The sequence below is a fragment of the Lynx canadensis genome, chromosome B3, assembly GCF_007474595.2.
Source record: "Lynx canadensis isolate LIC74 chromosome B3, mLynCan4.pri.v2, whole genome shotgun sequence".
Taxonomy (NCBI): Eukaryota; Metazoa; Chordata; class Mammalia; order Carnivora; family Felidae; genus Lynx; species Lynx canadensis.
The window spans coordinates 67013507-67301864 of NC_044308.2; the positions used below are offsets into that span (position 1 = coordinate 67013507).

Here is a 288358-nt window from a genome sequence, read left to right on the forward strand (position 1 = left end):
TGGCTGCTAACTGACCAGGGTGGTGGTTGCCAAAGGCTGGGGGGGCTGTGGCAATTTCTTACAATAAGACAACAATGAAATTGGCTGGATTGATTGACTCTTCCTTTCACATATGATTTGTCTGCAGCCTGCAATGATGTTTGATAGCATTTTACCCAGAGCAGAATTTCTTTCCAAATTAAAGTCAGTACTCTCAAACCATGTGGCTGCCTTATCAACAAAGTTTATGTAACATTCTAAATGCTTTATTGTCATTTCAACAATCTTCACAGCGTCTTCACCAGGAGTAGATTCCATCTTAAGAAACCACTTTCTTTGCTCATCTATTAGAAGTAACTCCTCATCCACTGAAACTCTATCATGAGATTGTGGCAATTGAGTCATGTCATCAGGCTGCACTTGTGGTTCTCTACTTCCTCCACTGAAGTATTGAATCCTCAAAGTCATCCAGGAGGATTGAAATCAACTTCCTGCAAATTCTTGTTAAGTTGACATTTTGACCTCTTCCCATGCATCTAAATGTTCGTAACGGCATCTAGAATAGTGAATCCTTCCAAAGATTTTAATCTACTTTGCCCAGATCTACCAGGGTAGCTATATAGCTATGGTAGCTATAGCTTTAGGAAATAAATGTCTTAAATAATAGACTTAAAAGTAAAAATTACCTGGGCACCTGGGTGGCTCAGTCGGTTAAGTGTCCGACTTGGGCTCAGGTCATGATCTCACAGCTTGTGGGTTCAAGCCCTGCCTTGGGCCTCTGTGCTAACAGCTCAGAGCCTGGATCCTGTTTTGGATTCTGTGTCTCCCTCTCTCTCTGCCCCTCCCCTGCTCATGCTCTGTCCTCTCACTCTCTCTCAAACTAAACATTAAAAGGTAAAAAAAAAAAAAAGTAAAAATTACTCCTTGATCCATGGGCTGCAGAGTGGATATTGTTAGCAGGTGTGAATGCAACATGAATCTCATTGTACAAGCCATCAGAGCTCTTGGATGACCAGATACATTATCAATGAGCGGTAATACTCTAAAAGAAATCCTTTTTTTCTGAGCAGTAGGTCTCAACAGTGGGCTTAAAATATTCAGCAAACCATGTTGTAAACAGATGTGCTGTCATTCAGGCTTTGTCGTTCCATTAATAAGCACAGGCAGAGTAGATTAAGCATAATTCTTTAAGGCCCTAGGATGTCTGGAATGGCAAATGAGCAGTGGCTTCAACTTAAAGTCACCAGCTGCATTACCTCCTAAAAGGGAGTCAGCTTGCCCTCTGAAACTTTGAAGCCAGGCATTGACTTCTTTCCAGCTGTGAAAGTACTAGCAGCATCTTCTTCCAGTAGAGGGCTGTTTCATCCACACTGAAATGTGTATTATTATACTGTCATTTAGTATAGCTTCCTTCATTAATGATCTTAGCTAGTTATTCTGGGTGAATGCTGCAGGCTTCTACATCAGCACTTGCTGCTTCACCTTGTACTCTTATGTCATGGCAATAGTTTCGTTCCTCAAACCTCAGGAACCAATCTCTGCTAGTTTCCAACTTTTCTTCTACATCTTCTTCACCTCTTCTAGCCTTCATAGAATTGAATAGAGTTAGGGCCTTACTCTAAAGTAGGCTTTGCCTTACAGAATTATTGTGGTTTCCCTGGTTTGATCTTCTATCCAGACCACTAAAACTTTCTCCATAGCAGCAGTAAGGCTGTTTTCATGTGTTCACTGGAGCAGTGCCTTTCATTTCCTTCAAGAACATTTCCTTTGCATTCACAACTTAGCTGTGTGGTGCAAGAAGCCTAGCTTTTGGCCTATCTCAGTTTTCTATGTGCCCTTCTCATTAAGCTTAATCATTTCTAGATTTTGATTTAAAGTGAGAGACATGTGACTCTTCTTTTTACTTGAACATTCAGAGGCCATTGTAGGGCTATTAATTGGCCTACTTTCAATATTTTGTGTCTCAGGGAATATGGAAGCCTGAGGAGAGATGGAATGGCCAGTGAGTGCAGTTGCTAAGAACACGCACTTTTACTAAGTTTGCCATTTTATATGGGGGCGGTTTGCAGTGCCCCCGAAACAATTACAGTAGCGACATCAAAGATCACTGATCACGGATCTCCCTAGCAAATATAATAATAATGGCCATGTTTGAAATATAGCAAGAATGATCAATATGTGACACAGAGACACAAGTGAATAACCCTGTTGGAAAACTGATGCCCATAGACTTGCTTGATTGCTTGATGCAGGGAACCACAAACCTTGAATCTGTAAAAACAAATAAACAAACAAGAAAACAAACAAAAACCACACACACAATATATGCAAAGTGCAATAAATCGAAGCACAGTAAGATGAGGTATGTCTGTATCGAGAATGAAAATTTATATGAGTGGAGAGAAGCATGAGAACTCTGTGAGGCCAGTTCTATCCTTTTAAGTCTCTGCCCTTAATCCAGGCAAACTTTCTAAGACCCTCATAAAAGCAACACCCCCAAGGGTGCTCCAGGTTTTCAGGCCTGGATATTGAGCCCTCCACTTCAACCTCCTCCCTTCCTCATTGTGTATCACTGGTTAATGTCTCTGCCTTCCAGTTGATGTGTTGATTGACTACTTTGTATTTTCCCCACCTCCAAGCACGACTCCACTGCGACTCTTATCTTTCCTTCCATTGATTCTGATACTCCAAGGATGGATTTCTAGATAACACAACCTAGCACTTTCCCTGGCAACAGTGAACCATTCTTCTAGCCAGCATCTCACCTGGGCAAAGTCCATCCCTACAAACAAGATTGAGACAGGCATCTGAAAAGAGAGGGAAAAGGTGTTCAGGAAGAAGGAAAGACCATGAAACCAATTTTACCTAACAGAATTTTGCATAATGCTATTAAGTTATCTACATAAGCTGACATTCAAACTTACTTGAATTTGGTCATACTCCTCTCTACTGTCTAGGACTCAGTAGTGGTATCTGTGGAAATTAATGAGCATAGAAAATTCTCTCTTCTCCTAATTACTTTCAACATTTATTAAATTATTGTATGTAACTTTATTAATTATTGCATTCAAGTCACTTTGCAAAGTACTGTTAGTAACCCCAAAATGAATATATATTGTCTCTTTTGCTGAGTTGCAAGAGGGGAGAACATAATTTAAATAAGTACAATGCAAGGCAGAAAAATAATGTTATGATAGAGTCAGAAGGAGACAAAAGGGAAAGATTATATAGACTGGAGTAATCAGAGAGCATGGAGAAAAGAGTTAAAACAGTAGGTCAGTGAGCCATTCCTTTCTCAAATACCATGGGGGTGATTCCAGAAAAAGGAAGTAGGGAGCGACTCAGTTAATATCTTTGTAAATATGATAACTAGAATTCTTGGAAAATAGAGTAATGATGCAGCATGTCTCTGGCTTCAGAGTGCTTAGGGTAAACAAGTAAACAAGCCTATACAACCTATGGGTTTATGATGCATAACTCTGCAGAATGTGACATAAGCCATACTACTCTCTGGAGCATGAGGCAGAGATGTTTCCTAACTTAAATGCTCCCCATTGTGTGAGGCAACCTCCAGTCCTCATTAGAGACCTCATCTATTATTCTGAGACAAAGAGCACATGTACACCAAAAAAAAAAAAAAAAAAAAAAAAAAAAGGATGTGGGAAGTCATCTGGGATGTGCCAGCCTTCTCTCTGCACTGCCTGTAACTTTTGAGTGCTTATATCCTTAAAGTTGGTTGGAAAGCTTGATACCAGGTAAGATATCCGATTTACATGTATCTGATTTGACAATCTGATCGTGTTAGCTCAGTCTTCAGGAAAAGGTAGAATTTGAAATGAGCTTATAGAGGTGTTTAGGATTTTAAAAGGCAGAAATGAAGCAGCTGATATGTTAAGCTGAGGAAAAAAAAAAACAGGCACAGAGGTAGAAAACAAGAAACCACAGGATATATTCGGTCATAATACATGTCCTAGTTTGGCTATAGAGTATACAACATATCTAAGGGAACCATCATGGATGATAAAGCTTGAAAAGTAAGTTGAGGGACTTAGAATTCCAGGCTGAGAACTTACACTTAATTCTGTAGGAAATGAGAAGCCACTAAAGGTTTTTTATGAAGAAAATAACAGAATCACAACATAGCTGCATGTAGCTTCCCAGCAGCTTCATGCAGGTTGCTTTGGAGCAGGAAGAAATTACCAGATTGAAGCAGGAAAAGGCTTAGTTAAGTGATTCTCAAATGAGGTCCATGAACTCAGGTGGATCTACAGGTTCAAATGAAGTTTTTTTGAGGATTTTGTTATTGTTGTTATTTGTTTGCTTTTTTTTTTTCTTTTTTAACATTAAAAAAATGTGTATTCATTTTGATGATAATTTTGAAATGCAATTCAGGATCAGCTAGATGAGCATATTATAATTGAATATTGCCACAAATTTCAGTGCTTATGCCTTCCTTCTGTTTATCATTGTGTTGGCACTAATTATAATTTAAATTGTCATGGACTAATAAGAAAAAAAATAAAAGGATCTTCAAATTTAAACATATTCATGCCAAGGAAAGGGCAATTTTTTTTTCACTAATTTGAATGTTTAAAAAGAAAGAAAGAAAGAAATTGGAGAGTTATGTTATCACAAAGTATCTGGCAGTACATACTGCACTTCAAAGACCTTGAATGAATATTTTCCTTTGCCTCTCCAGACTACTCTGTCTACCTTTCTCCACTCTGTTCTTTGCCTATAACCTTCATTCCCAGGCTTCTGTGCCCTCTGCCTTCTGGTTGGGGTCAGCAAATGGGAGTTGATAGCAGGAGGTTGAAGACTGGGAAGAGTAAGGTCAGAGTATTTATTTTGATGGCTTCCTCCCTGCTGGGTTCCTACAAATTGATTGTATCCTTCTAACAAAGAGCATAGCTTCTCTAAGTCATTCTGCTGGTGTAACTGTAGCCACACTCCAGGCTCTGATTATTGCTCCTTCATTTGCCTCTACAGTCTCACCTGTGATAATAGCTCTTCACTATTGCTATACTCAACCCTGTCTTTACCTTGTGTATTTCCTTTATTAAACCCTCTTCAAATACTCCTGAAATAAATGCCTTTCATTTCTGCCATGATCTGTCTGATACAATGAATCTCAATGGTCATTACAATGTTTGTATTGCAAACATCAATTTGGTTTCAGCAAAGCAACATTATCTGTTACATTAAAAGAAATGTGTTACTCTGAATCTTACTGGTTTTATAGTTTCACTTGTATTTAATTTATAAATTTGGTTTTGTTTATAGTTGTATCTGAGCTTTAATCATAAGAAGCACACATCTAATTTATGTTTGTATATATTTAAGTAAATGAATAATTATACTCATAATGTCAATCAACATTAAGGAGGTCCTTGAATTCTATTCTCCTTTTAAAAAAAAAGGCCATATATCATTCGAATTTGAGAATCACTAGCCTAGCTTATTGCTTCCAACATAGCTTCCAAAACATCTCTAAAAAGCACATAAAAGTTGTCAGAGTGTGAAATGGACAATTGATAGTGAATGCATACTGAAAGCCAAGAACTTCATAAAGCCCATTATGACTCCAGAAGCCATGGCTGAAAACAATTGCACGTTCTCCCCACCCCCAAAGGGCTCTAAGAAGGCCTGCATGAACCACTATGGCTTTTCATGTATGCTAATCTTTAAACTCCATATTGGAAAACTGTGTTCTGAAAGTCTTCTTACTTAAACTAGTAAGTTTATGCCTCAACATACCTCTCTTTGCCAAACATATAGCAAGTATGGAATGATAAAAAAAAAAAAAAAACATACTTTTTAAAAAGCAAGCATCTCTGTAAACCAGAATTCATAGTGGTGGGTGAGTGGGGCTGAATCTCCTCGCTAGCTGGGCATCACACCCAGACTGGCAGCAGGTAGGTCAGCTGCAGAAGCATAAGGTACTCCAGGTGAAGAACCAGAGTCAGCTACCCTACTTGTAGCCAGAGGTTAGGGGAAACTTCTGATGATTACTGCCTGGGGCTAAAGAAGGCCTAGGGCTGAGGGCACTGGGAATGTAGAGACCAGCCTTATAATAAGAACTGAAACCTGCCTGCTAGCTTGGTGACTTATCTTCAATACCTCAAATTTCAAAATAGGATAGGAACTTTAAACCATCATTTTATAACCTGGTTCTGGAATACAGGCTGGAGTAGGGGACAGAGAGGCATGTGGTAGATCAGTTAAGGCTAAATTATGTCGCAGTAACAAATAAACCCAAAATATCAGCAGATTTAGAAAATAAAGTTTTATTTCATGTTCACATCACAGTCTGTTGCAGGTCAGGTGGCTCTCCTAGGCAGCTGCCTTTCAACAGTGACTAGGCATCTGGGATGATTCTATCTAGTATCTCTGTCAATCCAGTGTTCTTTATACCCACTGATAAGCCACAAGATATGGCTATTCCACATATGCCCTTAACTTTCTTTTGGACTTAGGAGCAATACATGTTTCTACCATTCACAGCTCATTTGCCAGAACTAGTATCATAACCCAAAGTAATATAAGGAAGGCATACAATGTAGGGGAGAACAGGAATATGTTCTGAGCAGGATCCACGTAGATGAGTCCTCAAAATTTTCTGGAGAAGAAGGGAGTCAGTCAAAAGTGAGAGAGAGAATGAACAAGCTCTTATTCAAAGTAAACTTGTAAACAATGTTTCCAAAGATATGAAGAATTCTACCTAAGAAAGGAACCATAAAATCAACAGTCAGAACATGATTTGCTTCATGGGAAATTAATTTTATAGGAAAGAGAGTCGGACTTCATAATAAGTATGTTTTGTATGCTCATGGAGATAAGTGGGTTAATAACTTCTATTTAGAAATTATTATAAAAAGAAGAAATCGTTAATATCAAGACGACCCATTAGAAATATAGCTGTTACAGGGCATGGGGTGGCTCAGTCAGTTGAGTGTCCAACTTCCGCTCAGGTCATGATCTCAAGATTGTGAGTTTGAGCCCCACTTGGGGCTCTGTGCATATGTGCACACACACTTATTCTCTGTCTCTCAAAAATAAATGAACATTAAAAAGTTTTTAATTGAAAAAATATATATAGCTGTCAAAAATAAAAAATACAATGGGTAGATGAAACTACATTAGATATAATTGAAGAAAGAATTAGCAATAGCAGAAAAAGGAGTAAAGAAGCCACTCAGGAGTCCAGAGACAATGACATTTTTTAAACAGAAGAGCAATTTGAGACTGTAAGACAATTGAGAAACTCTCACATTCATCTAATAAAATCCCAGAAGAATAAAACAGAGGTAATGGAAGGGAAGAAACATTTGAAGAGATATTTTCTGGGAATTTTCCAGAATTGAAGAAAACATGAAATACAGAATGTACTCCAATTATAAGAAAAAACTCCACATCAAAACCCGTGCAAGCTGTAAAGTATCAAAAAAATTTAAAAGACATCTTAAAATCTACTATAGAAAAGATTTTACATACAAAGGAATGAAACTAGACCAGCAAAGAAATCTCATCTAAATCACAGAAACCAGAAAACTATGGACCAATATCTTAAAAGTTGACGGGAAAAAAGATGTCACTTAGAATTTACATCTGCTTAAATTATAACTTCAGAATGAGGGCAAAAAAAAAGGAAAGAAATATATTATCAGACCTAGAGTTTGCCACACAGAGATTTTAAGCACTATATTAAGGGATGAACTTCAGCAAAAAAGAGAAGTGAACCACAAAGAAACATACATGCTACAAAATGTGTGAGGACAAAAATCAGTAACATTTTAGTTTGGAAATATAACACTAGCCATTGAAAAGTAATGATAACTAATAATTTATGTTTAAAAGGCAAAAATAAAACTTTATAATACCGTAATAAATAGGAGAGAAGGTTCAAGAGGAGTGAAGGATACTAAAGCCTTATCATTATCACCCTCTATTGCTTGGGATTTCAGTATTAGAAAGTAATTAGGTGGGTCAAAAAGGCTCAGGAATGATAGATAGATCATGCCTATCTCCAAGTAGGTAGCTATGATTGGCTTTGATAAAATACAAATTTTTTTGTACCATGGTGTGTTCCCTTTGTCCCATTTATTTAAAGTGTTGAAAGAGAATAGTGTCTGATCTGGGTCTTCAACATTAGAATCTTTTATGTTTTCTATTAGTCTAAGTGAGTGAGCATATTTTAACTATTCACAGAAGGTATTAATGTTTTTGAGATTGCAGAGAGGTGTCATATTTCTGAATTCTGATGGGGAGGTGCCCAATTCTCCCCATGAACCACAAGATTACCACACCACACACACACACACACACACACACACACACAGAATTATAATGGACTTTCACTTATGTTACCAGGTTGCTGTAGTTCAAAAGCATTGTAACAAACTGCATGAAGTATTCCAATTGCTTCAGAATGGCATCTTACTTGAAATTAAATTTGCCATCTGCAAGTGGTAAAATGCAAAGAATCTGATAGGTTTCCCAGTTAGAATTAGCTTGTGAGAAAAAACAACAACAACAATGTTTTGTGTTCAGGAAAATAGAAGATGCTATGCTATAATCCATCATTTTGAGCATTAGGCACTATAATTGTTTGGGGTCAGTGACAGTCATATCAAACTTTAGATATTTGGGTCTTTTTCTCTGTCTGAAATGGTTTTGGTAATAACGGAGTAAAAATTTTAGGAACGTTGACATGTAATTTGTGTTTGATGGCAGAACAAAGCAATTGTAATAAATTCATCTATAGCTCATTACTGTAAGCAGCAAATAAGTCTGTTGCTTAGTGATAATGATCATAAGACAGAAACAAGCAGAAGAATTTTATTGCAGAGAGTGTTCATACATAAATTTGTTATAACAAGATCATTCTTTCATAGAGAAACTCACTGAATGGAATAGGCTTTGTTATTCAGAAAAACCATTTGTAATGCAATTGTACAGTAACTAATTTTTACTTTTTAAATCATAATTTTAAAGCCAAATCATATGAAATAAATTGGCAGTTTCTTATAGCTCTGGGATCTGTGTCACCAGAAAAATGCAAAAAGTAATAAATATTGTGTACATCAAAAGAACAGAGAACTCACGCAGTGAAAATGTAAAACATATGAGAAGTATGGTTTCAAGAAGATCATGACTTACAAAGCTTGGAATTTCTGAACTGATTCTTTTTTTTTAAGTTTATTATTTTGAGAGAGAGAGGGAAGAGCAGAGAGGGGGAGAGAGAGAATTCCAAGCAGACTCCATACTGTCAGCGCAGAGCCCAACGTGGGGCTCGATCCCACAAACCGTGAGATCATGACCTGAGTTGAAATCAAGAGTTGGTCACTTAACCAACTGAGCCACTCAGACACCCCTAAATTGGCTTCTTGAAGTAAAAACAACAACAACAACAACAACAAACGTATTTCAGCTGATTTCTTACTAACATAGATTTGAATTGATTTTTCTTTTTAAAAAATTTTGTTTTTTCAACGTTTATTATTTTTTGGTACAGAGAGAGATAGAGCATGAACGGGGAGGGGGGCAGAGAGAGAGTGGGACACAGAATCGGAAACAGGCTCCAGGCTCCGAGCCATCAGCCCAGAGCCTGACGCGGGGCTCGAACTCACAGACCGCGAGATTGTGACCTGGCTGAAGTCGGACGCTTAACCGACTGCGCCACCCAGGGCGCCCCTTGAATTGATTTTCAAGAACCTATGTAATTAACTTTGTTTCAGAGCCATACATGTGGCTTCTATTAGTTTCACTATTTAAATTCAATACTTTCTGAGAACCAAAATTCCTTACCATGTAAGAAGTGAGAAAACTTCATTTTATTTACCATGACTCACTTCAAGCCATTTTGACAAAGTTGAGCTACTTCTAGCCTTCTACCAACTAACTCCCAGTAAAAGGAGCATGCGTGAGACCACCAGTGTTTATCCTTAATGAATAAGTGACCAAGTTGTTACTTGTTACTCTAAGGTATGGGGTAAGTAGCAGAAAACAAGTAGACTGAAACTAAGAGAGAGGCTGTGTCTGAGTACCAGAAGTTGAGCAAAGTTGGAACTCAATATCACAAGTTTACAGGAAGGAAAAGTCAGGCATTCAATGTTGTACCGAGCTCAAGATGCAACAAAAATACGCAGAACAACACGAGGGGAGATGGATCCTGTAGTTTAGGGGGATTGTCTTCCATATTCTTTATCTTTCTATTAGGTACAAAGTAATCACAGGGTAGAAATAGAAAAGAAATAACAAAAAGAAAAGCTTTACATACATGAAAAGTTAAGTAGAAAACGACAGTTTGCAGTTAAATGTTAAATGAATGGTAATAACATGTATAACTGAGCCTATGCAATTTTTAAGAAAGGTGGAATGTCTGTTCACTTGTCCCATTTGAAGTTCATGTAGGCATCACGTTTAGGCCAAAATTACAGTCAACAGACCTTTCAGCTCTTATCTTTCCAGAGTCAGTTTACCATCGCAGCTGCTATAGATTTACCTAGCGTGTAATTTTTTGATATTTTACTGAATGTATTACATCTGATTATATGTTGTTTTTAAAATAGTCTGGTAAAACTGAACATATAATTCTAAATAAAGAGTCATCATTAGCAGCTTTCACTACAGAATGTAAGAACAATGGGAAAGCATGTTGATAATACACAGCAATTTCACCTCTGAGACATGATTTTCTGTCTTTGTGTGATCAAAAGCAAAACAAGCCTACTGATATTAATATAGGCCATTTTTCTAACTCTGCCTTCAGCTATTTCACCTTGAGCTTCCCATTTTCAGAGACACTGGGTCTCAAGGGACATGTTGTATTTTAAACTACTATGTCAAATTGATCAATTTAAAAATACATCTATGATGCACATCTCAAGCAAAATCCATTAAAAAAAATGGACAGTGTTTGTTGGAAACTAGACAAACAACCCCACTAGAATAACATTTTGGGTTAAATTTAAAAGCATCCCAAGACCTAAGATTAGGTGAAACTTTTCTAACTTTTTAAAGTTCATAAAAAAGAAATAAAAGAAAATCTCTTTCTTTCTCTCGCTTGTCTACTATGACTAGTATTTCCATTTTTAACTAGGAAAAAATGTTTGTACCATTGTCTTCTGTACCATTTTCTTCTAATTCAAGTAAATATTCAAAATAATATTATCCACATTATTCAGTGTTAGGCAATACCTGGGCATTTTACTAAGGAAACAGAGGATTTCTGCCCTCAGGCCCTTTAATTGCCTGTGAGTTAATAAGTATTCACAAAGAGATTTGAAAGGAAACCCAAAATTCCTGCTTATTATAATGTGAGTGATGGTGCTAATCCTGGTAAAAAATACAGAAGTAGTTTGCTTTGCAAGTCGCATCTCTCCCTATTGGCCCCAACATTCCAGGGCTCTTCACATCAACCCTCTTCCTCTACACATAATAGTGACAATTTTAACCCAGGTAGAAGATGTATGCATGCCAAATATTTTAGAGAGAAAAAGGATTGTCAACAGGTTTTTAGTAGATACTACTTAGGGGTAATCATTCAAATAAAACGTCTGTGTGGCTGGGTTGGGATGCTTCAGAGAGGATTCCTACAACATCTTGAATTATTGTCCTGACCCTTTCAAAAAGCATTAATCATTCAGAAAAAAAAATATTGATGGCACTAACTGTATTTACTAGTTAGAGGGCGTCTAGTTTAGTCCTCTGATTCTACACAGTGAACCACGCTCACACAACCATTTCATGATAATTCTCTGCTTTTAGAGGATGTTCGATGCTGAGTGACAGAACTGGAATCCAAATACCTCACATTCTACATTCAAAGAAATGCCGGCTGCATCTTCCCTCTAGGGCTTATAGAAAGACACTCTCTCAATATTAACAAAAAAGACTACTTCCACATCACCACCACCACTATAAGCACTCTGATTAATATAATAAAAAGACCGAATATGGGAATTAAGGCATGGATTTCCTGGGAAGTGTGAGGGTTATGAAGTTGAAAATCAAGGAAGGAAAGAGATGGAGTAATTCTTGCCCAAGTAGAGAGAAGTCTCTAGGAGAATTATGTTCAGTGACTGTCTGAGCAGTCCTGTCCCCCATTGAGTTGGCAACTACTGATAAGATATTTAAAAGTTTCCAGGATACTAGGCTAGCAGAATGTTTGATGCTGAGTGTGGATGAAGGGCCAGAGGAAGATGGTATTTGAGAAAAATCAGTGAAACAGCCCACATTCCACTATTAGGTATAGGTAATTCATGATTCCCTATATATCCCTGAATAGAATGGCCATGCTTGAGCTGTCTTCCTGGTATCAACCCATCTCCAAGAACACTGACTACTAATTAAGGGGACTCCAGCAGTAAGAAGCTGGATGTCTTATGAGAAGGGTTAAGGCTAGAGTGAAAACATTAAAGCTAACCTGGACCTCCCATTCCAGGAGATTATGGAGGGGGCATTCCTGGGACTTTCAGAAGAACCAAAGGTGGATGATGGACAGTCATCATTAAACAGAGAATAGGTTTGTTGAAGGGAAAAATCAGAAAAGAACCCATGTACATCAGAGCAGAATTCCGCTTGGGCTGCTAGTATAGAATACCATGTCCTGGGTAGCTTAAACAACAACAACAACAAATTTATTTCTTATAGTTCTGGAGGCTGGGAAATCTGAGTTCAGTGTGCAATCATGGTTGGACTCTGTTGAGGGGCCCCTTTCCTGATTTAAAGGTGGCCACCTTCTTTCTCCCTGTATCCTGACAAGCAGCGAGAGCTAGTTCTCTGGTCTCTTATTATCTCAACATGAAGACTCTACCCTCACGACCTCATCTAGACCTAATTACCTCTCAAAAGCTCTACCTCCAAATACCATCATAGTGGAGTTATGGGTTTCGACACATGACTTTTGGTGGAGCACAGTATGTGCAGTCCACAGCAAGTCATAAATCTAAGGGAAGCTGGAGGGAGGATGGGAAAGTTTTGAGTGGAATGTGAGATTCAGTTGCAAACACACACAGGACTGACTTTTTAAAAAAAACTAGAGAAGCACCTGTCACTCAGTTGGTAGAGTATGTGACTCTTGATCTCAGAATCATGAGTTCGAGCCCCACACTGGGCACAGAGATTACTCAAAATGAATGAATAAACAAATAAAATTTAAAAACTGGAGAGGGGTACCCAGGTGGCTCATTTGGTTAATCATCTGACTTCGGCTCAGGTCATGATCTCGGAGCTCTTGAGTTCAAGCCCCCGTCAGGCTCTGTGCTGACAGCTCAGGACCTGGAGCCTGCTTCGGATTCTGTGTCTCCTCTCTCTCTGCCCCTCCCCTGCTCATGCTCTGTCTCTCTGTCTCTCTCAAAAAAAAATTAAATTAAAAAAATTAAAGAAATTAAAATAACTAAATAAATAAATAAATAAAAATAATTTAAATCAAATCAAAACTAGAGAGACTGTTCTAATAACTGAAAGACTGGAAAGTCATAGAATTGGAAGTAGTACCTCAGCAAAACCTGGAATGTTCAGCATAGTACAGAGTTATCAGAGAAAGAAATCTAATTCATGTTTATCCTTAACAAGTTGAGTCTCCTCAATAAACTCATCACAGATTTTTAAAAATTTTTATCCTATTAAAATAAATTTTGGAATAAAAACCAATCCCTGAAAATCATACCATGCTAACATATTGCTACTATTTCATAAATTCCTTTTTAGTGCTTACCCATATATATATATATATATATATATATATATACCCATATATATATATATACCCCTATATATATATATATATATATACACACACACACACCCATATATATATATATACCCATATATACACACACACCCATATATATATATATATATATAGTTACATATTTTACAGGGCTACATCTATAGTATAATTTAAATTTTGTATTTTTTGTTTCCTGTATTACATTCTAGCACATTTTAATCATCCATTATAAAAAAAAATACATTCCATTTCATTGAATTGCTATTTTATAATTTGTAACTATTTGTGCTTTTTAGAATATTTGCTTCTGGGGCTCCTGTGTGGCTCAATCAGTTAAGTATCGTGGTTTTGGCAGGTCGTGATCTCATGGTTCCTGAATTCGAGCCCCTCATCGGGTTCCGTGCTGACAGAATCCCTGCTTGGGATTCTCTCTCTTTCCTGCCCCTCCCCCACTTGCTCTGTCTGTCTCTTTCTCACAAATACATAAAGTTTTAATAATAAAATAAAATATTTGCTTCTAATTTTTGCTATTATAGAAAATATAGCCATTACTTTAGTTCATGTACTTTTTATGATTTTATTGAATCATTTCGCAGCCTCATTGGTCACTTATTAAGGCTTTTGATATAATAAAATAATCAAATTTGTCCCCAGAAGTTTTACAATGCAGCCAGCAATAAAGACATATACTGGCTTCCCCACAATCTCACCAGCATCATGTAATTAATACTTTTAAAGTTTTACTTAGTTTAAAAGATACCAAATGGGCCTGTATTGTTGTTTTAATATTTATTGTCTTGGATTCCTTGTGAAGGTGTACAGTTTTCTTGTTTACTAGGTTCATTTTCTCCTGGATAAGCTGCCTCTTTATAACCTTAGTCCATTTATCTATCTGGGGTCTTGATGTCACTCTATGTATTTAAATGAACTCTTGATAGATTGGAAATATCAACTGTTCCACGTTAAACTAGTTAAACTTCTCAAGCTCTAACTCTCCCTTACAATATATGTGCACAAACATGGGCACAAACATCCTCTAACTCTAAAGAAGGTTCTCTTTTAGTGAATTGTTCTTGCCTTCTAAATTATTCAAGAACTCATGCCATTTGGGAGGAGAGGTTCATCATTAAGTATATGATTCCCACTCAAGTAATTACATTCTGCTAATTGGGGCTATTCTTGTGGCATTCCTGAGGGATAGGATTCTCTGACACTGAGAGGCTTATTTTTTTGAACAGCTAGCGACAATGCACTCCATGTGTGGGCAAAAAAAAAAAAAAATCCTTTTCTAATATTCCTTGTCCTTTGACAATTATTGAAAAAAAGATCCATTCACATTTCTTCTCCACATCCTCATACCCTTTTTCCGTCTGAGAACAGAAAGTTTGAAGCCGCTGTATAGTCTAGCAGAAAGAAAGGCCCCACGAAGCCTTAGAAGCAGGCCTGCATGGGAGATAATAGGATGGGGGTCAATGAGTGTCCTAGAGCAAATAATAGTCGAGATAAAGCCTGTTTAGATGTCTCTTGTACAGATATCCTAGAGCCTAGGTTCTGATTCTCCAAGGGCAAGATTTCCTAGCTATGAGTAAAGAGAGGGTTGTGTCCATTTCTACGAAACCTTAGAATGAGAGTTTCCGCTCGTACGACTGAGGTGTAAGGGTCGCTCAGAGTCTTTCTTGTAAAATCAAGGAAGTTGTTCTGGCATCAGTAGCTATATTCCCTGAGCCTGGCTCCCGTGCAGAAACAACACTGCTTCAACAAGAAGTCAGTGACTATTTCCCATAAGTCTTCTTCTCCAAGAATGTTAAGGCTTCAAAGAAGGAAACTCTAAGAGCAACCAGGGTTGTGAGCAGTAAATACATGATAAGGCTGTGTGGTTTGTAGGTAAAAGACAAACTGTTTAAAGACTATAAAGACTTACTGGGTGCACATACAACACATATGAACACTTGGGACAATAGTTTCCATTGTTTTACTCATAAATGACATATTTCATCCTCTCTTTCTAGTTTTCTTAAATTTATAAAGGATCAGTTTACATTTATACCTTTCTACCAAATATCTCCCTATATCTTATTAATAAAAGGTTTGCCTTTTATTGAAAGAATGAAATGAAAAATATTGAAATGAAAAAAATCATAAATCCAAGAAAGGGCTAAAACTTTATTAAAGGTTTTCAAAAAATTGTAACGTTTTATTATTTATTTTTGAGAGAGAGAGAGACACACACACACACAACGTGAGTGGCGGAGGGGCAGAGAGAGAGGGACGCACAGAATCTAAAGCAGGGTCCAGGCTCTGAGCTGTCAGGACAGAGCCTGACACGGGGCTCAAACTCACAAACTGTGAGATCATGACCTGAGCGAAGTCAGATGCTTAACCGACTGAGCCACCCAGAAGCCCCAAAAGATTTTAACATCTCTAATTCCTGACTACTATTAAACTGCTTGTATTTCTATGAACAAAGAACCATGGACTAACATGGTTCATATAGGTCATTTGCTAAAGAAATCAATGTCCATTGACACACTATCAAAGCATTAAAGGGAGGTCAATTATTACCACTTTTTTTTTTTTTTTACCACTCTTGGAAAATGAAAACAAGGTCTTATACTTAGATAAGTAAGACAACTGCCCACCTTGGTGACTACATAGCTAAAGGTAAGTTTCCTCTGTTCAAAAATGTTTTTCTTGGCCACTCTTTCAGCCCTTTCTGAATAAGAGATGGACCTTTGGGCAAGTATCCCATTAAACTTCAAATAGCCTCCCGTATAGAAGACACTGTCAACTATTGACATTTTGGTATGAATTTCCTTACCATACTCTTCTCCTATTTAAGAAAAATGGTTTTGAAAGGAGAAATAAGGAAAACATTGGTCCAGAGAACAGAAGATCCTAAGTTCAGGCAGTACAAAGGCAGTAAGTTTTTTATTCTAAGCCACAAATACAGGATGACAATCCGTCAAGAAATCTTCACCTATTAGTTCAATTATTTATGAATACAAGGTCCAAATTAACTCAATCAATCAAAAAAAAAAAAACAAATAACAAATTTTTTTCTCATAGAACTCCTCTGGTCTGAACTTATTTTGAGAAAACTGAGATCAGAGGAGCCTTGTTCAGATTTTATGTTCTGACAAACTAATTTCCTAAATTCAGCCCCAGGGCAGTACATGGCTAATTGCCACCCAATACCCTTTTTCACTTCTGCTTCTCAATAGGACCCTGACTTCTTGGAGATGTAGCAAACTGTCCAGTTAAAAACATTTGCTTTCCCAACTTCTGTGGCATGCTAATCACGTGGCACAGTCCTGCTCTATGAAACGTAAGCAGACATCTGCTGGGATTGATGAGAAAGCTACTACTTTCCTGGTAGAATCTCCATCCATTCCTGACTCCCGCTTTACTCCTTTATCTTTCCTTCTTGTTTGGTGAAATATTAGCGTAAGACATGGCAGCAAGCATCTTCTTCTTTCTTTTCTTTTTTCTTCTCTCTTTTTTTTTTTTTTTTTTTTTTTGAGGAGAGAGGGTGCAAGTGAGCAAGGGGCAGAGAGAGAGAGAGAGGAAGAGAGAGAGAAGGAAGACTCACCTGAATCGGGGGTCAAGCTCACCCAATGCAGGACTTGAATTCATGAACTGTGAGATCATGACCTGAGCCAAATCAGATGCTTAACCAACTGAGCCACCCCGGTGCCCAAGCAAGCATCTTTCTTAGAATCATAAGATGCCAAGCTTGAGGGCAAATGCCTACAAACTACGTCTGGCAGGACAGAAAAATGGAAAAATAGGTTCCTTAGTGGCATTATTGAGTTGCCACACCAATCCTGGATTGCTTACTCCCAAACTTCTCGTACCAGAAGACAAAGCCCTGCCTGCCAGGGCCACTGTTGCAGTTTTCTATTATTTGAATGTAAATACATCCCTAACAGACCTCCTTTGACCATGCTCTGACCATACATGGATATCAGATCAGAATAGATAGCAGTATATCCTTTATTAGAACTTGCTTTAAGTAGAGTCCTCTGGATTTCTGAGCAAACACACATAGAGAAATAAACTCCACTGTGATAAAAATATCATCTTCCCAGAACTGTGTTCTGACATGTCATATGCATTGATTTCTTCCCCCTTTCAATAAATATGTATTGAATGCTTACTACATACAGTCTAGTCACTAACAATACAAGAATGAAAAAATATATAAAATCCATCTGTTAATAGAGTTTATATCTAGTTTCCATAAGAAGTATCTTGTTTTAGTTTTTAAGAAACATGCTCATTGACCGGAGAGGCACTAACTGAACATTTCATTTTTCAAATGGTTAGCTTGGTATCCTGTAAAATTCAAAACTTCCCTTCCAAATAGTTTTAAGAATATAGTTTTCTAACACGGAAAATACCACTAAAGTCATACTGAAAATTAAAAGCAGAGGATTCATGAATGAGTGCTACAATATCCAAATTAAAATAAAAAAAAAAATCTTGTCTGAACAAAGAACTTTTAGACCTCTAGGGTTTTACTTTTTTCCCTTTCATTTACCTTAATTCTTATATTTGTCTGAGTAATGTAATAGGGGTCAGTGGAAAACAACCTCTCTGATGCTCAATAAAGTGTGTTTTTTTGTGTTAGACACTGTAGGGAGTTTTTGGAGAAGAAGCAAGCTCACAAAAGATTTAACAGGCCAGGCTGCCCAACTTCATGACAGCTTAAATTATCTATCCAAACTCAGTGACATAGTTCTTGAGATCAGCCATTAGACTTTTCATAGGTGGGGTTTCAGGAACATCTGATGTTTAGAGACCAACACTCTTTATGCATTTAGGTAGGGAGTGATTTTTACTTTGTCTTTTCCCCCATGGACACAGAATTCTTGGACTGGTCCTGAGTACTCCCCTGGCTCCATAATGCATGAGCCTCTTATGGAGATAGCTGATTTGGGAAGAGGCACAATGTATAATAACCTTGTGTAAATTATGTGAAACTAGAGTGGAACCCAGTTATACAGTAAGTAATTCATGAGTACAGCTCAGAATGCTCAAGGCTGGATGCATTATATTTTCTACCAGATCAGCTCCCTGCTATGATTTAGATCAAATAGGATACACATACTGTTTGTTTGTCTTTGTATTGGCAATGTGCTCATAATGAATTGTATGGCTTCCGTGAGCATACTAAGGATTGAGTGAATTAATTTTCCTATTTGGTGACACCAGCTTGTCCTATTCCAATGCAAAGTGTCAATAATGTCAGAATTGTGCTTGAGCATAAAATATGAATATGTGCACTTGTGCTTGAATACAGGTCTATGGATTCTTTTTTATTAGACTATTAAACATGTGTGTGTATACACGCACACATTCTTACATATAAACATAAAGCTTGTTCTCAGAGTGGTCCAATCAAATCCTGCATGCTAACGTAGTGGATACCTGCCTCCACATTCCCAGAAGAACACATATTGATTCCAAAGGAAATTGATTTAGAGGCAGACTATGTATTCATTCTCTAAAACTTCTTGTCTGAAAGTCTATAAGTGAAAATCCTACCTTGTATGGCTTTGTCAGGGAACCACACGTGAATTACCATACCTCACCCATGTTCTTGAGGTAGCATGAGTTCATAAACATTCTTTAGACCACACTGTTCTAGTGTTGAAACGATTATGAAAATGTTTCCATTTTTAAAAAATTTTTTTAAGATTTTTATTTATTTTTGGGAGACAGAGCATGAGTGGGGGAGAAGCAGAGAGAGAAGGAGACACAGAATCCGAAGCAGGCTCCAGGCTCTGAGCTATCAGCCCAGAGCCCTGACGTGGGGCTCGAAACGACCAACTATGAGATCATGACTTGAGCCAAAGTCAGTCCACTTAATCAACTGAGCCACCCAGGTACCCCCAAATTTTTCATTTTTGAATTTTGTTGATCATGTGATTGAAACCTAATATGATGCCTTTTAAGGGATTTTTCAGTAAATCTAAAGGTAGAGAGATGATAAGATCACACGCCACCTTTTCCCACCCTTTACAAACACATACCTGGAGATCCACTCTTACTGATGAGTAGGTATCTTTAAAAATTACAGGCATATGAGGATAGGAAAAGAATTTAAGAATAATTTTAAAAGTCAAAAGTAAGACATTTCTGAAGTCAATTCACCTTGTAATAGATGAATTACATGTGTGGTCTTTTATTGGTTTAAAAGAAAAAAACACTAAATTTTTCTTTATGACATTCAAGTGTTTTGTCAAACTATACCTGGCTATACTTATTACCTTCCCTTCCAACACTCCCAAACACACACACACAGAGTCAGAATAAACTTGAAGAAGACAGGTACATGCATTCATAGCATTCTGATGCAAGTTTTATATGCTTTAACATTGGCTACCCAGTCACAAGTGATGTATAAAAATGGGACAGAGCTAAAACTCCTTTGTGTACTTTGAACAGATAAATAGAATCACAATAATTCTCAACTCAGAAGAGGTCAAAGGGTGGGATGCTTCCCTGACCAATAAACTATCAAACCTTAACTGAGGACCAGATAATGCCACCATGTTGGATAGCATGTTCTTTCTCTAGGGAATATACATTTCTACGATATTATCATGCTGTTGTTGAATCTACTTGTATTATTGCAACCATTCCTGTCATCGATTGACACGAAGTTGTTTGGCATGCTACCTCACATATGAATCTATGTTCAGACTAAATAATTATCTAGTGCTGTCAGTGGGGCCTGATATAGTATAAGCAAACTGAATTTCTAAATACACGCTCTTGGTTCTGATAACAAATTAATATGGTGAGCTCTTAAAGTCAGGTCTGGATTCCCTTTGTTCTCTTAATGTCAATATGTCTGAACAACAGGTCTGATATAACTCAAGTCACATTCAAGGTTACTGTATACAAATAAACATTATTTTTCAAGTCAAATTCCAGAGAGAGACAATAAGAAGACAAAATTGCTGATCAGTAAGAAAAATAGTAGCAACAATAGCAGTTTTTTATATTTGATAAATCATTTATAGATTAACAATTTCACGACTGAGTTCTTTAGTTAGAAAATATCTCTAGTCATTATACAAGTTGATTAATTTACATGGAAATGTTTTCAAACGTCAGTCAGAAGGTGGTCAAAACCAAGCCTTTACTATGGTCTTAAAATCTATCATTTATGCATGACCTTTAAACTTCTATAGAATTACTTCCTTCAGTTTTTCTAATATACCTGTTAAAATATCCTCAAAAACATGACTGTATTATTCTGCTGGGAAAGTGGCAACTCAGGCAGCAGCTCTGACATTAAAGCTGTTGTTGGTGTTTTATCTTCTTTGTATCGCTTACCCCAAACAGGCCTGATAGCTACTTGCCTGGAGCAAGGTCAGGGCAGAGGAGCCCCCTGAGCTGGCTCGCTGAGGAGGCCGCATGCCTGATTCGACCTTCTTCTCCAGCAGTAAGTGGGCTTCCTCTGTGCCATTTCCACACTTGTAAATATTTCAGTCAGTAGGCTCCCACCGGAGTAGAAAAAAATCTGACTCTTGCCCCTTCTTTCTTATATCTTTTTCTCCTCAGAGTTGGGGGGTGGGGTGGAGGAGGGGGTGGGGAGGATGTGTTTTTAAGCTTTGATGCTGAGAAAGGCTAGTGAGGCTTTAAAAAACTTGGTACTCTTCAATGAACATTCCTTTCAGAAAGTTTATTCTCAACATTGTTAGTGATAATGTCAATGCTAATGATAAAAATAAAAACTATTTATTGGTGGGTGCTCTAGGTCAGTGATTTCTAGACTTTCAAATTTTATGAACCTGAAAATTAATCAACAATAAAAAACAATTGGGAAACTGACATAGAGTTGCCAACTTTTCATTTTCCCAGGAAAGGTAATCTGAATAAACAATTACTATCCTTTATTGCCACCCTATCATGAAAAGGCAATTTGATACCAAAGCAGTATAGGAAGAATCCCTGAATAAGACGTAGTTTTTTACCAAACAGAATAATTTGGCTTAATAAAATGTTCACTACTTTTTGTTTTTGCCATCCAATAATGTCATTACTGACTGGCACCAACTGATATATATCCAAGCCATAAGCAGCAAAAGCCCAACGAGGCAGACAAATGTTATCTTTTTAGTTAGTAATGAGTTTTCCATTATTTCTTCTTCTTTTTTTTAATTTTTAAAACTTTATTTATTTTAAGTGAGAGAGAGAGAGAGAGAACATACTCTATTGTGTTTGTTTATTTATTTATGTTGAGAGAGAGCATGAGTGGGGGAGGGACAGAGAGCATCCCAAGCAGGTTCCATGCTGACAGCTGAAATCAAGAGTGGGACACTTCACCAACTGAGCCACCCAGGCACCTCACCTATTACTGGCATTGTTAACCCAACAAGAGCAATTAATAAGTAATTTCTGAGCCTCTACTTTAAAGATCTGTGCAGATCTTTAAAGGGGCAGAGAGAAAGAGGAGGAAAGAGAGAGAATCCCAAGCAGGCTCTGTATTGTCAGCAAGGAGCCTGATGAGGGGCTCGAACTAAAAAACTGTGAGATCATGATGACCTGAGCCGAGATCAAGAATCTGACACTAAACTGAGTGAGCTACCCAGGTGCTCCAAGCTTTTCATTGTTTCTGTATTCAATATTATATTAGTGCTTTGGGGCCTAGAAAGAATTCATCAATATCTTGCTTCTGAGAAATAAAGACCATTATAATTTCCATGACCTTCCAAATCCACTTGCTCAATGCTTTCATAAGAAAATTGAAGACCAGCAGAATCCAATTTCTAAATACCACACAACTCCCCACTCAGAGTTCAGATATCAGCTTCCAACTGTCTATACCCATATGGACACTTCTCAATTTATCGTCAACATTTGAGTGTCTAACAGGTATCAGATATGTTTACATGTTATTTCAGTTATGCTTGTGGTTTTCTTAACCTTTTGCTGTGGAAGTTAGCTGTCCTATTATACAGATAAGGAAAATAAAAATCAATATATAGCTAACCCAAGCTCATACTGCTAGGCAGTGGTAAAGTGGCCATTTAGTGAGATCTTCTCCAAGTTAAATGTTTTTTATGCTTTACCATGCAATTAGCAGGTATTTATCAAGTGGATCCATGGGTCCAGCACTCTGATTAGTGCTAAACCATTTACCAGCCAGGTTGGGGATACTAGGGTTGTCATGAAAAGGAAAAAGAGGTCCCTTGAGCTTCACCTGCTGTCTTCTATTAAGAGGAGAGTGAAAGAAATCTTTTTTAGTAAAAGTAACCCAGGGGCACCTGGGTGGCTCCGTCAGTTAGGCATCCGACTTCAATTCAGGTCATGATCTCACAGCTCATGAGTTTGAGCCCCGTGTTGGGCTCTGTACTGACAGCTCAGAGCCTGGAGCCTGCTTCTGATTCTGTGTCTCCCTCTCTCTCTGCCCCTCCCCACCTTGTGCTCTGTTTCTCTCTGTCTCTCAAAAATGAATAAATGTGGGGGGAAAAAAGAGTAATCCAGTGTGGTCCAGGTCAAGGAACACTGGGCAAGTCAGATGGATTCCCCCTCCATATCTCAGTATATTGGCTCTGAACCTCCTGATTCCAGAGGCAATAATGATGGCTCCCTCCCCTAATTTTTGCATCCTTTCCTGTCCCTGGTTAATTTTTTTGGTACTACCTCATGGTATCTACTGTACTGTTAGATAAAATTATGCTTTATTTTATGTTACTACTTATGTTTTCACAGGCTTAGATGAAGTGCCTCCCTCTCTCTCCTCACCAGCTCTGTACGTATGTCTCATGTCCCCTTGAGGACAAAGAACCATATTTTGTATAGCACGTATCTTTAAAGTAGAGGTTCAGAAATTATTTATTAATTGCTCTTGTTGGGTTAACGGTGCCAGGAATAGGTGAGGTGCCTGGGTGGCTCAGTTGGTGAAGTGTCCCGCTCTTGATTTCAGCTGTCAGCATAGAGCCTGCTTGGGATTCTCTCTCTCCCTCTCTTCTCTGTCCCTCCCCCACTCGCACTGTCTCTCAAAATAAACAAATAAAAAAGCACAATAGTTTCAAAAAAAGTGCCAGGAATAGGCAAATTATACAGTAGACAATGTCTCTAGCTCTATGTCTCATCTCCTTTCAATACTTTTCTCCTCTTTATATTACTCTCTTCCATGCCTACCCACCCAATCCAAAAGGGACTGGCCCCTTAATACTTGCTAGTAGATAAACTTTTGTTGCTCTTCCTAGAAAATTACTTTCCCTGTAATTAAAACTTGTAGTCCTTCTGTGTGGCCCGAGCTCAGCTACATATCACTGGTCACAGAAGTTGAGCTGATCAGCTAATTAGCACTAAAGTATGATAACTAGAAGTAATTCATTAACAGAAGCATCAGGTATAATGCGGATATTTGGAAACATAGGACTTGAACCCATTCACTCTTTCTCAATTAACACTAGTATTTGTGGTTCTCGATGTTTCCACTAAGGTAGTTTCAGAAACTCAAGGGACTCCGTTTTAGAAAGGCTCCATCTCTGCTGTTTTTCTGCCAGGCTCCATTTATTCATGATCCATATTTTGCCTCTGAGTAAGTCATAGAAGCTATGTTCCCATTTCAAAGGGGAAGCAAGAAAGTTAATCAATCTCTGAGTTTTGTCCTAGGCCCCAAACACCTAATAACATCCAAGAAGAGCCAGATCCCAAACAGGTTCCAGGACATTAGTTCAAACAAACCTCCATCGGACACGGGCATCAATACCCCCTACCTCTGGTAATTTACGGAATAACACCTATTGTTCACCTGACACTCACCTTTGATCAGACCCTGCCCTGGATTCCCAAAGGAACAGTACCCTAGACCCCTTTCTAATATACATCTGTAATCCAAGCAGCAAGACTCATTCTCCTTTCCTTTCTGAGTCTCCAAGACACTCCATCTGCTGTTCTTTACCTATCACTTACACTATTCAGGAAACTCTGTTTTCATGTTTTCTGACTTGTGTTTGATTTCCATCCCGCATGAAGCCAAGGACCCTCTTGGTTGGTCCTATAGGATCCTCCCCTGGCTTCTCTGGATCAGCCTGTCTGCATCATCACCATTAAGTAAAGCTTTCACAATTCATTACACTCCATGAACCCTGTGTTTTGAAACATTTTGTTTATCAAACAAAATTCATTTTTAGCCATATCTGGTTTCCCATTTTATTATACGTATACCTCTTAATCAAAGCTTCCGGTCATCATGAAGAAACCAGTATATAATCTTACTAAACTGGTAGAAGCCAACAAACAAGAAATTCATCTTTGTCGATGGATTTATCTACCTACATTGCAGCCTTATCATTGTAGATGGATAATTTCCTTTGACAGTTGAGAATAGTGACTGTAAAACACGTGGATTCTCCAATACTATCAACACTTTCCCGGTAGTCCAGAAACTGATTTAGAATTCCTGGTGAAACACTATACACTGAACATGATGCTCAATGCTCAAAATATGAAATTAAATAAGTCAAGGGCCCTTCCTTGATATGCTCAGGGTCTACTTTCTGATATGGATAACCAGCATTTCTACCTCCTCCATGTTTATTTGGTTTATTTCTTGACCACCTAGGGCTATCCTCAGGACTGAGCACTTAAGTGCTGTTATCTTTTGTTATCTTAAGCACTGTGAATAATTCAAGTACTTCTAGCCTAGCTCGGGACCAGCAGCTGCTACCAGGGTGACAGCAAACAAGGCAGCAGAGTGTAAGGTTAAGATGTCACCTGAAGGTGGGCCATCCTCTGGATTTGAATCTCAGCTCTTCCACTTTTGAGTTCAGGGACTAGGGCAAATTTCTAAACCCTTCTATGCCTCACTTTTCTTATCTGAAAAAACAGAAATAATAAAAGTGTTTACCTCTTAGAGTTTTATGAGGATTAAATGACCTATGTAAAGCATTTATCAAAATAATGGCACAAAGAACGTGCTTAATATTATTAAATGATATTAATATCATCTATTATTATTATTGTTACTATTATTAAAGGGGAAAATAAGAGTAAAAAAACACTAGGATTCTGAGACTTAACAAGTGAAAAAGGATGCATTCTTTGGATCTTTAGCCAGAGATTTATCAGGTTTGAGGGGATCATTGTTTTGAGATTTAACAGAGGACAGGTGGAAGTAGATGAAAAAGAAGAACAAAGACAAAGAGAGAAAGGAAGGTGAAGCAACAAGACAGAAAATTTCCATTAAGGTCCATAGAAACTCGTGTCTCTCTTCCCTGGGTAATTTTGGATGACTAGGTTTCTAATTTTAAATATCATAATATGATTAAAACGTTGTTTTAGAGAAGAAAAATGGTAAATAATTATAGAATGTTAAGTGGAAAGATCTGCCTTGTACATAGTTCAAATGAAAATAAACCTAAGGTTTCTTTTAAGTTTATTTATTTATTTTGAGAGAGAGAGTGCGAGCAGGGAGGTCAGGAGAGAGAGGGAGACAGAATCCAAGCAGGCTTGCTGCTGTCAGTGCAGAGCCTGACATGGGGCTCAAACCCACCAACCATGAGATCATGACCTGAGCCAAAACCAAGAATCCAATGCTTAACCGACAGAGCCACCCAGGTGCCCCTGAAAATGAGTTTAATAATGAAGCTAAGTGAGGCCAAGACTTCCAACTTTTTTTTAAAACATTTTTTAATGTTTATTTTTGAGAGAGAGAGACAGAGACCGAGAGCGAGCAGGGCAGGGGCAGAAAGAGGGAGACAGAATCTGAAGCCAGTCTCCAGGTCCCACACTGTCAGCACAGAGGCGGACGTGGGGCTCCAACCAACGAAACTTGAGATCATGCCCTGAGTGAAGTTGGACACTCAACCAACTGAGCTACCCAGGCACCCCCCCCAACTTAAAAAAATTTTTTTTTTTTTTTAATTTTTTTTTCAACGTTTTTTATTTATTTTGGGACAGAGAGAGACAGAGCATGAACGGGGGAGGGGCAGAGAGAGAGGGAGACACAGAATCGGAAACAGGCTCCAGGCTCTGAGCCATCAGCCCAGAGCCCGACGCGGGGCTCGAACTCACGGACCGCGAGATCGTGACCTGGCTGAAGTCGGACGCTTAACCGACTGCGCCACCCAGGCGCCCCAAAAAAAATTTTTTTTAATATTTATTTATTTTTGAGAGAGAGACAGAATGCGAGTGGGGGAGGGACAAAGAAAGAGGGAGACACAGGAATCGGAAGCAGGCTCCAGGCTCCCAGCCTGATGGCAGGGTGCTCCTTGAACTCCCTAACCTCGAGATCTTGACCTGAGCCAAAGTCAGATGCTTAATCGCTGAGCCACTCAGGTGCCCCTGCTTCCAGCTTTGAACTCGTCCCACTTTTAATCCTTCCAACTTTTAACTCTTGGAAGTTATGTCACTAACCTTCAGTGATGAATTAGTAAGGAATCAAAATTCATTCTGTAACCTTAAAAATTTGAAAACCTTATGTTTCCCGTTTCTGCTGTAACAATGACCACAGACTTAGTGACTTCAAACAACACAAATTTATTATTCTACAGTTTTGAAGGTCAGAAGTCCAAAATGGGTCTCACAGGGTTAAAAGCGAGGCATTGGTAGGGCTCAGGGGAAAGTCCATTTTCTTGCCTTTTCCAGCATCTAGAGACAGTGCACATTCCTTGGTTCATGGTCCACTTCCATCTTCAAAGCCAGTAACAGCCAGGCAGTGTTTCTCACATTGTATCTCTAACAGTGACTCCTGTGCCTCCCTCTTTCATTTGAGCATCCTTGTGATTATACTGGGCCCACCTGGATAATGCAGGCTAACCTTCTCCCAGATCAACATCAGTTGATTAGCAACCATAATTCCATCTGCAACCTTAATCCTCCTTTGCCATGTAACCTAGCATATTCAGGGGCTCCAGGGATTAGGATGTAGTCATCTTTGAAGGGCCACTCTTCTGTCTACCGCAATAGTGCACTGACTTCATTATGCTTTAGCTCTTCATGCTGACAGAACTCAAACAGAATAGATCCCAATTTTACATTTTCATGTATAGGCAATTAATACTATTAATGGAGATTACTTCTAAAGTCCAGTTAGAAAGCAGTTCTCCTCATTTACAATTGGGAAAATTGATTAACATTCCTGAGCAACAATCCCCTCACTTTAAATCATAATATCTACCTCATATTGTTGTGAGAATTAAATGAATTAATTTATGCAAAAAATTTAGGATGTCACAAAATGAGCAGTCCGTACAATTAGTTATTATTATTGTATTATAATATTATTATTGTTATTATTGTTTAGGTTTATAATCTATATTATCTTTTAAATTCATGTATAGTTTTATATATTCATCAGTCATTATCAAACCATTCATTTATCTAGTCCATCCATTGATCCACCATTATTTATTGAACATCTGTTGCAAAATGGACAGCATAGTATACACAATAGGAATAACAAAAACACCTTATAATTTGGATAGCACTTTGCAATTTCACCATTTCAGAGTTTATCTTATCGGACTCTACTTAGAAGAAATGGTTCTTGCCCTTAGGAATTCATAGTCTCTTTGAGAAAACAACAGGTTACATACAAATTCAGCCAAATACCATAGACGGGTGTTGAAGGTTTGCAACATTGACAATTCACTAAAGCCCGACATTCATTAAGAGTAAGCCTATGGAGTAGGGGGATCACTTCCGGAAATGATAGTATCTACCATCTTAGTCGAGGGTGGGCTGGCTCTTCTCTCATAAACAGTGAGGACTAGACTCAGCAGGTAAAGCAGGCCCTGACGGTTCAAGAGAAAAAGAACAACAACAACAAATGCAGGCAAAGAGGAAAATAATCTATGGCCTGGTAGCTGTAATACCTCCATAAATTCCTCCATTATACAGTTAAATCCACTCTACAAATGCCCAGGTTTAAGCTTCTGCCAAATAAGGGAGTGGTGGAAAAACACTTATTTGCACACAATCTCTCACTCAGTTTGTGACCTGAGAAAAGTCTGTCAGGCAAGCAACTGTGCCTCTGTGCCTCTTCCCCCAGAGTTGTATTTGAGTACATCCACTTGCTGTTTGGTAGGTTAATCATTGATTTGATAATCGTGCCACACCTTAGAGGACAGCACAGGGGGAGAGGGGGCAGCACTCTTCAAGAGAAAGAAAAGACCAGTACAAACTAGATGGACTGGGGAACCCAAAAGGAAAATAGTAAGTGAGGACACAGGACAGGAACTTCAGCTGGACTCTTCTATTCCTTCCACTAATCCCTTGCCTAATCTGGTTGCCTACCGGAGCTTTGCTCCCAGGTGGATTTCTGGGAAGAGAAAGCCACCATTTGCTCCCTTTACCCTGGGGCCACACAGCTGCCAAGTGTCAGCTGAACAGAGGTGCATCAGAGGCCTGCAGTCAAAAGGCAGCAGGATGGCCAATTGCCATGAATTTCTGCAGTGTGTCTGGCATCTTGGCATCTTGCTGCTCTCCCCCTCCCCCAGGTTAACTGCTGAGAATCTCCGCCTCAAAAGCTGCTTATCCTACCAACCTCAGCTGCTGCCCTCCTTTCCCTGTGCCGCCCTAATACCTTACCCCCTCACACCCTGCAAGTGAGATGAAGTCTGTTATATACCTGGCTCTACTTGTGAGACCACCTAAGCTCTAATGTAAATGTTTCTTTCCCCCCTTACGCACCCCCATGGGTAAAGGCAGAATTGCCGCGTCCCCCTTGGACCTGATTGCTAGGCAACACTCAGCCATGTGAATTTGTCACTTCTGTTTGGCGCAAATTTCAATTTCACCTCCAACTGTAACAACACTGCTCGATATATTTTAGATGCCACTGTGGTTGGATGGCATCCCAGGAAAGATGTGAAGTACTACTGCCAGGAATGAATGATTGGCATTGGGTAAAGCAATTCTCTGAACTCAGCCTTGGCAGACCATTAATTGTTAAGTCTGTTCTGCTACCACCAACCTCTTGTCAGAATCATGTCTATTGTAAGCCTTTGAGACAAGAGTCCAAATGGTAGAGCTCTCTCCCTCTGTAAGACTCGAATTATGTCGATAACGAAGCAGTGGATTTCTCGGCTCACAACATATTACTTCTTTCTACTTTCATCTATTGGCTGCACTTCCATGTGCAAAGAAAAATAGTTCTACGTATGAATATTACTGAGCTAAGAGCTACTATGTGCCAATTCAGATTCGGGCCCTGATAAGAGATTCACCTTCCCTTTGGTTTCTTCATCACAATCTGCTTCCATTCACGGTAACAATTAGATGCTGCTATGAGGAAACAAGTTATTAATGGAGGAAGATAGAAATTAATGCCAAACATACTCTGCTGACAATAAATATATAATATTTGACATGCGAAATTCACATACCGACGTTAAATCAGAAAACACACAACATGAAAACAATTATAATTTTTGAATAAACACGGACCATCGCTGGCAAGATATAATGCCATAATTCCCAAAGCCTCCATCTAATGTGGTCTGTCCAATGTTTCCATATACATGTTGAATATTATTTGTCCTTAAAGACACGTTCAATTGCCTGGACACCTACGTCGAATATCCTTAAATACTACAAAATTGCTCAATCGGCTCTAAAGATGCTACAGTGCACAATGCTTTCATTTCTGTGCCTGTGCTAAATAACGGTGAAAATAGTAAGTCTGTTTTGATTTCCCCTTCAGCCCTCCATCCACCAACTTTTCAGTCAATTGATTATTTTTTTCCTCAAATCAAAACATCCTCAGAAAGCTTGGAAATATTTTCCTGGAATGAGTCTAATTAAATAGAAGGAGTCAGTCAGCTATGAGTGAGAATAGTGTTTCAGACTGCGTGCATTCCCTGATTCATTGGAAACAAAAGGAGTTTCTGTAACAGTGTGAATGAACCATGAAGTGTGCATGTTCTTTTAAGAAAGGCCAAGGGTGCAGTTCTATTTTCTTAGCTCTGCTTTCATATTTATGTGTCTCATTTCCAGCTCATTGCTGATGCCTCAGCTGCGCTATCCATCACCACTTTTATCCTCCTTGTTCCTCAAAAAGAACATAAAATCCTTTTTTTATGTGGTGGTAATATTATTGCAAATAAAAGCAAATACCAAAATCTTTATTAGTCTGCCAAAATAATAAACTATTTAATAAAGCATGCTGTAAAAATAAGGTCATTTGCATCACTCAAGTTACTTGCAGGAAATACAGAGGAATTATTGGTCAAAAAGTACAAACCGACAGCAATTATTTCCGTCGTTCATCTGACGCATTGTGCAATAGGGTTAAAATTCTGTTGATATTTTGCATATTTCCTGAATTTAAATGCCTTTAATATTGCTCAAAACTGGTTGGAAATTGGAAAATGGGAAGAAAAAAAAAGCCCAATTCTCACAAAATACTGATTTCTTGTTGTAAAAAGATCTTTGGTGAGGGAAAAGGACTAAGTAGACCGGCCTCTTTGCTGATACCTTTTTCACAAATGTAGAACTTGACCCACTGATAACCTTGATATGTTAAGATTTATTGCCTAAATATTTACCATTTTAATATCCAATATTAATTTTATTTGCTTTGGATTTGTGACCATGCTTCGGCTGTATAATTTTTCCCCTCTTTGTATTCACCTTTTGTCATTTCTGCATGCACACCAATATAAGACACTTTATTTGAGAAGGTTAGTTTAACAGTGAAAGTTAACAATACATGTATTATTTCTAAATAAATGCCTCACGTTTGATCTTTTAGCCTATTGTGATATAAACCCACCGATTCTTTTTCCCTTGTAATTTCCATCCTCAGCTGGCAGACTTGCAAATACGTTATTGATATGTTCATAACATAACCAAATCAGTAGGGTGATAAGGACTGAGGTATCAGTTGTGCAGTCCTTGCATTGCCAAGAACAACCTGTATACTGTTTCGTCTACATAAAAAGCCCACACAACAATTAAGACTCTTTTCAAGACTATATATAAAGTATTTACATTATTTGTTTCATGATGACATTTAAAGTCATGAGAAGCTCATCAAACTCCAATTATTTCTATTTTTGCTTTATAAAGCCTTTTGTCTATGGTTGTTTTCTTTGGGCCACAAATTAATGACGCCATTTTTAGTGACATGAAGTTAACCTAAGAAAATGAGGTGCAATTTCTACCTAATGTAAGGAGCCCGAGGGATAATTTATCTAGGAAAATTTGGACATGTGAAATAATACTTTTAGGAGAAAATAAAGGCAATTAAATTCAGATCCTATGCATTATGGCCTGAATTTGTGTCTCCCCCAAAATTCATATGGTAAGGCCCCAGCACCCCAGTATCTCAGAATATGACTGTATTTGGACATAGGGCCTTTAAAAAAGTCATCAGTGTTAAATGAGATCATATGGCCTAATCCAATCTGACTAGTGTCCTTCGAAGAAGAGAAATTTGGACTCATCAAGAGACAGCAGAGGTGCAAACCTAGAGGGACGGCCAAATGAAAAAACAGCAATAATGCAGCCATCTGAAAACCACAGAGAGAGGCCTCAGGGGAAACCAACCCTGCCAGCACCTTAAACTTGGACATCCAGCCTCCAGAACTGTGTGAAAATAAATGTGTGTTGTTTAAACCACTCAGTCCGTGGTATTTCCTTACGGCAGCTCTAGCAAGTGAATGCACTATGCAATATAAACAGGAATTGTTTAAAACTCTATTTGCGATATCAAATCATATATAGTATTAATTTTGGCCAACTCTACCATTCGAATGTGTTAAAGACAATCCCAACTGACTGTGAGCAACTCAGTGTCATGATAGAACAAAAATCCAACCTGACCCCCTAAATTCTGTGTTATCACACAGTTGCAATCTGAAAATTTTGCATTATATTTGAAATTCTTTGTGCCTCAGGAGTTCTTTTTTTAAATTTTTTTTAATGGTTTTATTTATTTTTGAGACAGAGAGAGACAGAGCCTGAGCAGGGGAGGGGCAGAGAGAGAGGGAGACACAGAATCTGAAACAGGCTCCAGGTTCTGAGCTGTCAGCACAGAGCCTGATACGGGGCTCGAACTCACGGACGATGAGATCATGACCTGAGCTGAAGTCGGATGCTTAACTGACCGAGCCACCCAGGCACCGCTGTGCCTCAGGAGTTCTTAACCTGGATCTATAGACCACAAAAAAGCCTCTTAATATTTATCATAGACCACATTTTGTAGGTTTTGTAATGGGGAGACTGTGTCATCCCCAAAAGTTATAGCTACTTAAATCTTGGGATACTGTTTCTATTTGATCAATCACTAGGCAACAGAGATTATTCCATAATGGAAATAAAATCTAATGCTAAATATCTTTATTAGTAGGTTTAGATAGGCAATCATTTGTCATCAAATGTATGATCTGGCTAGTCCATAGTGAGATGTCTGACTCAGTGAGAAAGTCATAGGACTTGAACATTTTGTCAGAAGACGAGATACATCTTTTTTTTTTTTCTTCCTCAAAATGAAATGTTGTCTGAGACAGTTTACTGGCTTGTAGCTTCCAGGCTCATAAGGATCACATAGGTTCCGAAGATTTGCAATACGTTAAATTCTAAGAAAAACATCTGCAAATTTAATGAATTTTATTCTCTGCAGAGAAGACCCTGAGATTAAATTTTTAATCTGGGCTAAGTGCTGTGTCTTCGTCAATGACACTAGGGTAATTCCTAGAAAGTCACAGTTCTTTCTTGACATCATCTACAAGAGATTAAGAAGCTCTCCTACACAAAGCTGACATCCCCCAATAGTTGTTGGATTTGTCTACAATGCGTTTAAATTCTTGCCACCATCCTTCTGGATTCATCAGATTCAGTACTGGGGATTATCCCAGGGAGCAACAATCATGCGTGGGAGAATCAAAAATGCTGAAACGCAAAATCTCCACTATGCTGGTTTGTGGCCCAGTTATCTGTTCTGGAGTATGTCTGAAATATAATATAGAAGATGGGGCGCCTGGGTGGCTCAGTCGGTTGAGCGAACGACTTCGGCTCAGGTCATGATCTCACGGTTTGTGAGTTTGAGCCCCGCACCGGGCTCTGTGCTGCCAGCTCAGAGCCTGGAGCCTGCTTCTGATTCTGTGTCTCCCTCTGTCTCTGACCCTCCCCCACTCATGCTCTGTCTCTCTCTGCCTCAGAAATAAATAAACATTAAAAAAAATAAAAAAAATAACATAGAAGAAAGGACATCATTCACCTTTATCTGGCCACTCATCCAAAGAATCCATTCTTGGCATCGTTTTTCCTGGAGATTTAGTGTAGATCTTCTCAGAGGGCACCAGAGTAGATTGCAGCCTGTCTCAGAGAAAGAGCAGGACAGCAGAAGAAACACCAGGGCTTCTAGGACCAGTGGATGCCAAAGTCTCTTAAGGGGCCCACAGTTTTGAAGTCCATCTAAAGGCACCATCTGATTTGCTGCTGTGAGTAGGGACTTAAATTCTCAGAAACATTCTCATGGTTTTGTGAGTTCGAGCCTCGTGTCAGGCTCTGTGCTGGCAGTGCAGAGCTTGCTTGGGATTCTCTCTCTCTCTCTCTCTCTCAAATAAATAAATAAACTTAAAAAAAAATTCTCAGAAACATTTGATGAGAGGAACTTCCAGGAAAAGACTGAAATTCCTTCTACTAAAGGCAATGTGGCCTTGGAACATTGTAATATGTTTACAAATATAAATGAGACCATTTTTTACCATACATGGCACTTTAAAAATTCCTTTTTTACACAGGAGGAAACTATAGCCCAAAGATGATAAAGGTCAAAAAGTTCACAATAGACCCAGATTCAAACCTGGGTTTACCTGGCTCCAAAGCCAGTATTGTCCACCACACCACCACTGCTTGATCCATCCACTTCCTGCTTTGTAAAATGTGGCAGGTCTATAGGACTATATTAAAGCAGCCACCTAAAAAGTAGCATCATACCTGAGATAAGCAAGTTAAAGAGTACACATTTGAAGTGGTAACTTAAGCATAGAAAGAAAGCCGTAAGGGTCTCCCAGTAAATGCCCATACCTCTGTCTAAATAGTTGAAATAAAACCAGTGTGGACACTGGGAGAGAGACAAAAGACTGAAGAAATCTTACCGGTTTGTAAAATTCAAGCAAATAGATCCATGTTTCAGCTGTTTAAACCGGATAACCATACTTTTCCATAACCACTTCACTTCATAATACATGCTTAATGAATGCATTTAATTCATTAAACAAAACATGGTATGACATTATATGAGTCTCCTATGCTGGTGTTAAAAACATCACCCCAAGCTTAGTGCCTTAATGCAAGACAAATGTATTCTTTCTTTTTTCTTTTTTTTTTTTTTTAACTTTAGAGAGATTGAGCTTGAGCAGGTGAGAAGGGCAGAGGTAGACAGAGAGAGCGTCTTAAGGAAGCTCCATGCTCAACATGGAGCCAGACACAGGGCTCTATCCCACGACCCTGGGATCATGACCTGAGCCAAAATCAAGAGTCGGATGGATGCTCAACCGACTGAGCCACCCACTGCTCCCCCCAACAAAAATTTATTATTTTACAATTCTAGAGGACAGATGTCTGAAATCAGTTTCACAGGGCTAAAATCAAGATGTCAAGCAGGACCACACTCCCTCTGGAGGCTCTAGGAGAAAATCTCTTTCCAGACTTTTCCAGTGTCAAGAACTGCATTCCTTGACTTGTGGCTCCTTCCCTAATCTTTAATGCAGTATAATATCATCTTGCTTTAGTCATCACACTGCCTTCTTCCATATGCAAATCTTCCTCTGCCTCTCTAGTATAAGAATCTTTGTGATTAGGGATGCCCTGGTGGCTCAGTAGGTTAGGCATCAGGTCATGATCTCATGGTTTGTGGGTTTGAGCCCTGCATCAGGCTCTGTGCTGACAGCTCAGAGCCTGGAGCCTGATTCGGATTCTGTGTCTCCCTCCCTCTCTGCCCCTCCCCTGCTCACATTCTGTCTCTCTCTCTCTCTCTCTCAAAAATAAATAAACATTAAAAAAAAATTTTTTTAAATCTTTGTGATTACATTTAAATCCCATCTGGATAATTCGGGAAAATCTTACAATCTCAAGATTCTTAATCACATCTGCAAAGGTCCATTTGCCATATGAAGTAACATTAACAGGTTCCAAAGATTAAGACCCACCTGGGTAACTTTGGAGGATATTATTTAGCGTATTTAGCCTAGGCAATCATACAAAACCTCTATCATTATGGTATACTAGAGAATTGAAGCACTTATTCAGATTTTTTAACACCAGTCTATAATTTTTTTAAGGGACTGGTAATAATATTTATTTAGTGCTTATTTTGTACAGGCACAGCTCAAGATATTTTATATATATTATACAAGTTAGAAGCAGCAAAACGTATTATGAGGTAGGTCCTCTGTCATTCCTATTTTAAGGATGGAGAAAACTGAGGCATAAAAAGTAAGATCATCAAACGTGCCCAGGGTCATAACTACTTCATTAAATTATCCAGATTAAAAGCACAGTAGACTCTTGACCAGCACTGGTATGAACTGCACGAGTCCATTCATACACAGATTTTTTTGTGATAAATACAGTACAGTGTTATAAATGTATTTTCTCTTTCTTATGATTTCCTTTTCTCTACCTTATTTTATTGTAAGAATAGAGTATATAATACACATAATATACAGCATATGTGTTAACTGTTCATGCTATCAGTAAGGCTTTCAGTCAATAGTAGGATATTTAGTAGTTTTCAGGGAGTCAAAAATTGTACATGGATTTTCAACTGCATGAAGGGCCAGTGTCTCTAACCCCTGTGTTGCTCAAGAGTCAACTGTATTTGCACATATAAACAAACTCCTTAAAATATCATTTCATATTGCCCATGCAGCTATTCTAGTATGTTATGTAGTTTATTGACTGGCAGCTACAATGTGCTCTTTGTATAAAGTTATTTTTTTACGGACAAACTTTAATTCTTACTTGGAATCGTTTCTAAACAATAAACCCACTAAGTCCTTCCTTCTGCTACTGGTAATGATAATCCTATTTCCTGAGCACCTTTCTTTCCTCCAAATGTCACAAAGTTCAAGATAGAGTTACATAGTAAAAGAAAGCAATTTCTCTCACCAAAGAAGCATGAGATAGATAGCAGGCCTTGGCAGGCCTTGGCATATGCTCAATTTCTGTTGTTACTCAATTCATTAATTGCTTGTTTTTATTTGAAAGTCTTCTCTGAATGTGTTCCTTATAACTTTTAAAACTTCTTTTTATACTCTTGTTTTCAATGGTCCCTTACAGGCTTACAGATGGAGATCTGTTTCCCTTATCCTCATAGGTCACCCATGTTCTTGTTTTTCTTTGTGGAAGAGGAGGGGAGAGTGAACAAAAACAGCTCTGTTGTTTAAGATCTTTTACACACATTCCTTAATCTTTGGAGCTTTCTTTAAACCTTAGCTATATGGTGGTGTGTTGGGAATTTCTTTCTGGAGTTTTGAAGAATGTACCTTAAATAATGGAAAAGTTGTAGAATTTGAAGACTCAGTGAAAAGTTAAGTTTGATCCCAAACCCACTGGCAAGGGTTATGGGTTTTATTTTGTTTATAGAGGTTTCAAGTTACCCCAAGCATGCGTAGTTTGTTGTGTTATTAGATTACTTCCCTTGTAACATTATCAGAATACATAATTGTCCTGGCCCCTTCAGCTTAACTAAATGGAGTGCCCCCAATGGTAAGAGTTTTATACACCACACCATGTAGAAAGAAGAATGATTTTCAGCAGAGTCTGGCCTTGTGGCACCTCTTAACACATGATACTATCAGGGCCTTACTACATTTCTCTCTATCCCAAAAAAATAAATATACCATGGTAATATGCATAAAGTAGTGTCTTAATGAGATGGTGACTAATGGCTGTAGTGACTGGTCAAGTCGTGTTCAGATGAAATCTATAGAAAAAGATTGACTGATTGATTTTTTAACTATGAACAATACTGAGAGCAGATGATACTGAAAGAAGGAACTACATGGTCACAGAGTCAAGAAGTTGAGAAGCTAATTAATACAAGGGTAGAAATCCATGAGATAATTAGAGAACTGAGGCAGACATTGATTGTACCTGTAGCTTTATTTTAGCCTGCACGACAGTACATATCTTAAGAGATCTGGAGAATTACATATGTACACACACAAGAGGGAAAAAAGTCTGAAAGCATTGTTCTTATGACTCTAAGTTTAGGGTGATCTGTAAAGCTTTTAATTAAAAAGTTACTGAAGAAGAAACATCTGAAATAGAACAGCGAACAGGTTCCTCAAGCGACTTAGCAGCTTTCAGTAGCATCAACTGTTACAGCAAAAACAAAGATTTCTAATCTTAGAACTTGGCAGGTGAGTGAGTAACAGATTTCTCAATATAATGTTTTGATTTGGGGAAAATAAATGGATTTGTGATTTTTTTATTTTGCCTGTTTCACAGTCACATATTTTATTACCCACTTGGGAGGTTGATTACAAATATTTTTAATTAAAAGAATTCTTGGCTCTCTGTTAACTGAACAATTTCCTAGACCCTTGGCCTCTTTGGGGATATGTAAGGCAGTTCAAGTCTGTAAAAATGAGTATATCCTTGAATATGCTGATTTTAAGATATATGTAGGCCTGTGCATGCGTGTGTTCAAAATGGAAGAGAGGACCTAATTAAGAAGTTGAGGTTTTTTAGTGTTAGAGTTTCTTTTTGAATATTATTGGTTTCTGTCACTTTATTAATTTCTCTCAACTTTTTGATTTTACTGATTGCAAATGTTGGGAAGAAGGTGCAGAGTTGTTTGAGGTATTTTTACACCCCACAGCATACCATCTTAGGTTTCTTTAAGTGCAATGAATGTTGTATTAATGAGGGCTGTTGTCAACGCTGTGCCAGTAAAACTGCCAATTAAGACAAGAAAAGGTACTCCTAGATATTTCTTAAGACATAAATTAGCTCTGTAATTGGGCTATACAAAAATACATTTAAACAAATAATTTTTCCACTAATAAAATGTTTTTGAGTCACCTGGAGTCTCCCTTAAATTTTGCTCTTCCTCATCACCTTTACATGGGCCTTGCAAATATTCCCTTATCCACTTGCCCACTGTAAGTAATCATGTGGGCCTAGGGGTAATAAAGACTATGAATTTACTGCTCAAGCATATGTCTCCTGAGGTGAGGGCAGGTAGGAAAAATACTAAGTAAGTCAATTTCTGAAAATTATTTGCAAGGCTGCTATAGCCCACATTACAGAATGAAAACAGATGGTCTTCAGGATGTGCATTGTATTGACGATTAAAACCCAGCACACTAAGATATTTTATACTATAGTGGCAAAGGGATACAAGCCAAGATCTGAGAGAATATGGTACCTTTCCCTCACAAAGTAAGTTGTAAAAATGCCAGACTTCTACAATATTACCTGTTGCAGATGAGGTCACCTAACATAGTAAATCCTCTTAGTTGTCTTTCTTCAAAGGGTCAACGTTCCTTGCTTTTTGTACATTGAAATTTAGAACACAGTATGGTTTGTTGTGAAGTATTTTATGCCTAACACTGTAAATATTTTCAAACATCAGCTTAATGGCCCTTGATTATTAACATAAATTTAAAAATCATTGGCAAAAGTTTTTTAATGACACATATGGCTGGAATAATGTTAACTGCTTAGGAATGGTATAAAAATAACCACACCCTTTGGTTATGGTTATTTCATATTAAGCCAATTCAGTATGCATTTGCCTTCATAAATTTGATAATCCTCTGAAACAATTTCCTTTACAATGCTGTAGACTCGGTGGCTTGATTTAAATAAGTTTCTCTATTAGTTTCTTTCTCTGGCAGAATAAAAATTCTTTAAAACTTTTTAAATTGCCATTTCTCTTTAGAGGTCACTTAATTCTTTTTTTCCTTATGGTCTCAGATGAAACATACAAGGCCTATTCTGCGTCAGTGAAGAATTTTCATATAATTAAAAATATTTTCTCTTTCCTTTCTTTCATAACACTCAAACTAGGTTCATCTGTCCATCCATCTACTTAATCATCCAACATTGACTACGTGCCTACCATGTTAAACACAAGGACTAAAAAAATATCAATATATAATCTCTTCCCTTAAGAAATATGTATCATTCAAGATGCTAGCAGGGAAACACCTGGGTGGCTCAGTCAGTTAAGCGTCTGACTCTTGATTTTGGCTCAGGTTCTGATCTCACAGTTTGTAGGATCAAGCCCTGCACTGGATTCTGTACGGACAACATGGAGCCTACTTAGGATTCTCACTCTCTGCCCCTTCCCCGTTCATGCATGCACTCTCTTTCTGTCTCTCTCAAAAGTAAATCAATAAACATTTTTTTTAAATTCAATGGAAAGATCATTTGTAGAGGTGTGTGCAGAAGTGAAGAATCAGCAAGGGATACTGAGGTGTCCAGACACTGGCAACTATGGGAAGCCTAAAATGTCCCCAGGCCTAAACCTCCCAAGCAAGGAAATGGTGTTACCAGTATTCAGGGAGGGCTAGAGCCAGGGAAGCAGGGCCATAAGGCAGAAAAGTACAGCCAGACACACAGCATGAAGGCAGAAAGCAGGGAAAGAAATATTCTGACTTCTCTTTCATCTTTTATTCACCTGCTAGAACTCTCATTGGCAAAACCCAACAGAAAGCCAGAGGGCAAGAACCTGACTGATGCAGTCCAACTAAGATCCAAATAAAGGCAGAGAATGAATTGGGGTTATGAGAAGTAGCATCTAAGGTAGCTCCCAATGATCCCTGCCTTCTGGTATTCATTCCCTTGTGTAATATCCTCCCCTTGAAAGTGGGATGGACATAGTCACAAACTTCTGATGAAAAGAATATGACAAAAGTGTTAGAATGTCACTTCCATGATATGGTTCCATCCTGGCTCCTAGCTTCAGCTTCCATCTTGGATATTCTCTTGCTCTCTCACTTGCTCATTCTATGGGAAGCCAATTGCCAGGGTACAAACTTCCCTATGGAGAGTCCTACATGGCAAGGAAATGAGATAAGCCTCAAGCTTAGCAAGGAGCTGAGGTCTTCAGCCCAACAATGCCATGAGGAACTGAATCCTGGCAATATTCATGCGAGTGAGCTTGGAAGTGAATCTCTCGCTAGTCAAGTCTTTGCATGAGTCTTCAGCCCTCTGAGAGATCCTGAGCCAGAGGATATGGCTAAGCTATGTCTAGGTTTCTGCCCCACTGAAACTGTGAGATAATAAAGAATTATTGTTTTAAGGTATCAGATGTGGAAGTAATTTGTTATGCAGCAATAGCTAATTGATACACGGGAAGGGAGAAAAGTCAGAAAGCAACCAGCACAGTTTGCCCTTTGCCTCCCAGCATGTATTTCTGCCCTTTTATGAAGCAACGCTTGCTCTCCACACAAAAGTGATACTAAATCCCATCAACTATTCTGCAATCATGGAATAATTTCAGTTCATTCATGCCCTTTTCTAAAACTTAAATTATAATTTACCTTCCATCAGAACTTTTCATATTCAGTAGCAAAGAGGAAAAAGAAAGCATAAATTAACATAAGATACAGCCACTATAATACCTGGTTCTATAACTGATCATGAGACCTAAGATGATATCCATCACTTGTTTTACCCTGTATTTTTGCTGATTGGGGTTCCTTCCTTGGTAGGGTGACCCAAACCTTTATTCCCATGATTTAAAATCTTTAGTAGTACTGTCTTTATTGAATTCCAATTTCCATTGACTATTCTTATAGAATAGTAAGAGGTTCTTCAGTGAAACCTCAGTTCCGCCATACTCTTCTTGCCCCTACTGTATCACAGTGACCCAATTTCCCCGTGGCAACTGGATCCAATTACCTTATTCAGTAGAGTAAGGTCTTCCTGTTGGTTCTTCAGCATGAGAAGCCCCAAATGGCCAAAGGATAGTCTCAGCTTCTAAGGTAATGAAACAGCAACTATATTTCCTGGCAGAAATTGTCCTACCTTGGGAATTAGGACTTCTAAAACTTCTGAACCTTTAAGTGAAATATATAATAGTGAAAGAGGTAGCTCCCACCTCCACCCTTTGGTTCCTCAACCTCTAGATTCTGGCTATGGAAGGATGGCAATATATGTCTCCCATTACTTGAAAGCACTCTACAGCAACCTAAATTCACCAGTGTTTCTAAGCTGGTGCCTCAGCTGAGGAAAAAAAAAAACTATTTTAAAATAGACTCAGAAATTGTGCAAATAACCACAGGGGGTCAGTAGACTTATTGGAGCCACTTTCAGGTAGAATGGAGTCAGGCCTTTTTATATCCTTTGATCTCCATAAGTCCATACTCTGACTACTGGAACATGATGGTGTTTTACATGCTAAGACCTAGCATTATCTCAGAGGCAGTATCTAAAAATCTCCAGAAGACCTGAAAATTTCTCTCCCCCAGAAAAAGTATCCTGGTAAGTGACTTAGTAGCTTTACTTGGAAAACCCATGGAGCTCATTTATGGCCATATTGCAGGCCACGTTCTTCCTCAAAAGAACCTGGCCTGCTCCTTAATTAAAGGGGAGTTGGCTTAAGTCTGGAAGATGGGTATGAGGCTAAGAATTCTCACTATGACAACCTAAGTCACTTTTTATTTTGTAACAAGTCAAGAAACACCTTAGAAGGTTGCCCATCTATTCAATTCCCAGTGACCTTATGATCACTTAGTTATGGGCACATGTCCATGTGAGTCAAAACACTCTGATTGCAACTCTGGAAACTATATCCTTTTAGGATAATTGTGCCACACTGACTCACAGTTAAGAACGGACACTTGGCCCTACTACTCTGGGATCCCCCTTTTTTTTTCTATTCAAATCAGGGTGTCATTTTCATGGCAACATCACCCATGTCCATCATCAGCTGCTAGGGACAGCCACCACAGAGGTTTTCATGGATGTGGCTGTTACTCTCACCAGTGCATTTTAATATGTTTTGAATGAAAGAAGTTTCCTCAGGGTGTTCTGGGGGTACGGAAGGTAAGAGGATGGTAGAGCAAATTGCACGTTTTAAATCTGTCCTCATTTCTCTAAAGCATCAAACTTCATTTTCTACATTTTGTCAGGGTAGACCTGTAATCTTAACCTCATTGACCATGAGCAACGGTTAAGTCCAGGCTTCCATTAACCAGCTAACCATTAGACTCACTCCCAACTGTCCTAGCTAAAATACTAAACCTCCAATCCTACTAGAGCCCACATATATACATTTAGCATATTCCAGTGGTTCTCAAACTTTAACCTGTAGTAGAATCACCTAGAGGATTTGTTAAAACAGATTTCTGGGTCCCATACCTTAGAGTTTCTGATTCAATAGGTCTAGGATAAGACTGGGGAATTTGCATTTCTAACAGGTTCTCAGGTGACAATTGATGCTGGCTTGGCCCAATCACCACACTTTGAAAACTACTGTCCTAATTCAGTTTTACAGTTCGTTCCCCTTAACTGTAATCTCTTTAGAATTCAACCTAATTCATGCCTGCCAGATTCTTGCTTATACAAATTGGTAAAATGATCTCCTCCCAGAGTCAATCTTGCAGTTTTCCCACAGAGTTACACTAGTATTTAATTCTCTTTAAAGACCTAAAGGTGGTAAGGGGTGTTGAATGAGGGAGGAGTGTCTTGAGGAGAACAGAAGTTACTGAAAAGGTTATTTGCAAGGAAAAACTGGTTTTTCAGACAATGGAAGAGAGCTGCGTTCACTCTTAAAGCAGGTTCAAGACAATCAGAAATTCTAAATTCTCAGCCTCATCTATGCCTTCCTAAATGTTCCATCCCAAATGTCAGTGTTTCATTTCTTCCCAACAAATGCCCCTACATAAGAAATATAACATAAGAAACATGAATTCTAAATGTGTACCCTAGGTTAGAAAATCTTCCTTAAAACTTCCGTAGAAACTTTCTGATATTACTTTCATGTTCTGGTTTAAGAGTTCAAGCACTAGGCATGACTTTTTCTTTCTTATAAGCTCTACAACAAAGAGATAGCCAACCCATCTCTGAATCTTTTAATTATCATTGTTGCCATGGTGATCAAATGACACAACCACATAATTTTCTAACGCCTTGCACCAGCTGACATTCCACCCAGTATCAATACCAGCGATTACTTGAGTAATTGTGTTGTCACTGCATGCCATGAATTACATCTTATGACTTACCCTCTTTACTTAATTAACTTCTCAATAAACTTGTTCAAATTGAGCCACTTCATTTTTGCATGCCAATATGATCTCTTTCACAATGCTTCCCCAGTTACTTTACTTCTCGGTGTTCTTCATAGGAGTTCAAAAATGTGGTTTATAAGTATTTAATACCAATAACTGAAAGGACCTTATGACAACATTCAATGAGAAAACAACCTGTTGAAGTAAAATAATTCCCTAAAAAAATAAGAAATGCAGCTTGCATCTTAGCATTCAGATTACTTTGCCTTTCATTATTCATTCTTTCATTCATCACATATCTTTAAGCACTTCTTATGTACATGGCAAACAAGCAGGAACTGGAAATGTATCAATAAAGAGGTATGTACATTCTTCTGTTTACCCTCCCAAGTCCCATCCTTCATCCTTCTCTGCTTTGCTCTCTGTCTGTAAGGAGCTGATCTCTGTGAGCTATATCAACAGCCTTCCTCATCCTCTGACCTTCTGTGAGATTCAGTCAGTGGGAGGCTCCTGGTAGGAGATGGAGAAGGAGACCAGGGTATTTCTTCCCTAGAGATTTCCCTTTTTTGGTGTACTATTGTGGAAGTATGATGTATTATTGTGGCTCCTATTGAGTGACTCCACTTCTATTGTTCTATAATAGAACAATTGTTCTATTGTTGTTCTATTGTTCTATTGTTCTAGTCTACAAAAAAATCTAACTGTACCATTTTTTTTTTCCTTCAGACATAGATACTATTTTCTTCCTGATATTACTAGTTCCTGGGTGTCTCAACATCCCTGGGTGATTACTTAATCTTGCCAATAACACGCAAAAAAAGTCCTTTCATTCAATTTCTTTCAAATTCCAGTTTCCTGCCATTAGCCTGACTGGTACAATAGAACAGGACATTCTTTGCCTTCATGAAACAAAGATTGTAGCAGGGAAAATAGACATTTAATATATTATAACTGGAAAGCCCAAGGTGCAATGGCACTGCCTGGAGGGATATCTTACCTAGCCTCCCATATCTGGGAAGGAATGCTGTATGAGATGTTAAATATCACATAGCCAAGAGTAAGTACGTGAGAATTTAAGTTTTGGCAAATGCAGTCTTCTGTGTCTTTGCATCAAAGAGGTCTGTAAACTAAACCTATTTGAGAATCATGAAAAGTGACTACAAGTAAAAAAAAATTGCTAGTTTTGTAAGTGTTAGGATAAGGTAAATTTTGCCTAAATCAATTTCACAGTTAATTCTCTTTGATCTATCACCTTTAGAAACCATTCCTACACATGCTTGCCAGATTGCTGCTCATGTAAATTGGCAAGATTACATATTCCTTGAGATAACTCAGTGGCCTCCTAATTTCAGTGATCTTTAAAATCTCAGTGGTTTGCAACAAGAAAGGTTTACTTCTCAATGATGGTAAGTGTCCATCCCTAAACAGCTAAAGGCTCTGTTTCAAGACTTAGGCTTATGGACCAATGACTGATGATTGCCAGTCTCTTGAAACAGGGAAAGGAGGATCAAAGAACTGTGTGCTGGCTCTTAAGGGTTCTTCCCAGAAGTGAATTCTGTCACCCCTGCTCATTTCATTGGCCAGAACAAATCACATGATCACTGAGCAGCAATGGATGGTCTCTCAGCAAGGGACTCCATAGGGAAGGAAACTAGAAAATTTAGTGAACAGTAACAAAAGCTACTACATCTAGTAGATGCAATTTTGCCCATGGATGGAAATCAGGTAGTCTTGAAAAGTCTTGATAAGCCTTAGGAAACAAGAGTCTTTTCTGTAAGATACAAAATTAATAATGAATATTCAATTAGGTCTAACTTATATGGGCAAAATATTCCCATCCATTCACACACATTAGTATTCTGCAATAATAGCATTAGAATATTTCAACTGAATGACAACACTTCATATGCATTTTAAAAGAGAGCAGAATTAAGGACATATAAATTTCCTTTTGCCTGAGAGAGGCAAAGGAGTCAGTGATAAAGAAAAAGAAAGAAAATCCTATAAATAAATCAGGTAGGTTAATTTATGTGTTCTTTATTAATTTATAACTCCATCTTTTTTCTCTCTCTCTCTCTATTTTTTTTTAATGTTTATTTATTTTTGAGAGAGAGACAGAGCGTGAGGAGGGGGAGGGCAGAGAGAGAGGGAGACACAGAATCCAAAGCAGGCTCCCAGGCTCTGAGCTGTCTGCATAAAGCCTGATGTGGGGCTCGAACTCACGAATTATGAGATCAACCTGAGCTGAAGTCGGATGCTTCACTGACTGAGCCACCCTGATGCCCACTCCATCTTTTATTTTAAAAATATTTGAGATTTTAGAGAAAGATTCTTCCTAAATATTTTTATTATCAATATTTTGAGATATTGAATCAAATTAATACCCACTACAATTTTCCAAAGAACTTCTTACCTGTAAAAAGCATTCATTTTTCCAAGTCAAAATACAAAATTACATGTACTCAAAATAATTATGTTAAAATTATGTGTGTGTATGTGTAAACAAAAATTAAATATGGAAAAACTAAAAGAACTGTTTGTAAGGAGATACAGAAGAATATTCTTTTGTTTAATTTCTAGAATTGTAATGCCAATTTCATGATAAATTATTTTAAGTATTCACTGTCTATTCATCATCAAACATCGCTTATTATTTTCATTCCATCAATGTTTATATACTAAATTTTGCTTGCTTAAAAATCTTACCTATTTCATATGTCATGTTTTTTATTGTAGATAAATTAAATCATACCAACTATATATGTTCTCCTTCCTCATACTTAAATAATTTCCAAATATCACTTATCTTACAGGTATGTGCAGAGTATGTACCCTGTGTGTATGGGCTGAGATGCACAGATGAGAAATGAAAAACAATATTAGAAATATGTAAGCACATAATCCAATGTACACATTGCTAAACACAATAAAATTTTGGTAACCTACTAAAATTTTCTACAAAAAACAACACCAACATGCAGAAATCTTATTGATGAAATAAAAGCTCAAAGGGAAAAGGACCACAAATAAAACGTTGTTCAATCAAATTCTAATGTATTCTACAATTGCAAAGAAAATGCTCCAACTTTAAATTCTCCTTTCATATGCTAGTTTTTCCAGTTCTTCTTGCAAATTGCTCTACTTCAAAGAAATATCAGGTTTTCCATTAAAATAAACTAGTTTATTTAACTATTCCTGCTGCCATTGAGTCACCTTTAGAATTTAGTTTGTTGGACTTTTGAATTCATCTAATTACTCAGAATTGCACAGCTGAACAGAGAAAGTTATTCATAAGGCTTTACCTGAGCCATGAGATATTGCTCTGAATGATTGTAGGCTATATATGTTCCATGATGAAAAAGAAATGACAGATGGGCATGATGTTTATGATGCTCCCAATATTTTCAAAGCTGTGGTCGGCCACTTTCAAATGATTGATTTAGAGTCTAGGGCATTTATATGTTTGGACAATATTTTAGGGGAATAAAAATAGGTGTAATATTGAATCTGATGTCATCACATTTTAAGTTCATTTCACAGAGAAGCGCTTAATGAAGAAAATCAGTGGCTGAATATGTATTCTCTACATTTCTTGAGAACTGTTCCTTTCCAGTGAGATTCTCTAAGGAAGATTGTTTTCTTTTTTTAACAGATTATTATTACAGCTCTAGGAATTCAGAATGTGTGAGAGTATACACAATTACTTTTTCAAAATTACAGAGTAGACAGTTTTATGATTCTGAAACACATAATCTGGCTTGAAAGTCAGGAAACCTGGGTTCCAGTCCCAGCTTGGTCACTAACACACTGTGTAGCCAAGCACTAATCACCTGATATATCTGTTTCCGTTCTTTCATTAGTAAATTGAAAAGAAAAGATTTTCTTCAACCTATTTCAAAGGGATATTATTAGGATATATGAAACAGAACTTGTTAAAGTACTTGGAGCTTGTCAAAAGAAGAACCATAATACCACACTATAATTATAAAACTGTATATCCCACCAGACCGAAATATCTTCCTAAATAACAATAGCAATAAATAAAATTATAAAGAAAGAATATGGAAATAAACTTTTTGAATAGGGAATATTAAAAGCATCAATTTATCACTTAAGAAACCTCTTAAGTCCTCTGATGCAATTTTATAGACAAAACATCTGGCAATGGAGATTGGAACTGGATGCAGATACTAGTCTTAGTTCCAGTGCATTGAATAGGTAACAATGAACTTCAAGAATTTCATCATCCATCTCCAACTTATTGAGACACCTTGAGAGCACAATCTATAAGACTTGGTTACAGACTGGGGAAACATCAGGGAGAAGGGGAAGTTAAGAATTACCTTGAATACTATGTAGGTGGAGGATGGTGTCCTCAAAAAGTAACAAACTGGTAGAAATGTGAGTTGGAGTGACTCAGTGGGAGTGTAACATGTCAGGATATTGACCTTAGGTTTGAATGTGCTGGAGATGCAGGTGTCCTGAGTTCTTTAGTTACATCCCAATCATATTTTGGAGGAGTCTCACTTAGCCATGTTAGCTAGAATTTGGAGCACTAGTGTTCTTGATGGAGACCTTCCAAAAAACAGACTTTACCATAGTTTAGTTAATACTTTTTTCCCCCTATACTTTACCATACAGCAGTTAAAAAGAATGAGATAAATCCATATGTAGTGATACAGAATAATGTCCTAGATATATTTGGAAGAACAAAGTAGACGACAGTGAATACAGTATGCTCCCCTTGGTGAAAAATAAAAGTGATATATGCTTATATATTCATAAACTCATTCTGGAAAGATACAGAAAAATGGGTAATGTGTTGCCTCACAGGAAGGGATCTGGGGGACTGGAGATCTGAGGAAGCAGAGAGACTAATTTTATTCCTTACTCTGAAATCTACATTTTCTCATATATATGTATATAGCTTTTTTTTGACCAGTGTTTGCATAGTATATATCTTTTTTCCATCCTTTCACTTTTCATTTGTCTATGACTTCATATTTAAACAGTGTTTTTTGTAAACAGGGTAGGTGGGTCTTGCTTTCTTGTTGAATCTTTCAAGTGTTTGGACATTGACATTTAATGTGATTACTGATATTGTTAGATTTAAATCTACCAGCTTATTGTTTTGTTTCATTTTTCTCTTCTCCTTTTACTCTTTTTTTCTTACCTCCTTTTGGACTAAGTGAGCATTTTTATATGAATTTATCTTCATTCCTTCATGGCTTGTTATAAATATTGTTCTATCATTTGTAGTGTTTGCTTAAGAGTTTGCATGTGACAGATATTGTGACCAGTGCATTTATTAAAAAAACATTTTTTTAATGTTTATTCATTTTTCTGAGAGAAAGAGAGAGAGAGACAGAATGCAAGCAGGGGAGGAGCAGAGAGAGGAGACACAGAACCAGAAACAGGCTCCAGGCTCTGAGTTGTCAGCACAGATCCTGATATGGGGCTTGAACTCACAGACCATGAGATCATGACCTGAGCCAAAGTCAGTTGCTCAACCAACTGACCCACCCAGGCGCCCCATGACTAGTGCATTTATATATATTTAATCTTCATTTCATAAGGTAAGCATAGATATGCCTCTTTTACAGATCAAGGAAAAACATCTTGCTGAAATTACAAACCAATATCTCAGAACCAAAATTCAAATTCAGGTAAGCCGACTCCAAAATACATTTTTAGGAAAATATTGGAATACCTTTTCAACCTTTGATATGGTCAGAAGTCCATAAAAAGGACACAGGATAAACACTGAGTTGGTACTACATTTAAAATGGTTGAATATACACATGAAGACTTGAAAGGGATAAAGGGTCTAAATGTAAATAACTGTCAGAATTTGGCAATAAAATCAACATATACATTACTGTTATCCTTCTCTATGAAATTGAATCTAGTAAAACTCATCAATGAGAAGAAAAACAGAATAGTGAAGAAATTAACTATCTGCAGAAATAAAGTCTTACCCTTCAGGCAAAGTTTTAAAGTATGCTGCTTTAAAAAAGTTTATACAAAGTTTAAAGTATATTAATGTGTAATGCAAATTTTCTTTCATATATTTATAACTGACTAGTGCCTGACATCAATACAATACTCAAAAATGTAAGTGCCACTAAAGATGATTTAGGAGGCTTTAGCTCCTCTATAATATCTAACACTAGCCTCAAATAAACTCACAACTTAAATAAGAGTATGCTTACTATACAAACACACTTTTAACTACATAGCCACTCCTAAAACATCTTTGATATAGAATTCCAGAACTCCCATTATTGGGGGAAAAGAATGAAAGAAAAGGATGTCTCCACCAATGGATGTAGACATTCTAGTCTCCTTCAAAGTTTAATTCCTATAGTACATACACTCATTCATATACAGATACACATTTTGAGAAAGTGAATTAATGGGATATTATCTAATAATAAAAATGAACTCTATCCTTACCAGTAACTTACCGATAATTTAAGGTATTAATTACATATAAAAATTTTAACCAATTTTAACTGTATAGTTTGATGAATTTTGGTAATTGCATAACTACTGTTACTAGCAATGTGTAGAACAGCACTTTCACACTAAAATGTCTCCTCAAGTTCTTTTGCCCTTAATGACCTCTCCTCACCACTGACACCAGGCAACACTGATTCCTTTTCTGTCACTGGTAGCTTTGCCTTTTCTAGAATTTCATATCAAGGAAATCATACTTAATGCACTGCAGCTTGTTGTTGAAATTTGTTCATGTTGTGTGTATTGCTGAGCACTATTCTATGGTATAATTTGTTTATCCACTTACCACTTGATGGAGATTGGGTTGCTTTCATTTTCTTATTATAAATAATGCTACGAACACTCACATTGTTTTTTTTTTGTTTGTTTGTTTTGTTTTTTTTTTGCATAGACACATGTGTTTATTTCTCTGGGGTAAATGCCTAGGACTGGAATTGCTGGGTCATAAGGTAAATTATGCTTAGCTTTATACGGTACTGACAAACTGTTTTACAAGGAGGCTGTACCATTTTTGTATTCTTACTAACAGTGTATTAAAGTTTTGGTTTATCCATATCCTTGCCAACACTTAGTAATGTTAGTCTTTATAACTTCAGGTATTCTAGTGGGTATGTAGTGGTATCTCATTGTGGTTTTAATTTATCAAGGAATGTTTTGATGAAAGAATATTTCTAATTTGTGTTTTCCTAGTGGCAAAAGAATCAGCTGACTCATATACATTCTGGTTTATTAATGAGTCCTCCATGAAACTACGTAGCTTCCATCAGTTCCCTACCATCTGGTCTACATTGGATAAATAGTAAAGTTGATTTCTAAAATCTATGGAGCTGAAGATCTATGGATCTACTCTTCATACTTTTCTGTAACTTCATCAGAGAATTGGCTCCCTGTGAGACCAACCCTGAAGCAGTCAGGTATCCCATCTCTCTTCCTTCCCTCCTTCCATTCTACCAATCATCTCTTCTCATTGACTTTATTTACAAAGATTTGCATTAATTTTAGAAAACCAAAACAATACAGAAAGGTATATATATGGAATCAAAAATTCAATTCAATTTTACCACCCAAAGACTGCCACCACCAACACATTGATGATTTTTTTCCAGATCTCTCTTTACGTAAAATAACAATAGACTATGTAATTATGATGGTCCATTTAATTTAATTCTTACAACAACTAGGTGTGGTAGATCATATTTTAATCCCATTTTACAGATAACAAAACTGAAAGAAAGAAAGAAAGAAAGAAAGAAAGAAAGAAAGAAAGAAAGAAAGAAAGAAAGAAAGAAAAAAAGAAAGAAAGAAAGAAAGTTTCAGTTAAGTGACTCAAAGTAACAAGCTTAATAAGTAGCAGTTCTGACATTCAAATTGAGGGAGTCTGACTCCAGAGTACAAGTATTTAACCGTGATTCTGCACTGTCTCCCATATATATGCCCATGTGTACTTTTTGTATGTTAATGCAATTATACTACATTTCATGCTTATATTTGCATACTAACAAATATATGCATACATCACTCTTTATAATGACGCATGATCTTCTACAGTATGGGTATACTGTGGTATATTTATCATGGTACATTTATTTAACCAGCCTCCTAATTATTGATATTCAATTTGTTTTCCATTTTTTAATACTATAAACAGCATCATGAGGAATATTCTGGTATATACACTTCTGTATTACTGTACAATTATCTTCTTAAGATAAATTCCTAGAGATGGGAATGCTTAGAGCACATGCACATTAAAGACTTAATGTGTAGTCCCCAATTGCCCTCTAGAACAATTGTACTTACTTCTCCAGCAACCAAGCATGAGATTGTTCCTTTCCCCGTATTCTTGCCGACATTGGTATCTTCACCAGCTGTTCTTCTTTGAAATCTTTGCTAACCTGACAGTTAAGAAATGAGATTATATGGTTATTTCATTTCATTTATTTATTAATGGGGCTAAATATTTAGCCTTTGAAAATACACAAGTAATACACATATATTCATCTAAGTCAAACAACATAGATGTATATGAATCAAAGAGTAGAAGTCCTATCTCCCATTTTTTCTCATCAAAAGTATCATTGTTAACAGCTTAGGATGTAACTTTGTAAAGCCTTTAATATCTACTTACATATGTATGCATATATATATGCCTAATTTTCCTTCAGTACAAATGGAACATCTGCAACCTGCTTTTTATGCTGAAAATATGTCTTAAAGAATTCTTCATTTTTCTTTAACGGTTACATAATATTTCACTGTGCAGAGGGACCATAATTTATCCCATTCTGTTGATGAAATTTAAGATATATATATATATATATATATATAGTTCCTACTCTATATATACACATTTACTTCCTACTCTAATTCCAGGACTGTTCTAGAAGTGAATAATACAAAGTTCCTGCCCTGATGAGATTTCCATTTTGCAAATAATGCTGCATTGGCACATACTTGTATATTTTTGCACATATGAGTACAAGATACTTCTGTAGGAAAGGACATAAAAATTTTAAATTTTATAAATAAACATAATGGATTATCAACAAATGCTGGTTGAATAAAGGAATAAAGATTACTCTCTAAAGCTACTCTCTAAATTATAAAATTAATAATAAGCAGATATGCCTTATTTGGTGTGAAAACAATTAAAATTTTAAAAATTAGTTTTCTGGGCATCTGGGTGGCTCAGTTGGTTAAGCATCAGACATCAGCCCAGGTCATCATCTCATAGTGCGTGAGTTTGAGCCCCGCGTCCAGCCCTGTGCTGACAGCTCAGAGTCTGGAGCCTGCTTCCGATTCTGTGTCTCTTTCTCTCTGCCCCTCCCCAACTCATGCTCTATCTCTCTGTGTCTCAAAAATGAATAAATGTTAAAAAAAATTTTTAATTACTTATCAACATTAAAACAAAAGGAGTTAACTAAAATGAAGATTTCTGTCATTTCTTGGAAAATCAGAAGGTCTGGTCCTTCTGATTGGGTCCACATTTGCACAGGGCAGCTGAAGCCAAGTGAGGAATGAGTAGTGGTTTGCCAAAGTCCTCACTATCCTGTTGTCTTATACCAGGCCACTTTATTCATTTTTGTTACCTGCCTGGCTCCTATAGCTTTTGAATTTCATGTTACCCATTATGAAGCAAAGAAAAAACATATGTAAAGGCAACAGAATGACTCTCAGGCCTGGAATGTTTAACAATGACTTCATACAACATGTTAATTCATATAATACAACAATTTGTGTCTTTAAGAAAAAGCATTGGTCAGCTTGGGAGCACAGAAAAAGGAAATTCAGGAGGTGAATGATGGCATTGTCCTTCCAAACATATCTTGGAAACAGGATATTTTAGCCAGAAAACCAGCTGACCATTTCAGTGGCAGATAGAGTATTGAGGTTAAAAGCATAGACTTTAAAGTTAGACTGACTGGGTTGGAATCCTGGTTCTGACATTTACTAGATATAGGACTTTGGGCAGTGCAATGGACTGAATGCTGAAGACCTAAAATCCAATGTGAGGGTGTTTAGAGGCAGGGGACTTTAGGTGGTAATTAGATCATGACATTGGACCCTCATGAATGGGAATAGTACTTATAAGAAGAGACTCTCTCCACTCTGTAAGGATACAGCAGTCTGCTAACCAGGAAGAGCGCTCTCACTAGAACGTGACCATGGTGGCATCCTGAGCTTAGACTTCCCAGCCTCCAGAATTGTAAGAAATAAATGCCCGTTGTTTAAGTCACTGGGCTATGATATTTTTTTTAAAGCAGCCCAAACTCACTAAGATAGGCAGATTATTTAGCTTCTTTCTACTCAGCTTCCTCATCTGCAAGTGGGAATGACACTGTATCCTACTTCATAGATTTGCCACGATATTTAATTGAGTCACCATACATAAAATACTTAGAGGAGTGCCCGGCCCATATAAGCTGCCATTACTAATATAGATGGATCAGATACTCATATAATGATGCCCTTAAATTTATGCTTCAAATAAGTACTTAATTCTTTTTTTCCTAAGTTCTTACCAAGAAACCTTCCGATGGCTTCCTGATAAGGCACAATGAAATCCTTAAGGCCTCTGAGAATAACTACCTGCAGAGTTTTTGATTTGATTATCTGAGTCTTTATCAATCAGTACATCACTGAGATGTGCTGCCAGGAAAGCAGAATTCAGTGACAGCTTGCAACTTTTTATTACCAGCAACAGTGTTTGGCTATGGAGAGTTTCTTTTAAGTACGCTGGCAAGGGATTGAAATTATTTTGAGTTTGATTTCCTATTCACCTATTTTGTTGGTTCTACAAATGAATCCATAGTCACTCATATGTAAGAGCTTGAGACTGCAGGAAGTGAGCTCACAATGCCTTTAAAATGCGAATCTTGGACAAGTCATTTCAGTATAATAAAAAGTAATTACTTTATACTGATATAAAATTTATTAACTTGTTGACATTGACTAGGCTGCAGTAACCTTTACACTATCCATATAGAACGCCATGCACATAGAGGTCTTGCTAGGCCAACTTTTCTTGACGTTTCAACAAATTATTATAGGCAAATGGATATTACTAATTAAAAATAAGTTTTCCCTATTAACTTATGAGTCTTCTTAAAAACACTTTGTCAGCATTCAATGAGTACACTACTAGGTTTAAGATTAATATATTGTTTTTGATTTAAATTAAAGCATTTCTTTAAAATACTGTTTATTATTTAGATTTTTCACAAATTCAGATGGACTCTCCTTCAAATATAATTCTAAGTGTGAACGAACCCTTCATTCTACATTTCTTACTCCAAAGGGACACGGTGTGAAACAAGTAGTGTAAACATTGCTGCCCCTCATTATGTGACTCTGTGAAAGCCATTTTGCCTCAGTGTGGCAGTCATGGAGGTGACCCACTCACATATCCTTTCAAAAACACTTGCTGCAGGAAGCATGGATGACAGACACCTTTCAACTGCCACACTTTTGGATCCACTATGGAATTCATCGAAGGCCATGCCTTTCCAGGCTGCTCCCAGACTTGGATTGAACACAGAGAGGATACTAACCTGGCCTTTCTTATCTGCAATGACTCTACTAGCAGTGCTCACTCTATAAGCAAAGAATTCCATCCAGCAGAGTATTCATAAAAAATAAAAAAAAAAAACCCACTTCACAGAGAATGAGGTACAGAAGTGGGTCCATATCCATGAAATCTAATTGTTGTATCACATACTGGACTATTTTCATGAAGCTGGTCTTATAGAGTACTGGAAAGGCCTACTGAAGTAACAGCTAAATCAGCAGCTGAAAGACAATACTCTACAGTGAAGGTGCACCATTCCTCAGGATACAGTATAGGCACTAAGTCAGAGATCTCTGTATGGCAGTGTGTTTCCAATAGGAAAGCTATCTGGATCTGGGAACCAAAGGGTGAAAGGAAGAACAGCTTCATTTACAATCACTCCCAATGACCCACTGGGGAACATTGTGTTTCACCTCCCACAACTCTGGGCTGGGCAGAGTTAGCAGTCCTAGTCTTTAAGGTTTTCTCTCTTGCCAGGGGATACAACACTGATATATTGAACTAGAAGATATTTAGTAGTAGGGCATTTTTAACCCTTTGCAGAGGCAGGCAACCAAGGATACTTGACTCTGATTAGCAAGAAGAGATGGGACTGCTTTCACACAGTAGAGACGAGGAAGAATACAGGTAGAGCACAGGTGGTCAACTTGGGTGCCTCTTGACATTCCCTTGCCCAATGATAACTGTGAATGGACACATGCAACAACCCCAGAGTAAGAAGGATATGATGACCAAAGTCTACAACCCCTTAGGAATGAATGTTTAGGTCCTATCACATCTATTCCTCACTCCCCTGTCTCTTCTTTTCTGCCGAGTACAGGGAAGGCACCTTCTGTCAGGGAGTTTTATCCCTTATTTTCAGGAATAAAGAGGGTCAGAGTGCCCTTCCCATGTCTGCTATTTCTCAATGCCTTTAATTTAAAATAATCAATACATTGAAGCAACATATTTTGGTGTGACATGCTCTAAACTCCTCCTGTTTTGTTGCCTGTTTGTAAGGTCCAACTGTTCTTCCTGCTCTGTTTTGCCCATCTTTGAAATTCAGTCCTCATTGTAGCATTTACTCTGTGGGTTCAATTCATGGGGCCCTTGCTATAGGCATCACATAACTTGTTACTTTCAAAATATGCCATCTTGTATTGCGAATATCTGGTTAATGTATTTGTCTTATCTCCCCAACTAGACAACAAACGCTTTAAATAGTTGACTCATTTGTTAAATACCCACCATCTCATAATTTTAAAAATGCATCATTTTAATAATTTATTTTATTATTTTTATTTTGGAGAGCACACAGATGAGCAGGGGAGAGGGGCAGAGGGATATATACACACACATACATATATATGTGTGTGTGCATATATATATATATATATATGCACACACACACAGCATACACACACACACACACACATACACACACACACACACACACACACACACACACACACACACAGAATTCCAAGCAGCCTCCATGCTCAGTGGAGCCAAATGGGGGGCTTGATCCCAGGACCCTGGGATCATGACCTGAGCTGAAATCAAGAGTCGGCTGCTCAACTGACTGAGCCACCCAGGGGTCCAATAAAAATGCATCATTTTAGATGGTGAAACTGGTATGCAGACTGTCACTGCTGTAGTCACTCATCATACCAAGAGTACTGGAGTTAATGAGAACATTATACTGTAATTAAATTGAATGATTATTTTATGCTGGGCATGATTCTAAATTCCTTACATATATTAATTTAATGCATGACATTAGTATCATCCTTCATGGTTTTCTTTCATAACTCATATCTAACCCATCCAATTCAATGAACTCTACTTTCAAAATAGACCTGGAATTCTCTTACTTCTGCCCAAATTCACTAGCACCATCCTGGTTCCTGGCTCCACCGTGTCTCTCTTCAATTACTGCAATAGCCTCACCATAGGTAGGTGTATTCTTAAAACAGCACAGTGTAATCTTTTAAAAGTTTTAAGTCAGACTTCTGTCCCAAACCCTACAGTGGCCACTGACTTCACTCAAAATAAGACAAAGTTCTTTATGGCTTACAAGACCCTATATATGATCTTCCTCCTCCCTCCATCACTGGAACCTTATCTCGCTGTACTCTCTGCCTCACAGTACTCTCAGAGCTGCTCTGCTCCCACCACATGGGCCAGCCTTGTTCCTCTACAGACACCTAATATACCTGGGGCCTTGGTTCTAGCTTTTCCTTCTACCTGGAGCACATCTCCAGTCATACACAGCTATCGCTTTTGAGTTGGCTCAAATCTCACCTTCCCAGAAGTCCTATCTTGCCTTTTAATTCTGCAACTTGCCCTTCTGCCTCCTTCCTGATTCCTCTCAATCACTAATTTTTTTTTCATACCACTTACCACTTTTTAAGATATTACAGAATTTTTTTAACCTGAATGTTGTCTGCTCTCCTCACCCCTATATAAACTTCAGGAAGGTAATGATCCTTGTTTTATTCATGAATGTATCCCAAAGAGCTTAAAACAGTGTCTGGTACATGAAAGGCATTCAATACTTAGTGAATGATTCTGCAAGGCCAAGGCTCTTTCGCGAGGAGCCTTAGCCGGCTTCTACGGTGCTGTATTTACGCAAAGGGCCGAACCCCAGGGAGCTTCGAGCTTCACAGCGGTAGTTTCAGGTTTAAATTTGTAATACAAAGGAGATATTAGGTTAAAAAAACACTAAAGGGTGCAGTTAGTTTCTTGCAGGTGGCTGAGGAAGTGAGGGCACACTTCCTCTCCCTTTGCATGTTCCAAGTGTTTCCATTTGCAGCCTAAGTGATTTTGAACGTTCTCTTGCCGAAACAAATCCACTGCCACCTCATTTGGGCTTGGCGACGCGGACCCTGCCCTTTCCCTGGCAGCTTCAGTGCCCTCACTTAGGTGGTCAGGCCGCGCCTAAACATCATTTTTTCCTGGGCCAGGAGGGCCCTGTCACAGGGACAAGGCGCCGACGTGCCGCCTCCCCCGTGGCCAGGTGTCCCACAAGGCAGCCGCAGAGGTCGCAACACCCCGCCGCTGACAGGCGGCGAGGCGAACACCCGCGCCAGGCCCCGCGGCGCGTCACGGCCGGCGGCGGCGTGGGCGGCGACTTCCCAGCTCCCCCCCCGCGCCCGTCGCACGCACGCGTACTGCGCCCAGCATGAGGGTCGCCGCTCTGATCAGGTAACGCGGCGCGGGAGCCGCCTTCCTCCTCCCCTGCCGGCCTCTCATCCTTTCCTGCTGGTAAACGGCAGCTACCGCCGCCGCCTTCGGCGGCGCGGAAGAGTGTCTGTGCAGGAACCGCGTGTCCGGGGGCCCAGCGGCTCCTCCCGGCCACAGGAAGAGGCGGAGTTTTCGGGCTATTGCCCGGCCCCTCCCGCGGCCCTGGACCGAGGCTCCTCAGTCTGTCAGCCCCTGCCTCTGATTTTCTGGCCCTCATACGTGAATTCACATTGGGTTCACCAGGGGAACTTGAAAACCCACCCTTGTCTGGGTCTCACTGGCAGAGCGCTGGTTTCATTACTCTGACAAGGTTCCGGGTCGGATTCTTAAAAAGTGTAATGGGCAGTGAAGTTTGAGAGCCAACGGCTTCACTTCCACTTACTCAGTCCTCTTCTGCAGTTCCTTGTCTTTCTGCGCCGACTTCGGTCCGCCTTCCTCCGGGGGCTGTTACTAGCTCCGCCCCCTCCCGCTTAAGGCCACTTCTCCCTCGCCTGCAGTCCCACCTGCGACTGGTTTGCTTTTGACCAAGGTGTATTTTACCTTGGGGCTCAAGTACAGAGAAAGGGTCTCTTCCCTCGGGATGAAGTTGGAATTGTATCAGTTTTATCCTAAATCCAGTTGCTTTTGATATAGACACCTGCTTTTAGGTTGACGTATGGTAACATACTCTATTACAAAAGAAGTTTGAAATTTATAGTAGCGCAACATATTTAGGTGTCTAGAAAAGTGAGTCCTGTGATAACCAAAGACAGACTAGTCTATACTTTTTATTATTTATTTTTCTTTCTTTTTTATTTTTTAAAATTTACATCCTAATTAGCATATAGTGCAACAATGATTTCAGGAGTAGATTCCTTAGTGCCCCTTACCCATTTAGCCCATCCCCCCCCACAACCCCTCCAGTAACCCTCAGTTCTCCATATTTATGAGTCTCTTCTGTTTTGTCCCCCTCCCTGTTTTATATAAGGGAAGGGAAAGACAGACTAGTTTAAATGTTTCTATGTGCAATATGTAAACTGAAGCAAAGATAAACATAGTAACATTAAAAAGGGAATTTAGACTACAGTACATGTATATTTGATGAGATTAGGACCTGTATAGAGTGTCTGAGATACATCACAACCAACTTTTCTTTTGTAAGCCCATTGAAGATTTGATAAACGTTTTTGTTCAATGCCCTAGTTAATTAATACTGCTTAACAATAGTGACCTATTAAGAATGCTTAATGTTACATTCTAATCCTTTCTGCAGTGACTGGAATATTCCAATGCCATTTTTATGACTCTATAACGTCAAAATAATTATTGATAGTCAGTAAAGTTTTTGTTTTTTTTTTAAATTTTTTTGATGTTTATTTTTTATTTTTGAGAGAGAGCACAAATGGGGGAGGGGCAGAGAAAGCAGGACACAGAATCCACGAAGCAGGCTCCAGGGTCTGAGTTGTCAGCAGAGAGCCCCATTCAGGGCTTGAACCCACAAACCATGAGATCAATGACCTGAGCCAAAGTCGGCCGCCCAACCGACTGAGCCACCCAGGCGCCCCAGTAAATTTTTTCTGTTAAGTGAATGATTAATCTCTGACCACTGTGATCTTCATGATCAGATAGATAAGAATAAAAAGTAGTCCAGGAAATGAGTAATTTACATCATATGCAATTTGCCAAAAGTTTAACCATTGAAGTAAGACACACCAACTGAAGATTCAGATCCTGGCGACATTGATAAAAGATTACTATAATCCATTACAGTAAATATTCAGTAATGTGTATATATTACTTTTATGGTAAAAAAGCAAATTACTAAAAAACGTCAATGTTGGAAAATTCTTGCTAAATGTAAGATCTGTATAAATGTTAGGAGACGTGCTATAAGTATGAATATATAACAATTTATATGTAAGAATATGAATGCATACATAAATATACATTTATATGAATATACATTTGAATATATATGAATTTAAACTTAAATACGGTGAATCTATTTGTAACGTATCGTGTGTGTGTGTGTGTGTGTACTAAAATGAGAGATGGGATATATTCGTGTGCTTTAAGGGATAAGTGAAACCAAGATTCTCACATATCTTTAGAGCATAAAGAACATTATTCTTCTTATACACAAAAGATTGACTTCTTCAATTTTTCAGTTGAATGACACCTTGAGGATTAGCTAAACCATTCTCTGGTTTTATAATGAAGCATGTAAACCCAAGCACATTGAGTAATTTCACTTAGTATACCAGAGGTGGGAATTAAAATTCTAATCTATAGGACTTTTCACCTAACATATGCTTAGGTACTTTGTAATGTTCTAAGAGGCAAGTAAGTTGCTCAGCATTTTCAAAACCTTTTGTTCTTACAGTATTTTTTGGACACTAACATTCCATAGAACACAGTTTAGGAAATGCTATTTTATTTTATTTATTTATTTTTTCAACGTTTTTATTTATTTTTGGGACAGAGAGAGACAGAGCATGAACGGGGGAGGGGCAGAGAGAGAGGGAGACACAGAATCGGAAACAGGCTCCAGGCTCTGAGCCATCAGCCCAGAGCCCGACGCGGGGCTCGAACTCACGGACCGTGAGATCGTGACCTGGCTGAAGTCGGACGCTTAACCGACTGCGCCACCCAGGCGCCCCAGGAAATGCTATTTTAAAGCCATATTTGAAATTTTAACGTATTTACAAATGAATTATAAAGCTAAGTTCTGATTATAGGTGTAAACTCTTTATTATTTTTTTTAAGTTTATTTATTTTGAGACAGAGAGTGGGAGCAGGGGAAGGGCAGAGAGACAGAGAGGGAGAATCTCAAGCAGGCTCTACATTGTCATCGTACAGCCCGATGTGGGGCTCTAACCCACAAAACTGTGAGATCATGGCCTGAGGTGAAATTAAGAGTCAGAGCTCAACCCCCTGAACCACCCATATGCCCAGGTGTATACTCTTTAATCTTTAATAATCTAAAGAATTAGAATTGTGGTTTTATGCACATAAATCTTTAATATTCTAAATATTCTAAAGAATTGGTGAAATCTTTTTGTCCTGAGAAAATAGAGCAGTGAAGTTCAATAGGGGAAGTTGTGGAAGATTTAGGGGAATATCAGAGTCTGAGGAAAGGGAGCATGATGTATAACTTCACCATGCCCCTTGTGGTCTCGCCTTGAGAAGTTCTGGAATTACCGTTGTTATTGATTAGAAGAATGCGGTAGAGGCAGATAAATGTTGGCAACTAAAATAAAAGGCAAAAGGTCCAGTTTCTAGGACAAGCAGTCTCTTTTTAAAAGTTTCTTGGTCTGTGAACAGGTCTCAAGTGCCTGGAGGGGCACCTGCAGATCTTAAGCAAAGATTGGAAAGAATGGAACAGTAGGGAAAAAAGGGAGGTAATGATAAAGGAAGAAACATGTACAATGAAAGGCAGTAGAGTTTTATTTTTTTAATTTTATTTGTTTAATTTAAATCCAAATTAGTTAGCATATAGTGCAACAATGATTTCAGGAGTAGATTCCTTAATGCCCCTTACCCATTTAGCCCATCCCCCCTCTGACAACCCCTCCAGCAACCCTGTTTGTTTTCTGTATTTATATTATTGTAAATAGTATAATTATTTATCCCTGTTTTTATATTATTTTTGCTTCCCTTCCCTCATGTTCGTCTGTTTTGTCTCTTAAAGTCCTTATATGAGTGAAGTCATATGATTTTTGTCTTTCTCTGCCTAATTTCACTTAGCATAATACCCTCCAGTTCCATCCACGTAGTTGCAAATGGCAAGATTTCATTCTTTTTGATTGCCAAGTATATGCCATTGTATATAAATACCACCTCTTCTTTATCCACTCATCCGTTGATGGACATTTGGGCTCTTTCCATACTTTGGCTATTGTCGATAGTGCTGCTATAAACATTGGGGTGCATGTGTCCCTTTGAAACAGGATACCTGTATCCCTTGGATAAATACCAAAGTAGCTGCACCAGCTTGCATTCCCACCAGCAATGAGATATTCTTTCTCTGCATCCTCACCAACATCTGTTGTTGCCTGAGTTGTTAATGTTAGCCATTCTGACAGATGTAAGGTCGTATCTCATTGTGGTTTTGATTTGTATTTCCCTGATGATGAGTGATGTTGAGCATTTTTTCATGTGTCATTTGGCCATCTGGATATCTTCTGTGGAGAAGTGTCTATTCATATCTTTCGGAGAGGCAGTAGAGTTTTAAACCAAAATAAAGGTTGCCATTCAACCTTGTTATAGATGAACTTGGCATAGAGGTTGCCATTGGCATAAAGGTTGCCATTCAGCCTTGTTATAAATAAACCACTTGTCTTGACTAAGTGATTTGCCCTTGCCTTAGGTAGATTTGGTATGAGAATTTAGAAGTTCCTTTCAATCTGTTTATTAGATCTAAGGCTCAAGCCTTGTCCTGCCATCATCCATATAGTGATAGCTAAAGTACTGATGGTATTGATGTTTAACTTCATCAGTGTAATTCAACATTTTGTTTTCTAGCTCTATAGAATGTGAACCCACCATGGCCATCAAACTGTCCTTAGATTGGGTCTCAGATCTTTAATTTGAGCCTTTAATTGGTGATGGTGGTCAGTTTTTAGATTTCTTATAGTAAAACAGAATAGACTGTTTTCTACTTTTCCATAGAAAATTTCATCTAAGGAATATATGCAATAGCTGTTTAGCTAGAATTTACAATTAAATCATATTTTTAATTTTCAAAGCACTTTGTATATAAAGGAGAGCCACTGTTATAAACCAAAGAGACCAAAGAGTTATCATATTTTGTTTAGAATGGTCTTTGTTATCCTGGCACATAATTTCACAAGCTCTTGTCAGTAGCAACCTTAGGCATTCAGATGCATTTGTTTAGTTTGCTTCTGCTATGGAAATTACATGTGGTCTTTTGTGTTTTAATTCTAAAGCAGTTCCTGAAGTATTCTGAAAAGTCGAATAAGTATATTTTGATATCTAATGATTCTATCTTCAATAATGGTCATTAACCTGATATTTATCTCTTTATTTCTTTTTCAGTGGTGGGAAGGACAGCTGTTATAATATGATGCAGTGCATTGCTGCTGGGCATCAGATCGTTGCTTTAGCAAATCTAAGACCAGCTGAAAACCAAGGTAAGTGTATGATACCCTTACTGGGAAGTTCTCTAAATGACTGAAACTCCCAACTTCATAATTGCTTTCTATTGTATGCAGTATGCAAAGACAAAAATGGAACTAATATATATTTAGCACCTAATTAGATGCTAGGTTCTATGCTAAGTGTCTTTAATTGCATATCCTTTATTTCTCTTAAGAACTCCTAGACAGTTTTATTAGACAGAGATACTGAAACTCATAGTTTTATAAATTTCTCCAAGGTACGTAACTAGAATAAACTTGCAGACCTGAGGCTTGAACCCTTGAACCTCCTTACTTCAGAGTGTACTGCTCTTCCACCACAGCACATTCCAAGTATTGTAAGCAATGTACAGGTGAATAAGACACACCTTCTAGGAGAGTGGAGAGTAAGACATATAATGATAAATGATCCATCTTACATGTACGCTAAACATGTAAGACTTGAGAGAAGCATAAAGCAGTACATTTCCACTTTTTATTTGCCTGTGATAACAAGGGCATCCACAAATAAGCCACAGACCTCATGTAAGCTGTTTTGTTTTTTTTTCAGTTTTCTTCTCAATGAAATTTCCCTAATTAGAAATTTTCCCCCCTGTGACCTTGTCTGTGTCCCAGTTTCCCCTTTTGATAAGGACACAAGTCATATTTGGATTAAGAGACCACCCTAATGATCTTATTTTAACTAATTACATCTGCAGTGACCCTACTTGCAAATAAAACCACATTTTGAGCTATGGATATTAGGATTTCAGGGAAAGAATTTGAGAGGGACACAATTCAACCTTCGATAATTTCTTTTATTTTTACTGAGATATAACTGCCATATAATATTGTATTAGCTGTAGGTGTACAATGTAATGATTTGGTATATGTATGTATTAAGACATGATTACCACAATAAGATTAGTTACCATCTATCACCATGCATAGTTGTACTTTTTGTTGTGATTAGAACTTAAAAAAAAAAGGAAAATATTCACCAATTTGCCTTTTATACTCTTCTATTATACCCATATAATTATAGATATTAACTGCTAAGGTATAATAGGGAACGATTTACACTTGTCTGACTTTATTTAATACTACTTCTCCACATGGCTCTTCTAGTAAGAGCTTTTTATCATCCCCTTTACTCAGCTTTTTTGAAGACCATGCTTTGGCTCTATTGTTATTTTAGGATGAATTAAATGAGTAGTATATGTAAAAACACTAATTAGAGTTCCTGGCATGAAGTAAGCATCCAGTAAATTTAGTTGAAACTGAATCTAGTGCTAAATATGTCCCTTTTTTTCCCTCCCTACCTCCCTCCCTCCTTTCCTTCTTTCCTTCCTTCTCTCCTTCCTTCCCTCACTCCCTCCCTCCCTCCCTCCCTCCCTCCTCAAGGCTACCAGTCTGTTGAATTTTTGTTTTTATATCATTTTACAGTTATTTGCTATTTATTTTGTCTTTGATTTTTATCCCCAAATAGACTGATTATTCTTGAGAGGAGAGATTATGTCTTCTATGTTTCTTTAGTTGCGCCTTAGTACTTGGGACCTCTCTATGCCTCTATAGTAGGCATTCACTCAATTATTGGTGGACAGATGAATAATGAACTAACTAGAATTAGGCCTGGAATATCAAGCAGTTATATCAGTCAGATATCTGAATTTTCTTTATTTCACACTTAAGACCCAAGTAATGCTGGAAGTGAAGTGGGAAGGTAGAGATTTGAAATATTTTATAGGAAGAAATAGAAAATAGGTCTTGTAAAGGATCAAGGGTAAACACACAGTCTAGGATTTTGCACTAGGGTTTCAATGATGAATAATATAACAGCATTTAAGGATGTTTGGAAATGACCTCCTTTTTCTGACTTTAAATAATACAGAGAAAACTCTTTGACTAAGCTTGAATGGAAACTGTATTATAACTTCTATATTATAAAAGAAGAAGCAGACTTTTGTTGCAGCCTTATGTTCTGTTACTAAAGGAAAAAAAAACTTCCCTTATTCCTTCTGGCTAAGCAGGCAAGTGGGTTTTTTAAGCTTTCTATCTGAGAGGTCTTGGTATTTAAAAAACAGAAATTTATATAATATATATAATGATATAATTTTTCTACCTGGAGTTTCTATCTTGTTTTAAACTTCTCTACGTGAATTAGTATAGTTACTTTTTACTGAATCGTTGATGTATAATCTTCCATGTGTTCATGGTTCACTGGCAGGGTGGATAAAATGATAAAGTGTATCTCTAAATTATACTTCAGAATGGTATGGAGACATTTACTTAGAATATTGCTAGAAAAATTCAACAGTAAATGGAATTAAAATATTATGAAGTAAAAGCTGGGAAAAAAAATCAGCTGAAACTGTAGGGGAAGAGAGTAGATGGCTGTGGGTTGGTGAATGGAGAGGATTTAGCTAATCTTGATTTAAAGTCAGCAGGAAATTGGTGATTATTGAATGATTCATTGATTGACTTATTTTTTCCCCAAACATGTTGTAAAAGGAACTGTAATGAGGAAAGACTGGTAGAGATGACTCCAGTATAAAATTGGTTAGAGTGAATTCATGGCACTGGATTTTCACTGCGTAGTCTGGAAAGGAATTTATTTCCATCAATGGGGATAATGTGAACTTGTCATAAAATTCACAAAACCATCTCTTTAAATTTGTAGTAGGAACTTTTGTGGCATGTTAATTGAGGTGCTTCAGGCAACAGTGGAGTCTTTTGGTTTTATTTGATCTCATACCATTGTTGCAATATAGGTTCCATTAATACAAGTTACATTGTGGTTAGGACTAAATGGAGCCTTAAAGGAAAATTGTCTTCTAGGTTTTTTGAAGTCAGTAAAATGTTTTAATTATTGTGCCAACATCAGGAAGTTTCTTGCTGAGAAGCTCAAAGTTCTTTAAATATATTAATTCAATTGTATCAGTGTTCTTTAAAACTAATATATTTAAAGATCCAGGGTAAGTGTGAGATGAGGGTAGGCTGAAAGGTTTTTTGGTGACTTTGGCTATATCTCTACTTCCTACTGTTGACTAGGAGTAGACAGGTATGTAGTAATAATGTGAGTACATGCAAGCCAGTGTGGTGTATGGGTTGGGTTCATATCTGGTGGGCCAAAATGTGATGGCATATGGTGATGGTTTTGATTAATGAAGGGGCCCTTAAAATATCATTTTTTCATCCCTTTTGATAGGATACTCTTCATACTCAGGTTAATTGGACATTCTTGACATATATGCATACATACACACATACATACATATATGTCAAATAGTGTTGTAACCTTTTTTTTTTAAAACTTACTAACACATTGTGAACATATTCCGTGTTATTATTATTCCATCATAATATTTCCTAGATATATTCTTTGAATCACAAATACCTGATAAAATGTAAGTCTTTTAAGGGTACATAAATTTGAGATATAGTTCATAATCTCTCCCCTTATTGGAACACGTTAAAGCACATTAGCCTAGGAAGAATTACAGCAAAGACACCTGTTTAGCATGGTTATCCCATTTTTAATAAATTATTTGACCATGGAATCCTTTCTGCATCCAGTATTTATTATCATCACATGGGATTCCTATTCTGCAGAACATACTTTAGGAAACTGAAAGGCAACCGATGGAATGGGAGTAGATATTTGCAAATGACATATTGGATAAAGGGTTTGTATCCAAAATCTATAAAGAACTTACCAAACTCAACACCCAAAAAACAAATAATCCAGTGAAGAAATGGCAGAAGAAGGGGTGTCTGGGTGGCTCAGTTGGTTAAGTGTCCAACTTCAGCTCAGGTCGTGATCTCACGGTTCATGAGTTCGAGCCCCGCATTAGGCTCTGTGCTGATAGCTCAGAGCCTGGAGTCTGCTTCGGATTCTGTGTCTCCTTCTGTCTGTGCCCCTCCCTGACTCACACTCTCTTTCTCTCAAAAATAAATAAACATTAAAACAATTTAAGAAAGAAAGAAACAAAGAAAGAGAGAAAGAGAGAGAGAGAGAGAGAGAGAAAGAAAGAAAGAAAGAAAGAAAGAAAGAAAGAAAGAAAGAAAGAAAGAAGGAAAGAGGCAGAAGACATGAATAGACACTTCTCCAAAGAAGACATCCAGATGAAAGGATGCTCAGTATCACTCATCATCAGGGGAATACAAGTCAAAACCGCATTGTGGGGCGCCTGGGTGGCTCAGTCCGTTAAGTGACCGACTTCAGCTCAGGTCACGATCTCACGGTCTGTGAGTTCGAGTCCCGAGTCGGGCTCTGGGCTGATGGCTCAGAGCCTGGAGTCTGCTTCCGATTCTGTGCCTCCCTCTCTTTCTGCCCCTACCCCGTTCATGCTCTGTCTCTCTCTGTCTCAAAAATAAATAAATGTTAAAAAGAAATTAAAAAAAAAATTCGTTAAAAAAAAAAAAACGCATTGAGATACCACCTCACACTGGTCAGAGTGGCTAAAATTAACAACTCAGGAAACAACAGTTGTTAGCGAGGATGTGGAGAAAGAGGATCTCTTTTGTACTGTTGGTGGGAATGCAAACTGGTGCAGCTGCTCTGGAAAATAGTGTGTCGATTCCTCAAAAAATTAAAAATAGAATTACCCTATGATTCAGCAAGTGCACTGCTAGGAATTTATATGGAGAGTACAGGAGTGCTGATTCATAGGGGCACATGTATCCCAATGTTTATAGCAGCGCCGTCAACAATAGCCAAATTATGGAAAGAGTCAAAATGTCCATCAACTGATGGATGAATAAAGATGTGGATTATATATACAATGGAATACTACTTGACAATGAAAAAGAATGAAATCTTGCAATTTGCAACAACGAGGATGGAACTGGAGGGTATTATGCTGAGTGAAAAAAGTCAGAGAATGACCGATATCATATGTTTTCACTCATATGTGGAATTTGAGAAACTTAACAGAAGACCATGGGGGAAGGGGAGGGCAGAAAATAGTTTCAGAGAGGGAGGCAAACCATAAGAGACTCTTAAATACAGAGAACAAACCGAGGGTTGATGGGGGGAGGGATAAGGGAGAGGGAAAAATAGGTGATGGGCATTGAGGAGGACACTTGTTAGGATGAGCACTGGGTGTTGTATATTAGCCATGAATCGCAGGAATCTACTCCTGAAGCCAAGAGCACACTGTATACACTGTATGTTAGCTAACTCGACAATAAATTATATTTTAAAAATAAAAATTAAAATTAAAAAATAGAAAAAATAAAAAGAAAATGCTCCTTCTTCATTTGCAACAACATGGATGGGCCTAGAGGGCATTATACTAAGTGAAATAAGTCAGACAGGGAGAGACAAATATTATACGATTTTACTTACATGTGGAATCTAAACCAAACTAATGAACAAACAAAACACTAGACTCTTAAATACAGAAAACAACTAGTGATTGCTAGAAGGAAAGTGGGTAGGGGAATGGGCGAAAGTGGGTTAAGAGATACAGACTTTTGTTTATAAAATGGGCATGTAGAGTAGCATAGGAAATATAGTCAATAATATTGTAATAATGTTGCATGGTGGCAGATGGTGACTATATTTATTGTGGGAAGCACTGAGCAGTCTATAGAATTGTCACATCAATATGTTGTACACTAATATAACATTGAAACTAATATAACATTGTATGTCAATTATACTTCAACAATAAAGTAAAAAATAGAAAATGCTTTTCCTCAAAATTATATTAATGGTTGCAAAGTATTTAATTATATGAATACACTATAATTTTTAATATAAATAATGCTATGATGAATATCTGCAAATAATATTTTGTACCTTCATGATTCTTTTTTCTCAAAAGTAAATATGACATCAAAAAGCCTGATCCAATATATTTGTAAGTTCGTTTGTATCATCAAAATAGTCTGGTGTGACTCATCTATTTTGAATATTTTACCTGTATTGATATTTGTGGAATCTTGTGACAACCAGTGATTTGTGTTACTGACTAGCTTAAGCTATGTTTCTGTACACATTTGTAACTGCTCTAACAATATTGAATTTCTTTTTCTTTTTTAGATAAACAGTTTTATTAAAAGTATATTACAAAGCTCATGGGTCCACCTGAGACATGGTTTATTTATTATTTTTTATTAAGATAAAATTGGTATATAACATATTAGTTTCAGGTATATAACACAGTAATTCAATGTTTGTTTAAACTCCAAAGTGACCACCATGATATATCTCCTTACCATTCATCGCCATACGATTGACCACCCTCACCCATTTCACACATGCTCCTTCAACCCCCTTTCCCTCTGAAAACCACAAATCTGTTCTCTGTATCTGTAAGTATGATTTTGTTTTTGTCTTTTTTTGTTTGTTCATTTGTTTTGTTTTTTAGATTTCACATGTAAGTGAAAGCATTTGATACTTGTCTCTTTCTGACTTATTCCACTTAGTGTGATGCCTTTGTATGTGGCAGTATATATGCCACATCTTCTATATTCATTTATCCATTGATGGACACATATTGTTTCCATATCTTGGCTATTATAAATAATACTGCAGTGAATGTGGGGATGCATATATCTTTTTTGAATTAGCATTTTTGTTTTTTTTGGATGAATCCCCAGAGGTAGAATTGCTGGATCATATGGTAGTTCTAGTTTTAATTTTTTCAGTAACCTCCATACTGTTTCCCATATTGGAAATTTCTTATTAATTTACATTCCCACCAAAAGTGTATGAGAATTCCCTTGTCTCCACATCCTCTACAACACTTGTTGTTTTTTATCTTTTTAATAATTGCCATTCTGACCAGTATGAGATGTCACATTGTGATTTTGATTACATTTCTCTGATAATTAGTAATATTTGACATCTTTCCATGTGCTTGTTGGTGATCTGTGTGTCTTCTTTAGAAAACTGTGTATTTAGATTCTCTGACCATTTTTATTTGGATTGTTTGGGTTTTTTGCTCTCGAGTTCTTTATTTATATTGGCTATTAATCCCTTATTGGATATATGATTTACAAATATTTTCTTCCATTCAGTAGGTTGCTTTTTTATTTTGTTGATAGTTTCCTTTGCTGTGTAGAAGCTTTCTAGATTGATCTAGTCCCATTTGTTTATTTTTGGTTTTGGAGTCTGATCCAAAAGCTCAGTGCCAAGACCAATGTCAAAGAGCTTACCACCTATGTTTTCTTCTAGAATTATTATGGTTTCAGGTCTTTCATCTATTTTGAGTTCTAATTTGTTTTAAGTTTTTAACCTATTTTGAGTTCATTTTTGTGTATGGTATAAAATGGTGATGTAGTTTCAGTCTTTGGCATGTAGCTGTCCCGTTTCTGAACACCATTTATTGAAAGAGACTATTCTTTCCCCAATGTATATTCTTAGCTCCTTTGTAATAAAGTAATTGACGATATATGTGTGGGTTTATTTGTGAGCTCACTATTCTTTTCCACTGATCTATTTGTCTGTTTTTATGCAAATACCATACTGTTTTGATTACCATAGCTTTATAGTACAGTTTGAAATCAAGGAGTGTGAAACCTCCAACTTTGTTCTTCTTTCTCAAAATTGGTTTGTCCATTCAGGGTTGTTTGTGGCTCTATACAAGTTTTAGAATTATTTGGTCTAGTTCTGTGCGAAGTTGCATTGGAACTCTGATAGAGATTGCATTGCATCTATAGATTGCTTTGGGTAATATGGACATTTTAACAATTTTTCCAGTCAATGAGCATGGAATATCTTCCCATTTATTTGTGTCTTCTTCGATTTCTTTCACCAATATCTTATAGTTTTCAGTGTGCAGGCCTTTAGCCTCCTTGATTAGATTTATACCTAGGTATTTTATTCTGTTTGATGCGATTGTAAATGGAATTGTTTTCTTAATTTCTCTTTCTGGTGGTTTGTTATCAGTGTATAAAAATGTGACAGACTTCTGTATACTGATTTTGTATCCTGCAGCCTTTTTGGATTTGTTTATTAGTTCTAATAGTTTTTTGGTGGAGTCTGTAGAGTTACTATATAAAGTATCATGTTATCTGCAAATAGTGACAGTTTTACTTCTTCCTAATGTGGATGCTTTTTTTTTTTTTTCTTGCTTCATTGCTGTGACTAGAGCTTCTAGTACTATGTTGAATAAAAGTGACAAGAGTGAATGTCATTGTCTTATTCTGATCTTAGAGGAAAAGCTTTGAACTTCTCACTATGGAATATGATGTTAGCTGTGGGCTTGTCATATATTGCCTTTATTGTGTTGAGGTACTTCCCTCTATGCTCACTTTGTTGAGAATTTTTATTATAAATGGATGCCAAATTTTTCTAATGCTTTTTCTGCATGTATTGAGGTGATCATATGATTTTTATCCTTCATTTGTTAATATGGTGCATCATGTTAATTGATTTGCAGATGTGAACCATCTTATTACCCTGGAGTAAATCCCACTTGATTTGTTTGTTGGAAGGTTTTTGATTACTGATTCAATCTCCTTACTAGTAATCGGTCTATTTAGATTTTCTATTTCTTAAGGAGTTAGTCTTGGAAGATTGTATGTTTCTAAAAATTTATCCATTTCTTCTACATTGCCAAATTTGTTGTCATATAATTGCTTTTAGTAACTCTTATGATCCTTTGTGTTTCTGTGGTGTCAGTTGTAACATGTCCTCTTTCATTTCTGATTTTATTTCTTTGAAGTCCTCTTAATTTTTTGCTGGATCTAGTCAAAATCTTTGTCAATTTTATCATTTCCAAGAACCAGCTCTTAATTTCATTGATCTTCTCTTTTGTCTTTTGAGTCTCTATTTTATTTCTGCTCTACTCTTTGTTGTTTCCTTATTTCTGCTAATTTTTGGCTTTGTTTATTCTTTCTCTTGTTCTTGAGGTGTTAAAATAGATTGTTTGAGATTTTTCTTGTTTCTTGAGGTAAACCTGCATTGCTTTGAACTACCCTTTAAAACTGCTTTTACTGTATCCCATAGCTGTTGGATTGTTGTATTCCCATTTCCATTTGTCTCAAGGTATTATTTTTTGCTTTGCCTTTGATTTCTTTATTGACCCATTAGTTCAATAGCATGCTGTTTAATCTCCACATACTGCTGAATTTTCCAGTTTTTTTCTTGTATTTGATTTCTAGTTTTCATAACATTGTGGTTGGAGAAAATGATTGCTATTATTTCAGGCTTCTTAAATTTATTATTTTTTTGTGGCCTAATATGTGATCTATCCTGGAGAATGGTCACAAACACTTGAGAAGAATGTGTATTCTGCTTTTGGATGGGATATTCTGTATAAATCTACCAAGTCCATCTGGTCTGATGTGTCATTTAAGGCTGATGTTTCTTTGTTGATTTTTCTGTCTGGGTGATCTATTTATTGATGTAAGTGGTTCTTACATGATGATTAAGGTTCTCTGCTATTGTATTGCTGTTAATTTCTTCTTTTAGGTCTGGTAATATCTGATCTGGCAATATTTATATATTTAGGTGCTGCTATGTTGGGTACATAAATATTTACAAATTTTATGTCATCTTTTTTGATTGACGCTTTTATCATTATATAATGCCCTTGTCTTTTGTTATAGTCTTTGTTTTAAAGTATAACAGTACCACTTTTCTTTTTCCATTTGCATGGAGTATCTTTTCTATTCCTTCACTTTTATTCTGTGTGTGTCCTTAGAGCTAAAGTGAATCTCTTTTAGGCAACATATAGTTGAGTCTTGTGTTTGTTTGTTTAATCCATTTAGCCACTCTTTGTCTTTTGCTTGGAGAATTTGGTCCATTTACACTGAAATTAATTATTGACAGGTATATTACTTATTGCCATTTGTTAAGTTTCCTACCTTTTTTGTAATTTCTTTCTGTTTCTTTCTTCTTTTCTTGCTGTCTTCCCTTGTGGTTTAATGCCTTTTTTTTTGATGTTGGATTTAGATTCCTTTCTCATTATCTTTTGTGTATCTATTATAGGTTTTTGGTTGTTGGTTGCTGTGAGGTTTATATATACATAACATTTCATATATAGCAGTCTGTTTTAAATAGAGAACAACTTTAATTTGAATGAATTTTAAAAGCTACATTCCCTCCCCCACACTGTATGTGTTAAAAGTTTTTTCTTTTTTTGTTTTTAAGAGATAGAGGGGGAGAGAGAGAGTGAGTGAGTGTGAATGGGGGAGGGGCATAGAGAGAGAATCCCAAACAGGCTTTACATTGTCAGTGTGGAGTCAGGGCTCAAACCTACCAACAGAGAGATCATGACCTGAGCCAAAACCAAGTCAGGTTTCAGCTTAAGTTTCAGCTTAATCAACTGAGCCACCCAGGCACCTCATTATGTTTTAATATTATATTATACATTTTTAATTTTGTATATCCCTTAATTATAATTATAGTAAATTTTTCTACTTTTGTCCCTTAACCTATAAACTGATTTTATAAGTGGTTAATTCACTACCTTTACTGTATATTTCCTTTAATCCATTAGATTTTTACTTTCATATGTTTTCTAGTTATTAGATATATGCTTTTTTTTTTTTTTTTTTACAGCCTAGAGAAATCCCTTTGAAATTTCTTGTAAGACCAGTTTAGTGGTGATAAACTCCCTAAGCTTTTCTTTTCTGAAAAATATTTTATTTCTTTTTCAATTCTGAATGATAATTTTGCTGGGTAGATTTTTCTTGGCTGGAAGCTTTTTTCTTTTCAGCACTTTGAGGATATTATGATACTCCTCTGGCCCTCAAAGTTTCTGCTGAAAAATCAGCTGATAGTCTTATGGGGGGGGGGAGGGTTTCCTTGTATGTAACTATTAGTTTTTTTCTTGCTGCTTTTAATATTCTCATTCTTTAGCTTTTGGTATTTTAATTATAATGGGTCTTGCTATGGATCTCTCTGGATTCATCTTATTTGTAATTCTCTTTGCTTTCTGGACCTGTATGTCTGTTTCCTCAGGTTAGGGACATTTTTAGCTATTATTTCGTCAGTAAGTTTTCTACCTCTTTTTCTCTTTCTCTTCTCCTTCCAAGACCCCAATAATGTGAATGCTATTATTCTTGATCTTGTCTCCTAGGTCACTTTAGCTATTTTCACTTAATTTTTGTTTCTTTTTTGATCTGATCTTTCTGGGTGAGTTCCATTGCTTTGTCTGCCAGCTCACTAATCCTTTTTCTGCTTCATTTAGTCTGCTATTGAATCCTGCAGTGACTTTTTCAATTCAGTTATTGTATTTTTCAGCTGTGTGACTTCTGTTTGTTACTTTCTTATATTTTCTGCCTCATTGTTGAAGTTCTCACTGTGCTCATCCATTCTTCTCTTGAATTCAGTGAACATCTTTGTGAATACTACTTTGAACTCTTTATCAGTTAAATTATTTAACTCTATTTCAGTAAGGTGTTTTCTGAGGGTTTGTTTTATTCTTTCATTTGGAACATATTCCTCTGTTTCCTCATTTTGCTTTACTCTCTGTGTTTGTTTCTATATATTAAATGAAACAGCTGTCTCTTCCAGTCTTGATGGGAGTGGCCTTCTGTAGATGAACCTTGTTGTTCAACCTTGCTTTAACTCCTGGTTATCTCTTGAACTTTTGTGATTGCCTAAGTAGACTGATTTATTCTTGTTAGGTCCCCAGTGTCAAAGGTGTTCCAAGACCTATCAGTGTTACAAAGGGAGTGATCTCAGTTAAGAACTAGTTTCAGGTGGATTGAAAGCCAGATCCTCAGGCAGCAGTTTTTAAAGAATGCAAATATATACATTTCGGTGGGACCACAAGTGTAAGCTCTGCTGTTAGACTTGGAGATTTGATGAAAGTGTCCTCTGGGCATGAGTTACAAAAACCTGGGCTTCTTTCTGAGAGGTATCAGTGAGCTGTAACAAGGCCAAGGGAGGGCTCAAAAATGTAACTTCTTGCCTGTGGTTCCTGAGGGCACCTCTGTAATCTTTAGGTATGTGACTAACATGAAGCCTGTCCCTCAGGTTGAAGCTCCAGGACAAGCATATGGGCCTTTTGCAAAGCAGATGGGAGGAGTTTCAGTCTCCTGTCTGTTCAGTGCTGTAGGTGTGGTAGCCTCCATAGAGCTAGTCCTGTGGGGCTTAGAAACAGAAGCCCCTCTGGCTACTAGGTTCAAGTGATCAAGGAGTGTCTGTTTTGTGGACTGTGCTTGGTGGCCAACTTGAGTGAGGCTGCAGGAGAGCACTGAGGGTGATGTCCATGGTTTTAATGATGCAGGGGAAGAGTGCTGGGTGCAGAACATACCCATGGCTTTAGCAAGGTATGGGAGGAGCACTGGGGTGGGACATGCCCACAGATTTAGCAATGCAGGAAAAGAGTGCTAGAGGTGGGGCTCACCTGTGGATTTAGCAAGGAAAGAGTGCTGAGGGTAGGGCATGCCTATAACTTTTGCCACGTGGGGGAAAAGTATTGGAGGTGAGGCACCTGCACTTGTCACCAGCGCTAGCAATGTGGAAAGAAGGAGAGGGAAAATGTTGCTTACCAGCACTTCCATCTCCAAAGAAAGTCCCAACTTGCCCCTGCCCCTTCAGCAGACAATTATATATTAGCAAATAAATCTTCACGTATGACCCAGTCATCTCTCAAACTGCTGTCTTTGTGCTGGGTCCTGGGAGGAGTGAGTCTATGCACAAGCTCCTGAAAAGGAATATCTCAAATCTCCACAGTCCCTTAGACCCCCTGGGTGTGTGCCCCATTGGTTTTCAAAGCCAGATGTTTTAGGGTCCTTGTCTTTCAAGTGCAGGTTTTACAGTTTTGGGGTGTCCGGTGTGGGGCACAAACCCCTCCCTCCTCAGGGAGAGGTTTCAGTATTGTGAGATCCCTTTCTGTTGTGGGTCACTGCTGGGGTTTTGGGCAAGATTGAGTCTCTGCTTTTGTCACACATTTTGATGTGGCCCTTTTATTCCTTGTTGTGGAGGGAGCTATTCAGCTAGAATTCAGTGGGAATTATGCCATATGTAGCTGTAGTTTTGGTATTTCTGTGGAAGGACGTAAGTTCAGGGTCTTCTTTTGCAGCTATCTTGGACTGCTGCTTAATTTATATATTTTTGTATGTCTTGTTGAAGTACTGAATATAAAATATATCAAGAGCATGTAATTTATTTTTACAAATATTTGTCACTTGTTAACCAAGTAGCTACTTAGTTAAGGAAGGTTTTTTCCTACAACTCCAGATGACTTTGTAAATAACCTTGAATGATTTGAAAAACATTTATGTAATAAAATCTTTAATTGAATAAACTAATCAAAATTTATTGGCTATATTACTCTTCTCTTTAAACATTTATTGTATATAGTTTTAAAAATTTATATGTATCTGTAATTAGTAGTAGAGATGACTAGAGCTGATGTGAACTGGATGCAACTGTGGACAAATGTGCCACTCTTCCACTTTATTTCACTTCGTTAATGCAGAGAGATATACTGTAGTAAGTCACCAAGCAGTAACCCAGATGGACTTTCAAATCCACTTTCTTTTTCACTCGGTTTTACTGATTATTTCCACTTTCAATGTTGCAGTGGGGTCAGATGAACTGGATAGCTACATGTATCAGACAGTGGGTCATCACGCCGTCGATCTGTATGCAGAAGCGATGGCTCTTCCCCTCTACCGCCGTACCATAAGAGGAAGGAGTATGGATACGGGACGAGTGTATACCGAACGTGAAGGTGATGAGGTTGAAGATCTCTATGAGCTTTTGAAACTTGTTAAGGTATGCGCAGGAACCAATTACATTAACTGAATAATGTAGTAATAATTAACAACTGTTAGTAACCCAGCTATTCTTTGACAAGATATTTAGTCTTTTTGGATAGAAAAGAAAACTTACTATGCCTTTATTTTAAATACTATTTAAAAATAAAACTTTTGGTATAGTTTGGCATTCATGGTTGTCAAATGTCTTTAATTAAGTTTTTCCTTAGGATTTTGGAGCTGATGACCTTTTAATCATTTTTTTTTTTTTTTAACAAATACTTATTGAATACTACTATGTGCACGGTATATAGTTCTAGGCACTGGGGATAGCGCAATGAAGAGATCAGACAAAGCCCTGTTCTGTTGGAGCTTACTTTGCAGTGGGAGCAGACAGATAATAGACAAACAAGCAAATCATATGATTGGTGCTGAAGAGTACTATGAAGACGAAGGAAACAGAGTGGTAAGGAGTGATGAGGGGGTGCTCAAGCAAGACCTTTCTAGTATGGTGAAATTTAAATAGACCTAAAAGACTGAACCTTGCTTAAATCTAGTAAGAGAGATACGAATTAAATTCTTAAGTCCCTGTACATAAGAGTTTGGCAGCCATTTTGCATTCACTGTTAATTTTTCTAAATAGGAAATTTAGGAGACAAAATGTGGGCCTTATAAATGTAGTAGAAACTTATTCAGTAAGTGTTAATTAATGGAGATTATTTTATACTAAGCCATTATCTTTTCATTCGCATTGATAGTTAACTATTTGAATACATTCTGTATTCTTAATATGAATTTTTTTAATAAGCTGTAGTCAATTCATACAAGGCATATCTAATGAAATAGAGTGTAAGCTGATATTTCCTGCTTGTCTTAGCGTATTGTCACAAAGGGAAGGAAGATTTCTGTCCCTTCTATCAAGAAACATTGCATTTCATTTTCTCATTTTTCACAGAACGTTCAGCTTCTGAGAAGTTATATTATGAACCAGTATCATGAAAATTTGCTACTTCAGTGTTATATTTTAAATTTGATGCTGATCAAAGCTTAATATCAATGAAGCGTTTTGATTCAGAAAAAATACATGAAGCACTTAAATTCTTTTAAAGTTTGCTTGAATTAAGTATTTCTTATTTTGTATGTCAGATATTTTCATTTGTATTTACCTTTAGAAAAGAAACTGATAAGGAAAACACTTGGAATAATGCCGTAATTTATTGTTTAATTATGGATAGTGTAAGAAGTAGACATTTTTCAAAGGAAATTACAAGGACCTCATTTCTTTCCTCTGGGAAGATACATACTAATAACAACTATTTTGATTATCAAACAAGGGGGAAAGGCATAAAAGTTCCACTTTTAATTGTCTTTCTGTACAAATAAGATCTTGAAACTGCTCACATTCAAGTGTGAAATATTGAGTGCAAATTCTGCATTTTTAAAATTTCTTTTTTAAGGTACAGAGAAATTGGGTATTAAGTTTTTAGCATAAACAAGTTTTACAAAATGGTGGGACTCACACCAGAAGTAATTGGATTGCCTAAAAATCACTGATAACTGATAACTTTGGGGAAGCTGTGTGATAATAATGGCCTTCCAAGAAAGGGAAAGATAATAAATTACTGATCAATTTAATTAAAAATGGGCAGATTAGTAGTAATTAAGAAGAAATTTCCCTTTTGATCCATGCTGTCTTTGGAGAAATGGATGCTTTGCCATTATCTTTATAGTAACCGTCAGTTATGACATAAATTAATGCTAATGTTAAATCTTGACAACTGCTTTGGAAGTTCGTACATGATAATTATAACTATAGTTGAAAGAGATGTTATCAAGTTGTCGGGGACGAAATAGTTCCTTCTCTTTCTGTATAGAAATATTAATTTTACTATAGGATATTTTAAGGACATAAATATTAGAAATATATTGCTTTTATGGAAGAGATTGTATAGCTAGGCTTTTATAGTTAAATCCATTTGTGAAACACTGGTGTAAAAATTCCAATAGAGGTCTTACATATTCTAATGAATAATTGAGTAATTATGGGAAAAAACGGATCTAGAAGAGCTATAATTCTTCAGGTTAGTGTTCACTCATTCTAAGAAAAAGATGGGATTGCATTTCTTAATCCTTTGAATATTAATGGAGCATTGGAAGCATTTAGATTCATTTTCATTTTAAGCATTTATTTATAACAGGTTGCAGTTTTGTGACTTTCCCATGTAAGTCAATCTTTTGTTTTGTAGCTCTTTTTTTTACCTCAAAATATTAGAGCTAATTTTTGAGTAGGAGTTGTTTCTTTTTGCAAAGTGCTTAACTAATTGCTGAAAAGAAGTAGCAACGACTTGGGAGAAATGACAGAGTAAGTTTCCTACTTTGTAGAAGTTATGAAAACCAATTTAAATGTAATAAGCTTTTATATTTCATAGATTACTGGGTGATTATGACAGTAGATACATATGTATATCTCAAGCTGTTTACAAGATAACCTGATTTTCACATAACTAGCCTTTTTTTTATTCTTTAGAATTTCGTTAGTATTAAAACATCACCTTGGTTTTCACCTGGATTAATTTGGTATATATATTTTTTGGTATATATATATATATTTGGTATATATATTAATTTGGTATATAGATAACCTATATTATTTCCTGGAAATATAGTGATTTTTAAATTCTGTGGGTTTTCTTTGTAAGTCATGTAAGAAATGTAATAGGGGTGCCTGGGTGGCTCAGTCGGTTGAGCGTCTGACTTCGGCTCAGGTCATGATCTCACACTCCATGAGTTCGAGCCCCACGGCCAGCTCTGTGCTGACCGCTCAGAGCCTGGAGCCTGTTTTGGATTCTGTGTCTCCCTTTCTCTCTCTGACCCTCCCCTGTTCATGCTCTGTCTCTGTCTCAAAAAAATAAATAAACGTTAAAAAAAATTAAAAAAAAAAGAAATGTAATAGTTACTGAAGGATATGTGTAAACACCATATCCCTATAAAGAGTATATTTAAGGATTAACTTATTCTTTCTCTCTCTAGTGGTTTGGAGCCACTTCTTACTGTTTCTGATATCTTCCTCTGTCTTGGCTATTCCTTCTTTTTAGTCCATCTTTAAGAAACTTCCATAAGGAAGGTACTTTCAAATCCATACATTTTGAAAATGTTCCTATTCTGCCCTCACATTTGATGGATACATTGGATGAATTTAAAATTTTAGATTGAAAAGTAATTTTTCCTCAAACCATTCAAGGCATTGCTCCATGGTTCACTAGCATTTTGCTGATGAAAAATTTGATGCTGATGTGATTTTTGTTCTTTTTAGCTGACTTATTTTTCCTCTCTGTTAACTTTTATGATTGTGTCTTTATGGTTGGTGTACTGAAATGTCACAACAATGCATTGGATATTGAAGGTTGCTTTTCCTGCATCCATTCTGCAGCTTCCTATTGAGTAGCAGCATATCTCTGTCCTCTTTCTCTTAATGATGGTTCAGGGATGGTATTAATCCAGGTGAAAGCCGGTCACATGGCATTCTCCTGACTATAGTGATTGCATCAGGGATGGTTTTGTTAACTCATATGTACCCAATCTCAGTGATTGGACGTTAGACCTCCTAGTTTGAATCTTCATATCTCTTGTCTTTTCTCACATTATTTTGTATCTTTCTATCTTTTTGTTGTACATGATGTGAGATTTCCTTTTTAAATGCCCTCCTTTCTTAACAGTTGTATTTTTGGTGATCAATAACTTCACTTGTTGGTTGTTTCTTTTTTATAACAATTTATTTCTCCTTCTATAGATGTAACATTCTTATATCCCTCTTAAAATACAAACTAGTGATTTTAAGCATTGTTTCCTAAAATATTAATGTTTCCTTTAAGGTCTTTTTTCTATTTCCTTCTCTTTCATGTTGTAGTCTTTTCTTAAATGTCTTGGTTGCTTATTCATATCTGAGAATTAGGCAGGAGGAAAGCTGACTGTGAACATTTTTGACTTTAAAGTTTTTCCAGCCCCATATCTCATACTTGTTATACCTGGAGTTCAGGATAATGTAGCCTAATTTGTTCTCTTCCTTGGCTTTCTTCCCTGCTATGCAAATAGTAGGTTACAGCTTCCGCTGCTGACGTATCAGCCGTTGTTCCATCTTCATCTGTTGACTCAGGAAATGTACTGAAATCCTTTGATGTCTACCCCTGCCTGCCCCACATTTTGTTTTCTAGATGTTGTATCTTTGTTGTCATTTTAATGGACTCTCTTTAGCCAGAAATCTGTGTTAATTTTTTTTCTAATGGGATTCATTTAATATTCTTCCTTAAACTGCATATTCAGTCTTCCTCTTCTAATCCTTGCTACTTTTCTTCTCTCATATTTGTTTTCTCACTTTTCTTGGTGTTGATGACCTTAAATTCCTTAATGGAAACTTGTATTATAATTTGAATATAATAATAAATGAATAACTGCCGTTTGTTTTTTAAGCCAAATATTTACTGTTGATAAAGGTTTGTAAATAAGTGGCTGATTTTTTAAACTAGATTTTAACTTTATATTTTTAGAAACATCAATTGCCACTTTACTCTTTGTGTTGGCTAGATTTATTTTGATTATAAGTCATATTCAAACTGTTTTCAAGAAAAAGAATTTTGGTTTTTTTTACATATTATATATTCTTTTCCTTGTTAATTTTTAAAAATTTTAATTTCAGTATAGTTAACTTATAGTGTTGTATTAGTTTTAGGTGTACAGTATAGTGATTCAACAATTCTATACATTGCTCAGTGTTCACCACAATGTGTACTTTTAATTCTCTTCCATTTTACCCCCCCCCCCCCCCCCACCCACTTCCCCTCTGGTAATCACGTTTGTTTTCTATAGTTTTCTATAGTCTGTTTTATGGTTTGTCTCTTTTGTGCTTTGCTCATTTGTTTTGGTTTCTTAAATTCCAGATATGAGTGAAACCATATGGTATTTGTCTTTCTCTGACTTATTTCACTTAGCATTATCCTCTCTAGATCCACCATGTTATTGCAAGTGGCAAGATTTCATTCTTTTTTATGGCTGAATAATATTCCATTATTTATATATAACCTATAGTATATACATATAATTATTAATATATAATAATATATATAAACTATAATTACATTTATATGTGTATATATATATCACATCTTCTTTATCCATTCATCTATTGATGGACAGTTGAGCTGCTTCCCTAATTTGACTATTGTAAATAATGCTACAATAAACATAGGGGTGCAATATATCTTTTTGAATTAGTGTTTTTGTATTCTCTGTGTAAATACCCTCTAGTGGGATTACTTGATCATATGGTAGTTCTATTTTTAACTTTTTGAGGGACGCCCATACTGTGTTCCACAGTGGCTGTACCAGTGTGCATTTCCACCAACAATGCATGAGAGTTCCTTTAAGAAAAAGAGAATTTATTGACAATAACCTAAAGATAAGTTTGGCTTCAAGTAGACTAAGTACAAGACACAAATTATGTAATCAATATCTTTTCCCCCCTGTTTCCATCTCTTGCCTCTATTTTCTATTGATTCCATCCTTTGACTAGACTCTTATATTCAGAAAATGGCTCCTGGTTACATTTTTTCTGGTTCAAATCTAGTAGGAAAAGCTTCAGTCTTTTTAAATAACTCAAAGGAAAATGTAGTTATCCAGTTATATTTCATTGTCACTCAGTGGCCTGACTTGTATCATCTATGAACCAGTCATTGTTGATGATTTTATTTGACTGGATAGGTCTAGATCATATGCCATTCCTAGAGCAACAGATAGAGTCATGATTACTAGAACCACATTTTACTATGGTTCTGTGGGAAGAACAGAACCCATTGGGGGGAAAAGTGGATCTCCAAGTGCAAAGCAAGCTGTTGCTGGTAGAAGTGTGAACTGTGTCAGGGAGGTAAAAAGCAGCAGGTTTCCTGAAAATAAATAGGTTTCAATTGCTTACAAACTTAGGAACCATCCTAAATGGCTCTTCTTTCAGTATGTCCCTCCCTCCTCTCCTCCATCTTTTCTTCCCTCCCTCCTTCTGTCTTACCCTTTTTCAAACCTAGTTGACCATTGGAACCACAACAGTGAGTCTATACTCTGGGACTTGCATTCAATTCTCATGATATCTCCACTTGAATATTCTATAGGCGCGATAAATTCAACAAGTTCAAAATTTTATTCATTCTCTTCCTGCACAAACTTGCTCCATTTCCTATATTTCTCTCTTAGTTAAAATCATCATCATCTACCCCCATCACCTAAGTCTAACCTGGGACCCACAACTAGATTTCCATTATCTTTCAGTTCGCTCCCACACCAACCACCACTATTAGATCTCTAGGAACCTGCTATTACTTCTGTGACTTCTGATATCTGACCCTGTGATTTCATTCTCACTATTACTGAGTTTTCACCTGTACTCTGTGAGAGTCTCCTAACTCGTCAGCTTGCCTTCAATATCACCTTGTGTACCATTCAACCCTTCTACTCTATTGTCCTTGGCTGTTCTGCATAAATACTTAAATAACCCACTACTAAGGCAAACTACAAGCACATTACCTTGTCAGAAAAGTCTCTTTTAAAAAGAGATCCTTGCCTTCCCTTCCATTTCTACCTGTCTGATCCTGTCATTTCCATACAAGTTTCTGGGTTCAAGTTATAATGAACTAATAGGTTTTAGGAGATTGCTTTTTATATCTGAATCTTTGCCTGTACTTTTCCATATCCTTATCTCTGTTCTAAAGAACTTCTCACTTCATACACTTCTATGAAATGGGCTCTAATTTATCTGCTTCCTGTATTTTCCTTCTCTGTTTGTCTATACCTCTACTGTTTTCCTCAGGACATTAGTAGGATTATTTATGTGACTGTCTCTTGCTAGATTGTGAGACCCTCAAAGACATACTCGGTACTCTTTATTTTTACATATCTAGTGTACAGCAGTATTTCTGGCATATGGATGCCTTTTAAAGGATGACTGAACAAATTAGTCCAAAGCTTAACAAATTATATTTTATATCACAATGTATCTAATTCAGGGGAGCCACAACATTGTTACAAAGTAGGATGTAATGCCATTGGTAAATTCGTTTTGTTTTTGTTTTTCCACTTAGAAGCTTAAATGGAATAGGCATAATTGTGAAACTTTTCAAAATAAGATATCCTATCAGATTTGGCACTATAACCCACTAAGTATACCAAGAATAATTTCCAGCTGCAGAGTACTTTATAAAAATGCTGAGCAGACACTTTTTCAAATTATTTTTGGTGTCTGCATGTTAGAAAACATGCTTATGGTGGAAAATTGCTCTGTGGATCTTTTTTCACTCTGAATATTAGGGAAAAAAACCCTTGGTGGTTGGGTGGCTTGAGGCAAATCCAAAAGGTTTGGAGTGGGAGGAACATATAAGAGGCCCTTAAGATTTGCAGGGAGGACCCAGACATAATGCTAATTAAACAGGCACATAGCCCTGTACAGATTGCTCCTGGCTCTTCAGCATTGCACAGCTTGCCTCAAGCCCTGTCAGTTCCCAAGATTTTGGACATTAAACCTGGTCCCTTGGCACAAGAAATGCTTTGCTAGTATTGATTCTGGACCCTAAACAGAAGAGTTGGAATCAGCACAGACAAGTGTCATTTTGACTCCCAGGTGCGACTTCATTGAGGCTGTGTTATTGCTGGCCCTTCAGACAGTAAAGTCAAGCATGCACGAGAAAGCACATGATGGAAGATCTGTCTGGAAGTAAAATGTTGGATTATACTTGTCAATTATTACAGTTTGTAAACTTATCACAGGTCTAGAGTCTTCATCTGTAGATTCCCCCTAAAGCTTAGAAAATGTGACTCCCTCATTTTAGCAAAATGATTATTCTGTCTCCTAACCTTGAACTTTCTCCTCTTGGTATCACTGATTGTGTGTGTATATTAAACATGCACATATATACTCTTTCAATTTATTTTTTGCCTGGTTCAGTGCCTCTCTATAAATTTACTAATTGACTTTCCTTATGTTCCTTTCTTCTGCAAAATATAGATTTCTATCTTAACTCTATGTATTTTAAAGTGTGTTGGGTATGTCTGACTTATCTTTCAAGTCTCTGGTGTCTGGGTCCTATTGAATTTTTCGTCTTTTTTCCTGTCTATGCTACCATTTATTTTTTAAGAAACCTTTTGTAGATGTCTGCTTAGGAATTGTGTTGTCTAAGACATTAGATGTATGTTTCTGTCCTACAGTCCTTTACTTCAACTCTAGACCTGTATTTTACCTTGTCTTTGTTATATTCTCTATTAAATGACTAAGAACGTATTACTAAAATTTACAAGTATAAATTACTTTATTCATTTATTGTTACCCTTCCATTTTTTCGTAGCACAGGACTTTATTGGTAGTGACACATGGTATGATAGATCTTAAACTGATCTTTTTACATTGACTTTCCCTTTTAAATTGGGAACTTGTTCATCCAGATAATTTGTGGTGCTTATATCATAAAATAGCCATAAAAAGCAAAGATGATATCAATAAATAGAATTTTTGGGGCGCCTGGGTGGCTTGGTCGGTTAAGCATCCGACTTCGGCTCAGGTCATGATCTCACAGTCCGTGGGTTCGAGCCCCGCGTCGGGCTCTGTGCTGACAGCTCAGAGCCTGGAGCCTGTTTCGGATTCTGTGTCTCCCTCTCTCTCTGCTCCTCCCCTGTTCATGCTCTGTCTCTCTCTGTCTCAAAAATAAATAAACATTAAAAAAATTAAAAAAAAATAAAAAATAAATAGAGTTTTTAAATTATTAGTATTGGTAAGAGATGATTCAGTAGAGACTTGTTCTGTGACATGCTGATGTGAGAAAAAAATTGAGTGAATAAAAAGGATGAATTAATCAACCTTGACTTTTCCTGTTATCTTTAACCTGATACTACTGCAGTTTATAGACTCCTCTATGTTTTTCTTTCTGCAAACATTAATTGGATGCTTATAATGTACCAGTATTGTAAAGAGATGTTCAAGACAGTCTCAGCCTTCAGAGAATCTGGAGAGACAAGGTAGAGTTGCCATTGGAGTATGCAATTAAAGTGCTATGGGAATTGAGAGGAGAAAAAAAATCTCATGTAGGAGCATCAAGAGGGTCTTATGGGGGAAATTACATTTGATATCCTTGTACGTTGTTTGGGTTTTGACAAAGGCAGGCATGAGCAAATGTCTAAGAGAAAGTTGCAAATTAGGGGCAGAGCTTATCCAAACTCACAGAAGCAGGAAATCATGAGATACATTAGGGAAGTAGCAAGAAGTTCAATTTGGCTAGAGCTCGGAGTTTAAGGAGTAGTGGAAAATAAGTCTACAAAGGTTGATTGAAATAAAAAAGGAGTGTCTTAAATTTTAGGTGGGATTGTGTAGGCAGCCCCTAAGTTGGTATTTTCCAACTGAGTTTAATGTGTCGCAACCTTTTTTTCTTTAAATGAAAGAGACTAGAATAAAGTAGAAAATATCAAAATGCATTGTACATAGTAAGGTTAATTATATTTTGTGAAATGTGCATTCACATATGTGAATATAAATGAGTGTTATGTGAGTATAAATGTATGTTATGTATATTCTACACTGTTAAACAAATTGTTATGGTTAAACAAATTTGAAAGCCACTACCCTGAAGGATTTTGCAAATGGAATGACATAGAATTGTACAGTTGAAGGGAACTTCAAGGACATTAAGTTGAACCACTATAACGATGCGAGAAATGGATTAGAGAAGTGGAATTCTGGAGATGAGGAGCTCAAACTGAAAACTGAGATACTGGGCTAGATGAAAGTTTCTGAGGACCTGAACTGGGGGAATGGCAGTGTGAAAGGGGAAGAACGGACATTGTAGGTGGATTGATAGGGCTTGACGGTGGCTTAAATAAAAACATGTTTAAATAAAAAGTGACAAGGAGTCTACATGAAGTACTTCATAAACTAACAGTTCCATGTCTAATTAATTCAGCTTTCACTGGGCAGTGTTTCTAAGCAAAGTGAATTACAATAGCTATGTATTACAAATATTGTGACACTAAATTTTACAGTACCCTGTCTTTGTCATCTGTTTAATCTGGTGTAGGATGGTATAGGAGATGCTTCATTCAAGCTGGCTTCATTTAATCAAGATTAACTCTTTTTTTTTTTATAAATCAAGATTAACTCTTAATAAATCTTAGTCTTACTACAGGTGTTGGTGAGGATGTGGAGAAAAAGGAACTCTCTTGCACTGTTCTTAGGAACAGCCAAGAACACTCTGGAAAGCAGTGTGAAGGTTCCTGAAAAAGTTAAAATAGAAATACCATATGATCCAGCAATTGCACTACTGGGTATTTACCCAAAGAATACAAATACACAAACTCAAAAGGATACATGCATCACTGTGTTTATAGCAACGTTATTTACAATAGCCAAGTTGTGGAAGCAACCCAGTTATCTGTTGATTGATGAATGGATAAAGAAGAGGTGGTATATACAATGGCATGTTATTCAGCCATAAAAAAGAATGAAATCTTGCCATTTGCAACAACATGAGTGGACCTAGAAAGTTTAATGCTAAGTGAAATAAGCCAGTCAGAGAAAGACAAATACCGTTATGATTTCACTAATATGTGAAATTTAAGAAACAAAACAAATGAGCAAAGAGAAAAAGAGAGAGAGAGAGAGAGAGAGAGGGACAAACCAAGAGACTCTTAACCATAGAGAACAAACTGATGGTTACCAGAGGGGATGTGGGGGATGGGTAAAATAGGTGATGGAGATTGAGGAGTGCACTTGTGATGAGCACTGACTGATTAAAATAAAAACTTAAATAAATAAATACATAAATGTTAGTCTTGATGGTGCTTTTAACTGAATGTTTAACATTTTTTTCATATTGTTATATGTGGTACATACCAACCAAAAAATTTGTTTCCCTATTTCTTAACTCTAAATAAAATCACCTAGTGTGAATTCCCAGAAGGAAGCAAAAAGTACTATATTAATGAGCTTAACATAATAATCTGTGTAAGTGGGATTTAATTTTATAGTAATTGAATTAAAAACTTATTTACTGGTGATCATGTAAAATATTGTCTTTTCTTCAGCTTTATTCATATAGTTGACATAACATTGTATAAGTTTGAGGTGTACAATGTTTTCACGTGATACATTTATATATTGCAAAATGATATCACCCTAGCATTAGCTAACACATCCATTCCATCACTTATTTACCGTATTTTGTTTTTTTTTGTAGTGAGAATATTTAAGATCTATTTTTTTTAGCAACTTTCAAGTGTCATACAGTATTATTAACTATAATTGCTATGCTGTACCTTAGACCCCCAGAATTTATTAATCTTATAACTGGAAATTTGTACCCTTTGGTCAACATCTTCCCACAGCCCACCCCAGCCCTTGGTGACCACAATTCTACTCCCCATTTCTCTGGGTCTGGAGGTTTTTAGATTCCACATGTGTCTGTCTCTGGCTTATTTCGCTTAGTATATATGAGATATATGTGTACTACATGTCTTCATCCATTTATCTGTCGATGGGTTGGATTGTTTCCATATCTTGGCTGTTGTGAATAATGCAGTAGTGGACACTGGGGGTGCAGGTCATCTCTTTGAGATCCTGTTTTCATTTCCTTTGAATATATACTCAGAAGTGGGATTGCTAGGTCATAAGGTAGTTCTGTTTTCTTTTTCTTTTTCTTTCTTTTTTTTTTTTGAAGAACCTCCATACTGTTTTCCATAGCAGCGGTATCAATTTACATTCCTACCAACAGTGCCCAAGTATTCCCTTTTCTCCACACCCTCACCAGCACTTGTTATCTGTTACCTTTTTGATAACAGCCTTTTTAACAGATGTGAGTGGTATCTCATTGTGGGTTTTGATTTGCATTGCTCTGATGGTTAATGATGCTGTGCACCTTTTCTTACACTGTTGACCATTTGGATGTCTTCTTTGGAAAGATACCTATTCAGTTCCACTGCACATTTTTAAATTGGATTACTTGCGGGGCTTTTGTTATTGTTGCTGTTTTTTTTGTTTGTTTGTTTGCTGTTGAATTGTATAAATTCTTTATGTATTTTGAGTATTAACCTTTTATCAGATACATGATTTTGCAAATATCTTATTCTGTAGGTTGTCTTTTCCTTTTGTTGATTTTTCCTCTAACTATGCAGAAGCTTTTTAGCTTGATTTAGTCCCACTTACTTACAAAATACAAAGTCTTAATAGATTCTGTAGGCTTTTCGGCATCATTTTAGATTGAACCTGCCTTCAGACCTGTAAATTAATTGACACCTTAGATATTTCACTTATGGTTTTCCTCCAGTCTCTCCTTTTATAATTTATCCTACAAACTCCTGCCGGGTTAGTCTTTCTAAAGTGTAGATCCAATCACATTCCTCTCTTCATCAAAAATCCTTGTTGCTCACCATTGATCTGTCAGGTGCTCTGCAATATGGCTTAAGCTTATCTTTCATCATTTCCCAGTATTCCCCCACATGGAACCTATGTTCCATCTAAACTAGGCTATGTCAGAACTCATTTTAACCCACATAGGCCATGTCTTTCCTGTACAGTGCTGTGCTATAGTCATAAATAATCCTTCCTCTCCAGTTGCTTCTTTCACATGGCATCTCCTTTTGATATCTTCCTTCAAATGCTCTCACTGAATATAATATCTTTCTCTCTGGAACCTGCACATAATATTGTATTTCTCTTATAGTGCTTTATCTTGATATTCAGAGCTACTAGGTTTTGTTTTGTTTTGTTTTGTTTTGTTTTTTATCTTGTGGGTTTTTGTTTAAAGATGCTAATAAGTACCTTGAGGAGCCGGGCATTGTATTCCTTTTTTTTTTTTTTTAATATGGGATTTTTATACAACTCTTGAACTATATAGACATTGTGTTCAACTGTACTCCTCTGGAATTCATTTATTGCATCTGTAAACTACGAATATATATTTCTGTTTCTGTTTTTTTATTTATCTGTTTTGAGAATAAAGGTGAAATATATGAGAGCCTCTTTAGGTTTCTAGGAAGAAAGATGCTGTATAAATTAGTCTTCTTTTGTTTTTTTGTTGTTTTTCTTAGCCTGCCGACTTCATGTTAGTGCCAGGTTTTCTTTCTACCTTATTCCTTTGCTTCCAAAATAATCCAGTAAAGCTAAATAAAGTCAGTTTTTTTTTCATTGCAAAGTTCCATTAGTATATTAATATTAAGCAGTAGCTGTAAGTTGGCATTGAGATGAGTGTAATTCCTCTTGACTTTATTAGTAAGTTAATACAGAGAAGAAAAAGAATGGTAATTGTTCAAATTGTGAAAGAGGTTTTAATATGGGGAAATTTGTATTTTATATTAGATTGAATTTATCTTTCTACATTGTTGCCTATAATTTTTGGCCCTCCTGAGACTTTTTTATAGACTTTTTCATTCAGATAATTGAACCTATTCTAAGGGACATGTGGAATTAATGTTTTCTAGCTAGTTACCTACATGAATAAACTGATGCATGGGTCATTCAAAAGAAGATAAAGAAGTGAACCTGAATATGACAAAACTTGTTATCTACAGATGCTTTCTTTCCATCAAAACTTATTTTGGCATGTTCTTTTCAGATTTAACTCTATGGTTATCTTTAAAATCTAAGCAGTGTTTTCTCTACTAACTCATTTGTAAAAAGCCTCAAGCAAGGACTTCCATTTGAAAGTTACATGAGCTGACTTTAGAGAATTTAGATTTTTGAAAGAGCATATGAAAAAATAAGATACTTTTAAAAATGGCTCTTAAATGTCCAGTGGCAATAGAAAAGGGCTATTATATACACTCCTGTTTGTGAAAGCTATTACCTCTCAATGCCAATGGAATTACATCACAGTTACTCATAACGTCTCCAGTGCTGGATCATGTGATTATTTTGTGTACTTGCACACATTGAGTGCTCAATGAGCAGTTGTTAAATTAAACTTAGTGAACAAAGTTAAGCGCATCTAACCCTGATAAAGTTCATTGCTCCTTGTAGATTTTTATGAAAATACATTGACAAATAGGGGTGCCTGTGTGGCTTAGTCGGTTAAGCATCAGCTCTTGATCTCTGCTCAGGTCATGATCTCTCAGTTTGTGGCTCTGCATCAGGCTCTGCACTAACAGCGTGGAACCTGCTTATGATTTTCTCTCTCCTTCTCTCTCTGCCCCTCCCCTGCTCACTCTCTCTCTCTCTCTCTCTCAAAATAAATAAAAAAATTTTTTTAAATACATTGACAGATCAGAAAAGGCAGAAATTATTTACCAGACATTTGTTTCCCTTCCTTTACAGAATTCTTTTTTACCGACTATATGATTGGTTTCAGAGCCATTGAAATGGCTCAAGGTCTATTTTAACACCAGTTGCCTTACGGGTTCTTTCCTACATAGTAATTTTGCTGGCAAGTGGGGAAGGCAGAGAGAATCATTATTTGGTAAATAATCCATGGTCTCCCTTTTGAGCTTTTCACAATTTAGCTCCGTTAATAATTTTTACTTGTCTCATAGTCATTTTTGTGGCTTACTTAACCCTCACCGAAGTTCTACTGATTTTGAGTGGTCATTTAACCTGAACTTGGTCATAGAAAACTAATAAAAATCAATCCAGTGGAATTCAGTGCAGATAATGTGATACTGTAAGACAAGATTTCTTAATCTAGGGGGGAGAGGTGTTTTTGAACTCTGAAATTCTGTGCAAATTTTTTGTATATGTAAATTTTTCTGGGGAGAGATTTTTATCATAGTCTCACATTGGTCTCTTCAGAAGTTTAATAACTACTGCTTTTTAACAAATTTTTAATGTTTATTTATTTTTGAGAGACAGAGAGAGACAGAGAGTGAGCAGGGAAAGGTAGAGAGAGAGGGAGACACAGAATCCGAAGCAGCGCCAGGCTCTGAGCTGTTAGCACAGAGCCTGATGTGGGGCTTGAACTCACAAACTGTAAGATCATGACCTGAGCTGAAGTTGGATGCTTAACTGACTGAGCCACCCAGGTGCCCATGGTAAGTACTGTTTTCATCCTCAGTTTCAGAAAGCCTTATATCCTGGGGGGTATTTAGGACTACTCAACTTGGAATCAGTTGTCTTTTGACTGTGTAGCACATACTGTGCTCAGTACTTGGAGGTCAGAGGGGCTCCCTGGGTCTTATGAAGAGTGAAGAGGGAGCACCTGCGACCAGATGAGGATGACACGTATCTCTTGAGAACGCCATTAAAATCTCAAAGAGAACAGAGTGCAAAGTGGCATCTTCAAATTTCAGGCAGGGAGTAATGGGGACCAGATGGGGCAGCAGACTTGTAGACCTATACGTGGTCTGGCTGGCTCATAATAGGCCCTTGGGTTTGATGTTGAAGGAGAGAAGGATAAGGATGTAAAAGATGATTTCCTCAAGTGTAGTTTTTATTTGTTTAATTTTTTTTAATTTTTTTTTTAACGTTTTATTTTTGAGACAGAGAGAGACAAAGCATGAACGGGGGAGGGTCAGAGAGAGGGAGACACAGAATCAGAAACAGGCTCCAGGCTCTGAGCTGTCAGCACAGAGCCCGACGCGGGGCTCGAACTCACGGACCGCGAGATCGTGACCTGAGCCGAAGTCGGCCGCTCAACCGACTGAGCCACCCAGGGGCCCCTATTTGTTGAATTTTTGTTGTGTTTAGTTTCTTTTGAGGGAAGTTACTATGTTATGCCTTGTTTTACATAATTATTTTCATATACAGTATATCTTGCTTATTAGTTTATACCTCGTGAAGGCAAGGACTATGTGTTTTTCAATTTTGGATATTCTGCAGTGCTCACCATGAAGCCTTGTCCAAGTGAGACGCTCAAAATTTTTGTTGTATATTTGCTCTAAGGATGCTGTTGAGGATTTTTACCATATCACACATTTAACTTTATGGCACTCCAAGGGTAAAATATTTCTCCGGATTTGGTCTTTGTAATAGTCTTGCCTTAACTATAACTGTTGGACAGTTTTTATTGTATGAACACTGTAAATCATGCAACTCATTCTAGTTTTCTTTTTATATTGATTATTAGAAAGCCTACAGCCATGTGATTTTTGTTCAGTTATTTCTGTATTATAATTTAATTGATTTTGTTTATGTAGCACAATCTGCCAGGCACTGTTACACGTTGTATACATTATATTCTAATTTATCTTTATCAACCCTGGTCTATTTTCTTTATTTTGCAGATAAGTAAACTGAGATATAGAGATTTTAAGTAACTTGTCCAAGGTGACACAGGTAGAAAGTAGTAGAATATGTACTTTTAATCGCTGTATTCTTCTGCCTCCCACCATTACATTGTGTTATCAAGAAGATACTACCATATAACAGTACATATATAGTGCATATAGAAACAAATAAGGCATGTGTGAATTAACTGTGAGACAGAGGGGTGGGCATGTGGTTTGATAAGGTGAAGTGGGGTTATTGAGTCAAGGATCAAAGTGATCTATCTGTGTTTGATCTCATTTCAGAGCTCTCAGAATTATTTTAAATCTTTGCTACTCAAAGTGTAGTCTAGGGGCTGGTGCTGTCCATGAAGTGATTGTTATTGGTTCAAGGTCAGCTATTTATAGAAATGGAAAATAAGCATTTGGAAACTTTTATACTTATTTGAGAGTATTTTTATATCTGTTGAATCTAATAACAAAAAAAATTGGCTTCATATTTTATATGTTTGTAAAATTTCTCTTTTTTTATATTTTATTTTAATTGTGTTTTATAGATGTTTCTGTCTCCAAAGTTTTAGAAATTAAGAGAAAAATACCCTTGTCTTTAACACAGTTTGAGAAACACTGTTCTAGGTAACACCTTTAAGCTATGGTTTGTTTGAAAAGGAAAAGACATGATCTATAGCTTGAAATTACATTCTAATCTAAGTCTGTTTCTGAAGATGAAGTAGGAATCAGTATATTTGGCTACTTTGTCAGTTCCTTGGTTCTCTGAGAAAAGGCTCTAAATGAATTGACTTGGAAGAGAGGGCATTTTTCATTTTTTTCTTATCCTTAGTACTTTTCTCAAGAATGACAACATTTTAATTTTTTTTAATGTTTATTTATTTTTGAGAGAGACAGAGACAGAATGCGAGTGGGTTAGAGGCAGAGAGAGAGGGAGACACAGAATCCAAAGCAGGCCCAGGCTCTGAGCTGTCAGCACACAGCCCGACGTGGGGCTCGAACTCACGAGCTGTGAGATCATGACCTGAACTGAAGTCGGATGCTCAACCAACTGAGCCATCTGGGCGCCCCAAGAATAACATTTTAATTAAGTCCTTGATCCAGGGTAATAATAGCATGAGGAACTTGTCTATCATCTGTAGTTACAGTTTCCTTCCATGATTTATCAAAGTTGCTAATAAGGCAATTCATATTTTTTGTGTGTGTTCAAACTGTTCCCTGGAATAACAGAAAAATAAAAACAAATAAAAACAAGCAAACAAAAAAAACAGAACATTGCTGTTAATTCCAGATTAATAGATTAGTATGATTTTTCATTTATAGAAAATAAAAATCGCTTCAATGAGACAATATTTATACTAGTTCGCTTTTAATTTTTTTTATTCTTTTTGGGCAGGATAGGAATCCTCCTTCTATAATATAATATGTTGTAAAGGAGTCTCATATAAAGTTACCAACCTTAATTGAGTCTTTGAATGTGTATATAATTACAATATACCTTCAAAATAATCTCTTTTCCGTGATCCTCCAAGGTTGCATTTGAGAAGACTCTCTCACTGTTTTTTTTTGTTTTGTTTTTTTTGTTTTTTTTGATGTTTAAAAAGTGGCCTCCAAATAGAGAAATGGGCTAAGGATATGAACAGGCAGTTCATAGAGAAAGAAATCCAACTGACCAAAAAATGTGCAATCTCACTTACTCAAAAATGCTGCTATTATTTTGGCAGGATTAAGAAATGATATTGGTTTTGAAGAAACGAGTGTCTTATGTGCTGCCAGCAGCCCTATAAATTGGTTCAGCCTTTCTGAGGTAATTTGGCAGATCTCATCAGACACAAAAAATAGATTCTCTTTACCAAACATTTCTACCTTGGGAAATTTATTCTGAAGAAATACAGATGTATTCAAAAATTAAGAAATGACTGGCAAACTGAATTATGGTGTATGTGTGTGTGTATATATATATATATATATATATATATATGGAATATATGGCATCAAAATATGGAAGTTGCAGAAATACATCTGTACATGTTATTAAAAGAAGCAAATAGATTACCAAATACCCTGTAAGGTATAATTACAGTTTTGTAAAACATATTTGTGAAATGTATGTATAGAAAAATAATTGAAAGATGTATTTAGATCTGCATGTAGCAAGTATTAAGAATGTGTAATTTTTGCACATTTGAACTTTTAAATTGTTTCCCTCTAATGACTACATTGTATTTGAAGCTTCTTTGTTAATGATTTGGCCTCCATTTTAAAATGCACAGAATGGTCTAGGAGGAAAGGAAACCTGATAATCAACAGGATGTCGCCATTCCCTAGGTCCTTTTCTGAAGGTTTACAAGGAGCCTGTTTTTCTTTCAGAACTTGTTCTTGAAAGCTGTGTTTGAGTTTTGTGGTTATTGTTGCTGTTTTTCTCCCTGTGACAAATGCCTATCATTTTCTAAACAAGAAAGCCAATGTCCCAGTTAGGTGTGTGGAGTGTTTCTCATTCACTCTCAGTCCTGTTGTGTTAATACTGAATAAGCAGAGACAGCCTGACCAGTGGTGAAAGATAGGACGCCAGCCTCAGGGCTTTTTCTGGTCAGCCCTAAACCTCTGATTGCCACGTTTTCCTAATTTCCCATTTCCAGGGCATCGCTAGAGTGACCTTGCCTGCTGAATATGATGCTCTGAATCTCCAAGATTTTCACATGAATTTGGAAGTGGGCAGTCAGGCGATTGTTTACAGGACTCCAAATGAACTGTGCACTCACAGCAAGTTTGATAAACACACATTTCCTCCTTTTATCAGTGAGATTGCAGAATGTGAAGTATGAGTTTCCAGTTTTACTTATTCCCTTCAACCCTTTTCCTGTTTAAAAACTTAGACATACTAATTGGATGCTGATCTGTCCCTGTTTTTTAGTCTGTTTACTGATAGTTGACGGTTTATTCCAATACTTACCTAGGCGAGGTTTGGCAGTTCTTTAAATAATAAACTTCCCATGTATTCAACTTAAAGGAGATTCATCCCAAGGAATGCAATGTGAGCACTAATTAACAGTAATGACTGCTAATCACTTTGCTTTTTATACTCCTTTAGGAGCACTGCTATTACCCAATGTAGTTAAGTAAAATGCTTGTATATGAATCAACAATGCTGCATCCTTTTAGCAGCTATTGCTCACAATCAAGCTTTGCATAAATTAGAGTTAACTAAAATTGATTTTAATATCCTGCATTTCTTTCTGCAATAGTAACTAACATATCCAGTTAAATACACTGGATGTTTAAAAGGCATTCCCTGATTTTTTTTTTTTTGTAGTCATACTTATGGTAGATGAAAAGCAAGATTGCAAATAAATTTTCTCACAGTTGACGACCTTCCTCTTAGATTTCTACAGAATTGCATGCAGCATACTCTTCATAGGCACACGGCAACACTTGGCTTCTGTTGTAAGAATTTTATCACATCAATGAAAATCAATAGGTTTATGTTTAATTTTTCTGAATTTGTGCATTTACTTCCTAGAGGATCTTACAGTTCCTTTAAATTATATAGCCCATTTATATAAACTTGGTTCATAGGATTGTGCATTCAGTGTTCATTAAAAGGGGTTGTTTTATTATGTTTGGTGTATTATTAGACTCTTATAAAAGCTTTCTGTTTATTTACATGCATTCAACATACCTACAAACTGCCTTGCCTCAGGAGGAGACGGAACAAAACTCATAAATTAATAATTTAAGGGAGCAATACGCAAGTAGCATTTTGGTTAACTTAATAAGCTAAAGCCTTAGAGTCAGTGCTGGCCACTTTAACAATGCTTTACTTTTGACTTTTATTGGCTGAAAATAACTTGTTAAACCAAGGCTTTTGTCATAAAGTGAAATCTACATACCATCTGAAGTCCCTTCCCCTCTTTTTTGATTTATGAGTAGGTTGACATATTATTGAAGAATTTTTAACGCTTTCACAGTTCTGCACTTTGATTTCAGAGAAGGTGCTAATCTCTCTGGAAGTTTGAGGGTGACAAAATGAGTTGTATACTGTTTTTCTGGGGAATTTGGGATTCTTTATTAGAGGCCTTAGTTTTATGATGGTACCTATATTAATGTTGATTTATCAGATACGTGATGTGGTGTTGCGATCTGATATGCATTAGCAGAATGTCCTCCTTTCGCATTTTACATGTTATCTGTAGTTGCCTGGTCATGACATTGTAATTCTTATAGCTAATGCTAGTGTTTCTACAGAGGTTCAGCAACTCAAGACATTATTTTTAAGTCACCAAAATAAAATGATTTCCCTTTTATTTTTGTATTGATTTGTAGTGTCAGAAATCTAAATTTTTGGTGAGTAAACAAGTGGAAAGAATTAAGTGGTAGTGTAATGAAAAGGTTTATATTTTTTATACTAGTTTTATTGTAATACATTGCAAATATATGTATTAAAAAAAAACTTTGGCACTATACTTAATTGAATTTAGTTTCAAAGAACCACAAGAGGAACGATGTAGAGAACAGAAAATACATGGAAGCTTAATTGAATGTTATTCATATCTAATTATAATCTTTGTGCGTATTGTAACTTTTAAATTTTGTATCCCAGTACTATTGCACAATAGCATGAAATACGTGTCTGTGAGGAAAAACTTGTTTTTTCTATTTTGCTTTGAGTTTGAGTTCCTGTGTGTAACAAAATTACGTTTAAAAACGGTGAGGATTTCAGTTTTGATCCTTTTTTTGTTTTGTTTTGTTTTGTTTGCAGTGTGTTTACTTTCATGTGAGAGTGATTGATCTGTAGCTGTCATTTTACCCAAAGAGGGGACAAATGGAATTGGCCTTTTAGACAAAAGTATGCAAACAGACTGCATTCTTTCTGTTGATAGAATTATGGAAGGATTGCATGAGGTGCCACATTCATTTTCCTATTGATTGTAAAAAGGATTCTGCAATGGGCTGCTGTTTCCATTGGATAAGGAGGTGCTATGATTAGTTACCTTTCTCCTGAAAGCACTACAAAAGGAAATGCAAAATGTGTGCGGTGCAGTGTTCTCAATTTGACAGTTGTTTTTGTTAAGTTTTTTTGCCCTATTGAAGTCCAGTCTATTTTTAAAAAAACATACATTTTGGTTTTGTCCCTTATATTAAGCTTGGTAGATTTCCATGCGTTTGACCCTTTAAAGAAATTATACATTGTAGACAGTTTTTCTAGGCTTCTATTGTAAAGCTTCAAAGCTGATGCAACAGTGCCCTCTGTAGTCTTTCAGTGAGCAGTAGATAAATGTAGATGATTTGGAATATTCAGGTAAGAAGCAGGATATTTAAATTTAATTTTTGCTCAGACAAGAGACTCCTTTTTCCTGACTAGACATTCTTGTTTTTCACGAGCGGCTTTACTTTAGACAAAGGGAACAAAGGACCATTCTGAGTTTTCATTTAGAATTATTGGCTACCTCTTGTTGTTACCCAGTGGTAAATCTCAAGTTTTATCAGACATTCATCAGGGTAATTTGAGATAGAAGGAATCTTACAAGCTGTACTGTCTCTTCATGAAATATCTTTTTGAAGTTGAGTTCCAATAGGAGTATTTTTAAAAATAATTTAGTTCCTTTGTGCTCTTTTCTTCTATTTAATTAGAGCCTAAGTGGCTGCCTAGAACTTAACTTTTACTTGTCCCTGAATTGGGTAACACAGGCTTTATACAGGACATTATTTAAATTCAAACCCAGGGAGTTACACAATGTCTAAAGTATTTGTCATTCATTAGCATTGATTTAAATTTTAGATTTCCCTTCCTTTCTTTATTGGTTACCTATTTGATTGTATATATTGATAGCTAAATTTTTCATTGTAAACACAACTTTATGTGAAGTTATTAAATGATAATAAAAGCAGGCATCATATTTAGCTGTGATCAGAAGAGAAAATTTCCATGGGCTAAGTTTGTTTTCCTTCTGAAAGGGTTTTCGTAAAAAGAGCATGGGCCCAATCCTAGCTTCTCCATGTATTCACTATGTAATATTGAACACATTTCTTAGTCTCTGAGCCTGCTTTCTTATCTGCAAAATGGGAGTAAAAAGTATTTATCTTTTGAGGTTTTTGTGAGGGATTAGAGATAATGTATATTAATTGGCCAAGTTGTTACAAATGCCCAAATGGTTACTTTGTTGTAAAAATCACAGTGTGAAGGTAAATGGCATTGTTTTATACAGGGACATTTCAATAAAAATCTAGAGCACATTTAATGCACTTTAGATTTTTCAAAAATTTCTGTGTCATGACTTGGAATGATTTATGTGAATCTGAAAGCTGACGTGGCATCCCTCAGTAATGTGGACTGACACAATGAGATGTGCATTAACTTTCAAGTCTTTACAGACTTCATCCCCAAACTTCTTAAATAAGCCACGTTTATAAACTCTAATGGACATTTACTAGCAAACCAATGTTTGGCAACTTGTGAAAACTGATAATAAATGAAACTCAAACAAAGAGTCTTTTACTGTTTCAAACCCTGGATGTATTGGGGAAAACTTAGGATACTTTTTGTTTACCTGTGTTCTCGGTAGTAGTCTAGAGCCCATATTTTTCTAGGTAAGTGGATTTTGCTTTCTCTACCCAGTTACAGAAAAAGACTGATTTATAAAAATAGATGCAAGTGGAGCTTTTCTGGTTGAAGTGGAGATGGGGGCTCAAGTCTCTTTTTGAAGGAACAAAGTTCAAAAACCATTTTGGTGCTATACCATATATGTATATGTGTGTGTACACATAGATAAATTTTCTCTCTCTCTGTCTCTCTCTCTGTCTCTCGTACAAAGGCTTTGTGCTGCTTTGATTTGAATTCAGAGCAGTTAATTCTATACCTGGCACATAAAAGATGCTCAATAGTTAATTCTATACCTGGCACATAAAAGATGCTCAATTAATATGTGCTAAATACAGAATTTTTTGAGTACCAGGCCTCCCATTATTGACACAGAAGATTTGAGATACCGTATGTTTTAAAATGCACAGTTTAATGTGGCAACATACTATTACAATAATTGTTTCTATATGAACCCTTTAAACAGGCACACTTCAAGTGTAATTCACCAGTTTATTTTTTAAAAATCAACTTGTTGTGACCACAAATAGTAATGGGAAATGAATAAAACTGTTCAGAACTTGTCTTCCAGATGATTAAAAGTTGTTGCATTCCACAGTGATGGATTTAGCAAAAGATTCTGACATTTCAAATGACCTGATGGTAAAAATAATCTTGCACAAAGAACTTGTGAATTAAATTTTCTCAACATTGACTAAAGCATTGTTTTTCTTGTAAAGTTCTTATTTGTGCTTCATATTGATTTTGAGTAATCCTGAATTTAATGTTATAATAAACCACATTTTGTTTTTAGTATATCATTTGGGTTAAAAATTGAGAACTATGAAAGTATCTTTTTAAAAAAAAATATTATAGAGAAGGAACCAGTGTTTGAAACCAATAGAATGAAATGGAAACCAAATATGGTAGGTTTTTTTTTTTTTTAATAGTGACCAGTTGCAGTAAGAAACATGTTTAAAATTAAATTCTGGTTCATAAGACTGACAAGATGCTGTCTACAAAAAAAAAAAAAAAATGAATAAGGTATTTTTCTTTGCAATGAAAGTACCAAATTAAGAATCTACTTAATTAAAATAATGATAAATGTAGATTACATTACTGAAGACAGTGAAATACAGCTGCTCTGTCTAGTGAGAGCCTGCATAATTTACCAAGACTGTACAAAGAAGCAATGGAGCAGCCACTGCAGACTGTTAGAGGAAATGTCCTGTTTATTCTACATACATTTCTTTTTTTTAATTAAAATGTCAATGATAATTTTATAGCAGTCCTCCAAAGAAATCCCTTAAATTTCTTCAAGGTGGTAGAATGTGAAATGAGATCATTGCTGCTGAATGAAACAGATTAAACCCAAGAAAAAAGTAGCATTTTATTATTTTTTTATTAATTCAGCTTTCATTATTAGGAGTTAATATTGAAGTATGTATGGTTTTTTTTTTTTTTAATGAGTCTTTCATGAGAGAAATGTGGCAAAATCTTTGAATACGCATTTTATTTCAAAATCTCTTGGAGCCATAAGCAAGATTTGGGTGGAGCCATAAGTAGCATTGCTTACAAATAACAAAATAGGTGTGTATACCGTGGAATTCTCTAGGTGAGACAGACACCTCTGGGTGTATCAGGATTGACTGAGTGGTATTTCCTCCTCAGCTCCATCACTGGACTATAATGATGACCAATAATATCTTTATAATTACATATATTTAAGAAAACCAATTTTGTGTATAACAAATGCTTTTTTGTTTTTGGTGTTTTTTTGTGTTTTTTTTTTTGTTTGGTTGGTTTTTTTTTTTTTTTTTTTTTTTTTTGCCTGCAAGAGATAAGTGGGATTTCTGGAGTCAGACTTGTCTGTGTTCTAGGCTTTACCACACGCTAGCTATATGACCTTGGTTTAGTTAACTTCTCTACACTGTGGCTTTCACATTTGTAAAGTTGGGGCTGGCGATAGTACCTACATCATAGGATCGTCATGAGCATTTAATGGGATAATCCATGTAAAATAGATCATAAAGGAAGCCTCAGTAAATGTTAACTATCACATTAAGAATAATAATAGTAATAGTAATGTTAACTAATATTAATGTAATGTTAATATTATTAATAATATACCAACTCACTAGATAAAATGTTTCTCCTGCACGGGAACAGTGGAAGATTGCTCATACTTAACTAGTTTAATAGGACCATTGTTTAATAGGATCAGTTGCTTTCACATTGGTGAATATGTCAAAGCTTGTGCATTTCAATATGTTTGTTTTAGACTTTGCATTAGGTTGATACCGACTGGAATTAATTGAATATTTTCCATGGTTTAGTTTTTCTACAGGGTCTTCCAGGAGTCCATCTGCTAAAAACTTCTTAATGGAAAGGGTTTGTGGGCAGAAAATGGTCACATCACTAAGAATTTGAGAAGTTTATATGAGAAAACGGTATGAGGAGAAACTTCTTCAGATGATTTTATTCTATACGCTTTTTTCTTTGAACTTCAATAAAATGATAAGTGCTAGAAGTGCAAAGATAAGTCACACACTATATAACCATTGTTTGTAATGTTTACACATGCTGTATGAGTTGCAGAAGGTTAATATACATTTACTTTTTTTCTCTTGGTTAGTTGTGGGCTTTTTTCTAGTTGCCAGAAATGTAGGTGATTAAGGCACAGTGCCTGTCTCAGTGAGGGAGAAAGTTACTGCTATGTATTCATGGAAATTATTTGTAGCGAATTCTTTGCTCTTTTAAAAATATTCCATTTTTCTTGTAGTGTATCTCTTTGTCCATGACTTAGCATTCATCCTTCATCGTCTAGCCATTGTTGCTGAGTTTCTCCTAAGAATCCTGTGGTCTTTGAGGCTCAGTATTTCTCTATCTGTGCCTGTTTGGGAATTACACTGATGACTTTTGATTTAGCACATAATTTTGACTAATACCTTGAAATAATTTATCATTTATTCTTAGAGTCTTAGAATCTCCAGGTTTCTTCCCTATCCTGGTCCTCTTCAATAGAGAGCAGGTGACTATACATTAACATAGGTTTTCAGTGCTTCCTCCACAGTACTACTGTAAGATGTTTGCTGAAGTGTGAAGTATGACTTAGCACTGAAGTTGAATCAGACTTTCAGTTCAGTGTATCCTGAGGTCGTTATTAGACAGTATTTGCTTCCTATTTTAAATGAATTGTTTTTGGAAGGCCAGTAGCTGCCCCCCCCCCCATTATTTATAGAAGCATCTTCTCATTTATTTAAGACATTCTTTAGGGCCATCACAGATCAGATTCTGTCAGAGGCTAGGTGATATTATAAACTTTAATTTTAAGTTAATATCAATGGGCCTTGTTTCACATGGAGTTCTTAAACATTTATACTTACATAGAAATTCGGTCTTCATCTTTGAGTAGCTTGTATTGTGCACAGAGTTTCTTCTCAGAATGTTATTTGTGTGCATTTTAGACAAAACAGTGCTACATGATAGATAAAACTTACCTAGTTTGTGAAGATTTTATATAATTAGAAGCTGCCAAACTTAGGTTGGTGTTTTTTGCTTTATGGTTAATTGATAATTACCAATTCCCTACTGTGTGTAAATCCTTGCATTCACTGAATTCTGTTTTATATAATAGCTTTAGTGTGGCTACTCTTCACCCTATGTTTATGTTGATTTGGAATCAACTGATTAGTCAAGCAATCTGAAATGGAAATGATACAAAGCATTTACAACCAAGAAAAGTTAAGGGAAAATATAGTAAGTTACAACTAACTGTTACTAATAAACTAGCTAAAATAATTGTTTCCTAAAAGCCACAGCTTGTGGATTGTACACATTTTTGAGTGTATAATTTTCATTATCTGCACAGTTTAAAGATGTGTTTTAACTATGTTTGTCAAAAGAAAAAAACAGTCTTTGTAATTATCAACTTTTAGAAAACAAAATGAAGATCTATAAATTGTGTTTTGATTTATTGGTAACCAGTTTCTTATATTTAACCTAAACGCTGGAATAAGCCTCCTAAAATGGTTATCATTTATTTCCTGCCATTATTTGGTGCTTTTACGTAGTAAAAATAACACTGGCATTGATGAGATCCCCTTTGCTTTCTTTGTGTAGTTATTAAATTCTAATAGATCTGACTTTTCTGCATTCTTTTATTTTACTTTCATTGTTTTTATGCTTAACTATCTGTGTTTGTCCTCTGTCTTCTGCCTCTTAGGTAGTCCAGAAAGCTTCTTTCCTCCGAGACTAGGTTCTTTGTACTCCTCTTGCAGACACACGTACTTTCTCTGTGCAGTGAAAATAGCTTTGTTATAACTTCACAGGGTTCTTACCCTTGTTCTTCACGCCTTCGTTTTTTTTTTTTAATCTAAATTACTCCTTAATATTCTTTGATATTTAGGATAATTGTTTTCTAAATTAAGGAGAACACATGAAAATAGAAAAAAATGTGAAGATCTTACTCAAAATTCAATCATTGAGAGTTAACATTTTGACACATTTCCACGCATATATACTTAACATACTGTCATAGATACACACAGACACACACACATGTAAAATCAGTTGTGTGTATAACTTTGTAGACTGCTTTCTTTTAACTTAAAATATCAGGAGCATTTTCCATGCCATTAAAACCTCCTTATGAACATAATTTAATGGCTACTTAATATTCCATCATGTAGCTGTATAATAATTTCCTTAATGATTCCCTAATTTTGTAAATTAGGCTGAATCTAATTTTTAGTATAAAAAATAGCACTTTGATGTGGGTACATCAATTATTGTCAACATTTAAAAATATTAATTTCTTAGGATAGATTTCTAGATGTATAATTAATGGTTCAAAGTATATGATTATTTCTCAGGCCATTGATACATATTGCCTAGTTGATTTCCATAAATAATATACCTGTTTATGCATGCATTATTTATATTTTGAAATTCTAAGTCTTTGTTTAATGTGTCTGAAACCTCAACTTGGAATTCTATTTTTACAGTTCCTGGCATGTGGTGAATACAAGCTGGGAGTAGCATTCTGCCCATCTTTGACTGCATTTTATTCTTGGAACAAAACCAATGAGATATGTGTTAGGGCAGCTCAGTCATGTAACGCAAGGCATAGGGTGATGTTTTTCCCCCCATATTGTGAGAAGTCATTTTCCAGTGTTTTAATGGGACTACATTCAATAGATAATCTGTCGCAAAGTGGGCTGAGTTTTAGTATATTGCATACTAATATTGTGCCATGTGGATGAACACAGATGCAGAAATAGATACATATATGTTATTTTTTTTTTAAGTTCCAGATGTCATATGAATTAAAACTCATTTTTTTCTGATAAGTTCTATTTTCTGACTAGCCACACTGTAGTCTCTGGATATCAACTGGTTTATTTTCTACTGGCATCATTAAGTTTGGTAGTATTTAGAAATTATTTCCAATTTTCTCATTAAATAAATGCTGATAGACTATTGGATTAATCACAGGAGATTGATCATTTTGGGTATATATATTTAATATCAAGCGTAATATTTTAGGTATATTTCATACTCTACAAATTATTACTGTAGGTGTAAGCCATTACTTCATGTTCACTAAGTCCCATAGAAAATATCTTATGCTTCCTTTTTTTAAAAATGAACTTCTATCATTAATGTTGGCTATTTTTATTATGTTATGAAAAATAAAACAATAGTGCTACTCTTTTGAATTTAGTGGACTTAGTATAGTAACAATAGTTCTATAATAATGGTCAATTCATTTGTAAGAATAAAACAAGTAATGTTCATTTCATGGTAATTATAACTAAATGGTTATTTAGACCTTGGGAAAAGAGGATTAGATCACCTTTTTGGTATTATAACTACCTTTGCTGTTGGTCTCTTTGCTTTCCCAGAACTAGTTCTGTGTTTACTTGTATTATACAACTAGTATTAGGGGATGCTGGCTTCTTTGACATACTTACTCTTTTAATGCTTATTGCTTGGCAGTTTCTTGTTAGTGATATGAACAGCATTCCAACACACCGGCTTAGGCTGGTATGTGGGAATGTTGTCCAGAGGGGGTATTGTTGTTTTTTCCCAAGCAGCTGGGTTCTCACTTTATTTCTTCTTCTTTCCAGCTCTAAACATATCTGCCTCTACGCACTGTGTACACTTTGTGGTTCCATTCTCTTCTTTCTCCTGTCACTTTCATTCTGTTTCTCCTGTCTTCCTCTTTCATCTCCCTCATGCATTTGTGCATGCTCATCCGCAACTATACGTGGATTTTCAGGTATTAAAAACAAAGATTGCAGGATCTAGATCTAATTTAGTTGCTAAAGTTTTGCGTACTTTTTCTCCCTGTTTTCTCTTTCATTATTTAAATTGGGGTCATCTGTAACATTTACACGTTTTTAGGAGTACAAGCTCTTCTGTCCTTAAGCCTTTATGTCTCTTAATGATGAATAAACGGTACAACTAGAGAAAAAAAAGTTAGACCAGAACTTCCAAAACTTCACTATGTAGACGAGCCATCCGGGAATCTTATTAAACATCCGAGTTCTGATTCAGTTGGTCTGGGTGGAGCCTGAGATTCTAACACGTGCCTCGGTGATGCCAGTTCTGCTGGTCTGAGGCCCCACTTTGCATAGTAAGGTTTTAGACTCTGGTTCCCTGCTGAGAGTGTCATTTATTTAGAACAGGAATATTTGAATTTAAAAGCCAGTTTGTTCATATATTCGCTCTACATATTAGCTATAAGAGTCTAATACCTACAAGGATGAGGGGGTACATTTTCTTTTAAGACATAATTTGCTATGTTTCTACAGTTCTCTAATTTAGGCAGTGGTAAAGCATGGTGATTTAAATGATCTCTGAGTCTTGGGCATTCTGTGATGGTCCCAAGTACAGCTTCCCTGGTTTAGTTGGCTGTTTAGTGTAGACTAATGATGACATGTCTCTAGGTTGATGTGGGTGATTAGATTTTATGGTGTTGAAAAACTTTTCTTGTGGAAGTTTTGGGAATGAGGGTGAGGGGTGGGGAATTGGGACCAGGGATGGAGGCGCTGGTGTAAAGGAGAATTAGATGACAGCAGAAAAATGCTTTGTTCCTTCTCATCCTTATGATTGAGCACTAGGAGAAGCATGGACAACTGGATTAAAATGAGTTACCTGTTGAAAGTGAGAAAATCACCCAATACATATGCAGAAGTTATTCCCATTATGCTTTTAAATAAGAGGTGTTTCATGTCTTTTAAATAAAGAGATCCACATAATTTCCTGTATAAAAAATGGACAGCTTCTAGCACTAAGGATGTATCAGAACCTACAACAGATTAGAAGATGGGCTGATTTTAGAAAGGAGATGCTGTGACCAGCTTCTGCAGGTTGGCCCATTATTTGCAGTCCATTAGTCAAATGTGACCACCATCAAAACACTTGCATCTTTAAATTGCAAAATATCTTGATCTATAACATTGTTGAGGAAAAATGATCAAATTATCTAACATGGTTGGTTCCTGAAATGACGGAAGCCACGTAGTCTGTTGTAAACTCGAAGAAAGAAATGTGGGAAGCCTTTCCCTTGCCAGTAAGCACCGTGCTTGAAAATAAATTGTATTTTAATTTATGACCCAAAAAATTCATCTAGCTTTTGCTTTTTCAAACCTTTTCAAACATTATTTTAGAACTAGGAACAACATTTTAGTTATATTTCCAATCTTATTTGTCTATGTACTTTCAATGAATATAGATTGCCCTTTTCTTTCGGCAGCCTACATTTAAAAAGCTTATGTTTTGCCATAATACAGTAGAATTATTTGTAGTAATGTTACAAGTCTCTAAACTGCATGAACATTATCCTGCTGTTTTATTGTTTTATAATGTAAAAGTAAATGCAAGCATTAAGAAATGTGCAGTGCTGTCAGGCTCCTTCAGGATTTAAGAAAATTGCCCCAACTATTGAAGAACTGAAAATAATCTTTCAGGTCGCAAAGAGCAGTTGTTATAATATTGCCTAACATTTTGCTTTCTTTTTACTCTAACCATAGTGGTGATTTGAGTCAAATGCTAAAAAAAAAAAAAAAAAGAAAAAGAAAAAAACCCTCATTTTATTTAATTTCAGCACTGCTGAAATTATTATTATCTTATTTCTTTGTAAGAATTGCATGTAAAACATCATGGTTAAAAAGTAGGAATAAAATAGAGGACTCATTCTTAACTTTGCATAAACCTAGACCATAAATCTGTTTCTTGTAATAATAGAAATTTTGCAGTCCAACTTCTTGATCCAATCTGTAAATTTGATAAAATAGGCTTAAATAGTATGTGTTAATCACAAAACTGAAATTGTTGCCCTGTGAGCTCTTCATAAAAATGAAACAAATATACAAACAAAATCTAAAAGCCATACCTTCCAGAAAAGTTCACATGAAGCATTTTGGATTTTTAAAATGTAAGGAAGGAGGTATTCCTTACGGTTTTAGCCTTTTTTCTATCTGTTTTAAAATATTTCCATTTAAATGCAGATTTTGATTTTCCATCTGGGACTAGGTGGAAGCCATTCTATTACACTACTAAAAGAATAATCCACTTTAACACAACATTTCTCCCTAAAGGGATGGTCTTTTCTAGTCATAAGGTATTATTTTTCTCAGAATGATATTAACATTCATGATGTAGCGATTTTATCTTGATTTGAAAGATGTTTTGTTCTGGCAGTAAAAGGGATTAAGAGAATGTCTTTTGTATCCTGTTGCTTATATATATATATATATATATATATATATATATATATATAGCCTTACCTTGCTCAAGATTAGGTATTAACAATTTTCAAAGAGTTTTGGGTTGGGTTATGAGTTATATTTTTAGAACATTAAAATCTTTAAACCCAGTGAAATGGAAATCACCAGATTCATTTAATCAAATTCTTAAACATTGGGTTGTACAAATATTTTTTTTAACAGATCAAGTAGCATATTTGAAAATTTCTGAACGAACTATAACATTTTTTTGGTTTCATTTTCTTTTGCCTTGTAAAGAAGCGTTTTGTGTACATAAGAAAAGTGTTAGAGCAACTAGTTACTGCATTCAGTGTCATAAATGTGTTGATTTTGTCTCACCTTCTAAATTTATTAAAACTTTAAGATAAAGAGGGATTATATTAATTAAATGGAATGTCTCAAAAGAAGAAAGGCTCTATAGGCCTCTCTGCTATTTGTTGGGCAAAGTCTTGGCGTGCAGAATATAACTATCCAAGGCTTAAAGCACATTGGGACCCTGTGTAGGATGCCAGCGCCATGCCCCTAGGCGCACTGTCATTCAGCCGGCAGATTAATTAACCAGAGGCTGCAGAGGCTCGTGCTTTCAGTCAGCCCATTCTTGAGGCAGATAATGCAAGGTTTTTAAGACTTTGAACATTCAAAAAAGTTTTTTTCTTTACAGAATCATAGTGTATAGTGACACTTTTTCTAGGAATCTAGGCATATGTATACAGTATATATATATATATATATATATATATATATATATATATATATATTTTATTGTTGTTCTCTTTGCACATATGATTTTAAAATCCAACCAGAGTATGATATGTATAACCCCTAAAGAGAAAATTTTTCTAGTGTCAGTATGCACGCTTAAAACTTCCTAATTAATGATTTACTAAATCACACTGAGTAGTGGGCTCTTAATTTTGATTAAGATTTAGGAAGTTTTAACAGGGTCAACTTAAAAAATACATTTTTGTTTCTGATCATAAACTATGCTGATTCAAAGTTTCATTAAGGTCACTTTTTATCTTCAGCAAGGACATTTCCATTCATACATACGCAAAAATGTTTTGAAATGAATGAAGATTTTTACATTCTAGTGTTTTATTTAAGCAACAGTTTTAAAAAATAACTTTTAACATACCTATATATTACATTCATCTTTAGAAATGCGTTCATTAAATTTGATTGTTTTTTCTTTTCAATCTGGTGTGTTTTAGAATTATATTAAACATTGTTTAATAGCTTAGGGATAAAATAATAACTGATTATTTTCTAAATATAGGCAAGGTCTATGTTGATCAGATAGTGTTTTATTTGTGGCTTAAAATTAGGAAAGAACAAGGACATAACTAAATGCAAGAAAAGGCATAATTTCATTTTAATTTTTTTAGCAGTGTCGATACAACTCCCTCCTCCAACCCCCAGCCTTTTTTTCTCTGACACTGTCAATTTGTTAGCGTTCTCACTGGAATTTATTTTGTTGTAGTAAATAAAAGACAAGTCATTATTAAACAGATTTTGCTGTTAATTCAATGTATGATTACCCTTTGCCATAGGTACTTTTAAGGGCTTTTATCCAAAATAAAATTCATTAAAAATGCAATTAAAAAAATCTATTGTTAATGACTGCTTGAGTGACTGGCTCATAATTGGCTCATTACAATAAAAAAGCAACTGTTTAAAAATCCCGACAATGAGATACAGTACAGAGTGAACAATTCATTGTAAGGCCCTATGTGATTACAGGATCCTGAAGGTGAAGCAGAGAAGCGTGCAAATCTGAGACTCCAGCACAACTTTCTCTTTTACACCAGTACAGTGAGTTCAGGTCATGACCTAGCATGGGCTGTCCAAGTAGGAGCCCCTCTTATTTACAGTGTCCCTCACTGAAGAGTAAACTTAGGTAATATATTCCACTTTAATGCTAGCACTCAGACTCCTCTTTGTTTCCCTTCCCCAGAAATCTTTTCAGTTGACTTAGATTACAAAGTTGTAATCAGGAAATCTTTAGTTCTGTTGGGGCTAAACTAACAAAGACAATATTGTCATACAAGCCGTCATTATTACCTGCCCTTTTGTTAATGCAGGGAAGCATGTAAATAGCTCTTTTTCAAGCTCCAGAATTTTTATTTAAGCATTCCTAGAGATTTGTTTTGTTCTAGTATTTTGGTGGTTTGCTATTTGTATTAAATTATTTTGAATTAATTAATTTTAATTCATTTTATTTTAGGCCATCAATCCTAAGTAAGATAAAAATATAAACTTAGTGATGCAGGAGGAAAAGTAAATTGTGCACGATAAGGTTTTTCTTAACAAATCAAAGTTTTATTTCTCTTTTTGTGTCTTGGATTTGGCATATTATGGTTTTAATAATGAACTTTGCTATGTCAAACATCAGCTGTTCTCTGTAGAGTATAAAATTGTAAAATTCTGACAAGTGTAAGAATGGTCAATAAATTTCTGTTCAGAGTTCCACCTATAAGGCAGAAATCCTAAGTTCCAACAGTAGTTTAAAGGGTGTCTTTAATGAGCCCTGTATTTCCAAAATGCTTTTCCTGTTTAAGGCTAGAAAAACAGTAAAAGTTTAAAGACTGATCACTCCTGCTTTTGTTTAGTCTACAGTGGCAATATTAATGTTGCCTTTGTGTTCTGGTGAGTGACTTAGGTGTAATTTTTCATTATATGTATTAAAAGTTGAATTATTTTGAACTCTGAACTTAGACCAGCCCTTGTGTGAACCTTAGCATATAAGCAACACAGTCACTTTAGGATCAGAATCACTCAATACTATTGACATTATTAAATGCAATAAAAAAATGTTGATATTAGAATTTAATACAAATTAGGAAAAAAACTGTCAGTGAGATACTCATCAGTTTTTAAAGGAATAAGACATATGTAATGAACTTGATTGTAGCGTAAGTAACAAAACCGCTTGGGTATTTCATCATTACTCTGTGTTACTTTGAATTTCTCTCATCACCTTATTTTGTAATCTTTACTTTTTTTTTTCTTAGTAGAATTAAGAGGAAATGCTTGCAGAGGAAATAACTGCTTAAAACATGGTAGAAATCACTTTGCTTTCTGGTTGAATTTTTCTTTAAAGATCTACTTTATACACTTTACTTTTATTTGTATAAGCAAAACTTAAGAGCAGTGTGTTTCCCACCCTTGAGGCTCAGTAGACAGCTTCAGTCCACCTCACACTTATATTTAGTTGGGCATGTAAACTGCTGTTTTTGTGATTTATAAATGTAATTTAATAAACCATTTGGTAAATACCATAACTGGGTCATACCAGAGCCCAGATATTTTCTTCATTAAGGAATTAGTGTAGTGGGGAAAACTATTGAGACTTAACACTTCATTGTTTAGTTCATGGGGATATTTTGTAAAGTTTATAATTTGATGATTGTTTATGACCAAGTCTTGTGACTTAGAGATAGGCCTAACATTTATGACTTCTGTTTGTTTTAATATATTTTATTATTTACTCAAAGATTGCTTGTGTAGATGGTGGAGTTCTTTGCTCAGTGGCACTTCAAGAAAGAAAGTCTATACTTGTATTAAAATTTAAACAAAAATATCCTCTGCATGTTGCTAAGTTTTTAGGCATTTCATGGGCAAATAATGATTAATTAAGATTATGATGTTTCCTACGATGTATTAATTTATCTTCCCATGTCCAGGGCACATTGATTTTGAATATTAAAGAAGAGCTACATCTATTCATTCATCATATATGTTCTGAGTGACTGCTCTTGTTCTGGGCACTGAATACAAATATCAATAAGAGAATGTCCCAGTTCTGTAAGAGCTCGTAGTCTAGATTATTAATGACAGTACAATATTATATTGTGATGATAGAGTTATTACTTTTTTTTTTTAACAAATGTTATGGGGATATAGAAGTAGAAGAGAGATCCGCTTTTATCTGGGAAAGGGACAGGATGGGCAGCCCCTTTCCCAGGTGATAATACAGGTGAGCAAGGATTCATCAAGAGGAGAAGATTAAAAATGACTTCCTAAACTGAGAGAACATTATGCATGGTGCATGGGATGTGACAAAGTATGGCACATACTTCCCAAAGGCTGGTGATTAGAGGATGTGTATAAGGAAGGGCAGGAGTAGGAGTAAGAAGGTAATTTGGGGTCAAGGTATGAAGAAACTTGTGTGCTTTACTGAAGAATTTGTAAACCCCATTTTGTAGGTAATGGAGAGCCATTGAAGGTTTATGAGTTAAGAAGAAAAGTAGAGTTGTACTTTGTGGTAGCGTAGAGGAAGCTTAGGGAGAGGAGCGATTAAGGCTGCGTCTTTCAGATATATTGAGATTAAGGTATCTCAAAATAGGAGGCAGCAAAACTAAATAGAAATCAAGACTAGATAAAGTGATGGTAGCGATCATCAGCATATAATTAATAATCAAAGCCATGTGAGTAAATATGGGGAGGAAGTATTGCATAGTGGGAAACAACTTGAACTCATATCTGGTTTCCCAGCTGCCACTTTCTAGCTACATGACTATGGGCAAGTTACTTTACCTCACTGTGCCACAGTTTCTTCTTTTATAAAATAGGGATAAAAATTGCCTACCTTATAGAGTTGTTGTGAGGATTGATTGAGTTAACATAGTGTTACTTATTGTTACGCTATTATTTAGGGTTGAGAATAGGCATTTTGTTCTTTCCCCTATGAAGTGTTCTGTTGAGGAGGAAGAAAATGGCTGATCAATAGAGGGCAAGAGTTTTGTAAGATGAGAGAGAATGGGATGTGTTTATAAATTAAGAAAATGCAGCCAATAAAAAAGTTACTGAAGGTACGAGTGATGGAATAAGATCCAGGAAGATGCAGAAGTGATTGTGCACAGAGCACAGGTTGGTAGGTCAGTTCTGGACAGAAGGATATAACTATGTTTAGAAAGGAGAAACAGAATGATAAAGACTGTCCATCCAGCAGCTGCTATTTCAAGGCAAAGCCGTTTCCCTCAAATGGGTGGAGATGATAGAAGTAATTAAGGGATTTGAGGAGAATTTTAAATATTTGGAATGATCTCTAAGGAGAAAGGAAACGGGGTCTGAACATTGCCAAACTGCCCAGTGCCCATGTGGGGTGGGAAACCAAAAATTTGAAAAGGAGGCAGTCTTTAAAATTTAATGTCAATTAAATTGAAAATAAAACTAAGGATCTTTTATAATAAGATCACTTTTTTTGGATGTTACTTATATTAAAGGCAAGTAATGTATTTTATTATGGAATATATAAATAAAGCATTTCAGAAATTATTATAGAAATAACTGGTGAGTAAATCTCAATGAGAACAACCCTCCGTACTTCAGAGAGGGGAATGCAGCATTAATATGCATTTAAATTAATACATCTGCTCAAACACAATATTTTCTGGGCAACAAACAATAGATGATGCAATCATTTTATGATGGTCACTTAATACATCAGTGATGAAAGACCCTCATGCCAGAAAACAATTCACCCAATCAAACGAATAGCCACACCACCCTGGCATTAGTAATGCGATTAAGGAGACCTAGGTGCCTGGACTGCTGACTTAAATGAATTAAAAGCAAAGGGAGGGAGCCAAACCATAAGAGACTCTTAAAAACTGAGAATAAACTGAGGGTTGATTGGAGTGGGAGGGAGGGGAAAGTGGGTGATGGGCATTGAGGAGGGCACCTGTTGGGATGAGCACTGGGTGTTGTATGGAAACCAATTTGACAATAAATTTCGTATTAAAAACAAGCAAACCGAGACATCCACAGATAAGTTAATAGATGTCTGCATAACAACTTGTTGTAGTTTTTCTGTATTTTGTAAGTTGCTTCAAGAGTTATTTCAATTAGTTTTTCAAAAAATCCTTTTTAAATGCTTATCCCATATTTAATTTATTAAGCAGTTTTCCCATTTTGAGCATGGCGAATAATCTTTAGAATACTTTCACTTCATATACATTAACTTATATTACAAAGGATTATTAAATACACCAATGTTGACTGCTTACAATTTTTTAACTCATGAGAAATTGAGTGTTGATAGTTTGGATTCATAAATAGAAAACAAAACTCTGAATGGGAGATTATTTGTTAATAGATGAACAGTGGTTGGAAACGAATGCAGAGATTCTGGTGGTGTTTTGTTTCATTTCCTCTCACTCTGGTAACTACACAAAGTCTCATTTAAAGCTTAACTTTTTTTCCTTAACTTTTGATTGACAAAAATTTCAAACATGTATAGAAGTAGAGAGAATAGCATTATGAATCCCCACATAGCTGTCTCCAGCTGTAGTAGTTTTCAACATAAAATGCTTCACTTAATGTGTACAGATTCCTATGATGTGTTGGTGCCAATATGATACTAGTTATATCTTAATTATAAATATAAAAAAGCCCAGAATAGCATCTAAAATTAAACATCAGTTTGCATAAATAGGCTTTGAAGGAGTAAGTTTTTCCCTCTGTACCCTAAGGGAGCATTTTAAAGCCATTGTTTTTATTATTTTCCAGTTAGGGGAATTAAAGCATCATAATTCTAGGTTATTTATCAAATGAGAGATTAAAGTCAAGTTAAGAATATCTACTAACTACATGATAAGAATTGAACTTATTTTGGGAATGCTAAACTTAGATAAGTTAAGGTCTGGCTTGAGAGTGTCTTTGAACCACTGAATAGTCCTTCTTACCCTGATTAGGAAAACTCTTGAGAGCTGTTTTAAAATACAGCCACCCTTAAAAGTATATGAACAAAATTTAAATAAGAATGGCTTTCTACTTTTCCTCCAGAAGATAAATATAATAATTTGAGTTTTTAAAGTTTCTTAATGAAGGAACAAAAATATGATCAGTATTTTGCTTTGTGGTTAATTTTTCAGGAACACATTTGCTCTATTTACTTGAAAACAAACAGCTGGGTTGACTTTCCAGTACTTAAATCAACTCAGTGGTTCCTAATTGTGTGTGTGTGTGTGTGTGTGTGTGTGTGTGTGTGTGTGTGTGTAACAGAGACTACACGTTTGTTTTTCACCAGGAAGTTGAAGAAAAGTAATGTGCAACTAACTTTTCTATCTTTTTCATCTTATATGTGAAATATGATGAAGGTTCCTAGGAAAAGCTACAGTTGTCAGCAATTGGCCCATGTCAGCAGTTTAGAGAACTAATTGAGTTTTTGACTAATCTAAACATTAATGCTGATAGGAAGGCTCCTTTAGCATTCATGAGCACCACTTTGCTCAAACGTAAAGAAACATATTAGTGAGAGGCATAGTTTTCAACAGAAGGTGATGTGAATGTGAGAGGAAGCTCCTAATGTTTTTCCATATCTCAGGTTATTATAACTATTGATAATCATGAAACTAGAAGAAATAATTTTTGAAAAGAGAATGGGCAGTGAGACAGGGATAAAAGTACATAGGCAACCTACTGAATAGGTAAATTCATACAATGCATACTTAAGCTAAGACCTATTTTATTTAATATTAAAAGTTAATTATCACAAAAAGGGAGTAAATGTTGCAGTCTGTGTGCTTAGAGTTATTCCTAGTAGAAACAATGCTGTAAGATACCAGGTTTGTGTGGGCATGGTGGCTTGCCCATGTTTGGTACCCCCCTCCCCGCCCTTATTTAAGTGAATAAATAAATGCCAGGGACCAAAGCAGTGGGAGTTTAGCCTTCGAGTGAACAAGCACGTAGTAAAACAATAGGTTGAATTATTGTTTGCAGGACAATAGGTTGAATTATTATTTAAATCATGACAGGGATCCCCAAGTCAATTTACACTTGTTTGTAAAAATAGCCCTGGCACTCATTCTCCCTGATCACCAGGTTGCATTGCTAGCAGACACAGTTCTGATAAAAGGTAGTGAATATCAAATTAAACTGACTTGGATCATATTGGGCTCCCTGTTAGTATGTTGAAAATATTTGCAAGGTAGAAAATATTGCCATCAATGACCCTTTCATTAGCCATAACATTATGATTCTACTTATGGAAAGTATGAGGTTCAAGACTGAAAATAGGAAGCTTCTGGTCAAGGGAGAGCCCTTCACTGTCTTCCTAGGATAAAATCCATCAGCATCATATGAGGTGATTATGATACTGATTCTGTTGTGATGGACACTGATGTATTCATTATCTTGCAACAATAACTTACTTACAGGGTAGGACCAACATGTTTCTCATATTTGTGACAGGAGCGAACCTAGCTTCACCTTTAACTTCTCAACGTCTTGACCTGTTGGCACTATGGAAAGCAAGTCACACCATTGCAGTCTGTGACCTTGCTGACACCCAGAAGACTGAATGGTCCCTTTAGCAAGCTGGTTGTTATGGGCATGTTATTGCCAGGAACCTCGTTTCTGCTTCTGTTGACACTGCTGCAGCTGTTGTCAGGGTACTTACAGAGTTAAATGGGAAGCTCACTGGCATGACACCCCCGCACCTATGACCAACAGGCAAACCTGCCGAACACAATTTCCAGAAAGTAATAAGGTAAGCATCTGCTAGACCCATAAAGCTGTGGTTTCCTTTTACTCCTGTAACTGGCATTCCCCTTAATACTTAAATGAATTCACTTACTGGTACAATAGTGATGTGGCCATGACAACCATGCTATTGATATTAGGGGCTTAGGCTTCTATTCCTATAGCAATAGTCAGGGATCATCTTTCCTAACTCTTCCCTCTTTATCTTCCCTCTCCCAAAACATACCATAGAAAATTCCGATTTCAAACCTAAAACTTTTACCAGATTTTATAGGGGTAGAGTAAGGGACAGAGATATTTCTGTATTCTGTGCCGTTAATACAAATTGCACTTGGCTCAAATTTGGTAGATTGGAATAGAGGAAGTATTGACATCAGTCAAATATGCTTTTTTTTTTCCAACGTTTTTATTTATTTTTGGGACAGAGAGAGACAGAGCCTGAATGGGGGAGGGGCAGAGAGAGAGGGAGACACAGAATCGGAAACAGGCTCCAGGCTCCGAGCCATCAGCCCAGAGCCTGACGCGGGGCTCGAACTCCCGGACCGCGAGATCGTGACCTGGCTGAAGTCGGACGCTTAACCGACTGCACCACCCAGGCGCCCCTCAAATATGCTTTTATAGACAAAAAGATACATTAAATCTCATAATAATCAGAAAAAGAATTGGGCGGGGAGGGATGTATAGAAGAAAGGAAGGGAGGGGGGAATCCTATCTTTCTATAAGCTCTGAAAGTCCTGCCCTTAGTCTGTTTCATTTGATTCTGGTCATAGCATCTCAAGTGAAACTTTGTCAGGAAAAACGGGAATTGGAAAGGAATATGAGAAGGATGGACAAGTTCATTTATATTTGGTATTCTAGAGCTGGCAAGAGACACATTTAGGAAAATAGAAAAGTATAGAGTGGCTTTCTCAAGGAACAGCATACTACTGGAATTTACTATTCTAAGAGGTATATAACATTGTGGGAATGGCTAAGTAAGTAATCCAATTAAATGGGATATTTTACACAGATTTAAAGTAAGTGCTGAAAACTATGTATTAGCACATGAAAGCATATAAAAAGATACCAAATTACACATACAGTTTCACAAGCATCTATGTAAAAACAACAATGAATAGAGACTAAAAGGGAATATGACAAAAATGTAATAACTTAGGCTATGTTAGCAGAGTGGTAAACTGTAATTTGCAAGATTTAGCATTGTGAAAAAAATTATGACATATCAGATCTCTCTGTTTAGAATTCTATAGGAATCATTAAGGATCATATTGTGCCTATCCCACAGTAGAATGACCCATTCTCATCAACAAGGAAGCATGTACTTCTCACCAGCAGCAGTTTCTTAACTATACATACTTCTTGGGAAGTGGAGAGATGTGGAGGGAGGAAGAGGAATGAGTAGAAGATTCCTGGATAACCTTAATCTTGTGCTTTGATAACGCTGTGACAACCTGTGTAGAAATATGTTTTTTATGATAGTCAAGGAATAAGAGGATTCTCTAATTCTTTCCCAAGAATTGATTTTATGTTTCAGACTGAGGGTAGGAAGGAGAGGGAGAATGAGGAACAGGAAATAGAGAAACTAGTTCTATCAGTTCAGGACCTTGCTGTTAAAAATGAGGGGCCTGAGACTGAGGTTTTAGCATTCTAGGTTTATCTGAGAAAAGCCTTCTGAGTACTTACAATCCAAGAGCATGGTTAGAAAGATATTTGAGATAGTATGAAGGGCATGGGTTTTTGACTTCTGAATTAAGAGAAGTCTCTAAACTCAGCAGAGAAAAGGTGCTAACTGTTAAATTTAGTGGTGGTCTTATTAGCTTTTAGCCCCCTTGCTGGGCTTTATGGTCTTATGTGTGCTCAACCTCTAGAAAGTGAAGAAGATGGTTTACAGAGTGATCAACTAATACCACATACGCTTTCTTCTAGTATTGAAAAAAGAACACAGCTCTCCAGCGGTCAACAATAATACAGCATTTAACCCATGATTCTTTTGGTCTGGAATCTTCAATTCGTGTGGTATTTGGTGTTTGTAGTATTGTTTTTACACTATTGGACAGTGTTATAGAATAGCATGTTTTTTAAATACCTCATACTTTCAATAAATAGTTCTGAAATGATACTAGATAATTTTAACTATGTTTGAATTACTTCAGTTTTGTGATTTGGTTTTATTCCTTTTAACTATGAGTTTGAGTCATCCTTTTCTCTCCATTTTATTGAGGATTGATTGAAATTTTGATATATTGGCAGGGTTAGTAGTTTTTTTCTTTCCTTTCCCACGTACAATATAGAGACTGATGAAAGTTCTATTCTGTTTTTTCAAGGAATGAATTCACCATGTTATGGAGCTCTTCTTCCTGACTATGTATATGGTTATAAAAATCTTAGGAGTACACTCCTTAGAGCAAGCAAACTTGCTGTATGAAAGAGGAACACATTTTAGAGAACAGAGTCAATTCCAACTTTGTTAGATAGCTTCATATCTTGGTGTCAGTGATGGTTTCTAAAATGTGTGAAGTGTTGGAAATTCACTCTTGAAAACCAGCAAACAAACATTTCACTATAAAGGACAACTCACTAAAAGTGTTTCCTGACTGCATGATATTATTTTATAGTTTTATTTCATTACATTTATTTTCATTCCTTTACTTAACAAATATTCATGGAGTACTTATTGTGTGACAATAAGTGATATATATCACTGCTAGGAGTATAATGGTGCACAGCTGCTTAGAATCTAGTAATTAATGTCTGTGTTAATTACTAATTAATTACATAATTAGTTATTAGGGTTTATAGACATTAATCAAACAAACCATCTAAAACATAAAATTGCATCTATGACAAGTGCTACAAGGGAGAGGTGTAAGAGACCATGAGAAGGAATTTAAATTGGTCAAAGCTTTGGAAAGGCTTTCTTGAAGTTAGGCTTGAGTGTTAAGGTTTCTTCAGTTGGACATTATCTGAGTGAGTGTTGGAAAGGAAGTGCTTCCATCCCAGAGGTGGGCATGGCCAAAGGCGCCTCTCAGGCCGGAGAGCAGCCTGGTGAGTAGCATTAGGCTGGGAGAGGACAAGTATGGCTACAGTGTGTGCACTGAAAGTTGAGACTCCTGTGTGAAGAGTCTGGAGAGGTAGGTGGATTTGGGTAGCAGTTACCTAGGTTGTTCGTTTATGAGTATCTATCACACTGTCCCCTTTGATACTCTTTTCTATATGTGCATTATACATCAGTAAAAAAAAAAAAAAGTTTACTCAAATATTTTTTTGAACAAACAGTTTAAGGCTCCAAAGTTTTATGCAAAAGAGCATCTTGGAATTCCCTTATATCCACTCCTGGCCATAACTCTCCCTTTACCAGGGGCTTCCATCACCACAAGTTATTTTTGTCTGTTCCTACTGTACACAGTCAGCATCACAGTGTTTAGGCGTTTATAGCTGGCTCCTTTCGATCCTTTTCTGTCTCTGAGATGCTTCTGTGTTTGCACATAGTGGTAAATGTGCACTTTTATTGTAGCATAATATTCTGATGTGTGGATATACATTATTTTACTTATTTATTTTACTCTTGATGGTCATTTGGGTTATTTCCAGTTTGGGGCACTTACAGAAAGTGCTGCTGTGAATATTTTTGTATATATCTTTCAGTGTGCATACGTATCCATTTCTGTTAGGAATGTGTATAGGAGTCAAATTGCTAAGAAATAGGGTATGCATATGTTCAGCTTTAGTAGGTACTACCATATAGTTTTCCAAAATGGCTGTACCAATTTGTACTCCCACCAACAGTGTATAAGAGTTCCAGTTGTTCTACATCCTTGTCAGCTCTGGTATCGATAGTTTGAAAAATACAAAAGTTAGTCATTCTGGTAGATATAGTATTGGGCGTTATGGCTTTAATTTGCATCTCTCTGCTGATATTAAAAATATTTCATTTTTTTGCCATTTTGATATATTTTGGGGGGGTAGTGCCTAGTAAAGTCTGTTTCCCATTTTTCTATTTGATTTTCTCTCTCTCATATTGATTTAGGAGTTCTTTATGTTTTTTTTTGATACAGGTCTTTCATCGGGTACATGTACAGTAGTCCCCCCAACCTTATCTGTGGGGAATATATTCTAAGACCCCAGTGGATGCCTGGCACTATGGATAGTACTGAACCCTGTACTTACTGGTTTTTTCCCCATAATACATACCTATGATAATGTTTAATTTATAAATTAGGCACAGTAAGAAATTAATGAAATTAACTACTAATAAAGTAGAACAATTATAACAATATACTGTAGTGAAAGTTATGTGAACATGGTCTCTCTCTCAAAATATCTTATTATACTGTATTTACCCTTCTTGTGATGGTGTGAGAAGATGAAATGCTTACGTGATGAGATGAAGTGAGGTGAAGGACGTAGGCATTGCAATGTGGTGTTAGGCTGCTGTGACCTTGTGACGATGTGTCAGAAGGAGGATCATCTGCTTCCACATTGTGGTTGACTGGATGGAACTGAAACTGTGGAAAGCGAAATCCCGATAAAGGGGGACTACTGTACTGCAAAGATCTTTTATTCTGCAGTAGAAAAATATCTTCTACTTTTTTGATTAAAAAAAATTTAAACTAGCAGCTCTTTTTATTTATGATTAGATAAGATGGGGGGAGATGGGGGGTTTTGTTTCTTTTTTTTTTTTTTTTTAATTTTTTTTTCAACGTTTATTTATTTTTGGGACAGAGAGAGACAGAGCATGAACGGGGGAGGGGCAGAGAGAGAGGGAGACACAGAATCGGAAACAGGCTCCAGGCTCTGAGCCATCAGCCCAGAGCCCGACGCGGGGCTCGAACTCACGGACCGCGAGATCGTGACCTGGCTGAAGTCGGACGCTTAACCGACTGCGCCACCCAGGCGCCCCTGTTTTTTTTTTAATAAATTTTATTTATTTGGGGGCCTTGGAGAGAGAGTGCAAGTGGAAGAGGGGAAAAGAGAGAGAGAGGGAGAGAGAGAATCTTAGTGTGGAGCCCAACTGTCAGCAAGGAGCCCAAAATGGGGCTCAGTCTCAGGAACTGTGAGATCATTCCTGAGCTGAACTCAAGAGTCAGATGCTTAACCGACTGAGCCACCCAGGTGCCCCAGATTAGGTAAGGTGTTTTTATGCCTTGTTTAAGGAATCTTTCCCCAAAACCAAAGTCGTGAAGATACTCTCCTATACTGTCTTTTAGAAGCTATTTTTTATTCACACATTTAGATGTACACTTGAAATTGATTTGTGTCTGGTGTGAACTAGGGATAAAGATTCATTTTTTCCCCCAAATGGAACTCCTTGGTCCCAGTATTATATATTGAAAAGGACCCTCATTATACCACACTGTCATCTTGTAATAAATCAGGTAACCATATATGTGTCGATCTGTTTCTGAATTCTCTGTTTTCTTCCATGGCTTCATTAGAACACTTTTTAAATTATTGCAGCTTTATAATGAGTCTTGCTATCTGGTAGTGTAATTTCGCCAACTTTGTACTTTAAGAGTGCCATGGCTGTTTTCAGCTATTTTAGAATCAAGTTGCCAGTTTCTACAAAAATAATCTGCTGGGATTCTGATTGGGATTGCACTGAATCTATAGATTAATTTGAGGAGAATTGGTGTCCATGACACTATTGAGTCTTAATACACAATGCAGTATGTCCCTTGATTTATTTGGATCTTCCTTAATAATATCTTCCTCTCAATAATATTTTGAAGTTTCTATGTAGAAGTCATGCACATATTTCTTCAGGTTCAGGTTTGGAGTTTTTTTTGATGCCACAGCCAATGTTTATTATTTATTAGTTTGCTAGCACTGCTATAACAAAGTACCACAGAGTGGGTGACTTAAACAACAGAAATTTATTTCCTCATCGTTCTGGAAGCTCAAAGTCCAGGATCAAGGTATATGCTGAAGCCTCTCTCCTTGGCTTGTAGATGGCCCTCTTCTCCCTGTATCTTCACATGGTCTTCCTTGTGTCTGTGAAGTTGTCTGTGTTGTAATCTCTTCTTATATGGATACCAGTCATATTGGATTAGGACCTACCCACATGACCTAATTTTATTTAAATAACTCTTTCAGACCCTGTGTCCAAATACAGTTACATTCTAAGTACGGAGGGTTGAGGACTTTGACATATGGATTTTGAGGGGTCACGGTTCAGGCCCATAATACAATGGTATTGAATTATTTAGTATTATAGGAAAATACAATTGTTTTTTTTTTTTTGTTTTTTTTTTCAATATATGAAGTTTATTGTCAAATTGGTTTCCATACAACACCCAGTGCTCATCCCAAAAGGTGCCCTCTACAATTTATTTTGAATATTGGTCTTATATATAGTGATCTAGTTAATTTCACTTAATTCCGAAAGTATTTCTATTAATTATTTTGGATTTTCTACATAAACAATCATATCACCTGTGAATAATGACTTTTATTCCTGACCTCAGAGGGAAAAGCCTTTAGTATTAGACTACTAAGTAAGATACATGCTATGGGAATTTTGTAGATACTTTTTATCTAAGGTAGCTCTCTTTCTATTGCTCCTTGTTCATTTGTTAGGAGTTTTTTTGTTTGTTTTGTTTTTAATCATGAACTAACTTTGAAGCTCATAGACTATTTAAATGCTAATGTTGCTATAATGGAGAAAAGTTGATAGGATTTACTAATCGATAATTTTCACAGGAAAATAGGAGAAGAGAAATTTTTGTTCATTGGAAATTGAAGTTTTGGGATGTCTCCTAGTTTCTGTAAAATTTGAAAGGGATTATTTGGAGGAAACTGTGAAAATTAGTTTGAAGTGTGAGTTTGATTGAAAAACTTAAAAACTCAGCTATCTAATATTTCAAAAGCTCTAGATATTTAAAATCAACATTTGAGTATTTTAACATAATTTTAGTTCTTTTGTTTGTGCTACACAGGTATCCAATGTTGTTATATAATTTATTTCATTTAGTAATGAAAGTAACTGTTCTAGTTTCCTTTTATTTTGGAATTTGATGCTCCAAAATAGTGAGAATGTACAAAAGGTTAAACTGCATTGTGCAAATTGTTATCATTTGGAGCCATCTGGAAGCCATCAAAAAGTATGTCACAGACTGTACTTTGGGTCCTTGAGATAGATGCATGACAAGGAGTAGTCATAACGGTAGTCATAATAATAGTAGTAAGAGTAGTAATACTAAAGGTAATATTTTTGAACAATTAAACATTGCCTGCTTTTGAGCAGAAAGTGTTCGGTGTGATTTACATGAATGAACACAGTCCTTATAATAACTCTCACACTACTATTTTATCTATCTTTTTACAGATTGAAAGACTGAGGCACAGAAAGATAAGTAACTTAAGGTCACACAGCTAATAAAGGTAGAGTCATGATTTGACTCCAGAGTGTTGGTTCCAGAGCTTTCTCTAGAAGCTGCAGTATGTTTGTGCTGGGGATAGAAATTTTAGCTTAGTAGGATCTTAAAATAGATGGATATGAGCACATTTTCATCTCAGACTCAAAAATCCAGCAGGAGCAGAAACATGTTATTAACAATTTCCCACATGATAGGGAATATTCTCCACGTGAAGACATCATTATTTGCCCCTGTACATGGGCTGTGTACACCATTTCTCCCTCCCGTCTTTTCCGAAACCCATCGAGTCTGACCTTCCAACCCAATATCTCTTTCCTACACGAAACCACTTCACGTGCTCTCGGTAGCAACAAAGCTGTTCTGCAGTGAAATTAGGTGTAATGAAGAATCTTCCTCAGGGTCCAAATGATAAACCAGAGTGAATTATTTAATCTCTAAATTTTAGAATGACTAAATCTAACCTTTCATACTCCTAAAATGCCTGTAATGACCCTTCAGGTATCCCAGAATGTCCCATTCTGTTGTCCTCGCTTTCATTAACAATGCGTTCCTTCAAGCATTATGTGTATGAGATACAACCTTTTTGCTGTTGTTTTAAATCCAGTTCTTTTTGTTGCTGCTGTTTCATTACTAAAATTTTAACTATGGACTTTCTACTCTTTTTTTCATTACACGTTCATCTATGGGAATATTATTATTAGGTCAGCAATTAGCCTGGGACTCTAACCATTAGTTAAATAGGTTTGCAAAGCATAATTTTTGTGGGTTGAAGTTTGTATATACTCCTTATCCAACACACACACACCACACACACACTTGATAATTGTCGCTGTTTCAATCATTTATTTAGAAATAGATGAGTGAGCCCATTAGCTTTGTTTTGTCTGTGACTCTAGATTAAGTTTCTAACCAAAGAGAACTGTCTCAAATATGTTTTATTTTGTTTGCAAATGAGAGACTGTTGGTGGATCAATACGAATCCACTATTCTCAGATAAAGAATTTAAAGTTAGTGTACTTCTTATGATAGGTAATAGAACTATCTTTTTTTTTCTTTTAATGTTAGAGATAGCACTAAAAATCAGATCAAGTAATTTATATATTTGGATCTATATTTGTAAAGCTCTGTGTAACATTTAGTAAACAAAATAATGGGAATTAATTATTCGCTTTCTTTCAGTACCTTTGCTCCTAGTGTTCTAGTGTAGTGGTTATAAAGCGTGGACTCAGGCCAATTGGCCACCATCCTGGTGTCATATGACCCTAGTTCTTTTTTCTTTTTTTTTTTTTTAATGTTTATTTATGTTTGAGAGAGACAGAGACAGAGACAGAGTGTGAGCATGGGAGGGACAGAAAGAGAGGGAGACACAGAATCCGAAGCAGATTCCAGCACAGAGCCCGATGTGGGGCTCAAATCCATGAACAGCGAGATCATGATTTGAGCCAAAGTTGGACACTTAACCAACTGAGCCACCCAGGTGCCTCCATATGGCCCTAGTTCCTGAGCAAGTTACTTAGTCCCTCTGTGCTTCAGTTTTCTTATTTGTAAAATCAAAAATAAAAGAACACACCTTATGAAATTATAGTGAAAATTAAATAAGATAATACATGTAAAACTCTTAGCAGAGAGCATGCATTTGATTTAGCAACTCTGATTGTTAGCAGTGCTCTCAAAACTTGAAAATCTGTTGGTGGTAGCCAGTGAAAGTATGCTTTGTGAGAAGAAAAAATGTTCTGAATGTTAGAAGTATTTACTCTTGTGTATTGCTATTACTGATAAAGAGGGAGGGAAATTTTATGATTGCCTTGTAGCACCCGCTGATAAATAATTTTCATTCGGTTGCTGGCGAATATTCTCATGTCTGCATGAAACACTTGAGTAACCTAATAGGTGAATTAATTATCTTCTTCTTCACTGGCCTCATGTTTGATGTTGCCCATGCAGGTCAAGATGATTAATTGACAATGGCCACTGAGGAAGTGATTATAAGAAGGACTTGAAAGAACTAGGTTTAGGACACAATTTCAGTAGAAAAATTTGTAGAAAAATTTTCTGTATCTACAAATCTATCATTCACTTTGAACCAAGTCAGGTAGCCATCTAACCTTAATGGTGCTCTTGTTTACTCTGCGCCAGGAACTGTATATAGGTGCCTATTAATTTTCTCTTCCCTAGTAGTGTGCAGACTTTTATCTGTCTACATTCTAACATTCTTAAAATATATATGTATAATGTGTGTGTGTGTGTGTGTGTGTGTGTGTGTCTTTAAATTCCCAAAGCAAGCTGAGATGGCACAGTGTGTTTAAACAATGTGGATTTCGTCAGACGTCACATTCTTCCAGATATATTTTTCCAAATGGAAAGATGGCTCAACATTTCTATTATTATTTTAGATGAAATGTTCTGCAATATGTTGTTGACATTGTACTGAAGTAAATACTGTATGCTCAAGTCTCTCAGGGACCCTCATGAAAATGAGATGCATGTCCCATGAGGCTATCTCAGAAAAGAGAAATTCTAAATAAAATAGCAGAATGAAGTGGCACACAAGAATTTATTATAAGAAATATTCTTTCGTATAATACCGGACCTAAAGAAGATAAATGTTGACACAACAGATTGCTGTCCTTATATGGCTCTATGGGGTCACATATACATACTAATTCTATTTTTTTCCTTTTCTGTGAAATATATGGAAGGTATTTGTTTTGGCAGTGATGGAACATACGTAGTTTATTAGTACATTCCACATTCATTTGATCTACTACACATCTCTCTTTATGACTGGCAATTCAGGCTGTCTTTTTGTTTTTTAGTTTTGTTTCCCCGTTAAGAGTACTAAGTGGGGGGAGCCACACAAATCTCAGACTTGACTGTTAAGTGAAGTTACCTATTAACCCGAGAATTGAGGTGTAATTACAGAGCTGGTGTGTCTGGAATAGATTTAGTCAAAGTAGGAGGATAATTGTTCAGTCTTCTCTAGCATTGACTGTTTTCTTTAAGTTTGGGTGGCCCTTCTGCATGAAGAGTATTCCTTTTGGGCTTATGTATTTGAAACTGTTTTGTCTAATTGTTTGCCAAAAACAGTTTATATCTTTTTGTACTTTTAAAAGTAATCATTATTAGGTTTTTAAATTCAGAAGAATGATTTTTTTAAAAATCTTGTAATCCCATAACCCAACTAACCCTTGTGGATGTATTTTAAAAAGATGTATTATTAGACAATAGAAACACGTGAAGGTGTAGGTTTTGTTTTCCATCCTCCCAAAGCAAAACATTTAATAGTTTTTCATATATTGTGCTAGAAACAAAAATTATTTCATATTTGATCTTTTAATTTGTAAACAAAAGGATCTTATTCTATGTACACTGTTGAATACCCTCAGATTTTTTTCCCCACCCACTTAAAATGTTCCGGAGACCTTTTCCAAAGATCTACTCTTGAGTATGTATTTTGATGACTATTCAGAGAAATTTGTTTATTTATTTGAGAGAGACAGGGCCAGTGCAAATGCGGGAAGGGCAGGGAGAGGGTGAAAAAGAGAGAATCCCAAGCAAGCTCCCTGCTGCCAGTGCAGAGGCTGATGTGGGAATTGAACTCACCAAACCAAGAGATTGTGACCTGAGCTGAAACCAAGAGTCAGACACTTAACTGAGTATGCCACCCAGGTATCCCAACTATTCAGATAAATTTAAACATGAGAAAGATATAGGCCCTTTCTACAAGAATTTAGAGAAAAAATTTTGATTGTAATTATGGTTAATATTATTAATATGCATAATATTTTATGTGTGTAATATATTAGTTGGGTTTCTGGTTACAAGTGACAGAAAACCAAGTTAAGCTAAGTTAAGCTACAAAAAAAAGTGTTTTAAGGACAGAAGGAAATCTCATGAAACTAGGACTGGGGATTGGAGCACTTCAAAAACTTTATTCTTTTTTCTGTTTCTCTTTGCTTATCCACTCCATTTCTCTCAGTAAGATTGGTTTTCTCAGATCCACAGGTCATGTAGGAGAATAAACAGGCTGCTAATGGTTTCCACAGGTTATAACTCTCTTTTCAAGAGCCCATCTTAGTCTGAGATTGAAATCTCTAGTTCCATTTCAAATTTCTGAGAAATCAACTACTGCTGAGCTTGGAGTACCATTATTAAAACCAATTAGTTATTGTCATGGGGCTGAATAATTGTGTAAAAAAATCAGTTGGTTATCACATAGATGGGTAGGTAGGCAGTTTGAAGAAAAGAGGTACGGTACAGGCAACTAAGTACATACTTACTACATTCATTGACTGAAATTACAAGTTGCTAAGTGATTTCTATCTTGCTGTGCACATAGTTGCAGTATCAGTCTTGTATTTTTCGGGAATTAGTAAAATTCAAATCTCATTTCTGAATTACAGTGCGCACCCAGATTTCTTAATTCCATTTTTTATTATAATTTCCTTTCCTCATCTTTTTTCTTTTATAGCTCCATAGAACTTTATTTTACGTAATGTGTAATACATTCCTTTTTTCCCCCCTGATATTTAATTACTTAAGATACCTAGTGATTTGTGGTCTCCTGCTAAACTCCAGAATATCTAGAGAGGACAGTGGGTACTGGGAGGCCCCTGGACTAAGAAGCCCGGGAGTCTGGGTGTGAGCTTTTGAATTCACCCTACTCATCATGTCACTATAATCTAAATTTAGCAGTATTATAGCAAACTATCAAATTCATCACAGGCTTATTATGAGAAGGATCAAATAGGTAATATGGATAAATTACTTCATAAAATTCAGAAGTGTTCTACCCAACAAGTTATTATTAGACATTTGACTCTGACGGCAGAGAGAGCGAAGCAGGGGAATAGGAAGTCTTACCTGCCAACTGATCAGAGACCAATGAAGGTATGTAATCTAATAGAGAACAAAAGATAGTTGAAAGAAGAGCTAGGACGTTACAGTATGTATAAATGTGAAATTAGATTGTGTACTAAATATTGATTATATCTAAAGATAATCCGTGCCGAATGTTTTGAGCAGAGGATGAACCATAGAATAACTTGTCTTGTAATGACCCGGTCTTGTAATGCAGTTGACAAAGGAGAGTTAAGCCTATTTAGTTATTTGACCTAGTAATTAATGACACATGAATTATATAGTAATGATTTAAACATTAATATGACAACACAAAAAATCTCAGTCCCTTTACAAGAATTCCTAATTCTAGGAGGCAGCTGAGTGTCTCAGTTGGTTAAGCATCCAACTCTTGATTTCAGGTAGGGTCATGAACTCACAGTTGTAAGTTTGAGCCCCCGTCGAACTTTCTTTTTTTCTCTCTCTGCCTCTTCCCAGCTTGTGCGCACGTGGCTTTCTTCTCTCTCTCAAAAATAAATAACTTAAAAAAAAAAAAAAAAAGAATTCCCTAATTCTACACTTCTGATGTGTTCTCTGTGCCATCCAATCCCCATGCCCCTCTTTACTACCTATGGAACTTTTGCTTCCACTTCTTACTAGCTATGTGACCTTATACAAATTATTTAACCTCTCTGCCTCAATTTTCTCATCTTTAAAGTTGTGATAATAGTAATACCTACTGCAGAGGATTGTTGTGAAAATTAGATTACATTAATACATGTTAGGTGTTTATAACATTTGTCTGCTATGTGATAAGTGATCAATAAATTTTAAAATAATCGTTTTTTCATTTAATAACATTTTCATTATTTTGCTACTTTGTTGAAACTTTTTAAGTTTTGTTAAACATGAGAAATGCTTCCTTACCTTTAGTTTCAGATAATAGTACTTTCTCTTTGTTTTTGAGCTTTTTGTCGTGGAAAATTTCAAACATATATCAAAGTAGAGTGAATGGTGTAACAAACCCAATTATCAATCACCTACTGCGTTTGGCAGCCTCTAAGATGGCCCTCAGTGATCCGTGCTTCCTAGTGTCCCTGGCTTTGGTAGCCTTCTCCCTTGCATGTGGGCTTGACCTAGTGACTTCTAACTGAAAAAATACAACAAAAGTGATGGAGGTCACCTCCAAGATTAAGTTACAAAAAGGCTTTTTTTTTTTTTTTTTATCTTGTGTGTTTTCTTTCCTGTTCTCTTGCTCGATCACTTTAAGGGAGGTCAGCTACCAGTATTGTGAGCTCCCGCACGAGGCCAGCGTGGCAAGACACTGAGAAGGTGTCTTGCAATAGTCATGAGTAAACGGATACGCTTGGTCTAACAGTCCACAGGAACTGAATTCTGCCAGTAACCATGTAAGTGAGCCTGAAAACAGGTCTTGCCGAAGTTGTGTCTTCATATAAGATCCTGTCTGGCTGACAGCATGACCTGCAACTTCATGAGAGACCTTATACCAGAGATGTCCAGCTAAGCTGCACTCGGATTTCTAAAGCACAAAATTTGCAAAATAATAAATACTTTTGTTTGAAGCCTATAAGTTTTGAGGTAATTTCTTTTCTTTTTTTTTTTTAACATTTATTTATTTATGAGAGAGAGAGACAGAGCATGAGCATGGGAGGGGCAGAGAGAGGGGGAGACACAGAATCTGAAGAAGCTCCAGGCTCTGAGCTGTCAGCAACAGAGCCCAATGTGGGGCTCGAACTCACAAACCGTGAGATCATGACCTGAGCCAAAGTTGGTCGCTTAACCGACTGAGCCACCCAGGCGCCTCATTTTTGGGGCAATTTTCTTGTGCAGCAATAGGCAACTAATACAATAAGCTTTAAAAAAAATTATCAGGATATTACCAAATTTGTTTCATCTATATCTCCCTACCCCTTATTCCCTGTCGATCATTTGTTTTTATAGCTTTATTGAGGCATAATTTGAAAAAATGCTATAAAATTTACCCATCGTGTAATTGTAAAATTACCCATAAGTAAACAGTTTAATGATTTTAGTAAATCTATAGAGTTTTGCAGTCAATCTGCTTTTCTGTCTCTAGGGATTTGCCTCTTCCAAACATGTCATACAAATGAAGTAGTCCTAATATGTAGTCCGTCTGTGTCTGGTTTCTTTCATTTAGCCTGTTGTTTTTTTAGATTCATCATGTTGTACAGGTATTATTATTTCATTCCTTTTTATATTGAATAGTACCTCTTATATGGATATATGTACCACCTTGCTTATCCATTCAACATTAATGGAAAATTAATTCTTTCCAGTTTGAAGCTAATATATAATGCTGCTGTGAACATTCACATATAAATTTTGTGTACATTGTTTTCATTTCTCATGCAAAAACACCAGGAATGGAATTGCTGGGTGTAGGGTAAATTTATGCTTCTTTCTAAGAAACTGCCAAATTATTTTCAAACATGGTTGCACCATTTAAATTCCTACCTGCAATGAATAAGGGTTTCAGTTTCTCCACATTCTGGTCCCTACTTGTTATTGTTTGTCTTTTGGATGTAGACATTCTAATGGGTATGTACTGGAAATCTCATTGTGGTTTTAATTTGCATTTCCCTAATGACTAAAGAGGCTGAGCATCTTTTCATATGCTTATTAGACATTCATATGTCTTCTTGGTAGAATATTATTGAAAATCTCCTTGCTCACTTTTTAGATAAGTTGTTTGTATTTTTTTTTTATTTTTTTTTCAACGTTTATTTATTTTTGGGACAGAGAGAGACAGAGCATGACGGGGAGGGGCAGAGAGAGAAGGAGACACAGATCGGAAACAGGCTCCAGGCTCTGAGCCATCAGCCCAGAGCCTGACGCGGGGCTCGAACTCACAGACCGCGAGATCGTGACCTGGCTGAAGTCGGACGCTTAACCGACTGCGCCACCCAGGCACCCAAGTTGTTGTATTCTTATCATTCACTTTTAGGAATTCTTTATTCTGTATACAAATCTTTTATCAGATATGTGGTTTGCGAATATTTCTCTCGGTCTGTGGCTTATCTTCTTATCTTTTGAGCATGAAATTTTAAAATATGAGGAGTCTAATTTGTATTTTTTTTTCTTTTTGAATTTTGCTTTTGACATTGTTTTTGAGCTAAGACCATTCAGATTTCCCCCTGCATTTTCTTCTAAATGTTTTATGGTTTTAGCTCTTACCTTTAAGTTGCATATATGTATTTTTAGTTACTTTTTGTTATGGTGAGAGGTAAGGACCCAAATTAATCATTGTGCATATGAATATCCAATGGTCTCAATACCCTTTGTTGAAAAATTATCCTTTTCCCCATTGAATTGCTTGGAAAGTTTGTGAAAAATCAATTGGCCATACGTATAAAGGTTTTTTAGATTGTCTTTAAATTCAGAGTTTTCTGTTTTTTGTTTTTTTGTTTTTTAAGAATACCTCACAAATGGTTTTATGTTCTTCCATCAGGAGATATATAATGTCTAATTATCTCCCTCTTTTTTGTGATGTAAACAGCTGTTGATGAATGTTACTTAGATTTATTTAAAAGGTGATATTAATGATTCTATAATTCCTTCTTTATTTGTTAGTTGGAATATTCTAATAAAGAAGTCTTCCATTTGCTGATTACTTGGTTACCAACAGTTACTCAGTGATAGAATTCCTATGTGGAAAAATAGGACAAATTCTTAATTCTTAACTTAAAAATAATATTTTCTTACAGACAATGCCACTCTTAAGTATAAGGTGGCTTAGAGTCTCTTGTTCCATTATTTTAGTGGAATTCTTATGTTAAATTTAGCATGGTATATGTAAAATATGATAGTGCTTGTTTCAGATATTAAACACTTTAAGTGTCAATTAACTACTATAGGTTTTACAGAGCATTCTACCAAATATAATTGCTATTTATGTAGTTAGTATTAGATAGAAACCTTAGCCTTTAGATGAAATTGTGGTTATTCATTGGTACCTCATCACTGCTGAATAATTTTAGTTTATTAAATCTCAGGAAGCTTAATATAGGAAGTTTTAATATAAGTCATCATCAGGTCTCTGATGGAGGTCATCCTTACGTAGGATTTCCTGAAAGAATTGTCTATAAGCAAATGTTCTGTGAATCTCTGAGCTTTTATTTTAAAGTGAGAAACAAAATGCCTATATTTGGGACGGCCAATAATGATCTACCTGAGATTAGATTTTTTAAGGTAATGTTGTTATAAGATCTTCTCATTGGCTTGAACCCTCCCCAGGAATGAAATTTGATAATTGCTATAAAATCAGAAAATTATTTAAGATTAACTTTTATTGTTTTCTTCAAAGTTTAATATGATTTACATCAGTTATCACATACCAAAATAAATTTTATCATTAATTTTTTAAAACAGTAACATTTTCACAATTCAGGAAAATACATTGAATACATTATTTTAATAAATGCCATTATTCTTATTTTCCATTCTGTTACTTTTAGAGGATGGACCTAGTATTGTAATTACATGGAGTCTCAACTAAAGCTTTTGGTAATTTTCTTTCAATTAGAATTTTTAATACTTATAAATCATTATGCTTTTTATTTAAACAAGTTGTTAAAACTCTTGCATAGATTTGGGGCATTCAGAGGGACAGTGTGGTGACCATAATGTGAGACATGCAGAGGTCAAAGGGAGCACACACTAACAAACCCTGTGGTATGGGAAGAGACCAGGGAGCCTTGGGGATTGCTAAGAGCAGCTGAATTAAGTCACCTCTTGGCGACCAGTTCAAATTCCATCTTGTGTGTAACCTTAAGGTAATTTTTCAACCGCTCTTTGGTGAACTCTGAAATGTGTAGATGTCTTGGAGAAGCATTAACCTGGTTTTAAGCAGTGTTAGTCCTTGCTGGACTCCCATCGTCAAAGTGTTTCCTGAAGGGTGTACATTGCTGCTTGTAACAGTTAGGAAAGCAAAACCACTTCCTCTGCACTTCAGATAATTCTTTTTCTTTTTCTTTTCCATTAAATATAGTTGAAATGCAATCTTAGATTAGTTTCAGGTGTACAACATAGTGATTTGACAATTATATACATTACAAAATGCTCACCGCGATAAGTGTAGTTAGCTGCCAATATTGTTGACTATATTCCCTATGCTGTACTTTACATCCCTGTGACTTATTTATTTTTCAATTTTAAGTTTGTACCTCTTAATCCCCTTTCTCTATTTTTCTCCCCTCCTACCTTCTCTCTGGATGAAAGTGATTTCAGAGGGTCTGTGTTAAATGTTTCAATGTATTGAGAATCTAAACTTTTAAGACCTAGTGATCTTATATTTTTTTGTGGGTAGTGAGTATGAAATTTTGTGGGATAACTTAAATTCGTATGTGTGTCTGATATTTAGCAGCTTATATTTGTGTAGAATTGACCCCATTCTCCTGTCATAGGTCTACTTACTGAAAAGCTGCAGTTGATAAAGAAGAATGAGAATCTTGTTGCAGTGGACTACGCTATCTGATTATAGTAGAAGCGAAGAATAAAGATAATGGAGTATTAATTTGAAATTTTCTTTGTTAGAAGGTTTGGGACTCCTGTTCTGCTCTATAAATGGATTTTTTGTAGCTACTGCCCATTATATCTTTCAATGATAATTTTCTTTTCTTTTCGGATTTAGTTTCTTTCTTGCAGTTGTTACTGATATATCAGTTTATAAGATAGTGTTCTTCTATAGTTAAAGCAATCTTAATTAGGAATCTGAGAATACTTTGAAAATCATAATATGCTCTGAAAGTTTAAGGGTTTGCCAGCCTCTCTAATAATTGTAGGAGCTTTTAAATCCTCTTATTAAAATAATCAGGGACCTGATAATATGTATTATTTAATTGGTAATATTGCAAATGACGGTTGGTGCTCGTTGTTACAGGTTAAAAATAATCTGCTTTTTAATTAACTTAGGATCTTGCTATAATTTTAGACTACCTCAGGTTTTTTTAAAAAATGGCAAAATTGCATCATTTAGTCACTAGGTGAGAACTGTGTGGATAAATAATCTTGAATTCACATATGCTAAAAACTATGAAATATTTGGTTTACTTGGTGTAATTTCTGAAGTATCCTAGAAGTAGTATGGGTGTTAAGTTCTTTTTCAGTTCTCCAAGAATCTAGTTTTAAGAATTCCACTTTCCTAATCCGCTGCATAATTTTACTATCTTTATGTGAGTTTATCTGTGTGTGCGTGTGCATGTATGTTTGTGTGTATGAGTAAAGTATTCCTAGCCTTTTCTCTAAACTACATTTTTTCTTTAAAATTTTAGAGGAATTTGAATGTTGAATATAACATTTCTTTCCAGACAGACATTGTTATAGTGGTAAGCAGTTCTGTTTAGTTATAGGCTTATCAGTAACCTTTACACATAATGTGATATTGTCTGAATGTCTTATTTTGTTCAGCTTTCCCTGGCACTGATGAAGCCTAAGGCTGCTGTTTCTTTGAGTTACTGATAATTTTTTATCTGATTAACTGACACATTTAGTTGAAATCAGACACAGCCCTTAGGCTGGGCATGGATTTAATTTAAAAAGTATCAAAGGTTTGCTCTGTGTGCTATTTAATCATCATGTTTATCAGGCAAAGAAAAATTACCGGAAGGACCATAGGGAGAGGGTTATCTTAAGGAGCAGTAGCTTGGGAAATTGATAATAGCTACAAGGTAATTTACTGCTAACTTTTACATTCATTAATATAACATTTCCCGCTAATAATTACAGTGCATGTAATATACTAATTAAATTGAAAGCATTATCACTAATTTTCTTTTTGCTGAACCCTAAGATGGCTAGATAAGAAGTGAGAATGTGAAATTGAAGAAAACCCATGTAAGTCACACTAATTTAAACAATTGGTTGGCCAGTTAAGACATTTTGGAAACAGAAAATGAAACTACTATGAATGTTGAGAAAAACTCATTTTAGACTGTGACAAGGAAATGAAATTTCTAAATGAATGAAATCACTATGTACTGTAGTTTATAAAATATTACAGTGGTCTGACCTGTAAAAGTAATACATCTACCAGGAACCAATACATCACTACTATCCAAGTGTATGATGGCACCACTCTAATGAATGAATATGCTCGGTTGATGAAATACCCTGATGCTATGGGCCTTTGCAGTACCTTTGTTTGTATATAGCTCTGTAACACTTCTTAATATGATTCATTTTTAACTTGGAAAAATATTTTATGCTGTATATCAAGCACAGTAACTCCATGTTAATATTTAAGAGAAAACCTTCCTCCCTTCCAAAGACCCCTTAACAAAACAACAAAAAAAAAAATCTAAAAAAGGATTTATTTAAAATTTTATGTAATTCAGACAATAAATGTTATACTGTGATATATAGTTATTGTATAATTGTACATTTTAATCTAGCAGTAAGCCTCCAGGGTTTTTTTCCACTTTCATTAATGATAGGCGTAGGGTATAATAAAAACTAAAATAATATCACTTCAGCTTGTATGAAAAATAAAACCTATAATTAAGAAGTCTTATCTTCGTAGATGTGAGAAAGTATTGTGCCTGCCTCTAAATGTCTTTTGTCATAATCCACAATTGTATTTGTTTTTATTTGGTTTGGTTAGGTTTGGTTTTTGAAAGTCTCGTGTTCATTTTTAGAACAGAAAAGCTTAGTGGTTTCCATGGAAAGAAAATATTATAGAAAATAAATTTTATTAACTGGAAATCTGCATAGTCTTTTGCTACCTACATTTCATAGACTATTTTTCTTAACAGTTAGTGTGCTATAATTATTTTATAATGAACGTTCTGAAGGCTAAATCAATACATTGGGATTTCTTCATAATGCACATTATTGCTGGCAAGGGGGATTCAATCTGGTCAGGCTCTATTGTACCTGATTAATCATAGGACATTCTTTTAAAGAAGTTTTACCTCTGAGTAATCCCATAAGATAGATCTTGAAGACTTTGTAATCACAAAGTTTTAGTGTATTTTTTTTTCCTCTGTAAATTGAATGTAAGGTAATGGCAATAAATTAAAATCATCCAATGGAATAAGCAGAATCTTTGTGCTTGTATGTGGACTTTTTAAAAAAATTAAAGAATATAGATTGTGTTTAAATGAGCGTTCTAATCTCAGAATTAAAGATCATTGCTTGCATTTATTTATACTAATTTCTTTGACATTCTTAGGTACGCTTTAGAAAAAGTGAGCCTGTGTTTCATCGATTTAACACAGCAGGACCGAATCACAGTGTACCTCTTCAGATCATCAGTTACTCCATCATCCTTACTTTGGACATGACTATATTTATCAGTCTCAACAGCTCAGTATCAGAATAACAGACATGAAAAGAAGTTTAAGCCTCTTATTAACTAGTGAGGGAACCGAGATCCAGAGAAGTTAGGAATTTTGGCCAAAGACCCATAGTTAGTGATTATCAGAAATATACATCCTGTAAGATATCATTGTTATGGGAACTCAGGAATATTTCTTGCTTTCACAATCATCTAATAGTTTTATAATTGAAAATGGCTTGTGTATTTTAAAGCTTTTGTTAAAATTAGTAAGCCTTCTCTTCTCCCAAATCTTTCCTTTTATTTCCTCTGTACTCTTTGTAGCCAATTACAGCAATGTTGCAATGTTTTGCTTTATAAAAATTATTTTGTTGTTTTATTTACTGTTTGTATTATATATATATTTATATAACTTTTTTCTGGAAACAGGTAAACTCTGTGAGGGCAGAGACTGTGACTTATATTGCTACTTAATATTCTTCCCAATTTTTTTCTTTTGGTTTATGTTACTATTGTTATATTTTGCTGTTGTTGTTCTGCCACCCTTACCCCTCTTCTTGACTTTTTTTTTAAAACCAGTCTTTTTTACATTAATTTCAGGTTCCTGTGATGCTTGATGTTCAGAAATTAATGATATTAAAATGTTAATATAATGTAACTTTGGCCGAATACAAAATACTTCAAAGCAACATTAATTCCCCTCCCCTCCACCCCCGTTTCTTTAGCAACTGTATCAGAAAAGTTTGCTTTTCTGAAATCGACCACAGAATATCAAAGACTTGAGCTAAGAAATACATAATTCAACTTATCAGTATGTCCCCAATAGCATTGCAGTCCCTTAATTGTAACCGGATGTCGTCTCAGTCAGTGCTTGGTCTGGAAAGACCTTGGCAAGTTTGGAATACTGGCTCCAATTAGGTTCTCCAGTTTTATGATTTTTGAGTGCCTTTGATTGCAGAAAAAGTTTGGAGAAACTAAATGAATATTGATGTCTATAGCTTCTGAAACCATTACTGATCTGGGGTTTATTTCTAGATCTGCCCCACAGCTGGTATGTGACCCTGAACTAGAAAATCACACCAGCGATCTTTTGGATGTATGTGCGGTTTAATACTTGGAAAGAAGACCTATAAGGACCGTCTCCAAGTTTCGTTTAACTCTTGCTCTCCATCCTATCTCTATTCTGCCCAGTGTCTAATGTTTGCCAGCTGGAACCAAGATACTGTGCATTTAGATTAAATGTACTTTACTGTGTCTGCTTCATATCCAGATGCAGAGGTAAAGCCTGAAGGAGAGATAAAATCAAGAATCATGCTAGCTGTTTAAGCTTTTTTCAGCTCTCCCGATTCTGATAGTTTGCAGGTAGCACGAGGGGCAGTATTCTCACTACCTCTTTCTGTCCCAGTTTTGATATCAAAGATCTTCTGAATGAAGACATTTCATGCATTTACTGCTTTTTCAGTGCAGTTATAAAGCTGATATTCATTAATTAGATAATGCTGACTAATAATCAACATGAAAAATTCTTTAGTATTTTAACTTTTTACATTTATATAATATCCCAATGTGGTTTGAGAGAAGCACTGTTTGGCTGCTGGTCAGCACTCTTCAGGAATGCTAAGATGGATAACTAAAAGATGATCCACCAAGAAAAATTGGCACATAGATCTGTGTTTATCTTAATTAGCCTAACCCTATACAGGCCATCAGCAGGTTGGCCTTGAAATAATTCTGAAAAGTAAGTCTATGCCTTGAAAGTTTTGATGTTATGGCTTGTGTGTGTGTGTGTGTACATGCACGCATCAATGTCTGCGTGTTTGAGTTTATTGAGGGCAAAGAAGAGTTAAGAATGTAACTGGTCCTCAGTATTTGCTTCTCCTTTGTGCAATTCCATATGTTTATGTGACAACATTCTGCTAGACTTTTAAACCTAGTGACTCTATAGTTGTAACAACACTTCAGGCAATAATATGCAGATCAGGGCTAATTAGAATTTTTCCCTTGAATTTTTCTCTCTCTCAGAGAGAGGGGAAAAAATTAACTTGGTTTAGAAATCAGTTTCCTGCCAAATTTGCTAAGGGCAAAGATTTAGAGTAATTTATTGTTGATGTTGCTGTTAATTTTATTTATTTATTTATTTATTGAGGAAGCAGACATTCACCTGGTTCAGAATTCAAAATGTTCCAAATGTTCATGGGCACCTCCAATTTGTAGTCGCGTGCAGAAGTTGTGGATAACCTAAGGACCTACTACTGAGAATTGGCACATGAAAGGTGGGGGGGAGGCAGTCTCAGGGGACTGAGCCGTTTCTCTGTGGGATCTCACATTAACTCCAGACAGGGAGTGTCAGACTTGAGTTAAACTGTAGGACACTGGTGTTGCAGAATTGCTTGGTGTGGAGAAAACCCCACACATCTGGTATCGGAAGTGTTGTGGGTGTGGTAGTTGTAGGTGTGAGAGTGAGGGAGAAACACAGGAGCAACTGGGCTTTTTCTTATATAATGGTTATGTTATGTTTAATCTAGGCTTTTATTTTTACTTTTTTAATGAAAGGAACACATAACTCAGTATTAAGCTATTTACCTGATAGTGATGCCTCTGATGTATTCGGTGAACTTATGAAAAGCACAGCACTTGCTTCATCTTTCAAGCTGGCACCATGACTTCGTTCTTTTCCAGGATGGTCACTAGCCTTTATGTAAAATGAGACCACTCCTGTTTGTTTAACAATCTATGTGGCATTTATTAATTAGCATCTATAAACATAGATACTCTTGCTGACTCCTAGCAAAGTATTTCTTAGTCTGAAGCTGAACATCTTAAGACTGTTCCTCCTTTAATTTCCTTTTTGGTATAGTCAGTGAAGTTTGTTTCTGTCATTTTCCAGATTAGCACTTAAGACAATAAGAAAAAAGGAAAATTTCAAAAAGAGGTGGTAACCATCTATTCTTAACCTTTTCTGTGGTGATGCTGGAAACCACCAATTTTATATTCTATATCTTATCTAAAAGGTTATTGTATTCTAGAGGGCCTTTATTAGACAGTAATCTCCTTGAACATACAGGTAATGTCTTCTTGTGTATTACTCAATCTAGAATGCATATAGGAAACTCAAATTATTATTGAGTAATTTACTGAGTAAAAACAAAAAATTGTGGGATTTGTCTGTTGCTGATTTTTAGGCATTTTACTTTGATAAGTACCTTCCCACAACCCTTTCCTTAAGTTTTCTTAAATAATTATATATTGTTAAGGTCATTGTAATTATCCTAGACCTCCTTGCCTGTATCTCTGTTCTTTGCCCCTTCTAGGCACTGCTTGGTACCAAAGGGGCTCATTGGCTTCGATTCTCTTGCTCCTTTTAGCTGGCTTTCCCTGGATTTGGCCAGTGCAAGCCACTGGGGAGACTGGAGGTCAAAAGGAAGGGAGAAACCCTGACTCCTTCTCTGCCTGGGTGGAATATCTGCTGTGGCTGGCTTGCCTCTTGCTTTAGTTCCTATTGGACACATCCACTGAGGTTCCAGCTTCTGCCAGGCTACTTGGTTGGTTCCTGCACTCTTTATCCTTTGTCCCTTCAGCTTAGCAACTGCCTTCTTGTTACTGCTGGGCCTGGGTCACTTCACTGTGCTGTCTTTCCCTTCTCAGTCCTGTCATCTGTGAAATCAATTCCCTGTACTTTTCTTTAAACTCTTAGAGTGGTTCCTGTTTTTCTAGTTGAACTTTAATTGATACAGTCTTTGAAGTCCTAATCTCGTATAACTCTGATATTGCTAAATGATTAATAAAATAGCCTTCCTTTACATTTATTACTGTAGGATCCCTTAAAAGGACTGAATTTTGCTCAGGCACTTGATGATTGATTATAAGAGTATACTGGGTTTAAATGAGGGAGAGATCACTTTTGATCAGAGGGAACAGGTGTGGCTTCATGGGTTGTGAAGATTGAGTAGGATTGCACTTGGTGGTAATTGGGCCAGAGGGTAGAACATTGAAAATGGACAAAGGAAGAGCATTGAAAATGGAACAAAGGTTGGGAGATGGAAATTATTATATTCAGCCTAAATAGTAGAGATTTGTGTAAAGGATTTATGGAAATAAATGTAGATTAGAGAGAGAAATTTATTTGGCAGATGGGGAATATGAATGGGTTGGGTCAGTTGGAGGGAGAAGAAATTAGTGGAGGAGAGAGCAGTGATGGCTCCATTGATGTTGTTTTAGGGACTGCTGATAGGATCTGAAATGGGAGTACTATAGTGAAATGCCTAATTTGCCCTACCTAGTGACTAGAGATGGGGGACTCTTCGTATCTTATGCTTATCTGGCTCTGAGCAAGCACCCACAGAGAGAGGAGAGTCTAAAGTTACTAGCCTGTTTTGAGCCTGGGTGGTTAGTGACAAAGGTAGAGAAATGGGGCAATAAAGGAGGTTAATTAAGAAACCAGTATTTGTATTGCTTTCTATGAATATTTGAGTACCATCTTGTATGTTACACAAGTTGCCTCACAACCCTATGAACTAGATGTATTTCATGAAGAAACTATACTTATCAGAGTTAGATTTGTACAAGATTTTATTATTGGCTATGTTGTGAAGTTGAACATTTTAACTCAGGTCTTTTCCTGTTTTTCTTTTTTAACTAATTCACTTTATTAGCTTCCTTGGTTACATTTAATGCCATGTGTTCTTTTGACCATAATCACATTTCTTCAGTAATTATGGTAAATTGAATTTTGGACATGTTAAAGGAAAGATACAAACTTTTAAAAACCCTTTTCTTCTGAGAGCATAATTTTTGTTTATGACTGAGGTAAAAGGTAAGGGTGTTTCTTTTGTTTTGGTTGCTTTTTGAAGGACACCCATGCTTTAAGAGATTACTAAACTAGATACATATTCTCATGACTGTGTCATTCCTGAACTGGATAATGTTTCTGTATGTTAATGGAAGTGAGGGGGTGCCTGAGTGACTCAGTCATTTGAGGGTCTGACTCTTGATTTCGGCTGAGGTCATGATCCCAGGGTCACGGGAGTGAGCCCCACCTCCAGCTCTGCACTGAGCGTGGGGCCTGCCTAAAATTCTGCCCTCTCTTTTGCTGTCTCTCTCCAAAATAAAAATAAATAAATAAATACGTGGAAGAAAGACTGAACTGGGAAATGGCATACCAGATTCTTTCCATAATAGTGCCACCATCATGTTTCGTAGGCTTTTGGTACTGAACATAATATATTCCCCTCTGATTCTACATCCCTTCTAGCAGTTGTACCCTGTCTTTTTAACAATAAATCTTTTTAGAATATTTATTTTTACTTATTTTCTTTCTCATTGCCATTCTCTTACCCTGCTTCAGTTTGATTTCCATCAGAACCAATTTATTAAAATTTCTCTTGTTAAGGTCGGTAACAACCAAATCAGGTAGACACATTTTATTCTGTTTTTTACCCCTAATCTTTCCTTTCCTTGACCTCTTTGTGGTATTCAGCCCTATAACCTTTCCTTCTTTTTAAAATCTTCTTGACCTTGGCTTCTGTGATCTTCATCCCTCCTAGTTTCCCATCTGTCTCTCTGTCCTTAGTTTTCTTTCAAGATCTTTCTTTCTCTTGTCTACTTGATAAATGGTATGGTTCCTCACAGCTTCATTCTTCATCTTCTTTCAGCCTACACTTCTTGCTGTTTGATTGCATCTCTTCTCATGTGCCACTGATGTACACATTTATGCCACCCAATTATACTTCTTTTCTTTCCTTTTTTCTTTTATTTTAATTTTTTTAAAAATATACATCCAAATTAGTTAGCATATACTGCAACAATGATTTCAGGAGTAGATTCCTTAATGCCCTTACCCATTTAGCCCATCCCCCCTCCCACACCCCCTCCAGTAACCCTCTGTTTGTTCTCCATATTTATGAGTCTCTTGTGTTTTGTCCCCGTCCCTGTTTTTATATTATTTTTGTTTCCCTTCCCTTATCTTCATCTGTTTTGTCTCTTAAAGTCCTCATTTGAGTAAAGTCATATGATTTTTGTCTTTCTCTGACTCATTTTACTTAGCATAATACCCTCCAGTTCCATCCACTTGGTTGCAAATGGCAAGATTTCATTCTTTTTGATTGCCGAGTAATACTCCATTGTATATATATATACACACCACATCTTCTTTATCCATTCATCCATCGATGGGCATTTGGGCTGTTTCCATATTTTGGCTATTGTTGATAGTTTTGCTATAAACGTGGGGGTGCACGTGTCCCTTTGAAACAGCACACCTGTATCCTGTGTATAAATGCCTAGTAGTGCAATTGCTGGATTGTAGGGTAGTTCTGTTTTTAGTTTTTTGAGGAACCTCCATACTGTTTTCCAGAGTGGCTGCACTAGCTTGCATTCTCACAAGTATACTTGTTTTCTGAGCTCCATACCCAACTGTCTACTGGACAGCTCTCACTGAATGACTAAACGCATATGCCCAAAATAGTACTCATCATATCCCTTCCCAAAATTTGTGGATTTCTTATGAAATCAAAACCATTGCTTTCCATCAAGTGACCAAGCCAAAAATTTGAGATCATTCTAGATTTCTTTCTCAGCCACATGCCAGTAAAATCCATTGGTCTTATGTCACAAATCTTCCATTTCCTTGTTATCGTCATAACCACCCTAGTTTAGGCCTTCATCATATATTTTCTTAGATTTCTTAAGGGTTTCCTAAGTAGATGTTTTGCATCCAACTTTATGCTTTTCTGATAAGCACTCCCACGTAATGTTTTAAAAATATAAATCCAATTGTACAATAATGTTAATGTCCTTAACATTCTGTGCTTATCAATTGGAATAAATTAACTCAAAATGGGTTAATAAAAATTAACTCAAAATGGGTTAAAGACTTGATGGTAAGATCTGAAACTATAAAACTCTTAGGAGAAAATATAAAGATAAACTTTTTGACATTGTTCTTGTCTTAGCAATGATTTTTTGGATTTGACACAAAAAGCAAAGGCAACAAAAGCAAAAATACACAAATGGGACTATATCAAACTAAAATGTTTCCACACAGCCTCAGAAACCAACAAATGAAAAGGCATCCTGTGAAATGGGAGAGAACTATTTGCAAACCACATTTATGGTTAAGGGATTAATATCCAAAATACATAAGGAATTCATAAAACTCAATAGCTAAAAAACAACCTGATTAAAAAATGGGCAGAGAACCTGAATAGACATTTTTTTAAATAAGACATACAAATGTCCAACAGGTATGTGAAAAGGTGCTTAACATCACTAATTATCAGGGAAATGCAAATCAAAACCATAATAGGATATCACTTAGGATGCCTGTTATCAAAAAGGCAAGAGATAATGAATACCAATAAGGATTTGGAGAAAAGGGAACCCTTGTGCACTATTGGTGGGGATGTAAACTGATACAGCCACTATGGAAAACAGTAGGGAGGTGTCTCAAGAAATTAAAAATAGATGGGGCGCCTGGGTGGCGCAGTCGGTTAAGCGTCCGACTTCAGCCAGGTCACGATCTCGCGGTCCGTGAGTTCGAGCCCCGCGTCAGGCTCTGGGCTGATGGCTCGGAGCCTGGAGCCTGTTTCCGATTCTGTGTCTCCCTCTCTCTCTGCCCCTCCCCCGTTCATGCTCTGTCTCTCTCTGTCCCAAAAATAAATAAACGTTGAAAAAAAAAAAAAAGAAATTAAAAATAGAATACCACATGATACAGCAGTCTTGCTTCTGGGTATGTATCCAATGGAAATGAAATTATCTCAAAGAAATACCTCTATTGTCATGTTCATTGCAGTATTATTGGTAGTGGCCAAGGTATGGAAAAAGCCTATGTGTCCATTGACAGATGAATGAATAAAGAAAATATGGTATATATGTGTGTGTATACAAACACACATATATACATATACATATGTACAATGGAATATTATTCAGCCTTAAAAGAAAGAGGAAACCTTGCCATTTGCATCAATATTGATGAACTGGGAAGGCATTATACTAGCTGAAAGAAGCCAGACAGAGAAAGATAAATACTGCATGGCATCACTTATATGTGGGACTAAAAAAAAAGAGGTTGAATTCATAGAGTGCAAAGGTGGTTGCCCTTGGAGAGAGGTTGGAGAGGGTATGAACTTACAGATGTAAGATGAAGAAGGTCTGAAGATCTAATGTATAACTTGTGACTATTGTTGATAATACTGTATTGTATAATTGAAATTTGCTTCAAGAATAGGATTTAAATGTTCTCACCAAAAGAAAAAAAAAAGGAAATATGCGAATTGATGGATATGTTCATTAACTTGATAGTGAGAATTTTGAATTCTTTCACAATGTATGTATATATCAAATCACTGCATTGCATGTTTTAAATTGCTAACAATTTTATTTGTCAATTATAACTCAGTAAACTTGGAATAATTTTTAAATCATATAAAAAATAATAATCCTCATTTATATGAGTTGCATTTAAAAAATTATCTCAAACTAATCAAAGGAAGTTTTCTTAGGAGCTTAAAAAATGAGTGCAGAAAGCATCTTCTAAACAGATTAAATGCTTTCTATCAAACTGATTTGCTTAGAATTGAAAACTTATTGATTGTTGCTTTATTCTCCCAAAAAGGATTAACAGTTTAATCCTTTGTTTATTTATTTTGTTGTTGTTAAAGAGTTCCACAGAAGTCCTCAAAATATCACCTTATCTTTTTACCAAGAAGAATATTCTTGGGAAACTCAATTGAAAAAGGAACTATAGTTCTAGACTTCTGTTCAGTTTCATTTTTAGGTTGAATTTGGTATCGGATGAATAGCAAACTCTCAGTTTCCACATTAAGATGTAGTAATGGCTAATTTATTCAAAACTGGGATTGTCACACTATGGCAACTAAAATGGAGACTCAAAAGTAAAATAATACACCAGCTTTAAATGGAAATAAATGACAAATGATTATGATTTTCTGCAATTTCTGTGTCATTTAATTTTCAGCCTTAACAATTTTTTTCCCTATTAAATTGAGAAAGCTCACAAAGGGAGACAATAATCCCACAAATTAGTGACCTAATACTCTGTCATGAGCTCACTGTTTAATGGAAGAACTCCACATGGTGATCATTTTCCATTTCAGAAATGTTTTATATTGATGATACTAAGGAAAACAAAAGCCTTTCTAACAAGTCAAACAAAACTTTTAGTCAGAATGTATGTCATTTGAAATCACTACCATTTGAAAATTCTCAGTGTCACTTTCAGAATTATTTCATACAAAATAGTATTCATTTCTGTGGTTATTTTTATTAACCTGGACTTGTGTAGTTCTACTCAAGTGAAGAATTGGAAGTTTAAGGAAAACTATCTAGTGCTTTCCTGGCCATATAAATTTCTTATTTAGTTATCCAGGCCCTAGAACATCATTGGCATTCACAAATGTTTCTTATTTAATAATGTCATGTTGCCAGAAGTCCAAATATCACCACTCAGAGCTATAATGCAAGTGTGCTTCTTTAATGAATGGTTCATATTAAAAATGTTGGAATGTTTTTCAGATGAAAACCGCTTTAAATTCAGCAGATCATTTTTTTCTCAACAGGCAGGAACTCATTAACAGAATAATACTCGTAACTGGGGCATTTTTCAAAGAAAATAATATCCCCGATAAATGCAAGCTACATATCTTCTTATCTTTAGAGTAAGTGGGTCTAGATTTCATTTGTTAAAAAAAGGACAGCTTGTGTTCAATTTATCTTGTCATCTTTGTGAACCAACTTCTTAGTATGGAGACAAGTAAATATTTGGCTCTAATATTGGGTCTAACAAGTAAATCTAATTTGGGTCTGGATTTCTACCTTGAAACCCTCCTTATAAACTTAGAATTATCACTGTTACCATATGGCCAAATGCTTTCACCATCCCAATGTCTGTATTGGGTGCCTTTCGGCTGTGATATGGTAGAGCTTCACATACAAATGAGAAAAACAGATCAGGTATAAGTCCATTTATCTCCTTGTGTGTCTATGTTCCTGACACTTTAGGGTACTGATATTAAGAGTAGGCGTTAATAACACTTTAGGACTATGGGAAGGTCCATGTTTCTACTTCTTCCAGCGATTAGACTAGGACTAATGGCAGATTAGGCCCTTATTAGTTGGTTGTTTAATACAGAAGATTCAACCATACAATCAGATACCAAATGGAGATAGGCAAGTAGAATTATGTCAGTTTGTTAGCAGATAAGGTATATATAAATTTCTCGTTAGAGTCAGATTTGTTTCTTTGAAGAAAAATATTTAGTGGATTTTTTACATAAATGCTTTATTAAGGAGGATATAGGAAGACAGTAATAGGAGCAGTTATCTGTGTTCTTATAGTCAAGAAGGGCAAAGAATCAATATTTCTGATTGTTCCATACTTGGGGTATAATTTTTTTTAAGTATTTCCTAAAGTCATTCCTCCCCTCCTTCTTTTGGTTCATTATCCTCTGTATAGACTTATGTCACATATTTTATTTAAAATTCCCATTCTCCTGCATCCCTCACAGCATTTTAGTTTCTTAAGGTTAGCAACTGTGCTATTTCAAATGTGCTTACCCTCTCCTAATATGGGATTGGTCACACAGTAGGGTTTTATATATTAATGTTTAATAAATACATGAGTACTTTTGCCTGCCAGTTTGTCCACACATGGGATAAGAGATGAATATGTATATACTTTTAATAATAATAATAGATCTATTTTAATAATAGATATATTTTTAATAATATTTCCCCTAATTGAAAAAGTAATACACATGGTATAAAAATATTTGTGGGGTACTTGGGTAGCCCAGTCGATTAAGCATCTGACTTTAGCTTAAGTCATGATCAAGGCTTGTGAGTCAAGCCCCATGGCAGGCTCTCTGCTGTCAGCTCAGAGCCCACTTCAGATCCTCTGTCTCCTCTCTCTGTGGCCCTCCCCCAATAGCACATACTCTCTGTCAAAAATTAAATAAACATAAAAAAGGTATTTGAGAAGGTATAAAGTTGTAAATAAAACAGAAAAATGAAATACTGTTTAGAAATAAGCATTATTGTAATTTGGTCTATTTCTGGTCTTCTTTCCATGCCTTATGGATATTTCAAAAAAAATCCATATATTTTAATACACAATCTGTGGAAATTTTTTTCACTGAATCTTATGTCATAAATATTTCCTCATGTTGGGCATCTTTTGGGATGAGCACTGGGTGTTGTATGGAAACCAATTTGACAATAAATTTCATATATTTAAAAATAATAATAATAATGTAAAAAAAATAAATATTTCCGCATGTTATATATCCTTTGAAAATATTTAGTTAATGACTGCTTTGTCTTCTCTCTTCTAAATGTACCATAGATATGCCTGGGTGGCTCAGTCGGTTAAGTATCTGACTCTTGATTTTGGCTTAGGTCATGATCTCACAGTCATGGGATCAAGCCCTGTGTTGGACTCCACCTTGGGCCATGGAGCCTGCTTAAGATATTCTCTCTCCCTGTTCCCCTGCTTGTTCCCCACTTGTTCATAAATGCACGTGTGCATTCTCTCAAAAAAAAATTTAAAAAATTAATGTACCATCCTTCTATTATTTGAGATTTTAGGATTTTAAAATTTTTGTTCCAATTACATGAAGAATGTAAATAAGATGAAAATACTTATAAATAAACTTTTGTGTACATTTATAGTTAGTTTTATTGACTACATTTCTGAAAGTAAAATATTAAATTGCTGGGTCTCACTATTGACAATAGCCAAAGTATGGAAAGAGCCCAAAAGTCCATCAATTGATGAATGGATAAAGATGTGGTATAAATATGCAATGGAATATTACTCCATGATCAAAAAGAATGAAATCTTGCCATTTGCAGCAATGTGGATGGAACTAGAGTGTATTATGCTAAGCGAAATTAGTTCAGTCAGAGAAAGACAAATATCATATGATTTCACTCGTGTGGAATTTAAGAAAACAGATGAACATAGGGGAAGGGAAGCAAAAATAAGAAAGGGAGAGAGACAAACCATAAGGGACTCTTAAATACAGAGAACAAACTGAGGGTTAATGGAGGGAGGTGGGTAGAGGGATGGGCTAAATGGGTGATGGGCATTAAGGAGGGCACTTCTTGGGATGAACACTGGATGTCATATCTAAGTAATGAGCCACTAAGTTCTATTCCTGAAATCATTATTACAGTATATGTTAACTAACTTGGACTTAAATTTTTAAAAAATTGTTAAAGAAAAACAAAGAAATTACTGGGTCTAAGAAAATAAACATAATAAGGCTTCTTGATACATACCTCAAGGTTGGTTTTCAGAAAGGATGCACTAGCAACAGCTTCATCCATGGTGCACAAGCTTATGCAACTCTCCATATCCTAATCATCTTTAAGTATTAATCAAATTTTAATAAAATTACACACAGACATATATATATATATATATATATATATATATATATATATATATATATTTGTTTGACAAAAAGTAATTCTAGTTTGTATTTTCTTTGTTCTTCTGAAGGTTGAAATTAGTCATTTTATTTATTCTCTTAAAAATACCTAGTAATATCTTTTCTCATTTTTACTATTGGGTGTTAATCTGTTCCTTCTATCTTGAAAGACAAAGACATTAACTCTTCCTCATGTATGTTACAAAGTGGTCTTTTTGTTTTCATTTATTGACTTAGTTTTGTTTAGGATAATTGCTGAAGTTGTAATTTTATGTAATCATCTTCATTCAATTATAAATGTTTATTGAATATTCAGTATTGTCCTAGGTGCTTTTCTAGAGCTGAGGATATAGTGAAACAAGACCAAGTACCTGCCCTCATAAAACTAAAGACACATTTTTAAAAAATTAAATAAGAGAGAAAAATAAATAAATAAAAATTAAATAAGTAAACATACGATGTAATTTCAGGTAATGCTATGAAGAAAATAAATCCAGGGCAAGGAAGTAGTGACAGGGCTAGGGAGGGGTAGTGAGTGGAGTAGGAGGACTGTTTTAGAAAGAAGGCAGAGAAGGCCTGTCTGAGATATTTGAGCAAGACCCTAAAAAAGTAACCAAGTAGATCATGTAAATTTCTACAGGAAGTGTTTCATAGGCATAGGGAAGGAGACCCTAAGATGCAAATGAGCTTAAATGTTTGAGGAACAAGAAGTCCAATGAGGATCATTGGAATAAGCTGACAGGATAGTAGTAGATGGTGAGGTCAGAGAAGCTGGGAGGGCCCAGGTCATTTAGAACCTTGTATATTATCCAAAAGGAGATTGTGTATTACTCTTAAGCTTTGTGGGAAGCCATTAGAGGATTTTCAAGCAGGGAGCTGCATGTTCTAGTTTATATTTTGAAAGATCACTGGTTGCTCTGTGGAGATAAACTGTAGTGAGGGAGTGTGGACTTCAGGAGGTGAGTTAGGAAACTATTGCAGTAGTCCAATTGAGAGTGATGATGGTTAACACTAGTGGTAGTGGTGGAGGAGATGAGAAGTGATTGGCTTCTGGATATTTTTGGAAGATGGAGCTAATAGAACTATTGCTTGGTTGGATGTGGGTCATAAGGGAAAGAAAAATCATGGATGACTCTAAGATTTTTGGCCTGACCAAAAATATATGTGCAATGTCATTTCCTAAGATGAGCAGCCATATATGAAAGCACCTCTAGGTGTGATGAGTGTATGTGCCTGAATCAAGAGTTTTGTTTTGAATCTGTTCAGGTTTGAAATACTTAGTAAACACCCAGATGGGTGTTAGAGCAGACATTTGCATCCTGGATCTTTAGAAAACATGCAACCAGATGAAATTGCCGGGGAATGAATATAGTTAGAGAAGGAAAGAGAGACAAGGACTGAACTCTGGGCACTTTAATTTTTGGAGATAATGAAGAGGGCAAGGAGCCAGTAAGGGAGAGAGAGGAATAGCCATTAAGGTAGGAAGAAGAATTCAAGTAAGGTAATGACCGAGAATTGCCCATTGAATTTGGCAAACCTACAGGATAAGAGAAGTTTTAGTATACTGATAGGAACTCAAGGTTGCCTGGAGGGGGTTTAAAAGAGAATGGATGATGAGGAAATGGAGAAAAATATATACGTTCTTTTGAAGTTTTACTGTAATAAGGATAATATCCCTATTAAATAATGATACCTGGAAGAGGACATGAGTTTTTTGGCAGCTATCACAGTATATTATAGAATGATGAACATGAACCAGGAGTAAAAATTGATGGTACAAGAAAAAAACAAAAAGCCCTTAAGCCATCTAGATGTATTGGGATACCATGCAAAGTATCACTTAGGAGCAGTTAGGGCTTAGGAGCCCATTTTCGTAGGAAGAGGCAGAATCTATAGGTACAGGTGCTGATAGGTTAATAGAGCTGATGATCCTTAGTCAGATCTTTCTGGGTTTTATTTTCTTTCTTTTCTAAATGTTTAGAATGGTTCCCAAGAGCAGGAAAAAATCACGTATGTATTCAGGATGATGATGCTTAATTAAAATCAATACAGTTTGCTTCAAAAGGAAAGAGGGTGACTCAGTTAACTGTCTGACTCTTGATTTCGGCTCAGGTCATGATCTCATGGTTGTGAGATCAAGCCCCATGTCAAGCTCTGCACTGAGCGTGGAGCCTGCTTAAGATTCTCTCCTTCCCTCTCCCTCTGCCCTTCTCATGCTCGTTCATGTGTGCACTCTCTCTCTCTCAAAAACTTAAAAAAAATTAATGACAGAGCTAAAAGGGAGGTAGTGAGGGGGTAGGAGAACTATTTGCTGAAGATCAAACCATAATCCTCTGCCTTAAGAGTCCAGTGCAGATTTGTAATATATAATTGCAGAGAAGTCTAAGAAGCTCACTAATATTTCCTGACTGAAAAAGACAAGGATTAGACATACACTAACAGGTATTCAGACATATTCTGAAGATGCTGTAATTAAAACAGTGTGGTGCTGACCCAGAAATAGATCAGTGGAACATGTACACAGAAGACCTAAACATGTATAGGAATGTAGCATATGATAAAGTTGACAGTGAAACTGGTGGGGAGAATTCTCTACATAAAAGATGATATTGAACAATTGGCTAACTACTTAGAATGATAGAAATTTCTATCTTTGGTATGTCTTCTACCTTGCTAATTCGTTTTTTGTTGAGGCCTGTCTACCAACCACACCTGTGCTCTTGCTTATCTACATAGTACCACATGCTAGTAATAATGAAGCTGTGTTTGTACCAGTTTGTGAGTATGTTTGCTTCTGCAGATGCCCTCTCTATTGTTATGATTGGCCTTGTTGGTCAGATAGCTGCATGGACTAGCTTCTCAGCAGTCTTACAGGTGTGTCTCACATTGACAAAGCTTGGGGGAAAGGGTGATCTAAGCAACAAATGACCCCTGTGATGTCTACTTAGCTGATCTGGTCATAGCTAACTTTGTAAATATGTGTTAGCATTTTTTATCTACAAAACAAAGAAGATGATGACAGTCTACCTTGGAGCATTGTTGAGAGTAGTAACTAATACAAATGTTTAACGGTATTCTGCACTGCTGTTTCTCATACTCAGTGATGCCATTGCTGACTGTTATTTCCTCAGTCGAACTAACACGTCCATCATTGATAGTGATGATGTTCTAAGCTGAGTAGTGTCCATTTGTGTTTGAGAGCTCCTGTGGCTTAGCAATGTACTCAGCTATTTAGGGTCCAATCTTTGTCTCTAACTTCTCTATCATTGACATTATTTTTTATTTTGATTTTCTCTGCCTTTGACAATCTTGATGACAGGAATGTAATTTGATTTGTATCCACTCTCAAAATTCTGTGAACTGTGTTCAATTTAACAATAGATATTCATTGTTTGATTAGTCATTTATTTTACTGAGGCTCTGACATTCATTTTTTGCAGAATTTGGCAATGGTTTTTGTGTCAAATATTTTGTTCTTGCTTTCATCAAACATGACTGCAACTTTCCCCACAGTAGTCGTAACTAACTAACTTCTTAATTGTAAAATACAGTGGTTCTGTTGAACTTTCTATAGCATGTGGCACTATGTATATGTATATAAGCAAGAGCACAGGTGTGGTTGGCAGACAGGCCTCAGTGAAAAGGCTGCTTGTTCTACTGACCAGCTGTGTCAACTTGAATGAGATCATCTTATTTTTTCATATATAAAATCAGTTTAATAGTATTCTGGAATGCTATAAGGAATAGCTAAGATAAGATATACACATTACCTAGCACCTAGGCACTTGGTAATGTTGCTTTATCTTTCTTTTTCATCAAAATTCTATTTATGCACACATTCATTACTCTATCCTTGCTGTGTCTCTTCTTATCATGACCACTCTTTTCCAGTGTCTTCACCGAAGTCTCTTTCTTCTCCTTCTCCTTACATTTAGCTGTACCCTCACTGTCTTACACTGAGGCACCTTCTTGCTCTTTGTCCTGCTCCTTGGGGTTCTTGTTTGCTCCTACGACTTCAAGTTCTTCTATATGCTGATAACACCCACATCTTTCTCTATACTCTTTTGAGAACCAGAGTATTCAATATACCTAATAGTCTTTCTACTTTGGATACCTAACAAACAAACTTAAAAATATACATAAAGCTAAATAAACTCAGTATTTTGTTTTAAGACACGTAGTTCCTTTCTTAGCGGGTGGTCACTTAAAGTGGAATCATTGGTCCCACCTTTTATATGTGCTTCTTGTCTCTGTGCTGATGGTTCCCAAGTTTTATTAATTTTGTCTCTAAGTTGTTTTTGGAATTTAGCTTCTTATCTCCATTCTTCAGTTCTTTCAGACTAAGCTCCTTCTCTCTCTACTCTCTTGTGTACCCTTGACACTGTCAACCAGTCTTATCTTTCTACTTGTAAATATGATCGTATCTTCTTAAAATCCTTAGCATGACCCAAGAGAAACAAAAACATGTATTCACACAAAGACATTTAGGAAAATTCATAGCAGCTTTATTCACAAGAATAAACTGGAAACAATGCAAATATCCATCAACAAAAGAATGGATAAACAAATGTGGTATGGCCTGTACAATGGATTAAAATGGAACACAAAGGAATGAGCTATAGATACACACAACATGGATCAATCTCAAAATCGTACTGAGTGAAAGAAGCCAGAAACAAAAGGATATGTATTGTATGACAAAATACAAAAGGATATGTATCATTCACGTATATGTATATGTATATGTGTGTATATATATATGTATGTATATATGTCCATATATATGTGTATATACACACATATATATAGAAAACATTATAGAAAATGCAAACTAATGTGAAATGACCTAAAGCAGGTTAGTAGTTGCCTGAAGCCAGGAGTGAAGAGAGGGTTGGGCTGCAAAGAGACACAAGCTATCTTTTGGGTATAACCAAAATGATTTGTATCTTGATTGTGGTGGCAGTTTCACTGGTATATACACATTTGTTAAAACACATTGAATTGTGCACTTTAAATGGATACAGTTTATTATATGTAAATTGCACCTCAATAGACATAATTAAAAAAAAATTCCTACGGGGAAGGGCTCTCCATTGCCTTCAGGATGCAGGCCACATTGCTCAAAAGTTTGATCCCAGGCTACATTTTGCAGCCTTTTTTCCTTCCACTCCTTGATATGTGCTTTCAACAGCAGCTACTCAATACAGCTGACCATCCCTTCTTATATGTCATGCCCTTATTTTGTTGCTTATACGAACAGTTAAAGAACAATGACAGTTAGCATTATTGTTGGAGAGGGTTAAATGACTGGTTAAGTTTGATAATAGTACTTGGTGAGCAATATGGTATAGCTCTCCAGGATCGGTTTTGACAATGTACCAAGAAGTTATCAGTCTCTCTAGTATAGATTAATATAAACCAAATTCCTTTAAGACTAATGTCTAAGCCAGAATGTCAGTTCATTTATAATGTAGACCATTTGTGTTAAAAGGATGAGAATGCTTGTTTTGATGGATTAGCATAATCTTTCTGGGTTTGAAAGTAACAAGGCAACCTAAATTAGAGTCTAAAGTTTGCTTTGTGGGCACAGAATCAGATCATAGGAAGTTGGTTTGAATGTGGCCAGACTTCAGGGCCCCACATTCTGTGTTAATTATTTTCTGCAGCACATCCATTTTTTATTTCTATTATGGCACAAGGTGATTTATCTGGCTGTATCTTCATGCAGCCTGAGTTCATTTTTGATTCTAGTAGTCATTTTCTTTTTGTTTCTCTGTTGACACTTCCACTGCTATTATTTTGCTGCTATTGTTAATTTATTGACTTTTTCCCCAAATGATACAGGTCATGGGTCAAGGCATGAGCTTATTAGCTTTAAATTTTTTTACAGAGTAAATTGACTCTGTTAGATCTTTATCTTTTAAAGGTCTGTTTTGCCTTCTCCGAAGTTAGTAGTATGTTCTGAATGGTTAAGGATTCAACAGAAGTCTTACTTACCCTTGGATTATTCAGGACTCACTATGTTGAAAGTTTGTTGTATCTGGACTGTAGAGTTGAGTGTTAGGGTTATGTATTAGTCATGGCTTTCTAGAGAAACAGGGAACTAGGGATATATAAAGATGTATAGAAAGAGATTTATTATGAGAGATTATCATCTGATTATGGAGGATTATGGAGGATCTGCCGTTTGCAAACTGGAGATCCCAGAGCACTGGTGATATGTTTCCAGTCCAAACCCAAAGACCTCAGAACCAAGGCAGCCAATGATGTAAATTTCAGTGCAAGTTCTAAGTCTCGAAAACCAGGGGTGACCATGTCTAAGGACGGGAGAAGATGGATGTCCCTGCTCAAGCAGAATAATTTTACCCTTCCTCTGCCTTTAGTTCTATTCAGGCCCTCATTGGATTGGATGATGCCCACCTCTTTGGTTGGGGCTGTCTTCTTTACTCAGTTTTAACAATTCAAATTATAATCTCTTTCTGAAGTGTCCTCACAGAAATAACCTTTTATCAGCCCAGTCAAGTTAACAAATAAACTTAACCATCACAGGTTTGTAGGCTTGTGTTGAGGAATGATAATGAGCAAGAAGTTAATGCCCAGGAATGAAGGGTTTTGTCTGTCAAGTTAGGCCTTCATTACATAGTAGTAACAGTAGTAGGTGGTGCTGGTGGTGGCCAGTAGTAGTAATGGAAGTAGTAACAGAAGTAGTTATAGAAGTAGTAGTAATAAGAAAGAAGATTATGATAATGACACAAAAGATTTACTGAGTGCTTACTGTTATTGATCTGGATTATTTTACTCAGTCTTCACAGTAACCCTAGGAAACAGGAACTATTATTATCCTCACTATGAATAAGGAAACTGAAACACAGAAATTATGTAACTTGTTCAAAATCACCAAGCTAGTAGGTGGTAAGGTTGGATTTTTAATGGGTAGCAGTAATCATGATTGTTAAACAAGTCATTAGTTAGGCCTATATTTAGATTATGAACTCCCAGATGGGGAACTTGACTATCCTACCATCAGCTCTGCCTTACACTCCGGTTGTTAACTTTCTTCAGATCAAGAGTAGGCAGGTACAAATAGTGGGTTCATAGAACTTGACCTCAACTCTTTATTCTGAGTTATTTTGTACATTTTTCAGCAGCACGACCAAACTGAGTCTTCAGCTTTATCCCTGTTTCCCGCAAGGGAAGAGCCTTTATACAATTGGACATGTTTTTATTTTTCCTCTGTAAGAATTTTAACCCTTGTATTGTTGTTATTATTTCTACAATAATTTGTAAATGTTAATTTTTACTTGCTTTTTTAAGTTAAAATTTTGTAGACGGTATTTATTTGTCAAAATAAAGATTCTCACATAAAAAGACAGTCTCTTCAACAAATGGTGTTGGAAACTGGATATTCACATGCAAAAAAATGAAAATGGACCACTTTTTTACACTATATATAAAAACAAACTCAAAATGAATGAAGGACCTAATGCCAGACCTGAAACCATAAAAATCCTACAAGAAAGCACAGGCAGTGATTTCTCTGACATAGGTCACAGCAGCATTTTTCTAGATATGTCCCCTGAGGCAAGGGAAACAAAAGCAGAAATAAACTATTGCAACTACATCAAAATAAAACACTTCTGGGGTGCCTGACTAGCTCAATCAGTAGAGCATGTGACTCTTGGTCTCAGGGTTGTGCGTTTGAGCCCCATGTTGGGTATAGAGATGACTTAAAAATCAAATCTTAAAAAATAATAATAATAAATCAAAAGCTTCTGCATAGCAAAGCAGATCACCAATAAAACTAAAAGACAACCTACTGAATGGGAGAAGATATTTGCAAATGACATTATCTGATAAAGCGTTAGTATCCAAAATGCACAAAGAACTTGTAAAACTCAACACCAAAAAACAAAAATAGTCAAATTAAAAAATGGGCAGAAGGGGCTCCTGGGTGGCTCAGTCGGTTAAGCCTCTGACTTTGGCTCAGGTCATGTTCTCATGGTCCGTGGGTTCAAGATCTACATTGTACTTTGTGCTAGCAGTGCAGAGCCTGCTTGGATTCTTGGTCTCCCTCTCTCTCTGCCCCTCCCCTGCTCATTCTCTCTCTCTCTCTCTCTCTCTCTCTCTCTCTCTCTCTCTCTCTCTCTCAAATAAACATTTAAAGATTCTATGCTCCTGGATAGGAAGAACAAATATTGTTAAAATGTCAATACTACCCAAAGCAATCTACATATTCAATGCAATCCCTATCAAAATAACACCAGCATTCTTCACAGAGCTAGAACAAATAATCCTAAAATTTGTGTGGAACCAGAAAAGACCCCGAATAGCCAAAGCAATCTTGAAAAAGAAAACCAAAGCAGAAGGCATCATAATCCTGGACTTCAAGCTATACTGCAAAGCTATAATCATCAAGACAGTATGGTACTGGCACAAAAACAGACACTCAGATCAATGGAACAGAATAGAGAACCCAGAAATGGACCCACAAATGTATGGCCAACTAGTCGTTGACAAAGCAGGAAAGCATATCCAATGGAATAAAGACAGTTTCTTCAGCAAGTGGTGCTGGGAAAACTGGACAGCAACATGCAGAAGAATGAACCTGGACCATTTTCTTACACCATACTCAAAAAATAAACTCAAAATGGATGAAAGACCTAAATGTAAAACAGGAAGCCATCAAAATCCTCAAGGAGAAAGCAGGGAAAAACCTCTTTTATCTTGGCCTCAGCAACTTCTTACTCAACACATCTCTGGAGGCAAGGGAAACAAAAGCAAAAATGAACTACTAGAACCTCATCAAAATAAAAAGCTTCTGCACAGCAAAGGAAACAATGCACAGAACTAAAAGGCAACCAACAGAATGGGAGATGACATTTGCAAATGACATATCAGCACAAGGGTTAGTATCCAAAATCTATCAAGAACTTATCAAACTCAACAACCAAAAAATAAATAATCCAGTGAAGAAATGGGCAAAAGACATGAATAGACATGTCTCCCCAGAGAAGACATCCAGATGGCCAACCGACACATGAAAAAATACTCAACATCACTCATCATCAGGGAAATACAAATCACAACCACAATGAGATACCACCTTACACCTATCCGAATGGATAACATTAACAACTCAGGCAACAACAGATGTTGGCGAGGATTCAGAGAAAGAGGATCTCTTTTGCATTGCTGGTGGGAATGCAAGCTGGTGCAGCCACTCTGGAAAACAGTATGGAGGTTCCTCAAAAAAGTGAAAATAGAACTACCCCACAACCCAGCAACTGTACTACTAGGTATTTATGCAAGGGATGCAGGTATGCTGTTTCAAAGGGACACATGCACCCCCATTTTATAGGAGCACTATCAACAATAGCCAAAGTGTGGAAAGAGCCCAAATGCCCGTTGAGGGATGAATGGATAAAGAAGATGTGGTATATATATATAAGGGGCATTAAGCTATCTACTCCTGAAATTGTTGCACTATATGCTCACTAATTGATTGTAAATTTAAAAAATAAAAAAATTTAGAAATAAAAATAAACATTTAAAAAATGGGCAGAAGACATGAACAGATGTTTCTCCAGAGAAGATATCCATATGGGCAATGGCCAGACACACAAAAAGATGCTCAACATCACTCATCATCAGGGAAATGTACATCAAAACTATTATGAGATATCACCTCACACCTGTCAGAATGGCTAAAATCAAAAACTCAAGAAATAAATGTTGGTGAGGATTTGGAGGAAAAGGGCTCTTTTTCCTTTTGCATTTTTGGTGGGAATGCAATCTGGTGCAGGCACCATGGAAGACTGTATGGAGGTTCCTCAAAAAATTAAAAATTGAACTACTCTATGATCTAGTATTTTCACTATGGGGTATTTACCCAAAGAATATGAAAACATTAATTTGAAGGGATATATGCACCCCTATGTTTATTGCAGCATTATTTATAGTAGCCAAACTATGGAAGCAGCCCAAGTGTCCGTCGATTGATGAATGGATAAAGATGTGGGGTGTGTGTGTGTGTGTACACACACACACACAATATACACACGTACATATATATACATATATATGTATATATATAATGAAATACTATATATATAATGAAATATTATTTGGCCATAAAGAAGAATGAAATCTTGCCATGTGCAACAACATGGATGGAGCTAGACAGAATAATGCTAAGGGACATAAGCTAGTTAGAGAAAGATGTAAATACCATATGATTTCACTCATATGTAGAATTTAAGAAACAAAACAAATGAACCAACAGGAAAAAAAAAAAAAAAAAACAGATAGACTCAACTATAGAGAACAAACAGATGGTTACAGGGGGTGGAGTGAAATAGGTGAAGGGGATTAAAGTGTATACTTATCTCAATGAGCACTGAGTAATATATGAAACTGCTGAATCACTATATCGCATAACTGAAACTAATGTAACAATGTTAACTATGCTGGAATTAAAATTTTTAAAAATTAATAAAAAATGATTCTCACATTAAAAAATGAGTGATTTAGGGGTGCCTGGGTGGCTCAGTCATTTAAGCATCCGACTTCAGCTCAGGTCATGATCTCACGGTTCGTGATTTTGAGCCCCACATTGGGCTCTGTGCTGACAGCTCAGAGCCTAGAGCCTGCTTCGGATTCTGTGTCTCCCTCTCTCTCTCTGCCGCTCCGCTGCTCATGCTTGCTTTCTCTCTCTCTCTCTCTCTCTGTCTCTCTCAATAAAGAAACATTAAAAAAATTTTTTTAAATGAGTGATCTATATTTAGGCCTAGTTTGGAAGAATAGTCCAAATTCAGTTTGGTATATGATTCTAGAGCTGATTAATTAGGTATTATCAAATAGAAAATAAAAGAGATGGAAAGAGAAGAGAATTCCAGAGAAAGTATGTAGACTAAGAATGATTAAATAATAATTATTTTAGGGTTATGGTGAACATTAGATGAGAATTACAGAATGATAGCACATTTTAAATGGATAGTCAATGCCAGTTTTTATTTTGACAATGGCGTGACTTAGTTAAAACAGAAAAGTACCAGTACCTTTTATCTTTGTTTCCTTGGTGTATAGAGAAATACACACATATACATATATAATTTTAGTCCTTTATATTTTCTTATGGCAAAATTTCATGTAAACAACTCTATGATATAGGAATAATATAACTGATTTTGATCTTTTGATGACACTGTTCACTACTCTGTGATCTATGACATATTTGCATTTATTTATTTATTTAGTTTAGGAGAGAGACAGAAAGAGAGAGGGAGGGGCGGAGAGAGAGAGAATCCCAAGCAGGCTGTGCACTGCCAGTGCAGAGCCCAGTACAGAGCCCAGTGCAGGGCTCAATCTCACGAAACTGGAGATCATGACCTGAGTGGAGAGCTGGATGACAGACGTTTAACTGACTGAGCCACACGGGCACCTGCCATGTTTATATTTATTTAGGAACACTATGTCTTGACTTTTTCTAAAGAATACAATGACTTTTATGAAAAGAAAATGGCTAGGAAGTGAAGGGAAAGGTTATAAGCAAATGCTCTAACAATGTTGCTAAACTAGGAAAGTACAGGAAATAGCTTTTGTTCCTGTAAACCTTATGTAATAGAATCATATTTGGGGGATGTTTGGGCAGATATTTCTTTCTCATTTTGGAGGAGAAACTCTAAATTGTCTTTATTTCCAAAGACTTGAGAGATTCTTGTTGTGCATTTTGTTTATTTATTATGGCATCCTATTAGGACACACTGGTTATTTCAATATGCCTTGAAGTATTACATATGTTTTTATGTGAAACACTATTGCTTTTCTTTGTAGATTTCCATGTATGGAAAGAGTATTAATAATGAAGTCTTCTCTCTCAAGTAGTTTCTTCTGTACTCCATATACCAGGATGGATTTTCTTTTATGCCTATTCAGAGAATTTCTATTTAGTTTGTTGTTAGTAATTACCCTCCAGTCACTTTCTTCATATCTGTTTTCTAGATAACAGATTCCTAGTGTATACCTGTATTATGTATTATTCTTCCGTAAGTGTACTATCTTATACTTCTCTACATTAAATCTCATCTTAAACCTGTCCTTCCAAATTCCCAAATTCTCCATATCCATCCATGTACATGTTTGATCTTCGTTTCTTCCTTTTTTTTTTTTTTATTACCCATCCTTGCTTTGTATCATTTGCAAACTTGATCATATTTGACTTTACATTTCCTCCAACTCATTAATGAGCACACTGGATAGATTATTCCTCTTTCCTGTGAGATTCTGTTAGATGTAGTGCTGGGTATTCTCAGTTGTAACTCTGCTGATAGCAATCCATTGCTTTCTTCTCATCATAGAATTCTTTATCCACTGTGCTATACCATTATCCAAGTAATGGCTCTATTATCTCTGCTTCCTGGAGATACAGATAAAATCATTGTGTCCCCTTTTCTACTTATGCCATTGCTTACTTTTTTTCAAGTTACTCATTCTGGGGTGCCTGGTTGTCTCAGTCGGTTAAGTGACCGACTTCGGCTCACGTCATGATCTCATGGTTCGTGAGTTCGAGCCCCACATCGGTCTCTATGCTGCTGGCACAGAGCCTGGAGCCTGATTCAGATTCTGTGTCTCCCTCTCTCTCTGCTCCTCCTCTGTTTGTGCTCTGTCTCTGTCTTTCAAAAATAAATAAACATTATAAATAAGTAAATAAATAAAGTTATTCAGTCTGAAAAAATAGAAATTTCTCAAAAAATTTCACTGAACATCATTGAGTCTTTAAAAATGTTTTTAGTGAGGAAACATCTTGAAAGTACCGTCTAAATCTTTGCCTTCTTCACAGAAAATGGTCTCTAGTTATTTGGATTTTAAGTAAAAAGAATAAATACTTTCCACACAGCTGAGAGTATGACTTAAATACATGTATTTATTTTTTCTGAATGTGGATTGCATTTTCGTAAATTATTCTGCTTCAAAATGGTTTTCTAGATGAGACCCAGTTCTTTTATAACTTTCAGAGCATAATGCATAGCCACATGTTTATTTTTAAAGTTATATTTTTTCTTTTACTTTCAGGAAAAAGAAGAAGTAGAGGGGATATCAGTAGGTGCTATACTTTCTGACTATCAGCGTGTTCGAGTAGAAAATGTGTAAGAGAGCATTAATTTCTCCTGTATTTTAAAAATTACATGTATTTTAAGAATGTGAATAAATGAAAATATAATTGTATCCAAATAATAAATAGAATGTGATATTGTACATATCTCATGGAACTATCTATATTACCAAAGTAACAAAATAAACTACAATAAAAAAATCAAGACAAAGATTTTTAAAATCAAAAGTATTATTTTCAGTGTTTCCTTATTTGAATCAGTATACCTGTTTAATCCCTTTTAACTCATCATCATTTGTAATAAAAATCAGGAGCTAATAAAAGGAATACAGTGATATTTTAAAGAAAAAAAAGGCTTATTAAGGAATCATTCCTTTTTTGGTCTTTAGAATTCAGTTCTTGGCCAAAAATATTCATGTGATTAAAATACAAAGTCATTCAACTTTCAAGGACTTTTTAGATTATTGCTCTCTCCATCTTTCTCACCCTCTAAGGTTGGTAAAATATTGTATCTCCAAATACCAAAACAATCCATTCCATTGATCTCTTCAAAAACCATGAAGTCAAGTGATAATATTGATTATTTAATGTTCACTTGGCAAAAGATCACATGAATTTATTTTTCATTTTTAGTTTCTGGATACATAAAATACTGTATAGAGACTTTACATATAATTAGATTAGCAAAAAGAAAATGTGGACTCCACTATTAATCTTGCACACAACTTGACCTAGAAATAAGTAATTTTGCCATCCAAAAGGATAAATGCAAATCAGATAAGGACTGTATTTGTGTAATTGTTTCAAATACTTGACAAAGAAACATTCGTATCAACTATCACATCAAAAACTTGCATATTAATTGACTTGAAAACTTGTTTTATTTTTATTATTGCATTTATTTTGTTTCTAGTTGTACAGTGAATTCAAGGCAGTCAAAAGTCCAAAGTTTTTAGGGTTGCCCGGCTGGCGCAGACCGAAGAGCATGTGACTCTTAATCTCAGGGTTGTGAGTTTGAGGCCCGTGTTGGGTGTAGGGGTTCCAAAAAAAAAAAAAAAAAAAAAAAAAAAACCAAACAAACAAACAAACAAAAAACAAAACTAAAGCATTTTTTAAAAATCCAGTAGTTTTAAATAAACAGAGGAAATATAGGACAAAGCATAATTAAATGAAGGGGACTATGATGATCTCCTATTTTGGGGTGTGTATCTCTAGAGAAGGGAGAGTGGTGGTGGAAGTGGAGGAGGTCATATGTGTAATTTGAAAAAGATTTCCTTACATTCTACTTGCCTACATTTGAGAACAACTGATCTACAAATGGAGATGGATTGCATAGCCCTTAAACCATATGTTGGAAATACTATTTTCATCAAGTTTTAGGTCACATTCTCTGAGAATTATTTAGTTTACAAATCTGTGTTTTTTAATAAGTTCAAGCCCACATGGTTTAATGGGTAGCCAAACTGTAGATGGGGCTGACATTTATTTATGAAAGTTAAAAGCCAAATGAAAATATGCTCCTGATTAAGAGGCTGCTTTACATCTATATGGGAGAAAGGTCCATAGCATACCCATAGATAGAGCAAGATTTTTCTTAAAACAGTCTCAGATACGCTTCAACACATGGTTAAGATACCCAGATTTTATACCATTAGGCATATCTCCAATAATTTTATCCTTAAAAATGTTAAAGCAATGTTACCGGGAGTCCGTTGGTTTATAATAAACTCAGTTTTCAATTAGCGTGTCTTACATTTGTAGTTTGTATTGCATCAGTGTATTTTTAATATATAAAGTATTTAATAAATGTCACAGCTCAACTGCAATAGTGACTTATAGAGGAAGTGTATTTGAGTCATGATATTTTGAACTGTTAAAGAATTTAAATAGGTAAAAAAAAAGTTTGACTTAAGTCTAGAAATAATCAAAAGATTATGGTTATCAAAGCAACAATCAAGAATTTTACAATAAAGATAAGGGTGGAATAAGGTATTTTCAACTAAAAAAAATCTTAGCCTTTTAAAAGAGGTAGAGAGCCCAGTTTCATAGGTAGGCATTAAACACTGGTAAGAAGACAGCTAGAATTATACTTTTGTTACATGGGTAGTTTCAATTATATTATTTTTGTGTTTATTAACTTCCTCAACATTTCTATAGATGCTCTGGGATATTTTACAAAGTATGTATAACAGTCTGCAGTAGGACGGTTTTGGTTTCTTTGAAAGGGTATGTATACATGGAAAAACTAGTGATATATATGTTTTTTTTTAAGTTTATTTATTTTGATAGAGAGAGAGAGAGGAGGAGGGGCAGAGAGAGAGAGAATCCCAAGCAAGCTCCGCACTGTCAGTGTGGAGACCGACGTGGGGCTTGAACCCACGAACCACAACACCATGACCTGAGCCAAAATCAAGAGTCAGGCGCTCAACCGACTGAGCTACCCTGGCCCTCCTAAAAGCAGTGATATTTTTAAGGCCATGTATGAGTAAATGACCAAACATGTGGTATATTTACTAAGTATTGGGATTTTCTGAGAGAAAAAGAGATCATTGTGGCCTAGTCAGCCAGGCAAACTTACAGACACTGGGTTTTAGGGCTATGTTTTTTATTTGAAATCTGATTTCAGCCACTTATGCTGTGACTTGGGCAAGTCACTTGGCTTTGACTACCGTTGTTTGAATATTTATTTTATCTAGGCATTTGTACTATTTTCTTTATTTATATTACTTTTAATCAATTATAATCCTTCTTGAGGAAGTCACATTTAAACAAAGGCATGAAATAAGTGAAAAAGGTAGGAAGCATGTCTAGTATATTAGGCAAGAGTGGGCAGTCCAATGGTGGTAGTTGGAGCGAAGGGAAAGTAGTAGGAGGTGAGGTATGAGAACCAACCAGAGTGAGATCCATGCAGGTCTATTGCAAGGACTTTTACAAGGAGTGATGTCAAGATTTGAGCCGAGGAGTCCTATAATCTGTTTTATGTTTTAAAAGTATCACACTGGCTGCTGCATTGAAAACTGATTTTAAAAGGGTAAGGGTAGAAGCAGGGAAAGAATTTAGGGAGATATTGACCCAAAAAATAATGGTGGCTCAGCCCAAGGTGTTCGCAGTGGTATTGGTGAGGAATGATTCTGTCCTGTATTGGGGTAGATTGGATGACAAATATGAAGGAAAAACAAAACAAAACAAAAGGAATAAAGGATGACTTCAATTTTTAATTTCTTAATCTTCTCAAGAACTTTGAAAGGAAATATTTTTGTTCCTATTTATGAAACAGGAAACTAAAGACCTAGAGTTTCATTGACTTGTCAAAGTCATGTTGCTAGTTAGTGTAGGGATAGGTTTCAAATCCACATTTGTCTTGACTCGAACTTATATTCTTTCTGCTGCACCATAATGTAAAATATGTAACACAATGCCTACAGCATATTTGGTGCTCAATATATTGTACTTTTTGTTCTTTTTTTTCCACTCAGAGTCAAATTCTTTTTTAAAAATGTCAAAGTTAGTAGATAAGAATAGTTCATGTAACCATAGGTATTGTAAATTTAATCAATATATGATTATTTTATTAGGATAAGTTGATTTGCCTATTTTGCATATGCTTCACAGTTTTGATACCCAAGGAAGTTCTAAAAACAAGAATAAGCATCCGTTGGCATTTGGAAGCTTTTTAGCATAGATTTCTAAACTTAGAGCCTTACTAAAATTAATATTTCTAATCTGCCTGGAGATTTCATTTTTATCTGTTTATGCATAGCCTGTGGAAATTAAATATGTTTATGTTGTATATATAAACTTCATTATGCAAAACATGTTTTTTTAAAGCATTTTAAATGCTAAAATCCTTGAGAGAAGCATTATGTTTAAAATCAAAGTAATTGCTGTGGATCCAAGTATAGAGCATTAAGATATCATCTGATTTTTTTCTTTTTATTTTATAGGTGTAAAAGGCTTAATCTCCAGCCTTTAGCTTACCTTTGGCAGAGAAACCAGGAAGATTTGCTCCGAGAGATGATATCATCTAACATTCAAGCAATCATCATCAAAGTAGCAGCTTTGGGTATGTAGCCAGACTTTCAAGGGAACTGTCTGTTACCACACAGATAATCTGTATTCACTAATAAGCAGTTACAACAGAAAAGGAGGAATAATTTAAAATGTAAAAGTGTGGAATCACAACTGAAGTAGAGGGAAGTTTAAGATGGGTTTTTGACCATTTACCAAAGTGATTACAAATGAGCCTCATCATATTCTTTTTTAAATGTATAACTGCCTCTAAAATTGTTATAGTATTATGGACCTTTGATTTAAGGTCTTTTTATACTATTGGGAACCCAGGTTCACAGGAAACAGGAAAAGTAGGTTTCTTTCTTTCTTTCTTTCTTTCTTTCTTTCTTTCTTTCTTTCTTTCTTTTTCTTTTTAAGCTTCTTAAAATCTGTATTTGTCACAACATGTGATATCTTTCTTATTTTTTTAAACATATTTTGAATATGCTAAAATAGAATGATTGGCTTTGTAGTGTCCAAAATAAGCAGAGTAGTAGGTTTTTGTTGGGGATGGTAAGAAGATTATAATTGAGAGACTGTCATTTGATCAGTTAGCATAAGACACAACGGGCAGGTGATAATGTGATTCAAATATGGATATTACATATGAACACACTTCATTTGTTGTTTTGAATTTTTATAATAATATTCATTTTCAATGGGTTTAGCTCAATGCATTTATTTCACAAACCTATTACAGTAAATGCCCTGGAGCCTCAGGTTTCTCAAAGACTAAATCATGTACCTCATTTGTGAGTTTACATTGCTGATCTCTGAAATAACGAGGTCTCAAGCTGTGGAGGATTTTAAAGACAAATTCACATTTTAAGCAACATTAAAAGAAAGATCTCATAATATTTCTCCTTGGTAAACACCAATCTACTCTCTCCTTGTTGAAGTTAAAATGTTGTCTTTCATGGAAGGTCCTATAAAGAGAACCTGAAGTTGATCTTCTTAGCTTTTAAAAAGAGAAAGATCAAGGTGGGTGTTCTCATTTTTGAGAAAAGATGGCTCAGCAACCCATGACTGAAATTCTCAGTATAGATATATTTGTCCTTTGAGTTTCTATGTAAATCTATACAGATTATGCTCTCTTGCTTTCTCTTTGTCTCTTGCTCTCTCTTTTGGATTTGCTAAGATTGCCTAGTTCTGTAATGAAGTTCATGTGACACTTCACTGGACAGTACATATTCTGTCACTTTTACTGTTGGAGAATAGGATGGATTACAACCCAGAGAGAACCTACCTCATTAGCAAGACAGAGCCATAGGATATAACCTTACTGACACCTCTATTATAGTGTAACTGATATTGTGTGTCTTTTCACTGGTCTGTGTGGATGTGCGTGTGCCTCTAAGTAAGGGTTAGAGATGGTGTTTCACTGTATTAAACTTTTGGATAAAGTGTAACGCTGAGCTAATTTGTCTTTATCATTCCAATGACTAAAGTATAGATCTGATTTTAACATTTATAGCACATAGTTTCTATTGATTACCTAAAGGTGTACAAAGATAAAAGTTATTCTTGAGAACAGTATTAAGAAAGGTTTATTGAGTGGAACATTTTTTCTAAGGACACAAAAATGTGTAAATGATGCGATATAGGTTTCCAAAGTTTTTTACCACCACCCTGCCCATTTAGTTTTCAGAAAGGGTTTTAATCAAAAAGTGGGACAAAGGATCTTTATAGGGAGAGGGGTTCAGCAAAGTTTTGTGGCCTATTAGATTATAGAGTGGTCTTAGAAAAGGGTTCTACATAGGTGAATAAAAATGTATTTCTGATAACTGTGTCACATAACCTTGGTGTCTTGTAACCATCAGTGAATTCGTGAAATCTACACATTAACAACTTAGTGTTTTAAGAAGTTTCTGAGTTTTAGACTTACTTGAAGAATGATATGTACATTGTATTTAAGAAGAATCTTGCCTTTTAGAAATACTTATTTTTAATTATGTGAGTAGTACATGAAAACATTCTAGCCACATAATATTAAATTTTTGTATATAAAGTTTCCATGTGTTTTCTGTTATCTTCTCTCCCTCCAGGCACTCCCTTTCCCGAGGTATATACCAGAGTAATAACTGATCATCTGTCTATGTCACTTCTTTTGTATATGTATTATGTATGAGTCGAAATCCTATGATTGTTTTATGGGGTTCTTAATATATTACATGAATGGTATTATAATCTGTGTATTGGTTGACAACTTGACTTTTTTACTCAACAATGTGTCTTAGGGATTTTTTTCCACGTCAGTAAATATATATCTGTGTCAACTACTTGAGGTAAACAGGTATCACCTTAGTAGTCATGAGCCTTAGACTAAGGGCTGCTATGAACATGATCTAACAAATGACTTAACTCATGCCAAAACAAAATCCTTAACTATTTTTTTTCTTTTCTTTTTTTCAATTCCAGTACAGTTAACATACAGTGTTATAGTAGTTTCAGGTGGACAATATAGTCAACTATTCTATACATTACTTAGTGCTGATCAAGATAAGTGTATTCTTAATTCCCTTCACCTATTTCACACACACCCCATCTCCCCTCTGGTAACCATTGATTTGTTCTCTATAATTGAGTCTTTTGTTTGTTTGTCTCTTTTTTTGTTGTTTATTTGTTTTATCTCTTGATTTCTACATATGAGTGAGATCATATGGTATTTGTCTTTCTCTGACTTAGTTTGCCTAGAATTATACCCTTTAGGTCCATCCATGTTGTTGCAAATGAAAGATTCCATTCCTTTTTTCTGGCTGAGTTATGTTCCTGTGTGTGTGTGTAGTTGTGTGTGTGTGTGTGTGTGTGTGTGTGTGTGTGTGTGTGTGTGTATGCCATAATGTCTTTATCCATTCATCTATGGAGGGACACTTGGTTGGCTTCCATGATTTGTCTATTGTAAATAATGCTGCAGTAAGCATAGGGGTGCATATATCTTTTCAGATGAATGTTTTCATATTCTTTGCATAAAGACCCAGCAGTACACTTACTAGATCAGATGGTGATTCTACAAAATCCTTAACTATTTAAAGGAATACTATAAAATCCAGTACACACTAATTAAAATTCACTGTGCCTTGCATCTAAATTACCCAGCATGCAAAGAAGCAGGAACATTTGATTGATACTGAGCAATCAATCAGAATAGACCCAGATTTGGAATTAGCAGGCAAGGAAGTTAAAACAGCCCTTATAAATATGCTCAGTATGTTCAAAAAAAGTAGAAAAATACAGGATTGTGACAAGGAAGATAAAAGATATAAAAAGGCCCAAATACAACTTCAGAAATGCATTATCTGAAATGAACAATGCACAGCAATTAGACATTGCAAAAGAGCTGAATAAACTTGAAGACAAATAGAAAGTGTCAAAAATGAAACATAGAGGGCAAAAAAGGGACTGAAAATAATTAACACAACATTGGCGAGCTATGAGACTATGTCAAGCAGCCTAACTTGAGTGTAGAGTCCCAGAAAAGGGTTGGGACACTATTTGAAGAAATAATGGCCAAAAGATTTTCCTAATTTGATAAAAACTATAAAATTACAGATCCAAAGAGGAAAAACACAACACATTATAATCAAATTGCTGAAAACGTGGTAAAGAGAGAATCTTAAATGCAGCCAGTGTGAAAAGATGAATTTTATACAGAAAACAAAGATAAAAGTGTTAACAGACTTTGCTTCAGAAACTATGCAAACTGGAAGATGATGAAAAGACATCTTTAAAGTATTGAAAATCACTAAAAGTCACCAAGAATTTTATACCTAGTAAAATAGATTTCAAAATGAAGTTCAGATAAGGACATTTTCAGATAGTACAAAAGTTGAGAGAATTCATCACCTGCAGATCTGCATTACAAGTAATACTTTAAAATGTTCCTTAGACAAAAGGAAAAAATTTATGACATTCAGTGTTACAAAAAGATAAAGAGCAGAGTAAATAATTGTTTTAGAGTAAATAAATTCTAAATCTATTTTACTTTTTGAGTCTCTTTAAAAAGATGTATTAGATTATTTAAAGCAAAAATAATAGTATGTTGTGGGGTTGACAGCAAATGAGAAGTAAAATATATACAGTGCCACAAATAACAGAAGGGGGAAATATAGTGAAATGAAAGTATAGTGTGTAAAATTTCTAAATAATACATGATGTTGTCTAATATTATTTGAATGTAGACTGTGATAGCTTAAAGATATAAACAATAATGCAACTATTTTTTAAATTGTTTTTAACATTTATTTATTTTTGAGAAAGACAGAGCGTGAGTGGGGGAGGGGCAGAGAGAGAGGGAGACACAGAATCCGAAGCAGACTCCAAGCTCTGAGCTGTCAGCACAGAGCCCCATGCGAAACTCGAACTCAGGAGCCGTGAGATCATGACCTGAGCCAAAGTCGAACGCTTAATTGACTGAGCCACCCAAGTATCCCTACAATAATACAACTATTAAAAAATAAAACAGTATAGGAGGGAGGAGGGGAAGATGGCGGCGTAGGAGGACGCTGGGCTCACCGCGCGTCCTGCTGATCACTTAGATTCCACCTACACCTGCCTAAATAACCCAGAAAACCGCCAGAGGATTAGCAGAACGGAGTCACCGGACCCAAGTGCAGACGAGAGGCCCACGGAAGAGGGTAGGAAGGGCGGCGAGGCGGTGCGCGCTTCACGGACTGGCGGGAGGGAGCCGGGGCGGAGGGGCGGCTCGCCAGCCAAGCAGAGCCCCCGAGTCCGGCTTGCAAAAGCGGAGGGGCCTGACGGACTGTGTTCCGACAGCAAGCGCGACTTAGCGTCTGGGAGGTCATAAGTTAACAGCTCTGCTCGGAAAGCGGGAAGGCTGGAGGACAAAGGGAGGGTGAGCTGCGGAGCCCCCGGACGACAGAGCTCAGTTTGGCGGGGAACAAAGGCGCTCGCCAGCGCCATCTCCCCCGCCCATCCCCCAGCCAAAACCCCAAAGGGAACCGGTTCCGGCCAGGGAAATTGCTCGCTCCGAGCAAACACCCAACTCTGTGCTTCTGCGGAGCCAAACCTCCGGCAGCGGATCTGACTCCCTCCGGCTGCCACAGGGCCCCTCCTGAAGTGGATCACCTAAGGAGAAGCGAGCTAAGCCTGCCCCCCCCCCCTGCCGCCGTGCACCTTGCCTTCCCACCCCAGCTAATACGCCAGATCCCCAGCATCACAAGCCTGGCAGTGTGCAAGTAGCCCAGATGGGCCACGCCACCCCACAGTGAATCCCGCCCCTAGGAGAGGGGAAGAGAAGGCACACACCAGTCTGACTGTGGCCCCAGCGGTGGGCTGGGGGCAGACATCAGGACTGACTGCGGCCCCGCCCACCAACTCCAGTTATACACCACAGCACAGGGGAAGTGCCCTGCAGGTCCTCACCACACCAGGGACTATCCAAAATGACCAAGCGGAAGAATTCCCCTCAGAAGAATCTCCAGGAAATAACAACAGCTAATGAGCTGATCAAAAAGGATTTAAATAATATAACAGAAAGTGAATTTAGAATAATAGTCATAAAATTAATCGCTGGGCTGGAAAACAGCATACAGGACAGCAGAGAATCTCTTGCTACAGAGATCAAGGGACTAAGGAACAGTCACGAGGAGCTGAAAAACGCTTTAAAGGAAATGCAAAACAAAATGCAAACCACCACGGCTCGGATGGAAGAGGCAGAGGAGAGAATAGGTGAACTAGAAGATAAAGTTATGGAAAAAGAGGAAGCTGAGAAAAAGAGAGATAAAAAAAATCCAGGAGTATGAGGGGAAAATTAGAGAACTAAGTGATACACTAAAAAGAAATAATATACGCATAATTGGTATCCCAGAGGAGGAAGAGAGAGGGAAAGGTGCTGAAGGGGTACTTGAAGAAATTATAGCTGAGAACATCCCTGGACTGGGGAAGGAAAAAGGCATTGAAATCCAAGAGGCACAAAGAACTCGCTTAAGACGTAACTTGAATCGATCTTCTGCACGACATATCATAGTGAAACTGGCAAAATACAAGGATAAAGAGAAAATTCTGAAAGCAGCAAGGGGTAAACGTGCCCTCACATATAAAGGGAGACCTATAAGACTCATGACTGATCTCTCTTTTGAAACTTTGCAGGCCAGAAAGAATTGGCACGAGATTTTCAGGGTGCTAGACAGCAAAAATATGCAGCCGAGAATCCTTTATCCAGCAAGTCTGTCATTTAGAATAGAAGGAGAGATAAAGGTCTTCCCAAACAAACAAAAACTGAAGGAATTTGTCACCACTAAACCAGCCCTACAAGAGATCCTAAGGGGGACCCTGTGAGACAAAGTACCAGAGACATCACTACAAGCATAAAACATACAGACATCACAATGACTCTAAACCCGTATCTTTCTATAATAACACTGAATGTAAACGGATTAAATGCGCCAACCAAAAGACATAGGGTATCAGAATGGATAAAAAAACAAGACCCATCTATTTGCTGTCTACAAGAGACTCATTTTAGACCTGAGGACACCTTTAGATTCAGAGTGAGGGGATGGAGAACTATTTATCATGCTACTGGAAGCCAAAAGAAAGCTGGAGTAGCCATACTTATATCAGACAAACTAGACTTTAAATCAAAGGCTGTAACAAGAGATGAAGAAGGACATTATATAATAGTTACAGGGTCTATCCATCAGGAAGAGCTAACAATTATAAATGTCTATGCGCCGAATACCGGAGCCCCCAAGTATATAAAACAATTACTCATAAACAGAAGCAACCTTATTGATAAGAATGTGGTAATTGCAGGGGACTTTAACACCCCACTTACAGAAATGGATAGATCATCTAGACACACAGTCAATAAAGAAACAAGGGCCCTGAATGAGACATTGGATCAGATGGACTTGACAGATATATTTAGAACTCTGCATCCCAAAGCAACAGAATATACTTTCTTCTCGAGTGCACATGGAACATTCTCCAAGATAGATCATATACTGGGTCACAAAACAGCCCTTCATAAGTTTACAAGAATTGAAATTATACCATGCATACTTTCAGACCACAATGCTATGAAGCTTGAAATCAACCACAGGAAAAAGTCTGGAAAACCTCCAAAAGCGTGGAGGTTAAAGAACACCCTACTAACGAATGAGTGGGTCAACCAGGCAATTAGAGAAGAAATCAAAAAATATATGGAAACAAACGAAAATGAAAATACAACAATCCAAACGCTTTGGGACGCAGCGAAGGCAGTCCTGAGAGGAAAATACATTGCAATCCAGGCCTATCTCAAGAAACAAGAAAAATCCCAAATACAAAATCTAACAGCACACCTAAAGGAAATAGAAGCAGAACAGCAAAGGCAGCCTAAACCCAGCAGAAGAAGAGAAATAATAAAGATCAGAGCAGAAATAAACAATATAGAATCTAAAAAAACTGTAGAGCAGATCAACGAAACCAAGAGTTGGTTTTTTGAAAAAATAAACAAAATTGACAAACCTCTAGCCAGGCTTCTCAAAAAGAAAAGGGAGATGACCCAAATAGATAAAATCATGAATGAAAATGGAATGATTACAACCAATCCCTCAGAGATACAAACAATTATCAGGGAATACTATGAAAAATTATATGCCAACAAATTGGACAACCTGGAAGAAATGGACACATTCCTGAACACCCACACTCTTCCAAAACTCAAACAGGAGGAAATAGAAAGCTTGAACAGACCCATAACCAGCGAAGAAATTGAATCGGTTATCAAAAATCTCCCAACAAATAAGAGTCCAGGACCAGATGGCTTCCCAGGGGAGTTCTACCAGACATTTAAAGCAGAGATAATACCTATCCTTCTCAAGCTATTCCAAGAAATAGAAAGGGAAGGAAAACTTCCAGACTCATTCTATGAAGCCAGTATTACTTTGATTCCTAAACCAGACAGAGACCCAGTAAAAAAAGAGAACTACAGGCCAATATCCCTGATGAATATGGATGCAAAAATTCTCAATAAGATACTAGCAAATCGAATTCAACAGCATATAAAAAGAATTATTCACCATGATCAAGTGGGATTCATTCCTGGGATGCAGGGCTGGTTCAACATTCGCAAATCAATCAACGTGATACATCACATTAACAAAAAAAAAGAGAAGAACCATATGATCCTGTCAATCGATGCAGAAAAGGCCTTTGACAAAATCCAGCACCCTTTCTTAATAAAACCCTTGAGAAAGTCGGGATAGAAGGAACATACTTAAAGATCATAAAAGCCATTTATGAAAAGCCCACAGCTAACATCATCCTCAACGGGGAAAAACTGAGAGCTTTTTCCCTGAGATCAGGAACACGACAGGGATGCCCACTCTCACCGCTGTTGTTTAACATAGTGCTGGAAGTTCTAGCATCAGCAATCAGACAACAAAAGGAAATCAAAGGCATCAAAATTGGCAAAGATGAAGTCAAGCTTTCGCTTTTTGCAGATGACATGATATTATACATGGAAAATCCGATAGACTCCACCAAAAGTCTGCTAGAACTGATACATGAATTCAGCAAAGTTGCAGGATACAAAATCAATGTCCAGAAATCAGTTGCATTCTTATACACTAACAATGAAGCAACAGAAAGACAAATAAAGAAAATGATCCCATTCACAATTGCACCAAGAAGCATAAAATACCTAGGAATAAATCTAACCAAAGATGTAAAGGATCTGTATGCTGAAAACTATAGAAAGCTTATGAAGGTAATTGAAGAAGACTTAAAGAAATGGAAAGACATTCCCTGCTCATGGATTGGAAAAATAAATATTGTCAAAATGTCAATACTACCCAAAGCTATCTACACATTCAATGCAATCCCAATCAAAATTGCACCAGCATTCTTCTCGAAATTAGAACAAGCAATCCTAAAATTCATATGGAACCACAAAAGGCCCCGAATAGCCAAAGGAATTTTGAAGAAGAAGACCAAAGCAGGAGGCATCACAATCCCAGACTTTAGCCTCTACTACAAAGCTGTCATCATCAAGACAGCATGGTATTGGCACAAAAACAGACACACAGACCAATGGAATAGAATAGAAACCCCAGAACTAGACCCACAAACGTATGGCCAACTCATCTTTGACAAAGCAGGAAAGAACATCCAATGGAAAAAAGACAGCCTCTTTAACAAATGGTGCTGGGAGAACTGGACAGCAACATGCAGAAGGTTGAAACTAGACCACTTTCTCACACCATTTACAAAAATAAACTCAAAATGGATAAAGGACCTAAATGTGAGACAGGAAACCATCAGAACCTTAGAGGAGAAAGCAGGAAAAGACCTCTCTGACCTCAGCCGTAGCAATCTCTTACTCGACACATCCCCAAAGGCAAGGGAATTAAAAGCAAAAGTGAATTACTGGGACCTTATGAAGATAAAAAGCTTCTGCACAGCAAAGGAAACAACCAACAAAACTAAAAGGCAACCAACGGAATGGGAAAAGATATTTGCAAATGACATATCGGACAAAGGGCTAGTATCTAAAATCTATAAAGAGCTCACCAAACTCCACACCCGAAAAACAAATAACCCAGTGAAGAAATGGGCAGAAAACATGAATAGACACTTCTCTAAAGAAGACATCCAGATGGCCAACAGGCACATGAAAAGATGTTCAGCGTCGCTCCTTATCAGGGAAATACAAATCAAAACCACACTCAGGTATCACCTCACGCCAGTCAGAGTGGCCAAAATGAACAAATCAGGAGACTATAGATGCTGGAGAGGATGTGGAGAAACGGGAACCCTCTTGCACTGTTGGTGGGAATGCAAATTGGTGCAGCCGCTCTGGAAAGCAGTGTGGAGGTTCCTCAGAAAATTAAAAATAGACCTACCCTATGACCCAGCAATAGCACTGCTAGGAATTTATCCAAGGGATACAGGAGTACTGATGCATAGGGGCACTTGTACCCCAATGTTCATAGCAGCACTCTCAACAATAGCCAAATTATGGAAAGAGCCTAAATGTCCATCAACTGATGAATGGATAAAGAAATTGTGATATATATACACAATGGAGTACTATGTGGCAATGAGAAAAAATGAAATATGGCCTTTTGTAGCAACGTGGATGGAACTGGAGAGTGTAATGCTAAGTGAAATAAGCCATACAGAGAAAGACAGATACCACATGGTTTCACTCTTATGTGGATCCTGAGAAACTCAACAGGAACCCATGGGGGAGGGGAAGGAAAAAAAAAAAAAAAGACGTTAGAGTGGGAGAGAGCCAAAGCATAAGAGACTGTTAAAAACTGAGAACAAACTGAGGGTTGATGGGGGGTGGGAGGGAGGGGAGGGTGGGTGATGGGTATTGAGGAGGGCACCTTTTGGGATGAGCACTGGGTGTTGTATGGAAACCAATTTGTCAATAAATTTCATATATATAAAAAAAATAAAAAATAAATAAAAATAAAACAGTATAGGTAATAGTCCAATAATGGAAAGTAAATAAAAAATTATAAGATAATCCAAAAGAAAGCAAGAAAGGGTAAAAAAAAAAAAAAAGAACAGATGAGACAAATAGAAAACAAAAATAAGATGGTAGATGCAGACTTTATAATTTTAATAATTACATTAAATATAAATGATCTTAATACCTCAAAACAAAAGGGAGGGATTTTCAGATTTGAAAAAAACAAAAACAAAAAACCAAGGCCCAACTATATGCTCTCTATAAAAAATGTGCTTTAATTATAGAAACATAGGCTAAAACTGAAAGGATGGAAAGAGATGTTGTAACATTAATAAAAGAAAGCTGAAGTGGTTATATTTGCATCAGACAAAGTAGTCCTTAGAACAATGAGTATTATTAGGGATAAAGAGGGACATTTCATCATGATAATGGGGTCAATTTATCAAGAAAGCATAACAGTTTAAAGGTTTATATAACAATAACAGGGCTTTAAGATATTACAACACGAAACTGCTGCAAGATGTATTGGACAAATCCACAATTGTACATGGAGCTTTCAATGTCTGTCTTCAGTAATAGCTAAAACAAGTAGACAGAAAATCATTAGGGATGTAGGAAATTTGACAACACTACCAACCAGTTTGACCTAGTTGGCACTTATAAAATACTCCATCCATTAACAGCAAATTACATATTTTTTCCAAATGCACATGGTCATTCACTAAGACCATATTGTGGATCATAAAAGAAATTTCAGTATGTGTAATATACTGAAATCAGGCAAAGTATGTTCTCTGACCACAGAAGAATTAAATTAGAGAAACATATTTACTGCTACAAATGCACAGAAATGGACAAAAAATATATCATGGACATACTATATTTATTAACAGTCTCAGAGCAGTAGTGTCACTGAAAATGGAATGGGCAATTGATACACTAGCTAATTAAAATGGCTACTTAAAAGAAAGAAAAAAGGGGGCACCTGGGTGGCTCAGTGAGTTGATCATCCGACTTTTGATTTCTACTCAGGTCATGATGTCACATTCATGGGACTGAGCCCTGCGTCAGGCTCCATGCTGAGTGTGGAGCCTGCTTAAGATTCTCCCTCTCCCTCTGCCCCTCCCTCTGCTCTTGCTCTCTCTTGAAAGAGAGAAAGAGAAAGAAAGAAAGAAAGAAAGAAAGAAAGAAAGAAAGAAAGAAAGAAAGAAAGAAAGGGAAAGAGAGAAAGAAAGAGGAAGAAAGAAAGAAAGAATAGCTTGATTTAAGGGTTAGCTTAACCAGTTAAATGATTTTGTAGCTTAACTAGATAAAAGAAAGTAATGCCAAGACTCTACAGGGAAGATTTCTAGAACTGGGAGATAGGAATGAGGTGATAGAACACTATAAGTACACAACTATATATTTTTCCTACTTCACAAAATTTTTCTTTTGTCTTACTTGATCTGGTGGTTCCAGGCCTAAGTTTAAAGTTACCATAGGGAAGTATTATCAATGCACTAAACAAATATTGATACCACTAAGTTTGACATGCATATTATTTTTTATTATTATTTATTTAAATTCAAGCTAGTTAACATACAGTGTAGTATTGGTTTCAGGAGTAGAACCCAGTGATTCATCACTTACACCCAGTACTCATCCCAACAAGTGCCCTCTTTAATGCCCATCAGCCATTTAGACCATTCTTAAAGACTCTTAGGGGTATGTCATAGCTTCATCCATGTAGGCAAGTTAAGGCCTGTCTGTAAACATAGGGCCATGTGTCCTATGATTCTTTATCTTTCAAATTCTATATCAGCCTGGGAGTGAGTCCAAGGAGATGTGTTAACAAAGCTATTGTTTTTACTGGTCTTGTGGATTTATAATACATCTGCTGAGCCAGAAAGACCAATCACAGGGGATAGGTTATGGGTCAAACAGGTAATAAATGGAAATGAAAGGAATCATAGGAAATAGAAATGTACCTATAAGCAGATTACAATTCTATGGAGGGGTGCAATCATGTGACCTCTGCGCCAGGGCCTCTCAGGTGGAGATTCTTAGGCATCTCTCTCAGATCTGATGCTGACTACTTAACTGTTGTCAAGAGAAAAGTCTGAACCTGTTTTTGCAGGGAAGGGAAATTGCTGATGTATGAGCTCTACCTAAAGATTCCATCTGTGTAATTTGGAGCAACTAAATGACACAGTGCTATCTGATGACTCAGTAAAGGGCTAGTTTCTTACAGTTAGCACTCAGTTATTAGTGTAAAAGCAATAGCCTTTACCATTCTAATCATATTTCTGATGACTTGATAATTACTAAAGAATTATATAGGTGTAAGACTCTGAACAGTAGAGCTTTTGCTCTCTTTATGGGCATAAATCAAAACAATATGTTGCTAAGACATATGTATAATGGAAAACAGATTTCTGCTGCCTGCTATAGCTTGGTCTAGTCCTTTGAATACAGAATATGTCAGTGAAAATGGAATTTATTTAAGGAAACACCACCCTTGAGGGAGATAGATTTGGAAGAAATATAATGAATCAATATTACTGATAACTCCTTTGTGAAGTTATGCAAAATACTTTTATGGAATACCCATGACACCCACACAGAGCCATATTTGGGTGTAATATACCAATTGACAACATCATTGGACTTATTTTTGTGTGCAAACCATTTTCCTAAATCGTACAGATATACTAATATACTCTGGTAATAACTTATTTCGTCGTTTGACTGCTGTTGTCTCCTCTGTGCCAGATGTTCTGTAAGGATTTTGGGTACTGGGCTTGGGGAACTACATCAGACCAAAATAATGTTCCTGAAAGCTCATCATGATGAAAAGGACTTGCTAGTCCGAATAGAGACACTAGAGGGAGCTCTCCTCCAGGAGACTGGCTCTATCTAGAAATGGCCCTGGAGGGACAACAAAGCTTTAAATGACTGGACTAATAGAGTATTTACTTTAATGGAGCATCATTATCAGCTAACAGTGAAGGAAGAGGACTTGTATCCTTACCCAGGAAAGACTATTTAATATTCTAATCATTATGGAAGTTGATGTTTTTAAAGATCAATGACCAGGAGTAACAGAAGGCAAGCAAAGGATGCCAACTATGGAAATACTATGGCCAACCTAAATTATGATAGGACATTACTGTACAGTATGACCTTTATGTATGTTTTCTAATGGCCCAGGTACCACAGATTTAAAGGGGTTTTATCTTTCTCATGATACATTGGTTGGGATTGGACAGATAAAAGAACAACACTGTGTTGTCCTGAAAAGAGCATCTTGCATAATGACATCTGGAATCTAATGACTGTGAAAGCCCATACTGTGATATCTGGGATATAGTTATGTTCTCAAACCAGATGGAATCAAGAATTTATTGAATGATAATTCCTGGTCATTACCCCAGTCACTGTGAATGTGTATGAAAAGAGTTGTTTTTGTTGGGGAAGAAATGGAGAATGTTACTATAATTCTAATTGACCTCATATGTTAACCTGGGCCACAGTATATCTACTGTAACAAGCAAGGACCTGGAAAGCTCTTCTCATGGTCCTGGACTGCCTCCTGATTTGCTGTACTTTTTCATTACTTCTATTCTTTAAATGTATCTGCATGGTTAGGGCTTTCTGAGCAAATTTTATAGAAACTTGGGACCTAGGCTAAAAGACAAGCATTAAAATTTAATTTATGACTGAACAGTGAGATTTACTTCTCTGGAAGTATATGTTTATATTTCAAGGGTCGGGGGATGAGACCAGGATCTTGGAGACATCTGGGTTGTAAAACTGAAGACACTAGTTTATTCCCCCCAGAGATTTTTTTTTTTTTTACACATTCTAAAGTATGAAGACACAAGTCATTCCCTTCACTTTTTCAAGGAAAAACTCTCAGAAGGGGAGAGGGGAACAAGTGTCTTCTTTTTCCTAAGTAAACATGCAGATTTGTTTTTGGGGAGATTCCTTACCTTCAAGTTTCAATTATTTGAAAGATTACATCTCATTCTCATCACCTGGCTCCTGTGAGAAGAGCTGGGGCAGAGAAGAGCCAGAATGGTATTATCTACTTATTATATGTAAGTAGTAATAATCATCTGTTCTGCTCCAGGAAACTCATATTAGCATTCAGCATATTAATAAATATAGATATTAAAATTTTAGCAATATATGAAACAGTCTGAGAATAACAATGCTGCTGCTACTACCACCAATATTATCGTTGAGAATCGCAAAAAAGAATTTTTTACATGGTTTTCTGAATTTTCCCTACCGGTTTTTTGAGTTCTCTATTTGGTCCAAGCATAAAGCTATTATATACTGTACACTCTTTTTAACAGTTATTGGAGATACAATTAACATCTGTAATTCACAAATGTAAAGTGTACAACTCAATGTTTTCTAGTATATTCACATGGTTGTGCAGTCATCACCATAATCAGATTTTAGAACATTTTTGTACCCCCTAGAAGAAACTTGTATGCATTAGCAATCATTCCCCATTTTTCCCCAACTTTCCCCCCGCATCTCCACTACTAAGCCTCTTGAAGCCACTTTGCATCTTTATGTCTTTATAGATTTGCCTATTCTATGTATTTATACATTTGCATATTTCATATGAATGGAATTTTACAATATGTGATCTTTTGGACTGGCTTCTTTCATTGAAACAATGTTTTCAAGATTCATCTATTTTATATCATAGATTAATATTTATTGCCATATAATATTTTGTGATAAATTTTCTTTTATAGTTATTGCTTCAGTTTGCTATTACTCTGTTTAGGAATTTTGCATGTTCATAAGAGGGACTGATCTATAATTTTTTTTCCTAGTAATTACAGATGTGGGTAATAAAGTTACCGTGGCCTCATAAAGCTTTGTAGTGTTTCTTCTTTTAAAATTACCTAAAAGTTTTTCTGTAAGATTGGTATTAATCTTTTCTTCAGTGTCTTGAAGTACTTATTGTTTAAGCCCTCTGGCCATGGAGATATTTTCAGGGAAAGTTTTCAATTCAAAATTCAATTTCTGTGTTAGAGTGACTGTTTAGATTTTCTACTTCTTATTTCAGTTTGATAAATTGTGTTTTTCCCAGAATTTTTTCTATTTTTTCTATGTTGTGAAAATTATAGGTATAAAGTAATCCCTAATGACTTCTCATTGTCCTGTCATCTGTAGGATCAGTAGTGATGTCATCTTTTACATTTGTCTATTGATGGACTTGGGTTGCTTTCATATCTGGCTATTATGAATAATGTGGCAATAAACAGAGAGGTGCATATATCTTTTTGAATTAGTGTTTTCATTTTCTTTGGATAAACACCTAGCAGTGAAATTATGGGATCATACAGTAATTCTATTTTTAATTTTTTGGAGAACCTTTATACTGTTTTCCACAGGGGCTCTACCAATTTGCATTCCCACCAACAGGGCACAAGGGTTTGGTTTGTTTGGTTTTTTTTTCTCTCTTTTTTATTTATTTATTTTTTTTACATCCTCACCAATACTTGTTATTTCTTGTATTTTTAAAATGCCTTATTTTTAATTTAATTGAAATTTAATGCTTGTGTTTTTAATTTTAGCCATTCTTACAGGTCTAAGGTGATATGTCATTGTGGTTTCGATTTGCATTTCCCTGGTGATGAGTGATGTTGAACATCTTTTCATGTGTCTGTTGGCCATCTGTATGTCTATTCAGGTCCTCTGCCCATTTGTTAATTAGACTATTTGGGTTTTTTTCGTGTTGAGCTGTTAGTTTTTTTATATATTTTGTATATAAACCCCTATTGGGGTTGCAAATATCTATCCTATCAACCCCTATCATTTGCAAATATCTTCTCCCATTCAGTAGGTTGGCTTTTTGTTTTGTTGATGGTTTCCTTCACTGTGCAAAAACTTTTTACTGTGGTGTAGTCCCAGTAGTTTGATTTTGTTTTTGTTTCCCTTGACAGAGGAGACATCTAGAAAAATGTTTTTCTATAGCTCATGTCAAAGAAATTACTGTCTATGTTTTCTTCTAGAAGTTTTATGATTGCAGGTCTCACATTTAGGTCTTTTAATCCACTTTGAGTTTATTTTTGTATATGGTGTAAGAAAGTGGTCTAGTTTCATTCTTTTGCATATGGCCGTCCAGGTTTCCCAGTACCATTTGTTGAAGCAATTATCTTTTCCCCATTATATATTCTTGCCTCCTTTGTCATAGGTTAATTGACCATAAAAGTGTGGGTTTATTTCTGGACTTTCTATTCTGTGCCGCTGGTCTATGTATCTATTTTTGTGCCAGTATAATATACTGTTTTGATTCCTACAGCTTTGTAGTATATCTGGAAATCTAGAATTGTGATACCTCCAGCTTTGTACTTCTTTTTCAAGATTGCTTGGCAATAATTCAACACTTTTATTGATGTGCCTATTCCCTTCTTCCCTGAGATACAGGAATGAATGCTTTCCCCTATGATCAGGCCCTTTTTCTCTCTTTCTAGTTGGGCTAATTTCTGGTAGGACTTGTGCATAGTCTGAGAGCTCTGTTATAAATGTGAGTCTGAAAAACCACCAAAGAGGATAGTAAATGATGATAGGAAACTCAACTGCAGCAAACATTATACCTGGAAGATTGTACCTCTTTCAGGAATATAAATTAGCAATATACTCTTCTATAAGATATTTCCCATTCTTACCCATTTCAAACATGTAGGTTTTTTTCCCTTCTCTTATATTCTTCCAAGTTTCATGTACTGCTTTCCTTGTATTTTGTTCACCCACATGTGTAATATTATTATCAGTGGTCCTCAACCATGGCTACACATTAGAATCCTCTGGGGAGATATTGAAAAAAGTACTTCTACATAGGCCCCACTCTAATTTGGTAGTTCTGGGGTGAGGCATAGGTATTGGTATTTGTTAAAAGTTTGCTGGGTGATTGATACGAAGGGGCAGCCAAGATTGAAGATTACTCTCTGCCTATTATAATAATCTATTGTGGGGCGCCTGGGTGGCTCAGTCGGTTGAGCGTCCGACTTTGGCTCAGGTCATGGTCTCGCGATCCGTGAGTTCAAGCCCCACGTCGGGCTCTGTGCTGACAGCTCAGAGCCTGGAGCCTGTTTCAGATTCTGTGTCTCCCTCTCTCTGACCCTCCCCCATTCATGCTCTTGTCTCTCTCTGCCTCAAAAATAAATAAACGTTAAAAAAATTTATAATAATCTATTGTGCCACCTCTTAGGCTTTTCAGTGTATGCCTAATATCAAAATGCTCATCCTCATTATATTTCATTGTTTGGGATATTTATGTCCTTAATTCTCTTAACAAAATTGTTCCAAGAAGGTATGTCATGTTAATATGGGCCGATATAACCTGTGGCACACTGCTGCCTGTGTACTGGAGTTTAAGGAGCACCTTTTTTATTTTATTATGGTTTAACTTGATCTTTAGGAAAGAGTACTGGACTCAGAATCAAAATATGTCATTTCAATGCCTGATTTTATCATGTGTTAGCCTTGCAATCTAGAGAATTCACTTAGCCCCAGAACCTTCATTTTCACAGCTCCTATTTTCTTATCAGTAAAACAAATATTTTATCATCTGTCCTACTAAACATTTCTAAAGTAGGACTCTATGAAAGTTTTGAACAGCTTAACATGTTACACACATTAGTATTATTTCTAGACTGGTATAGGGATAATTATGAGTGACTTTTGTTATGCAATGATGTATTTTAACAAGTACACATAGTGGGTAAGCTTTTCTCATATATTTCATTTGCTCTTTCATTTTTCCACTTGGAAAAAAAAAGAAGCTTGGGTGTTGTATAACTGTAATGCAACATAAATCCAATACACCACTCTCTCTCTTTGCCCCTATAAAACTCATTGGAAGTTTCCCATGCAAAAGGTGGAATTTAGACAAGAAAATTAAAGCTGGTGGTTTTCAGTGGAAATGGAGCTAGGAGATGTATTTTTTTTTTAACAGGTTCAGAAAAGTCAGTGTCTGAATTAAGATTAAATTTTGGAGCTTTTTGGCTTCTTATGCTGTACTTGTTAATCTCACATTTTTATTTGCTTTTCAAAAGATTTTTAAGATCACTTAAAAGTTATATGTTTTGGGAAAATGGAACAGCGTCACAATTTATAAATAACAATGTTTTTGAATGACCCTAAAATGTTTAATTTGAAAGATACAGGAAATGAATTCATAGTTGACATTGATGATGATTTACACTAATTTTTCTAGGAGGAAATGTTTGTATTAAGCAGTTAAAAACATAATTATAATGGTTATTGCACAAAGCCCAGCTTTATAGGGTCTGAAAGAGCAAGTGCTACAAATAGTTTTAGATAGTAATTAGATTGAAAATCACTGATTTTATTTCATTTTATTTTTTTATTTTTTGGCTACCAGATAAAGAAGGATCTTATAAGAGTAAATTTCTCACCTGCCTCAGGCAGGAGTAATTAGATGTAAGTAAATTTAATGGAGCCTGTGTGCTCTGGGGCCATTCAGCTGTGCTTCGATAATTGCATTTTTTTTTTTAAGTATGAAGGTTGTTTAACATATCAAGTAGCAAAAAAGTTAAAGTACAGGTTATCTATTTATCTTTTAGGTAAATAACTGTAGTACTTTATAAACCAAGCAGTAATGAATGCATTACCAAATAATAGACTCCAGTGAGAAGCAAATTCAGCCGATAGTATGCAATTATTATATATGTAAGTCCCTAATTCATTAGCAGTAGCATGACTTCAAACTACTTTCATCTTTGTTCCCTTTTTTCTATGTACTTTCACTTAAAAAGTTCAAAGTTTACTTAGACATATATTTGAACAAGGAGATACCATATTTTGATGATTTATTTTTTAATTCAATCTTTACATATTAACATGGTTAACTTTGTTCTAAGACACAGATCCACATTAAATTAATCCCCCCTCTTTTTGCTCACAGACTAGTTTTAGCTCTTATGTCCATAGCCTCCTGGGATCTAGCTCCTATTTAATCGCTGTTTTGCTTTTTACCACTCCTAACTTATAAAAACTACACACCAATATACAGTTAAAATAAAACAGCATTACTAAAATATTACTCATATTAGGGATAGATTTTTTTCATTACACAAATCCTTTCAATATTGAATTCTGTTGATATTTAAAATTTGATTTAATGTACTTAGACTTTTTCAAAGACACCAGATTTTGTATATAGAATGTGTGTATGTAAGTCATGTAAGATAAAACAAATGACTTAATAGTTAATTCATATTTAGTTAAATAAAACTAATACTAAATTTATAGTAAGTCAGTATCACATGTTGGAAGACCTGTATCACTCTTTTTTATCCTACCCTTTTATTCCTTTAAACAGTTATTTGAATGAACCCTTGAATGGCATGCTGATTAAATATATAGATGACACAGAGGTTCTTAGGATCATTAATACTTTGAATGATACATTCAGAATACTGATTCATATTAATTGGCTGGGAGTAGGGACTAAATCTGACCAGGTAAAATGTAGAAAAAGTAAACATAAAGAGTTCTGAATGTTAATTCCTAAAGCCAACTCCACGATACAGGATAGGTAAGATACTCCTTAACACTATCAGTTGAGAGAAAAATCTTTGAGCTTTTATGACATTACATATGTGTCAGTGGTACCTTGTAGCTACCAAAACAGCTAAACAGATCTGAGGGGTTGCATTAACAGTTAAGGTAGAATATTTTGTCTCATTATGCACCTTAATTTACCAAGGTTACCGCTATAGTAATTTAAGAAAAAGGCAGGATAAGTAATTGGATCTCAAATCTATGCAAAAGGTATTTGTGGGGAAAAAAAAAAAAAAAACAAATAAAATGACAGTGGATTAGCAGAAGATATTACTGGAAAGTGTTAACATGAAAAATTTTTAATTTTTGCTAATTTTTTTATTTCCTACAATGAGCAGAAATTGTTTTTTTAAGCAGGGGGAAAGATTGCATTAAAATGGGACACAGAAACAGCTATACTGAGTGGAAAGTGACCAGAACAATGAAAGGACACACAATGGTGCCACAGGAGGACTATATAAAGGAGCTATATATTTAGCCTGAACTGAAGGCAGCAGGTTACTGGGCCAAGGAGAACAGGGATTTTTGTAGCAACTCACAATATTTGAAAGGCTGCGGGTACTTTCTGTGGATTCAGAGGATAATTCTAAGAGCAAGTAGAAGCTATATGGTGAAACATGTCTTGGTTTAGTTATGAGAACTTTCTAACATTTGGAGTACTCTCAAATAATGGCACAGGAGGTTGCCCCAGGCCCTTGTGTGATTTCTTCAAGACTCTATTGCATGGCCCTTGCCTTTTCCCAAATAATATGGCTTCTTTGTACTGTGTGTAACAAAATGGTAATCAGAGGTTATAGAATTGGACTAGCAAAGGTTGCTTTCGGGAGGGAATGCTACCCCTCCACAATGGCTTCTGGCTGCACTATTGAAGGATGAAGCTTTGCCACCACTGGATGATTTCAGAACAGTATGCCACTGGCTCTGAAGGCAGTTTATCTATAGAGAAAATTTTAGAAATCATTTGAGGATAAATATATCGTACTGTTGGAATAAGCATATAGTGTGCCAAGATGACCACCTTGAAGGTGGCAGCCTTCATTTGCATATGTGAAAGTCAGTCTCATTACTCCACTACTTGTTAGTTTTTATTAAAATCTGATTTTGGCACAGAGCACAGTAATGAGAAACTTAAACTCAGTTATGGCTTTCAGATTCCATTGGATAGGTAAAAATTTTGTTACTTGCTTATCTTGCCGTTGTCTTTTGGTCTCTTGTTTCCTTCTTGATTTGGGAGCACATCTTTCTTCCCTACTCTGTTACTGTGTATCTTGTCCATAGTGAAATTATTTTTTTTTCTTTTTTTAATTTGAATGTGATCTATACTTTTGGAAGAGGTAACTTAGTGTTAGGGAAGAAAAGAGAAATTGTCCCTGAAACTTTGTTTTCAATACTTAGCAAGTTTTACAATTAATGACAGAAGTTTCTCTTGTGGCCTCTCCTCCCAAAGACTGTGCTTATTTATTTTCCCCAATAGTCTCATGTGACCTTGTTAAAGCTTCATGTAATTCCCAAATAAATTACATTTACTGGTTTGCTTCTATCTAGTATTTTATTGACATTTCCAGATAAGTTTAATAGGATGGAGAGAAACAGTGTTCTCTTTATAGACTCAGTGGGTGATTTGACCTTAGCAGGTTAACCTTATCCTGATGTTGAAGGAAGCTATTCTTAATTAGACTCTATCAGTTTCTCCATTATCACCAAGAGAGCCACTGGTCTGTAATTCTATAAATCTTAATTTGATTGTTTTTTTCTTTCCTACAGAAAAGCGACCATATTAGCAAAATCGCAATATTTGAAAACAGTTGCTGGTTTTCCAGATACATTGCATATCCTCATCTGTAGCTCAGCCATTTCACACTTTATTTACTTCAGAAACTCTCAGTTGAATACCATCTGGTCATGGTGATTTATTGCTGTGGAATTTCTCAAGTTGCTCTATTATTTTCTCCTAGGAGATTGCTCTCTGTTACTGCCCCACTGATTTTCTCAGAAAGTGCCCTTGGAATAGTCGTTTCCCTCGTATCCTGTACAGACAAGGTCAATGCCAAATAAAACTGAATTAAACTTCTCTGCTGCTTCTTGTCCTCTTACTTGCTGTCTTTGTAGCAAGTCCTCGTCAGTGGAGAGAAAGTCAGCACTTAGTCCAGCCATTCATGTTGGCTGTCTAGCCCGCATGTTACCTTTTGTATTTTTATTTTCCAGATTCTCCCTTTCTTTGACAATATATTTTTGGCATTTAATTCAGAAAAAAAAGTTGCATTAAACAATGTCCTAAATACTTCCAGTGTGTTCGTAAATGTCTATATGGACTTAGTTCTAGTTTTTTGCTTGTTTGTTTTACCCATCCACAAATTTCTCTTTTGACCTTTCAGATAATGACACGGTATATACACCTCTCATTGCCGGCATCCTTATCTGTCTTCCAAGCAGCCTGGATAGTTTTTAAACTCTTTACTTGCCTCTCTCTTAGAGGGCTGCTCACCTTTTTTTTTCTCTTAGATTTTTAACATATACTTCTTATAGTTTACCCCTTTGGGTTAACATTCAGAGATGCCCATACTAATTAGAACACGAGCTTTAATTGTGCAACCCTCCCAATTGCTGAGTTCCACTCCTACGCATACTCACCTGTGGTAATTCCTGTATGTCATATTAATCTATTTCCTCTTTTGTAACTGCCCAAATAAGCCAAGATAAGGCATATTAATTATTGCTTCTACGCATTGTGCTCTTCTGTCATTCATTTGGATAATAATGGACATAATTAAAACCATTCATTGCAATAGTCTTCCTAGGAAATAATGGTGAACAGTAAAGGTTAGAAGCAATTTGCATTATTCTTTCATATTCTGTGGTTAACATATCATTTTTTGCCTGAACTTTGTTCAAATAATTATTTTGTTTAAAAAGAGTTACTTAATGTGCATTCGAGTGTAGTTTAATTGCTATTAGAAATATATTTCTATCTTTATACAAAATAATTTAGCACAGAATTTTTAAACTTATAACTTAAGTATTGAAACATCAAAAGTTGAGACTTCTGACATTTCCCAAATGTATTGTAAATCACCTACTATTTTAAATTGAGAGGGAAATAAACGAAAATTTAAATATCAAATTCTGAGTATGTGTGGTAGAATCCTACCTTAAGACTCAAATAGAAATACTGCCAATCCCAAGGTTCATAATCTCTGAATAAAATGCCTTTTGGTCAGTCTCTAAAGGGGAGTAACAGATTATAACAGCAGAGGACATAAATGCTGGTTTTGTTCATTTTATTGCTAACACATTTTTTTTCTGTAGGTGGGGCAGGCTGTTCTAACACTAAGCTACATCCATAACTCTTTGGTGCTGGTATGCATATGTTCTTTGAATTTTTTAATAGATAGAGGTCCTTTCCATCCCAAAGCTATGGTGTGTGTGTTAATATATGTAATATATTTCCTTACAAGAAATATGTACTATAATTCCAAAACCTATCTTTCTACCTTCATCTCAATGAGTAGCTCCAATTCCCTCTATTCTACAAAAATCAAAAATGCACAGAATACAATATTTACAAATAAATAAGATCTTATTTAATGCAGTTGTTATAAAAGTGAGCCCTCTAACATTTATATCTGTGTCAGACAGCTTACGCTAAAACAACTTTCATGATAATATGTAACAGTTAACCGAAAACTCCTGGAAAGTAAGTCCACAAATCTTTTTCTTTGTCTATTTAGTCATATGACTATTTAATAATTATATTGTCCAAGCGGATATTTGTGTTTTGTGCCTTAATACCAGTATGATTCTGTATTTGCCATAGTTGGAAAGTGAGATTCTGTATTTGCCATGGTTGGAAATGTGAGCTGAGCGCCCAACATTTATCAATTAAAATTGCATGGAGCAAGAATATGTTATAAAGGTTGTAGGGCTTGTCCTCTGATGACTTCTCTTTCAGGTAGATACTATTGTATTGGTTGATGTCTCAAATTTGAACAAATGTGTATAGGTCACAGTCAGTATAAACTTATGTAAGAACCACATGAGGTATCACATCTCAAGATATGGGAGCTGAGGTACCGGCTATTATGATTCTCCGGAGTCCCCTTTACTTATTTTTCTTAACAAGTTATTCTTTCACCAGAGAAGTCTTAGGACCTATTTCTTCTGAATTTGATTCCATCTTCTGTCAAGCAAAATTTAGTTCAAGTTCTGGGTAGTTTCAGTCCTGATGTTTTCTTCCTGATTATTCAGAGATTTTTTTGTTAGTGGAGTTTGGAATGGAGAAATGTATTAGGAAATGTATTGGTCCGGGTTCTTCAGAGAAACAGAGCCAATAGGATGTAGAAGGTGATGTATTATGAAGAACTGACTTACATGATTATGGAAGCTGAGAAGTCCCACAATCTGCTGCCTGCAAGTTGAAGACCCAAGAAAACTACAGGTATAATTTAATCCAAGTTGGAAGGCCTGAGAACCAAGGGAGCCAGTGATGTAAATCCAAATCCAAAGGCAGGAGATGTGAGATGTCCCAGTTCAAATACTGAGGCAGGAAAAGGGGAGGAGTAGTGTCTTCCTTCCTCTGTGCCTTGTTCTGCCCAAGCCCTTAGGGGTTGGTTGATGCTCACCCACATGGGGGAGGGCAATCTACTTTACTGAGACCACCGTTCAAACACTGACCTCATCCAGAAAACACCCTCACAGATACACCCAGAAACAATGCTTAATCTGGGGACCTCATGACCCAGTCAAGCTGACACATAAAATTAACCACTGCAGGAAAAAAAATGGAAGAATTAGAAGCTAGTGCTCATCTTGCCCAGAATATGTTTGAAAGATTTTGAAGTGAAGATGACCAGATCAGATTTGGACTTTGGACAGCTGACTACAGTGTCAGTTAAAGTTTGATATTCCTCAAAGCTCTTTCCTGTGTTTTCTCTTGTCACTTTGCATATTCTCCTTGAGTCATTTCATCTCATAGCATCTATTTCTATATTAGTATTTCTAGCCCAGACCTCTCTGCTAAACTTTAACCCTTTATAATTAATTGCCAATTAGATATCCCTTCTTGGATGATTCACTGGAACCTCAAATGCATTTCCAAATTGATTCTAGCTTTATTTACCTTCCCAAACATTCTTCTGTTACTGTCCTATATCTGAAGTAAATGGTGCCACCATTTTTAACATTGTCCAGAGTCAGAAACCTGAGAATCATCCTATAGTTCATTAGCAAGTACTGTATATCTTACCTATTTTATGTTGCTCTCAAATCTGTTCTTTTCCTTTTGTACCTACTGCCTTGTCAGTTACATACTCTCTTACTACTGCAGCAGCCCTTTATGTGCCTTCTTACCTTCAGTCTTATTTCCTGCCAAGGAATTATACTGAAGCTAGAGTGATCTTTCTGAAAGTCAAATTAGATCCTGTCATTCCTTTGCTTATCATTTCTCTGTCTTCTCTGTGACCTTACATTCAGGTATAAGTTCTTTAAGATGAAACTCGAGGCCCTATAGGATCTGGCTTTTGTCTACTTTTTTAACCTCAACTTTTACTCCTTTAAATACTCCCTACTCATATCAAGCTTTCAGTTTCCAGTACTTACTATGTTAAATAATACTATGAAAGTTTAGGAAGATATTTCTAAATGAAATATTTCAAATTGCTCCTTTAAAAAAAATCCCTCTGTTTGAAACCCGTATCTTTTACTTTTGATTCATTTTTTACATGCTAAAACTGTATAATCTTTTTAAAGGTGAAAAAAAAAGGACCATTTCAGCTATCACCAGCAAGTATTGATTATCATTAACTGCAGAATTATACTTAATATGATTTATTGGTCATTAATTTTATGGATGTCATGGATCTTAAAAGTGAATCCATAAAGTATCTGAGTTTCCTTTATGTTACTTACACTGAAGTAAAATACCAATTAATAGATTTCAGAAAGAAGTTATGTTGAGATGAGTTCTAATACAACCTCTAAGGTAAGGATTTAGTGGTCTAATAGTAGAAATGGAAAATCTAGAAAGTGAAATAACATCCTTCCCCAAATACTCAACTTTCACAATATGTGAGTTTATCTTTACTTTGAAGATCACATAATTAGTCTTTCTTACCTGTTCATTTTTACACAGGTTTAATCATTTTATTTCTAAAATGCTCAGTTATTATGGTGTGCTCAAGTGGAGTCTAGGAATAAAAAAAAAAAAAGGAAAAAGTTGCATTTACCAACAAAACTGTAGAGCTTTTTAAATGAGATCTGCTTGTTCTGGTGGCTGGTGAATCTGGTAGAAATAGGAAGAGATTATCAAGTGTGTGTGTGTGTGTGTGTGTGTGTGTGTGTGTGTGTGTTTAGCTTTTGAAGATACATGGGATGCTCCATTCCTGTCTGCACTGAATTTATCAAAAATTATAGGCAGACTAGAAATTGCTTCTCAGAAGGATTATACCTCTTCTAATATCACCTACTGATTTTACAGTAAAAGTCTAGGCTACAAAAGTTGATATGAGAACACAATTCATTTTACTTGACTCTTTTAAAAATAGCATTATCAAACATTTTGTGATGTTTCTTTCATATCGTATATTGGGCTGTCGTGAAGAAATAAACCTCCACTTGCTTTCATGACAGCAGATAATAAATTGACTGATATAATTCAGTTGAGAATTTGAAAAATGCATTGAAAATAATGGGGCATAACAGTGTAGGGTTAACATTTATTCATAGATGATGCAATTAAATAAAACAGGCATTAACTTCAAGGTCAGTCAGTAAAGTAATAAAATTGAATATTTTAATTGAATTGTAATTGCTTCCCATTGATACATGAAAGTAAAGTAAAATAGATGTCAGCTCTGCAAATTACGGTTCTTCCTCCTAATTAATTTCTTAATTCTGCATGGAGTTATCCAGTGCCTAGGTCTTGTTGTGGGTTTATTCATCCACCCAGCTTCCATCAAGGAATGTCTATAAGACATGATTAAATGGTTAGGGGTCAGGATTTTTAGTAAATTTTTTCTGCACTTTGGAGAAAAATGTGTTAGTAACTGTAAGTAACTTATGTATTTGAGTTCAAATATACTCTAAATATAACAGCATCCTAGGTTCTATGGAATGTAATTATCTTCTTTATTACTATTGATGTTTCTTGATATTGATATATATATTAACATTAATAAATGTAAACATCTCAATCAATAAAAATGTTTTCATATGGTAGATAGATATATTGAGACTTTCATTCTACCACTCACTGATTCAGGAGGTAAATTGAACAGACTATTAAGGTTTGGGGGAAGTGCAGTTTATGTCCATTCATGACCCAGGTTTCACTAGAAAAAAACACCTAAATTGAGTGAATCTAAAAAAGAAACATCTTTTTCAAGGACTGGGATAAGTTGAAACTTTTAGATAAAGTTGAATTTCTTTGAAAAAGCCCGTGAGCCATTGTGGCTTTTTCATAGGCTTTTCATAGTCCCTCAAAGAGTTTTAACATAATACAGTTTTATATAAAATAAAATGGGAACAATGACATTACAAAGATTAGGAGAGAGATTTTCAAATTATATTGAAACTGTACTGGGTCTAGATTCTTGGGTTTATTTAAAGAAAGAGAAGATTATGCCTTTTGGACTGGCTGCATATGCCAGTTAAATGGCTACGCTGAAAAATTGAAAATGGAATGAATTCGTGTATAAGATGGCTTTAAAAATTACTGACGTATTGTTATCTATTCTTATGCCTTAAAATGACTTTATGTATGGGGCACCTTGCTAGCTCAATTGGTAGAGCATGTGACTCTTGATCTCAGAGTCATGAATTCAAGCCCCATGTTGGATGTGGAGATTACAAGAAAGAAACAAAGAAAGAGAGAGAGAGAGAGAGAGAGAAAGAGAGAGAGAGAGAAAAAGAAAGAAAGAAAGAAAGAAAGAAAGAAAGAAAGAAAGAAAGAAAGGGTGTGTGTGTGGGAGAGAGGGAGAGAGAGAGAGAGAGAGAGAGAGGAAGGAAGGAATAGATAAAATGATTCTGTGTAATAGAAGATGTAATATTATATAATACAAATATATTGGTACATTAGCATCTTTAGTTGTACTTAGAAATATGGGTGGATTCTTATTGGTAAAACAAGTAAATTAAACAGAGAAGGTATTAATGTTGTCTAACCTTTGTGTTAAATTTTTACTCAAATATTGACTTCATTATTTAAACTGTTTCTCTCTAAACCATTTAAAGCTTAAAAGTTAAAAAATATGTCCAATGATAAATATATTTTTTGATGCTAATCTGACCCTGACCTTCCGTTCTCAATTATGAAGGACTCAATTATGAAAGATATTCAAGAATGTCAGAATTTTCCATGCATATCACCGAGTTAGAAAATACCCAAACCAAAAATACACGAGATAAAAGACTGACATCCATGAGCTTCATAATTATAGATACGCTAACAGTTTTTTCATGTTAAAGTGATTTGTTTCTCCAAATCCTTGTTTTAAAATTATTTTAGTAATAATCTTGTTCCATTTAAGAAGAATTAAATATCATAACAACCGTACATACAATGCTACAATGTTTCTAAATGAGGAATCTTGTGAAAAAATATGTGGAAGTGTAAGAAAATTAAATATTCAAACTTTCATTATATTTATAAAAATAAGCTACAACGAGTTTTCATTTGCATGTAGTTTAATATTTATGGAATCATCAGTGTTCTAGGAAGTAAAGATTTCTTGAGACGAGTTCTATATCTGAATATATTCTGGCATAGGATGAATAATCGTCCTACCACATCCCTGACTAATATCACCCCACGTGCAATAGGCTCAGCTGATTTAGAAGAGATCTCTGAGATCATGGTGGTTCCAGGCCATTAATTTCTTAAAGAGAGTAGCTTGAATTGCTAGTAATCTCTGGATCTTATCCAAGAAAACATTTTATAAAAACAATCTGAAATTTCATATGGGCATGTCATATGAGTAGTAATCATGAGGTCCCCAAATTTGTCACTTTCTAATGAACAGAAGAATGGAAGCAAAGACAGATTGCACTTGGACAGAGTACCCAGCAAAGCATCAGGAGAAAAGGACTGAAGTAGTCATAATCAAGTACAGTGGAATGGGTTAGCCTGACCCAAGTGTGCATGATATACAGTGTTGATTTAAAGTAGTAAGATCCATTCAAGAGAATATGTAGACTATTGTATTGAACCTAGACAAAGAGTTTCATTATAGAATTTAGACCTTTTTTGGAAAAGAATGCTAGTCTATTTAAATAACATCAGATCATGAGATAAGAACCTTTAAATCATTGTTCATGCCAAAGAAGCCTACCAAAATCCCCAGACAAAACCTCCGATAAATTTACAATGTGTCTAAGCTATTTATTTCTCAGGTCCTGCCATTCTCTTGCTTTTATATGTCCAGTGAAATCATCTATTGCTTTGTGTATGTGAAATGTTACTGATTGGTTGTTTTCCCTGTGTGAAATGTCTAAAGCATCAGACCATGAATCATAGAACCTATCATGCTCACTAAACATAACATAAACCCCATTATCATACTATAAAGACTTACACATGCAGCTTATTTCATTATTAACTCTAAGAGAAAAGAAATGTAGCTCTTTTATTTTAGCTATTTTATAGCTTTATAGTAATTTTCTACTGTAGTGAAAAGGTCTATAATGTGCTTCAGGAAAATATTTGAAAACCTTATTTAAGGTTTTAAATTTTGATTTATTTTAATATTTTTAGTGCCATACTCCAGGACTAAATAAATTGAAAATATTTCAATGAATAAGGAAAAACTTTAAATAACCAACTAATTTTTGACAAAATATACTGTGTGATGATCACAGATTCATATGGAAAAATTATGCCTAGTGTGGCTTATGTTTACAGATTTTACTGACTATTATCTAAAGACAAGCCAAATTACTTTATCCATCATGGAATGCAACAATCTCTGAAATGAGATGTAACAGCTATTTTTATAGGTTAACAGTTTAGAGCTGAGGCCTGGTGATTCTATAATGAATTAAATGACTGTAAGAAAAATGGGAAGATTATCAGTTTGATCTTCCAGTGCCTACCTATGTAAAACCATGTCCTCTTAAATTCCCTTCCTGACTTTTAGACAGGCATTTATTTATTCCCAGATCCTTACGGAGAAGCAAAATGTCAATTATTAGATTCAATCATGAGAGACTTTTAAAATGATTTTAATGATGTGTAGCCTAGTGCCCAAGTGCTGAGTGAGATAGGTTATGTTGTAAGACCAATATGTAAGAATCAAGGGTTTGGAAGGAAAGCTAAAAAGTGACTTCCAGTCATCCTGGCCTTGTACATTCATGCTTTAAAATTTCCATATTCCCATTTCAAGCCCACAGTAAGTGCAAAAGCACTTAGGAGATCATAATCTTGGGGGGAAACAGAGACTGAAAGTGTCCTGTATGAAGGAGAACCTCAGAGAGATGAAGAAAAATAAAACATCCATTAAAGAAAAAGCAATCAATTAGAAAAACAAATCACATTGGAATAGCAAGAGACTGATATGAAAAGTAACCAATTACAAATATTGGAGGGGCATCTGGGTGGCTCAGAACCTTCTTGGGATTCTCTCTCTCCCTCTCTCTCTGCCCCTCCCCCATTCATTCTCTCTCTCTCTCTCTCTCTCTCTCTCTCTCTCTCTCTCTCTCTCAAAATAAATAAATAAACATTAAAAAAGAAAAGAAATATTGGAAATGAAGCATACAGTCACTTAAAAAAATCAAAAAACCTCAGTGGATAGAATAAACTCTAGGTGAGTCAAGTCAAAGAGAATGAATGAAGCAGGAAAAATAATTAACCCAAAAGACAACATAGAGGGAGAAAAACAAATTGAAAGAACAATTTAAAAATAGTAAGATAGATTGGGAAAGGCCAATGTTTGTGTAATAGATGTTTCAGAATAGAAGGCAGAAAAACAGTATTTACAGACATAATGACTGAAAATTTCCTAGACTGGAATAAAAATGTAAATTTTAGAATTGAAAGTGTACATTAGGTGCTATAGGGTATAAATAAAAATAAACTGGGGCACCTAGGTGGCTCAGTCAGTTATGATTCTAACTTCGGCTGAGGTCATAATCTCAGGGCTCCTGAGTTTGAGCCCCACATCAGGCTCCACGCTGACAGCCCAGAGCCTGGTTGGGATTCTAACCCTCTCCCCTCCCCCACTTGCACCTTCTCTCTCTCAAAATAAATAAAAATAAACAAACATACATTTACACACATTATGTTAACATTATAGTATGTCACAAGTACATTGAAAACTGTACAGTTTAGCACAGAAAAAATAAATATTATATGGGAACCACTATTAAGCTGACAGCATAAATCTTATTAGGAACAACTAATTTCTGAAGAAGGAATATATTATAACTAATCTATTATGTAATGATGAAAGTTAAATAGGATATTATCAGACATCTAAAACCTAAGAGGTTTCACCACTCACAGATCTTCAGTAAAAAAAAAAAAAAAAAATTAGTAATAAAGAATGGATTTCAGTTAGAAATAGATTGAATTCCAGGAGAAGTTAATGAGAAACAATTGTGAACATAGACATGGTAGAATATGTTAGCGGGCTTAATTTTTCTTGCCAGAACTGGTGGAAATAAGAATTAACACAATAATAACAACTGAAATGGTAGGGCTTATTTAGTACCAGTGAAAACATGCTCATTTCTCTTAGTCACAAGGATGCTAAACAAATTGTTAGATTCATATTCTAAGATTCATACTTCTTAGATAATACATTTATTTATTTTTAATGTTTATTTATTTTTGAGAGAGAGAGAGATTGGGGTGGGGATGGGCAGAGAGAGGGAGAGACAGAATCCGAAGAAGGCTCCAGGCTCTGAACTGCCAGCACAGAGCCCAATGCAGGGCTCGAATTCATGAACCATGAGATCATGACCTGAGCCAAAGTCGGACACTTAACCAACTGAGCCACCCAGGTGCGTCCCAGTTTAGATAATACATTTAGACTTTAAAAATATGGTTTTGAATGTTAAAAATTACAAGTATTTACTGAAAGAGTAGAAATTCAGTCTATAGCTTCCTAATCAGTAGAGAAAACAGACAGACAAAAATCCTTTCATTATAGCATGAAGCAGAAAAGAACAAAGGAACAAATTTGTATAAAGCTTAACAGGAAATCTACAGTAAGATGGTAGAAATCGGTCCAGACATATAACATAAAATGTTAAGAATTTACGATATTTAAACTCCATTCTTTAGAGTTGTATTTATAAGATAGGATAAAATTTTTAAAAATCCAATTATATGTAGCTTATAAATGACATCTAAAACAAAAGCACATAGAAGATTTGAGAATAAATGATGGAAAAATATATGCCAGTAAAATATTAACAAAATAAAGCTGGTGTCATAACATTGGTAAATAAGATATAAGATAAAAACCACATATGGAGACATATGGAGATGAATAGGTTGTTACTAATGGATAAAGAAATAATCTTATCAAGAAGTTTTAGAGATTATGAATGTGTATGCACATAACAACTTAACTCTCAAATACATAAAGCATAATTTTTTGAGAAACCTCCGTAGTGTTCCATAGTAGCTGCACCAATTTGCATTCTCACCAACAGTGCACAAGGGTTTCTTTTCCTCCACATGCTCACAAACACTTATCTCTTATGTTTTTGATTTTAGCCATTCCAACAGGTGTAAATTAATACCTTATTGTGGTTTTGATTTTCATTTCCATGATGACGAGTGATGTTGAGCATCTTTTCATGTGTCTGTCGGCCATCTGTATGTCTTCTTTGAAAAAAATGTCTATTCAGCTAGCCGCTCATTTTAAAAAAATATTTGTTAATTTTGAGAGAGAGTGAACATGTGCAGGCATATGAGCAGGGAAGGGGCAGAGAGAAAGGGATAGAGAGAGAATCCTAAGCAGGCTCTGCAAATTGCAGAGCCTGATGTGGGGCTTGATCTCATGAATTGTAAGATCAGGACCTGAACTGAAATCAAGAGTCAGATGTTAAACCAACTAAGCCACCCAGGCATCCCAGGTTGTCACCTATTTTTAAATCAGATGATTTGGGGAGAGTTTTAATGTTGTGTAAGTTCTTTATATATTTTGTATATTAACCCCTTACTAGTTATATTATTTGTAAGCATCTTTTCCCATTCAGTAGGTTGCCCTTTTGTTTTGTTGATGGTTTCCTTCAGTGTGCAAAAGCTTTTTATTTTGGCATAGTCCCAGTAGTTTGATTTTGCTTTTGTTTTCCTTGCCAGAGGAGACATATCTAGAAATGTGTTTCTATGGCTGATGTCAAAGAAATTACTACCTGTTTTCTTCTAGGAATTTTATGATTTTGGGTCTCACATATAGGTCTTTAATCCATTTTATCTTTAAGAAAATGGTCCGGTTTCATTCTTTTGCATGTAGCTGTCCAGTTTTCTGGGCACCATTTGTTGGACTGTCTTTTCTCCCATTGTATATGCTTGCCCCCTTTGTCATAGATTAATTGACCACGAATGTGTCAGTTTATTTCTGGGCTCTCCATTCTGTTCATTGATCTATGTATCTGTTTTTGTACCAGTACTAAACTCTTTTGATCATTACAGCTTTGTAGTATATCTTAAAATCTGGGATTGTTACACCTCCAACTTTGTTCTTCTTTCTTGAGACTGCTTTGGCTATTAAGGGGTCTTTTGTGGTTCCATACAAATTTTAGGATTATCTATTCTAGTTCTGTGAAGAATGTTATTGGTATTTTGATAGGGATTGTATTAAATCTATAAATTGCTTCAGGTAGTGTGTACCTTTTAATAGTATTGTTTCTTCCAATCCATGATCGTGGAATATCTTTCCATTTTTTTTTGTCATGTTCAATTTCTTTCATCATTGATTTATATTTTTTTGGAATATAGGTCTTTCCCTTCCTTTTGTTAGGCTTATTCCCAGATAGTTTATTCCTTTTGATGCTATTGTAAATGGGATTATTTTTTTTAATTTCTCTTTCTGCTACAGAATTATTAGTATATAGGAATGCAGCAGATTATTTGTGCGTGAATTTTGTATCCATTTATCAGTTTTAGCAGGTTCTTGGTGGAGTCTGCAGAGTTTTCTATATATAGCATCATGTCATCTGCAAATAGTGTAAGTTTTACTTCTTCTTTACCAGTCTGGATGTCTTTTATTTCTTTTTCTTACCTGATTGCTGTGTCTAGGACTTCTAGTACTATGTTGAATAAAAGGGAGGAGAGTAAACTTTCTTGTCTTGTCCTAACATTAGAGGAAAAGCTCTGTTTCTTACCATTGAGAATAATGTTAGCTGTGGGGTTTTCATATGTGACTTTTATTTGTTATGTTCCCTCTAAACCTACTTTGTTGAGAGTTTTTATCATAAATGAATCTTATGCTTTGTCAGATGCTTTTTCTGCATCTTTTGAGATGATCATATAGCTGTTACTGTTTCTCTTGTTAATTTGATGTATCGTGTTGATGGATTTGAAAATATTGAACCACCCTTGTATCCTTGGAATAAATCCCACTTGATCGTGATGAATGGTTTTCTAATGTATTGTTGGATTCAGTTTGCTAATATTTTGCTGTGGATTTTTGTCTGTGTTCATCGGAGATATTGGCCTGTAATTTTCTTTCTTTCTTTTTTTTTTTTTTTTTGGAATAGTTTGAGAAGAGTAGGTTTTAACTCTTCCTTACATATTTGGTAGAATTCACCTGGGAAACCATCTGGTCCTGATATGGTGCTTACTTTTAACAGTAATCAGAAAATGAAAACTAAAATATCTAAAACAATTATGTGTATATTTTATATATTTCAATGTATATATGTATATTACATATATGTGTATACGTATGGATATGTATGTATATCAGATTAACAAAGATTTAAAATTCTGACACCACTAAATTATTTTCACATTATGTGAAATATGAATTCTACGTCCCTGAAAGTGGAAGTAAAACGGTAATACCTCTTTAGAGAGTAATTTGGCAATATCTAATAGACTTGAAGATTACACACATACACACACACACACACACACACACACACACACATGCATATATACAATAATGTATATAATTATATGTATATATTCTCCTCTGTCATAGTAATTTCAATAAGAGCATATTCACTGCAGCATAAAAAGTACTTGTGGCAAAACAGAAATTAGAAACAGCCCTTTGCCCAAGTACCCATCTATCAGAGGTGTATAATTAAATTCTGGTATATCCATATAATGGAATAGAATACAATAGTAAAAATGAATGGACAAGAGCCATAGTAATCAATATAAGTAAATCTCTTTAACAGTGTGAAACAAAAAAATCAAGTTAAAGATGACATCACTTATATAAAAATTTAATATACATGAACAATAATAAATATTGTTTGGATACATACATTTACAGTAAAATTATAAAAATGTAATTTTAGAAGAGTGGTTACATTATAGAAGGAATAGGGGATATAGATTAAGAGTATATATACTGGGACATTCTATTGTGTTGGTGGTGTTTATTTCTTAAAAAAAAATGTTGTGGAGGAAATATGACACGATTTTAATGCTTGTTAAATGTGGGTGGTGATTATACAGGTGTTTCTGTCAAAGCATATCATTTACTTGTTCATTCTAAATACTGAATTGCTAAGTGGTGGTAGACGTGGAGGAACCAGACAAAGTCAGTGATTGGTTCATCTATGCGTTCACCCATCTCCTTGCAATTTTAATTTTAGTGAATAGACCATCAGAATAAGATTTTTGTGAAGGGAGTTGACTCAGAAAGTCTGCATAGTGCTACTGGTCTGAGTTTTTTTTTGCTTTGAGTTTCACCTAAAAATACTCAGTGGCAGAAGAATCCTCAGTCTTTGCCTGACTTCCCTTCTTCTGATGTGTGATAATAAGAAATATCATGTTACCAAAAAAGGCATCCAACTAGGAGCAGAAAATTATTAATCAGTTTGTGTAATTATTAAGCTAAATAGTTTAATCCCCTAAGAAATAAAAATAACTTATTTAAATGAGGCTAGGCCAATACCTATGTTATGGATGTAAATATCTAATTGTATTATGAATGTAATATCTAAAATGAATGATTTCATTCTATAGCAGCCATTTGGCATGTGACTTTTTCTTCACTGGCAAGTGAGTTTTATTATGTGGGAAGAGTTTATTGCCCATACGTATCTGCCTATACCTTGTCACCTACATAAACTCTACTATATCAGTTGAACATGTCTATCTAAGATTATGCACATGCTGTTGGTACAATAACAATTTTTTCAGAGCTGTCTCTGTCTTTGCTTAGAAAATACATTATTGCACAAGTGGTCATTGAAATGAAATGTCATTTAATTTGATAATGTAACTATTTTTGTCCTTGTTCCTACCCTCCTTTGAGGTGAATTAATTATAAAAGCATAATGGTCTACCACTCTCCTATTTTCTACTCTTACTCTCAAAGTAAGAATTTTAAAGTTTAGATAGAATAGGGACATATAAGAAAATTCTCACTGTTGTCCATCAGTAAAATAATGACAATAATTAAAATACCGAGGACATAAATGACCTTTGAAATGAAACCTGTTTTCCATCCTAATTACAGTTGCTCAAAATGAATTGAAACAATATATCTGGAAGCTGATACAGTGCAATCAAATGATTTGGTATAAAACTTATCTTTCAAGAGCAAGAAAACCAGTTATCCAAGGGGAATAGGAAAATATATTTTACTTTAGGATCAAAGCAATTTGAAATATACACGTACTGGTTTCCTAGGCAAGGAGGGGCAGGGTAGGGGAATGCATCTTTAAACATCCAATCCAATAATTATCTTTATTTTTTTATATTAAATATAACTTATTGTCAAATTGGTTTCCATACTCCAATAGTTATCTTAAAAAAAAAATGTAACCTTTCTTGGCAGGTTTAGATCCAGATAAGCATCTTGGAAAAACCCTGGATCAAATGGAACCTTATCTCTTAGAGGTAAGAATTTATACTATTTCTCAAAATATAGGCCTCTAAAGGAAGAAAAAGTGAGGCCGTCATATGATGATTACAAAATTAATTTTATTTTGGAAAAACTCAGATAACATTCATGATATAGTTTTGTGAAAAAATTAAACTTCTAATGGATATAAAAATGTCTAAAATTAATTATGAAAATCATTACCAGCTTTTGGGTCTGAATAAAACAGTAAGTTATACCAAAAGGAAACTGTCCTGTCAGAAGGTTTCTTTTATTAAAATGGACATTGTATGCTATATAAAAAGTACTATATTCCTAAAGTAGCTGATGGTCTCTGTGATCATATGCTTTTCAATCAGAAATGTGAGTAGGAACTTCCTTCAGATATTATCTAATCTAACCTCTTCTCTTTTACCAATTAGGAAATTAACCTGCAGAGTAGCAAAAAAATTATTTTAAGGTTTCAAGTAACAACCATTAAACCCATATCATTGTCAAATCCTAAATGGGTTCTAAACATTAAAGAAAGATTTAGTTATTTTGATTCTTTTTTATTAACTGTGTATTATATTTTATGAGAGTTTGGGGGCAAATGTTATTAGTATGGCAATGATAACTAAAAGATAGAATTGTAAGAATATTTTATGTCACAATTATGATGGAAAAAAAGGAAATTACCCTACTTCTATGAAAGAATGGAACTCCTCTAATAAGTTAGCATTTTCTCCTCCACTGCTCTTAATTTATCAACATTATTTCTAGACATTGTTAGTACCATTGCCATGATATGTTAGCAGATACCTTCTTTACTAACTTTGTGGATTTCATATTTTCTTTCAGTTATTTGCGTTTATTTTATGGTTTACCAATATGTACCAAATGCTTAGAAATCCCTGAAACATTAATTCCTTTTTTCATCAAGCGTTAGTAAGCATCTAATATGTGCGAGGCAAATAGTAAATAAAGATCAAAATAAAAATGAAGTGAGCATATATTTGCCACAAATTACATTTGATTTCTAGATTATTTGTTGTCACTTATTTAAGTTGAGCTAAATGGACATGGTTGCTTTTTATACTGCTCTGATGGGACATTCTCACAGCGGCTACAGCTTCTCACAACCTGATACCTATGTTCACATCTATTCCCTACCATCAGACTAAATGTTGCCTCTGAAATAAGCAATGTAGATAAATAACGAAATTAAATTTATGGGGGCGAAAGAAAGAGAACTTCAGAAATGAGAGACTGGGGCTTTGGCAAAAAAGCTTTTTGCAAGCTGCTCCATAAATCTAAAGTTAGAAGTTCAGGTTTCAAGCATGTAGAGTCTTTGTAGCACAGGCAACTAAGGCTTTGGGATTGCAGACCTTGCAAACACTCATCCCCTCCTGTATCTTCCTCCTCTTTCTCTTTATTGTGTCCTTCACATCATAGCAACACATACCACCATCTCTCCCATTCCAGATTCCACCCCTCCTCCACTCTGTTCATTGCTTTAGCTGCTTCTCTTTTTTGCTTCCAAACCAGAAATTTCAGAAATGTTCTTTGTATTCGTGGTCAGTGCTTCTTCCTGTCCCAGATGCCTCACGTACCTGGAGTCTGGCTTCTCTCAACACCTCCAAATGGATACAGCTCTGACCAAGATCGCCCACAATCTCTGTTTTACCAAACCCAACCAATGCTTCTTAGCCCTTATCTGACAGCTATAAACACTCCTTAAAACGCCCCCATCAGCATCCGTGATGCCACATTCTCCAAGTTTTTCTCCTTTTGTTCTGGTTACTCTTAGTCTCTTTTGTCAGTTCCTGGTCTAGACTTCATTTTTACTCTATCACCTTTTTCTGGGTTTAATCAGTCACTCACATGGCTTTAATAACTAGCTATATTCTGATGATTCCCAAATCTTGCTTGGCCAAATTTCTCTGCAAAGCTCTGGTGCCCGGAGGCACTGCAAATTAAATCTCCACAAACTTGATGGCGGCCTTTATAGCTATACCTCACTTTTTGCCATTCATTTTGTCTTCAGCTTAGTTCAGTGCCTGTCACACGTCAGGCCTGCAGTATTATTGACAACCCCAAATTTGCCTCTACCTTCCGTTTCATTTCCCAAAGAATGCATTTTGCTCACTGCCTGAAGATAACTGTTCTAATATATTCTACTGTAATTGTGTCACTCGCTTCAAAACTTTAAGTCCCCATTGCTCACTGGCTAAAATCCAAGTTCTTTAGACTCCCCTTTCCCTTACTTACTCTTGCCAACCCGTTAGCATGATCTTGTCTGTTCCATCTCCGGAATATCTTCTACACCCAAGCACTTCTCACCGTCTCTGTTGCTACCACCATAATCCTCTCTCGTCCGGAGTACTTCATCAACCCTTAAGTGGTCTACTTACTTCCGCCACTGCCCTGCTACAATCCATTATTCATACAGATGCCAAAGTAGTTTTTTAAAAGTGTAAATCAAATCATTTCAGTGCTTTGTTTAATTTAAACAGTTTCTCATTACAATTAGAAGAACATCAAATTCCTATGAGACCACAGCCGACAAAACCATATATGATCTGCGTCCACTCAATCTTCTCGGGTTCGTTTTCTGCCAGTCTCCATCTCACTCACTGGGCCAGAGCCACAGATGCCTCCTCATTACTTAAACACACTTGTTTGCCCTTTTTCTTAGAACTCTGCTCTGCCCTAAATGTTTTTTACCTCAGACCGTCACATGGCGACTGCTTTCTCATAATTTAAGCGACAGCTCAAATGCTGCCTCCTCAGAAAAGCTTTCCCAGACTACCTCAGTTTACATAGATCTCTACAAATTACCATGTTTATCTGTTTACCTGTGTATTATCTGTTGTGCCCTCACCCATCCCACTAGAACGTAAGTTCCAGTAATCTTACCAAGGTTTTTGGCAAAGACATTAGTTCTTTAGTTCTTTCATGCAGTTGTGTGTTCATCTGTCTATGCGTCCATTCATTGCTCTCATCCTTAAGTTACTTAGCATTTATTGAGGACCTGCTATGTGGCAGATGCTGTGGTGAGCACTAAGTATACACGATGAATTAAACAAAAAAATTCTTGTTCTTACGGAGTGGACAGTCTGCCACCGTTACTTTCAGACCTGAGAGTGAAGTTTATTGGGGACCTTGTTAAAATGTATGTACTCGTTTCCCACCATAAGAAATCTGAGTTCAGAAGGACCCGGGAATCTGATCTTTAAACAAGCACTAAGTACTTCTAACACAGTGATCACATATATCATCTTGTAGTTCTTCAATACCAACAACACACTTCAAGCCCTATATTTCTAGATCTCTCTGAAAGAGTGTAAGCCTTCTTGAAACTGTTGTCATCCATTGGCTTCTACTACTTAAGTCTTGAAGCCTTTCTGAATATTTTCTTAGCTTCCTTTTGAGGCTTACCGTATAAGTCCCACCCCTTATAAGTGGTGGTCCCATCCATAGCCTTCTTCCTGTGGTGATACTAAATACCCCCATGACTTCAGCTACCAATTTTATTCTTATGACAATTAAGACTGTTCCTCCACCATCTTTTTATGCTCCAGACATCTGTATTCAGCTGGACACCTTTCTCTCTTACATGACTCAAGCACTTCAATCTCAATTGTGCAGAACTAAACATTTCTTGGGTGACATATCCATGCCATTTTTATGTGTCCTGACCATGAAAGGTTCTGTCTTCTACTCAGTTGTCCAAGACCAAGAAAAAGTGAATCATAATAAATGATTTCTTAGGCTCCATCATTCATAAATAAGGCCCTGACTTCTTTTAATTCTACCTTCTATCTTATTATCTGCCCCTTTTAATCCTTGTTGTCAGTGCTTTGGGGTTATTGCAATCTTCTAGCTCAAGTCTCTCCTCCTCACCTTACCCCTTGTCAATACATCATCCACAGGACTGTCATCATCACGCGTGTGAAGTGTAAATCTGATCATATTACACTTTGCTTGTAAACTTTTGCATTGTTCCCCATTGCCTCAAAGTAAAATTTAACTCCTAGACACAGCCCAATGTGTCCTTGGGGAAACTGAGGCTTGTAAAAATAGGCAGTCTTCTACATCCACCCTATCTATCCTTTATGAGTTTGTTACTATTGATGGTTTCCCTAGAGTGAGTACTCCCTTGTTCCTCCATCTTCTACTCCCCCTCTCTGCATGCTTTCTCTCTCCTTTTTTTTTCAAACTTTATTTTGAGAGAAAGAGAGTGTACATGTGCACATGAGCAGGGGAGGGGCAGAGAGAAAGGGAGAGAGACAAATAAGAGAGAGAATTCCAAGCAGGTCCTACTCTGCTAGCATGGAGCCCTACACAGTGCTCCACATGGAGCTTGAACCCATGAACCATAAGATCATGACCTGAGCCGAAACCAAGAGTAGGACAGATGGTCAACTGACTCAGCCACCCAGGTGCCCCATATTCCTTCACTCAAGTAAATCCAAACTGTCCTTAAAGTCTAAACTTCACAGTCATGCTTAAATAAGCCTCCTGTGAGCTGCCATTTTCTTCTTTGACTCCCAGTATGTAGACTTCTCATGCTATATATTTTTTCTATTGTTTATTATAACATTAAACCATGTAATGTATAAAAACTAAATTCAAACACTATCAAAAATGAAAAATCTTCTGATTCCAAGTTCCCAGGTTTTCTACCCCTTCCCACAGCAGCCAGTCTTCTCTGTTCTAACGTATCTCTTCAAAAACTTTTTTTGCATATGTAAATACATATGCAAGCATTTATTCAGTTTTACCTAAATTGGAGCATGCTATGCACATTTTTCTCCATCTTCCATTTTAACACATAAAGATACATGTCATTTGTTTCCACAACATCATTAGGTGGATAACTATTGAGCCCATTGTTTGTTGATGAACTTTATTCCTTACTGATTTCTTTCATGCTTTCATGTCTTTTGCTACTTCAAGTAATGCCAGAATGAACATTACTGTACATATATTTTGTGGCATGAATAAGTTTATCTGTAGGATAATGTCCTGGAATGGAAATACTGCGTCAGAATGTATATATGATTTTAAGGGTAATAGACATTGAAGACATCCATTTTCAGCTGTGGTGGAATAACTTACATCAGACCGACTCTCCCAGTTAAAAAAATTAGAATAGTTATATGAAATTAAAACAGAAATAATGTTGGAAGGCATTAGAGAATTACAAAAAAAAATGAGAAAATTTGACGGGATTCCAGTGAGAACAGAGCCTCTATTCCCTTCAAGATATTTTCTAATTCAAAAAAATGGTACAGGGATAGGAAGCAGTTATGGAGAAAACTCTAGCTGAGTAGGGCTTTCATGGCACTGGAGAGACCCAAATTGGAATTCATTGCAAACCTAAGTGGAGTGGACCTGGTTAACCCTCCAGGTATTCAGTTGGTCTCCTGAATGGGTTATAGCTTAGGGGTAAAGGCAAACCAGAAATAGAGCAGCCCTTGCAAATACATATATCCCACTTTTGATCATACCAATCCTAGACTGAATTAACCTGTGCTACTACTCATATTGCTTGTTTCCTCTTAAGAAGGATAACATGATTCACAGCCTCAAACTGTCTCTAAAATATTTCACATACAGTTTTCAGCAGGCAATCAGAAATTACCAAGCATATCAGGAGATCTGATGAGAGAATTGAAACCAGAGAAACTGAGAAAAAAACACACCCTAGAAACAGTCTCAGAGGAGTCATATGATCACATTCCCAGATCTAGACTTTAAAATGACTGTGGCATTGGGTGAGAAGATGAACTATTTTAGGGGAAATTCGGAATCTATACAGAAGAATCAAATAGAATTCTGGAACTTAAAAATACAATGTCTGAAATTAAGGATACAACATGGGTTTATCAGTAGGTTTGATACAGTTGTGTAGATAATTAAAGACCTGGAAGATAGGGTGATATAAAACATCCAGGCTGAAGCACAAAGAAAAACAGGATGGAAAGTAAAGAGAAAAATATAAAAGATATAAAGGAGAGAAGTTTGTCATACCCGTAACTGGAGTTGCAGGAGTGAAGGAGAGAGAAAAAGGAACAGAAGCAATGTTTGAAGGGATTTTACTATAGGATTTACCTGTCATTATTTTTGCTGATTTTGACAAGGAGCTTTTCAAAATAGTAAAAATTGCTCAAAAGAGAAGGATTGAATATTAATGGTTAATTGCACATTTTTGGCAGGAATTATTTTTTCCTGATGGTTACAGAAAATTATGCAAAACAATCTAGTGTGTCTTTTTCTCTGGCTTCTGCATAGTCTAATCTGTGTGTACATGAGCTTTCCATGAAGTAAGTGCTAACTAAATTTTTACACCAATTTGTTATCAATTTATTTCTCACCTCATGCACAACAGTTATCTGACACAACCCAGATCTTAACCCAGATTTTTGGTTTTCTTATTTTTCCTTTCATTTTTACTTATGCTCATAAAAGAGACCTCAATCTGATGTACCCAGAGCACAATGATTCTAATATTAAAGCAGAATGAGTCATTTGTCAAACTCCATCTTCTTTCTGCATTTGTAGGGTATGACTTTTTTTTTTAAATTTTTTAAAGACACGTTTTCTAGGACTCTGTCTTCTCTGTCATTGCCTAAGACAAATCAGATTTTAAGGAATGTCCGTATGTCTCTATCTTTATGAATAATGTGATTAACCTCATTAAGTGAGATAAAAATCAACTACGTATTCATTTTTCAACTTGTTGGCACAACTCTCCCAAATACTCAAGAAATTCAAAAAGAGAAAAAAAAATGTTTGACCTTGTAGGAATGGGAGAAAAAGGGATTAAATAGAGGAACCCATTTTGTTCACCTGCCTCAGATCTCCTGAAACATCTTTTATGTACCTTTTGTGTAACGTGGGTGGACATGACTTATAAAATGTAATAAGTTAATTGAGCTAATATGTTAATCCTTTAATATATTATTGTATCTAAGAGTTACTATTTTTTAGTTAAGGGAGTTTTTGTATATTATAATGATTTCCCTTGAAGAAATCACTATTTAATCGTGAGAATTACAGACAGGTTGGTGGCAGAGGTGGTGGAGAAAAGATGATACCTTTGGGCAAGGGTCCTTTTCATAGTTCATTCAGATTGCCTGGGGAAGAGGCAGTGTCAGACAGCAGTCAGCAAGCTAACTCTGTACCCAGGAGCTCAGCTGTGAATCCTGACTCTACTGCTTACTTCAAACATTGGTCTAGTTAGTTTCCCACGTATAAAATGGAAGTAATAGCAATAGGATGATATATAAGGTGCTTAGCTCAGTATCTGGCACATTCTAAATGCTCAATAAATGTTAGCAATGTTTACTATTATGAGTAAAATTTGCTATTACTGAAGAATAATTCTGGAATTTTTCTGCTTTACAATAAAAAAACCCCAGAAAACTGAGTAGACACAATAGTTGGAGTAACATTTTAAACTCTCAAGAGATTGTTAACTGACATATATCAACATGTAGATAACAATCCTAACAGAAAACTGGCAAAGGCTGTGGAGAAACGCTGTACAGAAAAGAATATCTCAAAACCAAATACAGATATGAAGAGATGATCAAACAGATTTAGCAATCAGAGAAGTACAAATTAAAGCAATAATGTTACCTTTTACCAGTTTGACAAAAATAAGAAAACTGGATAATGCCAGTTGTTGACAGGTGAGGTTTTTACAGAACCTTAGGAATATAGGTTGGTACTACCATTCTGGAAGGCAGTATTGCAATTCCTACATTAAATATCCCCATCCTATCAGTCCACAAGGGACGTTAGTGAAAATAGTTTTTGCAGGTTTATTTTTGATGGTGTTGGGGTTCTTGGAAGCAGTATGAATGTCCATTGCCAGTTAGTTAAAATTAACCAGTTACTTAAAATGTGTTGAGTGCACATTATGAAATACAGGTCTGCAGTTAGAAAAATATCTTCAATGTGCATATAGCAACAAAGTGTTGAATGCATAAAAGTGACATGGAAATCAATTAAAAATACAGGCACACAAAATAATAATACATTTGCAAGGACATAGACAAAAGATACCCATTAAATATTTCTAAATGTTTGCCTCTGATAAGGAAAAATCTTGAATAAATTATACAAATAAATGGCAATTAAAAAAAAACAATGTAAGTTACTTGCATATTGCTGAAAATTTGAGTATAATAACGTACAGAGAAGTAAATAAAAAGCATAGTTTCTCCACCCTGTGATGCACACTGCTAACGTTGTTGGTGCATTCTGAAACAGTTTGTTTTTTTTTCCTGGGAGTTCACTTTTTATACAAGTTCACATAATTAAATAGTTGTGCATGTCTTATTTACATAATTAGGTTCAACTGTACATATAGTTTGTCTTGGTTTTTTTTCCTAGCATTATGTCATATTTATTTTCCCACATAAATATATCTAATTTGAAAATACATTAATTAATGGCTGTGTGGATCCCATCATATTTGTATCCTACATACAAATGTATTATGACAAATTTAATGAGTTATCTCTTGTTGGAAATATTTGTTATTTCTAAATTATTATAAATAATTTTACTTATTTTAAAATTATTATAAATAATATTATGATTATTATCTTTCCTACTGAATCTACATGTACATTTCTGATTATTATTTTCTTTAGATAAATTCCTAGGAATGTAATTTCTAGATCAAAAAATACAACTTTAAGGATTGTACATTTGTAACTCTAAATTAACTATAGAACAATTTTAGCTTGCTTCTTAAACTTCTGCAGGTTCCTAAAATTATCATCTGATAAGTGAACAAATGGATTCTAAAATTATTTTCTCCTTCGTGGGTTTTTTCCCCCAGGACTATTTTCTCATTGTTCAAAAAAGTAGATGAATTTTAATATAAAAGTTGCATCAAATTTTAAAGGTTTAGAACTATTCCTTAAATGTTAAAGAGGAGTCTTATTTTTGTGATGTTTTACAGTGTTTGTCAAATGAGTCTTCAACTTTTGGTTCAGAAACAACCTTCTGAGTCTTTCCCTTCTCCCATTTCAACATCGTACTTTCATCCTCTATAGTTGATTATTTTGATATTTACCTCCACATCTCTAAATTACATGTTTGTATTACTACTTCATGACTCTCTTCAATTTTAGCATTATTTATTCACTTATCACTCCAGAATATGCAGAGTTAGCTGTCTCCCTTTACCTCCACCGCATATGTGAACTTTTTCCCTCTACCATCTTCCCATATGGTTATTTTGCAAGTCTAGTTGACATTATGATAACTGTGAAAACCCAATACACAGCTGAATTAGGTAATAAACTCTGGTCATAAACCTTTCCTGTACAACTTTTTATTTTTTCCCTTGAAATAATAATTGTCTTGTTCTTTGATCTATTTAGTATTGTGCTCACCACTAATTCAATGCTGTACTCATTACTGGTTTATTAATCTCTTATCTAGATGTTCAGGGGTATTGAGTATTTTGTCAGTTTTCTCCCCAGAAGAAGTTTTCTCCAACGCCTTCTGACATGTAGCCTGGACCGGTTTCCTCCTATGCCTGTTGTAAGGCTGTCATCCTAGCATCTCCCCATAGTCCTGGAGATCCCTTGATCCTCCCTCTGTCTTGGAGCCCTTGTTTCCTGGACACAACATTTTCCTTTTTCTTTGTTTATTCTCACTTTTGTGAAGCATATTCTCTAGAAGATTTTTAGGAAAGGGTCCACAGGAGGTAAAACATTTGAGACACTGTGTATTTCTATAAATGTCTTCATTCTTTCCTCACTTTGGATTGGTTCTTTACCTGGTCACAGAATTCTATTTTCAGAATATTTTTCCTTCTGGATCTTATTTCCTTGCATCTCAGTACTTTTGAGAGCCCAAAATCATTCTGATCCCTAACTATATGTGATCTTATTCATTTCTCTCTCCATCTCCTCTCCAAGAGTATATATTTCTTTTGTTCCTAGAATTATAAAATTTATTTGCTATGTCTTGAGTGAGTGTGTTTTTATTCATTGTGCTTGGATAGGTAGAATTTTTAGTTTGAAAATTTCAGTTTGGGGAAATTTCCTTGAAGTATTTCACTGATGTTTATCTTCCTTCTGTTTTTGCCTCTTGGAATTCCTATTATTTAGATGTTACTTAAATTTCTAACTTTTCTTTCCTTATTTTATCTGATTCATTTTTGCCATTTCTAGAATTTTCAATTTTATCTTCAAACCTTTGAAACTGTGCCCCATAGGGTCTATGAGGTTGAAACTAGCAGAAAGTTTAAAGCTTGTTTTTCAGAGAACTATTCCCCCCCTCCCTATCAGATACTGTGTCTTTTTAGACACCCCCCCCCCCCCGCAACAAATCCACTAGCTATGTCTGCAGAAGCCTGGACTCAAGGTCAATTGCTATGGTTCCAGCCTAGGTATAAGATATCTCCTAGAGATAAGGAGTCCCGGACCTCATCTAGTTTCTACCTGCCCTCAGAGCATGCCTGTAGCTCCTTCTCCTTGCCCTCAGGTAATCTCCTGACTCAGGGTCTGAATTGTGCCTCATTCTGATGTCAATCTCCACTCCCCAGTGAACATGGGATATATGTTACATACATGTTACATACATGTTTGCTCAGTGTACAGACTCCATCTTCCCTCATGAATACTCATAACTTTTCCCTTCCCTTTTCCTCAATATGTATGTAATCTCAACCCCTATGATTATAAAAAACATATTCTCTCCCCTTGGAGGGAGGCGGATTTGAGGCTTGCCCTCCAGTCTCGTCTCCACGTTTGGCTGCTTCTCAAACCCTTTCCTTGCAGCATACCTGACTTCTGTCTCAGTGATTGGCTTTGCTGCACATCAGGCAGATGGACTTGGATTTGGTTACAATTTCAACTGAGTTTTTCATGGCCTATTTTTAATTTCTAAAAGCTCATTTTTTGTTCTCTGAATTCTCTTTTTTAAAATTATAGCACTCTATCCTTATTAGAGTGTATCCTATTTTTATTGTTGTTCTCTCTTTTTTTGTTTCTCATTTTTCTTCCTTTAGTTTTCTTTTCCCGTACATAGTCTGTTTTCTCCATTGTTTCCGTTGGTCTCTAACTTTAATTTTAGAGATGTTTCTGCTAACCTTGGTGTTCTCCTCATATTTAAGAGTAAGGGCCTAAATTTTTTATTGTAAGCACTAAATGTGTGGATAGGGCTTTATGATCTCGAACTTTACTATAGGAAGGTATGGCTAAGTCATTTAATCTAAGCCATCTAGATTCCAAAGAAAAGGATTCTCCAATCTCCTCTCTTGAAGTAAAGACATGCTGCAATTTGTTTTGTTTTGTTTTATTTTGTTTTGGTTTGATTTGTTTTGTTTTCCTGGGAGTTAGGCAGGAATAAATGACTAGCAGTCTCAGAATCTTATGTGCATACATTAACTCATTCCATTTTATTATAGTTCCTCTTCCCTCAGCTGTGTCTCATTTCTCCTACGCCAGTTCCTCTGTTTTCATCACCGTATGCAGAGAATAAACTTCCAGGGTTCTGCCAGGGTGGAGGAAAGACAGTTGCCAGGCTACAGGGAAGGAATTTAGGGATCTGACTGCTTGTTAAACAGACTGCCAATCAATCTTTATTTTGGGGCACTTTTCATTTCTCCTTCACTTTTCGAGGTACCTGGTGCTGCCAACTCCTTACTCTGTTTAAGAGGAAAGAGCTGTTCTACTGTGTAAATTGGGTTGGTCCTCTACACTCTCCACTGTTGACCTAGGACTCGGTGTTCTTCATTCTGCTAAATTGTTTGATTTTGTCACTTCCTCTCTTCTGTTCCCCATCTTTGTCAGTTTATTCCTTGTTATGAAATACATTCTAGCAAGATTTTAGAAAGGAGTGAGAGTAGATATAGGGATTCAATCTACCATCTTTGCCGGCAACAATTAGTCTTTAATCAAGAAATTTCTTAAGATCATCTAAATAAAAGTTGTCTGCTAGATGGGAGTGTGGAACCATACCAGCTGAAAAAGTGTGAGTTCATAGGTTTGGTTGCTTCTTCCAGGACTGTTCACATAGAATTGGGAAATCTGAATTCTTGCCTTGAGTCAAAGGTAAGCAGATATGTATTGACTATTTAAGGATTATACCACTCTGCTAGGTGTTGAACTAAACCAGGATAAGTGTAATGCAAGTTTCAAGCTTAAAACTGTGTTCCAAGCTCTGTTCTATAGGAGTTAACTTATATCTTCCTTCTGGGTTTGACAAAAGTACAGTCTGCAATCCAAGCTACCTATCACTTTTTCAAAAAGAAAAAGAGGGGCACCTGGGTGGCTCAGGCAGTTAAGCATCCGACTTCGGCTCAGGTCATGATCTCACAGTTTGTGAGTTTAAGCCCTATGTCAGGCTCTATGCTGACAGCTCAGAGCCTGGAGGCCGCTTCAGATTCTGTGTCTCCCTCTCTCTCTGCCCCTCCCCTGCACATGCTCTGTTTCTCTCTCTCTCAAAAATAAATAATAAAACATTAAAAAGAGAAGAAAAGAAAAAGAAAAAGAATTTCACCAAAGTTGATTTAAGAGAGACAGAATTTTAAGCCTTGTTCCCTGCAGTGCCAACTTTATGGAAAAGAACACCTTTGACTGACCTTGAAAGTAAAAAGTAGGCAGAATATCTTTGACAAGAGATTTTGAATTTTGAACATAATTGAGTTGGAAGGATATGTGAAACTTTATGGTCAAGATGTCCACTATGATCAATAAAAACTATAAGATGTGTTAAAATTTACTCTAAGAAAGTAAAAAATATTTGCCAGACAATTTCAAAGAAAAAAAATTAAATGTTGAGAGTATTGTGAGTAACTTCAGAGGTAAACTGACAGTCATACTGGCCTTACAAGAGGGACAGTATTTTTGACTGGCTGGATTATTTAGAGTATATTTTGAGCAGTAGGAGAGGAAGTTGAAAAAGGAGGTTGAAACCAGACAGAAAGAGATTTTGAGTCCTGAAATGAGTATTTAATTATCTAAACAATGAGAAATAACTGAAAGTTTTAGGGGAAGGCAGTAAAATCCTTAAAAGTGTACTTTAAGGATTTTGACCAGGCAGTAGGGTCCATTGATTGTTGTATTTAAAGAGAAGAGGTGCAGGCCATTTTCCACAGTTAGTGGCTGTTTCAATATATGACTTTGAACTTATTCTTCACATTTCTCTGAATGTGTTTCATAGGTGAACTCTTAATTGCCAGTGTCATGTTGTACTAATAGAATTGAATAATAAGTATTTGTAAGGACTTTTTATACAACCAGTCTATGTTAATCGCTTTAAAGGGTATGAAATAAGTAAATGATTTGGTATTTTTCATGACACAGAGAGTCTAACAAGTCTAGAGACCTGGATAAGATGAAGCCAGATAAATTGGTATTTACTATAAATGTAATTGGAAGCTAAAAAATGGAAGATGGTTGCATGACCTGGAGTAGCTGAAAATGATATCATTCAAGTATTAGCACTTAAACTGGTTTGAAGGATGGATATATTTACATGGATGGTGGCAACGAATTGAGTTAATATGGATGAAGATTTCTTGGCAAAAAGCCATGCAGGAACAATGAGGAACTTGGTTTCAATGGAACTAAGAGCTGGTGTTGGTAGATTCATAAGAAACAGATGAGGTGGGAATTTATGACCTCATCAAAAAGAGCCTGGAGAGATGGGCCAGGCAATTTGGGGTAAGAACTAACAAGATGTAGAAGGTTTATCAGCAGGGATTTATATTATTAAAAGATATCATAGGAAATTTAGTCTGGCAACAGTATTTATGGATTTGGGATTAGAGGAAATTAGAAATAAAAAAAAGAGTCTAAGACACTGTTATAGGTAACAGTGTGAAGGGTTGGAGTATGATGCCTGCTGACAGTAAGGATGAAGAGATAGGACAAAATTGAAAGAAGATTCTGATGGAAGAAATGGAAAAGAAATTGGCATCAAACTGACAGAAGCCAAAAGGAAAGAATTAAAGAGTAGTCCACACATAATGACTGCGGAGACTGGAAGCATGTATTTCTGCAGAGGAGAACAGGGTTAAGAAAGAACATGATAAGCTTGGTCTTAAACACACTGAGCTTCTAATTATAACATATAAACCAAAGGCATATTTTTTAAACTATGAGATTGGAGCCCAATTGAGATGTTCAGGCAAAACACTAAAGTTCATTTATCAGCATATTTTAGAGTCAATATACAGCTTCAAGTTCTGGTTTTATTTAGTTCTAAGTTCCATAACCTTTGCAAATCAAGTTAGTTCTCCCCACTAGAAAAGGGAAAAAATAAAATTTTTTAGCCATTTTATGGAGTATATATTATATGCTGGACAGAACATTAGGCTTTCCTTTCATTTGGTTTTATTTCTGAAAACAGCTCTTCTATGAGATAGGTACCGTCGTCATCTCCACTTTACAGATCAGCAATCTGAGGCTCAGAGAGCTGGCCTGACCTAAGATTGCACAGCCAGAAAGTGACTGAGCCAGGGTTGAAACCAAGGATTGTGTCTCCAGCACTACTGCTTTTAACCAGTTGTGCAACACTGCTCTCACTGCACATGACTACAAATATAAGCCTTACTTACTTTTGTAGCAAAGCTGTGTATTTATTAAATGCTTACTAAGTGCCATACTCTGTGCTAAGCACTTTTTATGCATTATTTTATTTGATCAACTAATCTATGAGATTGTGACCATTGATATTTACATTTACAGATGAGGGATCATTCAGAGGGTGAGTAATTTTTCCCATAGTCACACAGCTGGAGAAAGTAGCAGACGTTGAATATGTGCTTAAATCTGTCTGTCTGATTCCAGAATCCATGCTCCTCTTTATTCTTAAAAGTCGTTCTGAGGATTAAATAATTATATCATTTTCTTAACTTTAAGGCATAAAACAAATGGTCTTTAATGAATGGTGATAGTGTTGGTTTTAGCAGCAGCAGAATAACATAAAGGTGATGGTTGAAGCCTTGGAGTATATGGGCTATCCAAAGGAATAAATTGAGAAGAATATATTACAGAGAATCATGAGGGATATTTATAATTTAGGAGGAGCAGGAAGGGGTCAGAGAAGCTTAACAATAGCTTAAGAAACATGGTAACATGAGACCTGAGGAAGATGATTACAAAGATATGTGACATCATAGTATCATGCCACATAAAATTTGGAAAGGATAAGGTCACTGGAGTCTCCCAGCAAACGCTTCTCCTGCTGAGATACCAATAAACACAACCACCATCCACCAGTTTCCCAGTGAAGAAAACTGGCAATTTTCCTTAATTCTTTTTAACTTTCCTCACTCCTCCATTCAATTATGGAGCCTCCTAATGTATGGAGCCTTCACGTATGCAGCCTCCTAACAATATCTGTCAAAATACCTTGCCTCTCCCTTCTGTCCTCACTGCTATTTCCTCAGTTCAGGAAATCTTCACCCCCTGGCTAGATTCCTCCAGCAACTTCTCAGTTCTTTGTGCTTCCTGACTTACTTGCCTCAACCATTCTCCATTGTGTGACCAGAATGTTTCTAAAAGATAAATGTGATCAGTTCAGTTATCTGCTTAAAACCTACCATGGGTTCTCACTGAACTTTGGATAATGACTTAGCATGACTTACAAAACCCCATAAGATGTGTCTTCTTTCTAGTCAGCCTCATCTCAGCATTATTCATCTAGTTATGATCCAGCTATGCCATACTTACTTCAGTTTCTAGGACCCATCATGTGCTCTGGTACTTAATATATGCTGTTCCCTTTGGAACAACCTTTCCTTCTCTCTCTCCCTCCACCTCTGCCTCTCTCCCTCCATCTCTGCCTCTCTCCGTTTAGGCTTTCCTGGTTAACTCATCCTTCAGATTTTACCTTAAGTTTTATTTTGAGAAGGTTTTGGGTTCCTTCTGGTTAGGTATTGTGCTTTATACTCCCACAGCATCTCATGCATCCACAGAAGCAACCACTACCTTTTATTGTAATTGCTTGTTTAACTTTCTGTCTGTATTTCCAGATACAAAGCTGTTCTATGCAGGATTTATATGTCTGCTCCCATCATTATCCGCAGCACCTAAAACGATGCCAAACCTATAGTAGATACTCAATAAATAATTCTTGAGTAAGTTCTATGTTTTAGCGGTTTTTATAAACCTCATGGTTTTCTGTAGGTGGTGAGAGGATGAAATGTGATTTGATTTTACTTTTTTTTTCTTTCCAATTTTAAGATGCCCAACAGATAAATGAAGCTGGTTTAAAAGAAGAAAAATCTTGATTTAATAAGAAATTCTCACAATTGTATTTATTATAATCTTTTAAAGGAATAAAAATTAAACAGGGAAGCCAGATGCCCTTAACTTTTTCAGTTCAAAAATCAGTAGCATTCAAACGGAATTGTTATGACTATGAATATTCATCTATATATAAGTACACTAGAAAAAAATAGAATCATGTAAGTAATTTCCTTTTTATTTACTAGGAATTCACTTCTTAAATGTTCAGACTCTGAGGCATTTTTATAATCCATGAAATGACCCAAGTCAGCCACATCTGTCAGATTGCTTTTTAAAAAACTTATCTTAACAACAGTTAGATGGAAACCCAATAAATGGAAACCCAAACTCTTTCCCCAAGAGTTTTATCTTTTGGGACAGAGAGAGACAGAGCATGAACGGGGGAGGGGCAGAGAGAGAGGGAGACACAGAATCGGAAACAGGCTCCAGGCTCTGAGCCATCAGCCCAGAGCCCGACGCGGGGCTCGAACTCCCGGACCGCTAGATCGTGACCTGGCTGAAGTCGGACGCTTAACCGACTGCGCCACCCAGGCGCCCCCCCAAGAGTTTTATCTAAAAGAGAACATAGGGTGCCTGGGTGGCCCAGTTGGTTAAGTATCCAACTTGATTTTGGCTCAAGTCATGATCTCACAGTTCGTGAGTTCAAGCCCCCTATTGGTCTCCGCTCTGTCAGGGCAGAGCCTGCATACGATTCTCTGTCTCCTCCTCTCTGCCCCTCCCCCACTCTCTCTCTTGCTCAAATAAATAAATAAATAAGTACATAAACTTTAAAAAAAATAGAACATAGCACAATTTAGATATACATGAATCAATGAGTATGCTTTTGTGCGATGAAAATTATATTGTGTAATAAGTAAAGAAATGATCTTGTTTTATTAAAAATAATTCAACTCATTAGAAAACAGCAACATTTCTTTTCAACTGGTTAAGATCCTTTAGAACTTTTAATTTATCTATTGTATTAGCTTTATATCTTTGTATTCATACAAAGGTTGGGACCAAATGGTAGATGTCCGGCAAAATAGCACATGTGTTAATTTACCCAATAACCAGCTGGTCTAAATCTTTTTCTACATAACATTCCCCAAATGGTTGAAAAGAGTGGGGGAAATGTCACATCACTGATTCAGTGGCTAATGAGATAAGGAAAACATTGACTATCATGTTTGAATTTTATTTACTGTTTCAGATTTCTAAAACTAGAGGATAAAAATCCTGTTTCTAAGGGTAGAGAAAAAGAAGTTAGTAACTTTCTCTGCCCTTTTACTTGGTATTTCTGATTAGGGGTGGCTTTGTTTTAGTTCAAATTAGACCTATCAGTCCATGTCTTTTGGGCTCTTGTCTGGGAGCATGCATGGGTATCTGGGCCATAAGGAGGGCACCCAATTGTGTCACTAAGTACTACGTGCTATACAGTGGGAAGGAGCTAGGAGAGAGTCTAAGGAATTTAGAAACATAGTCTCATGAGAAAAAGTCACACATGAAAAATTTTAAATTCAAGAAGTACATAGTGATGCAGTGCAGAAATATATCACAAGCCAGAAATATATCATAGTGTAGTCCCACAGGCAATAAAAAGGGCAATTCCTTTTAAGTTGAAGAGAAGAAAACTAGATGTTGGGGTTTATCACTTTATATTTCATTTTATAAGATTTAGTGTGTTTTTTTTCCTTCAGCCAGTCAAGATCCTTTTGAATTTTTATTTTATTTTACCTACTGTATTACATTTCAATCTTTATATCCATGCAAAGGATCGGATGAAATAGATGAAGCATTGATTGTCAGTCTACAGAGTTTGCTTTTTACTAAACAGTTAACAGTCAGCCCCCAAAAACTTTTAAGCAAATGGTCATATATTGTTAAGGAGAGTTAGTATGGTAATAATATGTAGGGTAGATTGGGAGTTATGAAAACTAAACAGGAAGACAAGAGATGGTTGTAATTGTTGAAGTGTGAAGTGATCATGGAGGATATTAGACTGGAAGATAGTGTTCACTACCATTCCCCTAGTATATAGACTAGGATCTGGCACTTAGTAAGTACTGAGTGAATCTTTGTTGATTCAATAAATGAATTAATGTAAAAATTTAAAATGTAGGCTCTCTGGCAGAAAGAATGACAGAAGGAAAGGAAGGAGTCAAGTTCTTCAATATCTCAAGTTTTCATTGTGATTGAGCCATTACAGAAATAGGGTATTGAGCAGGGAGAGAACGTTTTGAGAAAAAATCAAGAACATTGCTTTATTCATGTTAAATTTAGAACAACAAGCCTCCCAAGTAAAACAGTAAGAATTTTGAGGGGTGCTTGGGTGGCTCAGTCAGGTAAGCGTCTGACTTTGGCTCAGGTCATGATCTCAAGGTTCGTGAGTCCAAGCGCCACATCAGGCTCTCTACTGCCGCCACTTTAGCCCACCTCTGATCCTCTGTCTCCCTCTCTGCCCCTCCCCCGCTTGTTCGTGTTCTCTCTCTCTCTCTCTTTCTACCTCCCTCCCTCCTTCCCTCCCTCCCTTTCAAAAATAAATAAACATTTAAAAAAAGAATTTTGACAGGGGCCTAATATATGGGAGAGAGATCAGTGACTAGGGTTTTTGCTTTGCGAGCCATTTGCATAGAAGTAATAGAATAGTGGTCATGATCCTCAAAAAGGGAGTGTATAGATAAAAGAGCAGAAGGCCCAAGGGAAGGGCAAATTAACCTAATAGAGAAAAAATAGCATATATTGAGAGTGCTTACTATGCACTTAAGAGCTCTTGTATGTGTCATCTGTTTTAGCAGTGACAACACACTTATAAGAGTAGGTATTACTAGGAAAATGGAAATTCAGAGAAGTTAAGCAATTCATCCTAGGTTCTACGCCTAGTAAGTGTTGGAGCCAGTATATGAACCTAGATCTGTCTATCCTTGATTTCCATCTTTGGTGAAACTATTCTCTGGTCATGAATTTTGCCTATCTTCTCCACTAAATTCTTTAACATATTTACAATAGTTATGTTATAGTCTTTGCCTACTGAGTCCAGTACGTGGTTAATGTTGGGTCTGTTTCCGTTTTTGTTTGTTTGTTTTTCTATTGATTATAAGTCACAGTTTTCACTTTTTGACATCTCAAATTTTTTTTTTACATATTTTGTGGTAGATACTGAATAAAAAAGAAGAGTAGAGACTAAAGTAATACCGTCCCTCCCCAAACCACACCCCTTCCTCTGTCTGACAGCTAGTCTGGGGTGTTTATTCTGTTTAATCTCCAATTGAGCTGGGTCTGATCTGAGTTGCATTTTATTTCAGTTTACTACTTTTTTCAAATGCTTCAAGAGTAGGATCAGGGCTCTTCATTTATCAGGGCTTGTGGTCTATGCTCCCAGTGAGTCTAGATTTCTCTCTCTCTACCCTTCCCTCCCTCCACTCCCCTCTCCTCCCTCCTCCTCTTCCTTCCTCCCTTCTGTCCTCTCCCCCTGCTTTACTGTCCTGCCACCAGTGTTTCGTGCCTTTTCACAGGCTTAGTGCTCTGAGCCTCTCCTTGACTTCTTCCTGGCCTTCCAAGCCTTGGGAAAAAAATCTCTTAGTTTTCCTGCTCTATCCCCAGCCTTTGGTACAGTGAAAGCTCAATAGAAAAGACTTGATGAGTAGATGTTTCCAAAGGAATCTCTCTCTCTCTTCTCTTCTGTCCTGGCCCCAGCCTTCTGCGTGTAGCCACTATGTGCAGTTGGTTAAAGCCTTTGGGAAAGAATTGGCAGGCTATACTGACTCCTGGGTCTCCCCAGGACTCTAATAAGCCATTGCAGAAGTCCACATATGGTCATGTGTTTGACTGTTTTCTACACACGCTGATTGAAGTCTCTCTGTGGAAGTATGCCGTTATCCCATTAGGAAAGCGGCCATGCATCTTCACTCGCCTAGGAAAGGTCCACCCCAACCTGGAATTTAGTTCATCCAGACTTCTTTGCATCCTTAGCTCTCTCTATATAAAACAAAAAAAACATGATTTTGTAACCTGTCTGACGTATTTTTGCTGTTATGGTGAAAACAACTGTCTTTTCCACTTTTTACATACTAACTGAAATTGTTAAATATAGTTTAATCATTAATAAATATTAGCCCTTAGTGAAGAAATATGAAAAAAATTTATTTTTTTATTTTTCAATATAGATTGCTATTTTATGTACTTAAATTACAGAAAAAATCATGATAATTTAGTGAGAAACTAAACTTTAAAAATACTGCTACCTATTTAGCATTTTCAGTGACAGTAAGATTGATAGAAAAACTTATCAAAGAGAATTGCAAAACTGTATTTGGAATGATTAAGTGCTAGCATGCAATAATGGCAATTTTGAGTTGAAACCAGACATGGACTTGAGACATGTTAAAGACATATTGCAACTTTATTAAGCTGCAGTTTTCTGTGAACAGTATATTAGTAACACAGACTTAACAGGTTTTAGAAGAGTAAAGTGAATGTTGTGTATCACAAACATGTCTCTGGAATGGGCACATCTGGATTCTCCACTTCCCTAAACTGACCCTTTCTATAACAGGCATACATCATGCTTTGGTGCTGCAAGGATATTGATTTCTAATAGAATGCTGTGTCTTCGCAGGAGATTCATTACAGAGAGTGGTTGACTAGCATAGGCTTTGCTTCTTAAGAAAGTTCCCTCACAACGTCAAAGGGCCTTGGAGCTGGCTAAAAGTAAGCCGATACAGTTGGATTTTTCTCTGAGGACTCATGTCTATTAGAGCTTGAAGCTAGTAGAGTTTAGAATGGCTGCAAAAGACATCCTAAGCATTCATATTCAAGACTACTTCTTGGTTCATCAGCTATAAAAACCAGTGAGCTCTTTATTCAGACTTCTTGACTTAGAATCTGTGTTCATGCTGATGAATCAATAATAGAAAGGGAGAAGAGATGGGGCGCCTGGGTGGCGCAGTCGGTTAAGCGTCCGACTTCAGCCAGGTCACGATCTCGCGGTCCGTGAGTTCGAGCCCCGCGTCAGGCTCTGGGCTGATGGCTCAGAGCCTGGAGCCTGTTTCCGATTCTGTGTCTCCTTCTCTCTCTGCCCCTCCCCCATTCATGCTCTGTCTCTCTCTGTCCCAAAAATAAATAAACGTTGAAAAAAAAATTTTTAAGAAAGGGAGAAGAGATTGTGTATGTTTAGTAATAGAAGAAACATCACTGTTTCATTATCTTGTGGTGTTGAAATATAGGGTGTAGGATATTTGATAAGCTTCAAAACACCAAGGATATTGTCTTAATTTACTTTTGGATCTTCCTTATCTAGCATGACCTGCCTAATAATCATTTTTCAATAGATACTAGTTGAAGAAGTGATTACATGAATATTATGGAAATATTGTATGTGAAATGAAAATATCACTGGATACATCCAAATTTTAGATTTCCTGGTACTGGCAGTCTTTTTATAATGATAGTATGTTGGTTTCACATAGCAACTTACATTATTTTTACTAGAGACTAATAGAACTACTTCAGTAGGATAACAGCAATGCCAACTTTAATTTAAAAATCCAGCTATTCTTTGCTGGTAGATTATAGAAAGTATGCAAAGCTTGGATAAAGCATTTTCCAATTAAAGGAAGCTAATAATTGGTAATGTATACTCTCACATAAAAAGACTGACCATAAAAGTGAGATTTGAAGGTTCACTTGGTGGAAAGGTGCTGGAATGAGAAGACCTTTGAAAGGGAGATAAGCCAAAAAGAGGACAGGCCCTAGCTGGTAGAACGAGGAGACATTGCTGAAACCCATATCCCATTTTTGTTTCTACATTTTTATTGCAAAGCAGATATTAATTTAATTTGACTTAATATGGTAAAGTAAGCTGTTTTTGTTTTCTGCTTCCAAAAGGGCCACTGCCATAATTCTGCCTTGCTGATACTCTAGTTCATGATTCAACATGGTGAAAATTTCTGCTTTGCTCTTGTGAGCTCGTATAGCAAATGCCACCCAGTTTTCTTTCCCTCCTTTTCTTACTGTTTGGCTTTACGGTGTCATTCACATTACTGCTGATCCTTGGAGAGAACAGAATTCTCACAAACCCATGCCTTGAATCCCTAAGGGCACATAGTCAAGACTTGAAATGTAATGGATTCAGAATTATAGCACAACCACAAAAATAATCAAAGAAATAAATACATAACTATTCAGATAAAACTGAAGACTTAGGCCATAGTCCCAGCACTGGCAGTAATAGTGACATCAATGGAGTCACTCTTCCTTTGGGCAGTAAGGACTCTGGACTAGGGGAGGCTATAAGCAGGGAAAGCTATGAAATTCAGAACAAAGGGGATGGAATCACAGTCATAAAGCGTCTACACAAGAGCAGGAAGATTCTCTGACACAGCCAGTGAGCTGTGTTCCCCAGCATCAATTCCAGTCATATACCAGCCCAATGGGAGATTAATTTACTATTGGTATCAGGATTATTTAAATAATACAGCTTATATTTAATGCAAATCACAGGTTGTTTATTTCTTTGCTTGCTTGTTTGATTTTTAATTTCAGAATTAATTAGACAACATGATAAGCTATCTATCCCAACATTTCTTGGAGTTAGACCTTCCTAAGGCTTGTCTACAGCTTTGGAACGTCACTAGTTCTTGGTACCCTTGGAACTTCACAAAAAATAGCCTCAAGCATAATAACCATGTCTGTGACTCCTTTCTGTTCACAGGCCACAGGAAAGGCCTTAGATTGCTTTCTCTGTGTCTCAGAAAAATGGCCTAAACACGACCTATTTTTCCCCATTCACACATAGGTCAAAGGACAAGAAGCAAGCACAGTTTGGCTGCATATATTCTCATTTACTATCTAATGACTCAGTACCTTTCCTCTTTAGCCTTCTTTGAATCTAAAGCTGGTGTCATTCCTGACATTTATAATGATCTCTAAGTTTTCTCATTATACACAAAATGTTGGTCCTTTACATCTTTTTACAAGGATTTGGGGATTACTAACATTCCTATGCTTTATGATAACATTTTTCAGATGGCTTTAAAGATATGTTTTTTTTTTGTTTTTTTGTTTTTTTTTTAAATTTTTTTTTTTTCAACGTTTATTTATTTTTGGGACAGCGAGAGACAGAGCATGAACGGGGGAGGGGCAGAGAGAGAGGGAGACACAGAGTCGGAAACAGGCTCCAGGCTCTGAGCCATCAGCCCAGAGCCCGACGCGGGGCTCGAACTCACGGACCGCGAGATCGTGACCTGGCTGAAGTCGGACGCTTAACCGACTGCGCCACCCAGGCGCCCCAAAGATATGTTTTAAGTAGAAATATAGTTATTTTCCTGTAGCTTGTGATGTATTTTGGAATTAAAGTTTCTTGCATGTATTTTTTTTAGGGAAAAATGCTATTAAGTGACAATTTTTGCTATCTAATTTTAAGTTTTGTTGTTGTTGTTGTTGTTGTTGTTTTCCTCTTTTTAGCTTTCTAAGAAGTATGGAGTCCATGTTTGTGGAGAAGGTGGAGAGTATGAAACGTTCACTTTGGATTGCCCTCTATTTAAGAAGAAAATAATTGTGTAAGATACCATTTCAGCATTTTCTTCACTTTCCTTAAATTCAAGTGATGGAAGCAACTTAACATTAAGCTCGAGGCAACTTTTGTTGGGAGAAATAGAACATGTCCTCCAAGTTCACAAACACTCAATTTGTTTAATACCAGTGAAATCGTCTGAATACCTAAATCAATACCTGACAAGACGAGGCCTTCATAGAAGGCTATAAACTTTTTAGACATTGCACTTTCGTTTACTTGCTGATTATGCCCTGCAGTAAAACTGGTACCTACACACTGACACTTTTATCCTTTCATGAAGTGTGAATTGCCTGTATTATTTATCTTTCATTACAGCTACATTTGATAAACTGCCACATCAGTAGCCTGTGGGTTCCATTAACTCCATCCTCTTTTTCCTTTTTCTTGGCTTTTAGCAACTTGGAATAGTAATGCTAAACATTTCTCTTTCATTTTGGGGGGTTATTTTTACATATAAACTTTTTTTAAATGAATTCTATTTATGGTGAGCATAAGATTGTTAAAATTAGTTTAGTGAAAAACAAGAACTTTGTTTTTTTTGTTGTTGTTGTTCAGTTTGTTACATTGTTATCCATACTCTAAATTATGTCACTCTTCTCCTATGCTAAAAGAACACTTTATCTGCTTTTCCTAAGCTCTCATTCTTGGAAAAGATTGGCAGAATTATGCTTGATTTCAGAAGCCTCATCTGATGAAAGATTAGAATCCTGTATTGAGGAACAGCTTCAACATGTTCACCACTAAGGGATGGGTTTTTTGGTACATATTAATAATGAACAGAGGAGTGAGCTAAGAAAATTAAGACAACTCTAGGTGAATTTTCTAAACAGATACGTTTATCTAGTGAAACATGGCCAGGACACTTTCATTATCATATATATAATAATCATCCACTCTTCTTACATGTTCTTCTAACTTTTTTCCTTTAATAACCATCAACAGAATAATTTATTTGGCAAATATTTATCAAGTACTATTATGTCTAGAGCATTCTACTGCACATCATTGTTGTTCAGAGATGGCGGGGCACCTAGGGGCTCAGCAGGTTAAGTGTCCAACTCTTGATTTGGCTCAGGTCATGATCTCACTGTCATAAGATGGAGTCTGATGTCGGGTTCCACACCAGGTGTGGAGCCTGCTTAGGATTCTCTCTCCTCTCTCTGTCCCTCCCCTGCTCATGCTTTGCTCTCTCTCTCTCTCTCTCTCTCTCTCTCAAAATAAATAAATAAACACTAAAATAAAAGATAGGTTCTGCCTTTGAAGATTAGCTGGAGGATACATCTGTACACAATTAAGATACAAGATGATAACGGATAAAAGTCATAAGTTCATAGGTAGGAGATATTTCTTCATTCAGGTATGATTCCTGAATGAAGTGTACATTAAGTCTTACTCTATACTATCTGGTTTTTCAAGAAGAGTATTTGCATGCTAGTGAATTACAGTATAATGGGAAACTTGCAATATATTTGCTTATTAATATGAGTCTAACTAAATTAGTAAAAACAAAACAAAACAAAGCACAGTAAGAGAAAAATGCTAAAGAAGCAAACTTTTCCCATTTACTTGACAACTTGAGGTCTTAGAAGTCTTTATGAACAACTTAGAATTCTAAGAGATGTACTGCTTTACACTACATAACCAGAAGGTCTGTTTATTATAGTGCTTTAGCCCTAAACACTGAATCTTTTGTAGACATCATTTGTAGGCACAGAAACCTGAGCCTGACCAGGACAATAGCATGAGGGAAATTAGTCATGCTGTCGTAGAGAGGGATGTCAGGAGAGGTATGGAACCCCCTAGTTTAAAAAAAAAAAAAAAACAAAAAACCCTCTAGTGCCGAAATGAGCTGTTCAGTTCAATTGAATAATCATTTATTGAGATGAATTGTGTGAGCAGAGCTCTGCAAGCTACTGCCCTGCCCTGTAGGAGTTCTTTCTGCAACAGGAGAGGTGGGAAAATCACCCATACAAAAGTCCTAACATAACAGGTTAGACAAATTAAAGTTATTTGACTTAGAGATACAATTAAAAGTGTAGTTCTTGTAACTGTTTGTTAACAATTGACCATTAATAATACTGGATCTTGTAGGGGCACCTGGGTGGCTCAGTCAGTTAAGCGTCCGACTTTGACTCAGGTAGTGATCTCATAGTTTGTGAGTTCGAGCCCCATGTCGGGCTCTGCTGACAGCTCAGAGCCCAGAGTCTGCTTCGGATTCTGTGTCTTATTCTCTCTCTGCCCCTCCCCCACTTGTGCTCTGTCTCTCCCTGTCTCTCAAAAATAAATAAATAAATAAACAAACAAACAAACAAATCTGGATCTTGTAACTTTGAATTCATTCCTTGGACAAATTTAACAATTTGTCCTGTTCTATTTGATTTAATAGTGGCCTGCCACAGTTGGCATAAAACTAATTGATTATTAGGAAGCTCATTTCAAATGTCTAAATCAATTTATATATATATTTTTTTTTTGATGAGAAGGAGAAGACCACCTCTAAGGGGAGAAAAAATAAACTTTTACTTGCAAAATGATTTGATTATTAGGGATTTTTTTTTTTCAAAAACACATTGAATCCTCTTTGTATAATGAAGTAATTTAGAGAAATTGAGGTGGTTTTGGAAGTTTATTATAATATACATTTTGCCTCAATTAACATTTTTTAAATCTTACGGGAAAGTCATATAGCAGTCTTTGTCTGGAAGTAATTTTAAAACTTACTAACTAGAACATTTCACAATTCACTTTTCATGTCAATTAGAATGTGATTACTCACTTCTAGATACAGATTTTTAGTTCAGAAAATAAAGGTGGGTGTTTTGTTTGTTTGTTTGTTTCTGGAAAGGCCTTGAGGAAAAGAATTATAGCCTAACCTTTAACAAAGGAGGATAATTGCAAGACAATTGTAGATCCTCAAATAAAGAGCCTACTTATTACTTCTTACTTTGAAATATATATCTGTGTGTATCGGACATAAAAACTGAACTCTTAATGTTGTTTTAATGGAAGTGATTTTCTTCTGTCAATGAACATATTTTGTAAATGTCAGTATTTGATGCAACTCCATCTTTCCATTTGAATTATTAGTATTGGTATTACTATACTGCTAATGTAAAGTTGCTACAAATGGGATGGATGCATGCATGGATGGATGGATGGGTGAACAGATGGAAGGAAGAATGTGAAGGAAAGAAGGAGGGAGAGAGGGAGAACTAAACTTAATGGTGAAAATACTTTGTACTCATTTTCCCCACCTACTCCTATTTTCTACCCACTCAAGGCATAATTCAGCACAGAGCATCATAATGTGACATTTAGCAATAAGGATGAATCAAGCACTTATCTACCTTCTGACGTCTATCCTGTATAATCTGGGAATTTACTTAAATTTATGAACTATTTTCCTTATATTTAAATTTTTAGACCTATTAAGTATTATCTTTATTATGCTAGAGATCCTATATGCTATTATTGGTGTATACACACACATGTATACATACAGCATGCACATGAAAAAGTATGTATTCATGTGAAGATAGGTAACTGAAAAATTAGTGTGGGTTTGTGAGAGCTCACTAGTGTGTGTGAAGATACTTAAGAAAGTTTCACTATACAGTCATTTATTCAGCAAATGTCTGATAAATACCAGACAATGTACTCTGTACTGAGCCAAGAGAGGTCGGGTGGGGGTCAGTCAGACAAAGGTGATCAAAATCTGTTCCCTCTCTACGAAGGAAGACAAGCATACAAACATGTAATGATAATGTAGTAGATGTGCAATGAAAAGTCTGTGAACACATTACTGAAGCACATAAAGGAGAAAACTAGGGAAGGCTTTGCAGAAATGATACTGGACATGTCTATGAGGATAAGTGTGAATCCACAGAGAGTATCTGTTTACAGTTGTCTTTTTAGAAGAAGGGTAGGAACAAAGACCATGGCTGTGTCTCAAGAGATAATGTCAGGGTTTTTTGTTTTGAAGTGAGGGGATAGGGCCTGACCTCACACCTTGGGAGCCTGGCCTGACTCACCTATCCTTTTGAAGTTGTAAATAGGGGTAAGTCTAATGCCACAGTGAAAGGGAACATGGGCTAGCCCCCTTGGCTGCAGAGAAGCCCCACTTGTATAAGAGATAGTGCCCAGACTCTCTGTATTAATAGAAAGGACAGGAAAGTAGCCAACTGGAAAACATTTTTGCTGTGGCACAGTTGGTCTTAATTTCCTGGGTAACTCTGAGGATATTCCAAAAGGGTAAAGAAGAGCAATGGTAGCATTAAACACCGTTCATTTGAGATCTAGTTGTATAAGTGGCTGGCTTATTGTATAAGTGAATGAATTGATGTTAGTCAATTAGAGATTATGGGTTTAATAGAATCCATAAAAATCATATTCTTCTTTATTTAGCGCTTAGAATATCTGTGTTTTCTCTGAATAACGATCTTTATTCAGAATGCAGTAATTACATTTATTAAATGAGCTATTTGCTGTCAACCTTCTGTCTCTTTTTAAAAAAATTTTTTTAATGTTTATTTACTTTTGAGAGACACAGAGACAGAGCTTGAGTGGGGGAGGGGCAGAGAGAGAGGGAGACGCAGAATTCGAAGGAGGCTCCAGGCTCTGAGCTGTCAGCACAGAGGCCGATGCGGGGCTTGAACCCATGAACCCTGAGATCATGACCTGAGCCAAAGTCGGATGCCCAACCGACTGAGCCACCCAGGCGCCCCTCAACCTTCTGTTTCTAGTGGAGAATACTGGCATGACAAGGGAGTTGCTGACACCCTTTCTGCTGACATAGCATTGGTTCTGGGTTAATTAGAGTTTTGGTGTACTCCATTGTCAAGAATATCAAGACCAAGCTGCCTAGATGAGGCATAATCAAGGCTCAGGGTCCGTATCCACGGCTGAGATCAGGAACAGGGAGATTGAAATTTAATGTAAGAGTGAGACTGTACATAGGAACTGGAATCGGAATCTGATTGCTGAGCCAAGATAGGATCAGAACAAGCAACTCTGGAGTAAGTAGGAGAAATAGGATTAGGGCTAACAAGCCAGAGGGGCACGTGGGAGAAATCGTGAGGCCCTCTTTACTTTGTCTTGCTCCTCCTCCTCATTATACCTGAGACATCTTTTGGTTGATGTAGCCTGTGAAGGCAGTTATACCTTTCTGTCAAGATCCTGACTCTTTAATAATTCTGTTTCTTTTATACTAGAAGTTGCTTTCCTTGTAATGTCACAGAAGCCTTTTTTAATGTTATTTTTCCTAAGCACTAACAAGAGGCATATTTGATATTAGAAGTTCATGAATGGTAGTTGACTTTTTTAATCATCAAACATTTTTTTTTCTGTCTCTGATCTTTCAAAGGGGAAAGTAAACAGATTTTGTCCATGAAAATTTAATATTTTGGAGCCAAGTATTTTGAGGTTCCTTTTATTGCCATTAAATAACTTTACATTACGAAAGTTGACTCAAAAATAACTTACATTAGTGGCAAAGTCAAATAAAGTAACAGTTTATCTTGCTATCCTACAAAGGTTAAAATGCTAACAATGTAGTAATGTAAACAATGGAACTAGCTCCCAAGGCATTAAAGAGATATGGGGGAATTTCTATTTTTAAAATTTCGGTTGAAATGCAAAACACTATTGCTTTCTTAATAAACAACAATAAAAAATAATTAGTTATTAGAACTTCACACATCTTAGTTATTCATATGTGCTTTACAGGGTATCTTTGATAAAAGTTGAGTTAATTTACATGTATCCATATGGTGCCAGCAAGCAGTTCATATCATTTTACCTGAATGTGGTAATTACTATGTCAGACAATCAATTTTAATAGCAACGATATTGCAGTGTGAAGAGTTCACCTAGAGCTTAAAACCATCACCAGCACTGCTTTTGTGAAGGATAATTGAGATTTTGTGTGAAACACTGAATGAATTACCTCTTGAAAATGAAAGGAATAATGAAGATAAAGCGCTATTGTTTAATGGTTAGCCCCTACCAAGCAAATTTGTGAAAATGAAATTGAATAGGAATTTTAAGTCTCAAAAGTGCTCAGAGAGCTTTGAGTGAACCTGAAAGTTGAACTGTGTGTCGTTATGAAGACAAAAAGCTTCGTTACTTTTTCCTGGAAATTTCGTTTCCCCGATCCTTTTCCCAGTTAAAAATTGGACTATTAATATGTAGTTAATCACTACATATTGTTCACCAGTGGAAATAAATACAAAAGGGGGATTTTTGGTATCTTCTAGACACTAGCAGAGAACAATTTGCCATAATTTATGTAGTAATAAATGCATTATAAAATTTTTGTGTTTTAGGGATGCATCAGAAGTGGTCATACATTCAGCTGATGCATTTGCACCTGTTGCTTATCTACGCTTTTTGGAATTGCACTTGGAGGACAAGGCAAGTAAATCTAAGATTCAGACTCAACAGTGATTTCAATAGAAAGTTGAGATACATGCACTGGCTCTGTATATATAATTCTATAACAATAGCTAAAAGGGTTAAAAAAAAGCATTAGTTTTTTTTTTTTTCATATCCTTAGTGAAGAACTTTGCAAATGTTTATAGTTTTGAGAACTCTATATGATGCAAAATAAATTACATTTCCGAAGAGTTTGCAATTCACTTCAAAAGGGAATCCTATATACATGAAGTAGTGAGAGGACAGGATATTATATAATCAAATATTAAATCATCTAGTAAAATAAAAATTAGTTTATTGTACATATGCCTGAGAGGAAAGGTTTGAGGAAGAATTGGAGCTTCATTACATGAAGTTTAAGATTGGAGGAAAAGGGGGTGCCTGGGTGGCTCAGTCGGTTAAGCGTCTGACTTCGGCTCAGGTCATGATCTCACAGTCAGTGAGTTCAAGCCCTGCGTCAGACTGTGTGCTGACAACTCAGAGCCTGGAGCCTGTTTCAGATTCTGTCTCCCTCTCTCTCTGCCCCTCCCCAACTTGTGCTCCCTCGCTCTCTCGTTCTCTCTCTCAAAATAAATAAAACATTAAAAAAAATTTTTTTAAAAAAGAGTGGAGGAAAAAAAGAAACAGATTTTCCAAAACTATCCACGAGAACAGAAGTACAAGTGAAACATGGAAAGTGAGGCAGAAGTGTGATAAAGGGTTTTATTTTAAATACCTTGATTGTCAAGATACAGCAGAATGTCAATTTAAAGATGTATTTGGAATAGGTAAAGATCTGGATTGCATCCTTTGACTAAAAGGTCCATTCCTTGAGAGGAGCTTGGTGGCTCAGTCGGTTGAGCGTCCGACTTCGGCTCAGGTCATGATCTCATGGTTTGTGAGTTCGAGCCCCACGTCGGGCTCTGTGCTGACAGCTCAGAGCCTGGAACCTGCTTCATATTCTGTGTCCCCCTCTCTCTCCGCCCCACCCCTGTTTGTGCTCTGTCTCTCTCTGTCTTTCAAAAATGAGTAAACATAAAAAAAAATTTTTTTAAGGTACATTCCTTGAGATGTAAAGGATCAGAAAAAGTTTTCTGCATCTTTCATGTTCTGTCACCAAGTCTTGAGGCACACCCAAGTTATATATATGACAGGGAATCTGAAGAATCAAAAGGGTTTAATGAGTATTGGCAAAGGAAGGAAAAGAATGGTAACTCCAGAAATCTTAGAATGAGTTTCCAAAGTGAGAAAATAATTACTAGTGTCCAGAAAAATTGGGGTTGACAGGATTGAAAGTAAGTCACTGAATTAAGCTAGATGATTACTGGTGATCTTTTCCCCAAAAGCTGTTAATCCTCAAGAAAATGAAGTCGTACTATCCAAACCTCCTTCATATCCAATGAAAGGAACCTCTTACCTTCTAGTTCTCTGCTACTATTGCTGCCACGTGCAATGCACAGAAAATAAAAACCACCGAATTCTTGTTTAGACATCACTCATTGTATGTTCGGCTTTACCTAAATAGCTCCTTATTCACTTGTTGTTTTAGTATTTCATCGGTTTTCACAGTCCATTTGCCCTCTTGAAAAAAAGTATGTGATTTCTTTAAGGTGGGATAAATATGAATAAATATGGTGAGTTTTCCTTCTTCTTTTTTTTAGGTGTCCCCATTGCCTGACAACTACAGAACATCTAATTATATACATAATTCTTAAAAAGCATTTTTGGACATTGCTTACAAAACTGCCATTTATGGAAAAAATTACATAGTATTTTCTCAATTACTATATCCAGCTCTTTCTTTACATTTTTTTTTATTCTAATAGAAACATTGATTAGTTGGGGAAATGTGAAAGCCTTGTTCATTCTTATTGGCAATTTCTTCAGGATTCACTTTCTATGACTTTTGTTACCATGTCCTGTCCATGACCTCTGTCTGATGTGTGCCCTTTTTCCCCTTTATTTCATCTTCAACTCTCATTTCTGTAACATTTCTTTGCTTTCATCACACTGGTTTATTTTCCCCTTTCTCTCTTCCCTGCTCTCATCTCCTCCAATTATATAATGATGCAGAGCATTTGAAAATCAGGATGAAAAGGCAATCACTTTATTTAGCCAATCAAGTTGATTCTACTGGGTGTCACCAACATGATTTGTCATTTTTGTTTTGATACAGTATTCATTTTATCAACATTATTGGACAATCAGGAAGAATATCATTAACTCTTACTGGTTATTTTGTAACATTAAAAAACACAATTTTTATATCCAAAAGGAAAAAGTCTCTTCAACAAATGGTGTTGGGAAAACTGGAAAGCAACTTTCAAAGGAATTAAATTGGACCACTTTCTTACACCATACACAAAAATAAATTCAAAACAGATTAAAGACCTAAATGTGAGACCTGAAACCATAAAAATCCTAGACAAGAAAGCACAGGCAGTAACCTCTTTGACATCGGCTCTAGCAACTTCTTTCTAGATATGTCTCCTGAGGCAAGGGAAACAAAAGCAAAAATAAACTACTGGACTTCATCAAAATAAAAAGCTTCTACACAGCAAAGGAAACAATGAACAAAACTAAAAGACAAACTACAGAATGGGAGAAGATATTTGCAGGTGACCTATGTGATAAAAGGTTAGTATCCAAAATATATAAAGAACTTACAAAACTCAACACCCCGGAAATGAATAATCTAAGTAGAAAATGGGCTGAAGACATGAATAAACATTTTTTCCTAAGACATACAGATAGCCAACAGACACATGAAAAAATGCTCAACATCGCTCATCGTCAGGGAAATACAAATCAAAACCACAATGAGATACCACCTCATACTTATCAGAATGACTAAAATTAGCACAAGAAACATCAGGTGTTGGGAAGGATGCAGAGAATGGGGAACCCGCTTAAACTGTTGATGGGAATGCAAACCGGCATGGCCACTCTGGAAAACACTATGGAGGTTCCTTAAAAACTTAAAGATAGCACCACCCTATGCCTCTACCCTATGATCCACCTTGCACTACTAGGCATTTACCCAAAGAATACAAAAATACTAATTCAAAGGGATATATGCACCCTAGTGTTTATAGCAGCATTATCTATAATAGCCAAATTATTAACGTAATTTTTTGGTATTATCTTTGCTGACATTAGACGAGTTTACTTTGAACAGACTTAATTTTTTACAACAGTTTTTGGTTCACAGCAAAATTGAGTATCTGGAACAGAGTTCCCACTCACGCGCAGCCTTTCCCACTATCAACATCAGGCATCAGAGTGGTACATTTGTTACAGTCAGTGTAACAATGTAACTCACACTGATGCATCATTATCACCCAAAGTATATACTTTATATTATGGTTTACTCTTAATGATGTACATTCTATGGATTTGAACAAACGTATAATGACATGTATCCACTATTATAGTATCATACAAAATAGTGTCACTGCCCCAGAAATCCTCAGTGCTCTGCCTGTTCATCCTTGCTTTCCCTTTAACCCCTGGTAACTACTAATCTTGTCACTGTCTCTATAGTTTTATCTTTTCCAGAATGTCATATAGTTGTAGTCATACAATATGTAGTCTTTTCAGTTTGGCTTTTTTCACCTAGGAATATGCATTTAAGCTTCCTCCATGTCTTTTCGTTAGTTTTTAAGTGCTGAGTAACAGTCCGTTGTCTGGATGTAGCACAGTTTACTTATCATTCACCTACCAAAGGACATCTTTGTTGCTTCTGAATTTTGGCAATTATGAGTAAATCTGCTGTAAATGTCTACGTGCCAGTTTTTGTTCTCAACTCCCTTGGGTAAATACCAAGGAGTGTGATTGCTGGATCATATGGTTAAGGATGTGTTTAGTTTTTATAAGAAACTACCAAACTGTCATCCAGTGTGGCTACATGATTTTATATTCCCACCAGCAATGAATGAGAATTCTTGTTGCTCAGCATCCTCATCAGCATTTAGTGTTGTCAGTATTTTGGACTTTTGCCATTCTAATAGATGTGTGGTGTTATCACATTGTTTTAGTCACCAGCTTTACTCCTGAACTCACCCAAGTAGTAGAGAAGGGGATTCTAGAGGGAAAACGAAGTATGATTTCCAAAAGGAAGGTAAATAAATGCTAGAGGGAAAAAATATAGATACTTTCTCACATGTTTTATCAAAATCACATTGCTATTATAAATTCAGAGTAAATTAATTAAACCTCCACCCCAAATAATAGATCTAGAACGTAGTACCTTGAATACCACTCTGAAAATCTATATCTGTTCCCTAAACTCTTTTAATTTCCATTCGCTGTATAACATTTGCAATCTAGCTTGACCTCATTTACTTTGATGAAGTGCTCTTGGTCTTTTCTCAGTCTTCATAATCTTTAATTAATCCTGTTCCTTGATAATATTGGCCACCACCTCCTTGAAAAATTCCCCTATAATGGTTACATGTCCCTTTACCATTCTGACTTGTACTCACTCAAGATTTCTTCTGTTTCCTTCAGTAGTTTCTCTGCTTCTTACTTTCAACAAGTATATACTCCCAAGTTCCTTTTATGGCTACATTTTTTTTTTATTTTTTCATATTTTCTGTCTCTGGGATTTCATCTTCTCCCACAGTCTACTTTTCAGCTTTATGCAGATGATTCTCAAGTCACTCTTTTTCTGATCTTTCTGCTGATAACTACTCTTTCTCCTTAAAGATCCTTATTTCTGACTGGCTGCTGGATGTGACTGTATTCAGTATTTGTCAAGTTCATTGTGTACAAACCTTGAACTCATTGTCCTCTCTAAATGTACTTTCTCCTTATTTTTATTATTTAACACAACTGTTTCCCCCCTAATAACTCAGGAAAAGAATACTGGCATCATTTCTTACAGCTCTCTCTCTTTTACCATGATATTAAGTTGGTTATCTAGTCCTTTACATGCTAGTCTAATTTATCTTTTACACCATTCCATCTCCATGCCCATCTCTCTAGTGAAAGTAGTATCTTGCCTAAACTCTTGGAGAACATAAAGCTTCCTTAAGTGGACTCCTTGCTTTCATTATCCCCAAATTCTGTCCCACTGCCATCTTGATTTTTCTTCCTAAATTTTGTTTCTGTGCACAAAAATGTGTAATACAGCTACATTTTTTTCTAAGTAAAAAAGATATTTAGCCACGAATTGAAGACTGTCCAACATGTTAACCATAACGTCCTTTCTCAGTCTTGCTCTCAGGACCCCCCTACGTGTATCCTTTACTCCAGTAGTATGGAGTCATTAGATGGATACTCTCTTACTGTGCCTTATGCTTCTCTCCTCTCTTGCCTTTGCTTTTTCTATCTTATTTGTCTTCCTTTCTTCTTCACTTTCTTTAACTGTTTATATCCTACCCATGATATTCATGGCAGATTGAGCTTGAGCTCAAACATTCATGGCCCCACCTGATGAACTGTCCTAACACTTCGTTTCTTCCTTTCTTGTGACAAATAATCAGCTATATCTTATAATGTTTAAGCACTTGTTATTAACACTAGGTCATAAATTTCTTGAGGACTATTCCCTTTTTATCTTTATACTCTCTGTAACAACTATTAGTTCTGGAATAAGATCTTTGAATTTATAATTGTTATTTTCTTCATTTTTTCTTCTTACAGAATTTTATAGACATGTGCTTCCTTTTCCTGTTGCATACCATTTAATGAAAGTCAATTTCTTGTTTATTTTTCTTTTATCTTGTTGTTAGAGAAAAAAAATGCTCCAAACAGACTAGAATATAAAAATACAACCTTTAGACAGATTGTCAGTGTAAAATTTAAATTGTCACTAAGATTTTCACTTTACATATGATGACCCTTAAACTTCTCTGTCAAATAATTAATCTATTTAAATTTTATCTGTAAGTTAAAATTGTGAAGTTATTTATGTGAATATAAAACTTATATCAACTAAACAGGGGATCTTAAACAAAATAACTGAATAATGGAAAGCTCCAGGTTAAAAAATGGGGAAATATATTAAAATTTCTTTGGGGCCCAGGCTTTATTGCTTATGGCAAACTTGATGCTAAAATGTACCATACATCACTACAGTGGCAGCCTTGAGAAAATGAAAAATACAAAGCTTTACATAAATCAGCCAAAAGATCATATTAAAATGCATAACCTTTAACAGAAGAATCAAGACTTTTACTTTTCACCATTACAAGCTTTTTCTTCCTTATATAGTTGTTTTAGATTTTCCAAACAGCTTTATGGGAAATAATATTTCAAATTAATTGTTGGCAAAGCCACTGCATATTTAAAGAAACAGGTTTACAGAAATTTAGCCCCAGTTTTATTAATGGACTCTACTATTACTTAGTACTTAATTTTGATTTTTGAAATAATCTCATGGGACAATTATATATTTTACATAATTGTAAAAGCCCACATTCGTGGAAGTTATAACTTTTAAATATACCATAGTCTCATAGTCCATTCTTGGCTCTTTCACTTTATTTTGCTTTATTTCAAACTATCATCAAATATCTTGAAAAACTTTATAACATTAAGCTATCTCCTTGCTTTTATTTTTTGCTTCAATCTAACAAATACCTATGGACACCTAGTCTGTTTAAAAAATCTCTTAGGCCCCTATGGAATTCACTATAAATAAGGACAAATTACAGAGTAATTTTAATTCTAACTTCAAAATGAAGTTATTCTGGGAATCATGATTACCGTGACAGATTTCTAGTCCGTCTAGAGTGATGTGTAGGATTTGATCCTGTTTTTCTGAAAAATATTGGTGGAGGCAAGGAGCTTATATATTTATTTATATTTGAATGAGGAGAATAGGGGTGGGCATATAATAACCAGAGTGATAATATTGGTTTCTTTGAGGGAAAGGGGCATGAAGAGAGAAAATAGAAAAGCTTAATACTTACATATCTGTAATTGGTGACATCTTATAATGAGCATATACTTGTACATTTTAAATATTTGATTAAGAAAATTAACTTCAAGGGGCAGGGTGGAGATGGTGTAGTGAGTTTTAGTGCTAAATAAATATTTAAATGTGATTCTGCAACATTTTAGTAGTCTAAGTAGAAAGAGACATATTAGTGCCCTTTAAAACTTTCCATAGAACTCAAATGAAAATGGTACCCACAATGTGGCTTGAAATCTAGTTGATCCTATACTAAAGTCTACTTAGAGATTGCCGGGGAAAAGTATATGTATAAAAGAGACTGAAAGCATTCAGATGGAAGGCCTCTTGAGTTTGTTATGCATGAAAATTTGCTCTCACCATTCATAGCAACGTGTATAAACTGGAAGATCCTATCCATAGAGGTATGCTGCCACTGTTCTATGCCACCTCAAAAATATTTCCTTACAGAAGGGACAAAAGAAGAAGGAAGATAAATGATGATTTTTATTCACCAACATTTGGTTCAGTACAGCTTTCCTACCCCATCTTTCCTACCTCTGCATCTTTGTCCCCAAGCTAAAGAGGAGGAAAATGATTTGGTAAGGGGAAACAAGGCATTTCAGAAGCTTTAAAACCTAATCCTATAAACTTCAATGACATAACTTGAGATTCAGAGAGATTTTGGCTTTGGGTACCAGTAAGTCACTATTGCTACAAAAGGTCATTGGAGCAGAGTAATCAAGCATCAGATTCACTCAAATTTAGAGAGCTACTTGACTCATTTCTGTCCCAAATGCATGAATTTCAATACTAGCAATAATATACCACTGTGTCGACAAGTCAAGAATCAAATTGGACAACGGAAGAGTGTTTTTCATTCCAAAATCCGTGGTGGACCTGTCAGTTTGGGGGAAGGTAATATAAAATAACCAATCAATTTTCTTCTCCGCTTTTAAACTCTAGTTGACTATATATTATTTCCTAGTGTTTAGTTGTTATGCTCTCCTATGTGGCTTGTTGTTGTTATTTTTAAAATAAAGTTTCTGATGTTTTTTATAAAGTTTCACTTTGTTGATTTCTTATAAAAGAGAAGTGGGGAAAGTATTAAAAGAAATAAAAGAAAAGTGGAATACTGTTCGTTTGTTTAACACATATTTATTGACTGTTTACATCTATATACCTAGCACTGTTCATATAGTAGGGATGCAATAGTGAACTGACACCCAAAAATCATTTCTTTCCTGAAGCTTTTATCCTACGGATAGCCTATGGATCCTATGGAGTGAGACAAATAAATATATAAACTAAAGAAAATGGTGAGAAAGTTGCCTCACTGCCCAAAGAAATGGGGATTCAATTTTATGGAATAAGCATAGTCTGAGAATCCTGGGCTTCCATGGTGACAGATTTAAACCCAGATTCAGAGTAATAAGACCAGAACTTTTGGTCATATGGCAGATAGTGGTGGTGAGCTATGACTGTTTGGGTTAAGGTCGGGAAGGGGAGAGGGTCTTGTGAAACATCTATAGGTATAGCCAAAGAGTGATTCAGTGAATTGGAAAATAGGTGAAAAGAAAATATTAAGAATGAAGCATGTAGAAAAACAAAGATAGAAAGCACACATTAGAGGTTAGGAGAAGTAGAAACAGTGAAGTGGTCTAGAATACATATAACTGGTGTCAGAAAGAAAGGAGAGGGATAATGGGAAAGATTCAATATTTCAAAAGATAATGACTGAGAACTTTTCCAAAGTTGATGAAACACACCAAGGTACAGATTCAAGAGGTCTTAATGAAACCCAAGCTGAATAAAATAGAATTCTATAGGCATATGCTGATGAAATTGCTAAAAACAAATGCAAAGAAATTAAAAACAGTTAAAGTGTCTTCAAAACAGGCTACTCTCAGACTATTAGAATAAAATCTAGCTTTTAAACAGAAAAAAAAAGAAAAAAAGGAGAAACCCAAACAATGGAATCATATCTTTTGTAATACTAGATGAAAATAACTGTCATCCTAGAATTCTGTACCCAGCAAAAATATCCTTTAGGCATAAAAGCAAGGGCACTTCCAGGATGACAGTAATGGCATTTGTCAAAATTCATTGATGGTACATTTATGGTTTGTCCACTTCACTGCAATTTGTTTCCTCAAGAAATAGGCAAACATAATTCCAGATAATAACATTCATGTTAAGGTCTTAACATCCTTTAGCATCCTTTGGTGTGAACCTGCTAATAATAAATTTTCTTAGTTTTTCTTTGAAATTTTCTTAACTTCACTTTTGTTTTATCCCAACATTTTATTAAAGAAAATTTTAAACATTCAGAAAAGTTGAAGGAATGATAAAGACCTTCCCGGATAAACAAAAGCTGAGGGAGTCCATCAACTGCTAAACATGCCTGTCTTACAAGTATTGCTAAAGTGAGTTCTTTATGTTGAAAAGGAAAAAGAAACAAAAGGACACTAGACAGTAACACTAAAGCATATGGAAAATGTGGAGCTTTCTGGCAAAGGTGAATATACATACAGAAACCTGTACTACTATGATGGTGTCATGTAAACTACTTTTAATTCTGATATAGAATTTTACAAATAAAAATTTAAAAATAAGAATACAAAATATATGAAGATGTAATTTGTGACATTGGTAATATAAAATGGAAGAGGAAGAATGTAAAGGAGTAGAGTTTTTTATATGACTGATATTATTAGTTTGAATAGGTTATTATAACTGTAAGATATCTGTTTCCTGTAATTCCCATAGTAACCACAAAGAAAATACCTATGGAAAATGCAGAAAAGAAAGTAAGAAAGCAATCAAAGCATACCACTACAAAACAAACAAACAAACAAAAAACAAACCTGCAAAACACACCAAGGACAGCTGCAAGAGAGGAATGACAAAATAACTACAGGACATGAAGAAAACAATGAAAAAATGACAGTAGTAAATTCTACTCTATCAGTAATTACTTTAAATGTAAATAAGTTAAACTCCTTCAATCAAAGACAGAGTGGCTGAATGGATAAAAAAAATAAGCTATACTATATGCTATCTATAGGAGACACATTTTAGACATAAGGACGTACGTAAACTGGACGTGAAAGGATAGAAAAGATATTCCATGAAAATGGTAATCAAAACAGAGCAAGAGTTGCCATACATATATCAGATAAATAGACTTCAAGTCAAAAATTGTCACAAGAGACAAGGACATTATGATGATAAAAAAAAAAGTCAATTCGCAAGGAAGGTATAACAATAAATAAATATGCACCTAACAGCAGAGCACCCAAATATACACAGCAAATATTGACACAATAATACTAAAGATTTTGATATTTCTTCTTCAATAATAGATCAACCAATTCAAAGATCAGTAAAGAAACAGAGGACTTGAACAATAGTATAGACTAATTGGACCTACTGGATGTAAAAACAGCACTCCACCCAATAATAGCAGTATATACATTCTTCTTAAGCACACAAGAAACATTCTACAGGATAGATCACTTGTGAGGCCACAAAACAAATCTTAACAAATTTAAGATTTAAATCCTATCAAGTATCTTTTCCAATTACAATGAAATGAAGCTAGAAGTCAATAGCAAAAGGAAAATGGAAAATTTACAAAGCTACTAAAATTTAAAAATACATTCTTGGGGTGCCTGGGTGGCTCAGTTGGTAAAACAGCCGACTTTGGCTCAGGTCATGATCTCTCCATCCGTGGGTTCAAGCCCCATATCAGACTCTGTGCTGCCACCTCAAGAGCCTGGAGCCTGCTTTGGATTCTGTGTGTCCCTCTCTCTGCCCTTTCCCTGCTCGTACTCTGTCTCTCTCTCTCTCAAAAATAAATAAACATTAAAAAAAAAATACGTTCTTGAACAATCAATAGGTCAAAGAAAAGAGTCATAAGAAATTAGAAAATATCTTAAGAAAAAAAATAATAACAGGGGCTCCTGGGTGGCTAGTCTGTTGAGCATCCGACTCTTGATTTCAAGTCAGGTCATGATCCCAGGGTCATGGGATCAAGCCCCACACTGAGCTCCATGCTGAGAGTGGAGCCTGCTTAAGATTCTCCCTCTGCCCCTCCCCACTTCTCAGCACTATCTCTCTAAAAGAAAAAAAGAAAAAAAAATACCAAAACTTATGAGATACAGCAAAAGCAGCACCAAAAGGTAAATTTATAGCAGTGAACACATACATTAAAAACAAAAGCAAGGTGTGGGGGCAGGGGGGTGACTCCTAGGTGGCTCAGTCAGTTAAGCAACTAACTTTGGCTCAGGTCAGGATCTCACAGTTTGTGGGTTCAAGCCCTGCATCAGTTTCCACGCTGACAGTGCAGAGCCTGCTTGGGATTCTCTATCACACTCTTTCTGTCCCTCCCCACTTGTGCTTTCTCTCTCTCTCAAAATAAATAAAATTCTTAAAAATTAAAAAAAAAAAAAAGCAAAGATCTCAGATCTACAATGTAACTTTACATTTCAGGGAACTAGAAAAAGAACACACTAAATAGAAAGCTAGCAGAGGAAAGGAAAAAATAAAGATTAAAACAGGAATAAAAGAAAGAATAAACAATAGAAAAAAAATGAAACAGTTTTTTTTTAAATATCAACAAAATTGACAAACTTTAGCTAGACTAAGAAAAGTAGAAGACTCAACAAAAATAAAATATAATAGAGGAAACATTGCAATTGGTGTAACAGAAATAAACAGGATAAGAGACTACTACTATAACAATTATATGCCAACAAATTGTATAACCTACAAGAAATGGATAAAGCTCTAGAAATATACAACCTACCAAGACTAAATCATGAAGAATTTTAAATCTGAGAATAACTGTTACTAGTAAGGAGATGAAATTAGTAATCAAAACTTCCCAACAAAGAAAAACCCAGAACCAGATGACTTCACTGAAAAATTCTATGAAACTTTTAAAGAAGAATTAACAGGAATTCTTAAACTCTTCCAAGAAAGTGAAGAGGAGGGAATACTTTCAAACTCATTTTATGAAGCTGGTATTACCCTGATACCAAATCAGGCAAAGATAATACAAGAAAAGTACAGTCCAATATCCCTGATGAATGTTGACACAAAAATCCTCAACAAATTATAAGCAAACTAAACTCAACAATACATTAAAACTGTTATATACCAAGACCAAGTGAGATTTATTCATTTAATATGAAGATGGTTCAGGATATGAAAATCAAACAATATATCACTTTAGTAAAGGGCAGTAACTACCTATCTCAATTGATAGAGCAAAAGCATTTGACACAATTCAACACACTTTCATGATGGAAACACTCAGCAAACTAAAATTATAAGGAAATTACCTCAACAGAATAAAAACCATAAATGAAAGCCCATAGCTATCATTATTCTCAAAGGTAAAAAAACAAACTTTCCCTCTAAGATTAGGAACAAGGCAAGGATTCCTTTCTCACCATTTCTATTCAACACAGTACTAAAAGCCCTAAACAGAACAATTAGATAAGAAAAAGAAATAAAAGCATCCAAATCAAAAAGGAAGAAGTAAAATTTTCTCTGTTGGCAGATGCTATGTTCTTACATGTAGAAAACCTTAAGGAAGGATTTCGTTCAAAAAAAATTGTTAGAGGCGTGCCTGGGTGGCTTAGTTGGTTAAGCATCTGACTTCAGCTCAGGTCATGATCTTACGGTTTGTGAGTTCAAGGCCCACGTCGGGGCCTGTGCTGATGGCTCAGAGCCTGGAGCCTGCTTTGGATTCTGTGTCTCCCTCTCTCTTTGCCTCTCTCTCTCTTTCTCTCTCTCTCTCTCTCTGTATATCTCTCTCTCAAAAATAAACAAACATTCAAAAAATTGTTAGAACTTAATAAGTGAATTCAGCAAAGTTGCATGATATGAAACTAGTTGCAATGCACGAAACCAGTTGCATTTCTATACACTAAAAACAGTCTGTAAAGGAAATTAAGAAAATAGTCCTGTTCACAATTGCCTCAAAAATAATAAAATTCTTAGGAATAAACTTAGCCAAGAAGATGAATAGCTTATACAGTAAAAACCACAACAAAAAAAATGCTGAAAAAAATTAAAGAAGACAAACGGTAAGACGTTCCATGTTTGTAGGTTGGAAGACTTATTATTGTCAAATTATCCACACTACCCAGAATAATCCAAAAATTTAATGCAATCCCTATCAAAATCCCAATTGCTTTTTTTAATTGTTATTTTGCAGAAATAGAAAAGACCAGCCTAAAATTCATATACACTCTCAAAGGACCCCAAATAGCCCAGTAATCTTGAAAAAATAACAATGCTTTATACTTTCTAATTTTAAAAAAATATTACAAAGTTACAGTAGTTAAAACAGTATGGTACCAACATAAAGAATAGAGAACCCAGAAATACACCCTCTTGTATATGGTCAAATGCCTTCAACAAGAGTACCAAGGCTACACAATAGGGAAAGAATGCCATTTTCAACAAATGGTGTTGAGAAAACTGGAAATCCATAAACAAGAGAACAAATTTGGGCTCTTCCCTTACACTATTTACAAAAATTAATTCAAAATGGATTAATGACCTAAACATAAGACCTGAAACTATAAAACTCCTAAAAAAACATAGGAGAAAATCTTCATGATACTGGATTTGACAGTGATGTCTTGGATATGACTTCAAAAACACAGATAACAAAAGCAAGAATAGACAAATGGACTACATCCAACTTAAAAACTTATGCACAGAAAATAAATCAATCAACAACACAGTGAAAAGGCAACTTATACAATGGAAGAAAACATCTGCAAATCATATTAGTGGGATGCCTGGGTGGCACAATCAGTTGAGCGTCCAACTCTTGATTTCATCCCAGATCTCACCTCAGTGTGGAGCCTCCTTAGGATTCTCTCTCCCCCACTCTCTCTCTGCCTCTCTGCTGCTCATGCTCTCTCTCAAAATAGATACATAAACATTAAACACACACACACATTATTATACAGGATATATAAAATACTCTAACTCAATGAGAAAAATAATCCAATTAAAAATAGCAAAGGACTTAAATATACTCTCTCCAAAGAAGGTAGACAAATGGCCAACAGCTGTATAAAAAAAATGTTTAGCATCACTAATTATTAGGGATATGCAAATAAAAACCACAGTGATATATCTCCTCTTTCAGTAGGGTTGCACTATCAAAAATGGAAGCGGGGTGCCTGGGTGGCTCAGTCAGTCGGTTAAGTGTCAGACTTCAGCTCAGGTCATGATCTCACAGTTTGTGGTTCGAGCCCCACATCAGTCTCTGTGCTGACAGTTCAGAGTTTGGGCTTTGGATTCAGTGTCTCCCTCTCTCTCTGACCACCCCCTGCTTGCAGTTTCTCTCTCTGTCTCAAAAATAAATTAACTTTTTAAAAAAATTTTTAAAAGAAGAGAAGTAGAATAAGGAAAAGGTAGATAAGGAGGAGAAGAATAAGGAGGAGGAGGAGAAGGAGGAGGAGAAATACCAAATGGTAGTGAGGATGTGGAGAAATGGAAACACTTGTGCCCTTTTCGTAAGAATGTGATGGTGCAGCCATTATAGAAAAACAATACAGAGATTACTCAAAAAATTAAAAATAGAACATGACCCAGAAATCCTTCTGGGTGTTTATCCAAAAGAATTGAAATTAAGGTCTTAAAGAGTACTATCACACTCATTGTAGCATTATTCACAATAGTTGATATGTGGCAATAACCTAAATATTCACTAAGAAATGAATGGATAATGAAAAGTGGTATATACATACAGTGGACTATTATTCAGTCTTAAAAAAGAAGGAAATCCTGTCATATGCAACATCATGGGCAAACCTTTAGATTATTATGCTATGTAAAATAAGCCCATCATAAAAAAAGACAATTGCTTCATGATTCTACTTATCTGAAATATCTAAAGTACTCAAACTCTTAGAAACAGAAAGTATAATATTGGTTGCCAGGAGCTAGGGGGAGGGAGAACTGAATATTTGTTCAGTGAGTATATACTATCAGTTTTACAAGATGAAAAATTCTAGAGATCTGTCGCACAATATGTATATAGTTAACATGGCTGTACTGTACATTTGAAAATGGTTAAGATGGTAAATTTTATGTTGCAAGTTTTTAAGTATAATTTTAAAAAGATAGATTGAAAATATTCATATATGTGGAAATTAAATGTCTAAGTAATCCATGATACACAGAATAAATCCCAAGGGAAATTAATAATTTCTTGAACAAATTGCCAATGAAAAATTTGACATATCAAAATTATAAAATAACATTAAAGCAGTATTTGTAATGTAATCTATAGCCTCAAATATATATGTATATATATAGCCTCAAATACATATCTACATAGGTATCTATATAGATGTAGACATATATTAGATAAGAAGGATGGCTGAAAATCAATGAGCTAAGCCATCATCGTAAGAAGTTAGATAAAAAATAGCAATTTAACCCAAAGAAACAAAAATAATAAAGTTTAAAAAGAAATTAAATAGAATATAAACATACAGTAGAGAGATCACCAAAGCCAACAGTTCATTCTTGGAAATGACTAAACTGAATTCATCCCTGGCAACACTGAGATTGAAGTGAAGACACAAATAGAGTTGATCCTTGAACAACATAGGTTTGAACTGCGTAGGTCTGCCTGAACATGGATTTTTTTTCCATAAAGACGTTACTGTAAATATATTTTCTCTTCCTTGTGATTTTCTTAACATTTCCTTTACTATTTTACTTCATTGTAAGAATTTAGTATATAATACATAGAACATCCAAATTATGTGTTACTTGACTGACTGTTGATGTAATCTGTAAGGCCGCTAGTCAACAGTGGGCTATTAGTAGTTACATTTTTAAGGAGTCAAAAGTTATATGTGGATTGTCAACTGCACAAGGGTTTGGTGTCTCTAACCCTCCATGTTGTTCAAGGGTCAACTATGAACAGTACCAGAAATCTTAAAAGGAAGACATCCTTATGGTTCTTTCAGATGTTAAAAGGAAAAAAGAAGATACTGCCAACCATTTCATGCTAATAAACTTGAAAACCTAGATGAATTGGAAATGTTCCTTTAAAAAAAAAACTGACACCAGAAATAATTCAGCAAATCTGAATAGTCCTTTGTATTAGATAAATTTATTACTAAAGATCTTCACACACTTCCAGGTCTAAATGGCTTCACTTGTAAGTTTTACCAAGCATTTAAGGGCAAAATTGCCAATTTTATAGAAACTTTTCAAAAAAAAAACAGCAGAGGAAACTCATTATTTTGTTACTATAATGTTATTTAGTTATTACAATGTAGATTCTGTTAAGTATAACTGACATTTCTGTTTACAATGCTTTGGAAAGGATGACTGCATATCCTTTCAGTGTTATTCTGGGGTATTATTAAGCCCACTCAAGGAATATTTCATTGTCTAGGAGATGAACTTGTATTTCACTTAAAATTTACTGATTACGGCCTAGACTCTGTGAAGTTGCTAATTGATATGTAGATTTTTGCTCAGCAGGGATGTGAATGCTTTCTGTGAAGTAGAACAGAGCCCTGCAGGACATTAACCATTTTTGTATATTTATCCCTGTCTTATTCTAGAGTTCTTTCATTAGTGTAACTTCTCTGATTTCCTTGGACTAGCTTTATTCAGTGGGTAAAATCAATCTTTACTGATATTTGATATATGTTCAATCTATTTTTGTCTTAGATTCATGATTCTAATTTTTTAAATATACTTGGAAATAACAAAATCTGATAATTAAGGAATTTATTAAGAAATTTAAAAAATAGTAAAGCAATCACAGTCATGAACATAGATTTTTAAATCCTTCAAAAAATATTATCAAATAGCACCTGTAATTTATAAAATGAATAATCAAGTTAGGTTATTCCAGGAATGCAAGGCTGACTTAACAACTGGTAATCAGTCAATGAATTCACCATATTAACAAAATAACAAAGACAAAAGCGTAGGACCATTGCCAATGATGCAGCAAACATCCTACTTTCAGTGTGAGTTGATGAAATCTTTTCATCTGAGTTTAAAGACACGATAAAAATGCTTGAAATCATTACTTCTGTTCAACCAGTAGAGAAGGCAAGAAAAATAAATAAATGTATAAGTTAGGGAAAGGAAGAGATAAATCTATTATTATTTGAAGATTATAAGTGTATAAATAGAAAACGTAAAACAAATCTACAAACTTCTTAGAATTAATAGTAAGTTTTGTAAAGTTTCTGGATACAAGGTTAATTTAGAAAAAAGTTTTATTTATGTATTCCCAGAAACAGAAAGGGATCCAGGCTGACTTTCACCTTCATGTTGACCAACCTTGAACAAATTTTCTAACCTCTCTTGTCCCAGTTTGCCCTTTAAATTAGGGATGATAATATTGAATTTTATAGATCATAAACCATGTTTTCCATACTTTAACATCTTTGAAATTATGTGTCTCACAGTGGATGTTGTCTTGGATTTGATGAATGTAAGGTAATTTTGAAGATTAAGTGAATAAATAAATATAAGGTATGCCTGGCACTTAACAAATGTTCAATAAACGTTAGCTATAATTATAGTTTTCTTACATTATGTTTTCTAACAAGTTATTGTTTGCATAAAGCTTCTGGTTTTTTATAAATTGACTTTATAGCACTAACTCAAAAAAATGGTATTATTTCTAGTATCTTTTTTGTTAATTCTCTTGGATTTCCCAAGAATATACAAGTGACCCTTGAACAACACAGGTTTGAACTGCATGGGCCTGTTATATACAGATTCATTTTTTAATACAATACTGTAAATGTATTTAGTCTTCCTTATGATTTTCTTAACATTTTCTTTGCTCTAGCTTGCTTTATTGTAATAATTCATTATATAATAAATATAACATTTAAAATGTGTGTTAACTGACTGATTATGTCATCCATAAAGTTTCCAGTCAACAGTGAGCTATTAGTAGGTAAGTTTTTAAGGAGTCAAAAGCTATACACAAAATAAGCCAGTCCGAGAAACACGAATACCATATGATCTCACTTATATGTGGAATTTAAAAAACAAAACAAATGAACATGGTGGGGGGTGGGGGGCGAAGAGAGGCAAACCAAAAAACATACTCTTAACTATAGAGAACAAACTGATGGTTACCAGAGAGGAGGTGGGTAGGGGATGGGTGAAATAGGTGAAGGGGATTAAGGAGAGCACTTGTGGTGAGCACTGGGTGTTGTATGTAAGTGATGAATCACTAAATTCTACACCTGAAACTAATATTACACTATATGTTAATGAACTGGAATTTAAATGAAAATTTGGAAAAAGGGAAAGTAAGTTATATGCAGATTTTCAACTGCACAGGGAGGTCAGCATCCTCCTCATTGTTCAAGGGTCAACTGTATATGTATCAACTAATTAGGATATTTTTACATCTCACTTATTCTTCTTAAGTTTTAATTTTTAAGTACCTTAAGAACAATTACAATAACAATAGCAGTGATAGCAATAATAATGACAGTAATGAAAGCCAACAATAATGCAGAACTTACTGTATATACCAGATACTCTTCTAAGCATTTTAAATATGGACATGCTTGCATTTTTCTTTTTAAGGACAATAGTTAAATTATAGTACACCAGCTCAATGGAAGACATCCACTGAAAATATTTATTATACAGGGTATACAACATTGATAATTACATATTGCATACCATTAAATGCACAATTTTACTTTATTTTATTTTCAATATATGAAGTTTACTGTCAAATTGGTTTCCATACAACACCCAGTGCTCATCCCAAAAGGTGCCCTCCTCAGTACCCATCACCCACCCTCCCCTCCCTCCCACCCCCCATCAACCCTCAGTTTGTTCTCAGTTTTTAAGAGTCTCTTATGCTTTGGCTCTCTTCCACTCTAACCTTTTTTTTTTTTTTCCTTCCCTTCCCCCATGGATTTCTGTTAAGTTTCTCAGGATCCACATAAGAGTGAAACCATATGGTATCTGTCTTTCTCTGTATGGCTTATTTCACTTAGCATCACACTCTCCAGTTCCATCCATGTTGCTACAAAGGGCCATATTGCATTCTTTCTCATTGCCACGTAGTTCTCCATTGTGTATATAAACCACAATTTCTTTATCCATTCATCAGTTGTGGACATTTAGGCTCTTTCCATAATTTGGCTATTGTTGAGAGTGCTGCTATAAACATTGGGGTACAAGTGCCCCTATGCATCAGTACTCCTGTATTCCTTGGGTAAATTCCTAGCAGTGCTATTGCTGGGCCGTAGGGTAGGTCTATTTTTAATTTTCTGAGGAACCTCCATACTGTTTTCCAGAGTGGCTGCACCAATTTGCATTCCCACCAACAGTGCAAGAGGGTTCCTGTTTCTCCACATCCTCGCCAGCATCTATAGTCTCCTGATTTGTTCATTTTGGCCACTCTGACTGGCGTGAGGTGATATCTGTGTGTGGTTTTGATTTGTATTTCCCTGATGAGGAGCGATGTTGAGCATCTTTTCATGTGCCTGTTGGCCATCTGGCTGTCTTCTTTAGAGAAGTGTCTATTCATGTTTTCTGCCCATTTCTTCACTGGATTATTTGTTTTTCGGATGTGGAGTTTGGTGAGTTCTTTATAGATTTTGGATACTAGCCCTTTGTCTGATATGTCATTTGCTAATATCTTTTCCCATTCCGTTGGTTGCCTTTTAGTTTTGTTGGTTGTTTCCTTTGCTGTAAATGCACAATTTTAAAGACACAATTATGCCTATGGTATGATTATAGATGTTTAAAATTTATGCGCCTGAAAAAAGGACAGAAAGAAACATGGAGAATGATTTGTTAGGAAAGAATTCTAGATTTTTCGCTTATTTTTTAAATTGTTTTTTAATGTTTATTTATATTTTGAGAGAGAGAGAGAGGGACAGAGACAGAGACAGAATTTGAAGCAGGCTCCAGGCTCTGAGCTGTCAGTAGAGAGCCCGTCACCAGGCTTGAACTCATGAGCAATGAGTTCATTACCTGACCTTAAGTCAGATGCTTAACCAATTGAGCCACCCAGGTGCCCCTAGATTTTTTGCTTCTAAATTTATCTTTTTTTGTGTGATAAAAGTAGGCAATAATATTTTATAATTTAATGATTTATGATCTATGGATACAATCTATACTTAACATGGTAAAGATTGGGAAGAACTTCCCAATTTGCTGCAAATACAAAATTTCTCTGAGAAAACAGTGTAATGCTCTTATTGTTACATTTGACCTTTTTAATATATTAAAGGTGGAATTAGGAATTGAAGTTCTTGGAAGCAGTAAAATAGTTGTGGACAGAATAGAAAAAGAAAGTCTCAAGAAGAATTAATGATAATGCAACACCTCCCCAAAATAGGTCAGTCTCAAATATTATAAATGAGCTAATATCTAATAGTGCTAATATTATTAAATAATATTAGTATTTAATAATATCTATTAATTAGAAAATGGCTACTGTAATCATAGAAAATGCTCCCATTGTTATGTTATTTGAGCGGTAGTACTTTCACAATGAATGTTAGCGGTATATTGGGTGCCACATTACATCAAAAGTTCAACTTTATTGAGCAAATACTATCTACTATGATACTTTGCAGCTACATATTTGAGTCTCTGTTGATCTTTTTATATATGTGTATAAGTTCATGGATTGTTGATCCAATTCAAACACATAAAACCTTTTATTGAGAAATATTTGATATATATCACAGTATAAGTTTAAGGTGTACCGCATGATGGTTTCATTCACATATATAGTAAAATAATCACCACAATAAATTCATCAATAACATCCATCTTCTCATAGATACAATAAAAGAAAAGAAAAAAGAAAGGGAAAACTTTTTCTCCTTATGATGAGAACTCTTAGGACTTACTTTTTTTTTTTTTAATGTTTATTTATTATTGAGAGACAGAGAGAGAGAGACAGAGCATGAGCATGGGAGGGGCAGAGACAGGAGGAGACACAGAATCCCAAGTAGGCTCCAGGCTCTGAGCTGTCAGCACAGAGCCCGACACGGGGCTCGAACTCACAAACTGCAAGATCATGACCTGAGCCAAAGTAGGACACTTAACCAACTGAGCCACCCAGGTGCTCCAGGATTTACTTCTTAACAACTTTCCTATATAACGTACAGCAGTGTTCACTGTAATCATATTGTACATTACATCTCTACTATCTTTTTTCTAATAGTGTAACCAAGGGGTAAGGATTCACGTCCCTTTAAAAATAAGATCCTCCACTGCTTTAAAAGTGATTTCCCTGGATTAGGTTCAAAAGTAGTTCAAGTTCAGTTTGAAATAAGATAGAAACTGCTATCTGCTTACATTTTTGTACATTCTTTAACTGTAACATAATACATAAATAGTGAATTTTCTATATTTTTTATAACTAAAGTTCAGAACAAAATGATGGGCTTTGGTAACCTATTTTTTATTTTGTTTATAATGTAGACCATGGTGCACATGTAGGAAAATATTTTACACAATATTATATCATATATTATTTAATTGCTTCTTTTTATTGATTCAGTTTGATATCTATCACTTGGTCATTCACTTCCTTAAATAAGTGAATATTTAATGAGAGAATATAAATCCTTTGGGAATCTTTTCTAAACTTCCTTTTAAGCCTCTCCTGAATTGTATTTACTAGAAGAATGAAGGACAGTAATTGAGTCTTCTGAGAACTTTCAATGTACAGCTTTACTTAACTAGAGACTTTCTGTATTTAGGTCAAGTACTTATGTATATTTTGAATTTCTGGTTTATACTTTTGACCCACGTCAATTATACGCTGTTTCCATTCCATTGCAAATAATGGGGCTTTCAGTTTGGAATGAGTATTTTTTTAAAGATAGAGACCATTTTTTATTTTTATTTTTATTTATTTTTATTTTTATTTATTTTTAATTTTTTTAAATATGAAATTTATTGTCAAATTGGTTTCCATACAACACCCAGTGCTCATCCCAAAAGGTGCCCTCCTCAATACCCATCACCCACCCTCCCTTCCCTCCCACCCCCCATCAACCCTCAGTTTGTTCTCAGTTTTTAAGAGAGAGACCATTTTTTAAATGGATTTAGGATTGGCAGTTATATTTTCTCTTTGAACTTAGTATATGTCCCGCCACTCCTTTTTCTTTCTAGCCAGGCTTCCCTTTATCATCAGTACTAATCATAAACTTCTGAAAAGGAAAGGTACCTAATAATAAAACATAGACTTGATGTTTTAAACTTATCTTGTTTGATTACTTCAGGTTTAATTATAAGTTATTTCATCTGCCTAAACACAGCTAACTGTTATTAAAAATGGAAAGTAACGAGTGCCTTATCCAGGAAAAAATCTAGATTAATCAATTTAGTCCCATTAATTTTGAGTAGCCTTCTATATGCAAAGCTTCCTACCTCTCCTCAATTTTTTATTAATAAAATTATATTTTCCACATGAGAAACAAATGTTGCTAGGTATTGTTTTAAATATCATATTTTCTAAATGTTAGAAATAGATCACATGGGCATTTATTGCTTTGGCATATTTTTACAGTTTTCCTATTAAATTATATCATTAGCTAGATGAGAGGAGAGATCACTTTTCTCTTGGTGACTGCAGACATCACAGTATATATAATATTGCAGAGGCATTTACTAGGCATTCAATAAATATTTGTTGAGAGGCACCTGGGTGGTTCAGTCGGTTGAGTATCATTTTCTTGGTTTCAGCTCAGGTGGTGATCCCAGGGTCGTGGGATAAAGCCCCGCATCAGGGTCCACTCTGAGTAGAGCCTGCTTAAGATTCTCTCTCTCTGTCCTTCTGCTCCTCTCTCCTGCTCCTTCTAAATATATACATGCATACATACATACATACATATTTGTTGAATTAAGTTGAGGTGAATTAGTCATCTCCTTAAATTTGTCAGAGGATGATTGATTTAAAAGACATCTTTTACAGCAGTCGAGCCCTACTATTCATTGTCACCATAGATAAAATAGTTATTGGAATATGAGGTAGTATATAATAGAAAATAAGGCAGCAATATAACTAAAAGGACCTCATGCACTGTTGTGTTATGGGCATCATCTCTTTTTATCTGTGTGCAGATATTAATATAAGTTAGCGTTGACTATTCACAGAAAGAAAAGTGAACACATGGGAGATAATTCATTGGCAACTACTGAATCTTAAAGTCAAAATCCTTCTATATTGCTTAGTGGAGATTTTAAATTAAGTAACATTGGATACTTAGGAATTTTACCTGTTAATAATTCATATGGCAATTAATTACTAAGACATATATTTAGATCAGGTGTGTGGATTTTGCTTCAGCCATTTATTGTACTATCTGCTAAGATATCTTACACTTTGTTATAGTTCATCGAACTATAGTTTGTCAAAGTTCAATAAACCATCATTGACAAGATAGTTGATGATATTAAAGAATTATTTTTTTAGGTGTGATAATTGTATTGTGGTTGTATTTAAAAAGAAAAAATGAGTTTTCTGCCTTAACTTACTGAAATATATACTGATGAAATGGTATATCTGGGATTCCTTCAACATAATCACGGTGAGGATAAAGAGGTGGGTGAAAGTACAGATGAAAAGATTAGCTTTGAATTGACAAATGTTAAAGCTGAGTCAGGGGCGCCTGGGTGGCGCAGTCGGTTAACCGTCCGACTTCAGCCAGGTCACCATCTCGCTCAGCCAGGTCACGATCTCGAGGTCCGGGAGTTCGAGCCCCGCATCAGGCTCTGGGCTGATGGCTCAGAGCCTGGAGCCTCTTTCCGATTCTGTGTCTCCCTCTCTCTCTGCCCCTCCCCCATTCATGCTCTGTCTCTCTCTGTCCCAAAAATAAAATAAACATTGAAAAAAAAATTAAAAAAAAAAAAAAAAAGCTGAGTGGGAGGAATACTAGGAATACTAGGCTGAGTCTCATTCTTCATTTGACTGTATCCAAAGGAAGGAAGTCAGACAACCCATGAATTACAGAACCTCTATTTAATATTATTGAGAAAAACAGACCTGATGGGCATGAATTAATCATCTTTGACTCCTCTAAAATTTACTGGTTAGTTTTTTAGGAAAGCATTTAACATTTTTTCTCAAGTTCATATATGAAAACCCATATAATAAGAAAAGTATATTTTGACATGAAACCCAGTTTAAAAAACCACTTGGAAACCAATTTGAAAACCTAGAGGAAAAAGTACTTTATTTTCTATTGTGATACACAAGTTACCTTTCATACATATTTTATGTGTCTACTTTAAACCAAACTTTATTAGAAACCCAGTCGTCTGTTCTTTAAAATAAACTTAGTTTTCATCTTTTAAAAGCTGATGTTTTGGGTTACCTGGGTGGCTCAGGCGGTTAAGTGTCCTACTTCAGCTGAGGTCACGATCTCATGGTTTGTTATTTCCAGCCACGCGTTGGGGTCTGTGCTGACAGCTCAGAGCCTGGAACCTGCTTTGGATTCTGTGTCTCCTCTCTGCTCCATCTCTCTCTCTCTCTCTCTCTCTCTCTCTCTCTCTCTCTCTCTTTCTCCTTCAAAAATAAACATTAAAATTTTTTTTAAGCTGATGTTTCTTTTAGAGCTGAAATTACAGAATCTCAAATTAGTACACTTCTCTATTCCATTTTTAAAATTAGAGGATTTTGAAGAATTAAGAATGGCTATCTATCATATTTGGTGCCCATTAGATCACTATAGTAATTTAGACCCATAACACCCATGTGCAAGAACAAATTTAATCCAGATTGAACACAAATTTCATTTCTTACGAGTATGCCCAGTACTTTAAGTTTGTTCATTTATATTACTTTGTCCTACTTTACACAACATTTATGTACTAATTTATTTAATTGAACTCATTTATTAATGGTGCTGACACATGAGTTTCTAATGCTGGCCTGATACTGCATGATCAACCTTTTCTCCTACTAGAATTTTTAAATTTTTAAAGATTTTTTTTATTGATGCTCCTTTGTGTCTCCTATGCTTTTAGCAGACATATATTTTTCCTTTTCTCTTAAGCACTTCACCACCCAACTCTACACTGCTGTAGTATAACGCCTTTGTTCCTTTGTATTATTGTGATACACCAAGGATTTGTGCGATTGTTGTAGCTCTTCTTTTCTTCTCCGCCGCTCACAGACCGCATGGTGTCACCAACATCAACTTGCTTGCCATTCCCAGATAATCGCGTTTTCCTATGAATGGGTAAACTTTTTGCTTTTCCTCTCAGTTTTATCTTGAGTAAAAGTAAATTCTACTTACCTATCCGATTTCAGCTTTTTTAAAAAGCTTCCTGAGTCATCATTTCTTATTCTGCTCACTAATCTTTTTTCTTAGCATTTGGAATCCTCAGACAAGCTGTTTATGGGTAGCCGTTCATGTGAGGTGAACCGTAATGAGGACAATGTCCTCACTATAACAGGGGAAGAAGACCAAGGTGAAACTCCACCTCCCATTGGAAATCATGGAGTCACCTTCTACAAAACAGTGAGTCTATATTTTACTCAGTTACATGCTCTTTCTCCTTTATTACTTTGTACTGTAACAATATATGAGTACACACATAATTACGAACTTGCCCTTATGACTTTTTACCACCTAATTTTTGCAGAATATTAACAACAACAATAATAATAAACAATGTTACCGAGCAGTTATTCTGAGTTGGACACTTTTCTGAGGGCTCCATACATATTATATGATGTCATGTGGTTTAATTCTAAAGTACCAATTACTGAATGTATTACTAAATATGTCACTGTTACCATTTTGCACAGCTGGTAAGTTGTAGAGTGAGAATTCAGACATAAGTATCTGACCTCAAGGCCTGAGCAGTTTTAACCACTATGATATATGGTCTTTTTAAAAAAATACAATTAAGACAATGTGTTTGTTCGTGATGCTGAAGCAACCATTTGAAAAATGTTAAATTAATCCAAACCAGATTGTTCTTTATTGAGGTGAAAAAATAATTACATTATTTTCCATTTAAATAATTTTGTACTGCTGACACAATGTGAAAATTAGTTGTCATAAACACCTATTTAGGTGATACTCTTTCTTTCTCTTTTTTAGCATCATTGCCCTCTTCTCTTTCCTCTTTTTCTTTAAATTTCAAGTGCATTCTTTTGCCTAGTTTAAACATTAATTTCTTCAGAAAGTACACACACACACACACACACACACAGAAATGTTAATTGGAAAGGAAATTGGATTGGTTACATGAACACAAATTATTTTTATAAATTAGATTGTTTGCAGCTTTTTTTTAATTTAGGAATAATAATGAATTTTAGAAAGCAAAAACTTTGAATTTATGAAGAGTCTTACTAATCTCCATCCTGTGAGCTGATTCAAAGTCATGTAGTGAAAGCTTTTGTAGGTGACCTAGCATCTGAGGTACAGGTGTCTGATGCCCTTGTCACATGCTGTCATCTCACCTCTGACCCTAGCTACAGCAGTACCGAACAGCCCTAGGCACACTGACAGTGTTCTGCCAGAAGCATGAGCTGTGCATTCCTCCATTCTTCTTCCCTGAGGCTTTCTCTGAAACCAGCGGACCTCACTCAGCCCTTATGCCAGGAAAGCCTGAAAGGGTGAGGGAGTCACTGCCACCTGCAACAGCCCTCAACTAATGGGAAACAGGGTATTGTGAATAAAGGCACCAGCCTGACATCCTTCAGATAAGCAATTTTAAGGCACTTTCTACAGAGCTCCTCAGAGAATGCCCAGGAGAATTGATCCTCAGTTGCCCAGATCATTAATGAACTCAACAGCATTATTGGTTTTTCTTTCCCTCTCTCATTCCCCACGCCTCCTTCACTCTGTTTCCTAGGATTCACCTCCCAAAGAAATTACCTACAGCCAAGTTCATATTTTAGACTGTTTAGGGACAACATAAACTAAGACAGGAATTTGGAACTGAATGTTCAGATAATTTACATGATCCAACATTCTTTTGAACTCTGCATTTTAATTTCAAAATTTCGACGATTCTCTTTGATAATCTTTTTAGCCCTATATACATGTTACATAGTGACATGATTTATCTGTTTCAGGGAGATGATATATGTAGGTATACCTGAAGTGTACACTTTCATGCTTCAAATCTGTATTTAAAAGTAAAAGCTTTTGAAATCATTGGGAAAACATGTTACTATATGTTTACCTCCTCCAACTATGCACACAGTTCACTTGTTAAAATCCAATGATAAGGGAAGGGATGTGTTTCTTCAACTTGACATTTTATTCTGCAGGATGTTATTTTTTCCAGGAATTCTGTTTTATGGGACTATATTAAGAAAGTGTTGACTTGATATCTGTCAGTGTAGGTTTCCTTTACTACTTTCTTTTTTTCTTTTTCTTCTTCTTCTTCTTCTTCTTCTTTTTTTTTTTTTTTTTTTTTTTTTTTTTTTTTTTGGTCTTTTTCAGGTCAAAAACCAGTGTGTTCAGGAAAATCTCCAAGTGGTTACCAGTGGATTAGCAGTATCACAACCCATTTTCTCTCATTCAGTGGATAAAGTATTACAAGTGCAGTTGCTCAAGCCTTTTCTTTTCTCCAAGGTGCTAATCTAGTTAAGTACTTAGTGGTAAGGAACCTGCTTTTAAAATTCAGAAAAGGAATAAACAGGTTTATTTATTTTTCTTTATTCTAAGCCTCCCCCAAATCTATGAATGTCTGGTATTAAATGACCTTTAGTGGTGAAAATCAACTGTCTGGTGATATGAGTTTATTTGGAAATTCATTAACACCAGGGTGGTAGGGAGAAAAAGGAAAACCTGTGGATTTAAATTACCTCTGAGATGTATTGAAAAGCTTTATGCAAATACCCACAGCTCCTTTCTAGAGTCAGCTCTCCTAGATGCCTGTGTGCGTGCATGCCAGCCGTGTTGTCTGCTTCCTAAAATGCTTTTGTTAACACCATAATTTTAAATTAAGTTTTTCAGAAAGCTGTTCCTGCTGTACATTTTGGCATCTAAGATTAGGTCAGTGGCCATAAATCTCATTTATGTACTTAATGCAAAGGAGATACTGCTGTCTTGGGAATCATGTGAGCCAGATCCCTTACTTTGCCCCTCTTACAAGATATTGACATATAAAACAAAATGCTCCCATTTTGTTTTGCATCTTTCTTCATTTAAAACTTTAAATAAAGAATGTTTATGCAGGGTTCTTTTTCATTCATAAAAATGGAAATCACCCTCAGCGTCTGCATGAGTAGGCTTGTATTCTTGTTCACGAATTCACATGATAGATTGGCCCATAAAACCTTTACATTTGGCTTGTGCAGCTGAGTTCATGGCTGAATACAGAATGATAAAGAAGCTTTAGCATTTTGCGGAAAGAAAAGAAATCAGGCCTTCTAGATGGCCCTTAAGCTAGCTTTTAACTGCCTGGAAATCAGCTAGAAACATATAATCAAACTTGCCATTAGAAGTACTGCGTTTAGTGCAAATCTGTGGAGCATAATCTGTAAATTAATGCAAAGGGATTTTTTGACATTTATTTGGTTTTCATTATATTTCATGGAAGTCTGCCAACCCAAACATATTTTTGTTATTTTTTGTTTCTTTTTTCTTTTTTACCTTTCTATCCATCAGAAGTTAAAATAGAAATGATGGATTGTGTCACTGGCCAGTCCAGCAGCCTATTTCTTTCAACACATTACTGTTGTATTTACTGTTTTAGCTATATTGTTTTCAATTTCTGGCAAAATAGTCGGTTTTTGATCCTGGGTAGAAAATGTCAGTGCTCACATTTCCTGTGGGGTTTTGGCCTTTTTGTGAAAAGGTAGGAGAGAGCTAAATGAATTATGATGCTGTCATCTGAAGAAACCACAGTGTATTTCTTTGCCAAATTTTAGCAAGAACAGAGCTGATCATCTGCTAGTGTAAACCTTTCCTTGAACCCTACCCGTGGTTCACTCAGGCTTCTGCCTGTTCTCTTTCATGCTGTGAGAACGTAGCCCACAGAAGTCCTTTTAACCTTCCCTTCCCAAGGTTAATTGATTTAATAACCCCCAAAGAAGATAAATTTTGCCGGAGGAATTCAGAAGTCTACATTTAAGATTTAGAATTTCACAAGTGAGCTGAAGTAATATTAAAATTAAGACTGGGTTGCTTCTTAATGTTTATTACTGTCTTGAAAGCTGACACTCCTCCCATCCTTCACAACTCTATATACTCTCCCTATATTTTATCGAATAACAAATATTTCCAGATAGCATTTGTGTGTTATAATCTTAGAAGTCAATACATCCTGGATGTGAATAATTGCTAGCACACACTGTAGGCATCTGATACTGTGCTTCGCCTTGCTTAAGTCCTCTCCAGTGACCCTTAATTTATACTTTTCTAATATATTTCACTGACCCCCAAGGAAGTGTCTTTGCTTGCACTTAACGGCATTCCGTTCCCACCTATTTGGAATAAATCTCAATATTAAGGATTGTGACCTATGAGGATTCTTCAGCTTAATTTTTTAGCAATCATTTTGGAGCACTAGTTTCAAATAACTTTTCAGGACTTAACTTTGATTGATCTTCCTTGATAAATTATTTTAAGTCTTTGTTTCCTCTTATCACCTATTTCTTTCATCACCTTTTCTTCTTTTGACCAGCTGTATCCTAGGACTCCTTCTTTTCATAACTTTCATTGAGCAAACACTTTCTTAGTATCTATCCTGTGCCAGGAACTGTGCTAAATGCTAGGCGTACCACAGAGAAGGAAACAGACTTGTTGTCTGCACTCACAGGATTTAGAGTCTAGTGAAAATAATACCCATAACAAAATAGGTATGAGAGGTGGAGAGACAGAGAGAGAGCAATGCACCTGACCTAGATCTCGGGGGGATTCAGGTGTCTTGGGAGTTATCAGGTGAAGATAGGAGAAAGAAGGAGAAAAATGCTGCCTTGCCAAAGACAACAAATAGCCTTATGAGATCTAGAAACAAGAGAGAGTATGATGCCACAGAGGGCCAGAAGGCAGACAAGGGAGGCAGAAAATTTTGAACATAAGTCAACCTACAAGCATGTGTTGAATGTGTATTATGTGCGGTACTATGTCATGCCATTGAGATGTAAAGACAACTAAGGAATAGGTCCTGCCTTCAGAGAGCTTAAAATCTACTGGCAAGAGTGTGTATTCAATTTGTATTTAAGGATTAAGATGAAGGTTTTTTTGCAGAAAAAAAAAAAAAAAGCTTTGGAGATTGTTCAAAGACTTGTACTTTTATCCCATGAAGACTCTTCCAGCCACCTCACCCTGCCTTAGCTGCATAAAAGGCAGTTGCTTGAAAACTGTCCTGGGTATGTTTTTTCCCAGATATGACAGCCTCCACCTTTTCACAATCAGTAAATAAGAAACTCAATATCATTTTTCCACAACGTATTCCTAACTTTATCCCAGTGAGTGGAAGTTTCGATGGTTCCTGTTATGTGAAGATAAATGAACTAACCAGAGCAGCCTCCTAAGTTTAGGAGGGTTTAATAAACAGGGTACAGTCATAGTACCATGCCCTTATAACTTAGAGGGTTCATAAAAGATGTTTTGTCAGGAGTCAGGCAGATAACAAGGAATGAAATGGGCCAGATAGAAGATGGCAAGTTTCGATGTTTACTGGGGCAAAGTAGAGTTAAACCAAAGAGTTCAATCTAAGGTTATTCAAAATACCCTATTCATTGAACAAAATGTGGACATAAGATACCTGAATCAACTCACCTGTCCCATTCCATAGGTGAGGAAACTGAGGACTGAAGAAGTTTAGAGACCAAAGGCTGACAGCAAGTTACCAGCAGGGATGGGACTGGAGCACATATCACCTGACTTCCAGTTCAGAGACTCTCAACATTGCTTATAGGACCTTCCCTGGAGATTTTAGTCAGGACTTTTTGGTAGTAAGATTATAATGATTTTGGAAAGTCAATTTTAGAAAGCCTTTACGAAGCACCTAGATTATAACCACTCAGCAAGAACTAACGTGTTTAATACTTCAAAAACTTGCGACATCTGAAATTGCAGCACAAAGCAAATAGGGAACCAGTAGAAGTTCCAAAAGGCAAAATGTGAATGATTAACACAGCTTCCTTTTACAGAAGTTTCAGACATTGTATGGGGCCTTTGCACTTGCAATTTAGCCTGCCTGGAACATTCTTGCCTTACTTTGTGCCCCTGGGGGCATGTCACCTTCTCAGGGAGGCCTGCCTTGGCTGCCCTATCTAGGAATGCCACATACTCACTCTAATATCTTGTCTGTGCTTCCTTGTTTTAAACGTCTCAATAACACTTGTCCTTATCTAACATAGGGTATATTTTGCTTCTTCCATTCTGCTTATACTCTGTTCCTCAGCTAGAGATGTAGGCTACTGGGTGGCCTCACGAGAGCAGGCATACTTGCATCCAAAAGATAAGCCCACATGAAGGCCTAGGTGCATGGCCGGAGCCCATATAATCAGAGCTTATACACAAAATCAGGAAAAAAATACATATTGTCACTAGGACTGGGGACATATATTGCAGCTAGCAGTAATCAGGAATCTAGATGCTTATCCATAAACATCAAGTGATAACCAAGAATCACCAAAAATTTGAGGAAAACCAACACAGGCACAAAAGACAGACATCGTATTCAACACACAGGAATAATTTACCTGTTTGGGAAGATGAGTTGAGAAGCAGAAGAAAACTAATTATTACCATTAGCATCAGATAAATTACAGAAGGTACAGCTGACTTAACAAAAAGGGCTGCTGTTGTAACAGTGAGTCAATTGTAAACAAAATGAAACCTTGGTATTGGGATGCATGGCAGGAAGAACTGATCTAAACATCAGCTTAAGGAGCTGGAAGGTTAAGCTGAGGAATTTTTACACAACCCAGTGCAAAAATTGCAGAGATGGAAAAGCACAGGAACTTGTGTGTGGCGATCTTTATTCTCTTCTTGGGGTTTACAGGTTCCTCAGCTTCAATGTGATTGTGTGTATATGCTCAGTGCTTGGAAGACAGGGCATAGGCAATGTTTGAAATCATAGAGAGAGCTGCTAAAAAGCATCAGGAGTAACAGAAATAGCAAAGCCAGAAGGCACGAGAGGAAAGAGTGGTTTTGTATTTAACTAACTTATGCCCTTATTTTTTATGCTATTTTTTGTCTATTTTTATTGGGTTTATCGTTCCCTTGACTTCTAAAGTTAGCAATTTCTATCTTTAGGTCTTTTGGAAGATGACTTATAACTTTATACAATACATGCATATCTCTACTGATTTAGCATCTTCAGACACTCTCTAATGATTCCTCACTAAAAACAGGAATTGGCTAAATTTTTTTAAATTTTTAAAAATATTTATTTGTGTGTGTGTGTGAGAGAGAGAGAGAGAGTGCAAGCAGGGGAGGGGCAGAGAGAGAGGGAGACGGAGGATCTGAAGCAGACTCTGCACTGACAGCAGAGAGCCCAGCGTGGGACCCAAATTCATGAACCATGAGATCATGACCTAAGCTGAGGTCAGATGCTTCACTGACTGAGCCATCCAGGCACTCTGCTGGATTTTATTTAATACTTACTATGTGCCAGGCACTGTATTAACTCATCTATCCTCACAACAACCCTATGAGTTAGGTACTGTTGTCATCCCCATTTTACAGATGATGAAACTGAGGTATCTAAAAATTAGTTAGGCTAAATTCACACAAGTAGTCAGTTGGTGAGATAAACAGAAGTACTCTGGCTCTCATGCTTCTGCCTTTAACTTCTATGCTATATGACCTCTCCATAGGTCAGTGATGTACCTACATTATATGGCTGTCATTGAAGGATTGTGTTAAAAAATATAGGTACTTTTCTCAAGCTACTTAGCTATGAAATTTTAAGTGAAAAGTTAAGTGTAGAAATTTGTCAGATGTTGTCAAATAAATTATTTCCAATGGAATCCTAATGACAGCATTTTCTAGGTGCTGAAGCAAAGCAAATACTTACTGGATGGGTTCTGGTGCTGCATTTAGTTTTAATTAGTGGCTGAAAATAATTTCTCAGTGTTGTTAGAGCAATTTAATAATGGAATAACTCTAGAGCAGTAATCCTCCTTACAAATAAATTCACCTTGAGCAAGCCATACATAAAAATGAAATGATACCACTTAGGGTAAACAATAGGCTTTTGTTAACGTGTCTAAATGTGGCAGTAACTAAAGAGGTCAGCTGGCAAGGACACTGTTTTGGAAAGCTACTGACTTTAGGAACAAAGTGATGCTGACAGTCACCTCTGCTGTTCAGATCTGGAAGTTTGATGGCAACCTGTGTTCTCTCTGTAAACAAAAATATCCCAAGAAAAAAAAAGAAACAAAATGTTTTCCCCTTCATTCCCCAAATGGCACCTTTTCTTGGCTGTCGTCCCACAAATATGTTCATTGAAACAAAACCAAAAAACTGTTTTAAGCGAGTCGTAAAACCAAAATTCTCTAGAAGAAAGATGATTCAAAGGCATTCATAGGAAAATGACATGTCTAAAGCATATTATATCTTAATAACATCATAGAATAGATGTTATTCTATAATAGATTCTAAGAATAGATGTTATTCTTTATTCCTTAAATAGAATGTTCTTTTAAATGCCATATTCAGAATTGGACCTTAACTTTTTAAGAATCCAGCTTAATTACTTAATGTCTGCATTGTATAATATTTGACAAGGTGGAATTTAGCATCTTTTTCAAACTCATCCATGAGCATTGTCTTCATTATTTTTCCTTTATTCTTTCACTGTGTTTGAATAATATATGTGAGTGAAAAAACTCAAAAATTCAATGAAAATCCAGATGTTTCCAAAAATATTGATAAATTCATTCAGAAAGCTACTTGGATTCCTGAAATCAAGTGTATGTTAACCTGACTTTCAGAGACAAAGCATACAGTTCAAAACAGAAGAACAAGTTTATAATCTAATAATTTCCCACCTGTCAAGGATATGGCCCAGAATATATAACAAACTGGAAAATATGGAAGAGAAGTTGAGAGATATGGAAGAAAAATGTGGGCCCCACTTTAAAATAAACAGAACACAAATTGGTGGTAGAGGAGAGATATTTTATAAAGTAGAAGAAAATTGTCCTTAGTTTGAGAAGACATGATCATTCAGACTAAAACTTCCACCCAAAACTACTCTTGGATGCTCTCAGGGTTATTATCTACCACTTCAAAGAAAAAGACAAATGCAGTAACACAGAAAGGATGGTGAGAGAAAATGTTTAAAAATACAGGTGACATGACCAAAACTTATTAGAAGATGGTGGCTGTGCAAATGGAGAAGCTGGAAGAAATGTGTCTGTCCAGTCACCTGTGCGTGAATGAAATGATATTGGGAGAATCACTTTAGTGAAATCCATACAACTGCTTTGTATCATTTTGTTGATGTATTAACACAAAGAGCAAGAATCAAATACACAGATGAGTGAATTTTCACAAGTGCTCACACCTGCATAATTGCTATGCAGGCCAAGGAATAAAACTTTATCAGGACTGCAGAAGTCCTCCCCTCAGCTTTGTGACTTTCCCAGTCACCATTCCTTCCCCTTCTCCTGAAGGTGAGCACCGTTCTCACAATTAATACCACAGGTAATTAGGAGTGCTTGTTTTTGAACACTACACAAATGAAAACGTTCATTCTCAGGTATTCTGTTGTGCCTGGCTTCTTTCTTTCTTTTTTTTTTTTTTAATTTTTTTTAACGTTTATTTATTTTTGACAGAGAGACAGAGAGAGAGAGAGAGACAGAGCATGAGTGGGGGAGGAGCAGAGAGAGAGGGAGACACAGAATCCAAAGTGCCTGGCTTCTTTCATTTCATTTCTCACAACATTATGGTGATGAGAGTCTTCCATGTTGTTGTACAGACAGCTTGGGTTCATCTTTTCTTTTAAATCTTTTTCTGAAGAGTATTCCTTTGTATGGATATACTACACTTTATCCATTCTAGGATGGACTTTTGGGCATTAAATGGCTATTACAAATAATTGTGCTATGAATACTCTTCTATGGAACTTTTGTTTACATGTGTATGCATTCTCATTGAGTAGAATTGCTGGGTTTTCTAAAGTGTGTGAAACAATTTGAATTCCTACCAGCAGTTTAGTAGAGTTCCATTTGCCCCATAGCCTCACCAACACTTACAATGTCAGTCTTTTTAATACGTGCCGTCTTAGTGAGTTCATGGTGGTATCTCATTGTATTAATTAGTAGTCCTGTGATTGCTTGCTTTTTAGCCATCTGGAAATCCTAAAGTGTTTGTGTAAGTCTCTTGTACATTCTTTTACAAGATTATCTGTCATACTTTTTAATTGATCACTAAGAGCCTTCTTACTATTTTAAATGTAAGCCCTTTGTCAGAGATGTGTGTTGCAATATCATCTTCTATACTGTGGCTTCCCTTTTCATTCTCAGTGATGTCTTTTGGTGAACAATTTATTCTTTTTTTCTTTTTTTTTTTTTTTTTGTCTTTTAAGGTTAATGCTTTTTGTGTCTCATTTAAGAAAAATATTTCCCTATCTCAAAGTCATGAAGACCCTGTTATCTTCCAAAAGTTGTATCTTTCGTATTCCAAATATGGACTCTGAACATTTGGTTAAATTACTGTTTTAAAACATTGAACCAGGGGCGCCTGGTTGGCTCAGTCGGTTAAGCATCCAACTTCGGCTCAGGTCATGTTCTCACGATCCATGAGTTCGAGCCCCACGTCGGGCTCTGTGCTGACAGCTCAGAGCCTGGAGCCTGTTTCAGATTCTGTGTTTCCCTCTCTCTTTGGCCCTCCCCTGTTCAGGCTGTGTCTCTCTCTGTCTCAAAAATAAATAAACGTTAAAAAAATTTTTTTTAAATGTTGAACCAATTTATATGCCTATAAAATGTGCATGAATTCCAACTTTTCTCACACACTTGCCAAAATTTGCACAAACTATTATTAATATCTTTTACTTTTACTAATATGGTAAGGTATAGCTTTCTATAGTTATTCAAATTTTCAAGATATTTAGGACACACAAAAATGATAAAGAATATATTTTTAAAATATCCATAATACTTTTTTTTTCAATATAGTCTAGTTGAAAGAGAATTTTCTGAATTCAAGAGACCAAGTACTTTAAACGTTGTGGTTATATTGTTTCTTGCTTATAAAGTTAGCAGGGTAACAGATTCTGACAAAGTTGCTGGCAAGGTAAATTTTCACAAGTAGCTGTCTCAAATCATTTTTTCATAACATGTGCATGACTAAACAAACTTTTTCTTGCAAATCAATTTCTATGACAAAAATTATATTTTCAGCTAGAAATTCCTAGTTGAAAATTCTCGGCATTAACGTGTCATAAATCCAGATAGCCCAATGGGATAATGAAAAGGATAATCTCCAAAGAATTAAAAAGCAGTGAAGTGCATCTTGATGCTCCCAGAGTAGCATTCCTTAGCACCCTGACCCACTACAGACTTGTCGGGAGGAAAAGGGAGATTGCCACAGTAGCAGATAGCCTTCATCTTCTGGGGAGCTATGAATAATAGTGGACCTTTCAGCCCATCTCTTATCTACTACTGTTTGTGGGGATAGCTGCATATAATCAGGACACCTAGTATTCTCAGCATCGTAGTGCAAGGACTTCAGTATCCCTAGACCATCAAGAGTGGAAGCAGCTCCATCCCAAGTGTTCTCAGTAGGCAAGCAAACCAGCCAGGTGTTGCCAGCAAGTGAGTCAGGTATCTTTTATCACCTGTTTGTCATCCTCAGGGAATAGCTGTGGGTTGAAAATTCCAAATCCTAAAAGTAGATGTATTTTGTATAACATGAGTTTCAATTCAAGATCTCCAGCTGTCAGACCTATTGAAAACATAGATGTGAGTGAGGGAAGTTTCTAATTCTCTGTTACTTCTAGACTAGGAGCAGTTGGAGAAGGATTCTGACATGGGAGCTTCAGATTCTCTGCTTTATAATGGTATCCTCTGTCTCCTAGGTGTAAATGCTGTTGAGTGCCACATTTAGCAAATGATCACCAACCAGAAAGGAACGGCAAGAGCTCATCTGGGCCCAATCTCTATTCTTGAGCAGAATTATACTTGAACTTGGAAAAATAGCAGTGCTTTCTTTGAAAAATATAAAGAATGAAATTCAAAAATCTTTCCAATAGTCAAATATTTCGGAATTCTTATAGCCAGTTCTAATAAATGGGATTTTTTTTTTAAATTTAAGACTAAATATTTAATCCTTGCTTAGAGATCTCACTTTTAACCTTTTATCTTTGGCTTACTTTTAAGTATTAACTTGCATATCAAGCTATAACACATTAGAATAATTTTAATTCATTTTCTTAGTACTTTAAGAAAGACTATCACCCGTGAATGTTGAATAAGAGAAGTTAGTGCCCTGCCCCGGCCCAAATAAATGGATCTGGCAAGAAAAGAATATCACTGTTTGCTGGCACAAGAAATAAATTGTTATTTTGACATAATTTTTTAGTGTGTAAGAATGACATAATATTAATTTAGAAAACAGCTTAAGATCCTCAAATGGAACTGTAAGTTATTATTTTGTTTTGTAGCTATTTTCTTTTATTCAGAATATATCATATATATTAAAACCTATTCCTTTTGTCACTTTACTGATAATTAGCTGCTCAGTTATCTTCTCAGCATTCTTTGTCTGTGATTCTCAGTTCTAACTGAATCACCTTAAAGGAGAGAGAATTTCTCCCAAGTTCCTTAACAACTGAGTTCTATAAAGTCAGTGGTCATCCCAGGATTAACTTCATCCCAAGAATTTTATTGCCCTTTTCTGTTTTATTTGTGATGTTCAGTCTCCTCAGATGTGGTTCTGGTTTCTAGCTTCTTTATCACATTAAATCCTTTTGGTGTTTGTTTCCATGAAGATTTAGCTCATTATTTTCTAGAGCTTTGGAGAAAGTAAGTGATAGCAATATATGTAAATAATCAACAATCTTGAAGAAAATTGTATTTATCTTAATTTTCTAGTATTTACAATCTAAGGCAAATCAAATAGAAAGTGTTCTAATGTCAGATTTAGCATAAAGGGCATTACAAGAAATTTCAGAGGTCAAGGGGCGCCTGGGTGGCGCAGTCGGTTAAGCGTCCGACTTCAGCCAGGTCACGATCTCGCAGTCCGTGAGTTCGAGCCCCGCGTCAGGCTCTGGGCTGATGGCTCAGAGCCTGGAGCCTGTTTCCGATTCTGTGTCTCCCTCTCTCTCTGCCCCTCCCCCGTTCATGCTCTGTCTCTCTCTGTCCCAAAAATAAATAAACGTTGAAAAAAAAAATTTTAAAAAAAGAAATTTCAGAGGTCAAAAATAAGATCAATTTGTTTTAATTGAAATTTGGGTAATGGTTTCTTTCCTTATTCTGGCTATTGTTCACTAAGGGATGAGTTATTAAAAACATTGAGATTACTCATTGGAAGTATGCTAAAATAAAAACCAATAGATTGTTTTTCCATAATGTTAACATTTAAAAATGTATTCATTTATTTAATGTTATTAATATAAAATTTATCAGGAAAAAAATTGGTGAATTATAATTGATTGATTTTCTAAAACCTGAAGTTTAAAGTCACACTTTAATTTTTATAAAAGGCCAAATCATGATAGCTTTAGAGCTGAGTACTGCTTCAATGAATTAAAGCTCTTAGACCAAAGCCAGTTTGCTGCCTTTTTGATACCACCCACAAGCTAAGAATGATTTTTACAGATGACCTTTTGCAACCATTTTGATGTCAGGAATACTAACGTTGAAAGTTTATTGAGTGAAATGTTATCCCAAAAGAAAAGAGAACTCCATTCTTCTCATTAATCGACGTATTTTTTAATGTTTCAATTATTACTGTTGTATTTTGAATTTTGCTAATAAAGCAATTTGTTGTCTACATTTTGTTAGATTTTCCAAAATGTTATGTTCTATATAATGTCTTCATTTTTGCCTCTTGTCCTGCAAAGCCTAAAATATTTACTATCTAGTCCTTTACAGAAAAAGGTTGCCAACCTCTGCATTATTTCATCACCAAGTGCTACAGTCACACTAGTACATTATGAGAAATATATATATGGAATATATTTTCTATGAAGCCTACTCAAAATATCACCAATAATTGTTTAGAAGAAGAATTTTAATTACAATTTTCCTGAACTTATGAAAATCTCTTTTCTTCTGCAGCTCCTATTAAATTAGGGAAATGGAATTTAAAGATATCATTTTGGTCCACCTATCTGAAAAAGCGTGAAGAATTTCCCGGCTGCTAACTCAGCATATGTGACCACATTCACCTCTGTCTGCCTGCGAGGTAGGTAACTATTGCTGTCATATGAAGAGAAAGTTGCCCGAATGCCTGACATGAGGCACTTTTCTGGTTATCTCGTTGAAATCCCCATTCCAGTTTCATGCCTTGCTCTGTCTGGCTCCCAAGCCTGCCCTTTATCGTGCTCTCTCCCATTAGTAGAGTGGTTGTGTTGCTTTCCAAATGTATGTGTCTTTCATGTTTCCTAGCACGATCTGTTATCACAGGCTTCTTTTCTATCCCTGTCTTACGTGGCCATTCTTACTGTTCTTTAACAACCATTGTCAGTAATCCACACACAGAGAGACATGCATTCATGGTACGGCTTGAGAAGTAAAAGGAGTCTGGAATATACGCAGAGGAAAATTAATACTGGAGAGAGGTACTGGCAATGAGGTCAAGAAGGCATCTTTGCAGAGCTAGTACACTCTTCCTCTTACTCTCTCCCCTCACCTCTGCTTCCAATCTATGTTCATTTTCAAATGGTCCAACTTGGCCTGGTTTCCTTATCCTTGAAATAAATGGTTTCAGACATACTTTTAAACAACTGAACACCACATGTTTTGTTCTTTTTTTGACTATATAAGACTGACCAAGGAAATTGACTAATATTTAATCATATTTTTCAATTATTTTTGAAATACTTAACCTTCAAAGTAAATCAAGGAAGAAAAAGAAAATGGTTTTGATTGTATCACAGAAAATGCTTAAAGTAATTTGACAGGAAAGTTGATTTTCTGGGAAGTTTTCTAGAGACTGGTAGTCATTTAATTTTTATGCAAAACACTATTCCAGGGAGATACATCTTTTAAAAGAAAGAAAGGAAGAAGATTTTTCTTAGACTTAGAGACTCTAACTCTCTAAGAATTAGGTAATATAATTTTGTGAAACAACCCAAGGCCCAGCACAGGTTAATAAGCAGAAAGTGATTTATGAATGAGAAAATGTTTTAATACTTAGTAGGCAGGAGATAAAGGAATGATCAGAGTATTCTGGCATTACCCAGGGAAACCAGGAACATCTGCTTTGCTTTGGGCCTATTTCAGGTGACACAGTGAACAGCTTTCAGGCATGAGCAGGCTACCCATTTCACCCCAGAACTAGTGAAGAGTGACCAGGATATGAGAATCTCTATTACTATTAGGCAAATGAGATAAGAAATGCTCACTGGGTGCTTTACAGATAGGGGCTCAAGTACCTGGCATCTGCCAGCCATTCTACTGTGTAGACAACGCTAAGATTACAACTTCCTACACAGACTTCAGTGGCTCTGAAACCCAGAGTTAACCCACTGACCGGCCAGGTCCACCGTTTACTTTATATTACTTCCAGCCTGTTTTCCTGTTTGTCCTATTTTCTATATTTTCCTTCCACATTCTGATGAATTTCAAGGAATTTTTTTTAATCTTTGACTTTCCTACAGATTATACTCCATATTGTAGAAACCTCCTGCATTGTATGACTACCTTCAGACTAAGAAGGAATTGTCAAAAAGGTGAGAAGAAGACCCAGTTCAAATAATACCATGGAATTCTAAGGAAGTTACATTCAGAGAGAGGGTTCAGTGGTGTTCATTGCTGCAGATGAAGACTAAGAAAAGAAAGAACATAGGTTTTGACTTATGAAGGCTCCAGCATTGTTTTCCATCCTTTCCCCATTCCTGATGAATTTTCATGATTCTTCTCTATCTTTGGCATTATGCTCTTTCCACTCCCCATTATCCCACTAACTTCAAACTAAGAGATAGGATCATGGAACTCCAAGGAAAACTTCCTCAAGAGTGAGTATTTGGCAGTGTTCATCGCTATAGGGCTTAGAGTTAATGAAAGGGCTGTGAAGGATAGGAGAGAGGTTGAATTGAGGAGCTATTTGGGGGATAGGGAAGATTTATCATCAGTTGTAGAAGAAAAGAAGGACCCACAGGAGAAAGATTAGAGATACAAAAGAGAGAAAGAGTTGGGGAGTGGGACAGTGTACTTCTTAATATTGAAGAAAGGTTAGAAAAGCAGAGTCTAAGTGAATTTACTAAAACGTTAATGGAGAGTTGGAATTAAGATGGATGGCTCCCATTTCAGTAAACTAGAAAGTGTTATCAGATTACATTTGTTTAATTGCTCACTCAGTTCGAGTGAGTTGACAGAAATTTATATACTGGTTCAAGAGAACTGACTGAACATTTTGACAGCTTTTGTCTTTCCTCCCTACCAGAATTCTATTGAACTGACACAAGAAATATAAAACAATAATAAATCCATAGCAACTACAGAAAGCAGGGAAGGGGTCTATCAGAAGTACAAATTTCTGGAAGATACAAAGCAAATAGGATAAGACTGATGGCATATCCCAACAAAGCTCCATAGAGATGGAAAAGATCTTCCAAAACAAAAGGAATAAGCCCATGATTAGCAGCTATAAGGAACTGAGAGGAATAGGCTATGTCTGGTTGGCCAATTAATTACAAGGTGTTAGAACAACTATACCAGCACTCTGCTTTCAAAGTAGCTGACTCTACCAAGTACAGGATAAAGCCACAAACTGAGAAAACTAAATATGATATGAGAGAGTCCCAAAGGGGATTTTAATGGGATAGGGTCTCTTCTGATTAGTGGGGCCCCCAAAACAAGGGAATGTGTCCACCAAAAAGGTATGGTATATACACAAACCAGCCTGTAAGTGTAGCCAACACCAGGGAATCATCTTTGCTGTCAGAACAATGTTCCGGTGAACATTGTCACTTGAAATACACTCCAGGTAACAATATTCAGTAATCAAGATCCATGCATATAAATATGAGTAGATAACCAAGAACCAAAATTCAAGAATAACCAACACAAGCACAAAGAGGCAAGGAACTCAACAAATAAAACAATGGAACTTTTGTGGAAACAAAGTTAATTTGATAAAGAAAACTTCAAAATTATTCTATTTAATATCTTTAGTGACATTGAGGTAGATAATATTTTTTTAATTTTTTTATATTCTTTTTTTTTTTTTTTTGAGAGGGAGGGTGCAAGTGAGTGAGGGGCAGAGCGAGAGGGAGAGAGAGAGAATCCCACTAGGGGCAGAGAGGAAGAGAGAGAAAGGGAGGGAGAGAGAGAGAGATAGAGAAGCAGGGCTTACCCAAAGCAGGGCTCGTGCTCCCCTGAGAGGGACTTAAGTTTACGAACCATAAGATGAACTGAAGTCTGATGCTTAACTGAGCCACCCAGGCACCCAAGGTAGATAATAGCTTTTTTGAAAAGCTGCTATGGGGGTGCCTGGGTGGCTCAGTCAGTTAAGCATTCAACTCTTGATTTTGACTCAGGTCATGATGTCACAGTCGTGAGAGTGAGCCCCACGGTGGACTCCATGCTGAGTGTGGAGTCTGCTTAGGCTTCTCTTTTTCCCTTCTCTCTCTCTCTCTCAAAAGAAATAAACTTGAAAAATTGAAAAAAATAAAAAGCTGCTATGAAAATGAAATTATTAGTGATTTCTTAAAAATCACTCAGGCCAGGAGCTCCTGGGTGGCTCAGTCAGTTAAGCATCTGACTTCGGCTCATGTCATTATCTCGCTGTTCATGTGTTCTAGCCCCATGTCAGGCTGTGTGCTGACAGCCCCGAGCCTGAAGCCTGCTTCCGATTCTGTGTCTCCCTCTCTCTCTGCCCCTCCCTCTCTCTCTCTCTCTCTCTCTCTCTCTCTCTCTCTCTCTCTCAAAAATTAAAATAAACATTAAAAAAATCACTCAGGCTGAATAATAGAACAGGCTGAAGATCAGTTTAGTGAACTGGAGGTTAAATAGACTAACTTTTACATCACCCCATGTGAACCAGCAAAGAGGTGAAAGTTATAATTGTTGAATGTAATATCCTTTCTTTGTTTTTGTTTTGTTTTGAGTTTGCAAATTCTCTACTTTGTTGCAATTTTTCCCCAGTTTTTCTTTCATAGTCTTGCTTCATACCTTCCAGAAATTCCTTCCTCTTCTGGTATGCTGTTAGCACCCCTCTAACTTTGCAGCATTGCTAAAGATGTATTTTTAGATTTATAGTATTACTGTTGCTTCACTAGAATTAGGAAAGGAACAAAAAATAAATGTTTAGGTTCCATCCGATAACTTAACCCACAACAATAAACGATCTTTCCACATTGATTACCATGCTTTGGGGTTTGATTTTTTTAATTTTACCTCATTCCTTTCAATTTGGCTTACTTTTCAGAGTACGTGTAGAAACTAGGTTGCTGGAAGGAATACGTTTCTCAGTAGATTGCCTTGCCCACCAGAGTGACGTGAAGATTGGTGATGGTCTCCCTCTCGTCCCAAAGAAATTCTCCATGTTCAGAGTATTTCTCATTGAGCACCTGCTGGCATTGGACCATACAGTCAGTCTATCAAGGTTAGTAGATGTGCTTAAGATTTTCTTATTTTTGTGGCAATTGACTAAATATGTGAAGTTGACAGGTTGGCCCTTTTTTAATAACAAAGTTTTCAATTCAAGTATAATCTTTATCATATTAGTGATCCCAGGTATGTAGAGTGACATCTTTAAGAGGGGAACATCATTTATTGGCAAAAACAATTAAGCAATTTTATGTATTATTTCATCTATACAAAGTTAATCAAAACAAATGCTCTGCAGATTTTTGGTAATTAGCTGAAAATCAATGCAAATTTATTTTACAGCATGGTTTTAAATGTTTGAAAATAATTTCTGGATCAGTTTCTGCAATGGAAAACTTCTGGTTGTTCTTATTTATTGTAGTGTTCATTTAGGATAGGAAACAAAGATATTTGTTATTTTTTAGTTATTGATTTCCAGCTTAATTAAGTAAGTAGTGGTCAAAGAATGTACTCTAGATGATTTTAGTCTCTTGCAATTGGTTGTGGCTTGCTTTATGGCCCACATGACCAACTTTGGAAAATGATCCATATTCATTTATGTAGAATGTGCATTCTGTTACTGTTGGGCACAGTGCTGTATATATGCCACTTACAGGAGGTTTGTTGAAAGTATTCTTTAGATCTTCTATATCTTTGCTGGTATTTTTCCTTTCCCTTCTTTACCAATAATTGATGGAACTGGTTGTAAGGGTTTGCCTTCTCCTTTAAGTTTTGTCCATTTTGCTTTAGATATTTGGAGGTATGTGAAAGCAAATTTAGAATTGTTTTCTTTCTGATGGATTATCATTTATCATCCATTTTAAAAGTAGAATAACTGCAGCAGATTTTCTGGTTAGAGTTACAATGCTATATATTTTTGTATCCTTTTACTTCCAACCTTTCTCTATACTTATATTTATTTTTTTTAAGTTTGTTTATTTATTTTAAGAGAGAAAGAGAGAGAGAAGGCATGAGTGGGGAGGAGCAGAGAGAGAAGGAGAGAGAGAGAATCCCAAGCAGGCCAGCACAGAGCCCCATGTGGGGCTCAAACCCACAAAGCTGTGAGATCATGACCTGAACCAAAACCAAGAGTCAGGCGCTTAACCGACTGAACCACCCAGGCTCCTCTCTCTATCCTTATATTTAAAGAATATCAATTATAAATAGCATCTGATTGTATTTTTTAAAGTTAATTTATTTAATTTGAGAGAGAGAGAGGGAGTAAGAGAGTCCCAAGCAGGCTCTGCACTGTCAGCATAGACCCCAGTGCATGGCTCAACACAGGGCTTGATCCCACCAACCGTGAGATCATGACCTGAGCCGAAATCAAGAGTCTGACACTTAATGGACTGAGCCACCCAGGCACTCCTCTTACAGTTTTTTTAATCTAGTGTGAAATATTTTTTAACCAAAGCAACTACTTTTAATGTAATTACTCATGTATTTGTGTGTATAACTGTTTTCTTCTCTTCACTTGTTTCATGTTCCTTTTTTTCCTTCTTTACATTATTTAAGGTTAAACAGATTTCCTTCATTATTATACCCCACTCTTTTTTTTTTTTATTTTTTTAATGTTTATTTATTTTTGAGAAAGAGAGACAGGGCACAAGCAGGGGAGGGGCAGAGAGAGAGAGAGGGAGACACAGAATCTAAAGCAGGCTTCACACTCCGAGCTGTCAGCACAGAGCCTGACATGGGGCTCGAACTCACAAGCTGTGAGATCCATGACCTGAGCCAAAGTCAAACACTGACTGGGTCACCCAGATGCCCCTGTTGATTTGTTAATTACACATTCTTTTATTATGGTTAGTGCCTATCCTGAAGAATACACCATACAGTCTGATCTTATTACAACATAATATAATTCCATACATTTAAAACTTCCTGAACAATGCTAGGACTTTAGAATACTACATATCACCATCCTTTGTGTTATTGTCATCAATCATTGTACTAATGCATCTATTTTATTCCCCCAGAAAGTGTTGTAATTGCTGCTATGTACCATCAGTATTCATTTATATTTACCCACATTTTTATTATTCCTGTCGAATTTCTATGCTTCCATTTGGAATCATTTTCCTTTTTTGTTTTTTAACGTTAATTAATTAATTAATTAATTAATTAATTTTTAATTTACATCCAAGTTAGCATATAGTCCAATAGTGATTTCAGGAGTAGATTCCAGTGATTCATCTGGAATATACAGATGAATATACTGGAGTATAACACCCAGTGCTCATCCCAACCAGTGCCCTCCTTAATGCCCTCCTTAATGCCCATCCACCCACCCAACACCCCCCTAGCAACCCTCAGTTTGTTCTCTGTAGTTAAGAGTCTCTTATGTTTTGTCCCCCTCCCTGTTTTTACATTATTTTTGCTTCTCTTCCCTTATGTTCATCTATTTTGTATCTTAATGGAATCATTTTCCTTTTGCCAGCAGAACTAACTTTTGTATGCATTTCATTGAGGATATTTCATTTTCTTTTTGTTTGTCTGCTATTGTCTATTTCACTTTCACTTTCACTTTGGAGAACATTTTTGGTGGGTATAAAATCCAGGATGACAATTGTCTTTCAGCAGCTTGAAAATGTCATTCCATTGTCTGCCTTTCATTATTTCCATTGATAAGTCAACTATTATTCTTATTTCTGTACCTTTGAAAGTAAGGTATATTTTTCCCCTTTGGCTATTTTCAACTTTTTTTTCCTTTATCGTTTTTAGCAGTATTGCTATTATGTGTCTTTCTTTGCCTTGATGCTTTTCACTTTGGAAATCCTTTGCCGTTATTTATTCAGTTGTTTCCTGTCCTATTATTTTTCTCCTCCACAGTCTGAACATGAAGTATACTTTTTTTTCATTCATATATTATAGCTAAAATTTTTAGTATTTTCATTCCTTTTATTACCCAGATTTCAACCCAAATACTCTCTGGTGTTTCTTCCAGATCACTTACCCCTTTCAGTTTCCAACATTGTATTTAACCCACGAATCTTGTTCTTATTTCCACTTATTATTGGTCCTAGAAATTCTATTTGATTTTCTAAATAAGTTCTACCTCTCTAGAATCTATAAATTTTTCGTGTCGTTTATTTTTTAAAACTATTAATCATAGTTCTTTGTTTCCAACCTGAGAATTCCAATAAATCGCTCATCTACTGATTTGGTTTCTATCTCCTGTCCTGTTTTGGGGTGTGTGTGTGTGTGTGTGTGTGTGTGTGTGTGTGTGTTTTATTAATATCAAAAACTATGTTTGCTAAACTGTAGTGACTCTGGATAATGTCAACTTTCTCTGTGGATCTGGTTGAGCAATACAATGTTGGCAGATTACCTTATTCTGATCCTGAGATTTAACTGCAGATTTGGTAATTGCTCAATCTACCACTTTTTTGTCTCTGCTTTGCTATTGTGGATACCTGGGTTTCTAACTGCAATCCTAGGGTTTTTAATCAGGATTTCTCCCCCTTATAAGTTTCTGAACTCTATTTTTTTTTCTCCATGGGACTGTGAGACTGTGGAAAACCTTCCTTCAGTGGCTTTCTGCCTAGCTTCTTATCCTATTTTGGATTAATTTGGTAATTCAGCAAATGGTTCTTTATTCTTCAGTTCATTTATCTTTTGAAAATGCATGCTTTATTGGTTGCCTTAAATTTTATAAAATAACTGCATTTATCATAAAGCGTATACTTTTAGAATGTAGCAACTTCTCTTATCTTCACATTCAAAAAAAAAGGCTTCCTCACATGCTTTGTTTTCCCTAGAACCCGAGTAAAGTTCGTTGTTTGGTTGGTTTTCTTTTCTTTTCTTTTCTTTTTTTTTCAATTTCTTAACCAGGCCTTGGGATTTGTATCATTAAGGTAGTTATTCATGTTTGCGATAGTCATAGGACTTATACAATTTAGCATTGGAAGGAACCTAAGGCATCATCTTCTGTTGGCTAACCTCCCACACAGTGCAGAAATGTTTCCTGCAGCATCCTTGGCATATGCTCATCCGGTCTCAGTTTGGATATCTTCAGCAAAGGAGCTCATCATTTCCTGAAACAATCCATTCTGTTGGACAACTCTATTTTAAAAATCCTTATGTTGAGCTAAAATATGCCTCTTTGTAACTTATACTCATTTACTCATTGTTTTAAGTTTTCCTTCTGGAGTAAGTCAAAACAAGAGAACATTTTAGATAGTACTTAAAGCAGATCTAAATGCCATTCCTGTCTTTTTCATTTTTAATTAATTTCTTTTCTGCTTTCTTGTCCCAGACCATCGAACATAAATCGCTAAGCTTAGATAATAATAGAAGGAAGGCCATCTATTTAGTAATGATTAAAAACTATCTTTACATTACATCTTACACACCCTCTGACATTTCGAAGACAAAATCCTTTTTAATTACCTTGAATTACATTTTTTTATAGAAAAAGGAGTAAGAAAACCGCCCTCTATTTTCAAAGATGACACTGTATTACCACTTGTGGGAATGCAGAGGAAACCAATTTTCAATTGTAGAGATGTGGTTGAAATCTGGCAGTATGTGTTTTGTTTCCTTTTAATACTTGTAGACTGCCTGTAAAACATGTTGCTTGTGAATTAATAATAATGACGATAGTCTTACAGCAAATGATACTTATTGAGCATTTGCTATGTACAATTCATGTATCTTGTCTCTACTCTTTTTTTAAAGCTTATTTACTTACTTTGAGAGAGGGAAAGCACAAGTAGGGGAGAGACAGAGAGAGAGGGAGAGAGAATCCCAAGCAGGCTCAAACTCACAAACCATGAGATCATGAGCCAGTCGGCTGCTGAACCAACGGAGCCACCAAGGTGCCCCATTGTCTCTACTTTTTAAACTGAGTTCTCTGTTCAATCTGAACTCTCTAATCCCTCATAGTGTAATTCACAATCCAAACAGGACACTCTGAATCAAAGAAGGTACTGTTAGTAATACACAGAGACAATAGGTATAAACGGGGACTGTCCAGGCAGAGCAGGATTTATAGTCATTCTTCTTCAAGCTCAATTCCAGGTTATTCTTCTTGGCAAGAAATTTATATGTATATGTTTATATTCTTCATTGTTTCAAAAAGCCCTAAAAGGTATTTTTAAAAGGTTAGTATGTTCTGTCCTGCTCATAATTTAAGCTCCTGCTTAAATCCCACCCTCTCTTTCACATTCATGACTGTACAATATAGTTGTGTAGGCAGAATTTGCAACTTTTTTCATAACTTGTCAAAAATGAAAAAAAAAAAAACAAAACAAAACATTGTTCTTGCTCAGCCCTTCTTCAGCTAAAATGAGGGAAGCTGTAGGACTTGGAAAGCTAGATGACCTATCCTCAGACAGTCCCTTAGCAGCCCTTAAGGTGTTCTCAAGATGTGAGAAGAGATGGAGTTTGAAGAGTCAGAGCTATTGTGTTTGTAACTCGCACATTTCCAGACCTAATTAAAAGACAGAGCATGGGGAACGCCTACCGCTTCCAAATTATTTTGCAAAAACGATGCCCTTTTTATAAAACGAATCCCATGATCCTGAAAAAATACCCAACCTTATCCTCAACCTTGGGTGCACAATCAAGTGCAGCTGATACCTACATTTCACTCTGATTTCACTGGTCTGGGATGGAGCATGGGTTTCAGATTTTTAAGAGTTCCCCCAGGAGGTTAAACATGAATCTAGGTTTCCTAGAGCTACACAAGGTGAAGGGGAAATAGTATTTTTCCTGGCCCAGGATCTGTGATTTCAAGTTTTGGCATAAGTCAAGTATCGGCAGGAGGGTCACATAGATTACAGATCTTCACACCTCCAGATCAAGGAATCATTCTGAAACATCTGGTGAATTCTAAAGGAACTTTCAGAATTCTGCCAGGAGATTGGGGGTGGAAGCGATTCTTACCCCCGCCCTCCAAATATGTCCTTTTAACCTCAACCTGACAGAAATCACTTTGATTAAGGTCTGCTGTTCATAAAATAAAGAACTCGGTGAATTTGTGTGGTATTGCATACTCTAGAAATTGGATCAAAGCAGTGATTAGGCAAACTTTGGGAAAAGCCATGTCCATCTTCTTCCTTTTGTTTGTAGAAAAGGAAACAGGGCATAGAAATATTTGTTTCCATTCTTCTTGCGTTTTTACTCTTTCAGAAGGGTTTAAGGTAGTTACTGTGTATTCTGTCTCTAAAGAGGCAAGTATCACAAAACTAATTTTCATTGGGAGCAATATTAGACGATCATCATGCAAAAGTGCCTTGTCCTTTTATGCTATCTTTTCTAATTTATGCATTGCTACAGTCAGACCACCTGTCTGACTCTAGAATGTGTTGAGGAAAATATTTTTTTACTTTCAGAATCCAATACCCTTTTCTTAATCACCTTACATCATCATGTCCTCCACTCTCTTTTTTAAAATCTGTATACAGTTTTCTTTCCTGAGAAAATTGTACCAAAAAAAACAATTAGCTGTCACATCATGATTTTGACCATTGACTAGATATTTGTGATTCTACCCACCAGAATGAAATCAATCTCACACGAGCCAAGCAGCTCAGCTCTACCAAACACTGGTCCGTAACATTGCCAGAGGCCCCACTGCAATCAAACTTCACTTCTGAGAGTTAATAGTTTCCTCACGCTCCTCCCTCTGTCAAGTATATTTAGCTGAGCTTGTGCATATGACTCAGTTCATAAAAAGTTTACAAGTGCAGCTGGAATGCTTAGCATTTGATTGTTACATAAATAAGTATTTGAGAACATATGTAAACTTGACAGTGTTAGTACCAGATGTTCCAGTAACACAATAATGTACTTCGAATGTCCGTTCTCACTTTCGGTTGTTTATTTTGGCAGTATCTCTTTATCTGCTAAGTTTCAGATAAGCACATATTAACTCTGTCCACAGTGTTGATCCTCGTATTGTTATATTCAAGTTACATTTATTACATTTAGTGTAGAGAAGTACAAATAACATATAGACATTACTAGGCAAAGTCGTTTTTTATGTCTTCATAAAATCCAAATCTTTCAACTCCAACTATAAAAAAAATAAAGAAAGAAAGCAATCTCCTCTGGGCATATGTATATATTCTCCTCTCTACAGGAATTACCTTTCCAATTATGGATTATCCAAGTATTTGCCTTCTCTCTCTGACTATCACACACTTAAACTGAGAGATTTCTCTCTACTGCACCAATTGTCCTACCTTCTTCATGCTTTCCCTGCCCCCTCACCATAGCTGACGATATCTTGTATGGTAGAAGCTATTGGGATTCTAAAGCACAATTTTTATTTCTTTATGGCTTCATTTTGCAATTATTTCAAACTTACAGAAAATGACAAATGTAAGAATACAGGGCATATACATAGAATACTCATATATATTCTGCCCAGATTCACCTGTTGTGAATTTCCTTTATCAGATGTGTGTGCTCACCTGCTCTGTCTCCCTCTCTCTGCATATGTATATGTGTGTATAGAAAACATATATTTATTATGTGCATATTTATATGTGTGTGTATTTTTATGTGCATACATGTATTTTTCTGAGCCTTTTAAACGTCAGTTACATGGCCTTTTACATTGTTCAGTGTATTTTTTTTTTCTAAGAATAGGAATACTGTCTTGCATACAAGTAAATTTTAATTTGATATGTTTTTCTAATCTTCCATATGTATTGTGCCTTGTGTGGGCTTTGACTGAGAGAAGGCTGTCTCAGTTAGGGGCATGGCCCACGTAAGGTGAGAGTCCCATCTGCGACCCTCTGCAGCAGAAGCTAAAGTTCTCTTCTGAGATGAGAGCGCAGGGTCTCCTCTGCTGGTCGCCTCTGGTCACGAAGGAAGGAGTAGAGCAGCATCCAAATAAGACTTAGCAGAGTACAGAGTAGTAGGAGAAAGGGATTCAAAGGCCAGTGGGTAAATGATTGCTAACTTTCAGAGTGGGCCTAGAAATCATGTTTCAAGGTGGGCAGAATGGATGCACAGCTCTAGAGAGAAGAGCGTCAACCGAGTTTACTGCTTGAATTGCTTCCCTTGGTGGGGAACAAAAAAACTATCTTAGAAACACACTGTGTTGTAAACTTCGAGCTCACCTCCAAAGACACGGGAAAAGAAGAAAAATGTGCATGAAGTTAAGTAAGAGTAGATCTAATTAGCATTCTTACAGAATGAGCTGTAGATTTACTGGAGACTTACTGAGGGAAAAATACCAGAGCACCAGACTAGCACATCAATCATTTGAAATTGCCTGACAGTCTTGAAGAGGATATCCTGGCTGCAGAAAGCACAGAGCTGTCTTAAGGCTAGAGGCCCAGGTCAGGACATAGTAAGAACAAAAGATGAGCACTTTTGAGAGGAACCAGCTGGCTTAAGGTGATCCAAAGTGCACAGATGTTGAGGGCTTACTGTTCCAACAATACCATTACCTAACACAAGAATAACAGAATAACCATTTAAAAAAAAAAAATGATGAAACTTGATTTACCATGTTGACCCTTGAGGTCTGACTAATGTGTTTCTTTTCTGTCATGCTAATTTTCTATTTCCATTTTAATGTTATTTTATTTTGTGTATTCTTTTTTTTTTTTTTAATTTTTTTTTCAACGTTTATTTATTTTTGGGACAGAGAGAGACAGAGCATGAACGGGGGAGGGGCAGAGAGAGAGGGAGACACAGAATCGGAAACAGGCTCCAGGCTCTGAGCCATCAGCCCAGAGCCCGACGCGGGGCTCGAACTCACGGACCGCGAGATCGTGACCTGGCTGAAGTCGGACGCTTAACCGACTGCGCCACCCAGGCGCCCCTTATTTTGTGTATTCTTGAAAAATAAAATGTAACTGATCTTTCGTAGGAATATATGTAGGATTCTGTTGACGTGAGTGAGGCCTTTAATGGGGTTTTTCAACGTGTCTAAGCACAATAGCCAAGAGTCTAATTTTCTCTATGCCCGTGTCAAAATTCCTCAAACTCTAACACAGGTGGCTTTGTGGCAAGTAGAGAGATGGTAGATCTCAACTCAATTATAAACCTTCTGATGTGGTAATTGAATGTAAAAGGGAGTAATCTAAAACTTAAAGCCTAAGTGGTTTGAATCATGGGAGTAATCAGGAACTGAACACAAATGTGGTTTGGAAAATGTTAATTTTGCTGTTGCTGAGTGTGTCCGCAGTCCAAAGTCACGAAAACTAGTTCTACATTCTTTAAGACTGTGGTCATTGTTTTCCATTCAATACTACTGAGCGCTTTGTAAGTGTAAGGAATGTCACTGATAATTATTACATACCCTAGAAAGAGTCACTGCGTAGCACTCACTGTACATAGTAGAATCAACAGCGTACTCCCTGACTCAGAGGCACCCAAGTTTATTTATTCAACGAGTATTATTAAGTGCTCAGTAAAAACCTTTACTCACATCTCCGAAGCATTCCCGAGTACACAGGCTGGCCTTGTTGCATGCCACGCCATACAAGGAAACTTCCTCATCTACTCTTACACGAAGATGTGGAAACAGTAATATTAAAAGTGTTCCTCTGTAACTAGTTGTCTCTATTTTCAGCTCTAGGACGCAGTAACTGTATAAATAAACAGAATTTCAGATTTGATTAGCAAACTCTGTTACATCAAGTTCCTTTGCTATTTGTATGCAGAGAATGTGAGAGTGAGACCATCTAATTGAGCTGCAGCCTGCTTCCTCTTTTTTTAAACCATCAAAATAGCTTCATGGCAATGAACTTTGAAGAATGGTGTAAACTTGCTTGTTCTTTTTCTTTCTTCTCAAGTTAGTGTCACTTCAAAAATAAAAATAAAAATAGGCA

The 288358-nt window shown here is 36.0% G+C and overlaps 1 protein-coding gene and 2 long non-coding RNA genes across 4 annotated transcripts; 2 read left to right on the forward strand and 1 right to left on the reverse strand.

The window, feature by feature from the left end:
* Window positions 1–51555: 51555 nt before the first annotated feature.
* LOC115516141 lies at window positions 51556–59195 on the reverse strand. Its single transcript, XR_003969477.1, has 3 exons — window positions 59082–59195; window positions 52207–52301; window positions 51556–51630 (listed from the first exon to the last, which is right to left on the reverse strand). It is a non-coding gene; the product is annotated as an uncharacterized LOC115516141 (long non-coding RNA).
* DPH6 (diphthamine biosynthesis 6) lies at window positions 58603–237238 on the forward strand. Of its 2 annotated transcripts, XM_030318556.1 has the most exons (9): window positions 58603–58660; window positions 63737–63831; window positions 77313–77506; window positions 163593–163666; window positions 167577–167695; window positions 204667–204728; window positions 228429–228523; window positions 234864–234951; window positions 236613–237238. In XM_030318556.1, the coding sequence occupies exons 1-9, from the start codon at window positions 58638–58640 to the stop codon at window positions 236664–236666; spliced, it is 804 nt and encodes a 267-aa protein (XP_030174416.1). In that variant the 5' UTR covers window positions 58603–58637; the 3' UTR covers window positions 236667–237238. The 2 variants fall into 2 exon arrangements, with proteins under 2 accessions (XP_030174416.1, XP_030174418.1); XM_030318558.1 differs by lacking the exons at window positions 163593–163666; window positions 167577–167695; window positions 204667–204728; ... (1 more) ...; window positions 234864–234951; window positions 236613–237238 and adding an exon at window positions 96345–96530.
* Window positions 237239–260333: 23095 nt separating this feature from the next.
* Window positions 260334–278572, forward strand: LOC115517219. Its single transcript, XR_004343726.1, has 3 exons — window positions 260334–260394; window positions 274086–274212; window positions 278401–278572. It is a non-coding gene; the product is annotated as an uncharacterized LOC115517219 (long non-coding RNA).
* Window positions 278573–288358: the final 9786 nt, after the last annotated feature.

Bases quoted from the DNA above. Each gene is read 5' to 3' on its own strand.
- DPH6 (XM_030318556.1), top strand. From the start codon at position 58,638: ATGAGGGTCGCCGCTCTGATCAG. The intron at 77,507-163,592 runs GTATGCGCAGGA...TTTTACTTTCAG, and splicing joins AGCTTTTGAAACTTGTTAAG to GAAAAAGAAGAAGTAGAGGG. The intron at 204,729-228,428 runs GTAAGAATTTAT...TCCTCTTTTTAG, and splicing joins TGGAACCTTATCTCTTAGAG to CTTTCTAAGAAGTATGGAGT.